This window comes from Colias croceus, chromosome 4 (genome assembly GCF_905220415.1).
Source record: "Colias croceus chromosome 4, ilColCroc2.1".
Lineage (NCBI taxonomy): Eukaryota > Metazoa > Arthropoda > Insecta > Lepidoptera > Pieridae > Colias > Colias croceus.
Genome location: NC_059540.1, coordinates 3474302 through 3762659, shown reverse-complemented (window position 1 = coordinate 3762659; position 288358 = coordinate 3474302). Strand labels below are relative to the sequence as shown.

Sequence of the window (288358 nt, the reverse complement as noted above, 5' to 3'; positions counted from 1 at the left end):
TATATTTATTTATTTATTTGTTTTGTAACACCATTCTATGATTCCATACGTTTCATTAAATACTTTTAATGAAACGTATTACACTGTAAATTTTGGAGACCTAATTTTTGAATAACAAAAAATATCATTTTACAATTTAACTAAAGTAAAATCCTAGCTTCACACTTTACATAAGATTCAAAATTTCTAGAATGTCCGTCTGGTAGGTACTTAAAAGAATTCAAATTTTGCAAAAATATTCGTATTCATACTCAAAAATATCTGCATCCTCGTATCCTAAAAGGCAATTACGATGAACCGTTACATTGTAACCCTGGTGTACACGCCATTACGCTGGGCGTCGCGTGCGCAGCGGCCGCACGAAATGAGATCGGGTTCCGCACGCTCGCCGATACACGGCACGCGCTTGCGGCTATACCTGTCTGTCTCTATAGTATTAGATACATATACTAGTATAGTTTTATATTATCTGTGCTGTATAGTATGGTTAGGTTTCTAAGGTTGGTATTATGTATGGTTTGATTTATTTATTTTATTTATTTATTAAAAAGGTTTATCAACAGTTGTTACATACGTAACTTTCGTGTTAAACAGTTACAATAGGATTTATAAATTATTATGAACAACATTATTACAGATGAACACAACATTCACAGAAACTAATAATAAATAATGGAGGTCTTTAAGCGTAGAGTGAACTGGGTACCTTGTAGGGAAGCGCGTTCCATCTTAGACCACATCTCAGCTTAATATCTGGCGATATAGTGGTCAAGCGCTTCCGTATTCCCAAAAAAAAAAAAAAAAAATCTACACAATATATTTATTCAAATAATTAAACAAAATAAAAATGTGTGTGCTCTTATCATTATAGAGTTCAGATTTGGCTATTCTCTAGTCTCATTCTGTGTGGATCTGCGTATAAGGATGCTTAAATATTTACAGCTGGTTTCAAAATTGTATTATACATTAACACGTACATACGATGAACATAATATATAAATGTAAAAAATTGACTTAAAAATAACAGCAGTTTGTCGAGCATCGAAAATAATAAATAGATACCTCCTGTTGGAAACGAAAGTTTAAAATTACTTAGTAGAAAGAAAAAAAAAAACGATAATTTAGTCTAACGCAAAATTTCTGAGGGTTATCCTTATTTTTACCGGTACAGCAATAACGGTAAATAAACAGTACCTCAGGAAATATTAAAACGAGCTCAACACGCTTTACCTGTGGCCTGGAAATCGTACCAAATAATTGAATTAGTTTAACAAAATAGTCAATATTTTTATAATCAGGATCCTTTTAGATGATTTTTAAAGCTTCTAATTGTTGCTTAAATAATAAGAAGGAACTGTTATTATAAAAATGTTTGGGGTGATAAGTAGGTATAATTGATCAAAAAACGTTAAATTTCTATTACCTAATATCAACCAACGCAAAATATAAAAAATATAGAAGAAAATGTAATAATAGGAGCTATATTTTATAGAATTACTAGCTTTCCGCCCGCGGCTTCGCCCGCGTTTTCAAAGAAAAATCGACATAGTTCCCGTTCCCAAGGGATTTCCGGGATAAAACCTATCCTATCTCTCAAGTTGGATCGAACTGCACATGGTGTGCGAATTTTATTACAATCGGTTAAGTGGTTTAGGAGTCCATTGAGGACAAACATTGTGACACGAGATTTATATAATATATTAAAAGATATCAGGTAAGTCCGTAGACTATATCTTATAATATAACGAGGCTGCCAACCTCAGTTACACCTGTAACTAATATAATAGGTAGGTACTTGGGTAGTTCGGCTTATTTGAAAATACAAAAGGCTTTTGCCGTTTTCCTCTCGTAAGAAGGTCAATGTTATTATAAAAATGATTCTATTATAATTACTAAGCTTAAAACTGAGCTGTTCTTTTTAACTGAACCCGTAATTTAATATTAATATAATTGATATGAATACCTACTTAAGTTAATAATTTTGTTGTAACTCCAGGGTTAATTTCAATTAAAACATCATTAATTTTTATTCGCTGTTTTATTAAAATTTTAAATTATTATTTTCATTTCATTGAAAAGCATTAGCAGATTTACACAAAAGAGCCCTTTACTTTTATAATTAATATTTTATGAAATATTATTTCACCTTGACCCTATCTTCAAATAATTTAACTGCATATTTAAGTAGATAAAAACATGCGCTTAGTTTGAGGGAGGAGAATTCTACTATGCAATACATAAAAAAGAAAATTTATAACCACAAATATTTTTACATATCAACACTAGTTCTAGAACACTCCACAGACTATGAACTATAACCAAATCAACAAATACTCTAGTCTAGTTATCGTTGCGACCCAAAAATGCAGTGAATGAAAAGCCATTCAACAATACGTAGTTTTCAGACGAAGCTTCATATCCGAAACTATTCCATAGTTACGGGGATTTAATTAAACTGAAATCAGATTACAGACGCGAGACGTGCGGAATGAGAACGATTTATTGGCAGCTTCGTTTTTGTTATAGTCATCATTTTATACCTACTTCGGGATGAAAGCTTTTGGTATATTTCTATAGTAAATATATATGAAATGTGTAAATTTTATAAGTATTTTGATTGAAGTAAAATTACACTTTAGAAGTAAAAATACATTGTCAGTCTGTGTTATATTTGATAGAAGTGGAGTTAACTAATAATTTAAAAATGTGTCTTTTGGATGAAACATAGAATATAAAAAGAAAGTTGGATGTGCCGTAAATTCAAATTTTTAATGTGATGTGTAATAGCATAGTTCTTTCGGTTGAGCTTTTTTAGCAAAAAACATAATTAAATCGTACATCATGTACTCATTTACATAAATATATTATGAGTATTATAACATTTATCAATCATTTAACATTACAATCGCTATCAAGAGCAAAGAGCAAATACCCTTCAACAGTCATAAGAACAACATGCATTGTTACTGGAAACATAAAGTTCCCCTACTGAGTGTTTATTACAAATATTACAGTCGACAATGGTCACGTGGCCTTTGTAGTACGGACACTGTGGCAGAAACATTCCCACAGGAAAACCGCGATAGAGAAGAAAGTATCTACTCGTAATTAAAAAATTCTTCATGTTAGTCGTCGCAACCTCGGTGTAAAATAAAAATGTCGCCTTTGGGCTTTGCCCAAGTGCTTTTCTGTCTTACAATTGAAGAAATAAAAGGACAAATTCAATCAAGTTTTATAAATAACATTTTTATATTGTGAATATTATAATGTTTTTTAACATATTTATCACAAAGAAATTATACATTTTTCTACATTAAGCATGTTGATGTACAACATATTTACAATAAAAAAAAAAATATTCTTGCCCGTGTTAAGTATGAGCCTTTATAATTTATTCAAGGAGGGTTAAACAATAGACACGTGCAGTGCGAAAGTGTCCCTTCATACGCAGTTGTTTGTGTGAGAAATTTACCTACATGTGTGTGAGATTAAAAAAAAGTTATCGGAATAGAAGTTGTGACCATACCATATAATATTAATTATTACGTATGGAGTAGTAGGAGCTATATCTGTTGTACTATAAATTTTAATTTAATATTTTAGCAAACCGCAAAATTTTAGTAAAAAAAAAGGCAAGAAGATTTTGCTTCACGTAATAATATAGGTACATGCAGAGTAGTTATAGAAAGTAACTTTTTGTTTATTATTTACTTTTAGTATAGTTGCACGAAATATTGGAAAAATGTAAGAAAACATGCTCCCGAAGTATAAATTAGGAACACTGACGATAACTCAGTGCAAGCGGGATTTTATTACCGCCTCGGGTTATTGCTTTGAGATTTTCTTGGATATATAAAATATTATGTTATTTTGATAGAATACGATATCTTAGCTGATCACACTTATATTTTTCGCTATAAATATTGATCTATTCGAGATATGTTCAGAGTAATTACTTTTATTTTGACTATAATATTTATATACCTTTTCTACAAAATCGTGTATAAAACAATAATTAAAAAAACCTAACCTTTGGTCGACCAGGGATTTTTCAACTATTTTAATTCCAAACTCATCCAAATCGGAGCTGTGGTTTAGCCGTGAAAGCGTTATATTCAAATCAACTTTCTTTACTTAAAGTATATCGACGTCTTTACTGTAAAGTAATAAAAGAAATCGGGAGCACAAAATGTCCAATAAAATCGATCATGATAAAACCGAAAACAATGGCTTTATTCAATTAATCATAAAATTCTTCAGAAAACTCGAACAGAATCGATCATCGAGATAAACAAACGTTATTTAAACCGAAAAGCTTTTGTTTTGCTATCTCATTTGAAAATATAGTTTTATTGTGGTTTTTATATGCAATTTCAAATAGTTATAGAACTCAAAAATAATCATCGTACTCTGAAATTAAAACGCATGACATCGTCCTAAATTCCAAAATTTGTCCTTCAAACCTTGCTTCTATAAGTTTCTATTCTTTTATGGCATTTCCTATAAATTTCCATTCTATTGTGGCATAAGAGCCTGCGGCTCGACCACAAGTCTGCAATTTCGTGATATGAGCGGACGTGCTATCACTAGAGCCAGAAGGGGCCAGACGAAGCCAGACCACTGTTTTCTTAGTCTACGCTTTTGTTCTGTAATTCAACGTGATGACGGCTTGTGGCACTGCGATATGAAACGTGCCACTACGCTAAAGAGAAATTGTTTTTGTTATAGGTGCCGTATCTTAATTGCTTTTTAGATTTTCAATATTATGTCACCCTAAATGAGGTTGATGGTTAATGAAAACCACATTATTTTATATGAAAGAATTAATAATATTAATATTATACAGTACCTAATGCAATGATAACTTTTTAAGACATAAAATATTTTTCTAAAACCTAATCATAAATCGTAATGACTTCTTTTATATTAAGTTCATGGGAATATATATCGAGCAAATCTATGTAAATTACACACATTTATCATATCGAACAAAACTCAGATTTCATGAATAAAGAAAGGTATTATGTAAGCGAGTCACGTCGCGCTGAGACAGTCAATTTCTGCGGCATTGCATTTATAAAACACGTGGACCAAGCAGTGGCTGTATTTTAGATTAGAACCATTTTATGTTATTATTGGAAATATGAACAATGTATTTTAAATAACTATGATATACAGATACAGTATAGTATGGAATTTGAAATATCAAATGACTTTAATATTTTAGTTGTCTATAGATATAGGCTTTTAAGAAACCCGATTGACATCGTTGTATAACTCAGTGATTGATATACTCGAAATTTTAGCCTTTTTATTATTATTAGATAGTAGATATTAGAGTATTAACTACAAAGATATAAAACAGCATAGACTTCAATGCGTTGTTAAAAAAACATACTTATCTAGATTTTTTAGAGACATAATAAGAAATTTAGAAGGATTTCATTATACATCAATAAATCCGAATTAATTTCTAATAAAGACACATCTGTTAAGGTACAAAATACCGTTCCTTGAATGTACGAGGTATATTTATAATGTCTATTGTTTCATAACTGACCGGCTCGGAACAATGCATATTTCTTGCGACCTCAAAAACTGAGCGCAGAATTAAGACAATCCATCTTAATACATTTCATCTGTACGTGATTGGAGTTCAAATAATAAATATCGATATTTGTTTGGCTTTGAGAGCTTTTTGTTATAATCGACCGAATAACGAAGTTGTTTTGCTACGTGCGTTCTCAGGGTAGACGGGAAATAAACGCAATTTAAATTAGCAGGGTTATGAAAACGCCTTATTGGTGGTGTTACTTTAATATTATGTGGAAAATTAATTTTTAACTACACCAAATTTATGGTATTGTTATTAAAAAAAATCAATCACCGTTATAATTGAATGTACAACAAATTATGAAATTTAACCATATTTGCCAACGGACTATGTTCGCATATCACTATAACAACTCACGTAAGTATTTTCCGAAGAAACATTACAGATTAGTGATCATAAATTAGCAGGATATGGGTTTTATAAGGAAGCGGTATAGACTTGTGATAGCTAATCTTATTCTACGCATTAGATCAGAGCTTTGTAGCTATCGTAATGCATATATTGCCAATATTTGCTTTTACTGACAAGATAAAGTAGAGCCGACTGTGCGGTATCTAAAGTATTAATTAATTAGTAAAAAACAATGACCTATTATACTAGTAGACGCGGCATACGCCAACATCATTGCACAAAAACCGGCCAAGTGCGAGTCGGGCTCGCGCACAAAGGGTTCCGTAGCAGCGAATATAATAAACTTATTATGTCAATTTATACACCTGGTGAATGGAGCCTAAACTCTCCCGATATTTTGCCTTGTACTTTTATGTATGAATATTAATTTTATATATGTATTTATAAATATTCCGTGCTATAGGCGTGCCCAAATCGGCTTGTGATAACTGAATAAAGAAGTATATACACCAGCTTCACAATTAAAATTACTATCTTATCCCCGCCCCCGCGCGAGACCAAGCCCCGCAACTCACGCGCTGCAGCGCAGCGAGCGACCGATCTTCTTGAATCGATGTAATAATAATAATCTATAGGATTAACGCGTTTTAAAAATATTGGTTCGATGGATATGTTTAACCTATTATTACTCAACAATCACATTTGTAATATTAAACTTTATCAAATGCACAATGTATTTAAGGTACATTACTGGATAAGGATTAATGGCGTATTGCTTGAATAAGCTAATATTTCTCGTAAAAAGTACCTACATTATAAAGATTTTATATCATCGCGGATTTTTAAAGGTGTACAATACTGTAGTATATTTTTTGATCTATCTTATAAGGTTCAGCCATCGTTTTCAGTGTAAGCACAATAACTTAACCAAAATTACAGTTAAATCAACCTATCTCAAAAACTATAAGAGATACTTTGATCAAACCAAAAATCGTTGAAAGAGTTAATTAGCATGCATCACCTCTATTTTTTTTAGAATTTTATACCCCGTAGTTATAAAAATAGAGGGGGGGGGACATACTTTTTACGACTTTGAGAGCTGATATCTCAAAAACCGTTCACTTTAAGAAAAATGTTTTTTAGAAAACTTTATATCATTTTAAAAGACCTTTCCATTGATACCCCACACGGGTATGTACATCGAAAAAAAAAATTTCATCCCTCAGTTACATGTATGGGGGGCCCCACCCCCAATTCTTTTTTTTACTATTTAGTGTCATATTTTTGTAGCGGTTCATACAACACATATTCCCATCAAATTTAATCACTGTAGTACTTATAGTTTCCGAGTAAATCGGCTGTGACAGACGGACAGACGGACAGACGGACAGACGGACATGACGAAACTATAAGGGTTCCGTTTTTGCCATTTTGGCTACGGAACCCTAAAAAAACAGCGTAATTAATACATACCTACTTACTAACGCATTATCACCAATACAGTTGTTCTCTCTTTCACTCTCACGCACGAGACATAATACATGTCTCACTCATGTACTTCGTAATAACAACTGCCGATTAAAATATAAAAAGAACGTCCAGACACGACGCTGAATGGTGCGTGACTAAGTGAAACTCGGGCACTTAGCTGAGTTTTTTCTTGCCAAAATAGAGAGCGGGTAACGTATCTAGCTTTTTTATATATCATAGGTAAAAAACCAATTATTAAAATATACCACTGAATATTCAAGTTGCGTAACATAAATTTAACGAGAACCTCGCGTCACTGTAACATAGTTGACGTCTCACAATAAATATACAAAAATAGTATGAAATATCTGAACAGTTCTCATTAGTTCGTAACCCGAGGACACTAGACAGCTTCGTACTGGACATTTTGCATTTTTACTCCACAATAACCACTCTAGTGGATCCCTTTACAAGTGCAATCGTTAGTTGACGACGTGTCACGATATAATTGTCCAAAGAATTTCCTTTTAAAGGTCCTGTTTAATAATGGCGCTCGAGAAACATGAGTACCATTTGTTAAAGGGCTGATTACGTCAGGAAAATAAATTGACAACTGAAGCCTGGACGGGTAATGGGAAAATACTTTTCTCTGAACGGTTTTTAATTTTTCGCCATCACAGGGATTATGGTTGGTAACTTTAAAAAATTTATTAAATTTATTTTTGATTGGCATATAAAAGTCCGATAATGTATGGGCATTTCACTTCGTTAATGTCGGGACTTCATTTAAATTCAATTTTATCCGAATTCATAAATTCATTATTCTACTTTTAATCTTGATTTTGTTGAAAGTATAGAGCAATATCATCATATTCAATAATTAAAAATAAGATACTTAATTTATCACAATTTATTACACAGGCGTAATAAGAACTTTTATTACTATTCAGCTGTTCGATTTGACCGCAATCTTAATAATTCAGTATATTCTTGCCCCAACATCTAGAAAGTACTTTAAATTTATGCTCATTATTATCAGGCCTTTATGAATTAGCCTTGGGTCAATTGCTTTTGCTGTAAATTTATTAACAATCGAGACAGAACGACTCATTGTGTAGTTCTGAATACAATGTTAAGTACTACAATGTTATTGTAAATGAATACATAAATTCGTACACCGAAATCCGGTGATTGCAGTTTTAATGTTATTACAGATTATTAACTGAGTTTTTTAATTAAGCCAATTAAAGAGATTTTCAGTTCCTTATTTATATAAAACAACATTAATTGATAATTAAGCTGAAGGGATTTTCATTGTTTATTTTTACTTATACATCATTATTTGTAACACTTTTGATTTATTTTTTACAAGCTGTGACCTGCGGTTTTACCCACATTGCCCCGCCGATATTCCTCTTAGCGTGATGATATATTTCCTATAGCCTTCCTCGATAAATGGGCTATATAAAACCGAAAAAAAATTTCAAATCGCACCAGTAGTTCCTGAGATTAGCGCGTTCAAACAAACAAACAAACTCTTCAGCTTATACTCATAATATTATAGTATAGATTAACAATTATTGAATGCAATAAATGAAAGTTTATCTCACATATTTAAAGCTATCCTTCCAAATGAGTTTTTTTATCGACTCTTAACACCATAATGTGATCAAAGTAATCTAAATTCAACAAATGTAAATGTGTGAATTTCTACTCATCCTGTTGTTTCTATCACTTACGTCAATGAAATTAAAAAAAAAAACACAAGGAACTCACACCGGGACTTGTATAGCTCATGTTTATTTCATTAAAAATAAACATTGTCTATTTTTTATCTAATGTCGCAGCGATTAACCTTTTCTATGAGTATTGGTGTTTTATCTGAATACTTAAGATGGGAACTTAAGAATTTTAAAGGTCATTTAAGTATTTGATGTACTTTTACATTATTGGAAAAGTAACGTATAACTAGAGATACCTACGTTTGAATACATGCAAGCCGCTTTGGTTTAGAACGGATGAAAACTGTACGTAATATACGGCTTAATTTTAATTACGAGTAGGTATGTAGGCATATTACAATTTGCAAAAAAAAAAAAATCGTTGCTTCTAAATTTGAAACATTAGAAGGAGTACGTATAGCAAAAGACAGAAATTGTATAAAAGACTAATTAATAAGAAGTCGAAATTGTTTCACTGAAAAAATGTTTGTTCAGTGAAACAATTTCGATACTAATTTACATTTATCTAAAATGCTAAATACTTATCATTCACAAAGCTATCTTGTTAAACATTTTACCAACGAAATACGTCCAAACTAAATAGCAGTGTTAAGTTTGATGAATTCGCTCTAGATTTCGGCCAGGATCCACTCCCGTCACTCCCAGGCTGAGCGTTTACAATCTTGAAGTAGGCCATTTGGCTGCACGCCAGCCCTCATCAGTTCGCATGCTGAACGAAATCTTAAGTTTTATGGCCTAATAACTTTCTAAGGTGCTCCCCGGTACTATATTGCACTTGGCGTTCCGTCTTGGACTATAGTATGGCATCTGCGGGCTTAAGGATGTTTCGCTTTGATAAGTTATGTCTAACGTTTAGTTGGGATGAATTAATTATACCAGTTTATATTACTGGTTGGAGACGTCTTTAAGACGTCTCTATGCATTACGGCCATGTTCAAGTAGAAATAATGTGTGATCATTAAGATAGCTGTGCGAGCAATAAAGAGCAAATAATAATTATTGAAAGAATTAAAAACGACTAACCTAGTAATTAGATCTTTTCTCTAGTTCAATCTTCATGTTACGTGTCACAAGCCATATTAAGCTCTAAGCCTGAGGCTGCAATTAAATGTAAAAGCTTGAACTTAAAAGATAATTGGTCCATACGAAGTAACAATTCTGCCCGCGGCGCCGGTTTTTCTACTCTATGTACTCACACATAGAATTCAAATAATAATGGACTATGTAATAGTTTTTAACGAAGTTAGCAACTGCTTTTTTCTATTACATAGATTTTTTTGAGATAAATGAATCGCCAGATGGCCGAACAGGCGCTTATAGTATCAGTTAATTTTATGCGGGCTGTAAACGGGATTTATGTGCGAAATTTAAAAGCGAGTTATATTTTATGCATCCGCTTTTTGCGTCTGAAATGCAAGAAATTTTAACGACATGTTTAAAAATTAAATAGGTATTGAGACTCTACATTTTAATAGTTTTAATACCCTTTTATAGTTTGTCATAAAAACAAAAGTTTTACACTATACGCTTCCAATTTTAATGCTTGTTATTTGCAAATTTTAATATCCTGTTATCGATTCCGATGACACTTAAGAAAGTCACGACTTGTGTTCTTATTCTTCCTAACCGTTACATGTTACTTGCTATGACGGTTTTAAGGGGACCTTGTACTTTGCGTGACTGTACCTAATCATTTATTGAGATCATTGCTACTCGCAACATTATCAGTTTGTAGTGAATTTTGAACTGAAATTTACTTTGCGTATAAATGTTTGTATGGGCTAAGGATGTAAACAAGTTATTATATTATTTGTTCCTGTTTATGTGTGTTTGTTCTTAGTTAAGAAGACAGAGGATCTCTTAAGAATTGGTGTTGTAAATTTTATCTACTTTTAATCGACCATAAGATGAGTTTGGAGTCTTATTAAATCAACCAGCATTCAACCAACTTTAAGATTAATATTGATGGTACATCAAAAACGCTATTTCTTACCATTAATTATGTTTTTGAATATGTAAACTATAAATTATCTTTTAACTTTGATCTCCATAGCGCAGAATAAATTAGAATTAACAGAGAAAGTACAGATAAAAAAATATCTTGTTGGAACTTTCTAGAGTCTAATCGGATCGCAGGAAGCAATTAGATGTATTAGCGAAGTGCGTGTGAAGCCTTTCACTGTCTCGTGTGATTCTAACATTGTATTCAATTTGCTTTATTATTGGATTTCACTAAATAAAATCTACCAGCTATTTAAAAGTATTTTTTTAAATAGTTTATGGTCGTATTGTTTCTGTAGTAGGTATATACTGGTGGTTGGATGAACCCAATTTTCAGTGGCGGTACGTTCATACAAGCCGAAAAGCCCGGCTTGCCTAAGGAATTCGCTACGAGACAGGAAAATACCCAAATTCACTTTTGAATATTCGCGCGCAACGAGCAATTCAAAATTTGCTCCGAAATTCAATGAAAACTCACCAATAAACAATGTCGAATTCGAGTCAAACTTTTTAATTTCATCCTTCTTGCTATGTAAATAAAGTCGTACTTTGTATAAACAGTGCGGTGTCCTTCTTGAGTGACATATAGTTCTCTCGCTTGCACTCGTGGGCTTTTACCGGGCTTTGCGCTTATCTCTTCTAACGTAAGAAATTTCGTTGAAGTAGCTACATACCTATCTATAGAATTCTATAGCAATTTATATGGCCAACAAAGCCGGGCTTTAACAGTGTGAAGATAGTTACGATTGCGCGTCGTGCGAACGAACGTCGTGAATATTATTGTTAGTATGGTTTAGCGCGTGATTATACCGGTGTAATTTAGGTTAAGTTTTTCGAATTTTGTGATAAAATAAGTGTCGCGACACAGATTGTATTGTAAATTGTGATGGTTTGCTTTGTGCTCAGCGGGGAAGGTAAAATCATTAAACTTTACTGTAAAACAACGATTAATTTCTTCATCAAAACCAACTCCCGATTTGTGCAGTAAGTAACATAAACCAAATTTTAATTGTATTGTTTACGAATTAATCGATTTCATGAATGAGAATTGGTTAGAAGAAGCCTTCTGATGAAACTTGCACATATTTTGGTATTTACGATTCTTGCTAGTTGTTCTTCCACGGAGCGTGCTTTCTCAGCGTTAAATCGAATTCATAGGTAGGTAGGTATAATTCGTATTTAAGAAATACACAACGCCAAGAACGCCTTTCTGAATTAACAATGACTGTCATTGAGAAAGAGCTGTTAATTGAATTAAAACAATCACCTAAGTAGGTACCTACTTCTATTCTGATGTTATAAAATATTTCCTTCAGAAAGATCGGCGTTTTGAATTAGAATATAGGTAAATGATCTGTACAATTTTATAATATAATGTCATACAGTTTTATATAATTTATATAGATATAGATTTTAATATGATTGTAATGGTAAACGTTTGACTCAACTGTTTGCGGGCGCGCGTGAAGATTTAGAAGATTTGATTCGGTATGTTCACATTTTTTATAAGTTTTATAACGAACATAGGTACCTACTTAGTAACACAGTGTATACCTAATTCAAGAAAAGGGTACCCAGCAAACACTTCGAAAAATTTGGGCTTGCCCAGTCCTTACACCCTAGGCACGCCACTGCCAATTTTAAATCCGTTTCGCCACCAGAGACACCTTTTCTTTGCTATAAACGTCACGGAGCCCGAGACCATTCCAACGAATGCAAAACCGAGGAAATCGGTTCGTGCATTCTGGAGTTATAGCGTCAGGAAGGGAAACCCGACTTATTTTTATATAGTAGATAGGGTATGTCAAAAATAAACTTTTAAGTATGCTTTGATCATTTTTATTTATTATTTTAAGCGTAAATAAAACTTATAATACACGTGCAATCTTGCTTTCTAGAATACTAAATTAATACTTAAAACTCGTTTACCATTAACAATATCAATCCTTTATCAAGAAAAATAGAAGTATACTTAATCTAATTTTTATACAGCTTCCGGTGTCTTTTTAATTTGTGATATTATAGCTCAAAAAACTTATTCATGGCACATAAAACGAGCATCGAACCCAAGCAAATTTTTCTAGCAGACATCAAGAAAATATATATGTATATTAAATAGAAACTGAAACATATTATGCTATATAAAAATTAGATTAGAGTAGCAATTATTCGTATTAAAACACAACATAAGTGGGTTCAGTGGTGATACCACAGCTATTGTCCCTTGTGGAAATGTGGAAGTAACCATCAATGCCCCAGTCTGGACCCCAGGAGTTCTTGACGATCCAGTATTCTTCCCCTTCGTTCACGCCGTAGCCAACTAGAGTTACCTCGTGGTTCAGGTCTGAGGTGGTACTAGAAAGAGATAGTTATATATTTGTGCTTGCTCAAATTTCGATGGTATGATGGCATAGAACATTGAGATGGAGTTTATTTTTAATTGATTGTCTTTTTTTACGGTTATTTAGTGCAAAATGAGTATTAATTTCGAGTATAAAGTTCGTTGAAAGAAAAAAGTTTGCCCTGAAAAAAATATCAATTTTTTTTAATCGAATCAAAGGTCTAGAAAATATATCTTCCTTGAAATTATTTTTTACACTAAAAGAATACCTAAAATATGTAAACTTACCAATAAGTATCGTAATATATACCGCCAGTGTAAAGGCTCAGTAGACCTGTAGCGTCTATTGATACTGAGAGAGGACCATGATAAACTAGCGCCACCTAGAATAGAGAAAGACTTCGTTATTCGTATCTATAAATACTTTACATTAAAATAAAGTAAATTAAATGCTGCTGAAAAATCAAATGGAAAGTATAAAATAATTCTGTCCTGTTCTTTTATAATTTCAGATTTCAGTATTGCATAACTACTAATGTTTGATGGTGCTCAAAGGAATGCATATAAAATAGTATTATTTATATTATATAAGAACTCACTTTGAGAGCTTCCACGCTGAATGGTGTAACGTCAACGAAACCGCGTATGGTGTACAAATTAGTCATATTGCTGATACGACAGAAACCATCCTGTGAAATGAAAAAAAAAATTATGAAAAATATAATTTTTACGCTTTATATTACTGTAAAGACGAGGTAGAAGAAGAAGAAGAAGAGGAAGTTGTAAACTACAACACCAGGCTATAGAAAAAAAGAACCACATTGAATATTTCAAAACTAGCTGTGCTCCGCGGATTTACCCGCAGTGCTCCGCTCCTTTTGGTCTAAGCGTGATGATATCATATAGTCTATAGTCTTTCTCGAAAAATGGGCTATCTAACACCGAAATAAATTTTAAAATCGGTACAGTGATTCCTGTGATAAACGCGTTCAAACAAACAAACTCTTCAGCATTATAATATTAGTATAGATATAGACTAAACAATAAACATATTTTCAAAACTATTTTTCCCCTACCTTGTTCTCATAGGGACCATATTCTTCTTCAGTGGGTAGACCGTACTTCATCATCCATTGATAAGCAGCAGTGTCTGTTCCCCCATCGCACCCTTCCGCGCCGAATCTATTCAAGTCATTTATAATAATTTGTAATTGTTTTATTTTGCATAAAATATCATCAATGTAAAGATAGTTGAGTTTGATGTATTAAAATATTGGTCAACTCTCTATATTATGAACTATATTTAATTAATGGAATAGTAGGTTTATGCAATAACAAATGTATACACTACTCCCAAACTAATAATGCGCATAGAAAAATTCGTCACTGTTCGGCAACTGTCATATTCCCCGAGCCTCCGAAGACGATATGTAATATAGAGTGGTTAAACCTATTTTCTTCATGCATAGTTTATTAGAATTATGAGTTTTATTGCGATTTTATGGTAAAAGAGAAAAGTAACGAAATTTGTTTCGATAATTTAATGTAAGTTAATAGCGAGGACAAGCTACACGCTTGCGAATACATATTTGTTGTATTGATTTACTTGGAAAATTCTATACTTAGAACTATTAAAGTGTCTTACTGAAGCCGGCATACTGATGGATGTATGGAAGGTTAAAATAAGACAAAGTTTATATTTAAAAAAAATATTTTTTAACACTGGTTTACATTTAAATTGTAGAAATCTAATCATTAAAATCTCAGTCCAAAGGATTTACAAAATCAGGGATCATCTCTATTTCTGATATCGTAGAATGATCAGAACTTTCAATATGCTCTTATTAATTTACACTTTCCCCACTGCTATCTGCTACCTGTGTAAATAATCATTTTATCGGAAAATTCAACTTTGAAACAAAACTAAGAAGGGTATGTAACAGTAACTCTATATAATTCCATACAGAGATAATACGTGCGGTCACCACCAATATATAAAGACGACTGCGGACTGACGGATTTTTGAATTTTTTGACTGACAGGCTACCGTCACCTACCGCTCGAATTGTTTTCGATTGTGTATGACTCTGAATTGAATCCTATTTCTTTCGAACAAGGTGCAAGATGCAAGTGCATTGTTTAGGGCACTTACGATTCAATGATTCGGGGTGATTCGGGTGTTTCTGGAAATACGATAATTAGCGAAGATCTGCATGCGCATTATTAATTTTTGATTACTGTACTGTATTTACTATTAATTATATGATACGATATGTACTTACAGATTACATTATTGTTTTGAAGTGAAACTTCTTTAGGCGCGTTGAGAGTAAAATTTTCATGCCCATACCGTCTCGTCAAGGAGTAAGACGACGATATTGGTATCTTTGAACCTTGCCAAAGAAGTTCCACTTCTGACACGTGTGCTCGGCACACACGCCCGTTATTTTACAAGATAATGCGTGTTCTGTTGTGGGTATATTACTACTTCCTTCTGCATCCAAAGTTTGTGACAATTTTTTCAGATAAAACAAACTAAACTCACTCCCAAGCGCAGTCAATAAGAGCTTGATTGCTCAGCCTGATGAGCCTTCCGCCATTAATACTTGCGAGTACACCTTCCACAGCTGCAGTGGTCCCGAAGGTCCAACAGGAACCGCAATCTTCTTGTTCTGATTGTAGGGAATATAATATTATACGAGAGTTTGAAAGCTTACACAGGATGGAAAGTTTGAATGGGCCCTAGAGGAAAAGTATTGAAATACTGGAGGTAGCAAATTTTACTGAATGGGAATAGAGCTAGCCTAAAAATAGAAAATTTCCACCACAATATGCTAGTTAAGTCGGGGGTTTGAGACCAGGCCAGCGTGCAGGAATAAATTGATTTTTCAATTTATCTGCGCATGTTGTAACAATACCACTGCTCTAAACGGTGAAGGAAAACATCGTAAGGAAACCGACATGTCGAAGAATCAAAAGTTCGACGACACAAGTTTACACAGTACGTATTTCAGACATTTAGCATATCGACGCGTAGCAAAGAATTTCACTGACGATTTTGATAATTTTAATTATGACCTTTTATTTAATATTACGAAATATGAACATTTTTATTGCATTATTTTTTTCGTTTATTTCGTAGTTTGTTTTGAAAATATAATTACTTACCTTTAACTGGTGTTATCCTGCCATATAATCTATGATCAAATTCCTCCGGTAAACTTTGAGATATCTCCTTAATCTGGTTAGGTGAATATGCGAATGGTACCGTCCCGACTTCACCTTGTTTTCGTTTCAATAGTCCTTTCATTCTTTTCATTTCTTCCGGGGTACGGTCAGCAAATTTGGTAACACCAAGTTTAAATCCACTGTTATTGTTATTGTTAGCTATGATGCGCCTAAAATAAAATAATTTGATTCTGTAGATAATATAAATACCTAAGCCGAAGCGTAATTTAAATTTATCAAATACCAATAGATTTTTATAACAACGATCCAAACGACATAATATGTTTAGACATAATGCTGTTTACCTCATGTTATTGTGAAAAATAGCCTTCCTGATTTCGCGTTCATTTTCATCTTTGTAAGCTTTTTTATGTTTTTGCGTAAAACTGAAAAATTATTAGAAATTTTATTTATATTAAAATAAAAACTTAATATAATATTTGTATTGTTAATACTATTACTTACCTCTTAAATATACGCTCAACGTGCTCCTCATGGTTTGTGTGACTTACTAACGAATCTCTTGTTACTTTAACATCCTTTATATTTGACAGTTTTTTATGGCTCTCACAGGGATCTAAAGTAATTGTGTTTATCTGTATTAAGGGTATATGTTAATCGCTCCTTGCCGAAATCGGCAAGGAGCGATATAACATATATTACAGTTATTAATAGTTAAACATTAAATATAACTACACGCTTTATTCAACATGTTTAAAACATTTAAATTAAATGAGAATTATTTACTCCAGTAAAATTATTTACACTTCTCGAAATTGATAATTACAAAATTTGATAGCGTAATAATATCAGTATAATAAACTTAATTTATTCATGATTAACAGTATAAGCTTAACAATCTATACTTGATATTATAAAGCTGAAGAGTTTGTTTGTTTATTCAAATGCGCTAATCTAGGGAACTACTGGTTTGATTTGAAAAATTATTTCGGTGAGATAGAAGATAGAAGAAGAGCGGAGCACTTCAGGTAAAACTGCGGAGCACAGCTAGTTATGTCTAAAAAATGAAGTACTTACATTCGTTCACACTGAAAACCTTGTCATCAACTGCAGTAGTTTTGAAGTTGTAGAAATGCCACACTACATGTTCACTCAGGCTTCCTAACCACGCGTTAAATTTAATTTCTTCTAACCTACAAAAAATATTATTTCATTAAAGATATTTTCACATTCTTTTAACAACGAAGTTTTACTCTTTATCATGAAGAAATTAAGCAAAATATGGCGGAAGACGCGGGTTCTCGTGATCGAATTTTTTAATTCTCTAAAATTTGTACAAATATAAGCACATTTAAATCAGTAGTTGATATGATTAATACAATTATATTACTTGATAGGAATCCATGTTTTATTTTCACTCAATTTAGCAATCAATATCCTTTTATAATCTTCGCTTTCATCGTCACTTTCATGTACAAATTTATGTACGTTTGGTTCTTGCGTATTCTCTTTACCTATAAACATAATCATTATCATTAGTACATAAAGTTTTTGTTATGTGTGTTTTTTATGGTCCAAATAAACAATATCGAATTTTTGAGTTTAGAATATTGCTGCATTAGCCGATATATTTTATTCCCGCCACACCCTTAAAGGAGTCTGTTGTCATATTTTTCCACTGCAAGGAGACTGAGTCCTCTTCGGAGATACATATAAACTCATGTTCAAAAATAATTTAAGCTTACATTTAGGCAAAAATATTTCGACACTACCCGACAGGAACAGTACTTATATCAGGAAAAAAAGACAAATATACTAATCAGAAGTTGTGAATATGGTTTAAATTTCGACTAAAAACCTGGTAGAGTCTTAACATTCAATGCATCTTCTTCATATATCATGAAAAGACGTGAAATTCCTATTTTTCTGGATTAATTGAATAATAAATGATACTTACCCACGTAATCAAAATCAGATGCATCAGGAAGGACTTTATACAGGGAAATTCTGTGAAGAAGATCTCCTTCTCTTTTCGTGCAATTTAATTCATTTTCTGCCTTTTCCGTTGTTATAGGGTAAACCTGATAATTACATAAGCTATTAAAGATTTCAATATTTCTGTTAATTATTTATCAGTAATACGAAAGTATTAAGTTTTTTCTTAAATAGTTGTGTGTATAAATTTATTAACTTACGGTAAATTCGACGCCATATTTATAAGCAGTCCTTCGTTTTCCTCTAAAGTTGAATAATTTTACGGCTCCATTATTGAAGTCAGCACGAGATTTCTTGCTCGTACGCCTAATATAATGTATATAAAATTAAATAGTTTTCTGTTTTGGTTATCAACAATATGAATAATTGAATAATTTATATCGTCCGTTTATTTAGTCGTTAACATTGATGATATCCGGATATAAAATTTAGGAGGCATTAAAATTTTCATTGTCTGAAATCTTTTCTAGATATTATAGTAAAATATCAAAGTATTAAGCAAGAATATACTATAAGAAAAAAACATTCCATTAATATAATAATTCTACAGCCCTTAACCTGTCCTCTTAGTAACCTACTCGTAGCATAGGGCAAACCGTGTTCGATATATCAGTTTAATTAATTAAGCACGTTCCCAGTCCGCTGTAACCCCATAAAATTACACTAGAAATTCGAGTATTACGTAGAAACTAACCAAAATTTAAAATCTTCTATCCAGCCACCAGTCAGAGACCATCTTTCACCTTCAAGGCTATAAGTAGAGCTCCATTTTAAATCTGGTATATCCTCGTCATTGTTCACTGAAACAATGAAAATTTAAATTGAAAAAGCAATATCGCATGGGTATTAATTATGATTTATCAGTAGGCAAAATAAATAAAAGTATGGCCAATTGAACAATAATTGTGTTCATTGAATTCAGAATCTCGTTACAAAATGCACATAGCTTTTAAGTGGAATTCAAAGTACAATAAATAACCTTTACAATTGTTTTAAATTATTTTACTACAGGTAGAGTGAACGACGTGCGGTATTACAATTTTCATATGGCAAATTAAAATACATTTATTATTTGTAGAGAATGTTGGGCGGTCCGCTAGGAATCCGGAGATTTGATTTTTTTTTTCATTCTCAATACATATTTCTTTATATTGAAACTCTACCTAGACCAAAAATGATGTTCATTGAAATGATGTGTTACTCTCTTTTTCCTCTCAAACTCTTATATGGACGGATAAGGCTATATTAGTTTTTTAAGTCTAGGTAAACAAGCTATGATGCATATACCGCAAAATTAATAACCTTTAGAATAATAAAAAAAAATAGCACATAGTACATAACATACCCGTGAATCCTGATGCGCAATAAACCGCATAAAATAATAGTAATTTAAATAATATTAAATACATTTTGAGAGACTTTTCACACTATATATCACTCAATAGGAATATTATCACAAAATCAGCTTTATATAGAGGCTTTAATTAATGTTATGTTCTCAAATTAATTAACAATCCACTGTTTTGTGATATGGAATCGGGAAATGTTGTCGAGGATCGAGGATATAGGTATGTGGAAATTATTCTATGGATTTATTTTTATATTGTTTTGTTAAAATGTGCTGAAATATTGATTATTTTATGAAGATTTTGTTTATAACCGGATTAAAAACTACATGTTCACAATTTGTAGTACCTACCTATAGGTACTCTGTCTACTATTAGAAAAACTATCAACATATTATTATACTCTGTTCCATGATTTTTTAAATTACAACGTGTAAGATACAGTGAATAAAATTTATCAACATTCAATTTATTTGCATACTGGAAACGTAGGTATGTAAACAAAGTAACTTAAGGCAAAATGGGAGACTGATGTATCGCATTTCATTTAGCTGTTTGTGACGAAATGAAACTTTTGGTATACAATATCCACAGAACGAGCATCCTCGCGAAGCATTTACTACGCGAAGCAGCTCGGTCTGTATGGACGTGGCTCGGCCGAGGAAAGCAAGATTCATGCTACACTTCGACCTGGCCGGAGCCGGGAAACAAATTAAACAATATCAATACAAACAAAATACCACCGACATTTCAACCGTTTCGACCATGCCTCGTCCGGGTCCTATCCGTGCACGGCCGTAATGAATCATTTCATACAGAAAGTATGTTCGATCGTGCCACGGCCTGGGTACGGACGGGGCATGGCCTGGTAGGCGGGCGACACGGTGTAGCGTAATCATTCTTATCATGCTGAAATTGACAGCATACATTGCTTTGCGAGGCTGCTCGCTCTGTATAATATAGGTAGGTAATAAAAATGTATGTTACACTGGCAAACAAGACCGCGAACTTTCTTAAAGTTTATCGAGTCGACTTACTATGACTGTACCTAGTATATTATTTTAAGAAGAATGTATTCGTTCCTTTGAGATGGCGTAAAAGTTTCTGCTAAAAACATTGTTTCAATATTTTGTGTATGTACTATGTAAAGTAAAATCATAAATGCAAATAAAATGTGTTTTAATTTTCTATTGTATTATTGATATACCTAGTACCTATGATTAAATGATTGGATCGAGATTTATGCTTTTTTTTCTTTATATTTTGTCAACTAGTAATAATGTGATTTATCGGTCTTGGTTATATTAATATATTTATTATATCAGCTAGTTATACAATTATTGATTTAAACAAGAAGATGTACACAAATCCATAGTACCTCTTACATGGAAAAATACAATAGGTTATACAATAACAAATATTCTATATAAAGAAACCAATAAAAATAAGTTTTGGCCCAAGTTGATTTAGTTTCCCAAAGATTTGTATGTTACTTGTTCTGCGTAGGATGAACGAAGTAAGTAACTAAGTTATATGTCTTGTCTGTGATCAACTAAGTATATCTTATCTAATAATAGGAGTTTTAATGAAGGGTACCTTTTATTTTATCTTGCCTCTTGTTCTATATTTATATACTTACAAGAGAAACATTTAGTTTTTCTTCAAATATCGTTCCGCTTGAATGTTGTAGAATGCATTGGATACTTCTGCAGTTAAAAAATCCTTGGTTTCTTTTCTATTTTAGTCAAAGCAGATGCCAAAAAAATTGTTAGATTAGAAAATCGAATTGAACTCCATTTTCATATAATATCTATATAAGTTTTAGCAATATGATACAGACTAAAATAACAAAAGTATCGAATATCCATATTAAATCAGCGTTCATTAATATTAAAGGGATGTCATTAGTAGGTATCACGTCAGCGTAATTTATTAACGGGTAACGAAATATTGATAAACGTGAGTGATAACTTATCAGAGGTATTGTAAATTTCAATAATGATTTTTAATATATTCGCGAATTTATAGAGTTGTTTTGGGAGCTGGTGTTTATTTAACAGAGCTTAAGGTATTGTGAAAAGGGTATAAGACTGAATCTGTTTATTAAATGGGTTTTTTTCGAGTAAGTTTTATGTAAGAGATTTGTAATATTAACCATAGTTGTTTAAACTGAAATAAATTTAATTTTATTTTTATCCAAACACACAACATATAAATACAACCATAATATAACCTTATTTCACACGAAGTATTTAATATTTATATTTATAATATACATTATTATATACTAATTTTCATGTTTATCTTGAAGTCTACTGTTTTCCGTATTATAATATTATGTACAAACAGTGTTAGCTAAAAATAAATAGATCATGTAAAAAATGTAGCAAGAACATCGAAAGCTTGTTTTCTAATACCCTGTCAAGTTGTAATTAGCTTCCGTAATAAATCATATTGTAATTGAAGCAATAACTCTAGGAACGAGAAACCCTGGCGATCTAAGAACGAAATTATAGCTTGCAACAGTCCTATAGCATTCAACTGACCTAATTTAAAATTTAATTTCGATAATATACTAGAACTACGATGTTTTAATAGCGGGAAAAGTTTTTGAAAAAGTGTGGTAATAGGGATATTGTTTAATTATAAACATATCTATTTATTCAATCAAATAAAATAATTTTAAGGAAAAAGATAATAAAAACTGATCTACCTTTAATTGTTAAAATAATGTTATCATGATGCGACTATCATATAATTGATATTTTGTCCTTTTACTACTTCTTTGACCCGACTCGACTCTTATTGTATCTTAACTTTTAGCAAATACAATAAGGTTATGTTAAATTGAGTATTTGAGTAAAAATTTTTTTTGTGCTAAATGGAAAGATTATACAGGGTTACTTGTAAAACACCGGCAACCTCGCAGGACAAGATAGCTAACATCATAAGCAACAACATTTGTTCTACGACTTTTGATAATTTGTTAGATTTTATTTTCATACAAAAATAAATATTCATTTAATTTTCCGTTTGAATATTATAAACTCTACGCCTCCCAAAAATTACGTAAACAAGAAGCGAACGAGAGGGGGAAGGGGGCGTCGCGTCGTCCATCCGATAATGAATAGAACATAGACTTACAAATGTTAGGAGAGTACAATAAAAGTTTAAAAAATCATTTAAAAATAATTTATTGCGTTATGCCAAAAGTCGTAGAACAAATGTTGTTACTTATGATGTTAGCTATCTTGTCCTGCGAGGTTGCTGGTGTTTTACAAGTAACCCTGTATATTAGTTTTATAACAAAACTATTTTTTTTAATTTTTTTTTTTGCAATAATTCAAAAGTTATTTCAAAATAAAAATTAGTCTTTGAATCCAGTACCGAAAACACACCGACAACTCCCGAAGCGTCACCCGGACGCGTGTGACGTCATAATGTTAGTTTTCACACATTGCAGTTGATACAAAAACGTATACAACTATAACATTTTCACGTCACATCTATGTCATCTAGGTGACCAGTCATGGCGCGTTTATAGTCACGTGATTTTAATTTAAATTTCATCAATTTTTAATTGCTTATAATTAATTGAAAAACATTTTTTTGAGTTTTTTTGCATTAAATATCAATATTATTAATAATAACGTTTTAAAATACAGGAAAAAAATCAATAATTTTTTTTTATTCAAATACTCAATTGCGCGATACTATTATAAAAATTTCATAATAAGATTGTCGTCATAAAATACATAATAACTAACAGCATTAAAATGGTTCATGTTACAGCTGCTGGTTAAATCAGTTTTATTACTAATAAGAAATCGTGAGATCAAGATATTAACCAACCTTTACGTAATTGATTTAATAAATCTATGGAAAAGGGCGTGGAATTTTGTATTCTGATTAAGTGTACACGCATTAAACAGCACTTAATGTAGGAAATTTTAATTAAATCTCAAATATTGGATCAGCTCAGTTATTAACGGTCATTCGCCACGAATTAAAATCCAGCATGATGTTTGTACTGTAATTAATTTATTACATTAAATTATAGCGTTTTCATGATGAAAAGTATATTTCTTCAAAAAGTTTCTGTTTTATGTGTGGGTGAGGATTATTTTAAAGTTCAAGGAAGTTCAATTCTTTTCGGTTGAATATGATTAACTGATGCGAATTTCTAACAAAAATTCTACTGAAAATAAATGTTATTCTTTTGAAATGCATGATCGCATCTGTACCTTTTTTCTCATAGCATTCGACTAAGAATATAAGTACGTTTGCAATAAAATATCTATTAGTGTTCTATATCAAGAGAAACTAAAGGCAGAATAACCTAATCTCACGAAAAGATATTTTAAAAATGGTATAAATTAATCTTGCTAGAAAATATAAAACACGGACACATGAATTTTACAGCAGTACAATAGAGCGGTATAAAATATAAGTGATATGAGTTGGAGAGAGCTCACATAAACCAGTTCCTTCCATCAAGGGCTATTCAGGAACTTTTATACTTAAAACTTCTACTTGTTGCGCATTCATTTGAACTGAATGTAACCCTGGAACTAAGTTCAGGCCTAATACAGTAAGGAAAAATGCCGAGTGCTTTTAGGGTTGCCAGCTGGGGGAAATTATTTATTTATATTACAAATTTTTTGCTTGAATTAAAAAAATAAAAATAAATTATTGAGTACAAAAATTAATACAGTACAATTACAGTGTGGCTCTGTCTTCCTAGCTAGGAAAATCCTGTGTTAAGGAAGACAGTTCCTTCGCAGAGAACATGTTCAGTACAAAACAAAGATTACATTAAAATTTAAAAATACAGAGAAAGTAAAAAGTAAAAGTAAAATAGAATTGAAAATTTTCTTCGTAATAGTTTGGGCTTTGCTTTACCTTGGGCTGAAAAGGCGATCGTACGTTTGGATTAAAGAAGTATCAAAAAACTTATCAAAACATGATTTATACATGTAAATATATATTTTTATTTGCAAGACGTGATGAAATAATGCTATGTAATTTTGTATAATTTGAAACTTTGTACCGAATAAATAATTATCTACGTATTTTCATTAAAAGGCTATTTTGTTACTAATTTATTAAAATAAATTGGGCACCCTAGTTTTCAGCTATCAAGCTGAAAAGTATATATTTTTATGTTTGAGGCTAAAGAAGTTCTTTCAAATTCTTTTTATCAAAATGTAGGACGTAGGAATCGTCCCAGATTTTTATGAGTGCAATGTGGTTTACTTGTATTCCATTTATATGTTACATGCTATTTTCTTTTTGCGTTAGTTTTTTTAATTTATTATTTGTAGAGAATATTTAATTGAATAATTTAATTCAGTTTTTATTTTCGTGAATATATACATACAGAATTGATATATTTTGACGACTATAATTCCATTTTCGTCGTTTGAATTAAAATGAATTAATATGGATCTCTCTCATCTCACGATAGATTATATACAGAATTGAGGTCTTCTTTTGCTTTAAGTTACTAAAAACATCTATTCTCAAGCAATGGATCAATTTCTTTAAAGAGGTAAGGTGGCTAGAATCAACTGGACTACCTTACCACCTATCTATATTGATGGCGTCGTCGTGCCTTACCGAAAATCGGTTAAAAACTTGGGCTTATATATGGACGAAACTCTGTCATGGTCAGTGCAGTTAAAAAACACCAGTAAAAAAGTATTTTGGACAGCATCTAGTTTAAGAAGGCTGCGCAATTTTTTGCCTATTCCTACCAAAGTAATGCTTGCTCAGACCTTAATGCTGCCCATTCTGGACTATGCTGACGTGTGCTTTTCCAACCTAACCCAGGAGCAACTCGATAAAATCGAACGTTTGCAGAACCTTGCCCTGCGTTTTGTATTTGGGTTGAGAAAATTTGACCATGTCACAGCATTTCGGAAGCAGCTTAAATGGCTACCCATTTGCCACCGCCGCAATGCTCATGTCCTCTCGCTCCTGTACTGCATACTATTTGATCCTCGTATTCCTTGCTATTTAAAAGATAACTTTGAATTTTTATCTGCCAGGAGTTTGAACCTACGATCTAATGATAACCTAATGCTACGTGTTCCTGTTCACTCAACTAAATTTTATAACGCTTCTTTTACTTTTAAAGCTGTGCAACTTTGGAATGATCTACCCACCAGCATTAGGAAAGCTCAATCGCTCGAGTCTTTTAAAAATATGGTAAAGAATCATTATTTGCAAACCTGCTAATTTTCTGTGCTGTTTTTATTTTTTGTGTTTTATTTTTAATGTTTTGATATTGTTTGTTTTTTTTTCTTTTGTTTATTTTGATTTGTATGTTTTAGTATTAATTTATTTGCGTTTTATGTGTACACTATCTTCCCATATTTGCAACTGTATATTTCATGCTTGGTACTGGTTGCTTGGAAGAAATTGCTATTTAGCAATAAAGCCGCCAATTGCTTATAATATCCCTGTATTGTAAAATTAAAAATTCTGTGCAATAAAGAATATATAACTATAAGGGACAAAGCAAGATTGCAGCATCGAAAAAAGCGGATCTGACGAACTGTAAAGTACAAGGCATTTGTGATTAACAGCATTCTCTCATACAGACGGGAACCCGATATAATACTCAGCTTTGTACACCAAAACGTGACAGCATTTACCCAACTATACCAAAAACCTGGCTATCAACGGAGCATCTCCATCTTATAAACCCTACATAAAGTACAAATTTGCTTAAAGTGCTCTATAATCCCATCCTGCTAAGCGTAAAATTAAACACGTGGTACTCCCAAACCAGTTTTAACCGGTTACAATAAAGGCGGATTTACGTTGGCGCCAAATTAAAGCATTTGTTTCGGTGTGTCGAAACGACCGTTCCCTCGGAATCATAAAAAGACACAATGGAACGGTCAACGTGTCTCGTGCCATGATTTTTGTTGTCGAAGCAACGGTGGCTGTGTTTTTTGCTGATAAACATTTTTTACTATTTCATTGAAATGACAGCGGGTATTGTGATCCCGGGTATTCGTTTAAAATATGAATGATTTTTGGAAATATAAAAAAATTTTGACAGACTGTTCATCGCATTTATGGTATACAACCATTGATGCGATGAACAAAAATCGGTCATTAAAATCTGTGACAATAAAATGACAAAATATTTTTATTCTATAGGTACATGAAAACAATTTTAATCTTATCTTACTAATATCATAAACGTGAAATATTGTGAGGATGAATGGATGTATGAACGTATGTCTGTTCCTCTTTCATGGAAATAGATACAAATTTCAGAGAAACCGTGAAAGAAAAAACACCTCAAGCATTGTACCTTTTGGTGTTTTCAAAGTCACTGCTATTTAGGTGTTCAAAACACATTTAATACAATTGGTTACTCGTAGTCGACAAATTATAACTGATAAAGAATAAAGTTATTAACCAATCCATTCATAACTCATATTCCTACGGCCAGAGTAATTAAAGGCTGTTTCGTATCTATTGTAAGCTATAAATATTGGACAAGTAAGCATGGCTACCGGGAACCCAGCATTATCAGATCGTTAAACAAACAACGGTACTTTTGTAACTATTCGTAATATATAAGTTTAATTTACGCCCACTCCAATTCTGACATCAAATATTTATTCGTCTTATCTGAATCAGTGTTTTAATGTGTTTAAATGGTTGAAGAGAAGCTTTTAAACTGTAAAATGTATTTCGAATTTATGGACCTTTAACAGATAGTTGGTAAAAGTTATGAGTTATGGGTTTAAGAAGATATAAGGTTTTGTTTACATGCTGTGTTTTATGCTTGTGAATTCGTGGTACTTTATGAGATACGGGGTACCTTATACAATTTCGACCCCGGACTCGTAAGTATATTTTTTGCAAGGGTAAATAGGTGAATAGCATAACTCAAACTGTTTTACTTAGACTATTCATTATTTCTTATTCATCATTTATTATTTTTCCGGAGATGTTGAAGAAATTTTTTATAAACTGTATCTTTCTGTATCTTTAATTACTTTGCAATTCGTGTTACGATGGTAAAACAACTTTTTTTTTACTTTTTTTTTTGTGCTATGAAATATACACAAATAAACAAACCAGTTAACCAGTTACTTTGAACCTGTTAAATCTATTTATATCCGACCTCATCCATATATGTAATACACGTCTTCAAAGTTAAAATGATAAAAATCGTCAATTTATGTATGGGCTGCGTAGACTTATTTTTGTAATAATTTCAAACTTAAAAAGCAACAACGTAACTGGTTCGAAGCTAATTAAGAAAGCAATTTGCGAGTTATTTATGAGTTATAAAAGAATACAGAGTGCTTTTATCTGCTGAGGCAAGGAAATTGGTTTGATGTCAGAACTTGCGGTTGTGACTTTTGTAGAATTTAATTAATATTTTTAAGTGTATCTGCTTTTTAATTTTGCAATTCTTTCGGCTCTTTCTGTTTGCTGTTTATTGGTTGTTTTATTGGCGATATTGCTTTACGAATGATTAAAATTATGATACAAAGAGTTTAATACTGATTTTATTATTTATAATTATAATATGTAGAATATATGAATTTAAATAATTTTGATTCGATGTTTTGATGTATGATGTAATATTTAGTTATGTGGTATTTACGTAATATATATAAATGCGCTATAAAAACTGACAGCCATTTCAGAAAACGTAAATTTATCGACGTACACATACTACGAAATATTTGTATATTGAATATAGATAAGTACCAAGAATTTGTTTTATGATTAACTAGCTTCCGCCCGCGACTCCGTCCGCGCGGATGTCGGTCTTTGCGTGGATGGTTTATTTTCCATTTTGAGTAACTCGGACAATGACATCTTATAAATATCTATTGGACCCAAATACGGCTAGGTCTATAATAATACGCAACGTGTGTTCGCGGTACCTACTACAGAACAACGTCTATGGATAACTGAAAAATTGAGATTAATTTTTTTTCTACGTATTTTTCCAGGATAAAAAGTATCCTATTTTACGCCCAGGATAATAAGGTATAATTATACCAAGTTTCATCGAAATCGAACCGGTAGTTTTCACGTGATGTCTTCACATACAGACAGACAGACAGACAGACAGACAGACAGACAGACAGACAAAAATTTTTTTAATCACATATTTGGGTTTGGTATCGATCCAGTAACACCCCCTGCTAGTTATTTTTTCAATATTTTCAATGTACAGAAATGACCCTTCTACAGATTTATTATATGTATAGATAAAGCCAGAACTGTAAAACGGACCGTAACTAATGTCACAGTATTACAATATTATTTCTTATGGTAATACTGTGCTAATGTTTTACAATCATAACATATTTACGCTATAGTCGAGCCAATTTAATAGGCAACATTTGACGTCTATCAATTTTATCTTCGAAGAGAAGTAACCAGCTTAAAAACATCGATTGAAGTTTATTATTCGATACGGATTTGAAACATTTGTCAATCGAATTTATTAATTTACTAGCTTCCGCCCGCGACTCCGTCCGTGCGGATGTCGGTCTTCGCGTGGATGGTTTATTTCTCCATTTTGAGTAACTCTGACAATGACATCTTATAAATATCTATTGGACCCAAAAACGGCTAGGCCAATAATAATACGCAACGTGTGTTCGCGGTTCTACAGAACAACGTCTATGGATAAAACTGAAAAATTAAGATTAATTTTTTCTACGTATTTTTCCAGGATAAAAAGTATCCTATTTTACGCCCAGGATAATAAGGTATAATTATACCAATTTTCATCGAAATCGAACCGTTAGTTTTCACGTGATGCCTTCACATACAGACAGACAGACAGACAGACAGACAGAAAGACAGACAGACAGACAAAAATTTTTTTAATCACATATTTGGGTTTGGTATCGATCCAGTAACACCCCCTGGTATTAATTTTTTCAATATTTTCAATGTACAGAAATGACCCTTCTACAGATTTATTATATGTATAGATGATGATTTTTATTCACAAGTAATCAATGCATTCGATTCTAGATGTCAGATTTCGATTTTTAGAGTAACGTCTCTAGTATTTAAAAAGAAAAAAGGTTTATTGACACAAAATTGTAGCGACGTCAGTTCTTCAATTCAGAAATTGTTTATTATGTTTAGGATGGTTTATCAGTAAAATGAAATCTTAAAATTACTTGTATCGGTCATTATTATTATAAATATGTAATCGTAATTGAAAAAAGTTAAGCAAATGTGCAGTTCTAACAAAACGAAATATCATAATATTCTCTGTCGTCGATACTAGGTTACGTTGTTGAATTTTGTTGAACTGTCAAATGTTGCCTATTAAAATGGCTCTAATACGTATATTACGTGTTTTTGTATGAGATCGGAATTGTCTTTTTTTGGTTTCAATATTATCTGTAAAACTTCCTTTGACAGAGACTACGATAAAATTTAGCTTGAACCTAATATATGTCCCAACTTTATTGATACGAGTCAGCATCGGCTGGATAAAAGAAATTGAAATAATGATATATTATGACATATCAGCGGGAAGACAATGCTCTGTATTTGAAAACAATATAAACTATACATTGAATAGTTGGTTCAAATGATTTATTGGATTCCGTTGGTGCAAACAATGGAGGCTGTTCTGAGGATTAATTCTAGTATCAGATTGATTGTTGCACAATTCGGATGATACTCTTCAGGATTTGTATGTAAGACTTGTCTACACTAATATTATAAAGAGGAAAACTTTGTTTGTTTAATTGATTGTAATGAATAGGCTCATAAACTACTGGACCGATTTTGATGAAATTTGGCACAGACAATCTTTAGACCCTGAGAAAGAACATAGGCTACTTTTTATTGCAAAATACGGGCGAAGCCGGGGCGGACCGCTAGTCTATATAATATATAAAAGAAAGTCGTGTTAGTTACTCCACTTATAACTCAAGAACGGCTGAACCGATTTAGCTGAAAATTGGCAGGGAGGTAGTTTAGAGACAGGAGAAGGACATAGGATACTAAATATGTACCACGGGCGAAGCCGGGTCGGAACACTAGTATAGAATAAAGTATAAGAAATACTACTACAAAATTGGCAATTTTCACGAGAGAAACACACGATGGTTAAATATGTAGAGCTTTCGCATTTATTACTAACAAACTATTTTAGGTATGTATGATCATTGTCACATAGTATTCGTCATGATATTTAAAGACGCGCAAAAATGTGGCGGTACATCTTTACACAATATAATAAAAATCAATTCTTTATTTTCAGGAAAGCTCAATCTCGACGAGACTCGAAAACCTGTGGATCTTTTGATTGTTACTTTTAAGTTTTTTGTGTTGAAATATACCAATAATATGAAATTGAACCTCTCCAGTAGCGTTGAGATCTTTAAACACACTACATAGTAAAAATTGAATTATTTGAATAAAATAGAGTAGACAATTGACGATTTTGTAGGAAGCTCTTACTGTCCCGATAAATTCTACATTTCATTTTATTATTAGTGGTAGTAATTACAAAATAATGAAGATAGGTCTTGTCGGTACTTTCACCTACTAAAGTAGGTATGTACGTAGCACGTAGGTACTTTAGTTTCTCAAAACTAAGTGAAAACATTCAATTATTGTGATGGACATTGACCTTTATAAAACAATATGTAAAATTAGTCACACATTTAATGTCGTTATAATATTGCGTGCGACAAAATCTCCACAGGGGTACGATGTTATTAATGAGAGGATAAACCAGCTGCAGAATTAATTGTCTGCATGCTGCGCTGTACTCTTAATAAATAAGATAGTCAAGTATAATACCCGTATTTTTCTTAATATTTTTTTATTATTTAAAAGGTTTTTTCTAAAGCTAAGGCCAGTAGCCTTAGTTTTAGATTTATTTTATTTTATTAAAAATATCTATCTCAGTCCGTATTTTAAGAAATTATTAGATACCTATATTTTTAATGGCTTTTTCCAAAATAAGACTGAATTGATTAATTACTCGATTTGTTTACATTATTTATTGCAATACTTATATTATGTTTAATGTGTACAAAGTATTATAATAATTTGTGTTATGGCGCTGTATGAAAGGAGAGGAAATATTTTGTTAAGACTTTTATCCGCTTTTGTGAATAATATACAACCACCTAATGCATTTTGTGAGAGTAAGTCTTATTTATTCATAAATATACTTTATTCCGTCATACACTCAAAAATCCGGAAAAGCAGCAAAACCTCTAATACCACATTGAAAAAATACAGATAGATACAATTTCCTCCGATGGTGATTCTGAAAGTATTATTTACATTATTATATGTATTTTATTTTCTTTCCTTACAGACACCTTAGTGATAAGATTACAGCGATCTACCAGCCTATTTTTTTATGCTACGAGCTTTTTATGCACCTATCCTTGTTTATTTTTGTTTGGAAAAGCTTTCTATACAATATTGAAAACTTTAAGGGTCAACATTTTTATCACAACTTTTTTATCTTAAGGCTGGAGAGACATTTAATAATTAACAATTAATGCAATAAAAACAAAGATGATATCTAATAGAGTAGCTACTCGAAATATCAGAAAATGTCTCACGTATAATCTGTTTTCATTAACAGTGGTTAACAGTTGTAACCATTTTTAAATTGTCTTTTTATACGTTCAATTAAGATAGTCGGTATTAATCGAGCTCAATTAATTTAAAAGGGCTTCTGGCGATGACGTCATAATGAGGCTGAGCCCCTATCCTCGGAGGCCCCAAGGCGACGCGACTGTATCGTAAAATAATATGAAATTATTTTTCAATTGGTGCACTATGCTCTGGTCCGGTCAGAATGCAAGATTAAAAATAGCATGAAACAATTATTACGGTAAAAATTGTAACATTATTTGTATTATTGCTTCTTGTTAAAATTTAGGATCCATCTAAGGCCGAGAAACTTTTTGATGATTATCGCCAAAATATAAAAAAAAAAACTGATAAATTTCATGTTATTTCTTTCATGGATCTAGAGGCACTGCTAAATTTATTACTTCTGAATCTATATTTTGTAGGTGCGGTTATAGTTCAAATGTTATGTGATAAATACGTCCCTGACTTCTGAATTTGATTCAACGATACATCGAACGTATACAGATGATACTGAGATGCTATCAAAATGATTGACGTTAGATGATTGTCGAAATATAAGTTGTTTTAATTTACTCCTACATATAGATATGAATGTTAAGAAACTTTTGCAGAACCAGAATAAACATAATTACATAATACGATGGTTATCATTCTGTTCGTTAATCATAGTTTTAAAGAGGTGAATGGAAGTTTTAATAATATTAGGTAGGTACTTGTATAGCGGGTTTATTTCATGTTGATCACTGTCTACTTTTGTTCACGTCTTTTTTGCGTTTTCATTGATAAAATTTGAATTAAAAAAATTGATAAGAGAGAGGCTTGTCTGTTAAGATTTCTTTCTTTCGTAAATAAAAATATTCGTCGTGTAAATACAATATGTCATGTAAATACCACATTACAAACACGTTACTGAAACAATATTCGAATATTTGTGATAATATTTGCTATCGAAATGTTCCAAATTAGTTCCTGTAATTGAAGTTTATATTATGAGACATAACTCGCGTTATCAAATCCTGTTTCATTACGAAGCTATGCCGGCATAATTGTGTAATTACTGTTAATATAACACACGTTATAGGAATCGAAAATAACTAGGTGTAGCAGTAATAGAATATGAATTACAAAACCTAACCAAACCATTGGTCCATTATAAGTATAAAAGTATAACATAATATTATACAAACAAGTATTTTTAAACGAAAAGGCGACTAATTTAGATGCTACTGAAAGTCCCGTATCATCCTAAGATTTTTTTTTGAGCATGGAAGTTTCTCGAGTACCAAAATATTCATACAATGAGTAGACATAGGCATATAAACGAAATTCCTTTACATACATCGAAAATATAACCCTTGATATTATATCTGGGACACCTTGGCACCTAAGACCGAGGTGGTCACATGGATTATATCCGTTGTCAATTACTGTCCTCAATTACATTGAAGAACCACATCAAATCATCTAGAAATCCAAACAATACAGGCCTTTTTACATACATGCTCGGTTGCAGTCAGAGTGACTTATCACAACAATCAATTGCTCGCTGTCCATTTGTTTAATGGCCTGCTATAGACGGGCAGGAGCTAAATGTTATCAGCGAATGTCAATCGCAGTATGTTTCAAAGCAAATGTTTTGGTGTGGACCTCCAGTGGCATGCTCGCCACAATGCTCGCTATGTGAGCTTTCGTTTGAAGGTGAAGACGCGGTTTTTCGGTTGTATTGTGGTTGTTGGATATTTTGATTTATTATAGTAATAATTAGTTTGATCTTTCTTCACGAATCTTAATCTATGTGCGAGCATAACACATTTAACTTGGATTAAGCTGTTACAATGTCAAAGGTTAAATTTAGACCCCGTTTGTTGTTTGTTGTTAAGTTTACATTTATAAACTCTATAATTGGTAGCCCATAAATCATAATATGCATAATCTATTCAATGCGTATATTAAAAAGACAATTCAAAACTGATAAAATATTTCATGAATTACTTTAATGTCATTTCTAGACAGATATTTTTTGATCAAATCCGTTGCTATATTTATATAGCATCCTACAAGTGGTTGACCATCTTTATGTACAGTAATTTTTAACTTACTTCAATTGTGTATTCATAGAGATCGAGAGATTGTTCTAAGACTAATGTATTGGAAGTATAAAATATTATGATATGTCGGCTTCTTTCATTTATCATAGCAAAAAGTTTCTTACGCAAGTTTGAGCCTTGATAAAATACAACTTTAATAAAAAAACCGGCCAAGTGCGAGTCGGGCTCGCGCACAAAGGGTTCCGTAGCAGCAAATATAATAAATTACAGTTAAATCAACCTATCTCAAAAACTATAAGAGATACTTTGATCAAACCAAAAATCGTTGAAAGAGTTAATTAGCATGCATCACCTCTATTTTTTTTAGAATTTTATACCCTGTAGTTATAAAAATAGAGGGGGGGGGACATACTTTTTACGACTTTGAGAGCTGATATCTCAAAAACCGTTCACTTTAAGAAAAATGTTTTTTAGAAAACTTTATATCATTTTAAAAGACCTTTCCATTGATACCCCACACGGGTATGTACATCGAAAAAAAAAATTTCATCCCTCAGTTACATGTATGGGGGGCCCCACCCCCAATTCTTTTTTTTACTATTTAGTGTCATATTTTTGTAGCGGTTCATACAACACATATTCCCATCAAATTTCATCACTGTAGTACTTATAGTTTCCGAGTAAATCGGCTGTGACAGACGGACAGACGGACAGACGGACAGACGGACATGACGAAACTATAAGGGTTCCGTTTTTGCCATTTTGGCTACGGAACCCTAAAAAGATGGATTTAAAGTATGTACTTATAAGATATTAATCAATAAATTGAATGTCATTGCATAAGCGTAGGAGAAAATATCTTCTTAATATTTTTAATGACTGAGTATAGAGAAGCTGTTACAATGTTGTTAATCCTTTCTCCTTTTTTTGTTCTTAAACATCGGTGGTCGATTAGATAACAGATAGATAAGATTACGGTTAAAACACAGGCTGGGGTGGCCTAGTGCGTTATTGAGTTTATGTTGCCAGATGTTTAAGATGGTAAATTAAGAAAAAAAGGTAAGTAACCTGATATGTTGAAGTGATTGAAAAAGGATTTATAATAAAGGTGATGTTGGTTCATTTTTAAACATTCAGACTTTAAAACGTATGTTTGTAAAGAAGATTAGAAATTTAAAATTGAAATATATACTTTCAGTTATTTATAACTCGTAAATATCAGTTTATTTCTAAATATTGATATTGAAATTGTTATTATCACTACCTATATGTCAAAAGTTATAACATAAGGTACCTACAAAATCCAAAATAAAGAAACAAATCATTCAATAACAAACACAAACCAACACAAAATACATCGTAAATTGATATTTATAGCTGAAGAACCGCGATATACAGCACTGATGATAAAGAATAATTACCATACATAACCGCTACCCTTGTCCAGCGGTTCAATCTTATTTTTACTAACTGGCAACCCAGATCGGATATCTCATTCAGCCAATCACCCGCAAGCATGCAAGCAGGTGCGCGCGTCGAACGGCACAGATAAAAAAACAAGAATATTTATAAATAACGTCAACGATGCACGTTCGTACCCTTTGAAGGGTGTTTTGAACACGTCATACTAGTATAATGCCCTTTGTGAAGATGGTCTTCATTATGAGAACTCTTCAGTACGAAATGTTCTGTTTCTCAAGGATTCGTTTAATGGCACCGTCTGTTATTGACATTCAAGTTTGGATTTCTTTTCGTCGTAAAATAGTAAAGCAGATAATAATTAAGTTAATGTGGATCTGTGACTGTAATAAGTATTTTAATTTAATCTTCTTTTTGAAACATAGGTTTGCGAAACAAAATTAAAAGCAACATCTCGAGGTACATTAAAATATCGCGCAAAAATTTATACAATGCGTCATTATAATATGAGGAAATATATCAAATAACTGTTATTGAAGAATATTCACAATTTTCAATTCTAAATGTAAGTGTATAACTACTTTCTAGAAAGTTCTGTTTACGCTTGACACAAAATTCGGCATCACGTTAATAATCTCCGAATTTATCTCCCACGGCCAATACTGGTTGGGCGAAACTTTATTGCAATTATTTATAATTACTGTTATTTCACTTTTACGGACACTCAAAAGAGAAATTTTCCGTTATTGTCTTACTTACAATTCTTATGAGCATTGTTCCACTTGTGTGCTGTTTTCCAAAAATTTATATTTCGTGTTTATTAATTTTCGTTTGAGTATAATGGAGCACCTACTGTATCGATGTTGGCAAGAATTTTTAGATTTTGAGTTTATGAACAATAAGGCTAAGGTCCAGTGCACTCTTACAAAGATTCGTGATTGTGATCGACTCTTCTCTCAATTATAATAAAAATTAGGACAGGATTTTCAAAAATCATACTTTTTGTATCATCACAAAACCTTTTACTTTGTTATTTCACAAATTTCAGTAACCTTAAATATATATAAATGATAAGATGTATCCCATTTAGTTAAGAGCGCAAGGAACTTACAAAAATCTCGATGGTCACGACGATATATTGAAATCGTGAGGACTGTAATTACTGTGTCTAATTCCGTAGTGATGATGTCCCGTGGCCATAATACAAATTATTCCATGTAACGTAGCGGAACTAAGCGCTTTGACCGAATTATATGACAAAAAATTGTTATCGTGAGAATTTTTCTAATAATTGCTATAAGAGAGAAATATTATTGACTTTTTTCGGAAGCGGGCTACGCTTTGAATGTAATCATTAGGAGATGACTATTATGAAATAGTAAATCACCTGAATAATGTTGGAAATTATGAAGTTATATCAGAATTTAGATTGAATGAAACGAATACAACATATAAAAAAACGAACACTGAACCAATAAATTTTATCTGTGAAAAGAATACACTTGTGAATTTCCATACGAAATAATTTCAATGATGTCATGCAAAACATCACGTCTACACGTGCAACAACAATCCATTGCAATCAGCATCAGTAATGTTGTTTTAGATTGTTTACAAAAGCGCCGAAATCAATCACACTAGATTGCACGACGCTGCGGGTCACGTAGGCAAACGTGGGGCCAACATAATAAACAAGTTCAGTAAAATAAGATTTTCCGTCCCGAAATCCCAGTCCAATCTCTAAAGCTTACAAATGAATTCCCAGGTCGGAACAACGCCACTCCGATGTTAGGATCAAGTCATGGAATGACCCTAAATTGAAGAGAAAGGAATAAATTATACACATTATAATAAAACCAGAGGATGATGGAATGACACAAACACAAAACATGGACATCACTATTTGTACTATTTTCCTATCACACAATAACGATTTTGGCAAGCTTCTAAATTCAGCAAGATAAACATTGGGACGGGTAGCAATTTCATTTTATCATTATAAATATGCCATTCTTTTTAATTGGAAATATTATATATCATAGTTTATGATAAGTTCCTATTATTTTTGCTGTATTAACTTCTTGAGAATTGAAACCCGACTGATTGCTTTGTACTTTATCCTCTTATCGGCAGGTAATTACGTTCTTACTACTACTTTAATAAAGTATCTGGGATAATTCTTTATTGTGTCCTTATTTTATATCCTAGATATTTTTCATTGCCTATATAACCTTTAAAATGTTGTCACAATTTTAAAAACATCTTTTACCGTCAAAATGGGTATGTAAGGAATAAAAAGTTATCTTTTTAAAACGTGTTCGAACACAATACAAAACGTTGGTTGCTGACAAATAAATTGGGACATGATAAGGAACCGAGTATGCCTGGTTCTGAACTACGCTGAAAACCTGCTGCATTTAAATATAATGTGACAATATAAGGACCAAATTTGTCGCCCTTTCGGGTGACGCTTTGCGCCATTTATATTCATTAAATTTTTTCCAAGAAAGGTCGAGAACACGGCCCCGAAATAAATTGCTGTCTGAAAAGATCTTTTATATGTGGAAACCCCGTTTATCGTGTTTATTTTCTACGTTCTGTATTCTAAGTTTTAACTTCGATGCTTTCAATCGCAATTGAAAGAGGTTTTTTAAGGAATTAATAAAACTTTGGCATTGCTAATGGCGGTGTTTAAGGTAAAAGATAAATTAGATTGAGTAATCTTTTAATACAACTGAATAGATTTGTATTAAATAAAATAAAAAAACTCATTTATAAACTTATCTTGTCGAAGACGAAAGAATTTTGCAAAAAGAAACAAAGACTTTCCAGTTCTTAGCATAAATACGAGTTTTATATTACTTGCGTCATTGGCCTGTATTCTGTAAGTAGAAAAATTTCTATGTATTCAGTGTTCATTTTGAATAAAATTCTTCCGACTTAAAGGATTATAAGGACCGGGGAAAGGTAATATCCCGGTGGACTTGTAAAGTTAAACTGAGTTTAAATATAATAACGGAGCTTTTAAGGGCATAAACCTGTCTATACAGTATCTGCTATTTATCATGATGTAAGTGCGTAGTCAAGTGGAGAATAAAGAGTTATTGTTTCATAAAGAGGTTACGTAAAAATTAAAATATTATAAGCTGAGTAGAATATTCTAGATGGCGGATAAACTGAAAGAAGAAATAACATGGAGGAAAATGAAGGGCCTAGTGATGTTTAAACACATCTTTATATTTATATCTAGATTGCTAGATATTTGCTTAGTAAAAACTAAAAATTAAAGATGTAACTTGCCCAAACGAAGGCAACTGATAATTTTACGTATTTCTCTGTGCCTATGCCTACCACTAACATCAAATCTCTTACTCGTTCCTTAGAATTTTCAAATATCTGATGAAAGACTCGAACCTAAGCCCGTAGTTTCCACTAACCACTAGACCATAGGGTACTGATGATATCGTGGGAACTGTTCTATGTTGAAGAGAAGCAAATACACAGTAGTCGGTAGACAATGGCAGGAACTGCGTTTTAAGTGTTATTCGTTATGGTGCGTAAACATATGAGACTAACCGCAAATGCTTTTAATTCAGTGCTGAATTAGTTCACGTTTTTGTGAGCAATAAGTTTCTTAATGTATAGAATATTAAGAAATTCCGTCTAGAATTCAAAGTGAGATAAAACCAGTGCAATAAATTTCTGCAGATACGTACATAACATAAAGCTTTAATATAATATTCTTCTGAAAAGATCACCGAAAGCCCAAAAGTGTGCGCCATTTTTCATTCAATGTACATAACAAAACCTGTGAGACGATAAAACTATCAAATAAATGTATTTATATACTTAATGTCTTACTATAGGTACACGTTGTAAAAGTTGATATGGTTGCAATTAACGCATAATAAAATCCATTGTATTTTGTTTGTATGGACAATAAACCTTTCACCGTCATTAACTGAACATTGTCTTCATCGGATATCTAAATGTACTACAAATTGACTTGCTTGATCCATCAGTGATAAGACTAACGAATCCATTCCACGAGGATAGTAAAGTGGTCTTAATATTTTTAACCGACTTCAAAAAAAAGGAGGAGGTTATCAATTCGGCCGGTATATTTTTTTTTTTTATGTATGTACACCGATTACTCCGAGGTTTCTGAACCGATTTACGTGATTCTTTTTTTGTTCGATGCGGGATGGTGTCGAATTGGTCCCATAAAAATTTTATTCGGATAGGCCCAGTAGTTTTTATTTTATGAGCATTTTTGTCTGTAGGTATTTGTAAATTTTTCAAGTGCAAGTTTGAAGTCGGTTGTTTTTAACGCAGTTATCTCTTGTAATTGCTATAGAAATAGATTGCCAAGTCAGACTGAACGGTAATATTATAATCCATACTAATAAATGCGAAAGTAACTCTGTCTGTCTGTCTGTTACTCAAACACGCCTTAACTACTGTACCAATTTTCATGAAATTTGGTATAGAGATATTTTGATACCCGAGAAAGGACATAGGCTACTTTTACCCCGGGACATAGGATAGGTTTTATCCCGGAAATCCCACGGGAACGGGAACTATGCGGGTTTTTCTTTGATTGCGCGGGCGAAGCCGCGGGTGGAAACCTAGTTAATAATAAGCTTTTTGTGTCATTGAATTTCTTGATCTGTAAGTAATTTAATTCCGATTGTTAAAATCTTGGGTAAGAATCAGACCACAGAATCAAAGAGATAATGACAATGTTGTTGACAGAACGACAATTAAAAAAAAGTAATAAATCAATTTCTGGATTTAGATAATACGTATTCAGAGTTGGCCGTCTTTCTATGAACCTAATAAAATTGTTTGAGCTTACTTATACATTGTATAGATAATCCGAATATAAATTTGACAAATAAAGGGAAAGGTTTTCTTTTCTAGTTTAATAAGAGTCAATTTATTTCATTTAGATTTAACGATTTCTACCCTACCTTCAACAAATATTATTCCAATATTCCGTGGTGCCACATCAATTTCAAAGATTATTCACACGTTTATTGTGTGGAATATAGATAATTACCCAAATTCATGAGGTGGGTAAAGCCAAGATAACATATGCGTGGCTGTGAATGTAAGGACGGGATTAATAGGTATCTGAAACAATAAACCGCTTTGTTTATGTACCACCCGATTATCCTTGTGTGCAACGAAATAGCGTATTCGTACTTGAAATATGTGTGTTTGATCTCGTTCACAGAAGAAGAGTACCTACCTATGTTATGAATCCATAATGTATTAAGCAAATGTTTTTCACCAATTAAGTGTATTTTTGAACCGTATCTGGGTATATAAATTCAGTAATGTGACATAAAAATGCTTGAAAGAAGTAGGTATGTGGTAAGTATAAAATTTAAATTACACGAATGCTAATTTAATAAAAATAATAATGACACAAACTTGACCTTTAAATATGCTTTTAGTGCGTTCTTAATTAAAACATAAACATATTTAATTATAAAAAGCAAAAACCTAATAGGATCTTCTTTGATTAACATTAAAACCGCTTTTTCAATACGAGTTTCCTAACATATTTTGCATACAAATTGACTGATATCAAATTAATTATACGACCAAAATTAAGCGAGCGTTACACAAGATAGCAAAAGAAATCATGTTAGAGTATCAGAACTAATAGTATATGAATATCAGATACAAGCAGGTGCATCTTAATGAAATTATCGTAGGTACATGAAAAAACTCGCAGACACCGTGGGAAGCATATAGTACCGTTTCTTGGAGTAAGTCGAACCAGATGTTAATGCTATAATAAGATCCCTCATTGCTAGATAAGGGTATGTGTGTCTTACGGTGTAGTGGGACTTTCAATATCGGTCAAGAGGTGTGATAGCTTAATAGTACACGTTTTTAAAACTCAAATGAGTAGAGGTTATGTGTTTGGGTATGTTACGAAGGCTTTCTCATGGCTTGGTGAATTTTAGGTGTCGTATGAATTGAGAGGGAGTGTTATTTATTTCGCTAATTATTATTAATAACCCAATAAAGATATTAAATTATATCAAAATAAATAGACTAAAGTTAGGAATGACCGAATGAGGATGACATTTTAAAAATATACTCCGCACATTTTATAATATTTTTGAAATAACATCAATTAACTTGCAATTAAGTAAAGGTAACAATAGATTATTATTGAGCTATGTTATTAATTTTTATTGGAAGAATATCCATATAGAATTAATGAAGAAAGGATTGAATCCGGATTTTTACTAACTGAAAGATCCGATCCGTTTTTCCGTAAGTTCCGTTATACTATTACTTTTATGCCGGTCCTGTATATTAAGGTAATCTGATTAGAGATTTGATACTGAAACACGGGCAAATAAGAAATACTAGTTTCAAGCTAGTTTCCTTTAGAAAGCTGAAACATGGTTCTACTAGGTCCTAATATTTGAATATCTTATATCTTTATTGTTGAACCAGTGGTCATTCAGTGTTATCAGCTTTATGCACTACTCGAAGTGAATGAAATCTATATGGGATTTCAGGTTTTATTCCATTGGAGCGGAATTAAAATACAGCCAATATATTGTGAACTGGCTGACACTCGTGTTTTCGTATGCGTATAAATAAATGTTTCAATATCATCATTCAGTGTTGTTGGTTCGGCAGTATATATTGTAAAAGGATATTTTTATAATGTGGTCTTATTTTCCGCAACTGAAGTTAGTAGATACTTACTATCGATTAAAATATTGTCACATAACAAACATTAAGATAGATGCATACGTAGCTATTTAATTTGCTATTTAGATAAAAATCGATTATTATAATACATTATGCCAGCATAAGCAAAAAATCATAAAATCCAATAAAGAGGCCCTTTCCATGTCGATTAAGTGTGGATTGATTTTAATCACCCTATTAATTTCAATAAAACGCCTTTTAATTTAATACGCAGCACGACACCGCCGAATAAACTTAATTCTATAAAAGGCGTCTCAAAGGCCGCAATAAATGTTTTCTTGGTACATAATACGTTTTGCGGAATAAATAATACTAGCGAAACCAGTGGCGCAAGTGAGCTTGACGTACGGCCATAGTATAAGGAGAAGAAGTATGTTATCTTCGAATGTACATCGCCGTTTGTATGTACGCACGCACACAAAGCCGCTCGGTTTCTACTCTGGGACAGGTCTCGTGAGGGCCCCGCCATTGCTGTGAGCGGTCGGTGTTTGTTTAAACAATTGTGTAAAATATCAATGTGACAAGTAACAACCCTGCGCTTCGCGAGTTAAGGTACAGGGTGCTCCCTAACGCCGGGAGTTGTCCTACTTCTCTCTTTATACTATGTTACGGCCGCCTAGCTGAACTAGTTTTAATGCCAGCGTAATTGATGCGCCAGCGATGTAGTATTTAAAATGGTGCGAAGGAATTTTATGGCGGTTGGACTTTCGTCTAGCTTATTTTTAATTATTTTTAGCATTCGCAGAACTTGTCGTAAGTGGGAATAAATACGGTGGTTTGTTTATGGCGTTTGGCTAAATGTTAATAATAAACATTAAGGAATTTGCAGGAATGATGTCGCAGTATGATAAATTGTATTAAATTTATTTTTTGAGTAGCGATGTCCTTTTTGTTCATGCTGAAGCAGAAGGTGGATAAAAAATAATGATTATTATTAAAGCTTCTTGTGGTTGAGTATAATTTAATACCCATCCAGAAGCATGTTCTACTGTCTACAGAAGGCATGATTGACAGACCACCAACTTTCACATTTGTATTATGCAGGTGGTAATTTTGTGGACGTGATTCAATGGAATTAATTTACATTGATATTAATTTATATGAGGTTTTTATTTAAAAAAAATCAACCAAACCTAAAAAATAAACCTGGGGTTATAATTACCAATTAAACTATTCATAATCTTAGTAGTAATAGATAATATATTCATTGAAATTTGATAGTCGATATCACCTTAGTTAATGCGCCTTAAGTTCAGTCTGCTGTGCTCTACAAGATAAGTGAGTTGATCATAAATTTGTTTTAAAAAATATCAGGGAATCTAGGAAGAGTATGGATAACTCAAACCCAAACATTTATTTATTCAACAAGACTTCGTTTAGCAGCACTTTTGAATCGTCAAAATATAGAAAGATAATAATTTACCAACTAATCTATCTGTAACTTTCCATGATACAATAACATAATCGGAGCAAATTTAAATTAGATAAAAATCGCATGTCCCAATTAGCCCTTAATGAGTGCGTCGATTTCAAAATTCGCAGAATTTCTGATAAAGTCACATCGCAAAACTTCGAAAGAAATAATTTTAATTAAAATTCCATTCACAGATCGCGGTCTTAACTAAACGAGGGGCCGAGATATTTTAAAAATGTTTTAGTTGTTATCAAAATTCAAAAGCTCGGCGCGTCGATGGAATGCCTTAATGAGATTAATTGGTCACTATTTAAGGGCGCATCGATGCATGAACCTATGCGAGTCATTTGTTTTGATAGTTGCTGTCAAATATCAATGCTTATGTCAAATGAGAAATGTTGTTTTAAATCTGGTGTTGTGTTGTTGCAAAAAAGTTACGAAGGTGTTAGTGATTTTGATAATTTTTTAATTAGTCGAACATGTTTGGACTATTTTAATTTCGCAAATGACACATTGTTATTATCCTGCTTCAGTCAAGCGGGATAATGTATATACATGTTATTGAATGAAAGTTTTAATTTAGCAAAAGTTCTCCTTCTATAAATAACGTTATGTGTTTTTTTTATCACGGCGTTTTTTTTTAATTCGTATATTACTCAAGCATTGGCTAGCAGTGCCACGCCTCTGATCGTATTAAAACAGATAATAAAATACTTTGTATTACTATTTATAACTCGCTCAGTTAATATTTATGATAAGTATAAGAAAAACTTGAAAGCGACTAACTGACGCCGAAATCAATTAATATCATACGAACATTGCTCAGTTATGACGGAGATAATTAAAAACTACGCGTCTTATTTTGGCCATGAGTAATCCTTATTAGGAATAATATCTGTACGAACAACTGAATTGGATATGATAAAAATAAGTACCATCACTAAAAATAATTTTTTTTTTGCTTCTTCACAATTCAATGGAAATTAAACATTTAGGAATGGAAATTAAACATTTATTAAATTTTTGCTGATTTGGTATTGAAAAAGATACGAATGTATAAGTTTCTAAAAAAGAGTTTTCCATACATTATATTTTAAGTATAATAAAGTACCTAGTAATAAACAGCTACATTGGAAATTATGTGTAATAATATGAGTAGAGACAAAAATAATTTAATACGATAACTGTTAAGATTTACAGGAACTCAACGTAGAAAGTACATATACACTTAAAAAAACAATAAAACAAATGAACAATAATAATAATAAATATGAATTTCAGGAAACAATGATACGAATACAATAATACATGAATATAGGTACTCAAATGAACAGACAATACGATGTTGAAATATTTTCGAAAGGTTTCCTAGTAAATCAATTATTATTGATGGATTCCCCGTATGAATAACATAAGCAGCCTATTTCACTCTATATCCTCCTGACAAATTCCAGACACAAAAATCATACAATTGCTCTATTCAGACATCCAGGAAAGACAGACAGAAACACTCTTTCGCAATTATAATATAAAGTAAGGATTTAAAAGATCCATGACGTCGGACAATTGACATGCCTTGCTCCGTCCAATTATCCTGATGGGCACAATTGGATACTCTTGATTATTTAAGCGTCTTAAATGGACCATGTCTGCTGTCACAGTTTCGGAATCGTTTCCCAGCAGTTCTCTGTAATCTGATCTAATGAACTTTACCTTTGTTGACGTGATTCGTATAAAGTTTTGTGGCTGTTGTTTGTCATGTGCCACTAGGTTTGATCTGGTCTAGGTATTGGTGTCTTTTGGAAATATGTTACCTGTTTAAATAGTGTCAATATGATAGGTGGTAGTTATAACATACAACAACAACTGAGATAACCAGAGACAGTCAAGAGATTACAGTCCCAATTTTTAGGGCATGGTTTCAATAAAAATAGTGCATTAAACCACAGTTAAACGCTCCTAGACTAAACATTTGTATAAACTTTATAACTTGTGACGTAGCAAACTCAGATTTACGAAAAATAATTCACATTACATTTTCTATTGGATAGTTTAAATATAACTGTTAATCTGGCAAATAAAACGTTAGTACAATGACCTTAGATAAAAAAGTGTACTTTTCAGTTGGGAAAACCTTTTTATAACCCTCTCTTTTAAGTTTTATGTGGTACTCATGTACAAAATGTAACTCTGTTGTTTTATCCGTTTCAAGATCAGTAATTAGTGTAAGTTAACAGTAATTTCCACAAGTTCAGTGTGATAAAGACTTTTTTTCATTATCATTACTCAAGTTTTTATCTACTAACGCTCAAAATTTTTCAGTTGTGAGTTAATAATCAGTTATTTAATAGGTAACTGAAATCTGACTCACTTCTTTAAATTCTATTTAACAAATAGCATTAAGTTAATTCGCAACTTCATAAAAAACATATGCTTGTTTATTTAAAATATTTATCTAGATAAATGCTTTCAAGATCAATAACCATCGCAAGTAAAAATATTATTAGTAAACATAACAGCCAACCACGTCAAAACCGTGTCGCGACAGTTCCGCTTAAACAGGATTAATAGAAAACGACCAAACATTTTGTTATTACCATAATCATAGTGGGCGGCGTGTCAAACGCGCTCAAACAGATGAACTTAATAAAATCCCGTGACATCCACACCCACCTGAGGTGTAAAGTTCTTAATGCACGTAGATGACGCTTTGTAAACGATCCCGGCTCAATCTTCTAAAAAACTACAACCGCTGACACGAGAGAACATAAGCATTTATTTATAACTCGTAAATTGACATTAGACCTCGGCGTTGATGGGTTCCGATATCTATTTTACATTTAGAACGAATGACATCTGATCGAATTGGTTTCTAGGATTAAAATAATGGGGAATCGGATGGCGGCAGAGTAAATTCATACGATGTGACGTTTGACGTAAGACATAAGTGTGCACCTTTTTCAATTTGGTTTCGAAATGGATTTCACCGTGGGAATACCGTTTTATGTTAATATTGGATTATGATTTTATTACAAACTAAAGCGGCTTTTTATAAATTTTAATTTACACAAGCCTATCTAGAAGCGGTAAAATTTAATCAATAAGTCTGTATGAATGTATGTAATGTAATGTGATAAAGTAGATTTTATTTGTGTGGCTATTTATCTTTAATATTGTTATATCTTTGCAAGATTTTATGGTGATTCTTAAATGTGTTATATCTCTGTAATATCTTAAGCGTAATAGTTTGGTATGTTTAGGACATACTTATTTATTTATTTATTTACTCTTTATTGTACAACATATTAAAATAAAAGAACATAAAAGAAAACTATTTAAGATGTACAAATGGCGGCCTTATGGCTCAAAGCCATCTCTGCCAGGCAACCTTCAGGCAAAGGACAAATTATAAAGTAAGGCTTATTTTTACTATAGAGGTATAAAAAAAGAGAAATTTAACAAAATAATATTTTCAATTGAAAACAAATTCTAAATAGAATAGCCGAAATTAGCTTCAGTAGACTAGAGTCACTAGACTGAACATGCATAATATTAGTATTTCACAAATCATTAAAACCAACATCACCTAGACAAAACACATTTTGCCAGTTATCAAAAACTGCCACAAACATTTCGAAACAAGTCTGGCAAGGAACTTCACTTCGATACCGACTGACATTTCTGATAACGTTTCCGCGACCATGATCACTGCGAATGATAACGTGGACAAGTACTCGGGAGGCTTATCAGTCAATGCTTGCAGATTGAATTTAATATTCATTTTGAGCCTTGTATTTATTTAAAACGAAAGATTCATTACGGTAAGATGCTTTGAAAAAAATCCTTCCTCATTGCAAACCTGTGTAAATTTAAATTGAGAAGAGGAAAAATATACTTACTTCTTATTTATAAAATGAGATATAAAAAAAATTTTCACGTAAATGCAGTTTTCATAGAGTTGTCTTTAATCGTTTCCTTCTTGACGAATAAAAAAAAGTGAAGATTATTGAATAATAATCTTCAATTTTTTTATTTAACTTTAGAAAGACGTTCTGATATTTTTTATAATTTGTTCATAAAGGTAACTAACTGCACGTTAAAATACACGTTTTTAATAAGCTTTTATAAAACAAGTGTATTTATTAATAGCCAGCTAAAATGGCGGGAAAATGAATTAACTTTACAATAAAGATCACAATGTGAAATTTATTTCACTGGTTTGTATTCCATTTACGTTGTTTTCATTTTTCTTTGTTCATTTAATGACATTTTAAACGGGGAAAAAACTGTTACAAAAACTAAATGTATATGTATAATGCGTATTGTTGGATAGGTACAAACATAGTAAACTTATTAGAATTTGAATGTTTTTGAATTTAACAGGCATAAATGCAATAAAAAATCTTCACTTCTAGTTCCTTATTAATTTGTTACTTAACTCGGTGCAACTTAATATAACAACTTACATACACTTATACTTACTTATACTTCCCACAACCCAAACATGAAAATTGTATGAAAATACACATACCTAACATTATTTATCGATTAACGTGATGTACAATCGATTTTTCATTAAATCGAGTACTCGTTTCACGTGAACGTTACATCGCATTAAGATCATGTTAAAGATCCGTGGTCTGCGGTGGCACGTTGTCTGAACTGTATTGACATTTTACTAAGGAAATTTACGTATAGAATTTAAATTAAACGGTGTTTTAATAAAACGCATTTTTATAGACCACCTCGGAACATGTATTGATAGTTGCAGAAACTTTAAAAATCATTCAGGCTTGTAACATTTTTAATGTATGTGTGTAAACTCAAGTTATCTACCTGTTAAGTGTAAACTAATTATATTTTATTGAAACAGTGCTTTTACATAGAAAAACACAATTAAGAATGTCTCCACTGTATAGAAAATAAAATTAATAAAGAAAACATTATGCAAACTAGATATGGAAATTAATTTAAATGCAATTAATGATTAATCAGTGCGCCTCTCTTAACTAATAAAAGGTTAACTGCATTACAATATAGTTTTCATTTTCAAAATTATCAATGAAATCCTCTTACTTAAAAACATAAATTTTATGGTGTTCTTAGATAAAGGTACAGTACTTTACCTTATAGAAAAAAACTAATTTTTAAAGATGTCAATTCTACTTGTACAGAGGTCAAACAGATGTATCAAATTCTTAGACTATCAAATGAGTTTGTTTAAGATTTGCCCATATGTGCCCTCATTAGCCAAGGACAAAACACTATTGGAGTTTAATTTAGTTTATCCTTGCAAAGTGCTGAGATTCACACATGGCGCGTATGTGACCACTAATTATTGAAATGCTATTTTAAGCAACTACAGACAGCTGTTAGATTCAAATGCAAATATTTTATTTTGAAATAATATTAGTATAAAGCACAGTGATTATCTTGCATTTCAGTTAGAGTAGTTTGGTAAACGACTTGATATTCTGTCTTTCATTTATTCTGTTACATGTAGGTACATAGTAGTATGTACCTAGTTATGTAGATAACTACACACGTTAACAATGTGAATTTTATTTATCACTAGCTGTCCCGGCAAACGTTGTTCTGCCTTGCTCTTATCACTTAGGGGTATGAAAATAGATGTTCGATTCTAAGACCTATCCAATATGCATACAAAATGTGAATCGGTCAAACCGTTTCGGAGGAGTTAAACTTCAAACACCGCGAGACGATTTCATATATTAGATATTTCACAAATAATCTTAAAATCAATCTTACTAAATCTAACTACATGACATTTTCAACTCCTCTGCGCAATAATTTAAAAATAGAATATGATGATGTTATAATGGAAGAAAAAAGTGAAACTTCATTTTTAGGTATAGTTTTAGACAATGAACTTAAATGGTCATCACACATTAATAAGGTATGTAGTAAAGTTAATAAATTTGTATATGCCCTGAGACGCCTACGAAAAATTACGGATTTAAGAACCACTCTATCGACTTATCACGCTCATGTAATATCTATCTTGAGATACGGTCTTATAATCTGGGGTAATGGCGTAAACATCAGAAAAGCGTTCATCTCACAAAAAAAATGTATACGCGCGATTTGTGGCGTAGGTCCGTACGAATCGTGTAAACCGCTATTTATTAAACTCAAGTTGTTAACTTTGCCGTGCTTATATATTTACGAAGTTTGTATTTTTGTAAAAAGACATAAATATCTCTTTAACACGGCCCAAGAAATATACAGCCACGACCACCGTCATCCAGATAGACTTGTTTACAATAAAACACCCAGGACCACTTTGTATACCAAAAACTGTCATGCTATGTGTATTCGTATATTTAATAAACTTCCCGAAACTATAAAAATGTTAAATATCGGTCCTTTTAAGACAAAACTATATGAGTGGCTAAATAACAAAAATTTCTATAATGTATCTGAATATTTAAATTTGTAACATATTATGTTTAATTTTGATTAATGAATATAATATAAAATGTGTAAATTTTATCATGTGACACTGAAATAATGTACTTTTTATATAAAATAATGTTGCGGAATTTGCACGCCATTTATGGCTAATGTGTTGATTCTACCTAAGTATAAGTAATATCTTTGTACACACATTATGCAAATAAAGAAATTTTATTTATTTATTTATTTATTTATTTATTTATTTATGTTTCAGGTTTCACTTTAAATAAACCATTAAACAAATGTCCTATAGTTATACCCAACAAAATTAAAATGTTCTTACACTCGTTAGTAGTTGATTTACGATCCATAAAACCGTCCACATTAATACAAACTTATGAAATATATCAGTGAATCCAAAGTAAAGCTACGGACGTTCGTAATCTCTGGAATTTAACGGATTGTAAGTGAAACTTAATACTCTCTATTTCGTACATGAGAATATTAAATATTGATATTTTTTTTGTTCTATATTCACTTTGTACATTATATTGCGCATACAAAAGTACGATCAGCAGATTTTTATATGAATTAAAATAATGACTGAATGAATGAATTATTCTTAACGCGAAAAAATGGTTGATGTTCAAAAATCGTTTTTCTCTGTGAGGAATATTCCCAAAAATAATTCCAGTCCAAAATGTAAGGGGAATGTTATTAAATAGTATCCTTCACTCACAGAAAACTGGAATTTTCATAAACTTCTGAGAGATTAAAAAATAATCCATTTCAATTATTCTAACCCATCATTTAATACTTACATTCATTAAATTATGCATATAAATATAGATTCAATGTCCATACATTCCAATATGTCTAAAACAAAGAAGAGGATCCCATCCTGCTTACATCTTGTTCTCACGAAAACACGTGTCCCCTGTTCCCACCAATAATGCATCAGACATGCGGGCATATTCTCCGAGTACCCTCTACATGCATACATAATCAATGCACACCACTTAAGCCATTACGGCATTGGGATACGGATTATTTTCCTTTGAAAATAATTCGGGTAAAGGGTAAGCATTTTCGCACGGCCATTGCTTGTCCAAAAATTTCTCTTGTGCAGATCTCGTTGTCTTGGTAATAAATGAAGATAACCTTTGTGATTTATGCTCCAATATTATAATCTTGCTATACCTACCTAATATCAAAAGCCATTTCATAAAATTCCCTGTATAAAAAGCGTAAACATAAGCATCCCGCAGCATTATTTCTATATTGTTTTATTTTGTTGAGCTCGCTTCATTATTTTCCTTTTCTTTGACAAGGCGTTCATAAATTTTATTAATTATTTAATTATCTGAAAGATCTAATTGTCTTGTTAGAGCAACGAAGTTACTTTGAAAATGGACACGTGATAGACAAAAAACAAATATACAATTATCTTGTTGGTAGCCTTTATAATAAAATCGCAAAGAGCCCTTATCTTAATTAATGCCTTTTCCTCTTTGGACCTGACATTCCGATTCAAACCTAATAGTATCCATTAATGCATAACCGTATTACCTGTCAACCAAAACCCGAAAATATAAAATAAAAATACAGGTGTCAATATGATAAAATGTGAGAAGCTTCAAGCTTGTTATCTACGAGAGACCTTGTTATCCCATAAAATAGGACGGCTTTTCAATTTACTGACAGTGGATTGTGGCTGTGATTGGGAGAGAAAAATATAGTGTTATTAGATATTTTTATGTTATAGGAGATGAAATGATTAGGCGTATTTACTTGACGCTGAGCAAATCCCGACCTCAATTTGTTTATTCATAGTTGATAAAGTCGGTTTATTACAAAATTTTGGGGGAATATTAATTCTCAAAGTAAATGAGTTTCTTTGAATTATAACCTAATTATAATATCTATGTTATACGTGGAGTCAAAAACTTTTACCAGTTTCCACGCTCGCTCATAAAGTCACTGATAGCTTTTTCTTGACCAATATCAGGACTTTTAAGATTATTTGCAATTGTTTACTGACAATTAACAATATTCACTCTAGAATAGAAGTAGAATTCCTCTAGTTACATTAATTCCTAAATTAGTATAGCGCTTTGATGTCTACTAGCCACTATTTTACTTGGCTAGATACATAAAAGGGGAATAAAGCGTGCTTCGTAGTTGGTAACTCAATTTATGGAAGTTATTTCAGCTAGAGTGGACATTATCTAGTTGGTCCTGACACCGCCAGCGCTCGTACGTATAAATTGGCAATTTTGACTTAGATCATAGCCGCATATAGCCGAAATCTTGTTAAAATTCATATCTTTTCATTTTCATAATGCAGATTTTACATTCAAAGTTTTATTATACGTAACATTTTCGTATGATAGTTTCGAAAGTAAAATATACATAATATAGTTATTTAGTTTCTTACAAAATAGTTGGTCTATTTACAAAAGGACATAATTTACTCACCTGTTTTGCTGCAACGAAAGTTGTTTCTTATGTGAATTTATTGTACACAATTTACGTTGATTTCTTTATTTATTTTAAACACAAAATTAAAGTTTCAGGAGATATTTAATTATTTACAATACTTACAGTAAAAACTGATACGGATATTACATTTTTATTAACTTGTATGAATGCTCCATGCTGTAAAAATCTCCCAATCTATATACTAATATTATAAAGCGTAAGAGTTTGTTTGTTTGAACGCGATAATCTCAGGAATTACTGGTCCGATATGAAAAATTCTTTCGGTGTTAGATAGCCTATTTATCGAGGAAGGCTATGTATCATCACTGATCACGCTAAGACCAACAGGAGCGGAGCAATGCGGGTGAAACCGCGGGGCACGGCTAGTCATTAATACAATACGCCAGTTTAGAGTAAGGGTTAATAACCCCTTAGCTCAATTATTACCCATAAATATGGGTCGCTATAGAAATTAATTACCATCAACTTAAGCTTGTGTTAATTTGTTATATTTCGTGACGGAACCCTCATGTATCATGCTGTGTTGATGTTGAATTAATTATAATTTCGACCAAACCAACAGTAATCCGATATTTACATTATACAGGTTTTGGAAGTTAGTTTTTAATCTAAAGGATATGTAATTTAGATAGAGCTAAATATGTACCATCATCCGTTTTCTAAAATCCTAGTAATATTATAAATGCGAAAGTTTTTGAGGCTGGATGTATGTGTATGTATGTTTGTTACTCTTTCACACAAATACTACTGAACCGATTACAATGAAATTTAGCACACATAATTTAGAGGATAACTTGGATTAACACATAGGAAAGGTTTTATCCCTGTAATCCCACGGCAACGGGAACAATGCGGGTTTTTCTTTGACAACGCGGGCGAATCCGCGGGTGGAAGGCTAGTAGGTATACTATATTAGCTAAAGGCAAATATTACTTCAGAAACTTAGTTCAAAATCAAACTTTAGTTGCCTTTACGTAATTTCAAATAATTATCAATAGTTTTGAAACAATATACTACGTAACGATCAATACATAGAAGAACCGACAAGACAATAATCGTTCATACTTCAAAGTATAAACAATCAAGTGAGTCAAGTATACCATCGTTTATGAGTTTTAATTATTCTCTATAGCCTTGTAAATAATAATAATGTAGTTATTCAAGTCGGCTCGTTCCAATCAATACTTATATAGATCACTAACGAATCTCTTAATGCTTCATAAATAAGAATTTTTATTGCATCCGCACCTGCTTTGGAAAGCTTTATTTCAAACATATAAATGATATATCTTGGTTTATTTTAGATATAAAAATCAAATACTTTCCAGAAGATTAATTTAAAACTTTAAAGCAATGTGATTATTTTATAGCAGTTTTGTATTATATAATATGTATGTTTATTAGCCATCTGGTTTCCATAACACAAGCGAAAGCTTAGTATGTGATCAGATCGTGCCGTGTGTGAAAATTGTCCCGAAATATTTATTTATTATTTATTTATTTATTATGCTAATAAATGATATAGAAATATCACTATATGTATCGTTCAAATGCAGTTATTTTTAAAGCTCTGTCCTATTATGGAGCAAGCACTTATTAAAAGTACTATTAATATTTATAAGGTTATATTATAAGACTAGCTTCCGCCCGCGACTCCGTCCGCGCGGAAAAATTAAGATTTAGGTACTTTTTTTCTACGTATTTTTCCGGGATAAAAAGTATCCTATTTTATGCCCAGGATAATAAGGTATAATTATACCAAGTTTCATCGAAATCGAACCGTTAGTTTTCACGTGATGCCTGAACATACAGACAGACAGACAGACAGACAGACAGAAAGACAGACAGACAGACAGACAAAAATTTTTTTAATCACATATTTGGGTTTGGTATCGATCCAGTAACACCCCCTGGTATTTATTTTTTCAATATTTTCAATGTACAGAATTGACCCTTCTACAGATTTATTATATCTATGTAATAGATATATGCTAGTGAAATTGATTACCTGAATTAACAAATGTATAAGTACTACATCGTTGAATAAAGCCAATATTGGATAAAAGTTTTCGTAAAGCAAAAGCTGTATGCTAGAATATTCAACACTACAAACAAATTACAGCTGCCTGTAATTTGGGCTGAGTCCATTACGGATATATGTAGTACCTTTTAACGTGAACTAAAAGTACTATTCAGGCGTGTTTTATATCTAACTGCCTACTGAGGTAGTTGCCGCAAAACCACTGCTTTTGGAATCAACAAATTGTCATCTGTAAATGGGTTCTGTAGAATATGTGTAGGTATTTATATTACTCTAATTATATTTAGTTTATGTAACATTGTAATGTCCAGTTTGTGGTAAAGAGTTCTTCACTTTTTCAGGAAGAATTTATAAGTGGACTGTGGAAATATAAGGTAGGTTTTGTCAAATTCTTATAGGTACCTTGAGTTAATAGATTTTTAATAAAATAAGATTATTTTTAACAGAGATGCTCAATGACTCATTAATCTTCTAATTAGAAATTACAGTGACTACAAAGTTCGTAGTAATGGTTATTGGTTCATGTAATTTAATATAAGGTTACCTAATAAATGTACCATGGAAAAAGTTATAGGGAAAAATTCACGACGTACTTAAGAGTATCATCACTTTAGACAATGCCCATTGAAGACCGGATGCTTACTCAAAGAGCCTGTAAAGACACGTTCCTCTTACATCTTAATATATATAAATCTCGTGTCACAATGTTTGTCCTCAATGGACTCCTAAACCACTTAACCGATTATAATAAAATTCGCACACCATGTGCAGTTCGATCCAACTTGAGAGATAGGATAGTTTAAATCTCAAATCGTTTTAGAGAAAGCGGGCGAAGCCGCGGGCGGTAAGCTAGTAATATTATATATTCCAAGTGACAGTTCCATAAGTTTTACATGAACATGAATAATTTAACACCATAGCAGTAGGTACCAAGTGCCAAGAGTGTTAGAAATATTGATGTTATATTCTTTTCATTCTATCACAGTATTTAAATGATATGTTTGAAATTTTTACGAAAATAAAAGCATTTACGAAAATTTAGTTTCAAGTCAAAGTATGAAGATAAAATATATAAAACTATATTTTTATTCGTTTTATTCAGAAGAACAATTTTACACGCAACCACGAAGAATACAAGTACGACAAAGACAGATCGAACATACACCCTCACGAGGACAAATTAATGATGTCTGCGAGCATAATTGAAATAGAAAATTCATACATTACTTAAGTTTATTGAACTCATGTCTCAAACTGTGACAAAGGTAATTTGTTTAGTATTAGGACAAGGCCGTAGTCATTATGCAACACGAACGTTAATGGGAAAAGCTTTGTGGTTTAATGGCTTGGAGATTAGTTGTAAATAGGCGTGTTTGTTTTATATAAGTACGTAATATATAGACGTTGATATATGTACTAATTACAATGATTGAAGAGGTAATACTTCGTCTCCCGTTCTCAAATGTTCAACGTACTTTATGGACGGATACGTGGAGTACATAGGAATATTAACTTTATAAATTTCTCGTACTTTTGTTATACTTCACTTGCAAAATGTTCTAAGCAATACATAAAGAATCATCATACATTTGAGTACATATTCCAACAAATTACCGTGTACTCTTAAAACAAATACAAGCGCGGAAAATGTTTGTTTGCTTTGATTTTTACATAAATATAGCAACAATATGTTAAACAGAGGAGAGTAGAAAATTCTTTTCACCGTACAAAAACCCTTACCAAATGAACCAAGAATAGATGAACCACTCGCAAACAAAGAAAAACTTTCGTTCACGCTCCATTTCACACAAGCATTTCTTTTGTTGGGACAAATAAATTAATAACCGTATTGTCCCTTGTACCCATCAATCTTCAGACCATTAAGCGATTAGATAGAAGTCCTATTGAATTAAAACGATATCTGGCGGACTCGATACATCGACTCATCAGAATAATCGGTTGGAACGTAATTGTGTCGATAATGTGAACAAATTTCTTTTCTATATTGAGAACAATCATTAGGTGATATTGCAATGGAGTTATGTTAATTTATTTTTTATAAAATACTTCCATGAATTACAGAATGATAGATGTGACGTGTGATGTGACTGACGATAGATTCTTCTACAACACATAGCATGCAAATTTAAGATCTAACAAAAAAAAAAAAAACGTCGTACAGCAGAACAATGTTTTATAAATTACGTAAGTAGACATTCCTTAGAGATTGGTCACGACGAGATCGGTCACACAGAAATTCACCAATTAGTTGACTCCTTAACTCATATTTTGATAATTAAGATTCATTAATATCACTATCATCTCCACTTTTTATTTGCAGCAAATTTGTTTTTACTTCAAACCAGAGTTTAAATCATGGTCTGAAAACAAAATAAACTAGCTAGCAAAGTTTCAGTGCTTTTTATTATCTTAAACAGTAGGTACACCTTGAATTTACTTTAAGATCCTGAGCAAGCAATTTGTTCATACTAAAGATTCGTTTTCCTCCATAAGAAAGAGCGCAGCTGGGCCAAGTGAAATTGTAACGAGATTATGTTACGTTGCACACAGGGCTGTCACATATTTAGCTCGGGGTCTTAGGAGCTAATTTCGACGTTAACTTTCTTTACGCTTTGTATTTAAGTTGGGTATTTTATTACAGCTATGCTCCTGAATTGAGCACAGTTTGTTATGTGTGGTCTTTATAAACCTACGCTCTAGTCAGACACGTAAATAAAGGTTTTTTGTTCTTTGGGTAATACAGGTACTAATAATCGACGTGAGTTTTTTTTAATTTCGAAAAAACCATACCATAAAAATACAAAATCGACAACCCTGTTTCACCGTGATGCTCTTTAAGAACAACCAATATTTTTAGAGATTTGCTCCATTTTTATTCTTGTTTTATGTCCTTGGAAAAATATATATTGCTTAACGTGGAGACTGAATAATTTATTTTAGAAACAGCGTGTATACTTTGTCCTTAAAATGACTTGCGCACTTTTTCAGGTAAATAGGAAAGAAATTGAATTGCGTTAACACCGGCCGCGGCGTTGTATATAGCGTTTGTTGTTTCTGCGGTTAATCTTAGTAAGAGTTTGAGTTACGATGAAGGATGTCTTACTAGATGATGTTTATTGATTATTAGCATAAACATAGAGTTGTTTCCAATGTAATGTCTGCTTTATTAAGATCTATTTTAAATTATTTTTCTTCTTCTTCTTTGAAAATTTCAACATTCTCTAACATATTTTTCATTTTAATGAAATATAATTTAATAGCTTTATAGTCCTTAAAGTCTTAAAAGCCTTAACATGTGACCCAATTTGTATGCAACCGTTCAGAGGAAACTATAGACTTATTGCGCGATTGTGACGTTATGTATCTGCTGTAAATTATAACAAATCGTCGATTAAATGGAAAAATGACATTTTTCAAATTTTTTGGAAAATAAGATTATCACTTAAAACGAGTCTACATAAATGATTCTTTTTATATGTAAAAACGACACTATAAAAAGTTCACGCTAAGTTCACTAGATGTCGCAAGTGTCATTTCGATTCTCTGTGGTAATTCGCCATTTTGATTGTAGAAAAATTTCCCTCTGTCATTTGCCACCGGCCACGACACTGAACACACGTGCGTTTTGGAAGAAAAGTGACATTTCTAAAAAATTGTGTTTGGATAAGACTATAAAAGGTAAGAAATATTACAGAAAAATGTATTTCTTTGAGAAATTACCTTGTTACTTTGAAATTTAACTACAACTATGACAATATCTTTAATAGAAAAAGGACATTTTTAAAAATGTGACTACGTTTTGTGAAATGGAGTTAGTGAAACATGACATATTTGGACAAATTACATTTTTCTATATAGTTTTTTCACATTTAGTTGCATGAACTTTATCAGAAAAATGACATAATTTTTAATATGACTGTGTTTGTTTATGAAAAATACTTTTTGTATGGATTTTGTAAAGTAATGACGTTTATCTTGTAAAATTAAACGCATTTTATGAGATCTTAGCGTTAAAAGTACAAGTTAATAATTATGATACTACTAGCTTTTGCCCGCGACTTCGTTCGCGTGGAATAGTGACTTTCGGCAGAATTTTAGTTTGACCAAAATGGCGCTATATTATGTCCGGAATAAATTTTATTTTTTATTTTTATATTTTTTTTTGTAATAAAAACTATCCTATGTCCTTTCTCAAGTTCCAAACTATGTCTGTACCAAATTTCACACAAATCGGTTCAGTAGTTTAGGCGTGAAGAAAAGACCGACCGACAGACAGACAGAAACACAGACAGACAGACAGAAACACATACAGTATATATCATCAATTGGCTTGATTAGTTTAATTTATTGTTTTAGGATGAAGCGTGGTGAAAAAATGATAAAAATGATAATGTCCAAGGGACTTTCTGAAAATAATCTTGAGAAGACTGAAGAAAAGATAACTAACGTATCTGAAGTAGTTGTCCAGGGCCATATCTCAGCTACAGAGAATATAGAACCATCAAACATAGTATCCACATCCAAATTTTGTGAGATTATTAACGTTGAGCCACTGCAAACTAATTTTAATTCCATACGCACTCCATTGAATAATTTGAATAACAATGTTCAGACGTCGAATCTTATTAGCAACAATTCTTTTTCGGATTCACAAATTACTCCATACCTGTCGATTGATCAACCTGTGTGCCTAGTGCGAGTTTTCATCGAGTACGAAACGTTACTATCGCGTTTGCGTCACAGTCGAATTAGTATGGGAAATCGAACAGCGCCCCTAGCGGACGTATGGGGAAGCTTTGATTCCCCATACAAATTTCGCTGTGACGCAAACGCGATAGTAACGTTTCGTACTCGATGAAAACTCGCACTAGGCACACTGGGCCTAGTAGGATTATCGTGCGAACTCCCGTAAGTGATTCAGTATCAGAAGAAAGTACTGACGTTCTCCATTCCAAGATTTCAAGCAATATAATAATATTATCGGAATCGGATATATCCTCTGATGATGACGATAGTTGTTCCAACTCCATACCTGATAGTCAAAATGACTTCTCGCCTGATGATACAGATAAGGACCCGGATTTTTTACTACACGAAGATCTTGCAGTGTCATCATCTTCGGAGGATGAAACCACTACAATTAATGATAATACAGTTCAGGATGAAAATGATAAAGCGAAGAAGGGCAGAAAAAGAAAAGCCGTACCGGAAGAATGGAGAAAAAATAAAGCTAAGCTATTAAGAAATTGTGGAAAGGCGTATATATCGACATCGAAGTCACAAAAACCAATGCCAGAAAGACAAATGAAACCAACATGTACTGAAAAATGTAAACTGAAATGTTATAACAAGATTAATGAGGAGAAGAGGCAACTTATTTTTATGAATTTTTGGAAAATGGGAGATTTAGATAAACAACGTCAATTTATCAATAAACATGTAACTGCAATTAAACCGAAGTACAGATATATTCGCGAAGGAAGTACAAGAAAAGATTATAATCATGCATTTAATTTTGAAGTTGACAGAGATTTAATTCGAGTTTGTAAGACTTTTTTTAAAAATACTCTGGGTATATCCGACAGACCGATAAGAACAGTAATTTCAATGCAAAACTCTATAGTTGGGGGTTTTCTGAAAGATGACAAAAGAGGCAAGCATGGTAAACACAATAAGCTTGACATTGCAATTATTGATGGGATTAAAGAACATATCAATTCTATACCTAGAATTGAGAGTCATTACTGTCGAGCTAGTACGAGCCGGGAATACATTGAAGGAGGTCTCTCTATTGCACAATTACATAGAGACTATGTTACAAAATGTCGTACAGAAAATGTTCCTCATGCTGATTATCAAATATATTACAATATATTTACCAAAGAGTTCAATATTTCATTTTGGTCTCCAAAAAAGGATCAATGTGAGGATTGCGCAGCTTATAATAATGCAGAAGATAAAGAGCCGTTAAAATCCAAATACGACTCTCATCTAGAAGAAAAAGATTTAGTAAGAAAAGAAAAACAGTTCGATAAAGAAAATGCCAATGGAAAATGCATAATTGCCGTATATGATTTGCAAGCCGTGATGCCGTGTCCACGAGGGGATGTTTCCAATTTTTATTATATTTCAAAACTAAATGTTCTGAACTTAACTATTTACGAACTTGGATCCAAAGACGTGAACTGTTACGTTTGGCATGAAGGTGAAGGCGGAAGAGGAGTCAATGAAATTGGATCCTGCGTTTTAAGTTATTTAAGAAGGCTGCAAGAAAATACTAAGGATGATTTTGAAGTCATATTTTATAGCGACAACTGTTGTGGACAACAAAAAAATAAATATATGATTGCAATGTATATTTACGCAGTCACTAATTTAGAAAATTTGACGGCTATTACACACAAATTTCTAATAAAGGGCCACTCACAGAATGAAGGAGATTCTGCACATTCTGTGATAGAGCGTAATATTTCAAGATCCTTGAAATCTGCACCTATTTACGTCCCGGAACAATACATTACTTTGATTAGAACCGCTAAAAAAAAAGGAAATCCATACAGAGTCCATGAACTAAATCATGAAAGTTTCTTTGACATTAAGAAAATCGCAGACGGAGTTGGATCAAATTACTCAATTAATGAAGATAGAGAAAAGGTAAAAATGGGGGATATTAAAGTTATAAGAGTGGGGAAAATTCACAATGATCGATTCTTTTACAAGTGTTCCTTTAAAGAAGATAGCTTCAAAACTGTACTGGTCAAAACTCGAGCTAGCAAAATAAAAAAGAATTTGAGTTCAGAAATACAACCGCTGTATTCAACAAAATTACCTGTATCTGACAGTAAGAAAGCAGGTATACTTACACTTATAGATAAAAATATAATACCTAGATTTTATAAAAACTTCTATGAAAATCTGTGACTTCATTGTTTTTTGATTATTTTTCTATTTTACCACTCATTGTTATTTTTCTAGAAGAGTTTTGTTTTTTTTAGACTACTTTTAATTGAGAAGAGACTGAAGTTTTAAGTTAATGCTTTAATTCTATATTATTGGTAGTATTTTTGTTTTTGGATTTTTAATTGTTACTAAAAATCAAAATAATGGTACCTCTATTTGATTTTTAGATAAAACTTTTTATTAATAGAAGACTTTTTTTAGTTTACTGAAACTAATTTTTCTTTTCTTTTTGCAATTTTATTTTTTTTAAGTATGTTAAGAAATAGCTTTAAGTTTAAGCTCATTGATCTCAATAATATTCTAGCCATTGATTTATCTAATAAGACTGTGTTAATTTTAAGATCATTTTTGTTAAAGAATTTTATTTCATTATAAGTAATTTTAAGTGGATGTGCCATCCTATAAAGATCTCAAATTGTAAAATAAACTTACTTAATAAAACTATTTTTCCATTATGAAGTTATTTTTTTTAGAAAATCCGTGCTTGTTATATTTTTTTTTTATGTAGAAAAAAGACACTTCTTGCTAGAAATGATTCTATTTCAAAAATAAATAATTAAATAACACACCACCTAAATACCCACGTAAATACCTTCTAAATGATATATGACACTTCTATGTAAATATAACACTTTTATAGAAACACGAATTTTAATGAAATTAAAAACTTCAAACGCTTGTACTGTAAAATTTGTACTTTTTGAATAACGTCATTTTTCTATTTAACCGACGAAATGTCAGCGATAAACAGCAGCCAGCGGCAGTCAAGTCGTGACTGACCACGCCTTGAGGTCAGACTTCAGAGCTATGCAGATAGCCATTTGCTTGCTATGTATCTGTATAACTTTCAACCTTCTGAACATTATGCCACATTTTTTAAGTTTTGTATTTGATACTTATTTGTTTCATCGAGGTTTGCAGCTCGATATAAGTGTAAAGAATAAGCACAAATAATTTCCGTTCTTTTAGAGCTTTCGAGCTTTATTCCTATTTTGACCAAATAGTGCTACTTGAAATCATAGTTTTAAAATTTTCATTCTGGTGTTCAATGGTAAATTTGCTACAATTATTCTTTCTAACATAATACACTCTTTTTCATACATTCTAAACTCTTCTAAAAAAATTTTTAACTTATTACATTTAGGTTTTTATAACTCAATAGTCCTGTCCAATTTGTTATTCAAACACAAAGTGGATTATCTCGCATTGTGTAACGAACTCAAAACGTAGTTGTAATCTAACCTCAGGTTAAGCTGCATAAATAAACAACTGGTTAAATCGCTCGCGGTGAGCGCGCGCCGTCCACCTGCACTCTACTTATCTTTCATAATATTATATACTGTTGTATCGGTTATGAAATAATTGTTTTAATTTTTTCCCGACTGCGAAAGAAAGCACGCCGCGGTGTAGATGCTGGACAAATCTGTGAAAATGCTGGAACAAAATAGTGGTCGAAAGAAGGAGGGTTATGCTTTTCGAGTGTATATATATATATTGTATTTTTCTTTGGCACACCCGAACCGCGGGATGGATTTTGACTTATCTTTGCAATCATCCGAAATTTGGTAGTGACATAGGCAACATAAATTTGTATTCAGTTGTTTTGAGTTCAATTTTTTCGAGTTTTTATAAAACATCATGTTTTGTAAGTGTTTTGTACTATGGCGTACATAATATTATAAGAACGAAGTATGGCACAGTCAAAGAGCATACTTACAGCATTCTTGATTCATGGCATGAATATTTTAAAGCTCTGGTTATGAACTCATGAAACCCAACCCAATTATAGTTCGCATTACAATCAAAATACAGAAAATAATACACCACAAAATTTGCAACATAAAATTCCAAAATATGCTTTTACGCCTCGCACGAACCACGCTCCATTTCAAATTATAGCAAAGCCCTCGCGATTTTCTGTAAATACGATTACGAGCACCGACTGCGGCGTACTATAATATGCATTATACATTCCGAGCACCTGTCTCCATTCCTTTCATGGTAATAAGAGAGACAACTGCAATGTACAGACTGCACGAATTTCGCGCCGACTTACAAAGCGCCTTTGATACGGTTAAGCGTACAAATGTTCACTTGAGTGTAAAGATAATGTACATTAATATGAGTTGATTAAGTTTTCCTATAAATAGACTAGTATCTGTATTAGAATATATGTTGTTAATTCTGCGTAACCCCACTTAACGTGAAGGCATTTCGTAATTGATTAAGATGGTCTAAAGAAGGGTATAAACATAATGAGACGAAAGCGCAATTTGTCAACATTTATAACATCAAAAGATGAACGTATTAACTCACGGATCAATTGTAGCAATTCAATAAAGGCCGAGTATATCAAGAGTTGCGCTTGATACAAGAGTGGTTTAAATTAAACGTTCAGGAATGAAGCGTGGGCGAATATTGGGTGATTCACAAAGCGAATATGACCTATTGTTGACTTCTGCTTCAATGAAAAATGTGGGATTGTATTCTTTGATTAAATTCGTGAATTGAATTCGGATATAATATTATGTCTGATGGATTCGGGAGTTAAAAGAAAATTTATATAAATTAAATCTATAAACAGGAATCTCTCTTTTGTTAGAAATTATATTTTCTTAAGGTAAATAATATTTAATAAATATAAGAGTTTAAAGTCTAGAAATATAGTTGATGGAAGATATTTTATTGTAAGAGCAACACCGTGATTTTAAAATGATAAAAATTAAAAATACTGAATTATATAGTTTATCTGTTTTATCTCGTATCAAAACAAGAACATGACTGCTATATGCTTTGAATATTAACTAAGAAAAATAAATTTAATAGCTTAACGTGTCTATAAACTTTTTATAGTCAAATTACAAATTATAATCCATTTTAATGGGCGCACCGATCGCCTCCAGCGACATGTATACCCGGCGCGGCCTAAGATGATCCCTATGACACTGACAGTTATTCTCAAGAGACAAACTTGTAATGGCGTCACCATTAAATTAGAAACTTAATGGAGGCGTCTAAAAATGGCATTTATTAATTTTTACGTAGCTTTATCCTATTACAATGATATTCCGTTGGAATTATAACAATCCTTATCATTTACGAGAAATTATATCAATCTGACTTTACGTTTACGTCCTTCAAAACTTACATCGTTGGCATTTATCGACTAGTGCGGAAAGTATCGATAAACAAATTTCGATAATGGAAACGAGTTCACATTTTTTCCATGCTTAAGCTATAGTTCATTCACTATTGAATGGAACAGAAGCTCGCAGCATACTTAATTAATAATTACCGTTCGCGTTAATTTACTTACCTATGATAATATAAGTTTTTTAGAAAAAATTAAATGGGGGATTCCATTTTCATGATAAAATAATATACACTGTGTTAAACGGGTTAAAAATTACGAGAAAATGATAAGGTGTATTTTTATGTTTTGGAAAACTTTCGTTTTACTTACCGTTTCGTTTACATAATAGACGTTAAAAATTCATTTTATAATATTTGTAAAAACATGTTTACCGAGGTGGCTGAATGCAAACCACGCCTTTGCCTATAAAATAGTAAAGTATCGACACGATCCATCATACGAGCAATCACTAAGACGAACTGTCATAGGGATCATCTTAGGCCGCGCCGGGTATAGCTACAACGGGGTGAATGACGTAACTATTCATTACTTATTATCAATCTTTCAAGTGATATGAACATCATGTCTTAATATTCTCAGGTAAAACTCGACACTAATATTAAAACTTTAGGTGTCAAAGTTGCTCAAATGATTGGCATTACGTGTGAACATATTATAGACAGCGCGTTACAATGTTGCGCTTTGAGACCCTATTAATTTGGAGTTTAATGAACACTCCAAGATTAAAGGATGCTTTGTTTAGGAACGTATTCAAATTTCAATTGTGTCTATGAGAATTGTGCGTTAAACTAACACATTATCGATGACTTTCTCATTAGTCACGTTGCTTTGTAAAATCGTCTTATTATGAGCATTGAGCTTACCTTTATACTTGTCACGATAGAATCGTATTTGCTCAAAAGCATAATTTGAATAGAAAACGGTTTTCGGATGAGTTGATTTGAACTTCAATTAAATAAAAAATGGTAGATTCCTTTTTATTTGCAGTGAGTAAAGAATTGGCATAGCAGCAAATCTTCAAACAAAGATAGAAAGACACGGTAAGTTTTATCTCCCGTGCATAGCATTTACGTCACACAACCGTCCCAATCCAGTCTTTTATAATCTTCATTAAAATTAATTGGTGTAAAAGTGGACAAAATTGCAGCTTAATACAATTATTGAGCAAAGTTCCGTCACGCGTGGGCGCATTCGATGCGGTTGACGTGTTGCTGTGGGCGAAACGGTTTTTGCCTTACATTGATTTATTTAAAAGTTGTTGAACTGTTGTTTTTGTTCGTTTTAGTACTGCTGCTTTGAGTCCTTAAGGCCGTGTACGCGGTCCGTGCGCTGTTTGGCTCAAATATGTGATTTTTCAAACCAGATTGTCCATCAACCACTTATCTTACAAACATAAGAATTACTAATAATTTTAGGAAATTTTATTGTCTATATAGTTAGTTAAGAGTTTTTTTCAATTAATACAGTATTTGTGAATACCATCAAGATAACTGAGCCGATGATTACTTGATTTCACATTTAGTGTCAATTTCGAAGCTAAAAATATCTGAAATTGCTGACAGATCTAACACACGTTTTTTTTTAACTAACTGCAAAAATCCTTATTAAAATAGTTAGTTAAAAGATTTTTTTATTTTGGACTCCTAACTTACGAAATTAAAATCCGAACAATGTGAATTTTTTTAGAAATTATAGTCGACAAAATGATTATTTTCACCAAGATATTTGACTTAGTTGAATATAATTTATACATATTGCAATAAAAGAACGTATTACTTATAAGATAAAATTTAAAAAATCAACTAAGGTACCTCTATTATTTTTCTACAATTTTTTTTAAAGTACTATAAAACACTGCGCACGACCCGATTAAAATCAGTCGGCAGCGAGCCTTTCCAGAGAGAGGACATGTAGCTCGGCGCTCTCCTGTGGACCTATGCTGTTCATAGTAAAAGGATAGCGCAAGCCGCGATCTATCGTAATAGATCGCGGAGATTTTGACTTGCGTTAAATTGAATAAGCCCTCTTAACCTTTTTGATGTTTTGTTAAATTTAATAGCATCTTTTTAATGGTATCAGTCTTCACGAGCCGCAACAAACATCACTATTTTTTTTTATTTCAGACGCGTGATCGCTTAAATATTAGCTTTGTCCGTGACAAATGTGATTAGGTAAATTTAAAAGACTATAAAGTTCTTGAAATTAATAGAGACGCAGATATTATGCGCGATATTTTCTGTATTAGATAGATTTTATCGTCTATGTTAGCTAGTTAACTCTTGTGACAAACAACAACGGCTTTGAAAAGATTGAAGATAAAAACTAGTTCAGTCTCGTGCAATATACAGAATGAGATATAAATAATAATCTGGGAAAGCTTATAGCTATAGCTTAAATTTAATACAAACATTATTAAAAAGTATCAGATAAATTCAAATGAGTTGCGATAGCTTTATAAACTAACCAATAGTATCGCTTCAATTCCTAAATGAAGCGATATGATAGGTTCTTTGCAAACGCATCCCACTCTACGCATCCTCGCAACTCTCTGGTGGAAAAGCACCCTAACTACTAACACTACTTTTACTTTATGTACTATGTTTTTTCTTTCATATAGGTAGTTTGTTGTTCATTTCTCTCACATATAATTCACAAATTAGATACAAATATAAGCCATTAAGAACATACTTGCTAGGAAAACATTCACGTTTTTTATGTTTATTTCCACTTGGATACGCTTGCTTTACGTGGGAATCAATTCTAAGTTTCCCTTTGTTGAATTCAAACTGTGAATTAGCATTTCTAATAAGAACCACATTTGATAAATCACCATCGAATCTTATTAGTTTCAATTGGTTCTTGTTTATTTATTAGATTAGTATTTATATCAAGCATTTATTGTTCTCAATAAACGTGTGACTGAATCTGAAAGTGACAATTGAGTAATGCCTTGCATAAATTTACGTTCACTGAAGTTACCACACCCTCGAAATCAACTCGAAATAGACTAGTCTCGACTGAATATATATCATTCACTTATTAGTCGTAATATTTTAATGCAATTAGAACATTGTACAATTGTGCAGTAGACGTTCAGAATTTCCACTTTAAATCAAGAATTTATACTCAGAAATACCATGAATTTTAGGACAAGACAAGGAATGAGTCCATAAACTAGACCTCGATTTATATTATTACCTAATTAAAGTATTATTAATGATATCATAATATTTAATTTTAATGTGATCGTATTTCCGTTTCGAACGAGTGAAGACGCTTTCAAATATTTCTCACTTGTACACTTATAAATACATACAAAGCTTATATACTTTTATATGTGTTAAAAGCATAAGGATCCTTTTGCCTGTAATGTATTAAAAGTATAATATATATTACGTAGATTGTAGGTACTCACTCGTTTAATTATACCGGACCATTTCAAAGCATTTCACCACTTTTGCAAATCATTCCCCTGATTAAATTTAAATTGAAACAAATCAGTCGGGAGATAAGATCAATAGACACGATTTAGCTTTATACTAGATAACAATGTACACCAATAATTACAATATTAATTCATTCCTTTATGAGATATTATCATGGCGCCTTTGAGATATTAGCTACAGCTGGATTATGAAATAAACGTTAATAAGCTAAGGGAATTTATAAAGTAGTAAAGTAAGGATTTTTGCATTAACTCTCCGCTTCAGGCGAGTTATGAAGAAAATATTTTTAAAGAAAATTGGAGCGAATGAACGACTTCGCTTATATTATGCGACAAACAGCATCCGTGAACAACGATAAGAATCATTAGCTTATTTTGTCTGAATAGAAACGTAACATTTTATGAGAATAACATTTAAAATGATCTTGATTTGAGTTAATTTCTTTTTGTAAGGTAATAAAAGTCCATTGATATTTATAATAAACATAAAATGCGTCCTGCTGTGTTATATAAAGCATGATAACGAAAGATCAAATTACATCCTAGATGAAATTGGTTGTTCGCAAATATTTCATCTCATATTTATGATTTAAATAATTTGAAAAGTTTTATTCGACTTGAATTTAATTAAGGATTTACATAAGAATGTTCTATATTGCAGATAAATCAATTAATGGAAATGGCTGTAAATTGTTTAGTGACATATCCGCCTAAACGGAGAAGTAATAAACTAAAAAAGATATATCCTGCCACTAATTAAATTGAGCGATACATCGATCTCAATTTCACGTCCATTTAAAATTGAATTAAAGAAGAACATAAACAGACTTTCTTCTTGAAAAATGCTCTATTACCTACTTTTAATTCTACAAACATTATTGAAATATTTCATATTACCTTTTTGTCAGGAACCTATAATATAAATAATATAGATTCATGTTTTAAATCAACAAAATAAATATGACAAATTATATTAAAACAGACTATTTCGAATTCGAATTTGGTTACTATAAATGAATGCCTCATTAATAAATTTACCTACATCAATTTTATTGCTACTAAAACTTTCTCGGGTATCAAATAAACTAAGCTTGTAAAGTAAAATAATTGGTTGCAGGAAATGAAACTTGTCGCTGTCTGTTTACATTTGATAAGTGTCTGGTCACTTGCAGCCTGAGAGCGGCCGGGCCGGGTTACCATGGAGTCTTATAGCAGTTTTATTTCCAGTGTGGCAAAGTGATGGCGCTAGACAACCTCTATAGTGCTGTCTTTTTTCCACACTGGCAATAATACTGCTTTAAGATAGCATGGTACGGAGGCAGGTGTTGGGAAACAAGTTTACTGAACTCGATTTTAGCACTACATTTTAATGAATTTTGATTTTACATTTCTCAATTATTGATGATCGTTAGAACTGGAATGGGTGCGGTTATCTGTGTGATGGATCTAATGCTCAAAATAGACTAAATATGTAGGTTTTTAATAATAATTTGACGTATTAGACTCAATTGACTTATTGTATTTTATATGTAGGTATATGTAAGCTATAAGATGATATAAGATTCGAAAACTATCTATGGTTATCTATTAATATGTTATTTCATCTCAATCTGGCTCAATTTTAATCTTATTCTATCTTAACTGATCCAGCAGTTTTTGAATCATCGAGTTATATTAATAACGTTAATAGATTATAACTTAACATTCTTAGAACTTGTAAAGGTGCCAAAATAACATTTGAATACTAAATTAGGTTTTTTAATTGCGTAAAGCCTATGTAGGTAATATATATTGATATTATTTTACAGTAAGCTGTAATACAGTGAAACAGATTTTATTGTACTACAGACAGTGTTTGGTTTTGCCAAAATAAAATATTTCAATTCTCATTTCCAATTATGTCACATATTGGGATTAACGCATATCATTTCATACACGGATGGATTAAAAGGATTGAAATAAAACAATTCATTTGAATTTATCGAAATTCTAACCTATTGTAGACCTCTTTGATTGTATAAAATGTTCATACATTAATTTTGAATATTCGCTTTTCAATGATCATGGAAACTGATTGCATTTATATTTTATCATACTAATATATTAAATGCGACATTGATGTTGTTTGTCTGACTCCTTTTCATGCAAATAACACAACATACCTACCAATTATAATATTGTGAATGAATTTTGATACTGATGGAAAAAAATCAAAGAAATTTCCAAACCAAATAATTAAATTTTCAATTATCTTAATTTTGTAAAACGTTCATGTATAAAGTTTTTCATAAATTCAAAAGAGATCTCTCATAAATTGGGAAAGTTGAATAGATTATCTGGAATCTCGAAAGGATTGATGTAGAAACAGACTGACGCGATAATTAATCTAATTGGTAATAAACAAAAGTTAAATCTGAACATTCTCTCATCTTCTATTATTAAATCATGAATTCGATCATTTAAATTCATATTCATTATTCAATCCTAGTCCTTTATCATTATAATGAATTTAATGATGAAATGAAACGTGGGCATTATCGGAATAACATTTCTCAGCATGATACTAATTGATAAATTGTTTAGAGAAATTAGAGGATACTTTAATGAATGCAGTAATTAGATAACTAATGGACTCTGTAATACTATCGTTGTGTTGTTAACAAATAGATATTGTTGAAGTGAGGAGATATCTTTGATGAATGACATTTACAGTTGTATTACGTTTTAAAGGTTTGGATTTTCGTAGGTTAAAGTTATTTTGACATAGAGTTACCAAATGCTAGGTTTTTTCCAAATAATTAAAAATAAGATGATATCACTAATTAGTATGCAGTAAATGACATAATAGTAATTAATTAGGTGTACTTTTAAAACAATCCAATTTTCATCACGATAGAATCAAAAGAACAAATTGTTAAAACAAAACACAACCCAGACACTAGTTCTTACAATTCAAAAGTAATTTCCTCCGCCAGTACCCAACAAGAATAAGAATGCATCAGAAACATAAGAAATAAAGTAAAAACTATCCAAGAACAATGAGCATTCCGGGGATTTATGAAAGCGAGAGAACTGTCGGCAGTTAGAATGGCTGAACAGCATTTATCTACTTTATGCAAAGCAGTCGGATAAACCCACAAATCCTTATGTATCTGTCCAGACTCCAGGTGACGCCGGGCCACACACCGAGCTACTTTTAATGGCCTCTTTCGCAATACAGAGTATCGGTTGTACTAGAACAAGTGATAACTGCGTTAAAAACAACCGACTTCAAACTTGCACTTGCAAAATTTACAAATACCTACAGACAAAAATGCTCATAAAATAAAAACTTCAGGGCCTATCCGAATAAAAATTTTATGGGACCAATTCGACACCATCCCGCATCGAACAAAAAAAGAATCACGTAAATCGGTTCAGAAACCTCGGAGTAATCGGTGTACATACATTAAAAAAAAAAAAAAAATATACCGGCCGAATTGATAACCTCCTCCTTTTTTTTGAAGTCGGTTAAAAATAAATGTGTGTCTGTAGTGACTTTTATATTTATCGGTTGAACAAATGATGTTTGTAATGCAACATGGTTTATACAAAGAGGGATATCGTCAGGAGTAGATGTTTTTTTTTTAATTAGGTAGGTAGATTATTAGATTTTAGTACTTTTGAGTGATTTTTTTTGTTTTGATGATCTTTGTACTACCTGAAAATTGATATTACATCTTATTTTCTTTTAAGTGATTTACAAGTACAGTATGAAAAGGAAGAAGTATGAGTAAGTAAGTAAACAGATCGATTGGTGAAGCTTTTAACGGAAAATTGTTAAAAGCTGTAGGCGACACGTGGGCTTATTATCTTGTAGATTAATTTATTTAATTGAGATGGAAACAACAACTATCTCAAGTCAGATAATGCACAATATTATTATACTGTTTTCCTTTAAAGGCGAATATTATTGATCAATAATTATGAAATTTATTTATTGATATCAATTAAAAACATTTAAAAAATTTCGATACTATCTGTTTAGTGCATACATTTTGCGTGATTATGTTTTATAAATGATCTCGATGAATATTAAATACGTTTTACTACGTAACTGGAGCAGTATGCAATATTCATTATTTATGCACTTTACAAATGCAAACTAGAATTGATGTCACGAATCCTCTGTAGCGAATGTGTCATATCGAGATTTTCTCTTCGAAATTACTGCAATTTAGAATTTTATTCATTTACTTATGGTCTATTTTTCAATGTTCAAATAGAAATTCGCATTGGAAATGTGCGTCCAATTTAATTTTAATTATCCTTTACCATTTAATGAATGATTTCAAGCCACCAATATATTTCGTTAAGAAAATTTTACGATACGATACGATTATACGATATTCTCAGGTATATTTTTTTCTACAACTATCACAATTCGAAATTTTATTGGTAATATTTGAAAAAAATACGCATGTACCTATACAAAAAGTCGATTGAAATGTTTTCTTTTATCATATTGTTTCATTCACCTTGATTGTCGTTTTCGCAATTCAATGTTTAACGATCCACTTTTCATTTATTATCAAATTTCCAACGTTTTTATATTCAAAGCAGGGGCATTCCTGAATTTACGACACTCCGATGGCCTGATGGAAGAACGGAAATAACAAAACGTCAATCTGCTCCTATTTGCATAGGAACGCTGCAGCGTCGTCTGAAAATTCTTCAGTTCGATGTAAAAAATACTTCACCATTTATTTGAAGCGAATACAGAATGGTCTAAAGAAGAATAGAAACAATTGGTTTAAAATGGCTTTACAACGAGGTCAACGAATATGAATGATCTGTGCTGATTACGTTTATTTTAAGTGAAACTTCTTTAGGCGCGTTGAGAGTAAAATTTCATGTCGTGTCATGGCAATACCGTCCCGTAAGGCGACGATTTTGGTATCTTCAAATCTTGCCAAAGAAGTTTCACTTCTGACAGCTCAGCACTTTAAAAGCTTAATGTAAGTAATTATTATACCTCAATGTACTTTCATGTAAACTGAAAGATTATCAAAAAATAAACAAGAACAGATAAGGTTCAACGGGAGCTAAAACATTGTCGTGTTTAATTTTCAAACCGATTCAAATAAGGGCTTGTTACTCTGATATTTTACTGCCATTTAAGTAGTTACGCGGTCATAATATTACCTTTTGCGGTTGATGTTTTAGAATTCCTTTTAAGTGATTTATAAAGCGGCCACAGAAAGTTTTTGAATACCATTATTACTGGCTTTTATAGCGGAACTTTAGTAGCAAAAAATGTTAAATGAAATATATAATAAGTCGAACAAGAGCTGTGGTCAACCAGCGCGATGTTTTCATTCCATAATTTTGTTTATTCCCTGTAAAGAGGTCATCGATTTCGAGTTGCGGTTTCATGGCTGGAAATCGTTAGATATTACTACGAATGAAGCGAGAAAATATTTATAGATACTATATCAATTTTGTTTTTGATATTGTTAAATAAATTATTTTATATAACAATCAAAGTATGTACTGTATTTAGTATTTTGATCTCGCTCCAAGGATTGGCGTATCGAAGTAGCATGTACATTGTACGCCCACAATCTTGAACTTTTGCCCTACTTTGCAATCACAATTAGTCGCTTAAGTTTCTTATAAGATTAGTTTTGCTAATCTGTTTTGCGTTAGTTCATTGATTTTTAAATAAAAACTTGAATAATCTAACTTATTAAAATAAAAACATAACTACAAAAATATGTTTTTAATTAAACCCCTAAATCCCTTCCAATAAACAGCTTAGTCGAAACGACGAAGGTTAGTATTGAACGTCGAAAAATACGGTTAGTGTTCTAGGGTAAAGACTGTAATAATAATCGTAGGACATGACGTAAATGTTCTTTAATATTTGGAGGTGTAGAATTAACATTATTCCTGGTGACAATTTCTAATTAGAACTGCAATAGTGAACATAATAATGAAGACGAACAATGGCGATGACTACAAAGCGCGGCAAGTTATTGACGCACACTGTAAATGCTGATAAGAGGGTTATTATTCAGATAAACTGAAATGTGTTTTCTGAGATTGTGGCTTTTGGACATACTTGTTGCATTGTTATGTTTTACACTAGGCAGATTTAAAAAGCTTTTCCCCATTAGGTATCTTCTATTCATGCGTCATTTATCAGTGTAGATAATTTAACAAATTATAATTATTTTACGTAAGATTGAGCCTTCTTTTTCGAATCATTTATAGTACCTTCGTACATTTAATTTATGCAACACACTTGCTCTTACGTTAAATATTGATGCACTCTACATAATAAAGCTTCCTTCAAGACATGTAACATTTTCATCTCCCTGTGAACACGCTTGCTGTAAACTGTAAAGGATGCAAAACATCGGGTTAAAAATATAACGAATAAATCGCGTTTAAAGTCCGTTAAAGTCTTCTAGTAAAAATAAAAAACTTTTCAGCTCAAAACATCGTACAACACATCGTAAAATTCTATACACTAATTTACCCCAACCAAAGCTCACAGGCACTAGATTAAACTCACACATCCAAATGTATGCAAAATAGGTACGTGTTGTCGCTTTGCTTTACGGGTTGACACATTAGAAAATATTTATGCTAATAGCCATAGAATCATTTATAAGCAAACCAGTGCTAACCGTGCCATTAAAACTAATGCGTTTAATAATTTTCTTCGTAACGTTTCGAGCTATTACCATATTTTAACTTGGATTTCTTAAATAGATTATACCGCTTTTTAATGCTGAAGAAGGTTATACTTACTGCGGACATTTTAATTCTTATTTGGCGAAAATATTTTTATGACTGTAAAGGTGTTATTAGGTTGTTTTTATTAATAAAATCAAAGATCGTGTAGACTTTGACGTCTTCTATTGAATCCATACTAATATTATAAATGTGAAAGTAATTCTGCCTGTCTGTCTGTTACTCAATCACGCCTTAACTACTGAACCAATTTGAATGAAATTTGATGTAGAGATATTTTGATACCCGAGAAAGGACATAGGATAGGTTTTATTCCGGAAATCCCTCGGGAACGGGAACTATGCGGGTTTTTCTTTGACTGCGCGGGCGATGCCGCGGGTGGAAAGCTAGTACTTAATAATACTTTATGAGCCTTTGGTTTATGATTTTCCAAAGCAAATCGAAGCTTTTTATTCTGATAGTCTGCTAGCGTAGAAATACCACTTCATCGTAGATTTCTCTAGATACCTATAGTTACTTAAGAAATTAAACATGGCTTCCTTGCAAATATTGTATAATTTTAATCCGTTTAAAGCAACTGCAACACAATTGTAAAGCTCATCACGTAGTACATTTTCTACTGTATTCTTTGATCCATTTTACTCAACCCGTTTATTCTATGCATCACGTATTTTAAAATATAATAACTTAATGCTTAACTATAATATGATAGCAATATTTATAACAGTAGAAATAATTTTATATTAAAAAATGTTTTAACTAGTGACCTATTTCTTAACAAAATTAATTATAACATACATATAAGTAGCTGTTAATATAAATAAAGGATGTCTTTTATGATTACTTTGTTTCTAGTCTATACAGAAAATATATAGAGACTAACTTCACTAACGACTTCTCTTCTTTTATATATAACCAATATATAACCATCACCGTTTATCAAATGTAATAAGTGTGACTTATAAACCAAAAGCGTTCCAAAAATAACCCAAGATAATATATACAGCTACTGTTTCTCTTCTGTCACATAACCTCAAAATACCAAAGCAATGCGAGTTTCAGAACACAAATCAACGCAACAATTTCTACAGTTTACACTCAAAGAAATTACCCTCCGGTACATGGATGGACGTAAAGCGTGCCTGTGGTTGTTACATAACTGTGGTTGCATTTCCCAAGTTCCAGGGAACGCTCACATTATAATTGTACGTGAGGCTCGCAATGATATTCGCAAAATGTGGTCCAGATTTTTCTTTAATGTAGACCCGTGAATTGCGTTTGTGTTAATGATGTTTGTTTGTCTATGAAGAATGTGTGTCGTGAACTTTTTATTAATGCCGTAAGGTAAAATATTCCTTGCTTTGGTCGCGCAATATTTTATAAACAAAAAAATTCTAAAACAGAATAGAATTCATGATATCTTTATATTCATGAAATCATATACTTTTTTCAGAAAAATTTTATACGTGTTTTTTTATAGGAAAACTTTTCAATAAACTATTAACTGCGGAAGAGAGAGCTAATGGAAAAATGCATGTACCTATTACCTACAAGAAAAACACGGTTAGTAACAACATGAAGATAATATGATAGACGCTGCCAGCTAGTGCCTAGTAATAATAAACAGGCTATAACTTCCCCGTAACTTTAATGTTATACATGTTTACTTAGTAATTGCTTCGCTGAAGGTGTATTAAATATTGCTGACTAGTTACTAACTTTCAAAACCGACTTTCTCTGTATTTAATAAGTCATTTATTACAAGCACTCTCCTGGCTCAAACTAATACCTCTATTAGTAGATCTCTAAGTTATTTGCAATTGGCACGCAGAATATATAAATAATTTTACAATCATAACTTTCTTGGCTAGTTTCTTATGAGATTTCCTTCGATAAATCACCCTTTTTTATATGAATGTGGTGCAGTTGATGTTTATATTTCTGCCTTTCCAAATCGTTACGTAATGTTCATCAGGTATCGATTATTTCTTGTAGTGCTTCTAAAATAAGATCAAGACTTTGAATTTTAAATGATCGTAAAAACGATTTTGCGTCTTTAAACAAAGAGGACTTAAAAAATTCACAAGATGACCGAAATATCCACAATCTGGTTTTAATTTTGTCGTAATAAAATGATATTATACTAGACTAGAGGTCCGCCCCGGCTTCGCCCGTAGTACATAAATTTCGCAATAAAAGGTAGCCTATGTCCTTTCTCGGGTATCAAAATATCTCCATACCAAATTTCATGCAAATTGGTTCAGTAGTTTAGGCGTGATTGAGTAACAGACAGACAGAGTTACTTTCGCATTTATAATATTAGTATGGATTAAATAGTCTCAAGCAAGCTAGCTAAGATTAGATTTTATGTATTAACTCGTGCTAACATAGAAACCATTTAGTCAACACCAATGAACAAAGCATTACTTGTGTATTCGAGGTAGTTTAAGCCTAAAAGCAAATTGTCCGAGTGTGCGTAATATTCATATTTTTTTTTTTTTTTTTTTTTTTAATATCTGGTTTTTCTTGCAATCTGCCTGAAAATAGGCATTTAGCTAGAGGTTATGAAGGTAAAATAAATGACTTGAATGGTATTAGTCCAATGACCAATCCATTATATTATGCTAAGACCTCATATTATGAGGTCTTGAGGGGCCTTTCTTTTAATTCTTTTAAAATGTCGGATTTCCGTATCCATCAGATTACAGGCAAGTGCGTTTGGATGGTTTTTTAAACGTTTTGCGTAGCTTTTCAGCCTTGCGGAGATCTCCTGTTTCACTAGGGGTATATTCAGGTCACGATGTAGCTGGTTATTTGTGACATACCACGGGGCATCTGTTATCATCCGCAGCATTTTTGATTGGAACCGTTGCAGGATTTCCAAATTGGAGTTTGATGCCGTGCCCCATAGCTCAATTCCATACAAATATTCATATAATAGTGCACACACACTAGTACACCACTCGAACATTTGCAGAATCAGCAGGGCTTTAGTTCTAAGAACCAATATGAGAACAGAATGGAGATTGTGAAGCTTGCATTGTCAGTGAATAGGGATCTTAACCAAAGAATTTTCCTTGGTTTTTCTCACTTTTTCAGTGGAACTAAAATATTATCTAATAGGTTCAAGGAATAATGCAACTAAAATATTTAAATTTCGTGTAAACAATTTAAATATAAAATACTTGGAATTTAATTTTCTTAAGAAAAGCTACAATAAGTATAACAAGTACCTAACAACTTAAAACTACATCTTACTAATATTATAAATGCGAAAGTTTGTGAGGATATATTGTGTGTGTGTGCGTGTGTTTGTTACTCTTTCAAGCAAATTCTACTGAACCGATTACAATGAAATTTAGCACACATATAGAGGGTAACTTGGATTAACACATAGAATAGGTTTTATCCCGGAAATCCAACGGGAACGGGAACTATGTGGGTTTTCCTTCGAAAACGCGGGCGAAGCCGCGGGCGGAAATCTAGTAATATGATAAATATGGATTTGTTATAACAGTGATAGCATCAGATTTTTTTAGGATGATCATGGATAACTTTTAATCTTGAACTATTAGTTGGAAATCTAGAGACTATGTTTCTAATCAATTATCTGTAAATGGTTCGATGTTAATAGTTCCTGTAATTACTAATTAAATTGCTATTTACTTCATTGCTTTTCTATATCAATGAATAAAAACAGCAAATTAAATAGATTGTAGAGTGTTATATTACAATCAATCGATTCGATAGAGTTCCGGTAATGTTAGTTAAGAAAAAGCTTCGTAGAAGGAATCATATCCTATCTAATATTATAAATGCGAAAGTTTGTGAGGATGTGTGTGCGTTTGTTACTCTTTCACGCAAATTCCACTGAACCGATTACAATGAAATTTATCACACATATAAAGGGTAACTTGGATTAACACATAGGATAAATTTTATCCAGGAAATGCCATGGGAACGGGAACTATGCGGGTTTTCCTTTGAAAACGCGGGCGAAGCCGCGGGCGGATATCATGACGTTTATAATGTTATAACTAAATCCAAATAAAATGTCTGAGAGTTTTTATGATCTATGTTTATATTACAAGCAAAGTAGGTATGCTTGTGCTATAATTTGAAAGCTCAAATAAACTTACCTCACAATTGTATCATGTACCTACATGTTACAATATAGGTACACATATTTGAACTTATATAATTATATATAGTATTAATAAATTAAGTGTTGAACTAATTTCCAAATTTCTACGTGGTTATCCTCAGAATGCTTGCGACGGCTGCATGTTTTGGAACTTCCAGATAGTTCTAGAAGCTTCGAATAGCGAACTTGAAATGAAACTGATAATACCTCGATGCCATTGTCAAAGTGACCAAGCTATTGGAATAGTTTCGAATTATAAAGCGTTCATATTTTAATAATTTATCTTTACGTTTTCTTACCAAAATAGAGTCAATTATAATATTATAAGTATAGTTAGGTGTGACTTTTCACTTAAAATTTCGTTGGTTAGGTATAGTTTTTTGGAGATTCAATTTAATATCTTAACTTGACTGTATTACAAAATTTATTGTCTTATTATAGACACATACTTCTATATTGTGAATTGGTAAATAACCTTTCCTTCCTTGAAATATCACTGATATCATTCTGATCACCGTTCTATAAATAGCCATATTCATAGTTTTGCTGTTTAATCATCGTGATATGCCATTAAATAGTGTACAATGTATAAGCTTTGATTTGTAGGTATGTTGAAATTTTCGGCATATTTATTAGTTTTCCAAATAATTTTATGCCCAAGTAAATACAACAAACAAATTTTCCAAAAAAAGAGTTTTACAAATATTTTCATTTAAAAAAAATTCCGATGACATTCAACTTTTTTCAAAATTTTTTAAAACTAAATATTTAAAAATCCATTTTCAGATTGTAGGTAGAATAAGTTTGTGAAAAAATAACAAAAATTTTAGGCATTATATCTTGTATTCCGAAAGATAATATTTGTTTCTGACTAAAGCCTTTTGAATGTTAACGAAATAACACAAACCTGTGTCCTGCAAGTTACCTGCATATTACAATCGCATGTACATTGCATAGTGCATAGACCATAGTCTATATTTACTTGAAACCAGTAGTCCAATCTATTCAATTCATACTTGCAACACCTGCTCAATGGTCAATTAAAGTTGTTATATCGGTTCGTGACTCGACGCATTCGTCCAACTATCGGGATACCACGATGTCTTAAAGCAGTAATATATCCAGTGTGGAACAATGATGGCACTAGACGAGCTATATAGCGCTGTCTTATTTCCACACTGGATTTAATTCTGCTACATGACATCAATAGCTGATTATATGATAACGAAATAAACATAATAACGGTAAATGCACTGCAGTCTTGTATTTCATATTTATTGCAACATTGAAATTAATAGGCTCAGAGGCTTGGTTTATGTTCACTAATTATTATCGTGGTTATAGGATTAGTCATGTTTTGTAAAATGCACTTAATGGGACTTATTATTGTTTATTAAAACTGATATTTGAAAGTTATATATTTTAGTAATTCATAAAAAGTTGCAGCTTAAACTTAGACTTAATTTAAGCAGAAAAATCAAAATAAATGAAAGGAAAGGAGTAAAAGTCCCTGAATAAAAGGAGTATTATTCCATTCTGTATTAATGGTAAAGCTATTTTATAGGAGGCGATCTTCCTGATGATATATTACTTAGTTTATTTCTCTTGCCCTTAAATTTTTAAACTGAATTATCATTTAAAATAAGCCTATAGAAACATGAATAGAACAAATTCAGTTCGTATCTCAATAGAATTAATTTATTTCATAGAATATAAGGGCATTTCAATGGCAGTTTCAAAGGCGTGTCATACAATTGCCTTTAGTGATGTTTTAAATCTTTTATATCGGTTCAAAGATAATCTGTTGACCTATGATCGTGTCATATTAGTATGTATTGAGGGTAAAACAGATATCAAATATAGTTTGCATATTAAATATGCCCTTCACGTGCGTGTTTCTTGTAATGGTGATGTGATTTATTATGATTTCTTACATTTATATCGATATAATATATTCATATGAGTTTAAGTCATTAATTTATCAACATACAGAGTGGTTCGCTTGAATTCGCATGAAAGCCATTCTACATAGAATTACGTTTGAAAGCATTTTGAAGGGTATTAATTCAGGAATGGGTATAATTGTGAGTAAATATTACATTGTTTGTTCCCTTATGTATTGTTTAAAGAAGATTATGTAAATGTTATGTAATGAGCATTTTGTAGACGCAAATTAAAATTATTTTGGTTTTTAAACTGATGAAGTTATATTTTAAAGGCTACATTTACAATCGCATAGCAAAATATTATACAGCTCCACTTAATGTATTTTATTATATACAGTACTATATTAATAACCAATTGCCAATGCCCTTTTGAAAAGTTACAGTAAATGTAATTTCTGTAGCAATTTGTGACCGGTTTACAAGTACTATTTGATTTATTACCCCTGTTAATAAATAAGAAACTTAATTTGCACGAAACAAGCTCGATTTAGCAAATAAAATATTTATTTCATAAACAGGTTGCTGTTATATATTATGTAGATCGTTGACTTTATGAATATTCATATAAAAATCTATTTGAGAATTTTCCATTTAGATAAGTTGAAATTTTTAATATCCAACGATTTATTATTATTGCGCAATACAGTGACATATTAAAACGATGATTAAAATTTTAATGAATATCTTTCTTATATACCCAAGTCTGTTTAAATTGCGTGTGTTCTTTAATTTGTAGATAAGTCAGTAAAAAGTAGAGTTGACAAATAAAATGGTTTATAAAGATGATCGAATTCCTTTAAAACGTTTCCATCTTTGAAAATCAACAATATAATATGTAACTTTGTAAGTATTCATTTTAAAAGAATAGAAATATTATATCGATCACGATTCACGATACGCTGAACCCGCTTCTTTCGTCACGCGAGACGCAGTTCGTTTTTTTTTTCAAACTAAATATAAATATTCGCAAGTTCCACAAATGCAAATGGACTTACAATAAATGAGCCAAACACAATCATAGTCAAGTTCCTTTCACTTCACCGGACAATAACTGGTATTACGTGTTCAAGGGTGCGCCTGTCGTGAGGCTACGCCCATTGTAGTTCACTTATCTGCATGCGCTTATCTTTAATATTCTGTAATGAGGTCAATCTGTGTTTCTTTAAAGGTACTGAGTACAACTCCGAAACTAGAAAATGATTCGAGTGTACACACGTCTGTGAGGGTAGCAGAAGAGCCAGCAGAGCTTGAAAAAGAAATGAAGTTATTTTTTGGTTTACTTTCAGATTAAGAATAAATACCTACCTACATCACGGATTTACCAACACGAATTTGGCTAGTTTATAGTATTTATAAAGTCGAATTTATGATCGAACATCTACATTATCAAAAAGCATTCAACAGAAAACTTTATCTTCTCTCATTGGTAAAAATAATGCTATGAAAATAAGAATCCAATCTTTCGATAGAACCTCAAACCTGTAAATCATCTAACATTATGTATGAGGAAAAATGACTCCTAAATGAAACGTAAATGCATTTTCTATAGGAAATTACATTTCCAGGAAGCAAGAGCTATAATTTATTCATCTTGACAAAGAAGTTAAGATTTCACTTATAATAAAAAGCCCCATCTAATTATATAATATTATCTTCTACGAATTTCTAATTCTAAGGAAAGATAATTTTGTTGACAAAAGAACGAGGCTGGGGACGCAATTCATTATAATATACCTCAGGGACGGTTAAATTTATGGAATCTGCGCCTTCAATTAACGGTTATAAATTTATCTAAATTATGCTTGGGAGGGAATATTCATACCCATAATCAATAAAGTTTGGTTTAAATTAACTCAATGTTTGAAAATGTACGCCTACGCTTGATATAATCACGCTGTAATATCATCTAATGGAGATGTTTCCATGAATGTGGGAGTCAAATATTAATCAAGTTATAATTTTACATCCAAAAACACATAACTGTATCGGAAAGCATCTTAACGCATAAATTGTCAGAAATCTCACCATACAGGAAGCGAAAGTTAATATTGAAACAAATTACAGCCGCAGAAAAGTAACAATTATTTGTCGTGGGTAACTTCGCCAATTTCTAAGCCTAGCAGCTAAGCAATTTCTAGAATATGATTATGTAATAGCTTACCTTTTTTAGAACCACACTAATCAGCTATAAGTACCATTTTTATATAATAACGATTTTTTTTTTTGTAAAAAGTCGTTTCACACTTTAATTTGGCATAATGTACAGCATTTTAACTAAGATTTTACATCGATTCTGCAAAATATTATACCTAATTGTAGAGGCTGTATTGTAAAGGTATTCGAATCCCTAACGTTTCATAGCGACCTTTATAAACAAAACACATAAATCCATATTTATTCAATAGCATTAATACTCTTACTCATCGTAAACGATATGGGAATCAAGAACAAAAAGGAATAGAGCAGGAACAAATGGAGTTATATACCTTTTATAATTGGGTGTCATTTCCAAACTAATGGGCGAAAGATCGATCGGCGCCCTTTGAGTGCTTAATTATGTTTATACGAAAGAAACCATTAGGTAAACCAGTTCGAATTGATAATGGAAAGTTTGATGATATGGGAGTTAAATGATGCCTCACAGAGAGCGAATCAATCTAGTCAGAGTCGGTTAGTATTGGGATATATTACTTTTGTTTCGAGGAATTAATGGGATATGGTTTTAAGGATTATACAGCTTTATTAAGCTTATAAATATATGGATTTTGGCAGATATTCTGTATGAACTTACGTAATTTTCTTTTATGTCACAATAAAATGTTTCACCAAAATTTCGGTTATTTTTTGGCTTTGGTAGGTCTTTCATAATTATTTTCTCCTACTCCTACTTTTCAATGTCAAGTCAAATTGATTAATATTGCTTTGACAGCGGTGTAATCAAATGCTCACGCATGATTATGTCATTCACTAAAGCGTGTGTTAGATGCTGATAAAATCCTCATAACCGTATCATAATGCTTCAAAGTATCCAGTGCATTATCTTAACGGTAATGGCTTAATATCCCGGAATGTTTCATACAGGAGAAGGCTTTTGTATCTGTGGAGCTAACCCTTCCTTTGAACGTAAAGCTGGCCCAAAGAGCGTCCTGATATACGAATTCCTATACGAGTTTCCTTGTAATAAGCTAAAGGATGGTAATTACACGAAATGACGGTGCGTTTAATAATCGATTAGAATACCGATTGATGAGCTTCCGGACCCGCCACCGTGGATCGAATGGACCATGTCAATTCGGTTAATTAATCATTCATGATTTTTAAAGATATTTTACGCGGTATCAGGTAAGATTACGGTTAATTAGGCAGTTAAGGTACGATGAGTTGCTGATTCTGCTGACTGGGCAGATGTTTTTTTTTGTGTTTTAACTTTTAATACCTATCTATAATTAAATATTTAACATCTGCCTATGTTTACACCTATAATTAGATATATAGAAATAGTATATTTCTATATTTTATATTGCACAGTTGTAGTGTAGGTAAGTGTACTTTATCATCATAACGATAATGATAAGAAGTTTCACTTCACGCAGATTATAATACAAAGGCCCATTGTTTATTCACAGAGACTTTTTGCTGCCTTATGAATCATTAATTTCCTAAGTTAGTGTTGCATCGAAGAAGTATTGTATACTTATTATTATTTTAGGGGATAAATTACGTTATGTCATCTTTATACAGTTTAAAGCGATATTGAGCGAAACATGCGTTTTTTAATATTCTAAAGTTTTGCAGCAATGTGATTGTTTACATGTGAATAACATCTTCCCTATGCCTTCGATAAGTTTTATTGTTAAAAGATACTAAACCTAAAACTACAGGAACTTATTCATTCATAAATGTCTTCAACATCAGTTTATAGCGTACCGATTATATCTAATAGATATCTATAAAGTCATATTCGCATACGTAGGTAATTATACGCCAGTTATGTTACGAATACATCAATTCACATCACAGCAAGCTGTTCGCACGACACGATTTAATGCTAATGTTTCCAGTGCAACTTAATCCCACCAAAAACATAAATGTAAAAATTGGAGCCGAGTTCAATCGTTGACTTAATTTTCCAAAAAAAGAAATGAGATCTAAATGTGTGCCAAGTTCTGCAGACAGTCCAGAAATGTATTTACAAAGATGTATTAAGTTCTTAGGTTGACTGAAAACTCAATTGTTTTATTTTCCCTTAGAGAACAATGTTTATTCCAAAATATAACTTTTTTAATTTGAATAATATAATTATTTTCACAAAGCAAACAACTAATGACCTATTGAACCCCATAATTTGATGAGGCTAGTTTTTAGAACCTCACAAAATATAAACAGTATGTAAAACTAGCCTCATCAAATTATGGGGTTCAATAGGTCATTAGTTGTTTGCTTTGTGAAAATAATTATTATATTATTCAAATTAAAAAAGTTATATTTTGGAATAAACATTGTTCTCTAAGGGAAAATAAAACAATTGAGTTTTCAGTCAACCTAAGAACTTAATACATCTTTGTAAATAAATTTCTGGACTGTCTGCAGAACTTGGCACACATTTAGATCTCATTTCTTTTTTTGGAAAATTAAGTCAACGATTGAACTCGGCTCCAATTTTTACATTTATGTTTTTGGTGGGATATCATTACTTTTTGTACAGAAAATTACTCTGCAAATTTGATTTACTTTATAAATATTTATATACGATTTTTTTTTTCTTGCGGTTTCTCTGTATGGTTTGTTTAGTATTATTTTCTATATTTTCTTGTATGTTATGAATGTCAGCGCACATTGCCCCGTCATTATCTGCAATTTTTTAAACTCGTTTTCTGTTTAAAAGATTACATGATTTTCTAAACATCCAGCGTGAATTTGTACACACACTATTACCAAGATGCAAAGATCGTTGTAGAAGAATCGTCGCCTTACTCCATGACGTTACGGTATTGCCTTGACGCGATCTTGAAATTTTACTCTAAACGCGCCTAAAGATGTTTCACTCATATTAATATTACGCAAATTAAATCATTTCGACCTTCGACGAAGCCTTCTTCCATTACACCATTTATGGTAATTATTTTTGCATGCTTGTATTGGCTAAACATGTTTGTGCTTTATTAATATAATTGTATCACCATTGAATACCATGTTTAAAGCAAAATAAAGATTTTATTTATTTATTTATTTATTTACACTGAAATTAAAACTAAACTAAACACTCATAAATAAAGAATAAATAAATGTGAATATGTAAAATTATATATTATTTTTAACTGTATGAGCAATAAAGGCAATACCTATTTTTATTACAATTTTTTATTATTTTACGTATAATAACAGTTTTGAATAAAGAAATCATGCAATCGAAGTAATCCGCCCTAGCGATACTAGCGCGAGTGAGTGTGATGTCAGAGGCGCTTCGAATCTACAGATATTTCGTCCTAAAATATGTAAACTTCAATAATCTATATCTCAGTCATTTATTGATGGATTTCAAAATTTTTTTCGGCCACTGATTAGTTTTGATCTATTTTTTAAGACTAGTAAGGTGAATATACTATTTTCTTTTTTTTTAAACTTTTCCATTTTTCCATACAAACAAAATTTATGTCATTGAAAAAAAAATTAAATACAAATAAATTCAGTATTTTCTGATTTTTTCCTTTGTACACTCACTATTACCTAGTTGATTACAAAATTTGAACTTTCTAGGTCATCTGGAAGTGGGTTAGGTTTTGTATATGTCTATAAGTCAGTCAGTCTTAAAAATTGCGATTTTTGGATATTAATATCTACGCAACTGTTTAATCTGTATTTATGAAATTTAAGGTTCTTGTTTATCTTGAGGTCCTCTTGATATGTACCAAATTTGGTTTATATAACTTAAATAGTTTTCGAGTTATAAGGGGGTGAAAAGTAGCTCGAAATGGTTCGTGTAAATATACACACGGCTGCTGCTCGCCAGTTCTCTTTGCTTGAACTCGGCTTGACACGCTGCCGCGTGTCTAGATAATGAATAAATATCGTTTCCTGTTAGATATTAATCGATATTCGCTTGCAAATAATCGATTGATTTGAATAGTTGTTTCGATTGCAAAGGAAATGAAAGCTGTTCACATCTACTTAAACTTCTGGGAAAGTATCTGATAAATTATGTTTTGGGTGTATTTGAAATAAATACGAAATTATTTATCTAATTTTAGAGGGTTTTTAAATATGCACGTTATAGCATTATGATCTATGTAGTAGGTATGTCAGTTAAAGCTTATTGGTATTAGCTGTGGCCCGCGGCTTCGCCTGCGTGAAAATGATAAATATTTTCATGGTACAAACTTTCATTCCCTATAAGAGGAGGATACCATCAATACCTTGAGGGTAGAATTGATCAAAATATTTTCTTAGCGGATGCCTACGTCCTAACATCAGTGTATGTCTACAAGATTCTGACATAACTTATAATAATTATGAATGTATGATTAACCAGTATTTCAAAGAAAGAAAATAAATTTATTGCAAAAAACACAGCCAACAACATTATACAAAATTTATCTTAAGATTAGCAAACGGATACAGCCTCAGCAAAATGCTGCACAAAACAGCGCTGATTTTCAGGCTGCACCGGCGGTTGAGGTCCATCTTAATATTATTAAAAAAATAATTAAGTGTAATTAATAATTAAGTGATGTGTATATGACTATTGCTTTGCCATTGCCTATATTATTATAATTAACACGGCTACACACTACGTCGGCCAATTCATCAAAGCTATCAAGCTGGGTAAATAGATGATACATGTGTTGGATCTATTAGATGGTGATACATAATAGCTTCATAATTCTGATCTATTTGTTTATGGAAGCTATTGTTTATTTGAGATATATTGATGGTGGGCTGTATTTCCTGGTAAGTTTTTAGATTGTTTTCTCTGCGTACCTATCCCGATAATATTTGTCAAATGTATACGTTTGATCTCGATAAGCTAGGTACTAGTAGAATGCAGTCTTTAGAAAGAAAAGATTGAATTTCGACCACCAAGTGCTCTTTTAATTTATCATTTAATAAAGTTGATATAAAATATTATACAAGATTTAACTATTTTATACATGGGATATGGTTTATAATACATATGTGCGAACATTAAAAAAAAATAGCTCAACTTCGAAATATGTTAGAATTTGTATATTTTTTCATTCAATTAGTTATTTGTTGTTTTAAATTAATTTCGCAAAAAAACTATGTGATTTCTAGGAAAGTAATGTTAGTAGGTATTTGTTAAAACCAAAAGGTAATTGGGAATAAATATAAAACAAAATATTAATTTCATATTGTTTATTAAATAAACAAATTACAACAATATCATAACATCTGACTTCGAGTTTATAAATATATCTAAAAATATTATATGCACGTTATAAACAATTATTTACATCATAATCTAATATCACAGACTTTATTTAACACATAATATAATAAAATGCAATAGAATTTACAATGCAATGATTTTTAACATACTTGATTAAATTCATATCACAACCAAGCTAATTTTGTAAACGATAAAATTTCTAGCAAAAATGAGTTAATAGGAATTGCACGATTGGAAGATTTATCTATTAATAGTCCATGAGTAAACTTATGTTTATATCTGTAAAAGTATCTATTTGTAAATAACTCTAACGAAAATAAATGTATTTACGGAACAAATTCTATAACTCCATATAAAGTTCTTGATCTCGCTGCTACCTCGGGCAAAACTTAAAATGAGGGAAAAGAAAACAATGTAACGACAGGAACCTGCAACAAAACAAAATTTAATTTAGCTCCTCGACTACGTTGTTGACATTTCAGTTCAAATACGAAGAGAATTTATATGATTTCATGACGAAAATGTACCCTTGCTTCCGTTGTTTCGAATTGTTTCAACGTATAACAGAAACCTATATTGAAACTGAACCTTTAAAGTTATTTGGTATGTTTTTGTTATACATATTTTGTTTACTAAATACATATTAGGTTCCTTTATAATTCTGAAACTATTTTACATTCATCGCTCGTCTAGTTATTATTTTATGCAAATAGTATCAAGGCAAATATGAGATTGAAATATTAACATAGGTATGAAATTATTCAAATTTATGTTCTGTTAATTATAGTCTAACTAGCTTACCGCCCGCGGATTCGCCCGCTTTGTCTACAACCTAATAAATTATATACTAAAACCTTCCTCTTGAATCGCTCTATCTATTAAAAATAACCGCATCAAAATCCGTTGCGTAGTTTTAAAGATTTAAGCATACAAAGGGACATAGGGACAGAAAAGGCGACTTTGTTTTATACTATGTGATGATGATTTAGTGTGAAACTTATGGAATGTTACTGTTTGAAGCAAATTGTGTATAAAGAATAGAAAAAAAATCTAAAATATATTATGATAAGGCATTATTACTCTAGTTTATCTTTTACAGGTCTTTATAAACTACATTTACAAAATCTTAAGTGGCAATTTTATCAGTAATAAAAATATCGCAAAAAAGCATACGGTGTAAGGTGTTTCAAACACAATAACCGCTTTTTACTTCTTAAGTTTTTACTACTTACTTAGACATTGACTTTACTGAGGCCCTATGCTTCTCGAGGTTAATGGAACAATCATCTTCAAGACATTGACTACAAAATTTACTTTCACAGCCTAAATCATTTTTTTCTCAACTTACCTAGTCGGATCATATCTAGTGTCGAAGCCGGGAACATTGACTACATTCCATTCTTCCTTTATCTTAGAGTAGCTGAAGGAGATCTGATCTCGGAACGTCTCTGGAGGCAGAAGTTTCATTTGTTCCAAGTGAGAGTGGAATTCTGGCACGAGGGTCAGGTTTTTCTTCATAAGATGTTCTGTCGAAGAAAGGGTGGCTTAGCTCAGGATCATCTAACAAGATCTTAGATGAACTGTATGTTTAGATTAGAAGACTGAGAAAGAGAAATATTTAATAAAGAAAGTTAAAAAATATTGTAACAAAAAATATTACACAATTTAAACGGTACTAATTTCTGTACCATTTCGGTACCAAAGGTATAGACTAGAAGACTAGAATCATATTTTTATAAAAATTAATACCTATGACTAATCAATTTTCCTTTTTAGATAACACGTAATTATACTTAGATTATATAAATTATTCTATATCCGATTACCCGAACACACATAATTAATATGTATATTATATTTGTTCAGAACAAAGGCGGGCGGGAAATTATTTGCTCACAACACAAACTAGACAAACAAACATACAAACTTACCTATAATGAAGCCTATTGACACATCGTCTGGTAACCTAATACCTTCGCAGATACTGATGAATCTTCCACCGCTAGAATAAATTAAATGCCATTAGTATGAATAATTTAACGATTTGTTTTATTGATTGGAACTTGTGAATATTCTTTTTTGTTATTTTGTCGAAGGTGTAACTCATAAAACATTAATAATATTAGACAAATATAAAGATAGAACATTAATTGTCAGATGACAATGCCTTTATCTAATCTTGTATTTATATAACAAGTATTGCGGTACAACTTTCAGCGAAATCTATTAATAATCAAACAAAAACTATGTTATTTTGAAATTACGAAGGTGAAAATCTCATTCTTTGCATTTAAATTATAAAAACATTACAAAAGCTCACCTTGCCACGGGCAGCATTTTCAAGGCCAAACTTCGGCTTATACAGAACCCAGCACCGCCGGTGGCGAACCAGAATGAAAACATTAGCTGCAACAAATTATACATTTATAACAATAATCTATTGTCCAATCTCTGCCTTCAAGGCAACTTACGAGGTTCTTTAAAAGCACTTTCAATAGTGGAGTTAGACTTTATCCGATTAAATTGTTAATTAAGAACAAGACAATTGTTCTTGGACAAGTCACAAAATATTTTATGTAAATACTTTGGAAGTAAGGCATAAATATTCAGTAATTGTTTTTAAATAAGACTGCGTATACAAGTTGACAAAATATAACAATAATGCCTACGTACGGCCTGCTATACATTTTACAATTATGGTACACCGACACCTAATTAAGGTATGGATACATAGCCTTTTTTTCTCCAGAACATAAGCATGTGTTAGTTAAGCCGCTTTATATTATATACAAGCATAATATAACATGTGTTAACAGACTGAATTACCTACTTCTAGAGTTAATAAGATTATAAAAATTATAAAAATCGCTTCCGTAGAAGCGTGTGCTAGATTTAAACATAAAAGGAAAGTACGATGAGAAAAATCTCGCAATAAGAAATATTTGATGCTTCGAATAAGTACCTTATTAGTCGGTTTCTTATATATCTTGACCGGCTCATAGACAGATGTTCTTCCTAAGTACCAGTCTTCTTGATGATTGTAGGTTTGCAGGACATTGACCAGACGAGGCACATTCACGTAGTTATCGTCGTCGAAATGGCAAAACCATCTGGAAAGATAAAATCTATTAATATTGCGTCCACAAAGAATTCATTAGCATAAAATATTTTATATTAAAACTATGTATATTGAACCGTACTTTGTACAGTACACATCGAATTTCAATTTGAATATTAAATTTTGTAGTTATTTATAATAAGTATAATAAGTTCGTAGCTCATAGTTACGTAACAATTACATGTATTAAATTATGATACAATATCGGGTTTATTGTGAGCACGACGTTAATGGGAATAATACTGCTTTTATAGAAAATCTTTTCAATAGCGATTTACACGAATGAGTTAAATAAAACTGTATTTACAGACCAAGTGCACAGGTTAATAACGTACTCGGTTGCAATAAAACGTTTATTTTAGAGCAATTTTATGGACGCTGTATAGAAAATGACTTGATTGAACGCCGCAGTTTCCTCCGGGTGGCAATAATTATTGCTGTATAATTTACTGACATTATGGCGGACGCAAATAACAGGAGCTGCGCAATCCAAGAGGCAAGACCACATATAACGCTACGTACGACAAATGACCAATTCATAATATGGTTCGAATAACTGAATATCAGGTTTATTTGCGAAATTGCATCTGCGTTTCTTTCGGTAGTCGTTTTGCCTTTTATAATTTATGGCTTGTGCGAAATATTAATAATTTATGGTTGATATTTTGTTGGTATGCTCGTTAAGATTATGATTGTTTTATGGTATGTTCGAAATAATTGCGGTATAAATGGATACGATTTGTTTTTGTAATTCGTGTGCCAGATGCACTACATTGCATTGCTATATTTTATTTGAGGAATCGTTATGTCGTTGGCACGTTTAAGTGTCGGCTCTTGTCCATAAAAGTTTCGTTGAACGTTAAGCCTTTTTCAGAGAGATTGCTGCAAATTATTTATTAATTTTAAGTAAATTAAATTGACATTTGCGATACTGTGAATATATTAATATAATTGGTATGTGCGTCTACAAAAACAAAGAGAAAATAATTTTAAAGAAAATAATGTACAATATCAATATAAACTAATAATTTTTTATACAAATATTAACTAACAATATACATAATAACAAAATCAACATAAAAATATCTCATCAAAGTTACATGATCTAATCACAACACGTAAAAAAATGTACAACTCTTGTTAAATTTTCGCATTCAAATCAATGCAATAAATTGCAAGCGAAGCATTTATCATTTATTGCCACCAGCTTCTCAACTAATACTTCCTGTGGGATAAATGTCGGATACTCTAATCCGACGGTGCTCTGTCTCCCTGTAACCAATAGTGTCAGGAAACTTCTAGTTAAAACTGCACCTGAGAGTGGATTACAGTTCTAATACTATAGCAATCAAGATTAAAAGTAGATGTGACTTTCTTGATAAATAATGTTGTCTTACAAGTCTTAATTGACGGTTTAATTTATTGAAAAGTATCGACCTTCAAAAAAGTGAAACAATTAACAAGGGACGAATAACAATGTCAAGAAAAATGACGACATGATTTAGATGAACGCTACAAAAATAATTGGCATATCACTTTTTATTGACCGAAAAACCTGCTTCAATTGTCTCGGTGGTCCTACAAATTCGTACCTGACTTCACGCAAGAGGATGATGGACCGAAATGACATTATTCAATCCCAACGTATTTCCAAAGCAATTAATCAAAAGCCTGCTCAGAATTCGTGATTTACAATACATCAAAGTAGCGATTGATTCGAAACGAGAAAAAATATTATTCGGATATTAAAGGTCTCGAGGAGAAAAACACTTATTCATGAATCAAACAGTGATTCTATCGAATGTTTCCACAAAGCGGGAATAATAAATGAACCGAGCTGAATACTACAATAATTTGCGGAATCTAGTCCATTCCTAGACACCTGAGCCCCAAGGAGAAATTTTAAATTTAAAATGCCCATCGGAAAAGTAAGTTTGCACTCCAATGAATATACCTAAACTATTTCCCTGATTCCAGTTTGTGTTTTAAATTTAAAACGCTGATTTACTAACACATACGAGTTATCAAGCCGATAATAATTCGATTATCTAAGCTCGGCTGTTTGAATAAAAAGAGGGCTCTCTAAATTAGAGAGAGGTCCAAGGGGAACAATAAGGAGTACGCGCCTGGGTTAGAAATTCAAATTGTTCAAATATTTCGCATCCAACGTCGAGGGACTCTTAAAATCTTCAGTATCTCTATAAATAAAATCTAAGAATACATTTAAAAGCATTGTATACCGTCATTATACATTATTTAAAACGTGAATAGCGAAGATTCCAATAATTTCAAATCACAAATAGTTTAAAGTAGTTGACAGCGTTCGTATGCAAACAGGTCTATGGGAAGAAAAACAAGGCAATTCTAACAAAAACAGTGATCGGAGCCCTGTGTAAACGCGTGAAAATTGTTGTGTGCCCAAAATAATATTGGTCTTACTCTCAAAAAGCCATTATCGTATGTATTTGAACATTGAGGTTGGACCAGAGTCAGTGACGTTCAGCTAATAGGATATTCATGATGGCTAAGCATACAATGCAGGTAGTGATATTATGTACGGTGGGTACATAATGTTTGGCCGACACAGCGTTTTATAATATGTTTAGAGAATACTTCAATGTGGACAGTCATTGCGTAAGCTCGTATAGAAGCGATAATAGGTATCTACCGATTTTACGGTATTACGGAAATAGGTGCAAAAGAACAGTAAAATGCTAATTTATATAGTTACAATTCTTGTTTTAAAGACCTATATTAAGGCGCTTTTGTAAAAAGGAAAAACTCGACACATATCTTATGCATTAAAATTCCGAACTTTATTTGAAAAAAATAACATCACGTGTAACGTTTCGTTTCTCTTTACATAAATATTTTACATTAGTAATGACCAATTACAGTCTTCGATGGTATTGTTATGGTCATTAGTAAGTACAAACAAAAGGGCCATTATTTGAACAGTGAAGCTTCTAAAAACAGAAGTTAAGAGCGTCTTGTTTTTACTAAAAACAAAAAAGCTATGAGTAAACTTCGAGTCTGAATCAACAATGTTGTTTTACTGGAAAATATTATCTCTGAAACGCATTTTAAAATCGAAGGAATTTATGAAATAAAATATTTATATTATAACAAAATAAACGAGGAAACTCGTAATTAATTGGCATAAATGAGAGTTCATAGTTCAGGAGATAGATTCCTGAGAGAGAGGTAAATTCCTCTTTCTTATCTAGAGTAGGTATTATCCTAAAGCACTAGTTCTATCTCTGAGCAATAATTCAATTATTTCGATGTCAACGTAAATTAAAATATATGTAATATATTTTTAACCTTATCCCTCACTATTACGAATTCATGAATAAATTTTTATAAAAACCTAACACTGAAAGATTATGTGATAACAACCTGCATCTAATATTATTCTGATTCTCTTTGTCTCTCTCGCACATATTACTTTACAATTGAATGTGTCACTGATTGACAGGGAAAGACAGGGATGGCGATAGAAAAGGAATTTTAACGAACACAGATGTTATCAAGCCACAGTATCAAGCAGACCGGGCACCTGCCACTGCTTGTTTACAATTTTTTTAAGCTCAGCGCAAAATATTGTTATTCTTTGCTTATCTGTTGATGTTATTGAAACGAGTATGTATCTGTTTTAAAAAGAACAATAGTTCAAATCTTTGCTTGTCTGTGGAGGTTAGTCAAATCGGAGAATTTAAAATGTATTTGAAAACATTTAATTGGAATCGCAATATTGGCATATTATTATGATGTTTCTTCTTCATGTTTGGATGTTATAAAAGGACAGACCAAAAAAACTAGTTTATATCTTTAACATTAACAGCTTTAAGCCGATATTGTGTGATTCAATAGGGTTGGTGACATCGTTTCCATGTGAAAACACTAGCTTTAAATGTACTTGCGCTAGTAACCGTTAATTTCAAATTAACTCCTACCTATATATGCATTACAAAAATTATTATTTATTATCAGTATTAAGCTTAAAGCAATACTAATAGCCGTGTACAGTATAATTACAACGGTGATTAATAGCATCCGCTTTGTAGACTTGTTATATATTCTGATTGAGTTTTAATTGTTCCCATTTTGTTTGATAGAGAAGGGATAGCTTATATCTTAATAGTAGTAATGTTTAGAAACAAATCTTTACGCCCATTGTTTAGTAATGGTGTTTTAAATAGTTGCTTCGTTATAAGAAATGGCTATTTCATGTTGATTCATGAAGTTATACTTCTCTTCATATCTTTTTAATTGTTGTTCTTTGACGCTCTAATTGGGTTTTGCTTCTTATTTTTGCTTAGCCGACTTAAAAATGTAAAATCTTTTTTTGGAAAAGTACAGATGATGAAGTAGGTACTCATTCATTGCATTCAAAGTTTGTTTTAAAAAGAACAATAGTTCAAATCTTTGCTTGTCTGTGGAGGTTAGTCAAATCGGAGAATTTAAAATGTATTTGAAAACATTTAATTGGAATCGTATAATCCAAGTCTATATATAGTTATTATATAAATTAATTTATTATTACGTTTGTAAAGATTTAACAACCGCTATTTGAAAGATTTGTAGCTTCGCGGATAGTAAAAATAACCTTTTAAAAATGGCATTGAATATAAAAAAGAATAAGGGATAAGGTTGCATTTTAATTAAAACCAGATAATTGAGTTTTGCTTTTTTAATTGCTGCCTCAGAGACGGAGCAACGTGACAGGTGTTGCTTACGTAATCAAATTTATATTTTATATTGCAACGATTTCGTCGAAATATTATTTATTACACGTGTTTTAAATTAGTGCCATTGAAAATAGATTTCAATTTTGATTTACCTGGTATTTCAAGTTTACCAAGTATTTATGCAATAGGTAGGGTAGACTGGGTACGGTTGTGACAATTTTCAAATGATTGACTATAGCTTTTTATATAAGCTATTAATCTGAACAAAAAATGTATTCTAATGAAGTTTATTCATTGCTTAACGTATAAACATGAAAGTATATGTCTAAATCAAATGGTTAGTTCATAAAATGAAATTTAAAAAAAAAGGTAAATTGTCACAACCGTACCCACCCCAAGGGCGGTTGTGACAGTACTGGGGGTCAATAGTGACACGATGAAAATAGTGTAATATGATCACAAAATAAGATAAAAATACTCTAAAATGCCAATAAAACACTTTAATTGCAAAAAATATTTATTTATTTTTATATAATAATCAACTAAATTATACTTTCCTAACAAAAGAAATAAAATCTTTGAACATTTTAATTTCTTACAACATATAAGGCACTATAGGATCTTTGGTTACAATCAGTAGTCTTCATTAGTACAGTCAGTCTTCATCTATACCCACTATTTAAGTACCTTAAAGTATTTATAACAGTCTGCACTTAAAATTAGTTAAAGCGGACTTAACAAATATAATATATTAATCATGTTCATAATCACATTCGAACTTAAACTCTATTCTATTTTGAAACTAAACTCAAAACATAACAACGTGCTCAAAATCTTTTAAACAGGAACTCAAATATTTTTTTAGAAATGTAGCATGTGAAAATTTATAAAAGTAAGTTTGACAACTAATCTAATCCGACTCATCACAGTTGTGACAAATATAATACCGACTACCATTTGTACAGTCTACATGGGCCCAAAGGTTACACTTTCCTTGGCATTTAATCCATTTTTCGCCAGGCCTACTTTCAGAATATGGACCAAGGCACACCAAACAAAAATATTCTTCTTCATCTGATATTGACGGTGATTGTTTCCTTTTCGTTGCTTTACCTTTTCCTTTTCCTTTCGGCTCATTGAGATTTTTTTTGATGCCCTTTGCCTTCAGTCGTTTTTCTTTTGCTTCATATTCTTGCCTGACTGCCTCTTTTTCAGGCGTGTCCGTGTAAATAGTAGACTTCTTGGTTCTAGGTCCTCGCGTTTTTCTTTGGGAAGCTTTTGGAAAGGGCCGAACAATTTCAGGAGAAAAAACTGATGGTATGGCAGAAGTAGATGGTTGAACATTGCTAAAATTTTGGCTTGGTGTATTGTCTAATATAGAAGGTGAAAGTGGTGGACTTTTATTATTAGGTCCAAAATTCTCAGTAACAAAATTTTCTTCTTGAATACAGTCAAGGTTGGCAATATTTACTAAAAATGGTGCTATGGGAGCATCCTCTTGATTGTCAGGGATTGGTCTGCTTATTACAGGTGATGGTGCTGCAGGAGAAATATCTTCAGTGTCTGTTCTGCTTGTTGTGTGAGATGGTATTGCAGAAGCATTATTTTCAGTGTCAGGATTTGGTCTAGTTCTTCCAGATGACGGTACTGCAGGAATATTATTTTCAGTGTCAGGATTTGGTCTAGTTCTTCCAGATGACGGTACTGCAGGAATATTGTCTTCAGTATCAGGGTTTGGTCTGTCGGTTACGAAAGAGGGTGCAAAGTCAATATCTCCGAACAGATTACGGTTGTATGGATAAATCCCAGTTTTCATAAAACCAGCCTGTATGTTCGCCTGTGTAAGAGCCAGAGGCATAGCAATTTTGACGATACCTGGTATATCATATATTGTCATCGTTTTACCAGGGTGGCTTCGCATCCATCCATCGCAAGCAGTGTTAATAGCTTTTTTTAAAGGTCCGAAGACAGACCGGTCGAGAGGCTGAAGCTTGTGAGAGCAATGTGGGGGAAATGAAAGTAAAGTGATCCCGTTTTCTTTACAATAATCTAAGGTATTAATGTGAATGTGCGATGAATGATTATCAAGCACGAGTAACACTTTGTGAGTTAGTGAAGCATTACAAAATTTCTTAAAATGTTTAAGAAATTCTAAGAAGGATAGATCTTGCATCCAGCCGGAAGGGTTTGCAGCTCCAATAGATCCAACTGGTCCGTCCCTCACAAAGTGGTCGTGGTAACGAACACGAGGGAAAATAAAAAACGGAGGCATGGTGTTTCCCAAGGCGTTCACTGCAAAAGCTACCGTAACTAACGTGCCCCGTTCAGCAGAAGTAACGGCTCCCACTTGCCGCGTACCACGTCTTGCAATGACTTTATCAGGTTTTTGGACCGTAGTGACGCCTGTTTCGTCGACATTGTAGATATCCTGTGGTTCGTAAGGATGTCTATCCATAACAACTTGCAAGTTGTCGTAAAAAGCTTCCACATTTGTTTTATTGAAACTAGTTGCCCTTGAAAGGCTTGTAGCTTGAGCTACTCGAACAGATAGAGAAGGATTTCTATTCAGGAATGAACGGAACCATTCTTCGCCTGCCATCTCATTCTCAGCCCAAGTAGCAGGTTGCTTTAGGTTATATTGAGTTGCAAGCTCAAAAGCCAACTTCCGCACCTCTTTTGGAGTAAGTCCGAAATAAATGTCCGCGCAACGCTGTAAATATTTTGACAACTGCTGCTCTTGTTGTTCGGAAAACACTTTATTGTGAGAAACATACCCCATGCTAATGCTATTGTTTTCACTATCGCCCGTGCTGGCATAATCGCGTTTTCGAATATACCTTAATAGTGACATGCGATTAACATCATGCATTTCCGCAGCTTGTCGCAAAGAAGTCCCGCGTTTGGTTTCTTTGTAAGCATCTTCATACTGATTCAAGCTGCACTGTGCTCTTGTAGTCTTTCGTTTGCGTATTCTAGGCATCTAAAACAATAAACAACCGCTTTTACTTATGTCACAACCGTACCCAGTAAAAATGTCACAACTGTACCCACAGATCGTTTTAATAAAAGAAACACCACCACGTCAAAACAAAATAACCTACAATAAATGTAACCACTGATATTACACTGCTACTATTTGATTTATATCGATGAACAACACTCAATACCCTATCAGTATACATGTAATAGCAATTACGAAATAATAATGAATGAAAATACTTACTTTTTGCGTTCAAAAATCAAAATGTGCTCCTGGTCACGTACACTCTGCGCGTCGGATGACGCAACACTGTGACACAGGTTGAGACGTGCAAGGCGCCCGTCTTTCCCCTTGCACGCCCCCCGCTAATCCCTATATTTTCGACAATACAGCGACTGTCACAACGGTACCCTGGCACAACCGTACCCAGTCTACCCTACTATTTTTTTGGAAGAAAATATGTTTGAATCTAAAATAATTTTTATCAAAGCATTTTCGAGTAGGTAATTTGGATAAAATAAGATAATTCAGTAAAAAAGTTTCTAGCTTAATGAGCTACTTTATAGGCAACAAGAAAATATGTATTAAAATAATGTTGTTAAGAATTATTGTTTATTTTATTACCTTTTTATTATTTGTCCACATACAAATATGAAACGATAAAACTTTATTTCTATCCATGATCGTTAGTTAATACCACCTGTATATCCGAATGCAGCCACAGCTATTACAATAACGATTAGGTATTTCCTGATATTAAAAGGGCACTTACTTTTTACCGCTCTCCAGAAAACGGTCGTACTCCACGGACATTTTGCAACATAGGTGTTTTCGTTGATGTGACGCCGAGCAATTCGTGTTTACCATGTGACCGTCTGCGAACAAAACAAGCAATTTTCACCCTTATTCTACAAGCAACAAAGTCGCGATTCATATACACGGGGATACATACAGGGTGTTTGCACGAAATGTGATTTAGTAATTTTCAAACTCGCAGTATAGCATTGAATTTAAGAACGAAATATTCTTATTCGTATACGAACAAACTTTTCCTTTGGAAATTGCTAAGTGCACCGCTTTAGGGAGATAGTTTGTAGATTAATTCTTGGAATTGCAGAAGCAAATATAAAACTCCGAGTTCCTGGATTTTCTGCGCGAGCTGTTTACGTAAGTTGAATCGGATAAAATTTTACAACTTAATGCAATTGTTAAAAGTACTCTACTATTAAAAAAAAAAAGAGATTGCATAACTTGTATTCAATTAATAACATGTACCTACTTACAATATGACAGATAATAATATAATCTTCTATATATTATATTCTAGCATAATAATATAAGACAGAAATGGTTTTGCTTCTTTTAAATTACACGCAGAAGAATAGATATTTTATTATAACAGCATAAAACAGTTCGTAGATGATTTAATTCAAAATCAGAAATCGGGCATTTGTGCATAATATTTACCCAATTTTCATACTTAACAATAGATTAAACAGTCATCACGCATATTCCTATATTTAAACAGGAATAAACGTCATTAGAAAAATATCGTAGCTGTATTAAAACTATTTATAAAAATCTAAGTATATAGAATATGGCTATGTGGTTTTGTATGAACTTCTAGCTTGATGAAATATAATAAGGGAATGTGTGAAGCGCTTCAGGATTTTCTACTAATATAGCAAGAAAAGTTGTTGCGTATTTAATTTTATTTACGTTAAAAATTTGCTCGTTCCTAAACACCACGAATAAAGCTTAAAATATCACCTACATTATTTAAAATAATATTCAAGTAAAAAAGTAATTAAAAAGTGTCTCGTGCTCAGTAAAAAGCTCATAGTATTCTTAAAATGCGCTTCGAAAGCGCTTGAACTGTCCACTCGAGTAAATGCAGTTTTGAGTACTCACTTGTTTGATTTTGATGTTGACGGTTGTCTGTATCCGTGAAGAACCATGTCTGCAAAGAAAGGAAATATAAAATAAATATATTTTCGTTCATATTCTGTGATATTGGGTCACTGTAAGTTTCTTTGATACAAGTTTTGAACTGATTTGCAATTCAACAATGTCTCTCGTAGATTTTTGGTTTAAAAATAGAATAATATTTAGGTACGAATATATTTTAAATGGAGTTTTGTGTTTAACAATGACATATTATTATAAAGATCTATAAATATTATGACAATTATTTAATAGAGCCTATAAAAACGGAATAGGAATTTTGTTCAATTACAAAAAAGCTAAAAAGCTTTCTATGAAAATTTTGCAGATAAATAATTCAAACTCAAACTCAAACATTTATTTATTCAATTTGACTTCTTTTAGAAGCACTTTCGAATCGTCAATACATATTTCAATTACCTACCAACGATGCGGAAAGCAGTATCTATGGAGAAGATCCGGCAAGAAACTCCATATTTGTTCTTTTAAAATCATGTCAATATTACAATTTTATTTAATTTTACATAATATGTTACTTATATCTAACTACATATTATTATATCATATTGATAGATTACCTCATTGATTATGCCAAATATAAAATGGCGAAATAAACGATAAAAACTTGTTATCAATTGTGTTTCAACAAATGGCGGTAAATGGGACAACATTGCCGTAACATTAGCATTTGGGGCGGAAAACACAGCTTGTCTAGCTGACGGAGCCTTGATATACGAAGATATAAATCTGAATTGAGCGTTAAAGAAGAGTTATTTAAGTCTTAACGAAATAAATTTAATGGTTCACCGCACTTAGTGTAGTTAAGACAAATAACTAAGTGTAATTGATAGGTAGGTACGTAAAGATCCTATGAAGTATGTTACAAAATAAATAAAAATAGTAACCAGTTTGATAGACGTACAATCATTTGGGAGCAGTTTAATAATCGTTTAATTTTCTAATTATAAGATATCACAGCCTCTTATTTAATTTTTTATTCAAAAATAACTTTTCCTCACAAACACAACGAAAAATCATGAAACCGTGAAAGACGTAAAAAGGGATGAGTTTTTATATTTAAAACTAGCGGTCCGCCCCGGCTTCGGCCGTGGTACATAATTATTTACGTTTTCCCTACAGAAGAACCATCCTCGAACTTCAAGGAATATTATAAAAAAATAATTAACGAAATCGGTTAAGCCGTTCTCAAGTTATGCGCTTACCAACACATTTTGGGATCCATTTTTATATTATAGGTAGATAGATTTGTTAGGTACATGTGTTGATTATCGATTTATCTTGAATAACAATAGAATCTGACGAATTTTCTATTAAAAAGTATTTAAGTCTAATTCTTTGAAATGGAAGGTCTTAACATTCTCATTTGAAAACATCTTATCTTTATGAGTCGTTTAACGTATGCTCGAAAATAGCTTGAATGATCTTAAAGCATCGTAAATGGTATTTTGAATACCTTAAGGTTAATGTCAAAGGGGTTTTAATTATCCTTTCGTATTTAATCAAGAAATCTAACAATGGTCTTCAATTTATTTATATCTTTTTTCAAATTCTAATTCAAATGTAGGTATCTATAAGTATGAAAATGCATTTGTAAGACCTCAGTATTAATGAATATACAGTTGGAGCGCGTTTTCGTTATAATTGTGCATGATTTTCGGTGAGAACGAAAATTCACATTTCACAATCTCACATTCATGTTGTAATAAAAATAGATTCGATATTTGTATCAAGTACACAGATAGGGTTTGAGTGAAAATGTTTATTTAAGTTACACCAATTAAATAACTCATCGAAAAACGTTGAAATTGAATGCACAAAGGTGTGCATTCCGCCTAACACAAAACATTCAGAATAGACATGCGAATTCTATACTCTATTCGGTGTATGCGTCACTCAATAGAATATCCTAGATCCAGATAGATCTATGTAGGTAAATGGCATTAACCACGCCCGGTTACCTCAGTGTTTAACGCTGATAACTCAAAGGGTCAATATTTCGACACCGCACGGGCGAACGTGAGACCTTTACCTTATCTTGCTATTTCTTAAGCGAGAAATCAGGTTGTGGAATAAATTCGTTTAAGTTAGTAGCCGCTTTAACTAGCTGATTGAATTAGGGTTATAAACTTGTATAGAATTCAAAAAGTTTTGGAGTAATTCAGCACCCTTATTAAGCTTTGTGTGACAATAATCTTTAGAAAATAATATTATAACACAATCTTAAATGCGACTCGTTTAACACACAATTTCAACCCATGATTAAAAAAGAAAATAAAACCGAATTTAAAATTCCAACATAAGTTGATAAAAAGCTCTATTTGCATGGATATCAGTAAACTAGCTTGGTGTATATTTTTATAATTGATATAATGCTTCTGTAGCACGCAGTCAGACAACAAAATATGATATGCTAAAGATCTGTAACACGTAGTCATTCATCAGACAACAAAATATGACACGCTAAAGCTTCATAAAAGCTGCTCACAAACATTCCTATCTAAACTATCATATTAGCAAAACATACTAGAGTTACACAGAGTCAGTGTAAACAAAGATTGCCTTCTCCGAACCGCACACCTTAAAAATCCAAATGGTCCGTGATAAGGCCCAGGAAACACGATATGCGGAAACGAGATCTGTCAACGAACGGTGATATATCGGAAATTTACGTTTCGTATACGTTACGTGGGACACCTTTGTGTTTTATAGCTTTCTTGCTGATGTTGATGATAAAAAATAATGGGTGATTGCGAGATAATGCTGTCATTATGGTCGAGTCGGTAAAATACAAGTACCTAATATAGGATACACGCATTTTTCATTTCGCTAAAATGCAAGCGATAAGACGAAAATCCGCAAACGTTATTACGTTTGCGTTTCTGTGTGTATACTTCACTACAGAAACAGAAGGCAAAATCTTAGATAACAATATTAAAAATTAATATAATATTCTCACTGTGACGTGGTGTACGTGAATTGAATACAATGAAGATGACACACCACTAAATTATTAACATGCTTTATTTGACAGAATACACAAGAATGTAGGTGCAGCTTAAAATTTAATAATTCATGATACTAACAATGCTCTGTAATTCATAAAATATTATGATAATCAAATTTTGATTTTAACATTCTTGTTGGTTTAACAGGGTTTAACCGTAGTGCAGGATTTCCTTCAAGCTTCTTAGAAATTAGCTTTTTGATAACAGGTAGATATTACTTCTAAATGTAAAGATGATGTTATAATAATGTTACATACTTAAAAATTTCATTATAAATTGACTCATACCCAATAAAATGTAATATAACCCAAAAAATAATTCAACAGAAAGAGCAATGAGAAATTTAAGAGCACCAAACGCAAACACCGTATCCAATGCAGTACACAAAAACGTTTATAGAATAGCTTCAAAAGAGCGAACTTATAAATCAGATACAAAAAGGGCGAAAGCAACAGTCCGGTCACGTGCCGCCACGCGCTGCGCCCGCGCCGCACAATGGGCGCTGGTCCTCGAGGATTAATGGACGATTATGCACGCTCCAGATTCAGGAAACGGGACGCACGATTTTGAGAGCTGTGTAATCAGAATCGAATTCACTTGACTTCTAATAGGTTTTAGCTCTGCTATCTTAATGCAATTGAAACGTGAAGTTGAAATAATTTATATTCCTTGTTTTGTTATAACTAAGTCCGATAACGAATAAGCAATAAATAAAAATGTTTAATCCGCTACTAGCGCAATCAAATTCTTTAAAACACGAAGGTAGCGGGCAACCTAATTTGTTATTCAAGAGATGCTCCCAAAATTAATATATATGAAAGAAATAAAACAGTATGAGCCAAAGTTCAAGAGAAGGCATTTTATTAAGTCGATACGAAACACGATTAAGCACAGACTCCAACGGTGAGATAAATGTATACAGGGAACATTTTTCCGTAATAACGTTGTTTCTGTCACTGTTGTGGAATACGAGTGACGTGAATAATGGGTTCATCTTCGTATTAAGAGTCCAAGGATACCTTTGGCTACGGATCCACAAGCGGTTGTACGATATGTTATTTTCTAAACAATTTATTTATCGTCGTTCGTTGTGTGCTCTGTTTCCACAATAACAAACAATGTTGTTATAAGATCAATGGTACGTTTATCTTGTATCTTAATTGGCGATCTTCTTGAAACTTAAATTGTAGGTAGGTAGGTATGTGAAAATAATTTTGTTTTAGTTTTTTGTTTGTAAGTAGCAGTTCTAATACATGATCAATTTTTTTTATGTAGGTATTTGTATAAAATGGACAATCTTACGAAATTTGAAAATACATGGTAATTAAATAAGTAAATAAAATAAACCATCTGATAGGGTCATGTACCAACACCGTGATGATATCTGATAAGATTTTAAACGCCGCTCGATGATTATCGGCCTTTTACCTCGTTGGAAAATTTTAAAAATATAATTTATGCAAATATGGAGATCAGGTTCCAACTAGATTTGGCAGATGCTGTACCTAATGATACGGGATTTCACCGAGAACAGGTTTAACAACCCCTGGCAGATGGACATGATAAAAATAATAAAATTAAGATGCTTAAAGATGATACAAAAGTTGTAATATAACTTCATCCAGTTTTTATCCGGTCCAATTTAAACTTCAGATAGAATCCCACTTTTGATGAGTCGAAATGCAAACTAAATAGCTTTGTTGAGGAAAGATTAGTACAAATAAAGAATGCGCGGGAAACTTTGCTGGATGAAGATTGTAATGAGAATTAGGTAATTGCAATAGGAATAGAAACGTATAAAATTAATGAATTAAATTAAAGATAAGAATGCATAATGCAATAGGAATTGGAATTGTTTATTATAAAGGAGTTGTAAAATGTAATAGCTTCTACAGAAGTTATTACTACAGAAAATATGAACACACAGTTTGAGGAGAGTGCAAATTGTCATGATATAACGTAGAAATTGTGTCGACCATACTGCGCTTTACAAAAGCTCAAGTAAACAAAAAACATCATACAACTTAAAGATAAGATTCCTAGAACATAACTATGTAGATCTATTACAATTTACAATAGGTGATTAATATTCTCGTTACAATTTCCTACAATTTATTGAATCATAGATTTATTTAAAAACTCGATATCCAATCGATTGTGATCTATAAAGTTTCTAATTCAAAGCAATGTTTGTCACACTCTCTAGGTACCTACGTTAAAATTTATTGTTTGAGTTTATCTTAATATGTTCTTTCACTAATTCGTTTAGCATTAATTTGTTGTGATATGAGCCAGCTAAGTGTTGAACCTTAATGTTTGTCTGATAAGCTTTGAATATTAACGGTTTTAAGAGTTTTGTCGCTCTGTAGCCACGTTAATATGCTAATTAGAACCAGATTTTGAACATATTATTTTTAAACCTATTTTGCATATTAACCTGACTTGACCGTAAAGGTTATCTTTTAATATTTAGCTTGAATATATTAAAATGTAAATGGGTTTCGTCAAAATTAAAAGATGAAATCTAAAAACGGGTGATTTAGATGATTGATACCTATTATGAGCTTTTATGGTACGTGTGCTTCATTATAATATATAAATTTTATTACCTAGACTTACTTCATATAAAATGTTTAATTTAAATAATTAATTTACGTATTGATACCATGCAAATTCACAATGGAATAAGGAATGTCTTCGCTCTTACCTGTTCCTTAGCTAACTGGAACCACGTCTTCAATATAATCGGCAATCTCGTGTATTGATAATGTTTTGTAGTCTTAACACTTATAAATATATCACTTAACGTTATGTTTTTACTCTGTCCACTGTCGTACAAAACAGTTTTTGTTATAGGTTCAATAGATAAATCTGCGACTTGCACAGACGCACGACTGTCTTGCGAGTTGAAGTTTACACCGCCTTGATAAACAAGCAAACTGCTGTATCCCAAAACAATGAGCAAAGCCGCAGCTTTAAACAGCCTGCGTCCACCCATGCCAGAGCCGGCAGGCGCCACAGCGCCGATGTCTTCGAGAAAGTCTTAATTCGTCAATCATCTGCACTTTTAAAAACAAAACACAACTATTTACACCGGTACATCGGAACGCCCGCCCGCTCTTATCAAAGAACGGTTACAAACTAAATAAAAATGTAGCACAAGCAGCGAACACGCCCGCGCTTTGCAGCCCCACCACGTGCGAGCAAAAGAGGGTCATTGTTGTCGTCTCCCTCGCTCCAGATAGGCCTACCTGCGCGTGCGCCTGTCTGCCGCCTGCGCAACCGCCGGCAGCGACACCCGTGTCAATGGCTCAAGTAATTGTTTCTTTCATCGATGGTTGCATCTTTTACATTTTATGCAGGTCGTAAAGTAACTGTTTACTTCTGTTCTTGTTTTTAAAACATCACGTGTATTATTATCATTCAGTTTATCATTCAACTGCGCTCACTAATTTTAAAATATTAATGATCACCTTTCATAATATATTATCTGTATTTTAACTTCGTTAGGTAATTTACATGTAAAATTAACAACACAGAAAATAAAGAAGTTATAATAATTGCCTTTTAAATATCTGAAAATACCTACCTATCTAGACTAAAAGCTTTTAGAGCAAACCATGTACATGTATCTACTATTGTTAAAATTTAATACAAATTTCTCTTGTCATTTTGTCTAATTAGTTTTATTGGTAGATAATAGTATTCCGTTACGAATTAATAGCGCGATTTGACTACAACGGAGTCAGCCGTGGGTGGTAATGGCATCTAAGGCTAGTCATTGTACCATTAAATTCCTCTTAGTGAAAATAAATTGGCTAAAATACACGATTGAAACCATAATTTACAAGCGCTGTCATAGCAGAGGGAATTATGGATTATGGTTTGTTTTTATCTAAAATTCAAATGAATTTTATTGACCATTTTTGTTGTTGTCGTTGGAGAAACTAACTACATACTTACTACTGAAAGCTATAGGTAATTTAAGTATTTCTAGAATACGATACGATCCAATTTCTATAAGTATAAAAAATAAACTAAATTCGCTATTATATCTATTATCTATTGATAGGTTGTTTAAAAATTCGAAACATATCTTATGGAAAATGAAGAAGCAATGAAAACGTAACGAGATAACACATTCAAAGTTGAAAGTTAGGTATTAATAAAAACTTGTTAAAAATGTCGAAATTATTCACCATAAAACCGTGGCTAGTCCGCCCACAAATAATTATCATCTTGTGGTAAAACCACATTTGATTGCGTCAATTGGTTATAAAATTACGTGTAGGTAATTAAGCGTTTTTTTAATACATAGATATTTTATATATTATTATTTCATCTAGCGAAATAAAGCTTAGCACCTAACTATTATGGCAATTTACCAGATCCAGAATTATTATTTAATTCAAATGTTGGAGACGCTTGTTTAGGAACTACCGGTCCGAATTGAAAATCCATTAGTTCTTTAGGCTGGCTACATAACTTGCACACAAAATGCAATAGAAGCAGAGAATCAACGGAAAATGGAAGAAGAATATTTCTTTGGAGAGTAGACGAAGTTGCGCCAACTAGCATATCCGATTTTCAGCGATTACCTTTTACAAGTCCTTGTAGTACCTATGGTACAAATAATAACGATATTTTTCGTAAATTTTAATAAACGCATACCACTGGCGTCCCGATTGCATAATTTTATTTTCCCTCCATCGCTCTACAACGTGTTTTACAAAATAATGAAAAGGATTTAATGAAACTTCGTTATTGAAATTTTACTATGAGGTTTAAAATTCCGCTATTACCTATTATATTATATTATATTATATTATATATTATAGTATGTAGCCCATACGTATATTGGAAAAAATAAATACTGATGTCATATTTCTTTCAATAATGATTTTTCAATCCTTGGTTAAAACTTATTCATCGAATAAATATTATACTACCATTTCAAAAATGTATTCTAATTGTCCATATATGACAGTTTACAGGTGACATTTTAAACTGTTCGTGTAATACTTTATTGGAGGGATAAATTTTAACCAAGGATTGAAAAATCAGCCCTAATAATAATACCCAGCTATTTTTACTTAATAGTTACTTTATTTCTTTTTTTTTTTCGAGCTGACTACGTTAGTAGCGTGCCAGGACATACTCAACTTTATAAAAACCTTTCTCATCAGTAAGAACCTGTCTGTTTACTGTATCACCAAATATATCATTTATTTTATTTAAATTGGGTACCTATTTTATCTATTGCTCCATTTATATCAAATACTTAATTTAGTGTACTAAACGCTAATATGTTTGAGGTGTTACCTAATTTACCATAACCAAATGTAATTGCTACAGTTAATAACACAGTTGCATGTTACTCCATATAGATTAGATCTAGACTATTATTCTAGTTACTGTGTACCTAATTTTGTACCTGAATATATTTCACAAGAAATCACCGGCTATTTCGTCCACTGTACTGGTACGAAATGCTTCCGGGAATTAATAATTTTAGAATATTACTTACAAACTTTTTTAATCAATATTTAAGTTAATCAGGAGTTTCTTTCTTGATGAAATAACTTTAAAAGTGAATAAAAATGATAAAATTAATCAAGTTCTATTTTTCTTAGCACCTACGCATAATTTTAATTTGATTAATTTAAAACAAAATCTAATTAAATAGATTCTTCGTCGAACTTTTAAAGGTATCTATAATCTAAGTCATGTGTTCTATAACATTTTTGCGAATTAAAATGCTTCGTATGAATTATGCATTTTATCTGTATCTGTATATGCATAATTTGTTACAAATTTCTATATAACTTTTCTTCTAGTTAGGGTATGATCTCTGGCAGCGATCTCATGAATGAATCACGTAAAATCTTTACTTACTACTCACCAGTAACTTCAAAAGCAAACAGAACATTTAGTAAAAAGCCCATCCGAGCTGTGTTTATGATGCAATTAACAATATCACTTCCTAGAAAGCCCAGTGGTAAATATCACGGAAGTAAATGTAATGAGGATTGCACACGCCAGTCGTGGGAACAATCATAAGTGCTTTTATGTACGGAGATAGGTTTTCATTTCATAGGCCTTATAATGTATGCTACAAACGGCTACCTTTGTAGTGCGTTCTTTATATGCAAAAAGAAAGTTCGCAATTTGGCCTATATTCATGTTGTGTATCTCTTTTACACCTGACTTTTTGTAGAGTAATGTTTGCAGTAAGTCACACATGTAGGTAACCTAAAATAATTTATGTGTTTAAAATATTCAGCTTTTATGCTTAAAAGTCAATAAGTTTTTAAGTTTTTTAACCTATTCTTCATTCTTAATTTCTGTTAATAATTTACTAATATCGTAACGTTTTTAGAATACGGACAAAGAACCAATTTAGACTGGTCAGCTTTTCCGTCTTTTTCCAGTAATTTAATCTTTGTTTTAAACGTAATTCTGCTATTTGAATTAGAATAAAATAGAAGACAACAATGATACTGCACTAATTATAGCGACTAGACCATATAAATAAACATATTTTTATACGACATTAACTACTCACGTTGAATAGGAATTTATTGATCCACGAAATCAATTCAAACGGTCGAGTGACTAATATCACTATCTATGATGTGCACACGTCAAAACATATATTTATTTCCTTCTAATGTTTAGTGGTGCGATTCAATCATAACATTAGTATCATTAACATAATGTACATATGAATGTATGAGATCAATGGATGCTTTATGGTTGAGAGCACTGTGTTTATAATGTAACTTGTATTGGTCGGTAGTTGGGAGCAAAACGAGTACCTATGTTATAAATATTATTATGTTACCTATTTGTGTTCTTTTAAATTGGAAATGGAGGATTGAATTTTGAAGATTTTTTTATTAATAAACATGGTTATTGAGGTCCCTGGGCCAGGCGCAAATTCATCCATCGTCAATTATTTCTCTCGGGCTGAAATTTTTTACAATAGCTAGGCGCCTGGCTCTCAGTCAATAAAGCTAATCTCATAAGATTTTTGCTTATTGGTCATCACATAAAGGAACGAGGAACTAGAACCTAATATTTCTTTACATATCTAACTTGTTGGGATTTTGAAACTGGATGACCGGTTTTATAAATCCCATCAAAAATGTGAGTAGGTGTCAGAAGCATAAAATAACTGCACGTACTTACATATTATGTACATTAATAAGTTCTTTATGTCCTTCTTGTGTTGAAGCTGAACTTAGTGATAAGTCAAGGGGGCTTGAATAAACGGCTGATATTGTAAAAAAAATAGCCTGACCGGGCAAATATTCATTATAATTTTACTTGAGAGAAACGAGTCATGAATCATGATACTTCGTATTTATTATCAAGCAGATAGTCGTGAACTTCGTCGTTAGTTAAGTCTTCAAAACTAAAATTTAAATTATAAAATTGGCCACCCGTATTACCTATTCCGTAGAATTGTAATCCGAGAGCTCACGCTCGAGCAGCCAAATCAGTCTTAAAATGTTATGGTTTTCGGTGTCGGAAACTGTATATTATTGGATTAAGCGGTACATTACACGGCTATTTATCGCCACTTGCGCCAATCCACTGATTGGTGACGTCCGCTGTGCGATGCTCTGCCATTATCCAATTTGTGGATTTATTATAAGTGACAGTGATCCTTTTCATAATATTCGGGAGGGGAACTTATAGGTAGTAAAAGTTGTTTCGTTTATTATTTTGTGTCTGATTGCCGTTGATAATATGCGTTGTATTTAGATATTGGTATGGATTATTAGTTTTCGGTAGAACGTAATTTTTTAAAGTTTTAGCAAAATAAAATATTCAATACGTTCTTTAAATAAATTAAATATTATTTCGCAGAATTTTCATATCGGTTAATGATATATTTAATTAAATGTTGTGTATGAAAATAGTTTCTTTTAATATGCATTTAATTGGTAACAAGTATTAATTTACTCTATGAACCAGATACATGTATAAAACATGTATATTAAACTAGGTTTCCGCCCGCGGCTTCGCCCGCGCAGTCAAAGAAAAATCCGCATAGTTCCCGTAGTTCCCGTTCCCGTGGGATTTCCGGGATTGCGTCATTTTCCCGGGATAAAAAGTAGCCTATGTCCTTTTTTGGTTATCAAAATACATCCATACCAAATTTCATGAAAATTGGTTCAGTAGTTTAGGCGTGATTGAGTAACAGACAGACAGACAGAGTTACTTTCGCATTTATAATATTAGTATGGATTATTTCATATAAAATTATCTTCAAATAAAACGTCAGCAAAATTAGAATGTAAACTCCTATCAAAATCTTCAAATAAAATTTCACCAAAATTTGAATTGAAACGTTTATTCACGTTATTCGAGTTGAGTCGAATAAATCGTTATTACAATACCTATTAGAAAATCTTCGAACTCCTTTGAGTAGGAAAAGCAGTACAGACGATAATGATGTCATTAACTTGGATAGAATCCAAGTGGTGATACTAGATCACAGATAGTATTAGTATTTAGAGTACTGGATTGTGACTGTCATTTAAAGTTAAACTATAAGATAGAATAGACTGCAACGAAGATAGAATTTTAAACCTGTAATTCAATTCTTCAAGTTTTGAATTTGTGGCAAAAATATGGTTTTATCATCCACCGAAAATATTTCAACTAAATAAATGTAAAAAGCAAATCAATGTAAACTTGAGAAAACGTGCTATAAGGCAAAAGTTGATTTTATAGCAAAAGGAAAAGAGTCTTTCATAAGAACTTATAATATTATGGTTCATTTTGATTGTGTGAGACCACTTAATAATAAAACCTGTGAAATAAATATACGAAATATCTATAGCACTAACCTAAAAAATAAATAAGGGTCCTTTCGCTTTCCCAATCGTATTAAAGCAGCCCGTAACTAAGTCGTTTAAGCAATATAAAGTCCATTAAATATACCCTGAGAGCAGATAATATGACGTTAGTCTGACAGCTGTGTGTACAAAGCTATGGGTATTAAATTAAGTGCAAGAAATCCGTGATTGCCGCATGTAAATTCTTAGTGTCGGATTAAATTCGTGAATGTAGACGCAAATATTCAAAAGAATTCGATTGTGACTGTAGGATTAATAAGGAGTGTTCCTGTACAGGTCATTGGCTTGATTGGAGCAAACTTGCTTGTAGTTAAAGCAAACCCTGGATAAAATTTTGTAAATACTATAAATTGTGTCGATCTTAACGAAAAGTGTAATTTTAAGAGTAATAAAATTGTTTTTAAAAGTTGAAACACTATTTCAGCTGCTGAAAACCAATCACACCCACAAAGATGATATGAAAACAATATTAAATTGTAGATAACAGAAACAATTTTAACTCCCAAATATACATAAGTATTAGGTACCTATACACTATACAGTATACACTATAATACTAGTAAGATATTTCCTTTTGCTAAGTTACTAGCACACACGAAAAGGCGCGTCACCATCATGCTTCAATAGTAAATAGACACGCTCGTGCCATTCCTGATGTACCAGATAGCAGGATTGAATCCAATGTATAGCGTTTCGTTTCCCACAAGATAATTCAAATTATGGCTCTGAATTTCAAATCCGAACGCGCTCTAACAAATATACCTCCACATACCTGTTTTCAAACAAATAACCAAAATGTATTCTTTAAAGCTACATAAATGACTAGTCATTTAAATGAAATACTGACGATTAATTATTAATAATTAGTTGGATAACGGACAAAGAGTATCAAGTTCGTATTAATTGTTGGAACATTGAAAGGTGACGTTAAGGGGAAGCCTGCTGGGTAATATGTTAGTTTAATAAAACCAATTAGATGCCGAGCCGGGTCTTCCTGCGCTGGATATACTATAAATTGATTTTATAGTCCGTGGTTGCGCATTAGTTTACATAAATAATGAAGGTAGAATGCTTAGCTTCTGATTCATTGTATTTAATATAATATAATTTAAATCTGGAATTTAAACATGTTTGAGCTTTCAGTTGCTATGTAAAGTGACCAAAATGGATTTATCATTTAATAATAATTATATTCTTTAAGATGTTGAATTCAATGGTTCGGATAATTGAATTGTATTAAGCTCATTACAATTATTATAAAAAAAACCTAGCTTTCCGCCCGCGGCTTCGCCCACGGTTTCAAAGAAAAACCCGCATAGTTCCCGTTCCCGTGGGATTTCCGATAGGATAGGATTAGGATAAAACCTATCCTACGTGTTAATACAAGTTGCCCTCTATATGTGTGCTAAATTTCATTGTAATCGGTCCAGTAAGTACCTAGTTTTTTTCGTGAAAGTATGTTTGTTATAAGTTATGTAGATTTAAAATTAAAGGACAATGAGTAATGGTGGGCCCACCTCTCAATAGAAGTGAGAAACTCATGAATGAATTGGTATTTTTATACCGAATAAAACTTAGTATTACATCAAAGGTTAAAAGTCAGTACTTTCGGAGTTATACTGTCATAAAAGTGATCCCAATCCCTGCAATTAATTATCGTAGTTTACTTCAATATATTACCGAATAGTGTTAGAACCGTATTACATGTAAATTATTAATTACCGTAATAATTATATTATAATTTACTGTATTAATTAATCGAAACCAAGTTGGAAGAAACGCGATAACACAATATTATTGTACTTGCTTGACCGGACGGCGAACTGTAGGTACCTACTTGTGCTCATATAATATCTTTGATTTGGTACCTAGGAGTTGGGGAGATATCAACCATTCCTGGCCCCCGCGGCTTTTTTAAACGATGTAATTGTTATCGATGTACAGGACGACGAATAAATCTTATTTAAAGTGAAATACGTGTATTATTACCATTGTACCTTATAAAAATCCGTAAATAATAAGTTAGATTAAAATACTTTAAGACGCCGAAAGTACTAACATTTGACCATAGTTGTAATAATAAATAATGTTCCGCTTAAAAAGCCCTATGCAATGGTATATCACATGTTACTATTGCGGGGTGGGCCCAGACTCCATACATTTGTTTCCCATTGTCCTTTGTGGGAATCCCAACTTTATCTAAATCTGAATTAAAAACTGGCTTATTTTTGAATCAATTAAGAGAACTGAAATTTGATATTTTAATTTTATAACATTCAAATGATTTCATAATAAATATAAATTATTAATTTAAAAAAAAAACTTAAAATAATAATTAATCAATACGTTTTTGAAACAGATGACCGTAACCCTTAAAACAAACTATTAAAAGAGGGTTCTTTATAAAGTTAAAGACGTCTGAATAAACGTATATAAGTATTTATAATTATTGAACATGTAAATATTTTCTTATAAACCATGTTTATAGGAAGAAATAAGTGGAACAGAAAAGCCAATGGAAGTCGGAATGACTAAAATGGAGATGAATAAAATGGAGTGATTAATACATATTCTCACGCCAATGTCCTTAAAATTAAATTTTATTCTGAAAAAAATTTACTCAAATCACCAATTTATCGAAACATTTCGTTCGTTGGTTTCAGTCGTGGGACGTCCACTGCTGGACAAAGGCCTCCCTCAAGGATTTCCAGTACGACCGGTCACCGGCGGCCTGCATCCAGCGGCTCCCTGCTACTCGGACCAGGTCGTCTGTCCATCTTGTGGGAGGTCGTCCCACGCTTCGTCGTCCAGTTTGTGGCCTCCATTCCAGAACCTTTTTGCCCCAACGGCCAACGGTTCTACGGACTATGTGCCCCGCCCATCGAAACATTTATTTAAGGAAAATTATCTTTTTTACATATTCGATTGAAAACTAGGTAACTACCATTAGATTTAATTATCATAAATTAAATGCCTCATTTAAAAATTTACGACCGAAAACTATTTAACGACTATAAATTTTCACTACAATACTCCCATGTCAATATTTATTAACACTTGAAATATATGAATGTCAATGTAATTAATTACGCCTTCTGTATATTGATTCTGTAAGATGTACGACGCAATGTATTTTACTTAGGCGCAATAAAATTTAATTACCGTAAGCCACAGTCAATGTATGGTGTCAGTAATATGTTATTTATCGCCTACTGAGCCTGGGTGCGAGAACTTTATATTAAAAATGGTTTATGTGTTTATTATAAGGGTTTGTATTGAAAGGTTTATGAGATATTGCTTTCTATTTGAAAAGTTTTAAAATAACTTTGGATAAAATTGTAAGGATAATTCCAAAACGATGTACCTGAGTAGATACATCGTCTTGGAATTAATATGAGTATATTATCATGACTATTGTAGTGTATAAATGTATTTGCAATTTTTATTAAAAAGGAGACTTTTTATTAAAACAATAACTTCGCTATCTTATAATATAACGGTCTTCCCATGAATATAATAAATAATAAACTAATTCTGTTGAATCTAATATAGTGCAAATTTGAAGCACATATTAAGCACTGCATAATTCACAAGTCCTGAGAGTTTAGCTTAAAATTGGTTGATGGTTATGTTATGAATTAACCGACGAATGATGAATAAATAATGCAAATCTATTAGCACCCAGCACCCACTAAAGGAAAAGAATATTATGTAGAATGTGGCTTTAATGACATAATACCCCTTTTAAAGAAGGTAATATTTGTGAAAATAGCTTTAAGGGTTTGCTTTTATATCAAAACGTTATGTACGAATATTTATAATGTATAATTCCGGACATATCTAAATTGTATATTAATTGTATTTAATTGTAAATTGTAATCTGTGTATTGGAAAATTGAAATGTATGTGACAATAGTAATGTAATTTAAATATAATATTATATTGCAATACCTGCATAAGGTTTCTAATGCATGCAATAAATGATTTAATTTGAAAAAAAATAATGACGTATTGAATTAATTCGTATTTTTTTTCAAATTAAGAAGGAAGCTAGGAAGGCGTTGAGAGAGTATATCTAAAATTCTTTTAAGGAAATATCGAAAGTGGAAAATTGGAAATAGTAACTTGCAAAGATATGGACGATTTTACGGACCTGAACGTGAGAGAATTTGTAACGGCAATATCTACTCGAACACAAATTGCTTGTATTTTTATTACAGGCGTTATATTTATTGTAGATTTATGATAAGGAGCTTGTAAAATTGTGTTCGTTTCCTTTATAATAATTATGAACTTAATTTAGTATCTCCAGATTAATATGATATTTTAGAAAGTCCTACTTCGAAAATACTTGGTAGTTATATTTAATATTGTGTAGTGTAGGATGTCGTTTATTTATTTTTCATTTATTAGACACACATACATGTCTAAGAGCGGCCGTACACGGACCGCTCGAGCAGTTAACGGCTGAGTGACGTACACGGACGGCTCGAGCGGTCGGCGTCAACTGCTCGAGCCGTCGGTTGTTGACCGCTCGAGCCGTCGCTACCAACCGCTCTAGCGGTTGATTTTTTTGACTAGTCAAGTCATTGATTTTCAGGGGGATAGGAAGCCGTCGACGGCTCTAGCGCAGTCAACGGCTCGAGCAGTCAGTGTATGCCTCACGACCGCTCGCGAGCCGTCAACGGCACGGTGGAATTTCGTCATGCAGTTGACGGCTTGAAGCGGTCGCGACGGCTCGAGCCTTCACGTGTACGGCGGTGAATGAATGCCTATAGTTCACCGCGCGGTCGCGGCTTCAAGCGGTCGGTCTCAACTGCTTGAAGCGGTCCGTGTACGGCCGCCCTTATACTATAATTTCTACTTATAACAAATCTTTAATAATTAAATTAAATGTAGTACCTACGTCCTACATAACTAATAATATGAGCATTAAATATACATTGAATAAATATTCCGATTTGAACAAACAATTATAGGTACCTAGTTTACAGAAATACAATTTATCAACCGATTTACTTTTTGTAGCGTATTTCCCAGAATTGACATAGATTCCAATAAAAAAATATCAAAGTGTATATTTGATAACATTTACGGAGTGTTAAAACTCAAACAATGAAGTGAAAACAAATAACAAACTACAAATTTATTTATTTCACACTATTCGATAAACTATTAAATACTGTTTTTTTATTTACAATATTCGTATAACTGCGCTAATAAACACCGAAAGCATTTTTTAAATCGGACCGAGAGAGAGACTATTTCTGAGATTAGCGCGTTTAAACAAACAAACAAACTCTTCAGCTAATATTTTTAGTGTTAGTATTAGTAGGTATATTAATCCTTTCTTAATTATTGGCCCAACAAGAATCCTAATAACAAGAAAATAAAGCTCTATTGTCAATTTATTCGAGAAATTTGTTTTGGCTCTACCTAGGTTTTAAAATAATTTGGATGTTGTAGATTTATTCTTCTTTTTATAGAAGAAAATACCAGAAAAATCAATTACACTTCTCTAAATAGAATTGCCTATATTGTAATATTATCTCACTCAATACGTAAAAGCTGCAGGCCGCTACGCAAAAAGCTTTTAGTACTGTAGTTTCTGGTCATAGACTCATGCATTTGAATTCCTTAGAAACATTGAGTGCGTCAGGTAGCAGAGGAAGTTATGACGGTGTTTAAACTCAGTAGGTAAAGTTCCTAATTTCTTGGCTCTACATAGTTTAGAATTTAGAGGTATGTTTTGTGGTGTGTGAAAACGTATACGTATAAATAGGTTTACCGTATAATGTTATTATAAATGTGAAAATAGCGTAGTAAAAAGTTTATTCCAGTTAACTTTTTTGTAAATTTAATAAAGTGAAATTGTCTTTCTGGTGTTGATCCTAATACTTCCATATCACAAATTCTTATAAGTACTTATTTAAAATCCCAGTGAAGTTCAGAAAGTAAAAGAGTACTGAGTAATGAGTATGTCAAAGCAACATTATTTTAAGTCCATATAGTATGAAATAACGCAGTAAGACGTTAAGCTGTTTAGTGTCAACAAATCGTGCCATTGGGTCAGTCTTACTGCAAGGCGGTCAGTCGGCTTAACTACATGTTTTGTTACGTCCGATTAACCCATATTGTATTAGTTGTCGTGACGTCACGTTACGTCCTGGATTTTTCTACCAAGCTAGGGGCGTCGGGTCCGATCGAGTCCCGCCGGTTCGCAAAATGTGCCGCGCATGCGCCAAAATTGCGCCAATTTCGCACGCAGCGGCCTCTACCGACGCTTGCAGTCCACTTCTATCACGACGGAGAGATGTTGCGTTGCGCGGCGATGTACCTCGCGAGAGATGTCAAAAATTTAAAAATGTACCAGTTCAAAAATGTGATGCGCGCCTGAGATATATACGTAATCTCCTCCGACGTCAGGCTAATGTGTGTTGTGTGTAGGATAAGTTATAGTGTTCAGCATTTTAGCATTTAGTAGGAACGTTGTAGAATTTTAGGAATAAAAGTTAAATTTAAGGTGTTAAATTGGATGTAGCGAGGTTAAGTAGCGGGGTCCGACGCGGTTTCATTATTGTGTAGCCTGCATAACCTTGACATGAATTTCCCGCGCTAGCGCCGCAACCTTGTTTTCTAAAGCAACCCTCTTGAAATTGTAACGTGGAAACTATTATAATAATTGGCAATAAGTACCACTTTATGAACGTTATTACATCATAACAATGTGTGCAGTAGAGACGAGCGACATAAATTGCTGGAAATAATTATATAAACTTATAAAGTTTGCGGAAAAACTCTTAAATAATGACTCCTGTGTGACGGTTTTAATAACGCAGGTGCCATCAAAATGAAAAGATTAAAAGGTGAGTAATTACGCTGTTACAGAATTAATTGCGTGCAAGTATTTAAATCACTAGTGTGTAATTTTTATATTGTAAGGTGTGTTTCAATTTTCAGTTTATGGTGAAATTTTTTATGACTATGAATGCTTTTTTTTTGTGAATTAGCCTTAAGTGAAATTAGTCTTATTTAATAATCATTAAGATCAACTCAAGCACGTTATTATACTTTATAAGTATAACATAGGATGCTTATTAAACATGTTATTCTGGGGTATTCAAGTCTCAACATTGAATTATCATTAAATTTTTTAGCTGCGGTGATAATATTATAATATTATGTATCGACGTATCTAATCTTGACTTTTTCCTCTATCATTTAGCATATGGGTTTTCCTTGCGCTATAAGATAATTAGTTATTAAACCAACATATTTGTCTAAAATATATTAATTAATTATAATGCCTACATCTAAATAAAACAATTTAAATGCATAGATACGTGCTTATTGTTATAATGAACGAAGAATCTAGCTAGGCTTACTTATAAGATTTCCTCGTGATTACCCCATTTCCTCGTCTATAAAGTTTTTTCATGAATATTAAATGAAGCTGTTCATGTTATTTGTATCTGTTGCTAGCGAATTGTTGTAGCTATAACGATAATCTAGTTAAATCATTTGGAAGTTATGTGATTATACGAATGCGCAATTGACGTTACGACTCTATTAAAACTGAAATTTGGATACAAGTAACTATTAAAATTTATGAAAATGTAATATAAATATTTTTTTTAGATTTCATCGATTACCCTACAACATACTTTTTTTCGTCATTGTAAGCCTAGTTTTATTACGTCATCATTACTTAAAATGCTATAACTACTTTTCGTCAGCATTATAAGCCTGGTTTTATTACGTCACACCTTACGTGTATTTTTTTTACCGGATTAACTGATTTGGTAAAAAATTTGAATGCATATAGATTTATGATCTTTGAAATGAAAATGAAAATAAAAAGAAAACGAAACCGCTTTTATGTCCTGGTAAAGTGAATTACATAAAGCCAATCTCAGGGTTTGATAATGTTATTATATTAAGTTAACAATTACAAAACTCATGAAAAGTTTTGATGATTCAAGAAAAATACATAATATTTTCACACACGATTATCGGCCGATAACTATGTGAAAAATTATACTTGTAAAATTTTCTTCTTGCCTATTTGAGTCTACCTGTTTTGATTACTTACTAATCTTAAAAATACTTGATCAAATAAACGACGATCGTCTTGCCAGCTACACTCTAGGGAATAAATGCATTCGCTGCAAAGCGGAATTACATAACTTTCTGAACATTAATCGTTGCACAGCAGAAGTTACAAAAGATTAACACAATAGTTTCGCTCCCCGTGGGGTTATTTACTGTAATGCACCTTATAAGTTGTTTGTACAAGTACAATTAACTGGCAACTCTCTGCGGTAAACTTCTCTAATTTATTACAGCACTTTATCTGTGATATAGTTGGTGTCATTTAAAAATGTTCTCTCCGACGATGGAATTAAGGACTAGGATTTTTAGACGTGACATCGTAGAGGCAATTCTCTCAATACTGGACGTTATAATTTAGAAGCCTATATCTACACTTTATTTTGAATGAAAAGGACCTCTTGGTATGCAATACTCTACTCTACTCTTCAAAGATAGCGTGTTCAGAAAATAATGCATAACTTGATTTTATTAATATCGAGAAGAATATGAGGAGCTTCGAAGAAATCGCTTATGAACGATAAAGCCTCTTCTACTTGGCACGTGTAGTTTAAGAATTTTTATTTATTAATTTTTATACACGATCTAAATCTATACAGTATACATGGTGTCCCACTATTGGTATACTGAGCGCGAAGGGACTCGTAGTTTTACATACCTACACTGATCACGATACAAAATACTTAAACAACAAAATTACGTCAAAAATTTTTTGCTAAATTTTTCCTGAAAATCCATGTTTTCTTTTCTAACTTCGCGCAGCCGGCATTATATACCGCTTCTCTAATATGAGCATTTCGTCTATGAAAACATAATCTTAAACGATAGCTCACGTGCTGGTGGCAAAGTTGGGCGGGTTGCTTGTTATGGGTGTGCACACTGCACATGGAGTTTTAATAATTCATCTATGTATTTGAAAAAAAAAATGCATCTGGAAATTTATAAGTATTTTTTACGTACTCAGCGTAGAACTATAACCTCCTTTGAGCTTAGTAGACCAACAGTGGGACACCCTGTATAATATTATGAAGAATATCTTATATTCATATATTATAACGAGATATTTCAGATTTTATGAATGTATTCATCTTTTCAAAGAATAAAAACACTATGCAATGAATTCATACAAGACTTAAAAATGTATAAAATTATTTTTATGTTGAATATTGTATAGGACTATAGCAATAGTGTGAAATGTGAGATGTGCATAAAATAATATCTTTTATTACTGGGTGAAATAAAACTCATATGTTTTAATGCAACTGAATGCGTGAGATTTATTTTATTTTTGATTTAAAAAATATCAGGTTGTTGTATTTTAGTATTTTTGATACAACCGTGATGGACTCCTGGTTAAATGTTGGAATTGAGTAAATAGTTCCTATAAAAAAATATCAGTTACCATTAAAAAAAAACTATTTCTGAGGTTGAATAATGAAACAAAATCTAGAGAAATTTGTTATAGAATATTTCCCTAAGTATCTGAAGCAAACTTGTGCCTTATTATCCTTTTACTACATAGGAGAACAAAACCTGTCAGTCTGGTGATGCATGGCCCTTGTTTCCCATAACGAAACATCAATCAGAGAAACAGGTGTGAAATACATAGATATAGGTTATGTTATATGTATTTTTCTACCCACTAGTATTCAATCACATTAGGCGGGTCTACACAGAGCGAGCAGTCTCGCGACGCAATTGCTGCGTCAAGAAGCTCGGTCAGTGTGGACGTGACTCGGTCCAGCCCCCCTAGCCAAGTGGCTTTCTGTTAGCGTAGCGTTCAATAGAATAGACTACGAATGTAGCGAATGTAACGAAGCTGTAGATAAACGTATCTACAGCTTACGTCAATCTCATACATTCGTAGTCCATTCTATTGAACGCTACGCTAACAGAAAGCCACTTGGCTAGGGGGGCTGGACAAAGCTGCCGTATGAAAAAGAAAGAAAATGCTTATTTATGTTTTTAATACACACAACAGCACAAAATACATAATAACAATCGATATTAATTATATCTTTAATTGTTGTGCACATAAATTATAAAACTTACTGCAATTGTATAGCGAGAAAGACGCTTATGTTATGTTGACGGACCTATGTTAATAAATTAAATTATTAGTAGAGGAGTCAGTGATTTAGATTTTAGACTAAAACAATCTTTAACACTGATTAAACGTTTGCTTTCTAAACCGTATTGCAGACGTATTGTATACGATCAATCTTCATACTGCTTTATAGCCCATATGAACCCAGGGTAGTTTTAGAATAAATGAGATGGAATTTATCTTTATATCTAAATTAAACTGAAAGGTCGTATACCCATGTCTGGGTTCTTGCCCTTTGGTTTCACCTTTACAACCTTTTGTGATTTGCAAGACCTTAGAATATGAAATTATATTCATTGTTCGCTTCTTCGTGTCACATGTCATGCGGAGAAAATAATTTGATAATGAATTGTATAATTTCTAAATTCGTCTAGATTTCTATTGCAATTTATTTACAGGAATGATGTAAATTATGACGGATCGTAGAGGTTGCAATATTAAATTATTATTAAATGAAAACTTACTGAAAACGAAAGTTATCACTATTGACTTTTTAAATTTTTGATATTATGAAATAGTTTCAATATTTTAAAAATAATACAGATTATATTATAAATATAAAAAATTAAATATCTTGTAAAATTATATTCGAAAACCTCGCATTTATTTTCACTTCACATCATACTAGATTAGCTCCTAACCTACGTCACTGATCAAAGGTGTTCTATTTTTTATGTTCTCAACACACGGTGTCTCAAAGGCTGATCAGATTCTACTTTAACGAACGCTTTTGTTAACAAGTCAGCCAATTCTTTACAAGTCTCTGAACTTTATAATATGAAGTGAACTTTGTTATAAGCTATCAGTTATTGTCGATACACTACATTCTAACTAGAGTATAGTGTTTGATGTTTCTAGAAAACTATCAAATACGATCTTACATTAAAACACATAAATGATAAAACGTCAAAATCTTTCATTCGAGAGACAATAGAGCAAAAAGGATCCCCAAATACCCAAAGGTCTCATCAGCGCAATAACATGTCTTAGAAGAAAAATTAAAAAAGGGGGAGGTGAGAACCCTAACGCACTTACTCGTACGTGCGTTCGGTTAGCCACTTAGGGCACGACCGTCATTAAACGAAGTTCAATTTATACAAGGGTTCGTCTCAAATAAGCACTTTTTTGCACCTTTCCCTCCTTACTACAAAGAAAACGGGAACTTATTATGTGGAGAGTTTTAAATGGTTTTCTTAGGACATAACTTTGGCACACGGTTAGGAATTGCGATTGAAAATAAAAGAAAATAATTGCCTTTGAGAATTTTTACGTTATTACTTTCTGAGCAAGCTTTTGAAGTTACGAAAGGTACCTCTAATTATTTCTGTACCTAATTATATTCAAAATTTTCTGACCTTGTATTTCAGTTCGACTTCTTTGCTGTTCTCAAGTAGTTAGGTAAAGGAAATTTTAGTACACATTCTAAAAATAGCGTTTTACCGCTTTTATAATAACTTACTGAAAGCAAACCTTTCCCTTACATGAACGTCGAAACCCGAAGTGTGATTCAGGGTGAACTCGTGAATGACATGAATTGCTGCTGAATTATAAAGGGACATTTCATATTCATGAGACGGCGTTCAGTCAAGAGTTAACATTTTAAGTGATATGTAATGAGGCACGCCAATTTTGCTTGTTCATATTGTATGAAACTATTAGCAGTAGTTACAACTTTAAATGAATGAATTTAAACTGGCTCACTACATACAATAGGAACATGCAAAACAAATTCGTTCGCCTGTTTCAACCCGTTGCAGATTTTGAAGGATGGTAGTAATAACTCATTTCTTTTACAATTGAAATAATATATTCTTACTCGAAATTATTTTATTCTCTAGACAACTGAAATTGAAAGTCTACAGTAGGGCGTGGTTTTGCTAACAGTTTCTATCTATCTTTACCATTTAAATTATTCTTAGCCTGAAGTTCACGACAGCAATTCTTAGTTCATTCTGTATCATTTATCATTTTTTACAATTGTATGCCTCGTTCTTTGTACCACGTGACCATAAAACAAGCGACGGCGTACCATAAAAATGTTTTATGAAAGATATTATGTGCACATGTGTAAGAAATGTCAGGGTATAATTCGCTTCTAATGTACCTCATTTCTGAGGAAAGGGTGACAAAGTTTCAACGTCAACGTGACCGGAAAATGTACATTACGCAACTTCGTTTGTGTTTTAACTTCTCGATCTAATTGAGTTAACTTACGTTTCTTAGCTTTTAAAATACTATATTGATTACAATGTGTTTGTGTTGTTTGTTTCAAAATTTAGATTTCTTGTTCAATAACTATGTAAATATATGTTTTATGTCTGTACATACCTACATCAATAATTGTGCTCTTCAGGTCAATGTAACTATCATAAACTTGATTGAACGTCCCAAGATTTACGATTTATTGATATCATAGTTAACAGTTAACCAGACCATATATAAATTAGGAAGGAAAATCCCTCGAGTGTAATAATTCAAAAGGCCGTCCTAACACCTACTTCCAAAATTGAAGATGAAACTCTAAGCGCCAATAATCACTTCGCCAACCTGAAACTACACTTAAGGGATGTACCTTGGCTTCAAATATTTAAGGGACCTTTAAGTGACTCTAGCTTATTGGGATTACATTGGGTAAAAGAGGGCCTTTAAAAATGGATTCACTTCATCCTAATGTAATGTAACGTATCTAGGTAAAATTCGAAAAACGTTTTAAGGAAATACGAATTTTAAACCAGTATGAAGAAAACTGGGTCCCATTAATATTGGTGTAGGTATGTTGTTTGTGTCATTTGGTAGTATAAATTGTAGGCCGTACATTCAGCGTTGAATAACTTTGAATTTATATTTAATCAAAAGACGTATCTGTCGAGATAGTTCTTGGCTTTGTTTCAAACAGAGAGATTTCAACACTTAGTCAGAATCTCGGGGAATATATTCACTAAAACTCTTGTTTTATATTTAGATTTATAAAAAGTTTCATTATCAACATCTTATCGTTTCTTTGTTTTACTTTTAACTATCTTTACCCTTGCTTTTCCCCCTCATATTCACCCACGTTGTCTTAAAGTTAACAAATTATAAAAACCGCGTCAAAATCCGTTGCGTAGTTTTAAAGATATAAGTTAGGGACTGATAATCCTAATTATTTAGGAACTGCATAAATTATCATTTATTTATTTATTTATTCATAAGAAATACCAACGTTTAATTACATTGAAGCATTAACTATTAACTTAGACTTAAATGTTTTAGTAAATGTAACAAACAATTACAGGTATTTACAACATGCAAAATATAAGTTTCACAAACCAACCGTTAATTTTATATACTTATTACAAATAACAAAAAAAAATTATAATGTGAAACAAAGGGTTAACTTATATATGTATACTAGTAACAATCAGTAAAATCTTACTGCTAACATTAAACAATAAAACATCATGTTTTGAGATAGAATTCTTGACAAACAATTACAAAGAATATTACATTACTTAACTACTTAAGTACTAAAAATATACTGAGGTAATATTGAATATAACTCACAGTGTTGAAAATTCAATATTGATGTCAGACCATTTAAAAATCTTCAACCGGCACTTTGAAATTTATGTATGTGCCAATATTTATGTATTCAAAAAGGCTTTTCAGAAGTGCCGATGATGAAATGTTTTTTATTTATTAATGGCTCTGAGAATGTTGCTCTTTGAGGGTTTCCGGTACTCTGAAACCTTTATTGTATTGGTTGATGGTGAATAATATGTAAATACACTTGTTATGTGCTTTACTATTGTTTTAGCTTATACGTAGTTCTAATTGGTTTATACTTTGAAGTAGATATCGGGAATACCGTTCCTACTTTTACATAAAAGCTACGTTAACTTTACTACGAGATTGACAGGAGAAATTTAAAGCTAAAGTGCCTAGCGTACAGTTTCTGATATATTAACTATAAGGTTTCGCTTAAAGTACAACGAAACAGATTTTTTAGTGATAACTCTTAGTTAAAACATGATTAAGTATATACCATTTCCTTACAATTCGATAAGGAAACAATCTCTCCACTTCTTTAATGAATCGAATCAAAAATATATTTTTACAAAACAAACAATATAGAGAATCTTAAATTCAAGGAGTTTATTGGAAAACAAAGAGAGGACCATTAAGATTTACGTTAGATGTTACGTGAGTTGAATTCAATGTTCTATTTCTTATTAAATCTCTGGAATTTCTTGTTGTTTCACTTGGTATTTGAATATACGACTTCTTTTGTTTATTATACGCTTTTTCACCGGCTTTTATTAGCTTCGCTCTCGTCACTTATATTCTTAAGCGTGTACGTTTAGATGAAATAATTAAACGTGATTTTCATTTATTACGTTTGCAATATGTACCGTATCTATTTTTCAAAAAAGTTTATTAAACAACCATTTACTTTTTTTATCGAATCGAATTGTGTCGAAACCAGTTACCTCTCCTGATTATTGAAATATGTCATTCATGTTCCACCTCTTTCAAGGTACAATGGACACAATTTCCGAAACATTTCTTTATAGATTCAGAATATTTTAAATAGTTTTCAAACGAAATCAACTATTCCCTATAAAATACTGAACAATTCCAAATACACTGGAATTTCTTCCTCAAAGTTCATAGGGGTACCTATTTCGAATACATTTTTAAAGCAAGGAATTGGTTAAAATACTTATTTCCCTATTTTCTGTGATAGGACATTTGTATTGGATTTTATTCCGGAATGTAATATATTTCGTTCGCTCAATGCGGTATGCGGGTGGCGGGATTATTAAAATTTCACCCTTTATTTGGTAAACCATAATCTATATGCGTTGTTGTTTTTACAAATAAATGTATCTGTTCAATAGGTTTCACGGTTTTATATGTGAAATTAGAAAAGTGTTACTGTAATGATTTATATGCGATAACGATATTTTCAATATTATCCACGTATCTCATGAACTTTTTAAGCTATTGCATAGCTTCTATCGCGGAGAAATCCCGTAACGAAAAAACCTCACGCTCCCCACTCGGAGGTGTGGCTTGAAGGCATGCTATCTACGCAATAGCTTAACCGCGGCCGCGGCAGTCCCCGAGTGCCACACGTCTTTTTTTCCTAACTTAATTATCTATCTACTCGAGCATAATTCACGTTATGATCAAGTACTTCACAAAAATACATCAATCATTGTTTAGTATTAATCATGTATTTCATACTAGAATTCTTTTCATTTTATTACTGCCGTATCTACCTACATGTATTTTATTTTACTTTCTGACCTCTCTCGAATGTTGCAAGAAATATAGATCTTGTCCAAGTTAGCTAACATGGATGGCCTAAAATCCTCATTCGCAAGAGCCTACGGACAGAATTGAAAGATAGCAGATACCCTACTTTATCGTCAAAAGCACAATATGATACGATATTAAATGTTGTAAATTTTGTATTATTAACCGTTTTTTTATTTATAATCTGTGATTCGACTATAAAAGGTACTCTAGTTATCCATTTTTGTGCCAATAACTCATTCATCATTATACGTTTGTTATGACGGCTTTTCAAATAACTCGTGATCAACGTTATCTAGACACGCGGCAGCGTGTCAAGCCGAGTTCAAGCGAAGAGAACTGGCGAGCAGCAGCCGTGTGTATATTTACACGAACCATTTCGAGCCACTTTTCACCCCCTTATAACTCGAAAACTATTTAAGTTATATAAACCAAATTTGGTACATATTAAGAGGACCTCAAGATAAACAAGAACCTTAAATTTCATAAATACAGATTAAACAGTTGAGTAGATATTAATATCCAAAAATCGCAATTTTTAAGACTGACTGACTTATAGACATATACAAAACCTAACCCACTTCCAGATGACCTAGAAAGTTCAAATTTTGTAATCAACTAGGTAATAGTGAGTGTACAAAGGAAAAAATCAGAAAATACTGAATTTATTTGTATTTAATTTTTTTTCAATGACATAAATCGTCGGCTTACTGCAAAAACGTGATAAATGCAATTTTTTGCGGAATCGAGTTAAAGATACAGATAAATGTAATTTTTCATGCTCTATCTACTAGTAAAACCGAATAAATGCAATACCCAATGGCTGCCGAGATAACGAGATTGAAAAAGTGATAAATAACTAGTTTTCTAAAAAAGTATACCAGTACAATATATTAAATAACCTTATAACTTAAATCTGTTTCAATTTATACAGTCAAACAACAATAAATACGTTTATTGCTTTTTACATTTTATAATTGAAGAAGTGGAATACTAAAAATTATTCGGAGAAAATATCATAAACGCATTTATTCCATTTAACTAGTTAAATATTTAAGTTTTTCGCTTACTTCTACTTACAACAAAAACGAAATAAATGTCATTTATGCTTTTTTACGTGTAACGAATGAGAGAGTAACTCCGCAGTTATCACTGTGGTTGTCACATTGCGCGCGCGCCTGCTCAACGTGTTGTGTGAAGAAAATTGATATAACTAACTAACGTGTAACTGTTTGTTGTGATAAATATGGAATCTCGAGGAAGAAGATTATGTCTATGATAAATAATGTTTACTTGTTATTTTAGTATGTATATAGCTTAACTAAAATTCATGTAGTTACATACAAAGTTTCAAATTCAAGCGCGCGATTTACTTTTCACTGTTTTTTTACCTATTTTATTAACGTTGTAGGTACAGATGATTTCGATGAAGTGCCTGGACCTGCATCAAAATTTGTGGAGCCCAGCTTCGAACTGCACTTCACCTTTGAACGATTCTAGGGCAAAAATAGCAGCTGAAATGGAGCGCATGTTTGACAGCGATGACTCTGATAAAGACCCCACTTACAACCCGGTTCCAGATTCTTTAATACAACCAGAGGATTTATTCGGTGAACAGTGGGCTAATAACAACGATGAGAATATGGAAAATGTGGAATTCTATGGAAATTATGAAGTAGTTCAACCTAAAGCCGGCGATCTTATGATTGCACAGATGCTGCCAACATCTGATGCACATAAAGTTACAACTTGATGTACATCTATTTGGGGGCTCTTATTGGAATACGTATGCAATGCTACTCGAAAAAGGAAACGTTGGATGAAACTGGAACCCGGAAACTGGAAGGTAAATATCGCAAAGAATAGAAGAGCTGATGTACTGAACTGAACTTATTCTACAAAAAAAAAAGAAAGATTTGCTAAAATACCTACCAAAAGAGATTGACTGTGATAAATGATTTATAAATGTAGTGTTGTATCTCAAGAAGAATGAAATAAATTATGACGTCACTGCTGGAACTTAAATTATACCGAGAAAAAGAATTTCATAATTCATTCTAGGTAATGTGGAAATAGATACTCCGAAGAGTTCTTGCTATACGTGGACCAAAAAAACAGCGTCAATACACAAAACGGTGCTTTTTTTTTCATAACGGAGAGAAAAAGCAAGTATGTCAAAAGTTTTTTTGCTACACGCTAGCTATTTCTCCAACTGTAGTGAATGATGCTATTCGAAAACGGAATGATATTGGGGTGTACAACGATTTAGACAAGAGAGGTAAACATGAACCTCGCAATAAGACTAAAGAAGTTGATTTGAACATTGTGAAAAATCACATAGAATCCTTCCCTGTCATGGAGCCACACTATATTAGGCAATCTTCGAAGCGTCTTTATCTTGATGCTTCATTATCGATCACAAAAATGCATCAACTTTATAAACAAAAGTGCACTGAAAATAACATGATTCCGGTTTCGGAAATAACGTACAGAAGAATCTTTTGTAACCAATACAATTTCAGTTTTTTTGTTCCAAAAAAGGATCAATCAGTCACAATCAATTATTATTAAAATTGATTATAAATTAAAAATCGTTTCATTTCATCAAACTTATTTCATTTAGCACTTACCTTATTTTATAAATCTCTTTTGTATCAAGTTTAGAGTATCAACATCAAGTAAGTGACATACCCTAAATTTCTACAGGTAAAATAAGTTAAATGTATTACAAATGTCATTATTTTGGACAATTTAATCTATAAACTTATTTCCTGTAAAGTGATTGGTGTCAAATACTAAACTCAATTGTTTTATTTTCCCTTAGAGAACAATGTTTATTCCAAAATATAACTTTTTTAATTTGAATAATATAATTATTTTCACAAAGCAAACAACTAATGACCTATTGAACCCCATAATTTGATGAGGCTAGTTTTACACACTGTTTATATTTCGTGAGGTTCTAAAAACTAGCCTCATCAAATTATGGGGTTCAATAGGTCATTAGTTGTTTGCTTTGTGAAAATAATTATATTATTCAAATTAAAAAAGTTATATTTTGGAATAAACATTGTTCTCTAAGGGAAAATAAAACAATTGAGTTTTCAGTCAACCTAAGAACTTAATACATCTTTGTAAATAAATTTCTGGACTGTCTGCAGAACTTGGCACACATTTAGATCTCATTTCTTTTTTTGGCAAATTAAGTCAACGATTGAACTCGGCTCCAATTTTTACATTTATGTTTTTGGTGGGATTTTTATTTCTCCATACTTCTACTTCTTCTCTAGCAATTGATAATATGATTCTCTCAATAGTAGTAGGTATTTAAAATATATCGTGATATGCATGAATATTGAAATATCCCTGATTTTAGAAAAAATGGGCGTGTGTGCCGAGCACACGTATCAGAAGTGAAACTTCTTTGGCAAGATTCATAGTAGAGATGCAACGAATAGTTGTTTGGCCGGATACCGGATACCGGATGTTCGGCCTGACCACCAGCCGAATGTTCGGTATCCGGCCGCCGAATATTCGGCCGACGGCATTTTGAGTTTCGTAGGTGCGTGTCGCGCACCGGCACGCCGCCTGTGCAGTGCAGGTTTTGACTTGTTTCGTAGTGAACGTTCGCGCGGTCACAGTTCTTGGTAGAGACACTTTTATCGTGTCAGTGAAAAAAAATTTCGTTAAAAATAATAAAAAGCTTCAATTACAACTGTCTTTATTTCGATTCTATTTATAAAATCTACCAATTTTACTATCCGGTATCCGGCCTGATAGTACATTACCATCCGGTATCCGGCCGGATAGTAAAAAAGGGCCGGATAAGCCGGATACCGGATAGGAACCGAATATTCGGTGCATCTCTAATTCATAGATATCAAAATCGTCGCCTTACTCTAGGTCCTAGGATGTATTGCCATGACGCGACCTTGACATTTTACTCTCATCGCGCCTATAAAAGTTTCAGTTCAAAAAATATTATTTTTAATTAACATAATTTAACCTAAATGGCAACTGTATGAACGGTCTTATTCGAAACTTTTCCTTTCAAAAGTCGTACCGTGTAAATTGAACACATACCTACACAGTGTTATCTAAAATTACATCTTTTGTCTCAAACTTCTATAAGCCTGGCACTATTGTTCCCAAATGTTATTTTAGAAACGTTTTGCTCGCGGTAGGCTGTTTTCGTAAATAACATTATTTCATATTATATTTAGTTTTGTTTTTCATTTACATAAAGAATCCATTTTAAAATATACAGATTTAATAATAGATATTTAATATACACAATACACATTTAAGTATACGAACGGGAGTATCTATTGAAAAATAACACCCGTAATTTTCAGAATTTTGATTTACTACATTTATTTTTCACGTGTGAATTTTTTTGCGCTTCAATAGAACAATCAATGAAATGAACTTTCAAAAAACAATTTTTCTACAAATATGAAACTACGTGTTTTTATGAAATTCCTCGCACATATTATTAACTCCCCCTTCAAGCAAACTAAAGGGATGACAAGATTTTTATCTGGTTCACAATAAGTGTCACTTATGTCAGTTAGCTCTCGGAGTCAAACTTGACAGACGTAGAAAAGGGACGCTTCCGACGGCACTTGGTAAGATAAAATTGGAAATTTTGGAATGATATCGCGAGATATTGAGTTTGCGAAGTTTTCTTAATTGTTGTTTACATTGACAATTTATTATCTCTGAAGACAGTTACTTGTTTGTTATTAAAGAAAATAATTCAAGAATTTAATGCATCATTTAACACAAACAGTATCTTCCAAAGTTCAGAGAATAATAACAATTTATCTATTGCTATTATTGAATTATATTTAAAATTACGTAATTTAGCGTCTTATTATCTAGATTCAGTTAACAAAAATAATACAAATAATAACATGTGACTATAAAAATTGAAGCTACAATTTTTTTTCTCCCGAGTTTACTTACTGCCTTTTTCAACCGAAATGTTTTCACCCTTCATTAATCCTTTCTTATAAGAAAAAATTACTAACGATATCCCTGTATTTGATTTTAAAGCTGCGATGATTCATACTTCCATACCCATTACAGTCAAAGCCATAACCCTCTTTAATTTCATCGCAGTTGGCTAAAAGGTTCCAGTTGCATACAATTGAGCAAATCTCTTCAGATGAGACCATCGAAGCTATCAGCTTTCAAACGCTTAACTTCAGTCTACAAATTAAAGCGGTTCGTGTTACCCTGATGTAATTAAACTACAGAAGCTTCAAATTAACATACAATTTGTTTAACGCCTTTTATTAACGCTTTTAAAACTCTTTTGGTAGTAGGTATGATGACTATGTTTTGACACTATTCAATAAATATATAGAGAATCTTTGAAATAAGTTATTTTTTGTAAATCGATTTCATCAATTTATACTGATTCGTTGACTATTTATATTATGCTCTTTACTTCGAATTGAATCTAATAAATGGACTACGTAACATGAAACGATAGTTTATTTGGTGTTTTTTAGACTATTTGATATCATTAGCTTTCTCTAGCTTCTATTTTAGATTATTCACTTTTGTCCAGCATGTAAATCGATCTATTTATTTTCCATGCTTTCGTTAAATACACGGAAAACAAGTCATAAATATAGATCACAACAATATGCTAAAAAGAGCACATTCATATTTCATATTATAATTGTACGATGCCTTTTCCAATTTTATAATGTCAATTTAAATCACTAACAACATGAACCGACGAAAAATACTTACAAAATGGATTTAAAAATATATCCACCAAGTTGATAAATAAACAATTCGGTAGCGAAACGGCACACAAATATATCCATTGTGTTTCAAAATAACTTGTTCGATATTGCAATTTTATACCTGTAGGCAGTATACGATGTATGAAAGTCACACGTTGTTTGTGTTTATATCTGTTAGTTTTGGTTATGCTGACACTGTAAGAGCCAGCGCGCACGAGCAACTTTTTGTCTCTCCCACCCATGGGCTAGTATGAAAGTGCGCGCACGTAGCGACGCAACTCCCCATAAAAATTGATGGGAGAGACAAAATAGTTGCGGAGACAAAGTTGCTCGTGCGCGTGGCTCTAATTGTGTGTAATGGGCTCGCTTCAGAATGGGCAGCGTTGGGTGTGTAGAGGCAATCGCGATAGTGAAGAGATGTCGATTGGCCGTCATTTTATATATTTATTCAAATATCGACAATCATTTGTTAGGCCAACGCTCTCGATTGTGAAGTGGGCCCACATTGCTGTTATTTGTAATAATTTTTTTGACATGCGGGTATTCGGATATTTGTCGAGAGAGCAAACTACAACCACCAAAACTGGCACAGTCTCTATCGTGCTGTTGAACTGAAGACACGACTAATTCGGTACCCTTCATAGTTGTAACACTTATCCAGTTTCTAATTAATTAAAAAAAAATCTCTTTGTACTTTCCGAATCTAAAATACAATTCAATATTTCACTACTCTTTTTACTGCCTGTCTCAAAATATCCTTCCTTATTATTCTATTAAAAAGTTGATTGTTCCTGTAAATATTTGACCTTTGTTAATAGAATAGAATTATTGGAGGAACAGGGAAGTCAATCAATCAAGTCCGTTCTTCCTGCAAAAGTTATTTCATAAGCAAATTGGTGAAAAGGGAAGTTTTTTCATCCAAAACGTTTTCTAATTTTCTCTATATTCCGTCCTTTCAATAATGTTGACTAATCTGAATTCGAAATGACCTGATTAGTTCGTTCCCCTTCGCCAGTTTTTAATATTGAATTGATTTCACAATATTTTTTGGAAAACGGTCGAATTATTGAGGTGAAAATAATATTTCAATGAAATGTATTTTTGAATATTTTTATCTTTATTATTGATACACAATAAGGATTGGAAAGAATAATAATATATTGATGTGATAGCAATGTGATAAAGGTTTTCTCTGTAGTCCAAGTAGGTACTGTGTTTATGTATTTCTGGTGATCACAATTTTAATAAAAATGTAAATATGGTACTTTTACTATCATTTTTATACTCATTATCCATAAATTTTCGTTATTTATTTGAGTGATTTAAAAAATTCACTTGTAATTTTTAAGCCTATTTATTATTTTATCAGCATGATTTCCAAATAAATGTCTATCCTTTCTTATTACATTACCCGTACAAATCTAAAAAGCAGCAATTTTTCATTCCATAACCATTTCGAATTAACATAAAATCCGTTCCTATTCGAGAACCAGGCTTTAATATTCCATCATTATCATTTGAACAAAACAAAACAATAGCGAGTGGTGCTATAGAAACGTGAAATGGGCAAAATTGAAAAATGCCTCGAAACGTATTCAGTGAATTCATAAATGTGTTTTCAATGTCTCCGTTTTAATTTATTTCTCGGGTTTAAAGGATTCAATACGAGAGAATCATGAAAAGGTGTCATCGGAGATCCAAAGAAGATTGATTACAGTTTCTGAAAACAGTTCGCTTCGCAGGAATAAAGTTGCGGCCGATGAGCAGACGAGAATGTTTCTTTAGAATCGCGGATATTAACGGGGTTGCTTGTTTTAGAATAATGCAGATTCATTATAGAGATTAGATTACGCTATCGTTATAATTTAGGTGACATACATTTTAGTTTAAATACCTGACTTGTTTTACGTATAGTAAACAGTATAGAAAACTCGATTCACAAAAAAAGGTTACTAATCTGAATTTAGATTCCATATATATATTATTTCATAATATCTGACCAAATTCGCCTAGAGTGTGACATACTAGAATAATCCATAACAAAACAATCTCCTCCACTCTGCCTTATTACGAAGAAAACCCTTCAAATTCAGAAGTTCGCTCCATTATAATAAGGTAATAAATCATCAACACGTAACAATTTGGCGAAACAACCTGTACTTATAGAAAAGATATACTATGTACAGTCATGGTGATTTGTAAGGCTTATATAAAAGCCTAAGCCGACGAAGCGTGTGTGATCTATCACGGCTATAGTTTAACATTTAGATACGTCTTGTGTGAGCAATTTGTACTGATTTAGATGTGAATACTCAATTGTAAGACCTTGTCACTGTGTTGATGCTTATCCTGACCTAAAACACCTCTTACCTCAGTATTTTCTTTTTATAATTACAGATTGGGATTCAATAACTTGTATTGTTAGGGCTTTAAAAATAATAATTTTACACAGCAAAAGTAACTTGTGTTAACACCCCCAAATTTCATGAAACACGCACACGTGTATTCGAATTATCAAAATGTAACGTATTAATTTTATCAACATTTAACAATTTCCAAATCAGCTTAACTAATACCTTACAACTCCTACTATTATTATTTAACTACTATACTACTCCTATAAAACATACTATACTAATGAAGTTCTGAATGCTCTTCCACAAGACACTCAACTAAATCACCAGTTAAATCAGAAGCAAGTACCTAAAATGTATTATTAAATTACCCTGTTCGCATCCACTTAGATTACATTTCCTCTAGGCTGACATTAAAGTACTGAGTACCGTATGAAGATAAATTACATTCAACCACTTTAAGTTCAACCTTTGTAGATGGGATAAGAAGGCTTCAACTACATTTGAATCACTCGGTTGTTCCTTTAAATTATTGGGTACCTTTTGCCAGGTAGATTTTTCGACGATTTTCGGTCGTATTTATTGAATATATTTTTTACTAGCTGCGCTCCGCGGCTTCACCCGCGTGGCTCCACTCTTGTTGGTCTTAGCGCGATGATAATATATTATAGCCTATATATAGCCTATTGTACATCGTTCATACGACGTTCTTCGAGAAGAATAATTTACTCATAACATGATCCATATTTAGTCATGAGGTTTAGGGTGCTTTTTCACCAAAAATGTGCGAGGAATGTGTTTGTAAATAACAAATATTATCGCTTCAAATGCTCAACAATTTAAAATTCAAACTAAATGAAGCGATGTGATTGGTTATTTACAACCACATTTCTCGCTACAATTGGTGGAAAAGCACCTTTATTCTACCATTATTTCTTAACATAAACATAATGCTACTAAAAAAACCAAGCCTAATTACCGTTTCTTTGTTTCAGATATCAACACAACGGCAATGAAAATTTACATCCTCATAATCTTAATCATCCCCCTCACTGATTGCGATGTATTATCAGAAGCGAAGGAATCAAACCCGCTGCCAGAGCCTGAACCTCTTCCTGTATTGCACAGCAACGATACACGGTGTAGAATATCCGAATACCAGTGCTTTAACAAGAGATGTGTGCCGATAAATAGGTTCTGTGATGGCAGCAACGACTGTGGGGACGCGTCTGATGAACCGAGGCATTGCACGCGTAAGTTTTATTGACTCATTAATTCATTATATTATGAATATAGGTAGTGTGTTAGTCAAAAGATGGGTATGAAATTTCCCGATACAAAGAAAAAAAAACACAGAAGAAAAAGATTGAGAAGGTGATCGTTCGATCGTTCTTGACAGATTGTTATGTTATCATAATATTTTCACAGTTTGCAAGAATGGCCCATGAATCGGGATTAACACTATGTCACTACGAAAAAATCTATTATCTACTATAATATAACGTTCCCTGAACGAAAACATTTTTGAACTAAACATTTAAATTTAGTTCATTTAAAGCCGATACTAAACAAGCTCCCTATGTCCAGTGAGGCAATCTATTCCGCCATTTTACAATGTTTCTGGCTACATAAAGAACGTGAATTTTTGTAAAAGCTCTTCGTTGACCCACGAACTCGGTCAGCTGGTCTCATAGAATAATGGAACCTCGCTACAGTCTACACGATTTATTCATGCGTGACTTTCCGATTGAAACTTACAGATTGGATTCTGTTTTTACATTGGTTTTCATTAGGAAAGTACTTTAGCAAGGTGATGTATTAAAATTGTAAATTTTTTGGACGTTAGTATATTTATTGCATTATATTGATATATGACTCACGAACAAAATTTATCTGATCCAAATTATTTAACGTCAACACAAGCTTGATTTGTTATTATGTTTTTATAAATGTATTGTTAAGAGCATCCCCTGGTTATAATAAGTCCTTATAATATCATATCACACTTAATTCGCTAAGGTACCCTCGACGGTACATTTCATACTATTCAGGGTCCTAACTTTTCATATTATTGTTTATGGACTTATTAGATTCCACTGGGAATTCAATCCGAGATACCATAAAAGTAAAAGTATTAGAATGCTCTATCGTTTTACTAGGATGCGGTCGTTTTCATACTTATAAAACTAACTTCTTTATAGAAAATAGAATAAATGGGCTATAATATAGCACTGAAATATTTTTTTAAATCGGGCTTTTAGTTCTTAAGATTAGCGCGAAGAACTAAACAAACAAACTCTTCAGCTTTATAATATAAGTAAAGATGCAATGTCTTTATTTCTTTAGCACTAATATTTTATATTTTCAATAAATATTTCACCCCTAAGAAATGAATCATCCGATAAATGTTTTCGGAAATGGAGAATGAATCGAATCGTCTCGCCCCGTGCGTTCGCATATGCAAACTCAATTATGCAATGATTAACGAAACGAATATGAACCGGTTATAGTATTGACATACAGTGTTATATTAATTTTATGATGCTATTATTAGTGTATGCCATAGTAAGTTTGGTTTATACTTTATTGCACATAATATTATGTATTTAAAAAACCAGATTTGGTCAATAGCCGCCCGAAAATATAAAAGGCACCATTTTCTATCATTGGCTTTTTGTAGCGAAGTACCTAGCAGTTTATTTTTTAGTTGTCATTACAATTTTTGTAATAAGAATAACGTAACAATTATAATAATTATGAAAACGACAAACAATTCTCGTTAATTTAATAAAAGTCAAAAGTCCTTATTGACTACCACATTTTACCACAATTTTAACAATGATTTTCCGCTTTTGTTTATTTTTCGCTACGTCGATTATTGCCAATGAGAATTTGTCTTTACAACCAAAAAATACACGACACTTGTAAAAATCACAATTCCACTGAAATATGCTTTCATCAAGTACATTTATTAAACTTCTGTGTAAGGATAGACTAGAAATTCTAAAATTATAAACCCAGGTCGATGTTCTGTGTAGAGGTAAACAGAAAATTATGAACATTTTGCTTAAACTTACAACTCCAGTTAGAAAGAACCCCGGAACTGTAGTTTGGGAGAACGTTAATTTAGTGTTGTAAAAGTTAATTAAAATTCGTGTAAAGTTCCAACGCGTTCAGTTAAGTTGTTAAATCCACGACAAGTACCTAAGTGAAATAGTTTTTGAGGCGTTGAGTCCTCCGTTCCTCTTTACATGCGAAGTGAAATGTTATTCACGGATTTTGAAAAAGGTGCCTACTGTCTGTGAAATTAACAGCTATTTTAAAACTTATACTATTTTTTGACAAATAAAAAATATTTTATATCTCTCTCACGCTACGGTGCAGGTGGTTCACCAATAAAAATTTAATATTATAATTTACTATTAAGATAACTTTTAGATTGTGGAATCATTCATAGATCTTTCAATCATTTTGCGGATTTTTTTGTATTTAAATATACATTGTTAGACTACTTAACTATTCAACATTTTTTTTCAGCATTCAATGGTTAAACTACCTATTCAAAATTTTTCGTTTACTATTCGACCTTCATTCGATTTGATTTAGTCACATGTACATAACAGCATAATTAATATGTATTATAGAGTTACATAAAGCTGTGTATATAGTTCTATAATTTTAACCTTGTTTTTAGATCTAGTTCCGTACCTACAAATGCAAACATGTTACACAACATTTGTCGAGAGAGCAATTTCGCGTTGGTAATTTGATTTGCATCCTTATCAATTTGAACGAATTATTTGAACTTGTGATGTTCATGATGTAGTGTTATGTAAATAATATAAAGTACTTTGGAATTGCAAAAGCGTGGTGGAATCTTCATACTGCAAGGTATTATTTCGTGTTGACGCTCCATTTTCATTTTCAATCCTATTGGAGGTAGACGAATTCGAAATACCTAGTAGTTGTTTGTAGTAGTAGTAATTTGATTATTTAAGTATCTTATGTTAAGGTATAGGGAATTTTTTTTTCACCAAAAAATACTGCATAACAATACATTATACACAATTTATAATAACAGATTTTGAAAGTTCAATTAACTGTATATTTATATTATTACAGCACGTATATTTTTAAATCAAGTTGTGACCTCTTTATAGGTGATTTATTTTACTCAGGAAATATAAGGTTGTACCATTATTTATCTACGAAACGAAATAGTGGTCGACATCATTAAGCTCCAATAAGGCGAGATTCCCGAAGGCAACGGTTGGCGTAATTGTTGAGATATTTCTAACATTTTCCTTCTATAAGGAACGACTTTTGAAGCTTTCCTCGAAATACTCATTAATACTATCATATAAGTAAGGAAGCGCCTTTATCGCTCTTTTTGTGAAAGTTATTGGAAACCATTTACATTTGTATAATGATAAGAACTTCCTCATTTTTATCTATTAAAAATTATTAGCGATTATTCTATAATCTATTAGATTAATAATTGCGTTCGTTTTAAAAGCACGTTAAAGGAGTGTGATGATCATTGTCATCATTAGACCATATTTGTTCTCACTAAGGGACGCAGGCCTGCTGTACTTAGACAAGATGTACCATACCTAGTGTGGGTTGGCAGATGTCACACTTCTAATTCTTGGGCAATTGTGTGGATAGGAGAACGTATTCTTACCAAACGAAAAGTACTATCGTCTTATTTTTGGCATATAACGAAACGTTAGAATAGATTTATCTCTTCGCCAATTTCAAAGCGATACCATCGATGTCGTTTCATGCACCAGTTGCCATTACACTGCAGATTAAATCGCTCCTTCCGAGATTCCGTTACAACTTCACGAAACTTGCACTAAAATGTTCCAACTTTCACTTCACTTAGAACATTATTTATCGTAAAATGGAACGTAACTCGCCCCGCATTTATTCCATTGAAATATTATGCGATACAGTGCAAAGTACCATTTTCTTCCCCTTTTGTGTGCGTGTTATTCTTTGCTGTTCTAATTTTTCTAAGCTTTATGAAACGTGCGCTGGGGTAAAGTTCATTTTATACAGCTAAGGTGATATAAACATCAGACTACTTACCAGCTTTTTGTTCTACTATTTCAGAAATGGAATTGTTGAGAATTGTTTTATGTTAAGATTAAGGTTCTTATGAACATACAACGTTTGACGAGGATAAAAATACTGATCTGTGAATGAGTGAACACCTGGTGAATACAGAAATAATATAGTATCTACGCGTACCTTAAAAACGTTTTCTTGTGGTGGTCCTATCGATAAATTTCTTTTATTATAGTACCTATTATATATTATCTGTTAAACTCTAGTCAGACCATGATCAAGTTAAATATTGTTCACATCACAGTTACAATAGTTCCATTCAGCCTCGCTTCGCAATATTGAATTCAACAAATGTCACAAGCAATTTACATACAGTAGGCGCGTCTTGTTAACAAAGCAATGAACGAACATGAGTTACACTTTAGACTTTAGTTGTGCCATGATTGGATTGCGAAGTTGGATCGTGAAGTTTGCAGGCGATCGTGTAAAGTTTAACAAGACATCTCGTTGATAACTTTTAATCTGAAATAGGTCAGTCAATATGCAGCTGGGATGAAAAAACAGGATCCATACTGCTTGTAATGTCAGAGATGAATGAGTGTTCAAGAGGGAATTCGCAATGGTTATTGCATGTAAATATGTAAATATACATTTTATTTAATTAACATATAGGGAAAAGCAGTATATTGCTATTTGTGACACTATGTTTTACTTAAATAGATTAAAGGTCGAAAACCTCATTACTATACTCTTCTTGTTAAGCTATTGTATTGTCTAGACTCTAGAGAATACTTGAAATAGATATAAAAACTCTTACACACGAATAAAAACTAGATGCATATCAAAAACTATACAACAAAACCCAGATATTGGTTAACATATCTACAAAAGAATGCCGTATCGCATCAATTTCAAAGAGTTCAAATGCTGCCTCGAAACGCTCTCAAAATGAATTCATCCAAACATAGCGTTCATTCATATTGAACCCTTGCTTGTTTCTATATACGTGTTAGGTGGTATCTAAAACATACACCCACCTATTCCACACCACTCGATCGATACGGGCTAATTTTATACAAAATGAAATTTACCTCTTGCCTTTTGTACATTCTCTTTGAACAATTTAGCGACGAGCTTTAAGAATAAAGAGCAAAATTACAAGGACTCATATGGAAGTAAAGCCAGTTTACTGAATAGCTCTTCCGAAGGATAAGATTGCGTCGAGTGGCATTTTACGCCATCTATAAAAATAAAGTGGTGGTAGAAACAGGTCGGCTACAATTCTTTCTGCTCTTGATTACGGCTTTATTAAAGCTCGCCGATCGTAAAAGTCTTTTATGATTCAAGATGATGTTGGATTTTTCCTGATATTGGCCTATTTCGATGGATATTAATTTTATTGCCGAAGAACTTGCAGTAAATAAAACATTCGTGGAACTGGCAAATGTGAAAATCGATATGAGAAATCGTAAATAGAATGAAGGATGTGAGATTTAAAATTTAAACGACAATTGTTCTTGACAGCCACGGGTCGAATAAAAAATGCTAGAAATAGCTGACGTGGGTCAGGGATGACCTTTAGATTCTAAAAAAATAAAAACAGTAAATAATTAGTTTGTTTTGAAACAAATAACGCGAAAAAATAAAATGTAAGTAAGAGAACTGACCTTTTTTATTTGTCGCCAATCTCCTTCGAGTGCCTTATGAACTCCTATGAATGGCACGTGACCATTAGCAGACCCATCTGCTTGTTTCCTTTTCCGCAATGTAAAGAAATAAATCATAATCTTTTGTTGTTTGAAACGCGGAGTACATCTCTTATATTTCTTTTATGGTCTTACTCTACTACGTGTTTACTCCCCTCCTTCTCCAGCTGATACTTATTAACATTTAAAAACATATTGTTCAGTTAAATAAATTGAATTGGGCCGTACCAACATTCTCGTAGTAGTTTAAACGTAATACCATAACAAAAACAATAAAATAAACCCATTTCTCATTCAACCGTATGCGTATAGATGGATTGGATCACTGGGATCGAAAACTTTATCATGATTGATGGATGGGTTCCGATTGCTTATACAAAATATTTTGTGTAAACTGTAAAATAATAGCGGTTAAACGAATCTCGACTTTATAGTCCTGTAATTTATTAATAATGGAAACGTGAAGTCGCTAGCACGGCTGGCATAACTCATAATGGATATAATCGTTTGGCGTTTGGCGACCGGCCAGAGCTGCAACTTAAGCAGATTCATTCTGGATATTTTACGCCATCGACTTGAATAACTTTAGAATACGCCCTAGATATCCGTTTAAAGTTATTTCTATTTTATTTTCTGAAATTTACCGGAGTAAGGGATATTTCGGTTCTTTGATATAAAATATAATCGAGTAAAATAGGAATAGCGATATGAGAAATACGATTCACAAAATTGTAGAAATTTAAGATATCAGATTGCTGACAATATTCGTTTTATTTCCGAACGAGATTTACTGAACTCCGACTTTGTAGAAAACATCAATATGAAGAAATCGATATGATTTTAAATTAGCTTTAAATTAAATCAAGCACATTTGTTTTAACGTAATTCCTCTTCTTAGTTTCTTAAGGATAATAATAAAATGTAAACATCGATAATCGTCACACAGTTATTAGGTAAATTTAATTTCTTAAAAACTTCTTTTCTTTTACAGATATTAAAATAGGTATAATAAAACATTTACAATGTAGGTAAAAGGTGGAATATTATGTAGCTGTTAAAATGTCTTAAGGGTATGTTTTTATGTTCTTATTTCCTTTTAAAACTTTTTACAGTTTAACCAATAGGCATAAAACTTCAGAGGGTCGTTCTTGCCACATATGGTGGCTTTTACGACATAGTTAAGTCTATTATGGTCTTTATTTCAAATATAAAGTACCTATTATGTATGGTGGCAAACGCGTACGGGAAAACTCAACACATAATAGATTTGTACTTCTATTTTATATAAGTTTAAAGATTTCATGAAACTTGTAATTTCTATATTTTTTTAACTCTTTAAGAAACGATAATAATTTCGTATATTTATATTCAAATCAGTTGAATATTTGCATTATGTAATGATAAAGCTTGATAAAGTAACTCTTTGAAGAAGGGATGGCTCATTGACAACCGTAGAATTTTCGTCAAAGCTAACGAGGCATATAAAGAAAATGAGTTTTAAGATGGATTTCTTAGAATATTTGCATGTGATTTCGGGGTTTTGGCAAATGTTTACTGCTTAAACGGAGATTAGATATTGGAGTTAGATACTACATATTTCAATAAAACGATGACGATGGCATAAACTTAATGAGATGGAATTCATCGATATTTGTTTTTAATTTCGCGTTCTTTATATGACATTGAGTTATGGAATTACGATTTCACAAGTTATATCTATTTGGTCCTAAAAATCGAACATAGCCACTATTCATCAATAGAAATTGAACTTTGTTTATATTAAACATCTTCTGTCAATTTAAAACTTTGAATAAATATGCTTCACGTACCTCATAGAATGATACGCTCGTATATTCGAATAGACTTCATGTAAATCACTGTACTACGCATAAAATTATAGCCAACGACTATTCGCACTCATTCATTAGCCATATAAATAGCAACTGACCTCTTTTTATAACTTATTGTGTAAATGCAACAGGGAACTATTAAACTGAGGTGGAGTTGAGCGTAAAGAACTCCGTTCATTAGGGTCACTGGTGACCCTAATTGAATTAGCCCAGGAGCGCCTGAGCGGTAACGCGTTCGATCCTTTGCTGGGACAATCGGATTACTTTCGCGGATTTGAACCCGTGACCCGGATTTCCCCTGACCATACGTCAGGTTACGTGACATGTCTATCCTTTAATTGTTTATCGGTTATATTATGGCTGAATTTCCCCAATATAGACTTCATCAAAAAGACATCTTAAAAACAAATATTTTTTTCATTTCTAGAAACGGAAGGAATATACTTGTGTTCTTTAGATTGTGTAATCTAACGATTTCATTGAATAAGAAAATCGGTGGTGCGTAATCCTCCTCGAAACAGGTTTTTATTTCGTAGAGGGCAAATAGTTGGTTTCTAAAAGTAGAGAAAATACTGTTCTCGTTAGCGTGTGTAATATTACATTAATCACGAAGAAATATTTTTACTCCGTAAGTTCAGAACTTGCCTTATTACTGCTGAAACACCAACTTTTGCATATCAAACTTTTAATCAAGTCATTTTAATTTAAGTATCCGCTGGATTTTGTTTTCCTTTTTAATTACAATTTATTTCCTAAAAATAAACTTCTAAAGTTTTTTGTTCCTTTTTAAATGGGGAAGTTAATTAGCCTTTTTGTTATAAATAATGGTTTATTTTAAGAAGGTCGCCGTTCTATTTGTTGTCATGGTAACGGTTTATAATTAGAACTTAAACACAAAGAGGAGGTACCTCATAAGCGCGGATTAATGAGGGAAAGACAAATAGCTCAGAGAAACTTGGATCCGTTATGCAATGTTATATTCCTTGAGAATGGGACTTGGAAACACGTTGGAAACTCAATTTGTGTAATATGCAAACTTCATTGTACATCATAGTTACATTTCATAGCGTGGAGAGTTCTGGAAAACAATACTTATTTTCTAGTTGTTATAGGTTGAGATAGTCTTCTTGAACCATAATATAATGATGTATGACTCTACCACTAGCCACTTGCCCGCATCGCCGCATCTATCATAGAAAAGCTATGTCGTACCTTAAGGAAAGCTATTTTTGCGGGATCTTTTTCAAAGAAACTGGTTACCGGATCGGTTATAAATAATTTCTGTGAACTATGGTGATTCTAAGCGCTATTATAACAAGTCGCCTTGAATAACTAAATATTTGAGGAAGAGTTTGTTTGAGTTTCGCCACTTTTCACATTTATTCAGCGTATCAGAAAAATTAAAGCCTCCAAAAAATTGCGATGAAAAAAATATTTAAGACAAAATATCAGAAACTAGATCTAGTTACTTCAAATGTAGGTCAGCCGTTTATAATGATGAAATAAATAGAAATGACTGAATATCATCTAAATCTCGATATTTCAATACCTGGACTGCACCAGCTTAAAGATTATTTTTTATGATTGAGAAACCTCGTGATTAAAGCGGATTTTAATCAATTGAAGCGTGGAATATCTTTTATACTCATTTTATAATAGCAGTAATAGTGAATGCTCTTTCATTTATCTATGATATTGGATTTAACTGACCAACTTTCACAACTATGAAGCCGCATTAATTATTTGCATTTTTTTACTAGTCTTGCTTTCCGATGAAATTTTACTTATTTATTCTTTTCTACGACTAGTTTTTCTTATTTATTTTTAAAATTATATCGAACCCACCTTCATTATCGCCAAATAAAGATCGGTCAATCAAAACAACGTAAATTATTAGCTATTTAATAACATTTGTACATCAGGATCTTCCAGGATATGAAATAATATAAACGGGGTCATAGAAAATATACAGAATATACATAAGAAAAATAATGAATTCATTACATTTTGAATAGCTATGAGAAAATTGTAGTTTCTCGAATTTAGTCGAGTTGTAATATTTTTTACATTCAGAATAGGCCAAGTGTAACCTGAATACGGCATGAAATCTTGAAGATATAAAGTTGAATAATATTTGATCACTGCATGTGAATAGAAAATTACTCAGAAAACACTTTTCTTCGAGTCTTAAGAGAATAATGAAAAAATATAGGAATTTTATCCTTATAAAATGTATTCAGATATTACTAGTTTTCTATTTTATAGAAAGAATATTCTTATTCAAAGCCACATATGAGAAACGTGTGCTATTAAGTTCCAAGTATTAAGAATGTCACAATATAATAATGTCAATCTATTACTTGTAATAATTATTGTAAGAAAAAAATATATTTATAAAGAGTTGAAACTGTTATTAGAACATGTCTAAATGCAAGTATTTCTAATACATTTATTTCTTCAATCATAATAATACATTTAAAATACCATTTTTATTCATATGGAGAACGAATTCTTTCAAACGAGATTGCAAAAATTGCATGCCAAGATCTACCTCTACGAACGTTTTTAAAATTCCTATGAATAATTTAGCTTCAACAGGATTTGCATAAATTCTCTAACACCCGTATTCACAAACGTTACTGTGAGGTCTCATAGTAGGCATGGACGCATAGGGGTAGCAAAATCATTTCACAAACAATACTTAAGGGGAGTCCTTTCAGCGAAGCGGAGTAAAATTGGTTTGCAAGATCAAATTTTTCATGTATTTGCAATTATATGACGCTTCTAGAAAAAATAATCAATACACTTCAAGATATTTCCTAAAAAGTGTGCTAATTTGTTACACAACCACGTGTATTTTGTTCGATCATATAAAATCATAAAAATAGGCTAAAATAAAGATCGAAAACGAATTATTTATTAATGAAATTTCTGATTTTGGAAATAATTTTTATATAAGGATATGTATTTTGATGTACTGCAGAAAACGTGCTAAATTTTGGTTTTCTACTGAAGCCCTGTAATTATTAAATACATATTATATCTCAGAACTTAACGTTGCCCAGCGTTTTCTTTACAAACCGCGCTGCCCGCTACCCCGCCAGTCCTGATCAGGCGCTTGCTAACGTAGGACCTGTGTCAAATTATCTCCGCTCGATTTTAAGTTTTGAGTAAAGATAAATTATTGAAAATGGGTAACAAAACAAACAAAATTCGGAAGAAAGCAGTGTCAGTATCACAAAAAAGGACAGGAAAAGAGAACTAGTATGTAAATTGAGTAATATGATAAAAACGTAGTTACTTGATGCCACAGAATAAAAATATCAGTTGGTCATAAAGTTTCACCTCGTATGCTTTTATTTCAAAACGATAAAAGCTGCGTTACTGTGAAATAAGAGTTTAGTTTATAATAATTTGTTTTATATATATAATACTAGTGGTCCGCCCCGGCTTCGCCCGTGGTACATATTTCGCAATAAAAGGTAGCCTATGCCTTTTCTCGGGTATCAAAATATCTCTATACCAAATTTCATGCAAATTGGTTCAGTAGTTTAGGCGTGATTGAGTAACAGACAGACAGACAGAGTTACGTTCGCATTTATAATATTAGTATGGATTATTATTACGTAATTGGTGTATTATTTGCATAATTTTGGGGTATAATTATTAATTACAGTTGTTTATTTTAAGGAAAAAAACAATAATGATTATTTGTTAAAAAATAATTGATAATAGTCCAATAATAATGATTATTGACTAATAATAATTATTAATCACTACAGTAAAAGTTCCTTATTGGCGGGGTATATGTTCCATAAAATATATGCCTCGAATACAGAAACCGTGAATACGGAATGGTAATTATTATATGGGATTATAGGTTCTACGTTATACGTTCCTAGGTGACGATTGAGATTTTTTTCGTGTCTCATTTTTTTTAGTTGACATTATAAATTTATAAACTAGGAAGAGTGCAGTAGACGTTACTCGATCACAATTATTTTTGTAACGAATGTGAAAGACGAAACCTATAAAACACGCAAAGCGGCTTTTACTATAAACGGAACTACATTTAAAAATATACTTTATTTATTGAGTTATAAGGTTGCTTCCATTCTGTTTATTTACATTCTCAAAAACATCAATCGCGGCAAAGGCGGCTTGCGACAAAGGCGGCTTGGGTCAAAGGCCTCGGCGATATCATTAATTAACAACATAATATTATGTACTTTAGGCTAACTTGTAATAAGATCTATTTTACTTTCTTATTAGTCCATTTGACAAGGATATTGTGTTAGATACCTATTGGAATAATTTTATTATTATGTATGTACTTATTAAATCCGCGAATAAAAAAATTTTTAGTCGCGAATATAGAAATTGGGTCGCATTTTTTTAATTCCCGAATAGTGAAAACGCGAATAAAGGAAGCGCGAATAAGGAACTTTTACTGTATAATAGATGATAATAGTAAGTTCATAATCATTGTTATTATAGTTCATTGAAAAGTTACATTTGGGGTTGCGTTTTTTAGGAGGACGCATTTTATTTTTTTGATGTGTAGGGGGGGTTAGTGTGAAGCTATCACCAAGTTTGTGGGGTCGCCACCCTTGTCCCACGGCCGCCATCTTAAAAATAGCGCTTAATATGGTTTTTATGATATATCTCTTAAACTATTAATCTGATAAAAAAAAATTGTCAACATTATTTGTTGCAAATTAAATTTTCTACAATTTTGGTCCAGTAACTTTTTGTCATAGAACTATAAATAAAAATGTTATGAGTGAAAATGTTCAGAAATTAGCGATATTTATATTTTTCAATAAAACTTTTTTTTTTATAATTTTACGAAGAAATAATATCAGACCATTTTTGTAGATTGTTGTAGTATTGTAGTTATATTGTAATACACGCGCTCTATACTATTCTAATATAATACTCTAAGCTTCTACTGGTAGCAGCAAGTAATATTTATTAGTTACACCAAGTACTTCCATAATTATGTTGTGCTAATTAATAAATTCCTAGTACCTACTTATCTCAGTTTATAAAGTTGTAAATGATTTCTTTATTTACTTTTATATTTACAATCTGACACAAACACTTTTACATTGCTTACATAATAAAAATTGATCACAATTTACTTTTGATATAAGTATTTTACACTGTGGCATAGCGCTAACGTTACGAAAAACAAACGACGCGAGGAGCGCGAGGAGCGCGTGTCACGCGAACGGCCCCGCACACCTCACCTCCAATCTTGCCTCGCGTTGAAATACCTCGCGTTAAGTGGTGAAGCGCACTATGCGCTCGATAAACTGAACGCACAGCTAAGCAACTTCGTTAGCTACTTTAGACAACGCATAGTAGACCAAAAACAGGCCACGTGTACAAAACGTGTGAAGTTATATTTTTTTGTCCTCTTAATTTGTTGTTACTTTCGAGTTTCGACCTCAAAAGTCAAAATGGATTATAGCAGTGAAGAAGAATTCGTAATTATATTAACGATAGGATATTTGAACAAAGGACAATAAAAACAAGAAAAGTGGTACGGGACTTTCAAGATCCTTATTTGATTACTATAGTTCGGAAGAGTTTAGAAAACGTTATAGATTTTTGAAAGATGTTGTTTATATATATATGGCTGTGAGTTGAAGGCAACAGTCAAGTCCTCCCAAGCTTGCTTTTTTAATTCAATATTTTTTGAATTAGTTCGCTTGTCTTCAATAATGGGTCGGTCTCGTACTAGAGCCACGATTAGTTCCCTTTCCGACGTGGTGAATGGTATTTTCTTAGAACTGGAATACAATTATTATGTACTCATATTGTTTTATACGTCACTCAAAATTTTCGTTTAAGTTTTCCTTAGTTTGCCAGTCAATATGCCATATCAAACCAAGTTAAAATTACATACATAATAGCAAAGTAATAACATTACAATGTTTAAACTTAGGTAATTTGTGAAGATAGTAAAACAAAATTTCTCTGACCACATTGCGTCCGTAACGGTATTTTTTTTATTTCCAGTCACGTGGTGCTGCGACATTTTAAGTGTAAGCTTATTATATGAAAATTACCACGACAAATCAAATGAACAATGTTTCTAAACAAACGGTTCAAATTGATTGTCATTGTCATTTACTCCTGTCAAACTCTACCATGAACTTAGCAATACAAATGGACCAATCACATGTCGCCATTTTACGCAGTGCGTTTGCTTTGGCAAGCATTACTTAAGTTTTGTCTATGAATAGAAAGGCTCGATGAATGGAACGCACTGAGAAGTGTTACCCTTGGCACAGTGTTGATGCTTTACTTAGGGAAGTACTGTTTGTGAATACGGGTGTAAGTGAAAAATAAATAATATTGTTTTGTATTCAAATATAGACTTTAACGTGAGAAGGATACGGTTCTATTCTGCTATACCTCATTGAAACGGTCAGTTAGACCGCAAAGATCCAATTATAGTATCTAGATCAGTGTACCTAAGCTGTAAAAGAATATGTTGCTTCGTGTTGACTAATGCAGGATAGTTATTTTTTTTTTGTACCTACAGTGTAGAAAAAACTAAATCTCCATTGCACACACTTTGTTCTAAACAGTCACGCTACTTATTCGAATCTTAAATTAAATTAGAACTAGATGGTATTTGTAAAATATAAAAATATTTTCTAACCTAAGCATGAATGAATGAATGAAGCATGTTATTATTTGTTAACGTTAACACCCAAAACAAAAAAAACAATATTTATCAAACAATATAGCCTATAGTGGGATCATTTTATATTGGACCATTAATCCAGGTCAGGAACAACTGCGCTTATCCCGCCAAAACTAATATACACTCAATTCAACATGACTAAATCTGAAATGTACCTTCTGTTAAGTGTGATCTAAAATGAGTAAAGGTTTTTTTAAATAGCTTTTCCAATAGAAGTATGTAAACAAAGACGAAAATACAGTAACAAATTCCAATCAAAGACTATTTCATGCTACGAAATTGTCTCGAAAATGAAATTTGTATACAGTCGTGTGCATTTACAGAAACCGCGATTATCCTAATGCAGGCTACCGCAATGCTGCACTCCTAAACCAACAACGAACAAATCCTTGCCAACAATTGAATATCTTCTTGGCATGCAGAGAATATTAAAGAGCATTTCCCCTAGAGGTAAGTATAAATACTTAACGAGGTATACGAAAGCAATAATATAACGGGGACACCGAATGCTAATATAAAACACTAATTTACTGACTACTTTAGTTGGACGGTAATTTGCGACTTTTATATTTGAAATTCAAAACATAAACGCTTGAAACGTTTAAGCAAATACTGGTAAGAACAATGTAAATGAACATTTTACTATAGATTTTATGAATTGATCAATTTTAATAGCAGATGCTGTCCCCGTTATTTTACTTGAAATTATCCGGACCTGAGTCTTCGCGTGGTGATATAGAGCCCATAAGCCTTTACCATAAAAAAAGTTGAAACTGAAATAAGTTTTCAAATCGGACCCGTGGTTCCTGAGATTAGCTGATCAAGCAATCAAACATTTAAACAACAAAACTCTTCAGCTTCATACTATATAATATTTTTAGATGTGATGGTATAAATTAATTCTTTATTTCGTAAATTACATTCGCAGTGTCCCCGGACGATAGGTTAAAAGTATCGAGAAAAGTCTTTGCGGAGATTAAATTAAAATAGCTCATGAACCAAAAAAGAAAACGAATATGGAGAATTTTAATAGAAAATTCCGAAGCTAGTAGGTAAAAAACAATGCATGTGCTCCACTTTTGTACGTATAAATATAAAACGTATCTCTGCTTAGAAAATTTAAAATGGAGCTTTTAAAATTAACCTACATTAAAATATGTTAAGGTTATGGATGTATAAAATATGCCCAGTAAAGATTAAATGTGAGGTGGAATATCATTGCATATAATACCTGTACAGTGTACAGTGTTCATAATATTACATTTTTTTATAATTATTATGAAAAAAGTTTTATATTATTGTGGTTAAATTACGACTATCTGTCTCTATAGAAACAAGGCAAATATGTAAAGAAGGCTCAATTTGTCTATTAATTTTTCCACTTTCTAGATTAATATCACTTCACTAATGTCCAATATTTTTCCTGATCATTTTATTACTTACACTTAGCACTAAAACATATTATTTTACAATAACATTAAATGAATTACAATAAGTAACAGACAGATAACATAAAAGTTCTCACAATCTCAAACATGCTCGTTCAGTTTCAACAAGTTGTTTAACTTATTACAAGTTAAATTGAAATTGTAAAAGATCCCTTACACATAAAAAAAATAAAGGGGAGTAATATAATTCACGGTTACAAGAAACACGAGAAGTTTTGAGCGATGAACAACAATTTGGGGAACGTTCACTTTTGTAACTTTATTTTTAGGACTTGAAATGAAAATTATTCATTCATTTTCAATGACTTAAAATTTATATTCAGTATTTAATTGATTCTACTTCGATTTAATTTCGATGGAAGTATGATAAATTGTCATGAATTTGTATGTGTCCTTATCATTATCTTCCTTGCTCTCTCTCTCCATTTCTGTCGGTCCTTATTGTTTGCTAAATTTCTTTAAAAGGTCATCTTTGCTAATATTATAAAGCTGAAGAGTTTGTTCGTTTGGTTGAACGCGTATTTCAGGAACTACGGGTCCGATTTAAAAATACTTTCATATATCATCACGCTAAGACCATTAGAGCGGAGCAATGTAGGTGACCTTATTTATTTATTTATTTATTTATTCACACATATCAAATACCATTACAGGATTTCCTAATTCGGTACTGACTTAAAACTATAGATGTTATACATATATATTAAACTAATACATACTACTAATACTTATACTAACAACTTAAACTAATAACTTACAACCTACTAAAAGAACATACAATTAACACCATCCAATAATAACAATGTAATTAATAACAAATGACATGAAGAAGAACCTTTGTTAATTCACCCAACTTGCATGTAAATATATCCACTCTCCCATGGAGGTCATTAAGAACCCGGAGCGCTCGAACAAGAGAAGACTTCGCGAGCAGCTTGGTTCGTGCTTGAGGCACGCAGAATAGCGGGGGTCTGTGGCGCTTCTCAATGTACTTGTCCGGCACACATAGAGAGAGGGATTGGAGTACTCCAGGGTTATGCGCATATCCCCTCAATACCGCGGGACACAGCTATAATATCATACAATTTCAAAGTCCAAAAAGGAAGATAATATATTTTTATCTATGTAGGTACAGAATTAATAAGTTTACCAAATGGTCCCTATGACCATTGTAGCATCCAAAGACAAGACATAGTTTGTCCCTTTCAAATAAGTTTCCTTTTCAACTATCTTCGCCTTTGTCCGATCTTTGTTATCAGTAACATTTGTTGGAAAGGACGGAATATCTCTGCTTCATATGGAATTCGATAAAATTAATACAGTAGATAAAAGGAATCTTTAAAATCAATAAATTTTATTCTTATTGTAATACTAGCTTCCGCCCGCGACTCCGTCCGCGCGGATATCGGTCTTCGCGTGGATGGTTTATTTCTTCATTTTGAGTAACTCTGACAATGATATCTTATAAATATATATTGGACCCAAATACGGCTAGGCCTATAATAATACGCAACGTGTGTTCGCGGTTCTACAGAACAACGTCTATGGATAAAACTGAAAAGTGAAAAGATTAATTTTTTTCTACGTATTTTATTTAAAAAGTATCCTATTATACGCCCAGGATAATAAGGTATAATTATACCAAGTTTCATCGAAATCGAACCGTTAGTTTTCACGTGATGCAGACAGACAGACAGACAGACAGACAGACAAAAAATTTTTTAAACACATATTTGGGTTTGGTATCGATCCAGTAACACCCCCTGGTATTTATTTTTTCAATATTTTCAACTTATTTTCAATGTACAGAATTGACCCTTCTACAGATTTATTATAATAATATGTATAGTTACAAATACAATGAAATGAGATGACAGAGAGAATTATGAGTTTAATGAATAAACCAATTTACGGTGAAAACAATATTAATATGTTAATTATTATTATTATGCATACAATATATTTTATTCCAATAAGAACGACCGCTCGCCACACTGGACACGTCCGCTCGCATCAAAATTCATAAATTTTATGCGTCGCGCGGCTTTTTTTTTTTTTTTTTTTTTGTGTGGTGTTTCTCAATGTTAGCCAGAAGGGCTTCTACATCAATGTTAGCCAGAAGCGGCGCGGATCGCAGTCCTTATATAGGAGTCGTGGCAGGCGTGGCATCGTGCGGCTCTCGTGTGACGCAAACGGTTCAAGCCAAATCCGACTTTCGGAGCTACATGTTACGGCGCTGAATCCACTGCGGTATAGAACAACGTCTATGGATAAAACTGAAAATTTTAGTTTATTTTTTTTTCTACGTATTTTTCCAGGATAAAAAGTATCCTATTTTACGCCCAGGATAATAAGGTATAATTATACCAAGTTTCATCGAAATCGAACCGTTAGTTTTCACGTGATGTCTTCACATACAGACAGACAGACAGACAGACAGACAGACAGACAGACAAAAATTTTTTTAATCACATATTTGGGTTTGGTATCGATCCAGTAACACCCCCTGCTATTTATTTTTTCAATATTTTCAATGTACAGAATTGACCCTTCTACAGATTTATTATATGTATCTAAGATTAATGTATTTCTATGTGTAGGTATAATATTAAAGTGAAACTTTTATTACATCGTCTCAAACTTTTTGGTCTGTGTAGCGCATGTCGCGTGACGCACGATACGTACGATAACTATCGTACAAAAACGATAATTTTAAGTTAAATGTCTATAGTGTGAAAAAAAGTTTCACTTTTACCGTGGTTTCATAAAACCACACAACATTTTTTATGTACATTGTACAATACTCTTTCTTCTTTCTATCTACGTCGAGTTGCTTGGAAGTAATCGGTCACGAGCGATACAGCTGCTCCTTGTACATTTCTATTATAAGCTAACTTATACTATATAATTGATTAGCTGTGCCCCGCGGTTTCATCCGCATTGCTCCGCTCCTGTTTTTCTAGGGTGATATAGCCTACATCCTTCCTCGATAAATGGGCTATCTAAAAACGAAAGAATTTTTCAAATCGGACCAAATAGTTCCTGGGAATTGGGATTAGCGCGATCAAACAAACAAAAAAACTCTTCAGCTTTATAATATAAGTATATATCACAAACTTTATTTCCGTGTATGTACAATAAAGAGTATTTCATTAATATTCAACTTCATCAATAACCGATACCAAAATCCACAAACATTTTGACTGGCTATCTATTGACAGTGTCCGAGGGTCAGGCGTTAATCTATTTGCATTTTACAACACTCAGTTTGCGGTTAGGGAACCAATTTGTCAGATTTGCAAATTCCGATCTAAGTTACTATTCGGGAATTTAATTAGTGCAATATTTGTAATAGATTTTGGATTATACACAAGAGCGTTATTAAATAAAGTATTAGGGTTTAGTACCTACTCTATGTGCGCTTAGCAGATTTACTTTGAAGTTTTGTTAAATCTGGTGTGGAAGTAAATTTTACACTATCTGAGACAGAAAATTTTCCTTGTTTTAATTAATATATAATAAATAATCATAAAAAGTGTCACTGTCAACATCCTCTTAAAAACAAGTATCCTCATCCTCTGTCTCAGAATATATTTTAAGCGTTTTGGTGATTATCTATTGAATAAAAAAAATATTTACCTCTCTTCTTTTTTTCTTATAAACAATATGTATTGTTTATGTATTTCATAGTTTATACAGCACTAGCGGTCCGCCCCGGCTTCGCCCGTGGTACATATTAACGTTTTCTCTACATAAGAACCATCCTCGTACTTCAAGGAATATAATAAAAAAAGAATTATCGAAATCGGTTCAGCCGTTCTCGAGTTATGGAATTACAACGAAAAGTGGCATTGATTTTTATATATTAGATTTGCAAAAGTATTCGTGTACTTAACTAGAAATGTAGTATTGCCATTGAAAGCAGCCGTTTTCCTAAAAGCTTTTCTTAATTTCACCAAAAGGCGGTATATTGCTCTGGCTTTACGTAAAATATTGTTCTGTTTGATCGGTGTTTTATGTTTATTTGTTTGTATTGTTTCTATTATATTTCATTCCAGATATAAATTATATATAGATTAATATAAGCATAGTAATATTTTATAGAATGTAATAATATTTATGACTATTCAATCTGGATGTTTGACTCTTAGATCATTAAGTAAATGATCTAAGGTTTGACTAGAATTAAAACAAGACAGCTTTTTCTGTATTTTCTGTGGGATCTGAACTTTATAGGCTTTATGTTTATTTAATTTGCTAAGGAATATATTATATGAAAGTTTTTCTAATAAAAAATAATTTAAGTATGTTTTTTATTACTCATACATGCCATGTAAGTACAATGTATGTAAATAATAAAAAAACTTGATATTATCTCATAATAGCTTTAAAGTTGTTCTTTAATACATCTCTCCAATCGTTCAATTTAAACAGATAGTCCTGTGTTAGAGAAGTTTCATCTCGTTATAATAGGCATCTGTAGATGGTAATATATTACTATGTAAAGATGTCCATATATATGTACGTATAGTAAACAATACATATGTATGGGTAACCCAAAACCGAACTATAATCCCCACTGTAAAAGGAGAACGCTAGTGGATTAAATTGTTTACTCAATTTTCCGTAAACAAACACGTGACGCGCTCCAATCCTGTCCCCGTTTATCATAATATATTTTAAATTCAAATTTTGTGTCAGGTCAGGGACGAATGTAAAATACAATTTACCTACGGTACATTTTTTTTCTTTATTGCCTTTATGCTAGTAGTGAAACTCATCAGTTTCAGATCATTTTGTAGTGTGAATAAAAAATGTAAATTATTCTTGTAAATATATCATATTTGTGAATAATTTTTATTAAAATCCATCTGATAATTTAATACCTAGTATCCTCGAATGTATCGTAGCGTTAATATTACTTTCGATGTACCTAAAAGTAATTATTTCTCCATTGATCAATTGATCAAGTGCATATGCAAAAAAAAATCAACTTCAAAATCTAAAATTACCCTTACCATCAGATCCGTAGAACTTGTTTCTGAATTTTAAATGAAATTTGAATATCCTGTGCACTTATATAATTCAGATTTACATAACAGAGTGGGTAAAGTGAATCGTTACAGATGTAAAGGGGACAAAAATACAGTAATATTGCTTTGTTCAGGCTCTGAGAGCGATGTTTACCGACTAACAATCAAACACAATAGTTGCTGTTTGACAGGCCATAGTGCTGTTCATTCTGCTTGCAAAATAGGGTCAATTCACTGTTATTCTAGTGATATAACTTCTTTAGTATTGAAGTGGATTGCAATATAAAAAGATCTTATAGGTCTAACTGCTATACGATAGAATGTAAGCCAATATTTAAAAATAGACCCTCCCTGGGCTTTCTTTTTTTCATATCTCTATAGTATAAATTTGATTAAATTCAGGTATATTGTTCAGTATATAATGGTTTTAGAGAGAAATTATGTTTTTGTATTTACTTTTGAAAGGAATATTCATTAGCTAAAAACAGTCAAATGCAACGTGAACTAAAATTTTCTAAAACATCCCGTATTCAAATGTTTTCAAATCCACCTGAATGGGCTGTGCTAAACAACATCAAAGCCTGTTTGCCATCCTAACCTAAAAAAAGCAATCTTCGTTTTCTACTGTTCCCATTAAATATCAACGTCCGACTCAAACTAAAAAATAACCCAAATGGAAACAAAAACCGGGAGTGCTCATTGTGCAAAACTACACTCGATAGAAGGGCCGTAGCACTGGCACAAAAACACGATAGAAACGGGAACAACAATTTTTTTCCGAGAACCAAAATGCATCAACTCAAGGGCTCTTGGCGCGCCAAGAATTGCGTGTAACACCAACGATTTGTGTTAAGCATGATGCAACGCGCTGAAGTGCGTGTTATTGAGTTTACGAGAATATTCTAGATATTCAGAGTTTATTCTAATTTGATGAGTTATCGTATCGTATAGTGAGTATCTTGCTTTGTTTTCCCAGAATACAGCATATTTCACTTAATGTGTAATTACAATTGGATACCTTGTTCTTTGTGGCAAATATGCCACGAAGTAAAGATAAAATTAATTCTACAAAGATTTTCTTAATAACGAACATTACACTCATGAAAAATCACAAATATGCATTTCCCTCCAGATGCGTTCCCCATCGCACAATACCCATACAATGTAACCGATGGCCAAGTATCAGAAATCACGGTACATTATTGCAATCAAGGAGAGAGCTTTCAGACATGAGTTTCGAAAGTACCCTCCATTGTTTGTGGATTCGCTTTAAAACAACAAATACGTTGCCGCGTTGTTTGTTGTTGTTTGTACTATATGGACCGGGCCTAATAGTTTTTTCAACATGATCCTATGTAAACATATTTCAATATTTTTCGACGTTTTCATCGATATTTACAGCGAGTGTATCGCATAAGTGTGTATTTATGGAACGACGGATAAGGGTTCGCTTGCTATATTTATGTCGCAATTTTTGAAGAAAGTCCTTATGAAAAGTCGCTTGTACACGTAGTACATAGTAACTTAATGCCCTTACGTACGTTTTAAGGCAACAATGATTATGTTATTATGGTTTTGCAAATTCTTTAAACAAAATAAAATATGTTTTTATATTAGGTACAGTCTGTAGTCAGTCAGCATTTAAAAAAAAAGTAGCGCTTATGGAACTTACAAATACTTTGATTATCCAGACTGAAATTTGTTTGACTTTTTTCTAGCTCTGCATGCGTCGTATATCCATACTTTAGTCATATACTGTGTTACTGTGTTAATACATTCGCGTAATAAACACAAGTAATTATAAAAAGAACAATCACGTCAAAGTTAATAAATATACCACCGTGTAATTATCACAATCAGTTGTACAGAGCCGTAAAACAACGGAAAGTTGTTGATGAATATTGTTTAATGAGTTGTTCACCTCACGCTCGCTAAATGTTAAAATAATAATTTGACTTGAAGCGAAATTCCGTTTCCAGGGATCAAATTGAAAGAGGAATTTGCACTTTTTAATACCGATTGGCAGTAAGTATAATAAAAATGTCCCTTGTGTGTGATATTTAGGTAGTAAAATTATTAGGTACTTTTCAGGTAAATAAACAGGAAAATAGCAAAATGAATGAAACTAGGATTGCATGTTGATATTTTACTAACTCTCACTCAAGTAACAGTAAGAACCTACATCTACTCAGAATATAATACGCAATTAAAACTAAATAAATAAAAAAGAGCGTGTGCCGAGCGCACGTGTCAGATGAACTCTTTGGCAAAATCAAAGATAGGTACCAAAATCTCCGTTTTTCTCCATGAAGTGACGGTATTGCGATGATTTGAGATTTTTACTCTCAACGCGCCAGTTTCACTTCAATAAAAACGTTTATTCAAAAACATCGATTCAACATAGTTCAGACACAACGATCGCCTCAACTAGAAATATACCATAACCCTTATACTTTATACTTTAAGCAAGAAACACTGTCTCTAGTTTTTTTATATTCTGAATTTGTAACTTTGTATATCCTGAGTCAGCATACGGTAATGGGTGCGTTTAAAATAATTGCGTTTAAACGGGGAGCATTTTACGTGCTTTGTGAAAACAAGCGTGCGAGATAAACTTTGTCATTAACCTTTTGTTATTAATTTAACGTGGAAATGGCAGCGGAGTTTTGTTTAAATATGAATTTTGTGGTATAACATTGATACGAAAATGTATGTTTACTGTGATTATTTTTCATTTCTATGTTTATTTTTTTAGCGAGGGTTCTTAATATTTATATACAATATACATAGCTATATTACAAAGCTGAAGAGTTTGTTTGCTTGAACGACCTAATTTCAGGAACCACGGGTCCAATATGAAAAATTTGTTTCGATAGTCCATTTTTCGAGCAAGGCCATACATAGCATATAATTATATCATCATACTAACACAAATTGGAGCATAGAAATGCGTAAAACGGCTGGGCACAGCTTGTTTTAGATAATGTTTAATGTTCATTCAAGAATTTTATTATTCTTTATCATTAAACATAATAATATTCAGCAAAATTATAAAAATAAAATTATTCAGCGATATTATTAAGCAAAACATAAAAATATCAAAGCGAAATTATAATTATGAACAAAAAGAAGCTTCATTTAAAACGCGAGTTTCTTTGGACTACCATTGCTCACATCGTTTGACACTCGTACAAGAGTGCACACTGCACAAATATGACGGTAATGTTCATTTAAAATTACTGCAAAGTGAAAGGACTAAGCTCCTGTTTGGTGTATGAAGGACACGAAATTATACCTCAGACGGTAACCCTCATATTATTACAGCTAAGGTACCTACAATAATTCCTATTGCTACTAAATCACTACTACTACCATTTTTTTTTGAAATTCGTTAATTACTGTGGTTAATTATTATCAAGCGGTTTAGTTTTTTGTGTTATAGCATTCAATTACTTTTTAAATGAGATTATGAATAGAAAAAAAATTGATCACTAGGCGGGATTAAAAAAAAATATTATCAAATAGTTCCTTTTGAATAAAGTATACGTGTATTGTGTACTATTTTGATTTATAAAAGTCAATCATTGTTTTTCAATGCTTTAACTCTGTTATTTTCTAATGAATTTCGCTTTGTGATAAGAATAATACCGAATAAAATATATATTTTTGACGCAAACATAACCTAGCCCAAAGCGAGTCGCACGTTCCAAGCGTATTTTATTGTTTGGGCAATCAAGTCGAAAGCTCTTTGCAGAGAACTTTGCACACACAAGTTGTCTTGCATTGACGAACTTTGGTCTTCTTTGGTGATACAAAGTTTGTGAAATGAATGTGTTTTGAATGTAAAAGTTTCTTCAGAATGTGTATGGTCTAATGGTTATTTCTCTTGATTTATTACTTATATTTATCTATCTATCCGCCCGCGGCTTCGCCCGCTTTGTCTAAAACCTACTAAATTATATACTAAAACCTTCCTCTTGTATCTCTCTATCTATTAAAATAACCGCATCAAAATCCGTTGCGTAGTTTTAAAAATTGTAGCATACAAAGGGACATAGGGACAGAGAAAGCGACTTTGTTTTATACTATGTAGTGATAGTACCTATTGGTATAAGTTAAGTTTAATTAGAGAAAAACATAATATAAGTTTTCAAGTTATTGAGAAATAACGAACACTAGTTTTACCTCACGTCTTTGCGTCGTTACCTCTTACTATACGTTCTAAGATAAATGTGATGCGGTCAAGGATTTTATTATAAATTGTAATCAATAAAATCGATATATGTCACAGTATAGACGATGTAATAGAATAACCTACTCATTACTATCAACCTCATTTCATTTGTTCTCAAACTCAGCCCCAAATGTGTATTCAAGATAAAATAAATTCGTATAAAACAAGCAATTTTCCTTCAAGAGTGATATAAACTATAATCCAAGCCATTTATACGGACGGAGTGCAGAAATACTTCACGTGGAATGTGTGAGAGAGCTGACAAATGCTTGCTATTTTCTGGCGAATATGGGTACGACCCTTTGTTTATATTTAGAGCTAAAGTGAAGTAACCTTTGTATATATCAGTGAACATTCCTTTATATGGACCCTAATTAGAATAAACTGGTAAGATAACATACAAAAAAATTAGTGTATAATATAAGTAGGGAGCGATTGTCGTGTAGGAGACATAGACATTAGACAAACATATACTTAGGGCGGCCGTACACGGACCGCTTCAAGCAGTTGAGACTGACCGCTTGAAGCCGCGACCGCGCGGTGAACTATAGGCATTCATTCACCGCCGTACACGTGACGGCTCGAGCCGTCGCGACCGCTTCAAGCCGTCAACTGCATGACGAAATTCCATCGTGCCGTTGACGGCTCGCGAGCGGTCGTGAGGCATACACTGACTGCTCGAGCCGTTGACTGCGCTAGAGCCGTCGACGGCTTCCTCTCCCCCTGAAAATCAATGACGCGACTAGTCAAAAAATCAACGGCTCGAGCGGTTGGTAGCGACAGCTCGAGCAGTCAAGAACCGACGGCTCGAGCCGTCAACGACCGACCGCTCGAGCCGTCCGTGTACGTCGCTCAGCCGTTAACTGCTCGAGCGGTCCGTGTACGGCCGCCCTTACATAGCAGGAAACAATAAGGGCGGCTGTACACGGACCGCTTCAAGCAGTTGAGACCGACCGCTTGAAGCCGCGACCGCGCGGTGAACTATAGGCATTCATTCACCGCCGTACACGTGACGGCTCGAGCCGTCGCGACCGCTTCAAGCCGTCAACTGCATGACGAAATTCCATCGTGCCGTTGACGGCTCGCGAGCGGTCGTGAGGCATACACTGACTGCTCGAGCCGTTGACTGCGCTAGAGCCGTCGACGGCTTCCTCTCCCCCTGAAAATCAATGACGCGACTAGTCAAAAAATCAACGGCTGGAGCGGTTGGTAGCGACGGCTCGAGCAGTCAAGAACCGACGGCTCGAGCCGTCAACGACCGACCGCTCGAGCCGTCCGTGTACGTCGCTCAGCCGTTAACTGCTCGAGCGGTCCGTGTACGGCCGCCCTAAAATTTCAGAATCACGTCGTTGGTTTTTGGTGAAATCCATCATTTTTAATTTTGAAACGAGATATTCAGAAGAAAGGACAGATTTGTTGACTTATCTCCCTACAGGAATACTGGAACTTTTTATTTTCAATCGTTGTTTGTCTTGGAATTAAGAAAAAAGAAAAACCGAAACAATAAATTCTTAAACAGTTCAATTAGATGCGTCTAATAAAATAAGATAAGGGATAAGGATCTGTGAAATTTATTTTCTTGTTGACTGTTTAGAATTATTTATTAGTCTTTTGGTTCTCGATTTTACAGGAAAAAGGTAGAATTTGTAATATAATTGTACTTTGTACATTCGGTATTTAAGGAAGGTTTTATAGATATTTCTGGTAAGAATATTATATAAGCTTCTTATAAAAATGACTGATAAAATACAGCTAACACAATATGAGTATTTGTAAATTCCACGGCATATTGACGTCCTTAATAGGATTATGGTTTTGATTGAAGTGTACTCGTTAATACAATTATTTACCTGTAAGAAATTACAGAATTGGCTCAAAAGGTTTACGTGAAAATATATAAACATTTTACTTAACCTTACGTTGTTCATAATATAAATATATAGGACACAATGTGGGATATACGCACATATTCATTTTGTTCAAATCTCATGAAGAATCTGCTTTGTATTCGGCTTGAGTGAGGCGAGAAGTGTCGAAGGTGTTTTATCTTGCATAATTTAGTAGTCGAAGAAAGCTTTGAGGAAAGTTTTATAGACTTTGCGAATTTCAAAGAGACAGTGTGCCTTAATATCGTATTTAACAATGTATGTAAAGAGGGGCTTTAATATTAAACGTAAAGTTGAGTTCACCTGACTTTGCTTCTACCTATGCGCTATCTAGTAAACAAACTTGTTTTTGGTATTTTTAGTTACTCGTTATAGATTTATGAAAAAGATAAAAATAAAAGGGCATTTTACTTCGGAACATGATACGTAAAATCTATATAATTATTAAAAATATTAAAAAAAAAAATTGAAACAAAAAATAAATCTATTTTATACTAATTTCAAGTTTATATTTAAATGTATTTTCTCTTTCAGGTTGCAATAAAACCTACTACGGCGACATTGGTAGAACATACGAGCTTGAGTTACATCGACCGCGGGAAGATTTGGTGCCTTATGTCTGCTTGATCACCATCACCGCTGCAGGGGGAATACATGGTGATCTTGTTCAGGTAAGAGTTTTATATAGGTATCTGTTCTATATCAAAAAGGTCACGTGATAATACATTACCTCTGAAAGTCTGAAAACGATAGTTTTGCCAAAATAAACTATGATGATTTATGTGCTATTGTTAGTAGGTACATAGCCACATGTTAATTTAAGCAGGAACCTTAAAACTAACGGTGTGAAGATACATAAATTACCATTTCAGCCATGAATCAACCTGGCTCACCCATAAGTTCTAATTGCTGTACAAAAACTAAACCGAGTGATAAACATTTGCGGATAAAAATGCTCACATCCCCTACACGTAGTGAATAAATGATGCGGTAAATCAAAAGCTATGAATGGGAAGACCGAATAAAATATTTCCCACGTTGAAAACAAAAATCGTCAAAGCGAGCAGCGAAATATGAAGAAAAACGTGCCTTTTCAGGGTGCGGAATGGATGGAATATGAAAAATGATCTGTCAGACCCCTCGTATTTAAAACAGTCAACGACGAGGAATTTCCACCTTTTGCTATTGTGTTTAGGCTCAAAATCACATACCGCTGCGTGGAGAACTTTATTTTTCACGGCAAATACCTACTCGAATTTTAATTTTAGATCCCAGTGTAGGTTTGAATGCGTATTCTTATGAGTATATTCCATAAAACGGTTGAAGGTTATATGTAAATCGATAGTTTCATATGCAAAACTGACTATAATATAATGCGCATTATTATACAACCAGAAAGTAATTCATAGGTTATTTTTATTAAAAAAATGGTCTCAAATATAAAACGTAGTTATAAAAGAAGTCTGGTGCGATTGCGAAAAATGGAGAATTACAAGAGCTGCTCAGTTATTTGAAAAGTTATATCCCTTTTCATTTATACGTGTCTGAGTGAAGGTAAAATTTTATTAAATTTCTTCTTTGTGCTAGTTCTGAGTCAGGGAAATTTATTGATAAGCACTTTTAAACTACATATAAATCTTCAATTACACTTGGAAAAAGTTTAAGGAAGAAAGAAAGAAAATATACGTTAGAAAATACATTATAAGGAATATTAAATACGTTCTTAGATTAATATTTTTAGTTTGGAATGAGAAAATTTCTTGTTTTCTGTTTTATATTCCTTTATTATTAGGTTTCAAAGAATTTTTGTTATTTGCATGCTCCTGGTTTTCTTCTTATCTCTTCCTAATTCTAACATCATGTAAATAATTATACTATTCGAATAGGTACCTACCTTAAAGTTTTAAGGCTAAAATTAAAGTTCATTTCCAACAAACTACAAAGCCAAACAGTGTAATAGATTTCCCTGAAACAAACCTTGCCTAGATTAAGGTTTAAAAACTCGTTTGTGATTATGTAAATTCGTCGCTGTAGCGCTTCAAATAAAAAGTAGTTTAACAGAGGAGGTAACGTGACACACGCTAAATTTGCATGCAGTCAAATTGTTTATTTCTTGCAAGCGGATTTTTACATTCAAGCGGATTTTTTGCTAATGAGACATGTTTGTCTTTAACAATTTTAAAATAGCTGCAAAAATAAAGAAAAATATAAGAAAGACATATGACACTATATTTATGTGTGTATATTATGGTGAACATTTCTCGATCTGTTTGATTTCTTACAGAAGCTTCAAGAAAGACAATTCTTTGTTACATATTATCTTATTCATTGATACAAAATGGTGGTGGAGCAGTGGTGGCTCAGTGGTGAGACCTCGGACTTCGAATCGATAAGTCCGGGGTTCGAGACCAGGCGAGCGCGCAGGAAATAAATTGATTTTTCAATTTATCTGCGCATGTTGTAACATCACTACTGCTCGAACGGTGAAGGAAAACATCGTGAGGAAACCGACATGTCGAAGAATTAAAAAGTTCGACGACATGTGTCATCCGCCAACACACACTTGGCCAGCGTGGTGGATTATGGCCTGTACCCTCATAGGAGGCCCGTGTCCCAGCAGTGGGAACGTATATGGGCTGATGATGATGATGATGATGATTGATACAAAATTACTATGTAGTATTCATTTTATGTTTTTTAACAAGTAGCAGTTCTATTACTATCCAATGTACTACTACTAGATAACAGAGTATATAGAACTAGCCCCTTGAACACCTAGATTCACGAACTATAACCTTATCAAGTTAAAAGTTTGTTCAAGAGATGCGAAGATAATCTTTGAAGCTTAGCCAAGTTCCTTGCTTCTGGCCATTATGTTCGCTTAATTGTCTTTTTATAGCGAAGGTGATCGTTAAGACCCTCTCCCACTACATTTGAGAATACGAACCTCTGAGTTTCAGTAGTAAACTTTTAAATAGATATATTAACATTTTACATAAGATTTTACAAGCCTTCTTTATTGGTAATGCAACCAAGGGTTAAACAACAAGTGATAACTGCGTTAAAAACAACCGACTTCAAACTTGCACTTGCAAAATTTTTCAAATACAGACAAAAATGCTCATAAAATAAAAACTACTGGGCCTATCCGAATAAAATTTTTATGGGACCAATTCGACACCATCCTGCATCGAACAAAAAAAGAATCACGTAAATCGGTTCAGAAACCGGTGTACATCCGGAGTAATCGGTGTACATACATAAAAAAAAATACCGGCCGAATTGATAACCTCCTCCTTTTTTTGAAGTCGGTTAATAAAATTAATAAACGCAAAAGGTTATAAAAATGGATTGTTTTTATTAAAAGTTGTTAATTGTTAATTGGCGTGCTTAGTTTCATTAGTAAACTTTAAAAAAGATATATTAACATTTTAGATAAGATTTTACAAGCTTATGGGTTGAACAATAAAATTAATAACGCCAAAGATTATGAAAGTTGATTGTTTTTATTAAAAGTTGTTAATTGTTATTTGTCGTGCTTACGAGATTGATTACCTACAACATTTGATTTACAAAAATATGTATGGAAATTAGAAATGGACAAGCTGCGCATTTTCATCGTGGAAACAAAATTTGGAGAGTATATTTAGGATGGAAATTTATGTGGGCCTGTCATGGATTAGTTCTCGTTGGTTTTTAAATTATGTATAATTTTGGAAAGGGAACTATATTTTCTATCACCAAAATTTATATTTGTCATCAAGTTGTATCACCTAATAAATAGATATATCACCACGAAATATTTTCGTTCTCAGATAAACAAAAATTGTTCCCAGGTATGAATTATCAAAAGAATGTTAATATATTTGTAAAATAAGAGATCGATAACCAATAAAATTATATTGCATTACATGAATATAAACTTCGTTCTTATAATAACAGTTTTGTTACTTAAATAATAGCTCTGTGCTCAGAATGGTAGATCTGTCACCAAATAAATCGATTATCGATCCCTGACTGCGACTCCTTTTTATTTGATATTTTGTCACCTATACAGTAGTAACATTTTATTTCGTTCAGATAATAAATTAATAGTATTCGTTATCAATTTAATACATCAATTTATAATTTTAATGAAAAAATGATCAAAGGGGCGGAGACAAATTGGCGCGCTTTAAAAATTGACATGTGCAAACATATTAACGGATTAGCCATACGCTTAAAGCTGGCCAAACCCCCACCAGAAGCAAAAAAATGTGCTTATCGGCCAGAAAAGAAAAAGGGGGCGCCCTTCGAAATCCAAACCAGCGCTGATTATTCAGTGATTATTGTTTTTTAACAATAAATATTGATTATTTTAACTTTAATTAAGTGTTTTATATACAATTATGCTAACCATTAGTCAGCTATTAAACCAGAGCTGATTATTCAGTGGTTATTATTTTTAAGAATAAATATTGATTATTTTAACTTTTAGTAACATAATATGATTTATTGGTGATCTCTTTAAATTATTTTGCTTAAATACTTATTAGGACACACCTATTATAATACATACAAAAACATTTATATGGTACTAGACCTTATATCTCAGGATTTTAGGTGATTTATTGTGGAACTGATTTTGCATTGTTTGGTGACTACATTTTGGTGACAGATCTACTATTTTGAGGACAAACCCTATTATTTAAGAAACACAAAACTAATTAAATTGGTGATAGTTTAAATGATACCCTTTTGGAAATATTTTCAAAGGTTAAAATTTATAAATATAGTTCTCATGATATTGGTACATTAGGTTTATAAGAAACACACGATTAACGCGGGTGGAACGTGACTTGACTATAAAACTAAAATAAATTGGTTAGCTTTTTTGAACTAAGAATAAATACAAAAGAAATAAATATTTAGTTGAAAATTTTTAGTTTGAAAGCGTTTGGAAAAGATAATCTTTACATCTTGTAATGATTTAATCATTGAACGAATTCGGCAACTTTTAAGCCTATTGAAATAGCTTTCCTTTCATGTTTTATAAATGGCTCTAAAATTCAAAAGAAGTATCCTTGCTCAAATTTATTTACGCTTATTGATTTTATTGCCTTTTTGTGACCGCGTTTATTATTTCTTATATTTAGATATTATAAAAAAAATGTGTGCGTGTACTAGTGTACACAGTAAACACAGAAGTGAAACTTCTTTATGACCTTATTTTTCAAAAAATAATTTATGTACTTTATGCAACTTTACAGAAATACGTCGTATCACGCGGGGTAGGGATGAGAAAAAGATGGCGCGTAACGGAAAAATGTCACGCGTAACGAAAAAATATTACAGTAAATGGGTCTCTGCGTAAAAATAGGATTTGATCTGCTTAAAACTTCTGGTTAATCTGCATTATTACACAGTCAACTATTTACTCGGTTACCACGCAAGTAAGGCCGCAGCCCGACATATAACATAGTACATAGGCGTTTAAGCGTTTGTTATTTCTGCTGTCTATGAAAATAAATGAGAAAGGGTTCGTGAGAAATTAGAATAGCCATTTTGTTTCCGACCTTAATTTATCTGGAATGACCGACGATCAATATGTGTCTCTCAGGAAAACGTTACATAAAGAGAAACTAATAGTATAAATTCAATTATACTAGTTAGTATGTTACAAGGCAATGTTATAATATTATGTAATTGATTTAATTCGAAAACAAATATTGGATTTGGTTGAACGTCGCTCTGAACTAATTGAGCTACACTTTCGATTGGATTTATTGTTTGAAATTGAGATACAATTTTAAATAGGGCAGTGTAACAGGTCAAACGAAAGTCGAAATGTATTAAAATGAAATTTGGACCTTATGTCTTCTTCTGCTTACGTGACAATTCTCAGTTGCCTGGGCTAGGTGTAATGTCAAGTTAATCTGAGTTTCGAAGGACCTTTTGTAACTCGAGCTTACATTTTATTACTTATTGATTTTTGAAATGACAATATTTCAAAAGTCAATTTAGAAACAATATTCATGTATCAAACTTTACTTCAATTCAATAGTTTGATTCTGAGTTTCATCCGCTTGGAATGTAAACAGTGTGTTTCGTAAATAATTATTTTAGTTTGATTTTGTTTAATTTTACTGCTTGTACTTACATATCAACGGTATTATTTTTATACTCTTTATTTTTATATACGAGTTTTTAATTGAAAACAAGTAGATAATAGAATAATATAGCAACAAACACATTACTCGAGTAAATAAAACGTTCATTTAACAGCGTCTTTTATAGCTTACAGATTTGCCGGTAAGATCATAAAAACAGCTATTAAACTACAGTGTGGATAGGTTTTTGTGTACAAAGTAAACAGAGAACGCTATACAGAGATTCCTAGGGGATTCTATTCATGTTGAATGAAAAGTGAAATCATTCGGACGACCGGCTCATACTCGAATTAAATGTAAGGGATTGAAGGTCACTGTGTCCTAAAGCGATCAATTTTGACGTCACAATGATGTAAGCGCATTGAAGTGAATATTTTATACGTAAGCAGTTTTAGACTAAGAAGAGAGTCTAAGACTTATCAAGTCATATACTTCGAGAGACACGCTATCTATCCATTGATGAAAACTAAATTTAAATCTGTGCAGTAGTTTTTGAGTTTATAGCGAATAGAAAGACATATTATCATCTGCCTTAGAGACGCAGTGAAAGGCTTTTTTTAAATACAATATTATGTAGAAAGAAGTCGGTTCTACGAATTTTCGTAGCTTCCTACCTTAACTGCTTCCATATTACGTTTTTTAATTATTATTCTTGCTAAAATGAAGGTTTATCGAAAACACTAAAAATCTGTAAGATAATACGAAGCAAGATGATAAAAAGTAAAAAAGGTGTGAAAGTCAGAAAAGTCGACAGCTGCATTACGCTCAGTTTGATATTATCTGAGATGGTATTTTCGCCTTTATTTTGGAAAATGAATCTCTTTCAAGGAAAACTGACACTGAAACAGATGTTTTATGAATGCTGAATATTTTAATGGGGAATATTGTAAAATAATAAATATTATCAGATTCTTTATCGCTTAAAACGATATGAAGTATTTTAATTTGTATCTATTGTTTTTTAATTAAAATATAACAAAACGATCAAATCAGTAATTATAGCTTCGAAGATTCTGATAATTAAATTACATATTATCTACTTATCGATATGAAATATTTTTAAATATAAGTACTCGTTATTCTGAAAATATAATTTATAGAACATCTGAAATATTTCTAAATTGAAATAACGCTGTTTACTTCTAATAATAAGCTTCAACGAAAAAAAGAAATAATTAAAAATAACTAGCGGTCCGCCCTGGCTTCGCCCGTGGTACATGTTTACGTTTTCTCTCCATAAGAACCATCCTCGTACTTCAAGGAATATTATAAATAAAGAATTAACGAAATCAGTTCAGCCGTTCTCGAGTTATGCGCTTACCAACACATTTTGCGATTCATTTTTATATATAAGAAGAAGATATATAATAAGGTAATTGACGTCACCCGTTACAAAGTAGTCTGGTTTTATGTTTTAAAGATTCTAGGAAACTATGTAATTGTAAAGCTAGTGCTCTTGGAAATTCCTAGAACTTGTTTTGTCTCAGGTAAAACAATATATTTCCGTAAAAATAAAAGATATCCCATGTCTTTTTGTAGGCAGATGCGTCATTTATTTCTGATCAAATTTTTTTAAAACACGTACCTATGTAAAAAGTCGAGGAATTTATCAGCATTCTTTGTCCTGCCAGACTGACACATTTTTTCACTTGTTCCTTTTCCTCACCGGGAATTGTATCCTAGACCTTTAAGTTTTGCACTGATGTGTAACTGTACCAAGCCAGTGGTAAGAGTTAGCAGAAATAGCACATGAATATACAAAAAAGACCAAACCGTACACGTAGGCGTTATTTGCAATATTGTAGCAACCGTTCCCATTCACCTGATCTTCTCAACAGCTTTGGGGCTGTAATGACGCACTTTAAGAACCGAGTAGGAATGTCTTTTATCTTAAACAGAAATTGAATGGTCTTTTTACGTCCGTAGTTTTTTTTTGTGTTACGATAAAAAACATTTCAGGTAAAATAGTTGGATTAGTGTAAAAACGATTCTTTTGAAGAGAGAACAAGCTTTGTTTTAGGCATTATGACTACTGCAATATTTGTGTGTCATCTTAAACAAGAAAACTAAGCTACATCGCTGCTTCTCATGAGATGAAACATTTATTTATTTTATTTATTTATTTATTTCATAATAACAAGTCTCAACATATTGGTCTACCTATCGATCAAAAAGTATTAAAAATGCTTACATAAACATAATCAAATTATAATCACAAACCCAAACAGTAGTTACGTGCCTCTATTCCAAAGATACAAAATTGAATATATAATATCCAATAACCTAAACAAGGATAGTAAAATATATTCGGGGCAGCTGATAGTGGCCAACATTTCCACGGTTGACTTTGCAAATAAGCTTCGTAAACTCATTTCTCTAATTAATGGTCTCGTAACGTTTCGCCTTAGTTACTTCATACTTCATTACCGTCCCCCATTTAATTTCAAAAGTCGTTTGTGAAAAGAACTTCGCTATTTAATTTGTATGTAATTATAGAGTTTTCTATTACTTATCGAGTTTGTTAAAGTTTATCGATTTTGTCTAATTGGTCTTGTGTAGTTTTAAGTTTAGCAAAGGTTGAATCATCTGTGGTTGAATCTATTTAATTTGGTTTTGTGCTTTCATAATTAAAAATTATAAAAAAGAGTTTATTTTCTCACATCTGTTACATAAAATAAGTTAACAAATTTTCAGTACATATAAATTAGTGTGCCTGAACTAGGCAATAAAAATTACCTGTATTTTATGTCACTAGGCCCCCACTCCTCACTTCGTTGGATCATAATATTTTGAATAAAAAATTTCATATAAAATATTGGTTTTAAATATTTAGTTTCTAATGAAGTATTGCTGTAAATCGACAGTCGTGTGGCATATGTTATGATAAGAATTTTAATATAATTGTAATTTATCGACTGTATAAATGTAAGTGCTTTAAAAAATAGAAGTAGGTACATCTGCAGAAACAAAATACAACATATAAAAAATTGCAAAGCACTGTCTATACAAGATCCATATGAAATAGAATAATTGTAAAGATCTCTACACCTCAATATTTCCTTGAATCAATAATAATTGGCTTTTGTTAAAGGTTCGATATTAAATCTCAGGCTTCTGGAGTTAATAAGGGTTGCTTTGAAAAGCGAATTGTGGTTTGACCTATTCTACTATTGGGATATTTGTGACTGCAATCAATTATTGAAGCGTGCAGTCTAAGTGATTCTGAACTAAATAAGCTTGTTTCTATTTCTATAATATGTAATTAATTTGTAGGTAATCATGAAGAAAATTATAAATAGTCAAGTTATTCCTTATCGGTGACGTTTTATCAGTCATTCACAGTCAAAAACTTCTTTTGTTCAAATTGCAAAAAAAAAAATCTGGAAGTTTTTATGTTGCATTTATAGAAAAAATTTCAAAGATGTGTAACATCATAGATGTTAAAACTGGCATGAAATGATTGAAAAATAATGTATTACTTTTTCATTTTTTTAAACTAGAATTATACGATTTTTTCTTGTAATACACTCAGAAAGATCCTTTAAATATCGAAACAAATAATTTCCAACAATATTTCATAGATTCAGTCATATTTTTTCAAGTAAGGAAATATAATATTTTACTCCACTTTCCAAATTAAACACATGTAACATATTAATCCGGAGTGATTTCAAAATGGCGTCACATTGGTGCATGAAGACAAAAATCATTTCCGGTCACCGGTCCGCGGACGCCTGACCTGTTTCACGTTCTAATGCGAACATTCTGTTTATTAGCCTTAAATGAGGGTATAGGGTGACGTAGGATTTTGATGTTAATGTAGTGATATTTAGATGGAAATGTAGTAGTGAATTGTGAAAAAATATTACTTATGATTTCATGTTACACGAATAATTTAAGTTCCTAAAAATCAACTAGTTTCGGTTACCAAAACAAGACAAGACTTTAGAGATAACTAATTAATAATAAATAGTTGAAAAGAAACTAAATAAAATACAAATTTTAATTAATTATTACACTCATTAAATAATTATTGTTCTCGAATTTTAATAAGTGTACAAAGTTTTAATAAAATCTTTCTGTTTAAAGTGGGTCATAATCCAGTCGAAAAGAGTCGGTTACATACAAACACACTGGTGATAGAAGCTTATAAAAAGCGTGTTACATTCAAATTTAGAAGTTGAGCACAGAGTAAAAATAAACTACAATCATAAAAATGTTCCATTCAATTTTAGAATAACAGATTAAAAATCGTGATATATTGTCTTTGACTCGCCAAACCGCCGTAGTTGGCACGCAAATGCAGTCGCTGCGGTGTTTCGATTGGAAAGTCTTCTGATTTATTAGTTAAGGGCTTAACCCGAATCGATGCCCCTTTGAACAGAGGTATAAAGTTTCTGGCTTTGTATCATTTTTGTACTCGTTCAGCGGTACCCTTTGAGTCGAGTTTCGAGCAATTTCTCTTGAAAGTGAACTAAATAACATATAGAATGTAGATCTCTATTGGAAATCGATGTTCTCGATAGTCTATTTCTATATTTTTTTATTTCTTTTGACTGAAAAAATGACCCATTGTTTTTATTAATTAGAAACTTAATATGATTAATGTTGTTTGATGTGGTGATACATTTGATGATACGTTCGCATACTTTAACTCAGTAATGTAATAAAGTAAAAAGCCATAAATCTTTTTGTAAAAGTAAGAAATTAAATAACATGAATATAAAATCTAATCTAATTGTAATAATAATTAATACCTAATTGTTTAATTCATCGTCGTAAGCATGACGCTATCACGCTAAGCATGTTAAAATTATACTAATCTTATTTCTCATGTGTAAGTGATACTCATTGTAATAGTTTTGAGAAATAAGCGCCTCAAACCGCAAAAACATCTCAATATTCAAATGCTTTTCTCATAACCGTTATTCCTAGAATAGAACAATTCACAATATCCCACTCTAAGCTAAAGAATTTAATCCGAAGCAATATCTGGTTTTAATCAAAAATGCCCGATTCTCTCACACAAGACAAGAGGCCAGTCCTTTACGGAGACGCAATATTGTCCGTTGAATATTTAATTTCGCGTTAACCAACAGTTCCCAGAGACTGTTTGAACATCCTGAATACAGGCGCGGTTACGCGGAAAGTACTAATTAATAATGCAGCGGGGAACGTGCATCGTGATTTTAGTTATGAACGTGGACTTTTTTGTACTAAAGTTCCGCTAGGTGGCGCTTTGGTTGGGTATAATCCCATGGATACGCAGCGAGGTATGAAGGTTCTATGTAAAACGTTATTTATAGAACTTATTTTATAGTGGACAAAATACGTCAATAAGGGGTCGTTACGTCCAAAAACTTTTATTCATTTATCTATGAACCTTTTCATTCGAATAAGCATAATTCACGGATACAGTACTAGATTCCATTAACTATCGCACACGTCATTTGCAAATGATTGTCTCGTTTTGTAATCACGATTATCCGCCCATATCATGTCTGTCCATGCTTCACTTAGCTAATCTAGCGCCCACTTATTCAATTGGCGGTGAACTTAGCTTTGATCGAATACTGAATGTCAAATACAATTGAACACATTTGTAATCCTGAAATTGATAGTGGTAGTCACATTCCAGTATTTAGTTCCTCTAATAGGTGCCTTTCTTTTTATTTGGGTTATCGTTAAGTTAGTATAGAAGTGCTGCTTATAATCCTGAAATTGAAAGTGGTAGTCACATTCCAGTGTTTGGTCCTTATTATTAGTGCCTATCTTTTCAGTTGGATTATCTTTAATTTCGGATATCTTGAAATTACTCGTAGTGACATTCACAATTTGGCCCCTCTTTAGGTAACTATCTATTCAGTTGGGTTATCTTTAAGCTCGTATTGAACTGATACAAACATTGACGGAATAGTAATTAGCCAAAGGAGTTATCAGAAATTGAATTTATAATCAGACGTCCGGAAACTTTAGCAGTTTTAGGAAATATTAATAATTATACTGCTAACATTTTAATGGCTTTATAATATTTTTATTAGAAGATTTTTATTCATTTAAATTATTAATATAATATTATTTATCTGTGCATATAGTAAGAGAGGGTTTAGTAAGTTAAAAATTTTAATTTATTGGTACGGTATAAAACTTCAAAATGGCTAGTTTACCAATGAAATTATTATATTATTATAACTAGAGTATATATATGAATATAATCTAATTACGTAATACCCATTTAATGCAGCATCAACATCGTTAATGTCGTCATTGGGCTATAATAGTCAATTATTACAAATGAGCTGAACTAATTGCAAGGTACCTATATAATATGCATATTGCATATACTTCCATCGAATATGGCTCATACGATACATAATATATTATTGCATCAATACGTGGAACTGCTAGAAAATATTACCCTGTTATATGTGTAGTTTAAACTCGTAACTTACCTAACTCTTAAATGAAAGTTTGTGGTTAGAAAGTTTGGAAGTTGTGAATGTATTCAAAACTGCTCACAAAATCTTGGCGCAAATCTTTTTAACTTTTGCCACAATAGAATTCCTATTCGTTACACTTTTAGAGAATTGGTGTTTTTCATAAATTCAACGTTTTATCAAGATACTCACAATTATATCAAAATACATAACAGGCTATGCTACAGATATGGACCACACCAAATATAAGCATTTATAGCAACACCTGAATTTTGCTGACCAATATCCAACCCGAAAGCATGTGAAAAGCTAAATAGATCCTACGTAGCTGTATTTCACTTGAACAAAATAGACCTCGTGAATTGCAGTCGGTCCAACCCATAGTCCATTAACGCAGGCGTTCGAGCCGAAAATTACATCAAATTCACTCGTGGAATCGATACGTATTTTATATCAAAGATATTTGATCTGTAAAGGAGCTCTTAGTTCGCGTAAAGTGCAAAGTGAAGATCCATTAGCACACGTTCTGCCAAACCGAGTTAAAGGTGTTTGAAGACTGTTTCAGGCACGTTTCAACCGCTTGTCTGTGGCTTAATACATATTATGATATTAATTTATACAATTGAATTGTGTAATTCGAAGAGGCTTATACCATATCTACGTCATTCGCTTTTAAAATAAATAGTTATCAGAAACATATTAGCAGTATTAGCACAGAATATATTATAATAAACTAGATTTCCATCCGCGGTTTCGCCCGTTTTGTCTAAAACTTAATAAATTATATATTATTAAAAACTTCCTCTTGAATCACTCTATCCATTACAAAAACCGGATTAAAATCCGTTGCGTAGTTATAAAGATTTAAGCATACAAAGTGACATAGGGACAGAGAAAGCGAATTTGTTTTATAACTACTATGTAGTGATAGTACTTGGTATTAGTTCAGGAAAATGAGTTGATATAAGAATGGTTAGTCCCGTAGACGAATAAGTGGTGTAAAAAAATCAAAACAATGATCCACCACATGCAATGTATGTGTATGACTTACAAAGAATTTTCCTTGACCAAGTAATCAATTAGGGCGGTACTAAGACGGAAACCATAAAACATTGGATTGAGCCGGAAAAAAGAAATTGCTATGAACGTAGAGCAATAAACTTCGTGATCAAACTGAATTCACTCACGTTAGTAAATATGGAATAGTTTTGCGTAAACATTTTTGTTTTCGTCCCGCGTTTGATATGTGAAAATAAATATTAGTTCATATGAAGCGGTTGACTTGGATCTTTAGGAATACGTGCTTTAGCCTACGGTTTTGTGGTTGTATAACTATGAAAATATTATAATATAAGAAATAACACGCAAGACTGGGTTAAATATTAGTTTGAATGTAATAATAATGTATCAAATCAACCACTATTAGCAAAGTGAGGGTAGTTGGGTCGAACGTCGTATAAACAACGTCCGAGCCCCTAGGCACGATTCGTACGAATGCGCTACGATTCAAAGGAAAGCGGCAATTAAACAATATTTTTTTTTAAATAAATCCTTATTTTGCCAAAAACATTATATGATATTGTATCGCACATATTCTATACTAAAATAATAAAGAAAAAGAAAATGTTTTTTTTTACGATTTAAATTGAAAATTATTTGAATAATAGAATGTCTTTAAATAGCTCCTATAAAATTTCTTTCGTAGGATGTTAGGAATGTAAAAATGAACACCAATTGTGTCTTTCCAGTAGTTTTTCCACGAAATAAAGTAAAAAATATTCATAATTAATCTTTCGTATTTCATTCTTGTCGCTTTTGATTAAAGCATTTTGAGAGCAGTGGTGGCTCAGTGGTGAGACCTCGGACTTCGAATCGATAAGTCCGGGGTTCGAGACCAGGCGAGCGCGCAGGAAATAAATTGATTTTTCAATTTATCTGCGCATGTTGTAACATCACCACTGCTCGAACGGTGAAGGAAAACATCGTGAGGAAACGTTCGACGACATGTGTCATCCGCCAACACGCACTTGGCCAGCGTGGTGGATTATGGCCTGTACCCTCATAGGAGGCCCGTGTCCCAGCAGTGGGAACGTATATGGGCTGATGATGATGATGATGATGTCGCTTTTATTATATCAGTAAAATTAATAAACATCTATAGTAATAAATATGAACATACAAAACGACTTGTCGGTTTTATTTCAACGTTGCATTAATTCATAAGGAAAATAACTACAAATGCGGATAACTTGATACCTGACCTGTAAATACATTGTAGATTAGATATTGCAAGATTAGAAGGGTCAAGGAGAAACGCAATATAAAACATTGTGCTACGTCTTAATGTTCATGCTTTTATACTAGCAACTTCAACAGAAAGCACAGAATAGATAATACAGTAAACGCTAAACGCTACAGAAAGCTAAGCGTTTTTATTTTATTTCCCGTATATTTAAAATTGAATATACAGATATAATAATTATTTTTAGCACAATAACTAGACCACATGAAAGACACCTTTCCTTTTAAGCTTTCAAATAAAAAAAAATATATTATTAAAATCCAGTCTGGGTTAAATATGGGTTAAATATGTATTTCCGAATCGGTGGTAAATGTTAAAATAATTATGTAATGATGATTCGAAAGTGCTACTAAATAGTAGTCTAATTGAATAAATGAATGTTTGAGTCTGAGTTTGAGTTTATGTCGAAATCTCTGAAAAAACCAACAAAAAAAGTGGAATTCGGAACATCCATAGGGAACATCTTCTTTTTTTAAGTCAGTTGGAAATACGGCTGTAATCAATAAAATACTATACAATTCTCTAATAAAAATCTAAATAACAGTATACATAATACCATCATTTCACGTTATAACCTATAAAAGGATCATTCATTGATATTAGATTATTCGAACCTAAGAGCAATTAACCTATAGAGTACTTGTATCGAGCGTATACAATTTACATATATTTGTTTCTCTCTATCTAAAGAAAACGTCGTATGAAATAATGAGACAGCTATAGACAACAAGCTACGTTTCAACATAGTCATGGCACCATTTTTACTATAGGTACGTATTTAGATAGATAGAAGGTGATAGTGATGGGATGTGCTTCAATCGATAAAATCGTGAATGTATTTTGCATTTACGGTTTCGTGAAATAATAAATAATAAAAAAACAAAACTTATAATTAATTTCAGTTGAATACATTATTTGTTTAATCCTACGTATATAATAAATGCGAAATTATGTGAGAAGGGATGTTACTCTTTCACTGCGGAACCGATTACAATGAAATTTTGTACATACACACATAGGTTAGGTTTTATCCCGGAAATCCCACGTGAACGGGAACTGTGCAGGATTTTCTTTAAAAACGCGGGCGGAAAAGTAGTACATTATAAAAGAAATTTTAAAACTTGAAATGTAATTTAAAATAAAGAAGGAAATGATGATAAAGTTAAGGGAGTGAGGAGAAAGGCACAGTCAGCATGAAGGAATCATGCAGCATTTTAACAAGTTAATAAAAGGACAGTCTTAATGAAAACATTTTCCTAACATCCTACTAATAAATCGAAAGTTTGTGAGGATGGATGTTTGTTACTCTTTCACGCGAATACTACTAAACCGATTACAATGAAATTTGGAAAAATTACTTTTGATCCCGTAAATCCAACAGGAATGGGAACTATGCGGGTTTTTCTTTGAAAACGCATGTATATTAAGTATGTATTTCAATAGTAGTTTCTCATCTATGAGAACTGTCATTTAATCAACCGTTTAATTTTCACATAGTTACACATTTAAAGTAGGTAACTTATGTGTAAAAAATTTCAAAATAAAAATTCACTCTCTTTAATCAAATGTATTTATTATCTACAGGAACAAAAAAAAACGTAAGCGTAAGATTGCACAATTCTTCTAGAGTATCCATCTTGATAACACGTAGGCTCGAAATGCAGTGAACACAATATTGCAAATTGTGGCGGCGTCCAATCAACTCATGTCTCACGTTTTACACCCATTTTTTATTTAGCTCTGGAAATCTAAAAAAAAATGAATTTATTAATAATCTGAAAGAGAAATTAATAAACAACAAACGAAAACTAAAACACATAGGGCAAATAAAACAACCACGTGGTATGTTTTATTTTCCTGTGGTAAAAAATTTACATCTATTATTTGCAACAACAACTACATATAAATCTGATTTATGAAACAAAATAAATAAATCAACGTTAATATGAAATAGATTTTTTGTCATAAATCGATAATATACGCTAGATGTGTTACAACACTACGGTGGTAAACAAAATGCCAAACGTGATATTATTGTGACGTTTTTTAAAAATTATTTCATTATTTTATATTCCACAACCCCATAAAGTGGGTAAATGTTACAGTTACAACATAAAATTACAAAAAAGCGCTTGATAAAACCTTCAAATAGGTTTAAAACATAAATATTTATCAATTTGCTGAAAATCACTTACCGATGGAAAGATATTTTTACATTGTTTTTATCCAAAACTCCCATTCGACTAGTGATAGCCGGTTGCTAAACATACAATAGTTATTTTAGCACACTGACAAATAAAAAGAAACACTGTACACTTTATATTTTCTAAATATTTCGTTAAAAACACTTGACGCACTGAGCCCACCAGCTGGTTGGAAAACAAACTGACTGCCGGCGCGCTACGTTTGAAGACAGTGCAGATACTCTATCGCTATCTCAATCTGGCTTATGCTGTTATTGACTAAGAGTAAGTAGATTAGAAAATATGTATTTTGTTCTGTCTTAATATAAGAACTCTATAGGTTAATTGCTCTTAGATTCGAACAATCGCCATAACGAGTGTTTACGGAGTTACAATCAAAATTCACAGCGTATTTCACGAGGTTGTAAAGTGAATTGGAATGTCGGTATATTGATGGCGCCTATCCTTCATACTATCCAATATCGATATGCGGTCTGCATAGAGCGAGCAGCCTCGCGAAGCAATTGCCGCGGGATCAGCTCGGTCAACTTTTTGTATAACTATTTTGAATTGTTAAAAGTTTTTTTTAATCCATAAATCTTAACTTATTCATAGTCTTCTTAACTATAGAACTTATTAAAGCATTGTCGCCGCTCGTGTCTCTGGACGGTGACTCCACAAACTTGGGGATAAACTTTATTGACCCACAGGCCCAGAAATAGAATTACGTCCTCTATATTTTAATACTAAGTTCATGTAAAATTTCAATAAACTACACGTATAAACTGAGGTGCTTCGTGTGGCAATTGCTTCGCGAGGCTGCTCGCTTTGTGGCGACCCTCCTAGAGAAAATGTACATAGACGTCAATAGCGCTGAGGCAAATAACTGAAACAACGGTATAGACTGATATGACTTATTATACACTAGAGAGATAAATAATGTTGCCTTGTGGAAAAATTGACCAGTTATATTTCCATCCAGATCAAGTGCTTGTTGGAAAATAAATTTTTTATAGGAATTTTTCTTTAGATTTTTACGTAGACGTTTTTAGCTTTTATTTATGTGTTTGGGTGATATATAAAGTTTGTAATAAACAATTAAAAATCTTAGTAACAATTTATTCTCCAAATAAATGAGATTTTAAGTGTTTTTAGACTTGTTAAATAAATTCAGTACTTCAGACCTGATATGGGTTTACTTTTATGCCCATTTATAAGCTTCAAGTACCCTTTTAAGGATCACGCGTAGCTTGCTCGTTTGTTTTGTTAAGATTTATTGCTAATCCTCACACTTACAGCAATGTAATGAAAAAAAATATCTGCGAAATTCAGCCTTTCTGAATAACAGTACCTTAACAAACAACACTCGATTACGAGCCAGGATTATCATTAATGCTACACTAATGGCGTCTTTTCTTTACATTTCACAGGTTTTTTTAGATAAATCGCTGAAGAAATATTATTCTAAATGAAATGTTTCTTTTACGAAGGTATTTTATTTATGTCATCCTTACGAGCTTCATATCTATTAGAAAATTTTATTGATTACTTTACATTAGGTATTGTATTTTGGTTAAGTATTAATATAAATATAGAAATATAAGAAATAAATGAACAATAAAAGTATTGACTATAGGTATTCGTGTCTAATTACCATCTATGATTACACATAATTTTGTATCAAATATATAATTTAACTAGCGGTCCGCCCCGGCTTCGCCCGTGGTACATATTAACGTTTTCTCTACATAAGAACCATCCTCGTACTTCAAGGAATATAATAAAAAAAGAATTATCGAAATCGGTTCAGCCGTTCTCGAGTTATGGAATTACAACGAAAAGTGGCATTGATTTTTATATAATTTAATATTATGTGTATGATCTATTTTCTGAAAGTCTTTGGATTTTGTTTTTTTAAGGTTTAAAAAAATGCTATCCACGTTTTATTCCTAAATGACATACTCACAAATATTTTTATTTAAGCTGAGTTTCCATGTACTGTAAAAAACACCCCTATAAAACATAAAAGTTTATGTTCATGATACGCCGTAAATCCTCTTTTAAATTTTTATACTTTTATGCCTTGGTGAATAAAATAGCCATAATATTAATAACATGTGTTATATACGCTATACATAATATATTCTATTGCTTGATAATTTTATAATCAAAATAAATTGATATGTACAATCGATATATATACATATCTTTTGATATTATATAAGTACATATCTATAGGGAAAGGAGAAACTTAAAACACACGTATTTTTAGTAACAAGTCACAGAAATAAAATGAATGAAATATTGTACTAGTTAAATAGTACCTAATTGAAAGGCTGTTTTAAATAACATCAATATAAATAACAAGTAACAGCTGCCGAACGCTTTCCTAATCCTTCTGAAAATCATATTTTCCATCATGAAACAATAATTACCAACGTTGCGACAACATATAAAATGAAAGCCATATTCGCAGGTAAATTAAAACAATAAGGTCATGTTCCTCATCCTTCAGAAAATTATATTCTCAATCATGAAACAATAACCACAAAATTTATCACTTACTAGTTAGGTTCTTCATAATATCTACTTAATATTAAGTCTATATTGAATATGCAGAGGTAAAATAAAACACCAATATTAACAAAATCAGATTCATTAAAAGCAACATAAATCTAAAGCCCCTCAGCCACATTCGAAAGGATTTCAAGGCTCTGCTTCACGGACTTGGTTACGTCTAAGGCGGGTTTATCGTTAGCGATTATCCACGTAGTGCCGTTCTCCCCGCAGTGAACTACCTCAATTATACCGGTTACTGCTGACTCCACTCTGAAATAAATAAAGGTTTTATCTGTAGATCGATTCTGGACCCTTTTTGATATTGTTATGAATCTGTATAGAAATTCATTAGGTACAAATCCGGTAAAAGAACTTTCCGGTACAGGAACTTTTTTGGTCTACGAAAAGAGAGAAATATAATAGAATAATCTGAGAAAATATATCACATGAATTTAATTGATTTTATTTGATTTTAAAAAATGTTAAATATATTTGTGAAAATGTTTGATAGATTCGTCAATTTTACAAAATAAAACAGTGGCATGTCTGACAAATTCAATGATAAAATTATTTTAAATGAATTGCCGTAGCAAGTGCCGTAGCCACTAACTACTCTTCTGTTATGTACCATTGTTTTCTAATTTCGAAAGGTTTGTATTATATTTTTATCGTTATATAATTTTTATATTTACAAGCCAGCAACAACAATATAGTCACTATGTCAGTTCAAATTTACGCTCGCTATAAATATAGGTGTGCGAACAAATTGAAATTTGCCCGATTCCGCCTCATGTTTTATGCATCAGATACTTTAACGTGTGTCGTCATTTGTCAAAATTATTCTTGAGTTTCGCTCAAATAAGTCTTACTTTTGTTGAATGTTAAACCATTCATTTATAAAGTATCATATTTAAGTTATTTGACACTGAAGTTAATGCGAAGGCGTATTCTATTTCCGTAAATTAAGCGCGTCACACACGGTGAAGATACTATAATATAAAACGTTATAGTATCTTAAGGTATCCGGTATCAGCGTTCTGACCATCATTTTTCTTTCCCACAAAATTTCGGGTCATTTGTAACAGGATGGCGGTTCTACAGGGGTCTTGGTACGCAATGACAAAAAGAAAAATGATGGTCAGAACGCTGATACCGGATACCTTAAGATACTATAACGTTTTATATTAGAGAATCTTAACATAAAATATTATAGTATCTTCACCGTGTGTGACGCGCTTTACTCTACAATTCATGATGAAGATATTTCAAAGCAATTCAATTATTCTACATAGAGTGAAGTGAGACAAAATTATGAAGAAAGAGATTGTTGAGGTTAGTGTACAATTGGCAGCTTTATGACTATATTATATTTATCGTGTAAAAGTAACAGACATACAACCTCAAACAATCTTTCGCATTTATAATATTAGTATGATTCCTTTATTTCACAGTTTTACCAATACAGTCAGCAAACCAAAACTTTGCTTTGCGCGTAAAATGGTCATAACTCCATTTCAACAGTTGTAGAAAAAACATCCGCTTGTTTACGATCACAGAATAAAAAATCTGAATCGCAAATAGAATTCGCAGCGTCGACTTTTCATTTCCCTAGAGGCGAGTATATTCAAGTCATAACAAATTACCTTTGCGGCTCCGAGCCTGAAATTAAACCGAAGGAATCCTTCGTCGAGTTATCCAAGTTTTGTTTGTGGACCAGCGCCGTGTCTGTGAGTCCAAGGCAGACTGTGATAACGCGAACTTTAGTCTTCGAGTACGCCTCTTCTGCCTGAAAATTTAAGTTCTTTTAACTAAAGTTTGCAAGTGCTAACTCCTTGAATCTCTGCAATTTTATTTTTTAAATGAATGCTTGGTAAGTTTTAACTTCGCTACTGCAAAGCTATATTGAAACGAAGCATTAAACGGTTTTTGCTATGATAGTTCAATGTTTCATTTAAACTAGGTAATACTTATTCTAAAAGTCATAAGTGATTCTGATTATAAATATAACATACAACTAAATAAAATCAAAAAAAGGCTAACTGAGCTATTCCATCCTCTAATCCGTGAAATATTTATATAGAACGATTTCCTCGAACCTCAAGCTAAAATTAATACAAAACACATTTTCAGTCTTTCATATTATGGTTTATCAGAAACCAAAATCCGTCGAAAGTTTCACGCAATTCTGTAATCCATTTCAAGTGCTGGTCGTATCAAGGTATGAATGAGTTGTATTGCAATAGAGATTTCCACGAAAGATTGCCACTTTGTAAAGGTATTTTTTCGATATGTAAGCCATAAACGCCATTCATTTCTTTTGCAGTTTATTTTGTACGTACAATCGTGTGATCATTACGGTTTTATAAACGTGTAAAAACAAATTAAAGCAAATAATTGATTATAATAATATTATCTATTAAACAATTTTATAAAGTTGCCACACACAACGTAGGTACCAACCAACTGTAGGTATGTAACCAACATACAACTATAGACATAATTATTTAAATATTTCAACAATTAGTGCGCAAAAAAAATAATAGACAATGCGCCATCTTACAAAACGACGTACGTCTGTATCCATACACATCCTTACTCGCTCCTTACACACTCATTCATTGGGAATACTTGTGTAAAATAGATCGAATTGACCCTTTACAAGGTCACACCAAACTTACCGCAAAAGAATTGCTAAACTGCAGCACAGCCGCCTTTGTAGCACCATAAACCGACAGATACGAGCATGGTCTGAAAGCGTGTAACGACGACACGTTTATCACAACTCCACCGCCGCCTCCTCTATCCGCCCTCATTATTTCAAAGGCCTTTAATGTACTCGTTACGGTTCCACACTGAAAAAATTAATGCATTAAAAACTGAGATGTTATAATTACATTTAGTAAACGCCGGAATGGTCCTTGTTGCCAATTTTTTATTCAGATCCGAAAATACTGTCTTAATATTTTCAGTTGATATGGAAATTTGAACATTATCAATATTATTGAGCCTATTGAAGAGTGATTTAAAACAAGTTGTATCGTATCGTATTTTAGAATATGAGACAGATGTATTTCGTATTCGTGTGATTTTTACATGATAATTTGATATTTAGATGGTATCTGGGGGCACGGTAGTGCCCCCGCCAAGACGAGCCAAGCGAAAGTGAAGCGCACGGGCACTACCTACCTTTTCTCGAAGCGCTTCTTGAACCCTCATAACTTGGGTTTGGATTATGCTAGATCAACAAAATTTTCGGGATATATTGTCAATAGCGGACTTATTGAACATATTAAGTTTTAATTACATTAGCTTTTATACTTCAGATTTTATTTATATCTAAAATCGCTAATTTCGTCACTGACTCACTGATGATCATCAAAATTCTTAAGGTATTTTCTAATGTCCTAGAAAGCTGAAATTTTGTATGTAAGCTAGTATTAGCACATAAACAACAAAAAAATTATAAAACATGTAACTTTCATCCCCCAACCCCTTAAACTAGGGGATGGGAGTTTGTATGAGACCTGAAATTTTAAATTAAATTTTGATGACGCTAGAGGCTTATATTTAGATGTTTAGAAATATATATGTATAGGTAATCCTTGTTAAAAAAAAATTAATCGACATATTATATTGAGACATATACTTCAGATCAGATCATATAAATATGAATGAATAGAAGTGTTGCGAACGTCTCCTGCCTCTTACGTCCACACAGTAGCTAAAAATAAAAAAATTGTCCTTAACAAAAGAGTGGGCTATAAAAAAAGGCGTCTCTGATGTGCTAGAAATACACCCAAAAAAAAAATAAAAAAATAAAAAAAATTGTTACAAACAACTTACAAAAAGAAATGAAATCCCACCAAAAACATTTTCATGTAAAATGTTGCCAAGACGAGCCCATATGACTCGCACTGTCAAAAAGTTATCAGATCTCATGTAGAGCCAAGCTTCTAACACTACACGCCCTAACTCTACAAGGCCTAACTTCACAAACTCTACACCTTAGTCATAATATGTGGCTTGGCCGTTCGTTACTACAAGAACTATTGTATAACACAAAAGTAATGAACAGTGAATTAATTTTTCACCTTACGCCGATGTGAAAGTAGCGAAATGGCCAAGCCACATATTTTGACTAAGGTGTAGAGTTTGTGAAGTTAGGCCTTGTAGAGTTAGGGCGTGTAGTGTTAGAAGCTTGGCTCTACATGAGATCTGATAACTTTTTGACAGTGCGAGTCATATGGGCTCGTCTTGGCAACATTTTACATGAAAATGTTTTTGGTGGGATTTTCTTTAAATTTTATTTCCTTTTACCGGGAATTAAATCCAGGTACTGCGTACTCACATTTTGACAACTATTCAAATGTAGAAAGCAAAGGATATAGGATACCAAGATGAAATCTCTCTTTCATCTAGCAAACACATATTTACGCGTACAAAATATTGCTTAGCAAATATAAAGCACGAACCTTAATATAGATACAGAAAAGGTATTTCTATTTAAGTTACAGTTCTATATTTACTGAACATAAATACGTCTTCCAAGCTCCTATTTATTGGAAATTGTTCCAAATTATCTGTCAATTGATAAGTTCTTCTAGGAACACATTGTTTCGGAGACTAAATTAAATTTGTATCGAAATATTGAAGTCCTCTATTCATTCATTTTAATATCTATTATATTTTTATTGAGTCTCAAAAGGCAGAAGTAATCTTTGGTAAAACAATTAATCACAAAGATTTTGAACAAAATACTTTAAAACGTTCATTTTCAATGCCTCTATTAAGACACTCTCAAGTCATCATCATCATCATCATCATCAGCCCATATACGTTCCCACTGCTGGGACACGGGCCTCCTATGAGGGTACAGGCCATAATCCACCGCGCTGGCCAAGTGCGTGTTGGCGGATGACACATGTCGTCGAACTTTTTAATTCTTCGACATGTCGGTTTCCTCACGATGTTTTCCTTCACCGTTCGAGCAGTGGTGATGTTACAACATGCGCAGATAAATTGAAAAATCAATTTAATTCCTGCGCGCTCGCCTGGTCTCGAACCCCGGACTTATCGATTCGAAGTCCGAGGTCTCACCACTGAGCCACCACTGCTCAACTCTCAAGTCATCCGTATTCAAATGAATCTTCTCCCATACAAGGTTTATGTGACGTCATGTGTATTTACTAAGAAACTACATTGTCCCCAATTTCACCCAAGATTTAATTTAATTAAACTTTGCCAATACTCACGAAATTAACGTCCACCATAGTCCTATATGAACTCTCAGTATCGCCAAGTACCGCCGCGCAATTCACAACCGCATCCAGCCTGCGGTATTTGTCCAGGACTTGTCTATATGCGTTATCAACTTGGCCAGCATCAGCCATGTCGCATTTTATAAACTTCACTCTTAATGCACCGAACTTGTTCAAGAGTTCTCCCTCCAGGGCCGCCCCCTCCCTCGCTGCGACGTCGAGAAACGCGACATGCTGTAACGTTCCAAAGTTTAAAGTTTACGGATTTTTCTTAAGATTTCAGTTTGGAAACTGTAACCGAGTTATATCATCCTAGAAGCCAATTGTGGTTACTAATGTTTAAGTTTTTCATCTTGCATTAAAAAAGAGCGTGTGTGCCGAGCAAAAGTGAAACTTCTTTAGCAAGATTCAAAGATACCAAATTCGTTACCTTACTCCATGACGTGACGATATTGCCATGACGCGACCTTTTAATTTTACTCTCAACGCACCTAAAGAAGTTTCACTTCAAAAAAGGACACGAACACAGAGCACGATTAGCTTTTTTCAGTGTACTATAACTTGATGGAAACATATTTTTTTTGAGATAACATGAAACAATAACAAGTCTCACTAAATAAATTCGAACAAATATGGCTATGTAATAGTATTAGAATCAATAAATCTACCTAGATAACAATTAAGTAATCTCTTTATTACCGAAGCTTATTAACTCGGTAGCTAATAATTTATTACTTAAATATTGTATAAACACAGAAATTAAGTTTGTTACGTATTTGAATAGCTAATAATATGTACAAAGAGCGGCTCTATCGCTCGTTAGCGATTTCTTCCAAGCAACTCAATGTACATACAGTGAGCAAAGTAGAGTAAGAAAAAGAAAGAGTACTTAAATAACTTATTTGACATTATAAGTTGCTTATCGAAAACAAAATATGTTATTTATCACCAAGAAAACATTAACCTTTATTACTTTTTATCAACATTGCATTTCAATGAAAGGTAAATAATAATAAATTATGATTTTAATCAGTTTTATTGTTACTAGTTAATGTGTTTCCAATGAAAATATAATTTAATACATTCATTTTATTTTAAACGCTGTAAGATTAGATGCTGCTCCTAATTAAATTAATATAATCTATAGGTAATAATTATATAACAAAGCTTAAGAGTTTGTTTGTTTGTTAGAGCGCGCTAATCTCAGGAACTACTGGTCCGATTTGAAAAATTATTTTAGATAGCCCATTTATCGAGGAAGCTATATGCTATATAATATCATCACGCTAAAACCAACAGAAACGGAGCAACGCGGGTAAAACCGCGGGGCGCAGCTATTATAGTCCTGCCTGTTCCTTGCTTGTTCTTCTATTGTTTTAAGTCAACTAATTTATTCCTTTATGTGGTAACACGTAACTGTAATTCAGGATACATTCCACGAGTTATTGATTTATTTATCACTGTAATAAATTTTTAATCGAATAATTTCGTATATTTGCGTGTAGATAAAAAACTCTTTTCAATAAATCGATCGAAATCTAGTTGCTTTATTTCAAATCCATTAAGATTACCATCTGAAAACCCACAACACATTTTAAGGCCTTGACTTATAGGAAATCTATGAATACCTACTCATCTTAATGTTAGTAAACTACTATCATTTGCAAATGTTTGGCGTTAAACATTTTTCCTCTTTCCAAACTGGTGACTAATCAACAATCATACAAATAGTGTGACTCACCCTAGCATTTTTCGCCAACAATCCTCTAACCAATTTAGCCCCAATCCCAGCTGCCCCACCCGTCACCAATACCACTTTCCCATCCACATCCCACTTGGCCATATTACACCATAAATTGTCACATAAAATATATATGTAACCACTATCTAAGACAACACACGGATTACTAAATCAATACTAAATATTATCTAATAATTTTACACTTATCGCATTATCACAAGATACTTAAATAAAATATTTTGACACGGCCGACATTAACAAATTCATGCGGATAACTACTTATTAATTACTTACTTATATGTAAAAGCGTCATATGTAATTAAAAATATTTCCTATAGTCGTCATTGTTACTCACAAGACGTGACGTATGGAAGAAGTATTTTTCCTTATAAGTAGGAGTCTGCAACTTTATACAGCAAAATCCTAGTACAAAGTATTGTTGTTGATTCATAGATTAGATAAACGTAGCATTTATCTGTGGCATTTATAAACTTGCTTTCACCGAATATTACTAATCATTAAAAATATCTATCTATATCTATATAATATATAAAACTCAAAGGTAACTGATATAGTGATCTATCAACGCACAGTCCAAACCACTGGACGTATCGGGCTGAAATTTGGCATGCAGGTAGATGTCATGACTTAGGCGTCACCTAAGAAAGGATTTCCCGAAATTCTTGCGGGAACGGGGAAAAACGGGGATGCACGTACAAAGTTGTGGGCGGAAGCTAGTTATATTATAAACTATGTATACAATAATTAATTATTTTACATATCATCATTACTCTACAATAATAATAACAACTTAGATAAAAATATACCAAATATAAGGATTTGGCGTACATGATAACGATAATAAATCGAATGAATAGCACTCAATTAGAAAATAACATAAGGTAGTTTTGTTAATAGATATTCATAAATATAACCAATAACACGATTTCTATAATTATACCTGTAGTCTATAGGTACTCTATTGTCTATTAAAATGTAAAAACAGTTGAATTGATTAACGTTTTCACCATTTCTATAAATAAAAGTGAAGTACATGGACTTTTTGGTTGCAAAATAAACACTTGAAACTGAAAGAAAATTTGAGGGTAACGGCTGTAGTCAAGTGGACGCGAGTGAATCGCGTTTGAAGAGCTAGTCAATAAAATAAATTGGACACTCTAAGTTTGAAGTAATCTTGTGATTTTGACATACTGATACGGAATTATTAAAAATTCATCGTGCTCTTGAAAAGAAGTGGTTCTGACCGTCGCTTCGAATGAGTTTTGCTCAGCACTCTCAATTTTACACGACCTTGCTTTTCAGCACTTTTAACGGAATAGATTTTACGATGGAAATAGATAGGAAGGTGAAACTTGTGTGAATTTTACGTTTACATATTCTTAGGTAAAATTATATTACAACTGAAATTTGTTTGAAATAAGTAAGCTAGTTGATACATTAAAATATGTATTTAATCATTATTATCAAGGTAAAATAATTTTTGTACCTATCAATTACTTAAACGAATAATAATAACGATCAATAAATGGACCTTTTCAATTGTTCGTTTGTTTTATTAATAACTAGCTTTCCACCCGCGGCATCGTCCGCGCAGTCAAAGAAAAACCCGCATAGTTCCCGTCCCCGTGGGATTTCCGGGATTTTGTCATTTTCCCGGGATAAGAAGTAGCATAAGTGCCATGAAAATTGGTTCAGTAGTTAAGGCGTGATTGAGTAAGACAGACAGACAGAGTTACTTTCGCATTTATAATAATTATTAAGTATGGATTATTATACGATAATACGTGACAATTGCCTGCTACGTAAATAAAAAAATTATTATTAGTAGAATTTCTTACTGTACCTATTGATAATAATTATTTGATTTATTTCATTAAAATCATGACACCAAATTCGTATCTGACACATACAATCAACATAATATTAACTGTGATAATATAAAGACGAACTGAATAACTTTAACACCAACACACATCAAGACATAGAACGGACAGCAAAAGACCAAATAATACAAAGAGAATACTTCGTATCAAAGTTCAGCGAAAGCCAGCAGAATACATATTTGCCTATTCCTCAAAGGACAAAAGCTTGCAGCTCTGAGCTGTGTCGAGTCTATCCTTTACTCTCCTTTGATATGAATTTTAATTTTTATTTAATCCTTTGTGTTGTATGAACATCACTTGGTTTTACCATACTTCTATTTTTATAACTATTTAATAGTTTTATTTTAACTGTTAATGCATTTGCGCGCTAAATGTATATTTACTCTTCCTTTTTTAAATGTAACAAAAATGTATTTTTAGGTTAATTTATAATAGGAATTAAAAAACATGAATGTGTCGCGGTTGAAAGTTATCCTGCTATTTATAAGGGATATTCGACTGTATAATGGGTAATTAGGGTAATTAATGTGTACCAATTAATATATTTAAACGATACTTAATTATTGGACATTTACGTATATATTTTAAACAATGATATATGTTTGTAAATACACGAGTATTGCTCAGAATGTACATATACTTGCTTTTCGCCAGCGGCTTCGTGCGTGTAGTTAAAGAAAATATATATATATCCGGTATAAAACCTATGTCCTTTCTCAGATCAACCGGGCGACCTCTGTGCAAAATTTGAAGTAAATCCACGCAGTAAGTTTAGCCCGGACAGGCAAACAGATAAACATTCTAAAAGATATATATCGGCTTCGATGTCGATTGTAGATCATAAAAAAAATTTCAATGTTCAGTTTGTATTTCATTCTTGGCTTAATAAGGCTGGATATCGTTCAATTACGCAAAGGAAAAACGTTAAATAAACACCGAATACAAATTCATTCAAGCATTATTATTACATCTAAAATAGCTCACGTAAAATCTGCTTACATTGCGGAGATGACTCGGTTGAATTTCAACCAAAGTTTTCCCTTTTGTTTTCATTTTATTATTCTGCCAGCTCCCCACATTCCGTGTTAATAAAGAAAAATATTCGCGACACAGAAATTAAAATAAAAGTAGGACTAGGTTTGAGTGAGTGTTTTTAAAGGTCTTTGTATTCTTGACACATTTTGGATTTAAGCACGTTTTAGGGCATTCACTTTTAGTGTCAAGGCCTATCTCGAGAGTTGTGTTTGCACTTTGCAGAGATAATTAGGTAAATAAGAGATGACAGGGTGAAATTACAGCAGGTTGGACTTGAGCTTGGAATGGAAGATTTCATTAGCGGTAAATTTGCGGTTCAAATTGTTCCAGGGACAGCATAGTACCTATTTATTCCGTCCGGCGGTTTTCTTATCTACGAAAAATCCTACAAAATTTTTCGCTAGGTAACTTTGCCGTTAATATCCTCATTGTCTGCATTTATCCAGCAAATTACAATGTTTCAAAATGTATTAGTATGAAGAAACTTACATCTGTTCAATCATATAATTCCATCTATTTATACGTGTTCAAATCTCAGAATTTTCACTTGGAAAATGACTTTACTTGGAAAAATCCGTCACTGAATAGAGTAGAGCGATGTAATGTCCGCATTGTGCTTCGCCTAATTATTTTCATGCAGAATTTTCATTGTAGGTACTTATTTTATTAATGTAACAGTTCAATATCATAATGTGTGTAGACTGTAGAATTCAACTAGTAGGGTACCAATGAAATTTACTTCCAACCTAAATTCGGAACATCAGTTGGTACATTTTACAGCAAAAAATATCTTCAAGATTTCCTTCAAAAATAATTATTACAGTTACCTATTTTTGTACAAATAATAGTTAAACAATATTTTCAATATAATTCACATTAAATCAACATCATTTTGATATGCAATTCTATCTTAAAACCCAGTAGCAGGAAAACGAAATTATAATTACTTTCGTTAATTAAATATGTGCATACGTTTATTGCTAGTTTATTGAGCGAGCTACAAAATATTAAACTATACTAAGGTACAAACGCAAACTAAATTTTCTAGTGTGAATTTTATCCAAGTGACCTTTGGCCAAAGTCATTTTGAGTCAAACTCAATTTTGATAGCACTTTAAGCAGAACGGTTTTGTAAAATTTATTTTACCAGTACTTTTACTGTATGAATTTATGTACGAGGAAAAGGTTGAAATATACCGTCTAATAACAAGGATATCGAGTTAAAACAAGAAAATTACGCTTCATGATTTGCCTTGCACAAGAAAATATCAATCGTCATTCTGCAATCTTCAATCGTCATTATTCTGCCAGATAATCAAAACTGAAATGTAATAGTGAAATAATCTTCACCGCAAGAAGAATAAGGATTAAAAAGCATGTAAAGAATATCAATAATAAATAAAGCATTTGATTTTTATCAACATGAGGTTTACAAAGATGCACTAATTAATATTCCATCTTATATTATACCCCTTCGTGATAACAGTAACACAATTCCAAAATACTTTTAGCCAACGGGAGATTGTATTAAAAATCCGATTCAGTCTGCTTCATGATCTAAAAAAAGAGGGCAAATCTGACCCCGGCAAAATAAAATTCCCAATATTTCCTAATACATAGATACGTAAGGAGCGGCAATACATAAAGACTTGGAACGTGACATGTTCCGTCATATTTCCTCTGCTCGCACGGAATATACAATTTTAACAGAGACATTTTCGAAGCCGAGTTACCGGAGACCTGAAACTTAATGCCAAGAATACACGGTCACGTCCCCGGAGCGACGTTCAGTTATTGTAGCTTCAAAATCAATTCTTTCTTGATAGAAAGAATTATTAAAGCATTTGATGCATGTTTACATAATCTTGCATTATAATCATAATTGTTTTATTTAAGTTTCTGTTTGGTAAAGTGTCATTACATCACCTATTGATAATAACTGTTCCTTTAACTCCGCGAAAAGCATTTTTATTGTACCTACTCAGTTGTTGTTGTTAATTGTTCAGTTGATTTTTCCATTACCTTATTATTTACTTTATAAATGCGTATAATGCATGCGTTTTAATATTGTCGTACGGTCTGCTCTCAAGCATGTTTTCTTACGAGAGTTAATAATAATTGGATATCGGAGTATCTGCGTATTATGGACAAGAATAAAGATGAAATTTTAAAGTATTTCAATACGCTTCGTTGTAAGTATAATAACATGAAACTGCCTTTTCACTGCCATATTGTTATCGACGTTTTCACAAACGTATAACCGTTATAGAAGCCAACAATCCTGCCTCCATTCCCTGCTATTTGACTCGTGACGCTGACGTCAAGAACGCCTGAAGTCTTTGATGAAATTTAAATGTGCTGCTGTCGGCCGAAATAAGACGTGGTTTCAATTTCCAGCGAATGTGTGTAAATGTGAAGTAAAATTATATACGATTTGCGGTCTATTTCACGCTCTTTGCATATTCAGTTTTTAATATTGCCAGTTTGCTTGGTGAAATGATTTAATGCTGCGGTACTTTCAAATGGATGTTATAGTTTAGAAAATGATGTGTTCGGATCACGAACGTGCATTTTAACAATTATTTTTGATACGGTTGTAAGCTTGTTTAAGCAGATAAGGATATTGTTGTTTGGTGTTTATTTCAGTACAATTTTCAATGACGTTCTATCCCTTTAAAGCAAAAAATCATTCATATGAAATCAAATGAAACGAGTAGTGCTGACTTGTAACTATTTATCTATCCCTTTAAAGCAAAAAATCATTCATATGAAATCAAATGAAACGAGTAGTGCTGACTTGTAACTATTTACTAAAAGTAAAATTATTCTGATGTTGAAAAAATCACGACGTATTTAATCTTCAATTTATGGAAATACGCGTGCGTATGGTCGGTCTAGCTATGAACGGTTTTATGAATTTCCATACATATGACAAGCGCGACTGACGTACGCACTGATGGTCGGTGAAGCTCTGCAACCGGCCTTATAAACAACATCCATATATAACATTATCTAAAATGCACAAAAAGGACAAACAAGATCATCAAAACTATGAAATTTAATTGAAAAGTGCACAAAACGCTGAAACGGTAGTGCAGTGTTTACTTCCGCTAACTTTCTCTTCGTGTTTGTGTTGGAAAAACTCTAACAGCATTTCCACGATTAGTTTACTGAACAACTTTATTCCTAGTAATAAAGTGTAACACACATCTTCTGTATGGATAATAAACTATGCATGATAAATCAAGTTTTATTGAGCGGTGAATCTACATGAATTAAGTCACCGTGGAATTGGGAAAATCACAACATAATTAACATGGGTAAGGGGTATTAATGGTAGGTTAGTGATAGTCTATTACAAAAGGTTATGTTAAACGTGTCGATTAGAAGATTAATTTATGTTTGATGAGGATCAGTTCTAAAAAAGAAAACATTTTGTGAAAAATTTACACGTCACTGCTGAAGAGATTTAAAAGAAATATATTTTTATATTCATAATGTAAAACAAATCTTTCAAAGGTTTGATGTAGAAATCCTCAAACTTGAATATTTTTTAAAGAATAGAAAATCATTGAATTTATAGAGCATTTGAATGCTAAAACCAAATATTAAATACTCAAATTCATTCAATACGATGAAAACAACTGTAGTATTAAATGTAACAAAGCTAAAAGAAGATTAAAATAGAAAGCGTAACTTACAGAAGATTAATCCAAATGTGCTTATGCAACTAGAGGGATTTGAAAATAAGGGAACGTTTTATCGCTTAGTCTGAGTGAATTATTTCAACTGAACGCATAGTTTTGATGTGGTATATTGATTCTGTTAATTGCAAACGCTTTACTATACATAGCAATAAATCATGATTATTAACCTAATTGCCTTTTTGCTAATCGAATTTTGTTTGTTTCAGATTCTCTTTGATAGTTTCACCTTGGGCCGCTTCACATCCTTCACGGAAGACGGGTGTCCTGATGGTTACATGCAAATACAAGAAGCCAGTCGACCACAAGTCGGCGGTTCCTGGTGTGGTACATCCTGGGGCCCATCCATATACTACAGCGAAACTAAGTCAATCACATTAATCATAAGACTCCTACATCTATCAAAAGAACAGAATAATTACAATTTCGACTTCCGAATGGCATACAAAGTTCTGAGAAAAGAATATGCAACAGTGCGCTATGGCGGCACACCACCCTCAGGTGAGCAATCGGTCAAATCGTTAAACGTACTCGAATATCAAAAATATTCGACCGTTGATTTATGATTGTTCAGTAATATAGTCGGTATATGCGTTATATCATTCCCATTTCTATTACAGAGCGGCCGTTTTTCAAACTGCGACCCATGCCATATCCCGTAAACATATCGCGCGGGGAAGATACGAACGTCGGGAGAGCTACAAAAACCCCCGAGTATTACCTCGGGGATTTGATTTCTGGGACTTATTGCTCTCGAATCTTCAGCGACTGCGATCGTAAAAACTGTAGGTTACAATCCCCAAATTTCCCTGGAGTTTATCCGAGGAATTTGACTTGTTACTACGCGGTCCGCCAACACGAAGTGCCTCAAGGAAAACACGCTTTAATAGTAGTGAAGCAGCCAAATGGGCAATTAGTTTCGATTCGGAGTCAGAAAGCGTTGTATGCGACTTCACAGCAGGAGAGGGGGAATAATGGGAGAGAGTTGAAATTTTGGCAACAGTGTGATGAAGTGCAGGATTACGTGACTGTGTACGATGGTTATACAACGAGGGACCCGGTCATTTTAAGGTTTTGCGGTGGAGGGGTGTCTGTCCCAGAGGCGATATCGAGTGGACCGGAGTTATTGGTGGAATTCACAACGTCACCCTTTGGAACATTCCTTCAACCGGCAACTCTACAGTCTTTGCACGGATTTCAATTAGAAGTTGAGGTACATAATCTTTATAATAATCGATATCTAAGATATTAAGCAACGCATATACACCTGTGCGTATAAGCGTTGCTTAATTATTGTGATATTATAATTAAAATATTCGCTTTAACATTAACTATTATAAACTGAATTCGTATTTATATAAAGAGAAGGATAATATATTATATTGGTTGATGATCGATGATAGCTGCTATAAATAAATAAAATCAATTTATTTACAATGGAAAGTATTCAATGATTAAAATTTATTTATTACGCTCGTTAGTTCAATAAAGTTCAATATTGTTGTAGTGTTGATTATGATGTAATTATTCGAATAATTAAATATTTGTTTCACAATGTTAATAATGAATTCAGAACTCGTAAATTTCAATTTGTTTTGTTGTTTTGAGATAAATCAGAATTAATTTAGACTAAGATTAACCCTATGTATGTCGTAAGTATTGGAAAATAACCAAGTTAATTTACTCTCGTATGTAGTGAAAGGACAAAAGGGCAATCTATTATCATTATTTAGACATGGGCAAATGTGTATGTTAACCATAATTTATGGTCAAATGTTAGTAATCTTATAGGCACGATAGCTGCTATTTCTTTCTTTATAAAAAGAGCCAGAAATTCCTATAATATCACTATATTATAATTATATTTTACACTTAAAACCGTTTGGCATACCTATATGTAATTTTATTCATATTTATAAGTACCTAACAAAGAGCCTTTAATTTCTGATTAAAAAGGAAAATAAATAAAGAAAGCGTTTATTTATTAAACTTTCGATCATATTATCTAAAGAAAACATAGACTGGCTATAAGGTAAACTAAAATAATTGCGCAGCATTTTTTATGACAGAATAATACATTTTATTAGAACAACAGAAGCTTGTATGTGATTAATTGCCGTTTATCTACCCCGGGTGTAAATGATGGATCTAAAAATAATGCTATCCTTAATACTTTTGGAGAGAAAAATAATACAATTTCACTTTAACTTAGGTATATTTTCTCATCTGTTTTACGTGAGTAATTTATTTATATATTAACTCAAATAATACGTTAACATTCAGGTTTAGTTATTTATCTATTTACTAAGTTACAGATAAAATATACACTATTATTTTTTTCAATAAAATATGGACCTCAATAATTATGAATTGGAAAACGATAAAAACTATCAAAGAAAGGTAGACGGTTATAATTAAATTATATTTAAGATTCTATTATCAAAGCCATTGTCTCCGGCAGATTTACTCAGACGCTCAGCTGGCTGAAATAATTACACTTAGTAAAATTCAATTTAATTTTAGAGAGCTCTATAATTAATCGTCTCCGATTCCCTTGGGACTCTCAGGCTTGGATTGACATTTTGGTTGCCTTCCATTTGTAAACATTTCTTATATTAATGATCGATCTCGTATAAGATGGATTGGTGCAACTTATACATTTAAATATATAATATAAAGTGAAAAAACTAAAACCCAACTACGACAATAACCGGCGCTGAAAAAGTATAAAACAAGATTTCAGAATACTGAACTGAACAAAGTTGCTAATGTAGTTGCAAGTAAATGGACACAGTAGACTCTACCAAGATGCCTTCGTTGTAAATTGACAATAATGTCATACAATACTATTCTGAAGTATGCAATATTCCACTATGTAAAGATAAATTTTCATGTTTGGAAAGGCGTAGTCACACGTTACATAATATACCTATCTACCGTAGCACTTCAACAACGTCAACAACGATACCAAACACGGGATATTTATCTTAACTTTATTTTTTTACTCTGTATGTTTTGTCCGATAGAGGACGCCACATTAGATTTTGTGAAACCCCACATAGCCTATAACCAGCGGACAATTAAGACGCTTCTAATGATATGTCATTTGTCAAATTCTGATAAGTAGTTTAGACCTTACGAGGGAGCAGATGAACATACATACATACATACATACATACATACATACATAGCCTGTCAAAATCATAACCCTCCTTTTGCTTTGCCGTAGTCGGGTAAAAATATAGAACATCTTTTCGATTACAAACTTTTTAAATGTACATATATTATTAAATTGTCAAGAAACATTGCAAAATAAAGAAATAGCATATTTATAAAACAGTAAAAAACAAAAGCATATTCTTACTCAATGCATAATGTACTTTAAAAAGTTCTTCACTTCGCGAATTTTAATTTTCCCTCTTGTTGCAACTCCAAGTCGTAATTGGCAGTAACGAAACAATGAGCATCTAGAATAATGCACACTATCCGTATTTTAATACTGTAATTAAAAATCCACTCATGTTAAACAATAAATCACTAGACCCTGTTTGGGTGTATGCCAGAGAGTAATTAGCTAGTGCCTAGTATGGCCAGTTATTATAATGGAGCATTCAGTAAACTGCGGTCGCGCCCATTGTTTCAACTTATCAAATTGGGCCACGACCTTTTTACGTCACAGGACTAAAGTACAGAACACATTCCGCTCATAATGGTCCAGGGTGGAAAGAAAACTTTCTCCACCGTCATGCTTAGTTTGCCTTGTTTGTGGTGAAGTAAATCAATTGATTGAAACAGACGTAGTTCTAGTGTACTAGTTTGTCGTTTTAGTTTCACCTTGTATCACTGTTTATTGGGAAGAACAGAAATTAGTGAAGTTTGTTTAGTTACCAACTACCTCTCTGTCTATATCACTTAGCGTAGTAAAATTATCCTAATCGAAATTTAGTTATGAACTGTTCGCATAGAAACCTCGACTGTTCAACTTGTTTGATCTCGAGCAGAATAAAGATAGGCTTCACGTCAAAATATAATGAACGCTAAATTAATTATATTTAATGACAACCGCTGTATGATTGTCATAATTATCATGTTGTGCTTATTTTAATAATCAGAGTACTGAAAATGAAAATTGATCAACAAAATAATTACACCTAATAATAATTAAGAAAAATTAATGTGACGCAAAATTGTTTTACACCTTTTCCTCACTACATAGTTGTAAACAGATAATTTTCGCAGCTATAAATTTAAGCGATCATATTAAAATCTAGGTTACTAAGTATCTCAATCCCTCTTGACCTCTCCTTAGCATATCACACTCTCGTCATGTCTTTATTACACGCTAAAGACTGAATAGCATTAAAAATCAATCGCTATCCAACCCGCTTCATACATCTACATGTTTATATTCCATTCCCGTTTATTGGAGACGTTGATAACAGAGTATACGATAGCATTAGATTTCAGAGCGCAATAAAATGAATATTACCATAATAAACCGTTTTAGGTTAGATTCGTCGATCAACAGTCGCCGACGTACGCAAAAAATAAACGAGCCTGCGAATTCTGGATTAGAGGGACTGGTCGAGGTGTGCTGGAACACCCTCAGCACTCTCTGCCGCCAAATACCACCTGCTTATATCATATGCAGGGGATAGACACGTCGGGGCCTTCGGGACGGAATATTATCTACAGGCGCCAGTTCTCAGCGCCGAGATTTAGAGTGTGGTTCTCCGTGTTAAAATTTTATGTGACGAACGCGCTTAATCCGAATCTGCCTGAGGATGAGTACTGCGGCAGCCATTTGAATATATGGGACGGTCCTATGAGGATATCGCCGGGCTGCAGCGATATATTTTGGTAAGGATCTTATGTTCGTTTTGATGTAAATGGTTTGCGAAATTTTATTGTTTCTTATACTGTTTACTTAATCTCTGTTTAAGCATTTTTATATAGGTAAATTAAATTATATTAATAAAGTGCTCTGCGAAGTTTTACTTGCACTTCTTAAGATAGAATAGTAATTGCATTACATCAAAAAGCCTTTTTTATTTGTAAAATACAGAATAAATCAGGCCGTTATCGATTCCACTAATAAGGTTTAACATTTCACTAATTAGCTGCAACCTCGCTTCATTAGCATACCAAAACACGTGAACCACATAATATTTCTATTTCAGTGATAAAGAGCGGTCTGTGCAAATGTCAAGAGCAACCTCACCACAGTCGGTGATCGTGGGACGACCACCAACCAACGCCACGCTAGTCGCCCGCTTCTGCCGCGAGAGGGCGCCAAGAACATGCGAACATGCATTACTAAGAAAATCGCGGGCTTGCGCCAGAACCGAGAGTTTTTTATCCAAAGGGGACTCTCTTACGTTGGAACTGAAGTTGACGCAGGGGACCGCTCTAAAGTAGGTCATTCGAACTTTCTAAATTACTTGCGGTTTATTAGCTTTTTAAAACTTGTTGAGACTTCGGAATTGTGTGGCAGAGTTGCAAATAATATGGTGATGTTTATGCTAATGGAAAAAGGTTCTGAAACATTGTTATTTATACAACACTGTAGCTAAAACGAATGCAATCTGTCGTATTCTGTCTGTCGTTGTTCCGGAAAATCTCTGAATAGCTGAAAATTTTAAATTTTTCTTTTCTTTCTTTCTTTAAGTTAGAAGCATGTTTGCATATTGTTTTATATTTTTAATTAAAAATATAACTATTTTCTTTTATTCTACGTTTATCAGAGACATTTGAAAATACTCATAGTAGGTAGGTAAGTAAGTATATTAGGTTTCTCAGAGGAAAATTAACAACAAATTATTCACAAAGAAATTGCTTTCTTATTTGCATAATAAGAGTTTCCAACTTCGCAATTTATTACTCGGAGTAAAGTTTCATTTCAATCAATCTCAATGTCGAGAATATTATTCACCAATTATTTATATATTATTCACTAACCCGCCCTTGGCCATCATGGTGGATGATGGCCGAATTGTTAATAATTGGAGGCCTTTGTTCCTATTATAGGAATAATAATTTATATTAACTGTTTGAATCATGACATCATTATACTTATTGAGAACATATTGACCAGCAAAAACAAAAATTTTTAATACATTTCATCTTTTCCAGACCAGTATTTTTCAAAGCCCTTTACGAGTTTGTTGATCTACATCAAGATGGCGAGCCCTGGGGTCGAGGGCCATGTTCCAGAAGGTTCGCTTCTCGGTCCTTTCCTGAAGCACCTGCAGACCCGCCAGTTACATTTTCATCACCAAGAGATGTGTTCTTATATGGGAGGGGTGGCAATCGTAATATTAGGTATGCATACATCGTGCTAAATTTTTATTTTGATTTCTCTTATACAATTATTCAAATATGAAATGGCTAAGTAAAAGTGTGAAGTGAATTAAAATTAAATTGAATTAGACAAATCTTTCCCTCCAACAGACGAGATCGTAGTAAAGCGCTTTCCTATTGCTCTAAAAAAATAAGTCATAAGATAAGCTCTTTTTAAAATAATTGTTAGAGTTATTTAGGTATATTGTCATCATAAAATTTTAAAATAAAATTTAAAATTTATTGATTAAAATTTTATGAACAAAAATTGTTCGAAGTGTCTAGATTTTGTTTTTATTTGTTCAAATAACAAATATCAACTAGTTTAGGTTAGTAGTTGTAAGTTTTAATAGAAAATACATATAAATATTCCAGCTGCACATACCGCTTCGAAGCGAACCCAGGAGAAGCAGTCCGTCTCAAGATCTGGAGCGTCCGCAGCGGTGGAAGGCTATGTAGAACGGTGCACTCTGCCCACTCGCCTTGGTACCGTTGTGGGGGGGATCCCACTGCAGCTGTCAGAGTATTTGATAGACCGTGGAAGGATAGTGGACCGGGTGTACTACGGGATTGCTTGTGCAGGTTAGGTTTTTGAACATTCTGTATCGTATATTTTTTATAAGTTTGCTTTTGCGAAAATTTGTATTGCCCACATTGCATCCCGGCTTTTAATATGGAAAAGGCCGCAGACGTAGCTGCCCGGTAACAGCAGTAATAATTTAATTGAATGTTATTTAAACACAAATTTTACTGTGAAGAACCTGATTTATTTCTATTCCTTCTATTTGTACTTATATGTAACAGTTCAGTAAGCACGAAACAAATATTCTTTATTCTATTCTATTCTTATTCTTAATAAAAAGCATAGAGATAATATTATGTACTATGATAAAAAGTTTTATTTTTAGAACGTTAATTTAATTATCAAAAAAGAATAACAATGTCAACTTTTCCCGGAAACATTCCTGTATCCGATTTTTGTCTACCACCCACGCATCCCAAATTACCTAATAAATATTCATTTCTTCCAGTGACGTCATTGATTACGAATTTACGTCATCATCTACAGTCGCCGAGTTAAAATTCGATGTCGTGAATATGAGTGCGTTAGATGACTTCAGATCTTTTGGCTTTGAAGCATCCGTTGAATTTGTACGGCTGGAGGCTGAGTGTGAAGGAACGCATAAAGTGCATGGACCTAGTGGGGAACTGCTGCTGTATTCTTCTATGATAGATACGGTAAGGCCGGTTGCAGAGCTTCACCGACCATCAGTGCGTACGTCAGTCGCGCTTGTCATATGTATGGAAATACGCGTGCGTATGGTCGGTCTAGCTATGAACGGTTTTATGAATTTCCATACATATGACAATCGCGACTGCCGTACGCACTGATGGTCGGTGAAGCTCTGCAACCGGCCTAAGTGTTTACTGGCTTGACTGAATTGACTTGTTCGATTTGTGAGTTGTGACTGGCTCGTAATGTTGTTTTTTAAATAACATTATGTTTTTTACCGCGCCATCTATGCGTTCGATTCTGAAACTATAATATACAGGCCAAATACAGGCAGTACTGCTAAGCCGCACATTTAACACTCTTTTAGTACACCAGAAATTCTATAGATGTCAGTGTATTTTTATTATCGTAATAATTTATACCATTTTAATAATTAATGGTACGATTAACCAATGATTTACGTAACCTCTAAGGCTGTAATGATTTTTATAGCGCTCATTATTTTTTTATTGTTTTAAACTGTTGTTTGAAATAAACACTAAACATGTATGTTCTTAAAAATTATTATATTATATAAGTACTATGAGTTTGTTGAAGTACCAAAGTCTTTATAATTGTATTTTGTCAAATTTATCTGTTTTTCTACCATCCTCCAATTTTTTTTCACCACACCTTCAGGACCGCTGCGACCAACGTCCCTGGCTGATAGACCCGTCCCCAGGTCGGTACCTTTACATGAAGATAGAAGGCAGTATCATCAAGGAACCAGATTTGGACAACTTTACTCTCCTCAACAACATCACAGTAGCTCCAGACTTGAGACACATGTGCCTGACGCAAAATAGAATAGCAGTGTATACGGGGGGCTTAACACCGACGTATATCTGCCCCTATCCGCCTCATAAACAGGTATTCTATTGGAATTAATAATTATTGAGTTAAATTATTCAAATAAATTTATCATTACGTATGCAAAAGTGTCAGAATATGTTTATTTTGGAGACAATGATCATCACCTGCCAAAAAAATCTTACTGCTAGGAAAATTGGTGTGCTCGAAGTTTAAGACTTATTTTGACAAAAAATAATATACGGAAGTATTAAATTAAGTACTTGTCCGTTTGTCTGGTTGCAGCCGATCTCCGAATCAGGTTTGAAAAATAATCTCAGAATGTTTTCAAATTGACACTAAAAAGTATTGGTACCTGTTAACATCGGAGTATTTCTGTCATGACTATGCATCAATTATTATAAATTGTTTTTTGTTACAGTTTCCAAGTAGAAAATAGAACAATTAGAAGTAGTCTCCGTATGCCATTTATCATTAAAAATGTTCAAGATTTATATTGATTATCATTTCAGGAGGAACAAAGTGTAGAAATATTCTCAGACGGTTGGATAAAAGAAGTGGATCCTCTCGCCCGACATGTGCTAGCTCCTCCGCCATCTCCTGATAGAGTAGAACTAGACTGGCCTAGGTCGCTCAGCGTCGAACTAATAGCTGTAGAAAGCGGGTCGTATTACATCACGTGGTTGGAACTTTCTAGAAGGTAATCCTTGATTCCTTTGTAATGGAAATAATTCGAAATTAACTCTGTCTTTTTAGTGGTATGTTTGTCTCATCTTGAAAATGAAAAATAAAAAACACTTAAACAAATGAACCGATTGGGGTGAAATTATTTGGCCAAGACGTATTTTTTGCCATTTATATTGCCTTTTATAATATTATTGACTAGGTGAGCTTCGCGGTTTTACCCGCGTGGCTCCGCTTCTGTTTGTCTTAACGTAATGATTACTCAGTTATAATAATGTACTCTGTGGCAATGATATATAGTATATAGCCTTCCTCGATAAATGGGCTATCTAACGCCTAAAGAAATTTTCAAGTTGGACCAGTAGTTCCTGAGATTAGCGCGTTCAAACAAACAAACAAAATAAAAAACTCTTCAGTTTTATAATATTAGTATAGATTATAAATAAAAAAAATTGAAAATACATATTTACGCTATTAAACAAATATATTGAAGTATGCATTTAAATTATAACCAAGTAGGTACCTAATTAATCAGCACAGCAAACAATATTTTTATCACTGCTTTATCACATCAAATCCGGTCGTCGGGTTGAATGTCCCGATGAATTCACTGTCAAGGTCAATTATCGGATTCTGTGAATATAAGAAGTCGGTTAAAAACAAACATCGTAACATTTATGATTTGAGTTATGATAACGGATTTGTTTTTTAATTAACTTTGAGGAAGGATAACAGATAATAAACTAAAACATATATTTTATATTATTTTGTTGTTGTTTAGGGTCTGATAATATCGATCTAGTAATTTTAATTATTTTCATTATATTTCGAATTTCTTTTTTTTTTCATCCCAAACATAACAATATTCGCTGTGTTTGTGTTCGCTGTCGGTAGTCACTACAGATTGGCGTCCATAAGCGCATGCATCATGTACACCGCAAGCTTTATGGTGTAGTTCTGCATTTTTTATTTTTTTTAACCACATAACTACATAACCACATTCACCGCATCCTAGCGAAAACGAGGGCGCTTTTACGCTCTCCGCCAACTGTCAGAGCTCCATAGCTTGCACTTGCATTGTTTGCATATTTTTTCACCATAGCATCCCAGCGAGCACGGTGGCGTGTTCGCGCTCTCCAGCGACTTTCAGTACCACTTCCCATCCATACATGGGTGCATATTACTAGCTCCATAGCTAGACGTGCGCATAATATTACCAGCTCCATAGCTTGCACCAATAATTTTTGACGTGACAACGTCTTATAATTCGATAGAGCCGGTTGCACGCACGAAAAAACATGACTCATGCGGCGTTACCTCGCTCTGACTCATCTGAGGCGTTCCATGTAAGGCTTGAAGTGCGAGCGAGAGCGCGGAACGAGCGACAAAGAAGCACAATCGGACGTTGTCACGTTCAACTATCGTCAGTAAACCGACTTTACAGACAACCAATTTTTTTTTCTACCATAGACATCCCAGCGAGCACGGCGGCGTGTTCGCGCTCTCCGGTGACTGTCAGTACCGCTGCCCGTCCATAGACGCGTGCATCTCACCAGCGCTATGGTGTGACGGGATCAGCCAGTGTCCCGACGGTGAAGACGAGCGACTCACCCAGTGCTCGCCATTCATGAACGCACCGTACCACTATCTGACGGGCTTCGTTGCGTTCTGTGCTTGTGTCGCGTTCGTTGTTGTGAGTATTGCGATAATTTGTTTATTTTCTTTTGGTTGATTTGAACATAATATGAAAAAGGGTGTCGGTGACAAATAGATGCCGATAAATAATTAATTATTATGACTGTTTAATCTAGTTTGATACTCCAATCATTTTATTATTTATTTTCTTGCGATTATAATATTAATAGTGTAATTGTATTGTAATATATTTATGAATCCTAATATAATATAATCCATAAAATAATTTATACAACATATTAAAATACATAATTTGTAACATTAACAGGTAGCAGCAACCCGCAGCTGCCGGCGGCGACGCTCTGCCCTCCAACAGCGCCTCAAAAGCCTCTCCTCAGACACGGCCATATTTGACGAGAAAGAAGTGATTTGCTGACCAAGCGAAGACTCCGTGCGATACGTGGAAATAGACAGGGTCACCACTGTGTGACTCTCCACGCGCGGAGTCTTGTTCGTTTGTTGAATTTGACAGTTATTGCGTCAGACCTGATTCACTCAGACTGTGAGCGTGTCAGTTCGACACGCTCGTTGCCCGCTCGGTCGAACTGTATGTCCCGAGTACGATGTATATATTGACTCGAAATTGAATAGTTTTAAAGCGCAAAGCCTTGGACCAAAGTGCTGCCGATCGGTCTGTTATGTTTCTATGTATTCGGTTTTGATTAATTTCTTGTTGATATTCGTTCGATGCCTTGTATAGTTATAAGAGTTTTATAGTTTTACTTTCCTGTCGTATTAATATGCATTTTTAAACGCACAATTTTTAAATTCTAGACCGATCGGTTCTAGGCTGAATGTTTGGAAGATTTGTTACGTGATTATAAATGAGGAGATTGTAAATAAATTAGTTGAATCGATCGTTATTTTATCGATAAGTAGTTATTTATATAAAATATCGTTGTGGCAATAATTATGTTCAATTGTATCAAAATAAACGAAGAGCCTGTGTTCCCGAAATTCGTATACGTGATACATTACTGCCATTTTATAAAGTTCATTAACGAAATTAAAAAGTGTGATTTTAGTACCCAAATATTTTACAGAATTTATTTTACAATTTATCAATACGTCTATTGACGACAAATGTTGTATTGGCTATGAGTTTGCCAGAAATTGATGTTCATTTAAAAATATGAATAAAAAAAAGGCATGATTTACCGCTTATATTATATCTGCCAAATAAAATTATGTGTTCATTGTTGTAAAATTTTAAATATGATAATGATTATTTGTCAAAATTGCTGAATGTACCTATTTAATATTAATAACCCAATAAACGGTAAATCAAGTCCACCTCAGGAAGCAATTTAAATAAAATATCCTAAAGTGTAAATAAAGATTAAACTAATTCATATCTTAGTAAAGTATTAAAGTGATATAAATTTATTTCCCAAGGAAATTATTGAAGTTTATTATAATATCGAGTTAACTATTAGTAAAATCGTAGAGATATAAATAACGACCTCGTAATGTTTAGGTTAGTACAAACAAATATTAGATTTGGATTCGCTAAAATATGTCATGCAATCTTTGATAGTGACAAAAAATTAATTATAAAAGAGACTTAAGGAATGTTGAGAAAAATTTGGCTATTGATCACGCCTGGTCTAATGGTTTATGGAGAAGTTTAGAGTTATAGGGATCTATGGTAATGATGTTTGAGTCGTGGAGTATTTTACACTAGAAAAGTTGGCTATGAGAAAGAAATGTATTGTAGTGATATGTCTGTAGACCAGGCATAATATTTCACCATATTGTCACTGCCAAATAGTGAAAAATAAACAAACCTGTGTTCTAATGGTGAATGTATGTAAAATATGAAATTTTTTCTATTAGTTGTTACATATTTGTTAAAAGTGGGCGATTGAACATATTATTTTAATCTTTATAGAAAGAAATATTAGAGCGGCAATTCTTAAAAATATAAGAATAGTTACTTTTATTAAAATTATGATAGTAAGTAGACAGTAAAACTTGTAAATCCAAAGAATTACAAATGCCAGCACACGCTTAGGTGCTATATAAAATTTCAGGTTTAGTTCACTGAATTATCAATATTTATTTTACGAACCCAATGGGGTAAGAAGTGGTTAAAATTATAAAAATGAATATATTTAACTGATATATTGTTATATTTCTTTTGTTAAAGAGTGCATACAAAAATGAGTCTGAAGTTTTGTGCAAAAACGTGTTTTGATAAAACTGGCAATCTTTCAGTGTGTTCAGGCGATGTTTAGTGAGAAAATATCTATTTTCTAAAAGTATGTGTGTGAATGAAAATATAAAATCTCATAAGTATTAATGTAATAAATCGTTTGCCCAGATTTAATTTTGCTATGGTAATTTCATTCAAAGAACATTCTCACTATAATAAGTACCAACAGTGCGCTTCTGTGGGTACCGACTATACAACATCTCGACGCAAATACATGGCGTTTCGTTAGTAAAACTTAATAAAAACAGGTTAACAGTGGTTACAGTGTAAACATGTTGACAGGGAAATGTCAGGGAAACAGGGAAACAGTAAACCGCAAAAGATTTACCATAAAAGAGAAAATATCGTACCTACTGTTTTCTGCACTTGTAATTGGTCGAAAATTCGACGCACATACTGCTATATCAGTTATGACGTCAAATAAACGAACTAACTAGCTCAACATTGTGATACAGTTGGAAGCATACAAGCGTGATATTAGCCAAAAGAATCTTGCTAATTTACGGGAAACGACCCTAATGTAGGTGAAATTTTGTTTTAAACTAATTAGGATAGGCACGATGACGTAGAAAGTGTATCGTCTTCCATAATGTACGAGTTCCGGATTGTTTTCCCGCTTTTATTTGAAACAATTGATATTTCCACAATTATTGGAAGTGTATCCAAATCAGGTGTTATCCTGGAAGACAATAATGATGGTAAATAGCTGTATAAGACAGAGGCATAATTTCACATTCACAGATTATCAAAAGTTATGATGATAAAAGTTTTTAAAATAAAATTATTTACTGCATGACTTGGTGGTTTTATTTTCCTTGTGGCATAAATCAATTATATACTGATTCCTGGGTAACTAAACATTATTGGTGGGTCATCATTTGTATCAATTAATTCATATTATATTGATATTGATTATTATTAGTTACTTATCATTAATTGCGTGACAGATTTCACTCTACCTTTTTTTCGATCAAGTAATTTTACTTAGCTATTTGTGTATTTTATATTGCTTTACGAATGAGTGATTGGTACTTTTAAACTGTTATTATCAAATGATACTAGTGGTCTATTGGCCGGATGAGCAATTGACCCGTTTGCATCTCAATGATAATTATACACAAGAACCAGGTAATAGGGTACATAAGGTACAAACCCAGATTTCACAAATTCTGTATGATGTATGCTCTTTATCATGAAGCTTAGAAAATAACAATTAGGTATATTAAAAATATTTTATTCAAAAAACATAACACCGCATTAGTAAATAATGTAAATAAATATCTGCAATACAATTTGTACTTATTTTCATTGTTTGTCTTAACTAAGTACACCCTTTGACAAATGTTCGTAGCTCTTTTTGACGTTTTCAGAGATGTTTTCAGCTGGCCTCTCAGAGGTAACAAGCCAGGTACTCCCACTTTTTCCCTCCTCGAATGCTGTTACAAGACCTCTGACTGCGTTATCAACACTGCGAAGAGAAATTTAATATAAATAGATGAGAATGATAGACTATTACCTAATAATTGTCAAAATTTCGTTTTGTAAAATCGGATTATAAAGTTCCTCAAAAAATGTTTTTTGGAAAACAGCAGAACGCACATGTTGCACGCAGCACGCACTAATATTGCTTATATATTATTATCTAGTTTAGTTGTTACAGTAGAATTTATTGTTTGTATGACAATTAAATTATTCCAAGATTCGATAAGCAATATGTCCTCTATAGAGCTTTTTGCAAGTCACTGTTAAAGTTTGTAGTCATTGAAGAACACTATTAAGGAAAAAAGTTTATTTTCCTTATTTCATCTCACTATAACTAATAGCATTATGGCGAATATACTATTCAGAACAATAAAAGAATTTAAATTATAGAAATAGAAAGCGTTTTATTTGCCACCTTGTAAAAGAATACAAATATTAATAATAATCTGACACACAAAACAGAAAAAAAGGCAAAAACCATTAATCATTTCAGAGGAGACCACACAATTACAACTGCAAATTTCAAATTCGGTGTAAAAATGTTTCTTACATCATGTGTAAAGTTTTTTGACATAGGTATCGAATTCAAGAAAATTCCATTCAATTAGTGATACAATTATTATGAGAAGAAACTTACCCTTGGGTAGGCATTTTTTCTAAAGCAGGAGGTATGTATGCCTGCAGGGTTTCGTCGATAGCTCCAATAGTTCCGGCTATTAGATTAGTTTCAGTAGTGCCAAAACACACAGTGACTACTCGGACTCCAGTCCTATTGTAGTTCTGTTCAGCCTGTAGATGAATACATTTATGATTAAATTTCCAACTACATATTAAACAAGATAGTTTTTAGGTTTTTCAATACAACAACTTTCGACTCTTAAATAGGGTCGCATGAGAATGAAGCAAAATATCATACATTCGCTATGATAAATATACACTTTGAAAATGTACTACGCATAATATATTGGAATTTTACTAACAATGACACACTATTCAATTACAATCATATTATATAATTATATTATAATTATTATAAGCCTCATGAACTAGATCTTTATTAGTGTTTGATAAACATCTATTATTTCAATGCACTTCTCTGATAACATTGTTTGGTATTCTAATTTTAACCTTACTAATATATTACTTAAATGAAGGCACTTATATCCAATTCAAGATGAAAACTTGTTAAGAAAAAAATAAACGATTTTTGAAGTGAAACTTCTTTAGGCGCGTTGAGAGTAAAATTTCAACATGGCGTCATGGCAATACCGTTACGTCATCGGGTAAAGCGACGATTTTGGTACATTTGAATCCTACCAAAGAAGTTTCACTTCTGACACATGGGCTCAGCACACACGCTCTTTTTTATTTTTGTCTATTTGCATACAACAAAGATTCATCTCACAATAATTGTAAAGGGAAGTTTGACTATACAAATATAGGTATCCTCTACTTATATTGTATTTATTGTACTCACCCCAAGGCAATTACTGAACTGTAATACTGCACTTTTCGTAGCACTGTACACTGGTAACAAAAATGACTGCATCAGGCCCACTATAGAAGAAATATTCACAATGGTACCGCCTCTACCATTATTATCTTTACGCATCAAATGGTAGGCTTTTAAAGAGCCCCTGATTAGTGCTGTCTGAAATTAAAAATATATTAATTATAATATGTGGCATTTTAAAGGGTACTATTTAACATATTTTCTACTTTAAATTCGTCGATTGATGTGAGCGTGCCAATTCCTTAATACAATAATTTTTTGAATGAAACCCTGCTCAAATTCAGACTTGGAAATTGAACAAAAAATGTCATATGCGTAAAGGGAGCTAGGTATTTAAATGGTTTTCTTTAATTCTTTTATAATATTATGGTGATAGAGAACCATTATCCTACGCAATAGTTAACTTTTTAAAATGATACTCTTAGATTTCTATGTGATAAAAATAGGATCAATTTACACATGAATGGTACGAGCCTAACACAATTGTGTTATCTATCAGCGTCTATTCACCTTAAGTTTTAGGATAGTACCTAAGTGAAAACAGTTGGTGAAATACAAAAACAAAAGATTCCCATGTACCACAATCTATCTAAAAAATATAATTAATGTAAATTACTATTACATACTAATATAGAGTAAATTATTAACTCTAAAACACGCGTAGCCATCGTATATTTTTGAGATTTTCCTACTCTACATTTTACGAATTAACCTAATACGCAATACGCATTACGCATATTAGATGCTTCACTAAGTAAAGCAACTGAAGGTAAAATAGATATTTTCCATATATAATTTATTGTGGTAGGACGATTTACGACACAAAATTTTTAGAAGATTTATTATCTTTTAATTTTTACAGATGCGCATTATATTTTTATTCTAAGATTACCGCTGAAAACCCTCGTAACGATAAAAATATGCATAATTGCTTACACGTTGCATACAATTTGTGTAAAGTAGAAACTCAATCACTAAACTTCCATGAAGGAAGTGTTGAGTTCCTTTAATATGCCTGTAATATTTTTTACCTACCTATAAATTATTGAATAATTGATTAAAAAATTATGTGAGCAACTACAACCCTTCCCGTGGCTTTCCTTGTGTGCACTTAAATCAGCATTACATCATCTTTTATTACATGCATCGTCTCAAACTTTTTGGTCTGTGTATCGCATGTCGCGTGACGCACGATACGTACGATAATTATCGTACAAATACGATAATTTTTAGTTAAATGTCTATAGTGTGAAAAAAAGTTTCACTTTTACCGTGGTCTCATAAAACCACACAACATTTTTTCTTGGAGGATATTCTATAAACAATAGATACATAAATACTTAATTTAAAGAGTAATTCTATACAAACCACATTAATATTAATTGCTTTCAAATAAACGGCGGGAGAGTCATTCATGACACCAGCATTGTTAACAATAACATCAAGGTATCCAAACGTTTTCACAGTTTCATCAAACGCTGCATCCAATTCATCTGTTGTGACGTCACATTTGAAAAATTTCGCCTTATTAGGTCCATATTTTGCATTCAGTTCTTTTTCTAATTCTTCTCCTAATTCCACGTTTATGTCTAAAATCGCTACGTGCTGGAAAAAAATATAATATTAGTGTCTATTATGTAATATGTATCTCAAATCCTCAGTAGGGTTAAATCAATCTTAGTCATAGTTATTTTTATTAGATAACGGTCTGATTGTATGTTGGAAATTGCGTGAACGTAAATGTAATTGCAAATTACATTTAATTACATTTATCTACGGAATTTCCCTCGATTTTTATCGATATATAATAACCAATGACATTCATAGATTTTTATTTCATTGTTACTGTTTTTATATCCTCTTTAATTGTATGTTTTATTATCTTTTGAGACCTTTGAAACAATTACGTATGTTAAAGTGAACACATACAATTCTTTTAACAAAAATGAATGCTCCAAACAGCTGTGCAGTTCGCTCCTAAAGCAAAATAAATCTATACTAATAATATAATATTATAAATAAAGAGGAAAGGTTTTTAATTATGTATGTACTATGTATGTATGTATGTATGGATTTCACGCTTAAACTACTGTACCGATTTCAAAAATTCTTTCACCATTAGAAAGCTGCATCATCACTGAGCAACATAGGCTATTTTGCATTAAAAAAAAATAGAGATCCTTACCAAAAATGCAATAATGTAACCCAAGGTGTAAAAAATTCCTTAATAAAAATTCTGTCATCGCGTGCGCTGCGGAATCTATTCCTTGAAGTACGAGGATGGTTCTTATGAAAAAAAACGTAAATATGTAGGTACCACGGGCGAAGCCAGGGCGGACCGCTAGTTATTAATATAAATAAGAAATATAAGAATTAGGTACATTCATTCAGTTTTCTTTAATCTTAATTGTTACACCAATTGCGTCTACTCTCAAAAAAATATTATTTCAACATTTTTTATTGCTTGACTTCTTATGGTCGTAGCATGAATATAGACTACTATAGCACCTCGATAAATGGACTAGACATCGACCAAAAATATTTTTTCAATTCAAACCAAGTAGTTACCTAGTTCTAGAGATGAGCGCGTTCAAACAACCAAACAAACAATTATAAATTATTATACATTTCATAATTAGCTAGCGTTTTTGCCATGTCAAAAGTGATGTAAAGGAATTGTTTACGACCAATGGGTACAAAAAACTGTTTCTGCAGAAAAGAATGGTTACAAAAATGAGAATTTTAAATACATAGATATAACAGCTATCAACATCAATAGAACAACTTTTTTAATATACGCAAATATATTTCTTTAATTCTGACCTTTGCCCCTTTTTCAACAAAAGCGCGGGCGATCCCGGCCCCTATGCCAGAAGCTGCGCCAGTAACCAAGCATATTTTATCTTTCACCTCACACATGTCTACTCTATACCACAGTTCACAACTGACTGTTTTTATTATGCTTTTAGTTTTGTTCTCAAGGATCTCTTATAAGGCTGCGTACACGCGTGCGATGGAGTTTTTAACCGAATTCAAAAAAGGAGGAGGTTATCAATTCGGCCGGTATGTTTTTTTTTATTTATGTACACCGATTACTCCGAGGTTTCTAAACCGATTTACGTGAGTCTTTTTTTGTTCGATGCGGAATGGTGTCGAATTGGTCCCATAAAAATTTTATTCGGATAGGCCCAGTAGTTTTTATTTTATGAGCATTTTTGTCTGTATTTGTAAATGTTGCAAGTGCAAGTTTGAAGTCAGTTGTTTTTAATGCAATCACTTGTTTGTCTATAAATTTTACTGGTAAAAAAGTACAATATCCTCAGGAAAAGATAGTGCTATATGGATATTTTATTCTGGTTGTGCAATATTAGTATTTCGATCTTCTAAATTTGAGAAAATTCAGAATAACTAATATGTAAAACTAGTTCTGCGACATGTGTTTTTCTAAATTGTCGCTATACAATTTTCCTCAAGTTACTGCAATGATTCTAAATTATTTTATTATTTCAATTGAGAAAAAGAATCTTAATATTATCATTAGTACTTGGTAGTTGCCTTCCCAATTATTGTCATAACATTGTCATACCTCTCTTAACATTGACTCTGCGCGGACGTGACTCGTGACTCACAATGACCTTCATTTTCGTGTATAAAGAATCTATTTTCTTTAGAAATTCTTAATTTACAAAAGTAATACTAGCAATGCAATGATTTTTGACTGCTAAATAAGTGAATTTTTTGTATATCTATCTATAATATAAAAATGAATCCCAAAATGTGTTGGTAAGCGCATAACTTGAGAACGGCTGAACCGATTTCGTTAATTCTTTTTTTATTATATTCCTTGAAGTACGATGATGGTTCTTATGTAGAGAAAACGTAAATATGTACCACGGGCGAAGCCGGGGCGGACTGCTAGTCTATACTATAAAAATGAATCGCAAAATGTGTTGGTAAGCGCAAAACTCGAGAACGGCTGAACCGATTTCGTTAGTTCTTTTTTTATAATATTCCTTGAAGTACGAGGATGGTTCTTATGGAGAGAAAACGTAACATGTACCACGGACGACGCCGGGGCGGACCGCTAGTTTAATTTAAAAAAGAAATGTATGTAATGAGCCTTAAATTTATAGTTGGACGTAATCAATGCTATCGATGGAAATCGTTATTTCTGTAACTTACCTTGGATTTATTAGATATCCTTTTTTGGTCTAATAAAGTTGCTCTAGTTAACATGACTTTGGATTTAAAATTAAAATAACACTTTAGTATTTTAATGATAAATGATAACTGTCATTAAAAAAATAAAAAAAAGTTCGTCAAATTTTGGTAAAAAAGCCAGATATAAACAGTTAACAGACAAGACAAATAAAATAAAAAAAATGACATTATTCATTTTAATTTCAATTTACATGCAAAATTATCTTCTGCTGCTTACACGATGATACAAAAAAAGTTTAAACTATTCTGGTACTATAAGTCAAATCAATAACATTTTTAAATGAGAAATTTTTAAAGAAATATAAACAATAAACATCTTTAGAATGCTATAAAACTAAAAATCTAAATAAAGTTTCTATAAAAATTAAACGTTGTAATAATATTGAAATTCCCAAGTCGATATTAATAAAAACTTTAATAGTTTTCTGCTGTTATATAATAACCGCTATTGTAAAATACAAATAGATAAAATTCAAGGCAATTATCGATTATCATAGTCTAACAATAACGGTAATTCACTTTCATGAAACCTGACTAGAGTTGATTGCAGTTTGTACTAATATCCTCTTCCTGCGAACTATTGGTAATTCTTTCCTGATTATAACAGCATAACCTTGTCAAATAAACACAAAGAAGAATTCATTCTTCTCTATAACTTTTTAATAGAAATTAAAGTGAAACTTTTATTACATCGTCTCAAACTTTTTGGTCTGTGTAGCGCATGTCGCGTGACGCACCATACGTACGATAATTATCGTACAAATACGATAATTTTTAGTTAAATGTCTATAGTATGAAAAAAAGTTTCACTTTTACCGTGGTCTCATAAAACCACACAACATTTTTTTTTTGCTAAATTATATGGAGTTAAGTCAGATTTTAGAAATATAATTAATATTTTCAGTTTTCCGTCTGCAACTTCCCCGCATAGTTAGAAAAAATTCCCATAGGAATGCTTTGTTTCACGGTTGTAAAAATTTGCCTCCAGCTTCTTTACTATCTCGAAAAACAATAATTATATTCCTTGAAAGTAAGACAAAAAATAAACAGACTTCGCATTTAGAATGTCAGTAAGGAATAGAAGTAAAACGTCCGAGGAGATAATAATTCAAAAGTATTAAGACATTTTTTATTATCTAACATCAATCAAGAACTTAGTGCTAGGTGTGTGTTGAACTTTAGTGCTATGTGCGTAATAGAATAAAATACTTACACTTAAATTTTTTGTTCTGATTTGATGAAAATTATTTAAGTAGATTCAAAGATAATTATTTCCTACGAAGAAACTCACAAACCTACTGGTAGAAGATCCGAACATAAGTCGATCTTCACCGGCGTGATAATAGAATGAGACCAATTTTATAATAAATTTAGTCTATTAAAAATGTATTAAAAATGTTGTATTTGGATCTTAGACCATACAAAAAGTTTAATTTGCTCGTTTTTTCAAATGTAGTAATTTGCTCGTTTTTTATTAACAGGCGTAAATAACGAGGAATCGATCGCCTTGTTATAAAACAAGTAGGTGCAAACAATACATTTAAAGGACTATTGAATTTTTTTTATAAGCCCATGCAACTTAAAGTAAGCTCTCGTCTCTCAAAAGTAATTTAATATTTTCGAATTTTCGTTTTGGTGAACAAGAAAGTCCCTTGGTAAAACCTATCTCCTATCCAACTATGAAATTACTATCCAACAAAAAAATAATTTTTCAATTTGGACCCCGTTTGTTCTCGAGATTAGCATGCATGTGTAAAACCATTAACCAATGTTATCGTTCGATTTTAATTATTAAATAAGTTTTCCTTCATGTCGATGTAAATTCAGTTTCGTGGTTTTGCGACATCATCACAGCTATTCATTCAATACCATATTTGTAAAACAATACCCATTGTCCTATTTAATTATTGGCCTTAATAATTCATAAAAATTACTACTTTTATTTATATTTCTAAGAAGTTTAATGTTTAGAATTATAAGCAGACATATAATAATTAATTTATTTTTATCACTTTATACAGAAAGTATATTTGTACAGAAAGGATATGCAAAACCAAAATCAAAATATATTTGACAATAATATGTTTATACAATGTACATGGAAGAATTTTAAATGCCACCCAGAGGGAAAGTGTCTGCTCATAATACCTACTGCAGATAGAAAAGAATTATACGTAGTAGTTCTGTTACAGGAAATGTATGTAATCCGTCATTGTATACAATTCCTAGGAAATGTATACAATTCCTAAAATCGTACGGAAATGTGTGAAATAAATTATTTTATACACATTTCCTAGGATATCTATACATTTCCTAAATAGCTATCGGAAATGTAAAACATTTAATATATTGATATGTCGCAGGCAAGGGTTGGACTAAAGCAAAGGGGGCGCAGGACTTAAAAATTTTTTGATGGAGTTGGTGTCATTATAACACCTATTTATTATTGTTTTATCGTAAAGATTACGCTTATATAAGCATGTTTTATAGGAACAACTTTTCTCTAAAATCAAAAATAGCCGAGATATTCGCCCTCAAAGTTAGGTTAGGTTTAGGTTAGGTTAGCCGTTAGGTTAGGTTAGGTTAGGTTTGTTAAAAAAAAAACTACACAGAAATAGGAGCCCCGCGAAGCGCGGCTCCGTCGACGAAGATCGAACGATCGAAGATAATAATATGAACATAATATTATTACAATTTTACGGTATGACTGTTACCCGATTGTATCAATAAGAGCTATAATAACAAAAAAATAACAACGTGTTTTATTACAGAAAGCATTTACTTTACACATTTCCTAATACGATATAGGAATTGTATACAATTCCTAGGAAGATTATACATTTCCTAGGATATGCATGCATTAAATAGTTTTTTAAACAATATTTTATACATTTCCTAAATGGTATCGGAATTGTATACAATTCCTTGATTTCATACATTTCCGGTAACAGTTCTATCACATCTCACAGTAGGTAATTTCTATCGAAGGGAAAATACGAAAGGACATCATTTATCCTTAAAATTGGTAGATGATAATGTTAATTGACTATTTCATAAGTCGATATATATGTAAGAACCACAGGATAGTTCATTGGCATCATCGTTATGTTATATTATGTCCATCTAATAATTTTACAAATGTAATATTGACATGATTTTAAAGGAGATTCTTGCCGATTCTTCTCCATAGATACAGCTCTCCGTATTCCGTGTTATGACGATTCTTTGCTTCTAGAATAAGTCTTATTGAATAAATAAATGTTCGAGTTCGAGTTTATAAATTTATAAATTTAAAATAAAAGATGAACATAAAATAAAATTTACGTGATATCTTTAATGCCAGAGCCGAACTGGTGGTTCGCCTGATGGTAAACGATCACCATCGTCCATGAACAGTTGTATAGATAGAGCCTCTACAAACTCGTTGCACTTTTAATACCGCAGCCACACTATGCTCCTCGTCCTGCTCCTCATCCTGCTCATCGCGCTGCCGTTATTCGCCGCGACATTGCCATCAGCTGGCCACACTTCCCATACCACTCGTCGAGTGTGTGGCCACGGCATAAGGAATGGATTGATAAAGGGAATAAAGGCATGAAAATGAAGGAAGAAGTGGGAAGGGTGAGAACGGGCCTCCAGCTACCTGTAAACATTGATACAGACAGTTAGATATACTAAGTGGACCTGTAGTCCCGTACAGGTTCTACTGAACCCTTTTCATGCACGAGCTGACATAGTGAAGTCCCATGTCCCCTAAGGGGGTAAGGGGCAGATACATCTGTTTCACTGATCGATTTTTTTTAGGGACAAGTAGGTGATCAGCCTTCTGTGTCCTACCAGACCGAGACATTTTTTTTTCTTCGTCTCCACCGGGAATCGAACCCAGGACCCCTCGGTATTACGCTCACGCGTCATCCACTGTGCCAAGGAGGCGGTCACGAGCTGTCATAAGGTTGCCTAATTTATATTATTTTTTATTATTCTATTGTACTTTTGAGATAAATGTTTTTTGAGCGTGTTGAGAGTAAAATTGCAAGGTCGCGTCATGGCAATACCGTCACGTCATGAAGAAAACGGTTACTCGGTGTTTTTAGGGGTAATTTGTGCCAAAGCTAGTTTGCTTGACTCCCATATTTAATCACAAACAAAATATAAAGTTTCAAATTGGTTATAAGTAAATGAAGAATGTATAATAAATAAAGTTATAAATTTTATAATTTTTCAGTGGTCAGGAAGATAAAATAATTCAAATTTTCCGTCCTCAGTTATAATAATATGCCAAAATACGAAATTGACTCGTCCTTTACCTTTAGTACCAATATAAAAATACCTACGTAGTTTTAATATTGAATTTGTCTTCGGTATTTAACTTTCCGTCTTGAAGTTATTGGTTTTAGTCCAATATTATACCACGACCATGTGTTTGTTTGACGTTGTTAATGTAAAAATAAGGTACTTACGTTCTTTTAAATGAATATAGGGAATATATTTATAAAAAATGTTCATAAAAGAAAGGGCACAGATGAAATAATTAAGGTCATAGCCACAGAATTTTTGATAATAATTATACCTCATTATTTAGTAGTTTTCACTTGTATCATACAGATGGGATGGGATTACTACGATTATACTTCATTTGTTAGCTTGTTTTCAACAGGAGAGCAAAACTTAGAAGGTTGGTGTAAATATTTAAAATTTCTGTATTAGAAAATGGAACACTTTGAAATTTCTACGGTAAGTCTATTAGTTAGGTACTTGTTTTTAATTTAACGAAAAAAGGAATAAAGGAAAAGAACCATGCATTATTTTGAAGTTAAATGGAGGGATTAAAGAATGGATATGAAAAGTGTTCTAACTTAATATCTGGCACTAGTGGCTTCATTTTGAAGACCAAAATGAAGTTTATTACTTCTACACAGTAACTACAATTACCAGTCACCCCTACTCAACTGTAACACTTGGAATTATTACACTTAAGACGATAAACAATCAACTAAGGAGGGTCATAAAGATAGCATCACGTCTGCAAACTGTAGCGACACAAAAGATTATAATTAACAACACTTCAATTCAATAACATTTATTATAATAATGTTTATAAGCACGTCTCCAAATGCCCCTTGCCCACAGCTTGTAATATAAATGTTCTTCCTGCTATAAGATGCAACGATGACGTCATATTCTGAAAATGTTTATTTCGCCAACATCGTCTTATATGCGGTTTGAATGTTTTCCGTAATATTTCTCGGTGGTTCAGATGATTCTATTAACCAAACACTAGCAGATTCACCCTTCTCGTATACTTCTACAACACCTTTTCCTGCCTCTTCTGGTCTGTAATAAATAAACATGATTTTTTTTAAGCGAAGTCTCTAGCGCTACTGCTAAAATTTATCGCAGAAGTCAATTAATACTGACTGAAGTATTTCTGTTATAGAAGTGTGTAGAAATTATTTCCAGATATTATGATCTTGGAGAACCATTTTGAAACAAAATGAAATTGCATCAATTTACTTGAGCGAGAGCAGTCAATAAATATAATATCTCGTTGCTACGCTTGTTGTGTCGCACAATTGGACATAAATGTCTAGTATAAGTAATCAATATAATAAAAATCTCTACAATACAATTATTTCACTAACTGAAGAGGATTTGATTTGATTATTATCTACAATATTATATTATCACCAAGTATTTGATTATCTATAATATTATATCATAATTAACATGAATAATCATTTAAATTACCTTTATTTTAATTTGTACAAAAATATATGCTATCTATTTTGATTATTTTGTCGAGATTGTTATAATTTTGTAGTTTGATTAAATATTAACACCTGCCCTGTTTCGACATGCTAATATGTATATTATACTATTCTATACATTTATTACACTAGTTTCAGGAAGTTTGTGTAAAATAAAATAATATTAACGCATGTCTCAAATAAATAAATTATATTGTTTACCTGATACCATAAACATAATAAAATGTATACTGCTATAAACGACTGATTAAAATGACCGCATACTTACGTTTGAATACCATATGATTGAACTAATTGAGGCAAACTCTCTGAGACAATGGGATCAAAACTTTGTAAAGAACCTAAAATATCAGTGTTAGTAACTCCAAAGCAAACAGTTATCATACGAACATTTGTCTTGTCGTAATATGGCTTCATCTGAAAGAGGTAAACTTATTTTTAAAAAATAGATTCAAAGAGAAAAATTTGGACATGTACACAGAACATTGAGAAACAAGACTTATGGCCGGTTTCCCAACTTCTTGGTATTATGTTCTGTTTAGATTATGCATGAGTTAAAATTACACAAAGATTAATTTTCACTGATAGATTATCCAAATATAACACCAAGAAGTTAGCTTTAGGCTATAAAGAATACTATTTGCAAAGAGTGGTCTAACTGATAAAATTAGAATCTGCTGTTTGATTGAGAGCTTACAATTTATCTTCGGTCAGTCGATAGACCGATTTCTTAGACATTAATAAGAAAACTCTTTTACCTTTATACATTTCGTTGTTCTTGTTGTTTACAGATATCTTTTTACTTCACTCCTAGAAGGTTACTTACCCCCATAGCAGTGGTGAACTGAAGAACTGCTGCCTTCGTAGAACAGTATATGAACACTGTTGGGCATGTTAAACTCAAGGCACCGATGGAAGAAATGTTTATGATCGTTCCTCCTCTCCCTCCTTTGTCTTTCCTCATCAATTCAATGGATTTTAAAGTAGATGTAACCAGAGCAGTCTTAAATAAATTACCAAATGATGTTAACTGAATATTTGTTATTATAAAAAATTGTTAAATTACTGCTTAAAGATAGCGAAGAATTGTGATTAATTACTATGATTTAAACTTCCACGGCAATATGTATTTTATGTTTGTTTAACCGGCTTAACGAAAAAAAGGAGGAGGCTCTCAATTAAGCCTGTTTATTTTTTTATCCAATAACTTTTAACTTTTAAAAAATCACTTTTCGAACGGGGAACTTTCAGATTCCAGGCGAAAATATAAAAATCCTCAATTTGTATTAGAAAATTACTTACCAAGTTTATTTCTATAGCCTTTTTATACTTAGTTTCATCAGCAATACCGGCATTATTTACAACTACATCAAAGTAACCATTATCTGCAATTACTTCATCAAACGCAGCTTTCAATTCATCATCATTTGTAACATCACATTTAATAAATTTAGCCCTTTTATCACCATGTTTCTTATTCAATTTGTTTTCTAACGATCTCCCTGCATCTTCACTAATATCCAAAATAGCAACATACTAAAAACGAAACATTTTAGTGAATTAAATCATACCAAAAATAATTTTAATGTTTATTAATCAATATCTCAATATTGCAACTAAATAGTTGTTTATAACTCAGCCCCTGGAATCACAGACACAATAGAAAATCTATTGTGTCGTGGACCGATCGAGCCGCTGGGGACTCAATGGGTTAATAGAAAACAGAATATAAAATAGAGCACAGTGAGATACAAAGTTATTAGTTCTGTTAATCTCGATGCATTTTTATCACTTTAAAACAACTTCATACCTAATTAAAATAATATTATGAATTAACTTACTTTAGCGCCTCCTTGTAGGAACTGTCCTACAATTTCTGCTCCTATGCCATTAGAACCTCCTGTCACTATAACGACCTTATCAACTGCACTCATGATTCAGAATTGACTCCGACTAACTTCGTATAAACCAGCTGTTCTTATTTATAAGTATTTATGACGTTTGAAGATTATTATGGTATGTAACAATATTATATTATGTAGTCTTAGGAACAATATTTCTTATTTGGTATTTACAATTTTGACTGGTAACGCGATGATGTATATTTTATAAATAAAAATTTGTTTTGAAGTAGATAGATTTTTATCTTTGCACAATATTCTTATCTGCAATTCCTTAATGTACTATCAGCACGAAAAGCTGATGAATATGTAAAATTGCATATTATTAACATTTTATTAATTGATCACAGTGGTGATCATATTGCATATTGAACTAAACACCAACGTTCCTGGGGATGGTTGTAACACTCCAAATAGTCGAATTGAGAATTTCTTTGAACCTAGGAACGTCGAGAAAAGAAAAACGATAAACTCTTTAAAATGATCCAATAATTTTATAACTGTTACATTAATGATTAATTTTTCTAAAAATTAATGTAAAACTAGGCCTTTAAGACTAGTTAACTTTTTAAGTATGATGCCTTTATATTTTCAGGATCCATGATTAGATTCATGTCCATTCTCAATTATACGCCTGAATAATATTAATATTACGGTCTAGCTTCAATATTGGTGAATCTTCTAAAGACAACCAATTTATCTTAATCAACAAAATATAAACAGTAAGAAATGCTCATCGACTTTTGGTGCCAACTGTAGGTAGGCATTTCTAACCTTGGAAAAAGTATAAAATTATATAATAATTATATTCAATATTCATCTCGCAAAAATAGCAATTGTTATTTTTCTACCAACAGTTCATAAACGTGTACAGCAAACAATTTCAAAATTTTCCCCATAAAGTTTATATTTTTTTTAGAATATTCTAAATGTTTTAATGAATATGTTTTTATCAGATTAAAAACAGTTTTAAAATATGTTTTTTAGTAATTTCCTTACATGACGTCACGTCATGGAATATTAAGATAGTATCTAATCTCCTAACTTCTATATAAAACGTGACCCAAAAACTTTCCCCCAGAACGACGGGCATATATCATGGATGAAGAGAACAATAAGCACTTGTACGAAAAATAAAATTCAATATTTTTTAAATTTATTTCGGTATAAATATTACTCACTGACGACGACGAAAACTAAAGTAAAAAGAAATATATTTCTTTTTACTTTGTTAATATAATTAGCTAAATTAAAAATGCATAGCGCGCACCGCGCACGCTGCCACCGTTTCAACGTCCATTTCGTGAGACAAGACGAGGGCAATGTCGCGGCGAGAAGGGCAGCGCGATGAGCAGAGCGATGAGCAGCGCGAGGAGCATAGTGTGGCCGCGACATTACACACATCAACTACGGAGGAATAGGTGGAGGTAGTTTACAAATAGCAATTTTTGAATGACCGTCAAGACGTATAACATCTCAGTCTCCCCGTGACCACGCTTGTTGTAAAGTGTTCGAAACGTCGGGAAAATAATATAATGAATAAATCGCGTTTAAAATCCGTTAAAAAGTCTTTAATTTCTAAATATTACTAACATCAAATGTAAGAAGTGTACAATTTTATGCCAACCACGGTTATATATTTAAGAGTACAAAAAATAAGGCATTGTATTCTGATGCTTAACATCACAGTACAATGCCATAAGTTTTATTCTTTTATAATATATTATATATTATTACTCGCTGGCACTAGACAATAGACGACCTTTGTTTGTTACTACTTTAAGAAAAAACAGGAACAAGTATCGATTTTCATGAAATTTGGCGCACACATATAGAGTAACTTTATAATATATTTTTTAGGTCTCGTCAGCACTTTTTATCAGATGAGACTGAGGTCGTCCACCTATCCACGTTAAAAAAAACTTGGATTAACACTTATGATAGTTTTTGTTCCGAAAACCCCACGGGAACGGGAACTATGCGTGTTTTCCCTTGCCGAGCGGGCGAAGCTGCGGGAGAAAAGCTAGTAAAACATAAACTTCTATACATCAGCGTCTTTTCCCATTAAACTGTAAGCCTCTCGTACTTTTGCTGTAATATCGGTTATTTTACTATTGTTTATGAGCCAAGTACTTCCACTTTCCCCATTTATATAACTTTCTATAACACCCTTCGCTGCAACGTCACTTCTGGAATTAATAAATAATATAACTTCAATTTCCATAGTTCCAAAATTAGGTGAGAAAAATACAAATTTCGGGATGAATTGTTGTAGTTGAAAATTGATAAACCTATGAAAAACATAATGTCGGTCTGTCAATATTTTTCAGTAGTGGAAAGCGAAACAACATGATCTTTTTTTTTGTTAACTCGGCTTTTTTTGTAAATTCATAACAGAGATTTTTTCATAAGGTCTCTCGTGCATAAAATTAAATAAAATTTTAGTAAATGCCCATACCACAGAATAATAACTAGTAGATCCTATACTTACGTTTGCGATGGTCCGAATTTCTCATATTTTTCTATTAATTCATCCATTGTTATAGTATTATCAAACATTTGCACTTTTTCGTGAATTTCCGATTCAGTCCCTCCCAAACACACTGTGATTACTCGTACTTTAGTTCGTTGGTAATATGGAATTATCTGTAAAAAAGTAAGAAACATTTGTAATCGGTTCAGTAGTATTGGCGTGAAAGAGTAACAAACACACATACATCCTCACAAACTTTCGCATTTATAATACTAGCGGTCCGCCCCGGCTTCGCCCGTGGTACATATTCACGTTTTCTCTACATAAGAACTATCCTCGTACTTCAAGGAATATAATAAAAAAAGAATTAAAGAAATCGGTTCAGCTGTTCTAAAGTTATGCGCTTACCAACACATTTTGGGATTCATTTTTATAGTATAGATTAGTAGGATTCCCGTTGTTGTAAATTAATAATTCCCTATTTTTTATTATTTAGAAACTTCACAGTAGATAGCTAGAGTAGGGTAGAGTTTTAGTATAATATTATAATTCCGATAATATCGTTTAATTAATGCAGATATTTTAGTTAAAAATGATTAAATTGATAAAAAAATTGTATCTAATAATCTAAAAATATGTTATGTAATTTTGATTAGATTAATTGTGTGTATTATTAAACACCGCTAGGTAAAAAATAATTTATTTAAAAAACGCAATAAAAAGGGCTAGGTTCAGGTAACAGCTTCTTGATAATATTTTCCGGATAATTTTTCTCAGTTTAAATGACAAATAATAATGTATGAAATTTTTCATCAAAAATTTCAATCTATAAAACTGGCCCTTCCTATAATTAGGATATAACACTTACTCCAATACAATTACTAAAATGTAGAATTGCCGATTTAGTCGCTGCGTATATAAAAAAATTCGGTGATATTAATTTTAGAGCAGTTATAGAGCTGATGTTAATGATGGTTCCACCTCTTCCCCCCAAATCCTGACGCATGATCTCCAAAGCTTTAAGAGTTGATGTAACTGTGGCTGTCTGAAAAATTAATGATATTTATATTTTAGTTAATAATTTCGTTAAGCTTCGTTCCGTCACTTTAGTTATTTGCTGGTCTCTACATAAACATCAAGATATTATTTAGCAATAGTAGGTATCGTCGTCGTCGTCGTTTCAGCCGTGGGACGTCCACTGCTGGACAAAGGCCTCCCTCAGGGTTTTCCACCACGACCGGTCACCGGCGGCCTGCATCCAGCGGCTCCCTGCCACTCGGACCAGGTCGTCTGTCCATCTTGTGGGTGGTCGTCCCACGCTTCGTCGCCCAGTACGTGGTCTCCATTCGAGAACCTTTCTGCCCCAACGGCCATCGGTTCTGCGGGCTATATGCCCAGCCCATTGCCACTTCAGCGTGCTAATCCGGCGAGCTATGTCGGTGACACCGGTTCTCCTACGGATCTCCTCATTTCTGATTCGATCACGTAGGGAAACTCCGAGCATAGCCCTTTCCATAGCACGTTGAGCGACGCTGAGCTTGTGCACAAGGCCCTGGGTTAGAGACCACGTTTCTGTACCGTATGTCATCACTGGCAACACACATTGCTCGAAGACTTTTGTCTTCAGGCACTGAGGGATTTTGGATGAAAAGATGTTATGTAACTTCCCGAACGCTGCCCATCCGAGTCGGATTCGACGATTGACCTCTTTCCCGAAGTTGGACCTGCCTAATTGGACGGTTTGTCCTAGGTAGACATATTCGTCAACAACTTCGAGAGTAGAGTTTCCAACAGAGACTGGAGAGGGCACAACATGGACATTCGACATGATTTTCGTCTTGTCCATGTTCATGCTAAGGCCCACTTGTTGTGAAACTCTGTAGAGGTCATCGAGCATTGCATTAAGGTCTTCCAGGGATTCTGCCATGACTACGATATCATCGGCAAAACGAAGATGAGATATGTACTCGCCGTTAATATTGATGCCAAGTCCTTTCCATTCCAACAGTTTGAAGGCATCTTCCAAAGCAGCGGTAAAAAGTTTGGGCGAGATCACGTCGCATTGTCTAACACCGCGCTGCAATGGGATTGCCTTTGTGCACTGATCTTGTACTCGGACTGACATTGTGGCGTGTTCGTACAAGCTTCTCAATACTTCGATGTACCGATAGTCAATACGGCACCGCTGGAGAGACCTTAATACGGCCCAGGTCTCGATCGAATCGAAGGCTTTTTCATAGTCCACGAACGCTAAGCATAGTGGCAAATTATACTCCTCGGAGTATATTTTGTAGTATTATAGTAGGTATACCTACCTAGTAAAAAAAAATCTCTTATAGTGTACTTAAACTGAAAATATAACTGTAACTGTATCTTGTGGATTAATAGAGCTTATTTATTTAATTATTATTTATTTATACGTACTTTATAGTACGAATATACAAAATCAATTCGATAATATGGACACGAAAATACATTTAAATAATTTTATGTTATATCCTATATGACGGCCATGTTGAAATTTTAAGCATAATCTTTGTTTATTATCTTTATAAGATCATTATTTTCTAAATATACGAACTACATAACCTATATCGGTGCATGGAAATTGGAAACTGATACAGGATATGAATTTTCACATAAAAATGAACTTACAAAATTTATTTCGATTTCCTTTTTGTACATTTCTGGTGATTCGTCAGCTACGCCAGCATTGTTGACCAACACATCCAAAGTTCCATATTTTTCGAGAATTTTATCAAATGCACCAAATAAATCATCGTCATTGGTCACATCACCTCTTATAAACATTACCTGTTCTCCTCCGAATGTTTTCTTCAATTCATTTTCAAAGGCAATTCCAGAAATTTCGTCGATATCAAAAAATGCAACCTACAAAACAAAATTGAAATAGAAAAAATTGTCTTTCGAGTAATAAAACCAAATTAAATATATGAAGAACCTTTGAAGAACATAGACGTTCAGACTTTAGTATTGCGTCAGAACAATTTTTTCAACTGATATGAATAAATAATCTGAAAATTTACAATTAGCTACTTTATTGCAAATACCAACGAGTAGGTGAATTAAAATTTCACTTAATCGGCAAGAATATTAATGAATCGAACTAATTCCATATATCAATAAAACAGTTAGGTATGCTGAACAATTTTGACAATCAACGAACCAGAGCCTCAATAATATTATGTAATCGAAATTATTTGAATAGAAGACAAGCGATGGTGCCTATACCTATTAAATAAAATTTATTATAGGAATTTGCATCTATTTAATTTAGAGTTCATATTATTATACATAATGCAAAATAATATTATTACAAATATACAATTACAAATATAGGCCTTCATTGTGTAACTTTATTTTTTTGATTATCACACACGATCACACAACTTTTGAAGGGAAACTTCTTTAGACGCATTGAGAGTAAACTTTCAAGGTTGCATCATGGGAACACCGTCACGTCTTGTAGTAAGGCGATTTCTTCGAATATTGCCAAAGAAGTTTCACTTCTGACACGTGTGCTCGGCTCACACGCTCTTTTTTATTTTGTATTGACATGGCGAAGTCAAAGGTAGTTGAAAATGGTAGTCCTAAAGCACTTACCTTTGCACCAGTTTTTAAAAACTCCTGAACTATTGATTTCCCAATACCATTTGCCCCACCAGTTACGAATACTATTTTTCCGCTTAAATTTTTCATATTTAATGCAATAAACTTATCGAATGAAACAAGTACCAATTACTGATGTAAGAGTTAAACAATAACAGTTGTTGAAAATACTCATAAAAATACAAGTAGGTACTGTACCTACCTAAATAATTCTGAAATAAAAGGTAATACAAGAAAAACACCTGTGAAAACATATTATGTAACCGCTGCTTTAATAAAATGATACCCATTGTGTATTATTATCACAGTCATTCAATTTATATTTTTTCAACATGTTTAATTTTATCTTATTCTGAAATAAGTTTTGTACAAACACTTTTTTTGTAGGAATGTATGTATAGAGATACGATTCGAACCTTTCTCGGATTTCTTAGGTACGTTTTTTATCACAATATTTATATACCAACTAACACTACATCAAACTTGGATATTATCACCACATAGTATAAAACAAAGTCGCTTTCTCTGTCCCTTTGTATGCTTAAATCTTTAAAACTACGCAACGGATTTTGAAGCGGTTTTTTTTAATAGATAGAGTGATTCAATAGGAAGATTTTAGTACTTATATAATTTATTAGGTTTGAGACAAAGCGGGCGGAGCTGCGGACGATGAGCTAGTGTAAAAAAACAAATAAGACTTGCGCAAGGTATTTTTTAATCACAGGCACGATAAAAAAACAACAAATAGTTTTGATCAAACATTTATACTTAATAAACGGTCTTGAGCATTTTTGTTCTATAGACACCACAACCAAATGAAAAAAAAAAAGAAAAGAAAATAATATTAAGATCCTGGACCAAAATAATGTTCGCCAATTCGTCGAGTAACGTGTATTTTTAATTACTGAAATACTGGTTCAGAGAGTATAGAGTAGGCTTTTTTGATAATAGGAGTGATGTCTTCAGCACCTTTGCCGTTTATTACGAGCCAACTGCTACCACTTTCCCCTCTTTTGCAAGTCTCAATTAGGCCTTTGGCTGCTGCCTCAACACTGAAAAAGGTAACAATTGTTATTATGATCTATATTAAAATCCGACTTTAAATTTACCCTTATTACCCATTAACCCTTTAAAATTATCATACTTATATGGATGCTTTTAAAGAGTAGACATCCAACTTAGAGCCTGCAGAAACATAATATAAATATAGATCTAAAGACAGGGAAGAAACTGAACCTTCAAAACACAGCTTACCACTTTTTCGAAGGTCAAGGTCTAAACATAATGTTGTAGTAGGTATCTGTTTCTTGAAAAATATTTTTTTTATTATTTATTTAAAAATAGACTGAAATTTTGAGCGCAGACATGAGGTCTAGGCCGTACCAACTTTCCACCCCCATACCTTTGTCTATACCGCTCTCTGGGCTCTCTATCGCCTAAAGTCCTAATCCTAAATAATTTTATACGCGGACGATGCTCATTATTGTCGGCATATTTGAGCTCGGATTTAAATTTTGTATTATGATATACTACCTTTTCACCCGCGGCATCGCCCGCGCAGTCAAAGAAAAGTCCGCAGAGTACCCGTTCCCGTGGAATTTCCGGGATAAAACCTATCCTATGTCCTTTCTCGGATATCAAAATATCTCTATAACACGTCATTTCATGCAAATTGGTTCAGTAGTTAAGGCGTGATTGAGTAACAGACAGACAGACAGAGTTACTTTCGCATTTATAATATTAGTATGGATTATAACGCACCTTTGACACGGAAATTTACTGATGATTTCATCCATATCTGGGTACAAATCAGAAAAACTGTGCAGTTTTTGTTTAGACAGAAGACTAGTATCTGTCGCGCCGTAGGATATTGCTATGACTTTAACACCGGTTTTTTCATAATTCTTTTGATCCTGAAATAAATGAAATAGTGAAAACTTCTTCATCTTTTTTTTCTTCTAAGAAATACATATATATAATACATATATATAAACAGCCAAAAATTTTGATAAACAAAGGAATTAAAGGAATTTTTCTTCTTACCCCAATACAATTACTGAATTGCAATACAGCACTCTTAGTGGCAAAATATATAGGCAAAAAGGAATCTTGCATCATGCTTGATATAGAAGCTACGTTGACAATAGTTCCACCTCGTCCAGACTTGTCTTTACGCATGAACTCCCATGCTTTTAAGGTACTTGTTACGAGAGCTGTCTGAAAATAAGTGTTTGAAATTAATTTAGTTCATTAAAAGTTAAAGGTACTTTTGTAAATATCCGTTATGTTTGTCAGGTATTCCCTTTGCTCCTGAAATATTATAAGGAGTAGAATAATTAATAACATTAACAAAATTCACTTCCGTTCTGTGATGTTTATAATTAATCTATATATATATATAACTAGGTTTCCGCTCGCGGCTTCACCTGCGCAGTCAAAGAAAAACCCGCATAGTTCCCATTCCCGTGGGATTTCCGGGATTGCGTCATTTTCCCGGGATAAAAAGTAGCCTATGTCCTTTCTCGAGTATCAAAATATCTCAATACCAAATTTCATGAAAATTGGTTCAGTAGTTTAGGCGTGATTGAGTAACAGACAGACAGACAGAGTTACTTTCGCATTTATAATATTAGTATGGATAGTATGGATTATATTATATAAAACTCAAAGGTGACTGATATAGTGATCTATCAACTCACAGCCTAAACCACTGGACGGATCGGGCTGAAATTTGGCATGCAGGTAGATTTTAGCACGGAGGCGTCCCCTAAGAAAGGATTTTGATCAATTCTACCCCCAAGGGGATAAAATGGGGGATGAAAATTTTATTTATCTTTTCCACGCAGGCGAAGCTGCGGGCAACTAGTAGTTTATATCACCGTGACAAAACAATTCAAGGACGTAAAGCTACTGTTATTTATCGATTGATGATAAATATATCACTCAGATCCTTCATTTTTATCATCACTTGTACAAATTGATAACAATCAATTGCAGTAAAATGTTTGTAGAATAAAAATGCTGTGTAATCTCATGAGGTACCAGTCAGAACTGATTCATTTTTGTTGTGGTTGTTTATGATTGATATTGAAGATTATAAATTTACGAATCACCTTCAGCTGTAACTTTAATAAATTCAACTTCAGAGCAAAAAGAAGTCTAATACATTAAAAAGTTATAGGTTGTTTTCGCTGAAAATTTTACGAAATGTTTGCTCATAATATTTTCTGTATGATTACGTAGTTTACAAGTTATGTATAATCTTTATTCTCGTTAGAGCTAGCGCGCAAGAGCAACTTTTGTCTCCGCAACTATTTTGTCTCTCCCATCAACTCTATGGGCTAGTAAGAAAGTGCGCGCACGTAGCGACGCAACTGGCCATAGAATTGATAGGAGATACAAAATAGTTGCGGCCATAAAAGTTGCTCTTGCGCGTTAGCTCTTACTCTGCGAATTACACATTCGCATAAAGCCTCCTCTACACGTCCGCAGATGCGTCGGCGGATATCATCTCCGGATACATCCGCGTACGTGTAGGGGAGGCATTACACATCAGTAACGTGAGCTCACTGATTGTTCAAATATAATAATTACAAATTATACTTACTACATTCACTTCAATTGATTTCTTATACATCTTAGGACTATCGTTCATCACACCCGCATTGTTAATAACCAGGTCGATGTAACCGAATTGTTTCAAAATTTGATCGTAAGCAGCAAAAAGTTCTTCATCGTTGGTGACGTCACATTTTATGAATGAGACTCGACCAGGGTATTTAGAATTTAGCTCTTGTTCCAGTTGTTTTCCAGCATTTACATCGATGTCTGTGATTCCGATATGCTGTAATATATTTTTGATATGAATGAACATCTACAAGATCTACATAATCAAAAAATCGAACATAAATAGAAACTAACTCCATTCGGTTTTTTTTTTTTGTTTTTATTTAATTAAATATTTACCGATTCAGAAAATTATTATACCATTAAAGCTACATATTAACTAATAAAAAATAGAAAATATTTTAAAACCTAACAAACAAAATAGTATCACGAGATATGAATTGAAACCGAGAGATACAAATTACAAATCTATTTTCTTTGGTAGGTTTTAGGGAATACCACCATCAAACATTTCTATCCATTTTGTCACTCACTATTTCGAAAACTTCATAAAAACTTATAATAAAAATAGTTACCTTCACTCCTTCTTCAAGAAATAATTTTGCAGCAACTGCACCTATTCCAATTGCTCCTCCCGTAAGAAAAACGACTTTATCTTTCAAATCGCACGTCATGGTCCAGCAATAAACGGCTTAAGTAGAAAGAGCAAGTCTTCTATATGAATTTACGCAGTACTTTCCATGAATAAATGTATTTTTATTTTACAATTTATCTAATGCTAGATAAAATGGATGCGATACGATAAGCAATTTTAACCAACTTCAAAAAAGAAACGTTCTGATTTAAAATTATTAATTTCTTATTTGAAAATTGAAAACTAGTGCTTCCCATGATTCAGTTTTAATATAAGTCTTAACTTTTTAAACTTAAAAGGAAAAAAACTATTTAAAAAATTAAACCAACTTACAGAAGTTTCCTAGCATATATTACTTAACAGTCAAGAGCACTACTATACGTTAAAACCTCAGTTAATATGAACACATTACACACATTTTATTTATAAACAACAATCTTACTTTGTTGTCGTTTGATAGCTCGTCATATCTCAAAAACCGGTAGCTCTTAGAAAAAAAGTATTGTCACCTTTTTTGTAGAAAATTTTGAGATCTACAATTTTGGTCTGAAGAAATTTTTTGATAAAACTTACCGTTTACGAAAAATAGCGAAAAACTCATATTTTTGGCCTTTGACCTTGAATAAAAATATGGCATTAAAAAAGTCGGTATATTTGTTTTGCTTTAGATAATTTGGTTGTTCTCTATATAGAGCATTGTCTAATCTATAAAGAACAGAAAATTCTTCTTCTTCAGAGTTACTGGTTTGCTCCTTGGTTTGCTCTATAAAATTACGTAAGGGTATTCAATGCGGTTTGCGCCTCTTTGTTGGAAACCCATGGAGCGCATGTAACGTCTTCAATATCATCTTCGGTTTTCTGAGTTACTAAATTGACAATTTAGTCATCAGATAATGCAACCATGTGTTTACGTGAGTCATAAATTTATTATCGTATACTCCTTAATTTTTTTCTAAGAAACAATAGTGTACTTACATTGTCGGCAAGTTCTTAAAGTCGGTAACTTATTTTTGTTCGAACAATAGAGGTAATAAATTCCAAATGATCAAGTTGCAAAGGTTGTAAAATAAAACGGTACTATGTTCGAGATACAGAGGTGAAATTTAATTTTTCGAGTTATAGAGTTAAAATATGTACCAAAATGGCTTGGAGGGACTCGGTTATTATTTCGACTAACAGAGAGTCAAGATTTCAAGTAATGGAGGTTTTAGTGTTTGAAGGGATGGGAACAAAACATTTTTTCGAGATTTGGAGGTTTTTGTCTTATCGAGGTTCGACTTAACGAGGCTACTGCAGAAAAAGAAGAAAAACATTCCAAAATTAATAATTTGTAATTTTTAGCTTAGGTATGTCCTTTCTCGGGTATCAAAATTCATGAAATTGGTTCAGTAGTTTACGCGTGATTGAGTAACAGACAGACAGACAGAGTTACTTTCGCATTTATAATATTAATAATAATATAATAATATAGTATGTATATCAATGCCTAGCAGTTTTAAAAATACAATCATTGAATGAAGTACCAAATTTATATACTCCTAGATTTCCGCCCGCGGCTTCGCCCGCGTTTGCAAAGGAAAACCCGCATAGTTCCCATCCCGTGGGATTTCCGGGATAAAAACTATCCTATGTGTTAATCCAAGTTACCCTCTATATGTGTGCTAAATTTTATTGTAATCGGTTCAGTAGTTTTTACGTGAGAGAGTAACAAACATCCATACATCCATACAAACTTTCGCCTTTATAATATACTAGACTAGATTTCCGCCCGCCGCTTCGCCCGCGTTTGCAAAGGAAAACCCGCATAGTTCCCGTTCCCGTGGGATTTCCGGGATAAAAACTATCCTATGTGTTAATACACACAGAATACTTACTTAATAGTACTTATTATATAACGCTACTTCTCCTAAATGTATAAAACGCACTTTTGAACAGGAAATTTCTTTATTATTTTAGGAACATCTGGGTACAGGGTTAAGGAGATATTATGAGTTATAGGTAGGTACCTACCGTAGCTGTAGCTAGTACCTAGCTGTTCGGTGCCAACTGCCAGCTAATTTATTATATATTTATAGGGTGGTAAAAAAATGAACGGTAGTCTTGTGAAATTTAAAAAGTAGACATGTTTATAGTTATACAGAAACGAGATCTATTAATTTGCCAAAATTTGAGTTTCACATCTCTTATAGTTTCCGAGAAAAAAGTAATATTCTAAATCTTGTAGTCTCCTTAATTTATTCCGTCTTAATATAAATTCTTTTATTAGTTAGTCATTTTTCAATATTAAAGGCAGCATTTTTATTATTTTATTTTTCATTCTATAATTATGTTATCATCACAATACTAATCTTTAATCAATGAGGAAAAAAAATACATATTGTATTGTATTAGTCACGCAAAGCTTTTTAACAACGAGGATGATTAAATTTAAATTAATTACAATCTGCTGCCCTGCTCAACTTCGTACCTGCCTACCAACCTAAAATCCCACCAAAATATTTTCATGTAAAATGTTTCCAAGACGCTATTGTAGGGCTTGCACTTTGAAAAAGGTGTTCAGACCTAGCATCATTATTTTCCCAAACTGGATATAATATTGCAATAAAACATCATGGTAAATCCCGGATCTCATGTAGAATCAAGCATCTAACTCTACACGACTTAACTCTACGAGCCTTAACTAGGTATTAACAAACTCTATAGTTTATAGTTTATACCTAAGTTAAAAAACCTAACCTGTTTATTAATTTATATTATAATAATTATTGTTTTATTACCTTACGAAATGGCCAAGTCACATATTTTAATTAATATGGTAGGTATTGTAATAAAAAAAAAATAAAAAATCGATTTTAATGAAACTTGCACTGATCGTTAAGTTGGACACCCAATAATTAAGACTAAAGGTAAATTATTTTTCGACGTTTTGTTTTTGAGTTATACGTAGATACCTACATACATAGAAACAAAGATACACTGTCTTGCACACGTGTTTAGAAGCTGTTATATAAATCGTAACGATTCATGCAATAAAAATACAGAGTGTAATTTTAACACATTCTACTTGGGTCGATTTCCTGGTTAAGCAAATTTTCGTAAATCTATGAAAGGAGTATTCACTTTTTTCAGATAATTGTATTTTTTATATTATTATGTCAAGAATAGTTTCCATCAGGAAATTAAAAGGAATTCCCGTCCTACGCTGCCTGTTGCGAGTACTGTGGTTCATTATCTACAACATTGGCCAAGTATGGGTTGGTCATTACTCACATTGTTTCCCATCACTAGCCAAAGGTGAATTGGATAAAGTGCAGATAAATTTTATAGCTACGCTACTTCGCTCATTTATTCTTTATCAATTAGTTTATGATGTTTTAAGTTTAACACTATCTTGCCAAATAAAATTGAATTCTAATCTTGCCAATTAAAATTGCAAATGTAGCAATTATAAAAAAATTCGGGTAGGCTCATTTTTTTAAGAAGGGTACCCTCATTTTAATTATATTTTCAATAAACAAATATTGTATTAAATACCCCTATCTTTATTATAAGCTATTTATTTACTCACAAATTATTGTATTATGAATCATAAATATTGTTTTTACAAAACAATTGAATTGTTATCATAATGATTTGATAATTCCTCTGATAACATGCGTAATTTAATTTAAATGTCTTATATTTATATACTTAAGCAATGCTAAAAGGCGGAAACGATCGTTGAGCGAAATATGATTATTAAGAATAGTTAGTTTAGCAATCCTAAAAAAATACCAAAGCTCTTGAAATTATTGTATTGTCACCTATGATATATAAAAAAGCTAGATACGTTACCCGCTCTCTATTTTGGCAAGAAAAAACTCAGCTAAGTGCCCGAGTTTCACTTAAGTCACGCACCATTCAGCGTCGTGGCTGGACGTTCTTTTTATATTTTAATCGGCAGTTGTTATTACGAAGTACATGAGTGAGACATGTATTATGTCTCGTGCGTGAGAATTTTTTAGTGTTTGCGTTTTTAGTGCAATGATGTTGGCGTATGCCGCGTCTACTAGTATTAGGTCATTGATTGTCACCAATACGTCAAAATATACACATATCAAAATCTAAAGGAGTCGCTTACATACAAACATGCAGATAAAGCTAATAAAAGCGTGTTATAAATGGTTCAACGCGTTGTGGGCCTGTGCCCATCCTGTGCCACATCACGAAAATCGTGTTGTGATCTAATGAAAACGCGTACCTACCTAGTGAAAAATAAGAAGTGTCATGACATCGTTCTAAATCACAGTTCTAAATATACCTTTTATTTTATTTTTAATCTATTGCATAGCTTCTATCGCGGGCTTTGAGCGCGGGGACCGAATCGAGAAATTCTGTAAAGAAAAAACCTCTCGCTCCCAACTCCGACGGGCGAGGAGGTGTGGCTTGAAGGCATGCTATGCAATAGCTTTACCGCGGCTGTCCCTGAGTGCCACACGTCTTATTATTTTTTCTTTACAATGTAATTCAACGGTAATTCATTTTTACATGAATTATGGGAACTAGCGTAGGTATATTATCTCTTTCAAGATTTACCGTGCGTCAGTGTTGTCGACGTAAGGTGCAGAGTTTTGACTTTTGATAATATTGATAAACATTTATAACTCATTTATTACACAACTAAAATTTATACATTTTCTATAAATAATCAAAAGATTTATTGACATCGAAAGCCTATTTATCGAACTAAATTGATTTACCATAAAACAGGTCTAGTTCTACGCCATAGGTACTACATAGGTACCTAACTCTATTTATTTGTTAGGTAATTACTCTGTTACTTAATACATATATTATGACTGGTTGTTTTGGAATAAACATTTATAGATACACTTGAATACGTAAAAATTGAGGTAAAATTAAGTCGCCTATTTATATATTAAAATACATAATTTGATACAACTTAATATTATGCACTATCTTGAAATTGATATTTTTGGTTTTATGGCATTCAAATGCTTTTATAAATTTATAAATTTATATGTACTATCTTGTTTTTTACCTGTGGTATTATTTTTACTCGTTCATAAACTTATCTCAAGCATATCCTTATCTCGACCATTAGATTAAATTTTATAAAACAAGGATTACATAACAAATAGTGCGTTACTTCTTCATAGAAAGGTTGTCACAGTTGTTTATTTCCTAACAATGTCGAATTTGAAAGATAAAGTTGTTTTAATTACGGGAGCAGCCATAGGAATAGGTGCCGTTTCTGTTAAATTGTTTCTTGAAGAAGGCGTGAAGGTAATATTTTGTTTATTTTATTATTTAAGTTGATAATATAATTGAGCTCTATTACTTTTTCTTTGAACATAAATATAAAAGTATTTATTAGTGAAATTCATATACGATAATTTTTGCCAATATATAGCTGGTGCTCAAGTAGTTTCTGGAGGGGATAGGACCAAAATATTTTTATAGGGTTTCTTATAGATACGTCGCGCCTTAGTCGGGTAAAAAAAATTATTTGCTGGTTATTTGAAGGATGATAGCTGGTTCATTTTGATCTCTGAGTTTAGATAATCAATTTATAAAATAATGCATTTACCTATAAAATATACCTAATTAGGAATTTTATTAAAATAACTTACAGCATATCGCAATAACAGACATCGATGTAAATGCTGGAAAACAACTGGAAGAAGAGCTAAATTCTAAATACCCTGGTCGCGTCTCGTTCATCAAATGTGACGTCACCAATGATGAAGAACTTTTTGCTGCATACATACGATCAAGTTCTGAAACAATATGGTTACATCGACCTTGTTGTGAACAACGCGGGTGTGATGAACGATAGTCCTAAGGTGTATAAGAAGTCGATTGAAGTGAATGTAGTAAGTAATTTAGTCTTATTTATTTGAACAACAGCTAGTAATGTCACATTATAGTTCAGGATACATCGCCCATTTTTGCAAGTGACTACTATCAAGCTAATTTTCCGTTTGTAGCTTTATTTTGATGAGACGCCCAATAATTTCGTGTACGAAAGTCTCGATTGTGGTAGCTAACAGAGATAACAAGAATAAACATTTTTGATTTGATGGTTCTCAAATATTTATTACTAACTGAATGAATTTTTTTTTGTTCAATCTCAAGATAATTACCTAAATTATTCGAAAAAATATTTGTCCTACAAAATCTATGGTTTGTTCAAAGAGTCCCCCTTTCCAAAGTGTATCGATAACGAGGTCATCATAAATGATTACTAACAAGCTGATTTTTTTGTTTTCACTTAGTTAATGTTTATATATTTCAACAGACATATTGTCCTACAAATTGCGTAATAAATATTTGAGAACCATCAAATCAAAAAATTTTATCCTTGTTATCTCTGTTAGCTACCACAATCGAGAGTTTCGTACACGAAATTACTCGGTGTCTCATCAAAATAAAGCTACAAACGGAAAATCAGCTTGATAGTAGTCACTTGCAAAAATGGGCGATGTATCCTGAACTATTATTATTAAAATATACCTGCCTCTGTGTATACGGTATGTTATTCTTTCTGTAATGAGAATCATGATTGCTATAATAGAAAAAAGTATATAAAAGAAACGATACTTACCTAAAGAAGGTGAAGAACGAAATCTGGGAGCTAATTCCAATTTCTTTTGAAATTAACTTACTCAGCATATCTATATTTTATATATGCTGCAAATGCTACAAATATTGTTCCGAAATTATCAATTATGCACAAGTGATTATAAAATTGAGTGATTAAATAATATGATATTATATTATCATCATTCGATAAAATAATCTTAGTACGGTTGATTTCGTAACTCGCAAAGCAGCTCGGAAGGAAGGAAATATATACTTACAAACGTCGCTTTTTTCAGACAGCTCTCGTAACAAGTACCTTAAAAGCGTGGGAGTTAATGCGTAAAGATAAGTCTGGACGAGGTGGAACTATTGTCAACATATCTTCTATAGCGGGACTAGTCCAAGGTCCCCATATGCCCATATATCAAGGCGCTAAAAGCGCAGTATTGCAGTTCAGTAATTGTATTGGGGTAAGGAGAATATCATTCTTTAGATTATTTATTTTGATATTTCTTAGTCCTAGTTTATGTTCAGTTTTTATAATAAGTATTTATTTTTCATTTTAGAAATAAAATTAATAATCATTTTATCTAGTTATAGTAAACATGGTCAACATTTAAAGTCGTACCTAGATCAGTTTATAATACATATAATAAATTTCCGAAACAAATAATACTGTGGGATCTCAAAATTTTCATCATTTTATTTTTTCAGGCCGAAGAAAATTATGAAAAGACAGGCGTTAAAGTAGTGACGGTGTGCTACGGAGCAACAAATACTAGTCTCATTTCTAAACAAAAACTACATAGTTTTAGTGATTTATACCCTCACATTAGTGATTTAGTGCAGCAAATTCCTGTTCAAAGGTGCGTTATATACTTACCTATATTTTTTCTTTGAATAACTTATTACGAATATTAATAACAATGGAAGTATGCTCGGTTTACATTAACTGGCATATAGCAATGGTGCCCGAGTTGAGAGATCCACGGTAATCAAATTAAAAAAAAAAATGATCGAAAATGAAATAATTTTTATTATGCTGTCGTTCCACTTATTCTTCGTTTTATAGAGTAAGGTATAAGTACCTATTGCAAAACATTGTTAGGTTAGCTTTTTGAACTTCAACTTGCAATCAGTGACCACCTTAGGTATTAATTATGTTGTAACCACAGGTTGTAAATAAAATGAAGGTAACATTAAAATGTATGTAGGTAGTATATCTGGGAATAAATTTCGTAATTTTTACAGCGTGGAGTCGGCTGCTAAAGGCTTAATTGAGGCTTGCAAACGAGGCGAAAGTGCTAGTACTTGGCTCGTTATCAACGACAAAGAAGCCAAAGATATCACTCCTGCGGTGAAAAAGGCCTACTCTATACTCCTTGAATCAATATTGTAGATTAAAGGTCTAATGTGATTGAGGATTCATGTCACTATTTCGACGCATCGCCAGCTTTATTTGGCCCACGACATAACTTCATGACATTATTTTATTTTAAGTAGTTACCTACTTAAGCACCTTATTTTCAAAAAAATAAATTACTTACATAGATGCTTGTTTTCATTAATAATTGGTTTCAATTATCTTGTCTCAAATATTTCAAGTTATTTCGCTAATAAAGTAGGTACCTATGTTTCACTGCTGCACTCTTACATGTTTTTTGATGTAAAACTTCTTATATCGGGGTTGGAAAAAAATTTAGTGTAGGTAACATTTTTTTCACCCCGCGTGTAGTGATTCGACGTATTTCTGTAAAGTTGCATAATATAGTAAATTATTTTTTGAAAAATAAGGTCATAAAGAAGTTTCACTTCTTACGTGTGTACACTAGTACACGCACACATTTTTTTTTAATCCTGATGTTTTTTTCTTAGGTTAATTTCAAGGTTACAGCACGGATACCTACACTGTAAAAAATGTGTATGTTTTTAGAAATGGGTAACTATTTTTAATAATAAATTTAAAATATAAAAAATATGTGTGCGTGTACTAACTAGTGTACACACGTAAGAAATGAAACTTCTTTAAGACCTTATTTTTCGAAAAATAATTTACTATATGCAACTTTACAGAAATACGTCGAAACACGCGTGGTAGGGATAAGAAAAAGATGTCGCGTAACGGAAAAATGTCACGCGTAATGAAAAAATGTTACACTGAATTGTTTTCCAACCCCGGTAAAGAAGTTAAATCACTTAGTATATTGTATTAAAGAAGTTTCACTTCAATAATATTATATCCTAAAAAAGGAATACTAAGAATTTATTCAATATCAATTCAGTGATTCAATCTCAACAATAATATTATACCTACTCAGAATATGACTATATTATTGAAGTGAAACTTCTTTATCGGGGTTGGAAAAAAATTTAGTATAACATTTTTTCGTTACGCGTGACATTTTTCTGTTACGTGCCATCTTTTTCTTATGTGGTTTTCCAAATTTAAAAATATTAATAAATCTACAGTGTCAACCATTTGTCGTCTCCGACTAGGTCATGCTTCCACCCCAGTGCACCTAGCAAAAATTCATGTTCGTGATAACTCCGCGAATGTGGCTTAGACGAAGGTAACAATGACCATATTTTTTTTGAGTGCCCTAAGCGAAATTCCTCACTTTTATATCAACTTCCCCTCGTATAGGAGGTAGCAACGTTGACAAGTGAGCATTTTAGTATAGTTGGTTCTTTGATATGCTGTTCCTCTTGCTATTTCGGTTACAGTCCGGGCTGTCTGGCTGGCCGCAGTGGTTGCGTTTAACAGTGCGCATCTTATCTGCATAGGAAAATATCCTTAATTTAAAGTCATTTTTTAACGCGTAATTTTTAATCTTTTGCCTTTAGATAGATCCATTAGACATACATTTTTTATTGCAAGACGTTTTTTTCGTTGTTAAATAGGTGCCAGACGCAATTTTTATTTCAAAATAATTAAAATATCATCGAAATAAGTGAAATTCCATCAACATGAATCCCAGTGAAGGATAAGTAATCACTGTGTTACTTATACTATATATAATATTCATTTTACTATTTACAGTTTTTTTGCAACAATCTACCATATCGCCTCCTTTTTCCCAACGAACCTCAAATAGGACGTTAATGTAAACTTGATAAAAACCAAATATCATCAAGAAATTAAAGACTTTTTAATGGATTTTAAACGCGATTTATTCATTGTATTATTTTCCCAAGTCTTTAATTTCAAAATGTATAATACTCGCGTAAAATCAAACTAGAAAATACAAATATCATCAAATTCATATTTATACCCAAAAGTGTAATAAATATGAAACCATCTATTAAAAATATTAGTTTACTAATTATTCAATATAAGTATTAAAAAAGGATAATATAATATAAATGATAAAGTTATTACTTACCTTTTAAGCGGACTCATGTTGATGTAATTTCACTTATTTCGATGACATTTTAGTTATTTTGAAATAAAAATTGCGTATGGCACCTATTTTACAACGAAAAAAACGTCTTGCAATAAAAAAATTATGTCTGATGGATCTATCTAAAGGCAAAAGATTAAAAATTACGCGTTAAAAAATGACTTTAAATTAAGGATATTTTCCTGTGCAGATAAGATGCGCACTAATAAACGCAACCACTGCGGCCAGCCAGACAGCCCGGACTCTAACCGAAATAGCAAGAGAAACAGTATATCAAAAAACCAACTATACTAAAATGACTTTTTTTTAAACGTTGCTAGCTCCCGTACCACCCCTGATGTTCACCGTCCCACTAATTATAAATGTTTGTTGTATTTGGTTCCCTCCTCATTTTCTTTTTCATACTGGGATCACCAAATTGTTATAATTTACCTGTTGTAAATTGTCAGTTGTCACTGTCACTGTCTGACAGTTTCAACGTCCTATGACCGTACGCGTCGCGTACCTCAAAGAGTATAGTAATATAGAGGCGTACCTACTCGCCATAGATTACGTAGTAACTAATACTAATTAATCTGTGGCCATAGAACAACTTGCTCTGTGTCATACTTCATAGAACTAGGTTGAATTGTGGTTGAATCCTACCAAGAATCCTTGTGTTCTGATCGCTCGCCAGCTCATTGTTCACGAAAAATTTATTGTGTTTTAATTCTTATAAACTAGCATTAGTACTGTTGTACTAACCGTGCTGATTTAACGTGTGTACCGATTTTGGAGATTTGTGCAACGTATTCATTTAAAATGAACCCATACCAAGTAAGTAAATACGTGAGTGTAAATGCATGGTCGGTAACCTTGTTTTGTTTATCACAAATGCAAACAGAATCGAGAGAGATTTAACACCGCTTTCGTTTTAAGGGGCCACCGCAGTATCTACACAATATCGGGTTTAGCAACAGTGCACCACAGTCGTTTGGAAATCCAATGCCAATGCAGGGTTTCCCTACTATGGGATACCCGGCGCCACAACAGGGCTACCCGAATGCTCAACAACCGTATCCACAAAGTAGTTATCCTGGTCAGGGGTATCCACAGAGCCAGGGTTACACACAGCAGAGCCAGGGCTATCCACAACAGAGTCAGGGTTACGGTCAACAAAGTCAAGGCTACTCACAACAAAGTCAGGGTTATTCAATGCCAAATACTGCTCAAGCGTACCCAAATGCTCAAGGGGGGTACCCCGCAGCTCAACCTGGGTATGGCCAAGCTACAACTCAGACAAGTGCTGGCTATCCTCAGTCAAACCAATACCAAGGATACCCTCCTGCTCAAAGTCATCAAGCTTATAATGTATCGAGCCCAGTAGCTAGCCAACCTAAGGTATGTTAACTTCATTTTCATGTGCTATGTGCTAAATCTATTTGTGATAAGCAAAACATTGGTGCTATGACTATGCTTTTGTGTGTAAGACTAACCCGCTTGAATCCTTTTGGCAGAATGTTTTAATTTGATCACAATTTCTATATTAACTGCTCTAAATGCCTCCCTGTGTTCTAAAACATTGTTTGTATTTAGTTAAAACTTCAGAATTAAAGAAAAATTTTAACAGTAGAACTCTAATTATCCGAACTCCGACTATCCGAATCGCCGATTATCCGAATCACAAAAAATTGTCCAAAAAAAGTCTAAGTGGAAAGTTAAGGTCTAAACATAAACAATGATTTTTATTTCTAAACTTGTATATAAGTACATTTTATTTATATTTAAAACATGTGAAAATTTCATGTTTCTTTCATTTGATTCAATAAAAAATAGTGCAATATCAAAACGTAGCTTTTATTCTCTCCAATGGCAATTTTTTTTTTTAATCCGATTATCCGAATATTTGATTATCCGAATGGGTCTCGGTCCCCATTAATTCGGATAATCGGAGTTCTACTGTATTAATATTGCATTTCCTTCTTGAACACAAAAATAATGTGTAACATCTTCTTAAATGATTACTATTATGTTTGTTAGACACTACAGAAAAAGTTCTTTTATTATAGAATAGGTTTTTTTTCTATATCTCATTATAAATTTTAATAACAAGTTCTTCATATCAGAACATCTCAACATAACAGTAAAAAATAATTACTACTTTCTTTTTACCACATTGAATTATCTTTTAACTAAATATATTAAACATTCATAATTAGAGGTAGGGACTAATAACTGTCAATTATTTTTCAAGTGCTATAAAGTAACAGTAATTTCATAATTATATATCATACAAAGTAACATAAACTTCATTTGTTTGCTCAGACAGGATCACTGATAGCCCAAAAGCTAGGCCTTGCTCTGGCACGGTGAAAGACGCTGTTCTTTCTCGGGTATCTAAATATCTCTATACCAAATTTCATGCAAATTGGTTCAGTAGTTAAAGCGTGATTGAGTAACAGACAGACAGACAGAGTTACTTTCGCATTTATAATATTAGTATGGATTTGAATGCTATAAAACTAAATAAACAATTATGAACTTCATTGTTACATTATCTACATACTCATCATAATTTATAATTGTGAAATACTGTCTTATTATAATATCAATGAAATGATACATGTTATGAGTCAGAATTTACTATTTGTAATGTTAATTTGAATCTAACTATCTGTACAGTCTCACATGGCATACTGCCAGCATTTATTTTGTTCTAGAAAATTTTTAGATCCCAATGTTTTAGGATAAATAACCCATTATATATAGTACATTGAATAATATATGAATATATGTGTCGATTATTATTGATAGTCTTTAAATTTCGTTAGATTAGTCGATTAGTCTTTAAATATTGATAGACTTATTCCATATTATATTTCACACATACTTAGTTAGCTCATAACAAGTTGTTTCTCCATAAATAAATTATCCAGTATGTAAACAATATGATAAGAGGTTGTTATCATGATAGAGAACAAGGACCTTTATCAATCTAACAACACAAGTACTTGATGATTCACTAATTAATAATGGCATGTTTACACAGTTGAGGTGTTACGAAATACAAACAAAATTACCATGAAACTACCCACACAAGCCTTCAATAATTCTAAGCTATATTGACACTTGACTTTCATAATATGTACATAGTCTTAAAATATGTTTTCCTTATTGGAAAATTTGTATAGAATCATTTTTAAAACATACTATTTTCATTGAGATTGTTCTTATATCACTTATCAGTAAGTACACAATTGTTTCTGTTCTATAAAATATTTTGAAACTGTTTTACTATTCTACGTTAATGCTTCGCCTTTCCTTAATTGTTTAATTTCCTCCTTCCTACACGAAGTTTGCACTCTTAATTTGGTATAAAACACCTTCAAAGACGTTAAAAAATTTCTATTATACGATGTTGGTGATACCTACACTCGTTTTGACTCTATTCAAGGAACAGTTTACGGCAATTACATTGTTATGCTCACTTCGTCTCTCCGCACACATTTATCACAATAACCTACGATTCAGTCTTGACTCCGATCTTCTCTATAATGGATGTAGAATCAAATAACCGTATTGTTTTCAAAATAAACGAATAATTGTGTTACTGTGGTGATGTAATGCGTATGTATTTGGATGCATGTGACTTTTGTATTTGTGAAAGTTAAAAGGGAATCAATTAATATGTCCTCGGCGACGTCTAATTCAAAACGGAGTGCTTATAGAGCGTCATTGGGTGGAAGGCGTGGATATAAGTCATTTCGCTATACGGTATCTGCCTTATTTGATAAGTTTTATTGCTCTGCTAACATATCTGTTTAGAATATCCTATATTCACATGAGATCTTGATTAATCGCCCCATTGAATGAATGGAAGAGAATATGACCAGTACCATGTGAAGTTATAAAAATTATCAAGCTGCGTAGATCGCAGAATATACTTCCGTTACAATATCTATTCTTGTTTACCTTAAAAACATCATGCTTCCAAATATTGCATTCCAGCAAATAGTAAACACAATCGAAACTTGTAAGCTTCAGTTGTGTGAAATTCTCTAATACCAAAAAGTACTAGTTAATCGTCGCATACACTATCATCCACTTAACCACCTCCTTAACAATTCAAACTCTTTTAACGTTAATATATCACAAATAACCCTACTAATAGTTTGGAAAATTTACAGTCAAAACCGACAGTAGTGCCAGTGAATCCCTTCGATCCCCGCGAAGATGCGGCCGTTCTCCGCAAGGCGATGAAAGGCTTCGGCACTGATGAGAAGTCCATCATCCAAGTGCTGACCAGACGCAGCAATGAACAACGTCTCCGGATTGCTTTTGAGTTCAAGACGTTGTATGGAAAGGTTTGTATTCACTTATGCTCGTATTTACGCTATTTGTACTAATTTTTCTGTAGTAAGTCTTGAGTATTTCACTCCAAATAAAATGTAGGGTTATTATTAATGTTTACATAATAATATATAAACGACAGTTTAGGAAATTTGAAAGTAATACTTTTAAGCAAACTAACTTCTCTAATTATGACACAGAATATTCGTACCTAGAAATCGTGAGAAAATAAAAACAAAGAAAATATGTTCTTATAATAGAGTTCTTATTTAGTACGTAGTAAAAAAGAGCTGTATGAATGTTCTGTATTAGTAGGATCGTCACATGAGCAGTTAGAAATTAAAAAGCAGAATCTGATTATATCGGGTGCCATGATTTAGTTTTTATCCTTCTTTATTTACCTGTTATTTCATCGTTATTAATAGTTAATTGTATACTCAGTGTATTACCTACACATCGTCATGCGCTGACGTTTATGTCAAACGTAAGCGCATACGTGAATGTGGGAGTATTGCTTTTTTCTTTAAAGAAAAATGATTCATAAAATCATCAACCAGCAAGGAAAGAAGATCTGCGTCAGCGTGAATCATAATGTGTTATCTAGATAGAGCGTCATACGTTTAAAGTTGTGTAATAACTAAATGTTACATTACATTTACCGGTTGACGTAGATGGTCGAGATATTGTCAGGGGTCAGAGCAACAGTCCTTGTACGTACTTGAATAATTTATAACTACATTTATTATAAATCCGAGTTAATATTTCCAATAGGTATGGAATCTGTCAACATAGAAATGTTAAATGTATAAACCGTTTTTCACTATAGGGCTTGCCAAAGAATAACATAATATTAAGCCTACATACGATACGCTTTATACATTACGCTCCTTGTTTTGTCTTAGTTGGATGATAAGAAAAAATGAATCGAAAGGGCTTTATGTAGGTTTCCTACATGCATATATACATACATGCATTGCACGTATAGAGGTCGAGTACACTTTCGATTACTTAATATTCGCGATGAACAATCGATATTTAATAGATCCTCATATTACATGCGTTACATAATGATTACAAGACTTAGAAATACTAGAGGTATACAACAGTAAAAGTGAATGAAGGAATCCCTTTTTTTCCACAGATTGTAAATTGGCTATTCATGCCTATTTGTGTTCGGATGCCAACTTTACATAAAAGTGGACATCTGAAAGTATCATTTCTATTTGAAACTAGACATATACATATAAAAGGTAAAATAGTCACATGGGTCTATCCGTAGGAATAAAATATATGACGTAAAACCACGTATCTTTCGTCGGATGTCGTGCAATCGTGGTTGTCGTGGTTAAGGTCGAAACCACTGATTATGGTGCAATAGCCCACAAGTACTTACAACTAATTCGCCAAATATTACAATTTACAGTAAAAACTGTAATAGTAGTGCTATTTGAAATATTTATCTAGACATAAATATTCCAATTTTACGATGTCGCCGTTAACACACACCTTCCATTAAGATATTGCTTTTACGGTTGTAAATAACTCGTTTTAATTAAATAGGCAATTATTAATTGGTGCCACGCCTAATTTCATGTTACTTCTTCTATTAAAATGATCGCAAAAACCGTAATTGTATAACCAAAAATTAAAACTAACAAAGTGATATAGGTATGTCGGGCTAAATATACATAATATTATAAATTACTACATAGTATATAACAAAGTCGCTTGCTTTTGTCGGTTTGTTTGTTCATACTTGGGCCTTGGGGTACAAATTTATCTGGTTAGGAATTATTATTAGGTCTTTAGTTACATTTTAATGTTCATCGTACACAATATTATTACATTGTGTATTAATTATTTATCTAGAACTGCTACTGGAGTGAAATTTAGGATAAATAACTTTTCTATATATATCAAATACCATAATACGATAAGACCGCCCTCTGTACATATTATAACTTGTATCATTCTTTTTTGTTATCTTGTATTTTTGTGTGCAATAAAGAATTTTTCATTCATTCATTCAAATTTCAAATACCAGTTAAAATCTGGAAAAGCTTAATTCATAACCAATCCCTGTATCCTAAAATTGACAAAATAGAACATATATATAGGCCAGGATCTTATAACCAGAGGCAATTACCGCTTAGAATGAATTCCAGCATTATTATGTTTTAATAATCATCTGCATTCCCAGGAACTCGTATCTGACCTAAAGAGTGAGACCAGCGGCAAGTTCGAAGACCTCCTGGTAGCGTTGATGACACCTTTACCCCAGTTCTACGCCAAGGAGCTGCATGACGCCACAGCGGGGATCGGTACTGATGAAGACGTGCTCATAGAAGTCATGTGCACTATGTCCAACCATGAGATACATGTCATCAAGCAGGCGTATACAGCCAGTAAGTTTGCGTACCATTTATAGGTTGAAGTAGGAAAATCCGTTTATATCGTTTTTGTTTGGATGTCTATGTTTTGTTTTCTGTTGAAGACTATTTTTTACAAGCCCTGTTGAATATTCGGTGAATATAAGTGGCCCAAATAAACAAAACTTACATAAAAAATCTAATTCACGATGTAGGCTTATATTGACTAATAAAATAGATCGAGTGTTTGTGTTTGAGCTGAAACTGTTTAATTTTATGGGACAAATAAAAATGACGGAATATAAATCTGTTTTATGGTTGCAGAATTGACATTTACGTTCATGTTTATCAAAAAAACAAAAACATTGTAGTACTCCATTTATTTAGGCCGTGCTATCTGCATAGTGCCACAAGCATTTAAAATACAGTTATTTGAAGTTTGAACCGCGATGCACACGTTGATAATGTAAAATGGCCTTGATTTCCAATGAACAGTTTCCTGTCAAAGTACATGAGTGCCGGCAGAACTGGATTTGCAATAAATGGAAATTATCTGCTTGGTTACTTCCCCTATTTTAAGAGGATAATAGAAGATTCTGAGACTGCTGTGTTAATCATGCCTTGTTATGAGGAGTTCAAAAATAGACCGAAAGGAGAAGGACATTAGATCTGTTTTTGAATGGTAGAGCCATGAAACAATGTAATAAAAATGATAACGTTGGGAATGGTACTGCAACAGGAAGGAAAACAGTTTAAATCGCTGTTATGTTATGCGAATCAGTCCCCCTAATAAAAACTATAAACTTGTCAATATCTTTTCAATTTACGAATCTATAAAAATGTTTCTCGTGATTGTACTGTATAGTATACTTTTTCAGAACAATGTTAACAGAAATGTAAATCCATAAAATAATAAATGTAAAACATATAATATAACAGTCGTTTACTCATACAGTGCAATCACACAAAAAATATTATTTCCCGTAGGTACATTATGAGCTAAAAAATAACATCGCATTAATCTTTTGGTACTAACAATAATACCAATAGGTACGTAAATCCAGTCGATCTTACGAGACGGGGAAACACAATCGCTTGGTTGTCAGCCAAACGGTGACGTAACATGCTCTTACAAGCTCGTGACTCATACCTACGTCATGCTATTGATTTTTCAAGTTCGCAATGCCTATAGTCATTATACAGGAGTTGATTTTTTGCAGCAAAACTAGTTCTTATTTCCTAGTCTTTGTGGAGTATACTTAGCCATTGTTATATTATATTATCTTCTGTATAGAAATATGGTTACTTTGTTCAGATTCAAAGCTCAAACTCAAACATTTATTTATTCAACTAGCGGTCCGTCCCGGCTTCGCCCGTGGTACATGTTCACGTTTTCTCTACATAGGTAAGAACCATCCTCGAACTTCAAGGAATATTATAAAAAAAAGAATTAACGAAATCGGTTAAGCCGTTCTCAAGTTATGCGCTTACCAACACATTTTGGGATTCATTTTTATATTATAAGAAGATTAGACTTCTTCTAGAAGCACTTTTGAAACGTCATAAAATATTTTTACCATTTACCTCGTATTCAGAAAGCAGTATCTATGTAGAAGTACAGACAAGAAACTCCATAAGTTACCAACCAATTTATGACATGTGCAAAAAAATGTGACTTTTGCTTAGCCTAAAAAGCGCTAGGTATGACGTATAGACTACAAGCCCGCATAGGAAAAAAATATGGGTCAAATGAACCACCAGGGGACATATCTAGAACGATAGCAGAGCAAAAAATAATAAGATTCATCACTATGCCGTCACTTGTAAGCTGTCCAACTGAGTGCAGATGAGAATTGAAAAGTACAGGTAGACTCGGTAAATTTTGGTCATTTGACCATGTACGGCATTCTTAACCATCGATAGATCCATTAAAAATAATAAGAAACCGCTCAGTGCCGTACAAAAATGGTGGTCCACCAAGTCGGAATTTTTATTTAATTTCCGAGAGTTACCGGGGGTAAATTTGGTCATTTGACCATGTACGGCATCTGTGTCATACTATGCCTATACTGCTTTTAATCCATTATTCCGCAACGCCGTACAAAAATCATGGGGACAAGGGGAAAAAATCGAGAGTTGCAATCCCCTCTCTTTCCCCACTCCAGGGGGTCATTTGACACAACACGAAATAAATTTATTTTTAAAGTATTTTATGCATAGATAATATTTTTTCATGTGCCGTACATTTTCGTTGGTTCAAAGGGGAAAAATCTGAAAAAGAAAAAATCCATATAACGAAATGTTTGCTTTATATTTTGATAATAAAATATAAATATACATTAATATTAAGAAGCTCGAGGTGGTTAATTATCACCTTGGAAAGTCGGAGTCAGGTGGAATGGACTCCGTTAAATTGATGAACTAATAAAGAAGCTATGAACGAAAAGATGTGAATTATATGCAATCTTTAGAAAAATTTATCTTTTATCTCTAGACTTTGTGGACCACCATTTTTGTACGGCACTGAGCGGTTTCTTATTATTTTTAATGGATCTATCGATGGTTAAGAATGCCGTACATGGTCAAATGACCAAAATTTACCGAGTCTACCTGTACTTTTCAATTCTCATCTGCACTCAGTTGGACAGCTTACAAGTGACGGCATAGTGATGAATCTTATTATTTTTTGCTCTGCTATCGTTCTAGATATGTCCCCTGGTGGTTCATTTGACCCATATTTTTTTCCTATGCGGGCTTGTAGTCTAGTATACCCGACTTCAGGAATGCTGCTTTTTAAACTATAACCAATTATTATTTGACAAACATACAACCATATTGTTATCTACGTAAAAGTATAAAGTATAAGCCTGTTATCGCACGAATAATAATTTAAAGGAAATAAAGTCTATTTTTTGTGGTAGTTCATTAAAATTTACTCATTAGATAAACCGTTATTCTAGTTATTTATTTTTGGTATGTTATGTATTATCCTTATATTTTATCTGTTGAATGATAGAAAAACATACAAACACCAAATACGCTTATTTGTCCTTTTCCAAAGTAGTTTTTAATAGAACTAATATTTTTCCAGTATACGGAACCCTGTTGGAAGATGATTTGCGAGGCGACACATCGGGCAACTTTAAACGGCTCATGACCTCTCTGTGCATGGTAAGTTGAACCATAACATTCATAAAATTAAGTATCATTTTCCTTTACACAACACTCAAACTAAATGCCTCATGTACACATTCAAATGAAGATATAAAGCAGTTTCTTTTAATTTCAGGGTAATAGATCTGAAGATTTCCATGTTGATCAAGCGAAGGCGAGGGAAGATGCAAGAAGTCTACTACAAGCCGGTAAGTTTATTTAAGACACTATACATAGTTAAAAAAATTGTTTTAAAAATATGATGATGTGCATGCGCACAATTTTAATAATAGATTAGTCATACTCTTGAATAAAGTTATCTATGTCTATTTTTTTATTATAATAATATAACAAAATCGAATTAAAACCAATAAATATTCCTAAATTTACTTATCGATTATTTGCCAAAAAATCATTTAATACGACCATACATGTCTTTCTACTATCAGCTATTCAGATTTTTTCCTCGCATGAAAATTACATAAAATAACCCTCAATAATATATATCTAAACAATTCCCAGGTGAACTACGCCTCGGTACAGACGAGTCGGTATTCAACGCGGTACTATGTTCCCGCTCGTTCCCGCAACTGGCGGCCATTTTCCAAGAGTACCAGTTCCTCACTGGACACGACATCGATGACGCGATCAAAGCTGAGTTCTCTGGCGATTTGGAGAAGGCTATGCGTGCTATTGGTAAGTTATTTTTGCTATAAGTAAATGACCAAGTATTTTTTTTTTATTATTATTTAGATGTATTCTTATTTACTTGTACTCCATGGTTCTATAATTAATATCTCTGAAGATATTAAAATCTGGGTAAATAATTTCAATATTAAATTATGCATTCTTGGTAAAATGAAAAGCAATGAGAAAATAATCGTATCCACTTGCCAGAAAAGCCAATCATAATAATCGATATATTTTGGACAAACTTATTGATGAAATAGTTAAAATTTAAATTTATAAAGAAAGAGTTAAAATTTGCTACATGTCATGTTTACTATAACTAGAATGAAATGAACGTAAGAGGGGAATGATAAAGTTAATTACTTCGTACGTCCAATGAAAGTGATCGCATAAGCTTGGTTTCAACACATATATTATAGCGAACTTCTCCCCCATTCCCATTTCTCCAGAAATAACTATTTCGGTAGCTTAATACAATGTTCAAAATAATTTTCCAGTGAAAGTGGTCCGCAACAAGCCATTATTCTTCGCGGAACGTCTCCACAAGTCCATGAAGGGTCTGGGCACCAACGACCGGCAGCTCATCCGCATCATGGTGACGCGCTGCGAAGTAGATCTGGGCGATATCGCGGAGATGTTCCAGGCCAAGTACGGGGAGTCGCTGCAGAGCTGGATAGAGGTAAGTGTAGGCCCTAAAATGTCAATTTAACCAGGGTTTTCTATAAAATTCCTAAAAATTGGTGCCGGATTTCTTGTTCGTCCAAGTATGGGTAATCTGCAGAGCTGAATAAAGGTAAGTTTAGGCTGTAAATTCCAAATTACCCAGTACATTGTGCTCTTCGTGGTGAGGCTGCACAAGTCCATGAAGGGTCTGGGCACCAACGACCGGCAGCTCATCCGCATCATGGTGACGCGATGTGAAGCAGATCTGGGCGATATCGCGGAGATGTTCCAGGCCAAGTACGGGGAGTCGCTGCAGAGCTGGATAGAGGTTAGTGTGGGCTTTAAAATGTCCATATTTTTATTTTTATTTATCCAGGGTTTTCTTTAAAATTCCTTTAAAAGAGCTGCCAGATTTCGTGTTCTTCAAAATACGGGTAGTCTGCAGAGCTGGATAGAGGTAATTTAGACTTTAACGTTAGAATTTACTAAGGAGATTCTTTAAAATCCCATAAAAATAGCTGTCAAATTGAGTGTTCTTCAAATTCTGGGTAGTCTGCAGAGCTGGATAGAGGTGAGTACAGACTACAGACTTTAAAATGACAATATACCCAGAAGATTACTTAATACTCCATAAACATTACTGCCAAGTGCCAAGTATATTCTTTAAAGATTTCGTGTTCTCCTAAGGTCTACAATGAAGTGTTAATAAAATAAATAAAAATTGTTTGATGCAAAACTCTGCCTACGCATCCATTTTAAATGATAAACTTTGAACCTTACTACCACGAAATAAGAAGTTACATATTTTTGATTATTGGTTCAGAAAAATTCTTGTATAATCTAAGTTCATATTTGTAGTAGTAATTTTATTAAGTTTTATCTTCTTTCAGGGCGACTGCTCCGGACACTACAAGAAATGCCTCCTGGGATTACTAGGTTTATATTAACCTTGCTAAAAGTCACAAATAATATGCACTTGTATGCATATTTGTGTAATAGTCTAAGAGCTGGTTCTAAATAACAGAACATAATATATAGATTATAATATAATATGTCGTGTTTCCGAAGTGCAACAATATTTTGATTTGTAAATGTCTATTAAAACCTTTCTAGTATTTTTGGACATTAACTAAATTATTATTACTACGTGTACTGGATTTTGGTAGCTAGCTCTTGGACTATAAGTATTGTGTCAATCTCAAATTGTTTTTAGGTTATATTTTTATTAATGTCAGTGTCATCTATCGATCTGTTTCGCAAGTTGCATAGATGGCAATAATTTGTAACTTGATTTTACAGTAGGTTTAAAAAACTGTATTTATTTATATTTTTCTTATATAGAGTAGAAGTTACATTTTTGGCTTTTACCGTCCAATTTGATCTGATAAATAGGTATTTTAACTCCCTATTTACGTTTTGATACAAAACTATTTTATTATTGATTAAAATTACTACTTTTTATTTATATAATATATCTGAAGAAATATTCTGTTATAATATTCGATAATTAAGTTCTATAATAAAATAAGTACAATTAAAATACCTAAATGTCTTGTGTCTGATAAGATTACTATGCCTTGTGAATTGTGATCTTTATTTAAATTTGCGAAAGAAAATAATTCATGTTAAAGGAATTTAACCGGATTTAAAACGCATTCTCAATTAAAATGTCTTAATATTTGTGACCACGCCCGCTCTTATTATTGCACAAAAAGCTGTTTTTATATAATGGGAATAAAATGCGTTTTAATTCTGTTAAATTGTTAACAAATATTTAATACTCGCGTTAAAACAATGTGTACTGTGAGACTTAAATTTTATGCCCCAGAAATTTCAAATTATTACAATTAATATTTTTAATTCAAATTAGAAGTTTTTCTACAATAATATATTTCTAAGAATTTATATGTTCTCACACACGTTGGTGCATTTAAAAAAGACTTAAATTTTGTATTCGTAAATTTTAAACCTATACACGAACCCAGCGATTAATTGTAAAATTTAACATTTTTATAACGCCTATTGCACCTAACCCTGTAAAATAAGTTATATTGAGAGAAATACCTAAACTTGAGAGTGAGCCTACAGGTTCTGAAAATTATCTATTAGCTTTTATATTATTATAAATTGTAACAATTTTTTTGAAGTGAAACTTCTTTAGGCGCATTGAGAATTAAATTTCAAGGTTTCATGGCGATACCGTCACGTCATAGAGTAAGGCGACGATTTTGGTATCGAATATGCCAAAGAAGTTTCACTTCTAACACGCTCTAAATTTTTTTTTAACAATGTTATAAATATAAAATCACGCCGATTTTAATAACACATACACGACACTTAGAAATAGGTTAATAAATTTATTATTCAAACACATAATTAAAACAATAATTTACAACTTGGGCTCACTCTACAAATATATAAAAAATCACAATGTATCTCTTATTCTATTCTCCTTGTATGTGTTAAACAGCGAATCTCCTTTATGATATGATTAATACATAATATTCCTAAATAGTAAATAATTTACCCAGTTATGCTTCATGTGCCTTTAACTGTTCGCGGCCAATATATATTTTCAGTGTTATATTTATGAATATTTTCAATTGTACACTTAAATGTTATACGATATAATAAATGGATCTATTAATAATATTATTGTTTTATTTTGGTTTTAATTTACTGGTTATATACGTCCGCTATAAGATTTTTAATCAACAAGGGATCTGAGTTATAATTGTTTGTAAGTATCTCTCATCTTGACACAGTGATTTGTTTCCATCGGTACGGTTTCTTCTCAGGAAGTGCTGGTGCGAATTTAAAAATATTACAGTGTTTTGATAGCCTTTTTACCGAGGAAATAAAACTAAACCAATTAAGAGCAAAGCGCCAATAAAAATATTGCAAATATAAACAAATCTTCGTCAATTATTCCTAATTAAAATCTCGAAAACAAAATAAAATTTCCTGTCTCTTGTATAGTATCGGGCAGATGATCTATTTTCTATACGTTTATGTATGTGTCCTGTCAGACAGAAGAACAATCATCAGAATCCGTCCACCCCGTTGAAAATTTAGGTAACAATATAGTGACCTTTTTGCTCGTTACCTTTTACCGTGGATGCCTGGTAGAGATCACTACTTAGTGATAAGGCAGCCAAGTTAGTTGTACTCTGTTTTTAGTTGTAAGTTATTGTAAGGTTTCCTATTTGTTCAACTCATGAAGAGTTAAATAAATAAATAAATAACAAACCCAAACAATAAAAAACAGTCCAACTGAGAACCTCTTTTTATTAAACTCCAAAGCACTCCAAAGTTACGAGAATCATATCAGTTCTTCGGCCTCCTCTCACCTGAGCGCACGTATGTTACTAAATTTTCTATCTGTACTTTCTAATTGCCAAATCTACATTAAAGCCTCATTTTATTTTATCTACTCGACTGGCATTTTTTTATTTTCCACTTCACAAACAACATTAGTGGTCCTTCGAGCCGGATCATGTTCCGCACACCAAAGGGGACACGCAGTTCGAGAGCACGTGGTGCGGCAAGCCAAGAAGGGCACGTGGTTGCCGCAAAATCTTCTCATCTGCGGTTACACGTGGGGAGCATAAAATCGGAACCAGCGCTAAATTTGGATAAGAAAACCCCAGTCGAGTCACACGTGGCAATGGCGGCAAGTAGTCGAGGTTCTCAAGCGTCGAACACATCGAAGTCGGCTCGGCGCAAACAGTTATTATTGGAAGCCGCTAAAAAGAAAGCGGAAATTGAAATAGATTTAATAAATAAAACGTTAGAAGCAGATTTGGCCGCGCTTAGTGACGAAGAGGAGGAACAAAAGGTATACTGCAGTTCACTTATCAGGGAGCCTGTTCGCAGCCACGTGGAGGAATGGGTGGAAAGCCAGCACATCGAAGCACCAGACGGGCAGGGAGCCCCCAACCAAGGTATCACTACGGGCTCACTGCAACAAGCCGCGCCACCGCCATTGCCGGCCGCGGCACCAGACTCGATACACCAGTTGGCTTCTGCAATAAGGGACCTCACAACCGCAAGCTGCAGCAACATGGCGAACAGCAACCTACTCAGCCGGATGAGCACGCCTCGGGATCTGCCAGAATTCTCAGGTGACCCAATGGAATGGTTGTTGTTCAAGCAGGCTTATCAGGAATCAACAAATTTATGTAAATTCACCGATAAAGAGAACATATGGAGGCTGCGAAAATGCCTACGTGGTGCCGCCAAGGAGTCGGTGGCATCATTATTTATAAGTGCCACGTCACCCGAAAAGGTACTGGCTACTTTGGAATTACAGTTTGGAAATCCAGATATAATTATTATGAGGATTCAACGTGACATACAAAAGTTACAACCGTTGCCAAACGATTATTATAATTACATCGTCGCATTTTCAATCAAGATTCAAAATTATGTTGAAGCTGTACGAGCAGTGGGGCGACAGGAACATCTTCAGGGCTTCAGTATCGTCTCCAGCATCCTTTCAAAGCTCCCTTCCGTTCTCATTGGAAAATGGACGGACTACAGCTACAACCGCATCAAGGAAGGGCGTGAGGCAAGGTTAGTTGTATTGTCAGAATTTTTACACTGTGAAGCGTTAAAAACAACAACCACCTCAAGTAATTTATTCAATTATCGGAACGACAGTAATTATTGCAACAGAAACAAAAGCCAAGAAGTGCACGGTAGAACGCATACAGTTTTAATACAGTCCGACAAACGCGACAATAAAATATGTCGTTTTTGCAAGAAAAATACGCATATATTAACAGAGTGCAAATTATTTCAAAAGGCGCTGAAAAAAGTTAGATGGCAGCATGTAAAGAACAATGGGCTCTGTTACAAATGTTTAATATCCAAGCATGAGAGGAACACATGCCGAGCGCCGGTGTGCGACGAGGACGGGTGCGGCCGGGAGCATCACCGCTTACTTCATTACCCGATCAACAGTGTCGCGAGTGCAAGTGAAGTGATTAGTCTCGGGCAAGTGCCGCGTGAGCCCGAGATAAGGCCTGTTACCGAAACTATAACCCACATTAAAGCAAGTGATTCCCCAAAAGTGTTCCTAAAAGTGGTCCCCATAACTGTACGCGGTCCCAACGGTATAGTGCAAACCACGGCGTTATTAGACGACGGTTCGTCAGTGTCACTTATAGACTCTAATCTAGCGGCCCGCGTCGGGCTACGAGGCCGGCGGGAAACAATGCGCGTGCGAGGCGCGTTCAATAATGAAATTGTTTGCGAATACACACATGTAAACGTAGACCTTAAGGGTTTAGATAATAAGGTGCATAATGTAAAGATGAGATGCGTTAGTAATTTATGTTTACCGTTACAGTCATTATCTATATTAAATGATATTACGTGTTATTCACATTTATATGAAATAAAAGCACATTTATATACTGTAGATTCGAAACCTCAAATTTTAATTGGATAAGATAACCACTATTTATTAACGCCTTTAGCGATTAAAGTAGGAAGTTTGAATGAGCCGTCTGCTACACTTACCCCTCTAGGCTGGTGCGTCCATGGGAAATCTTCTATTCCTAGGGGCCCGGAACTACTTACCATCCAGCGCCGAAACCAACTTGCATATTTCTGTTGCTGCTGAGGGCTGCGCTGGTGAAGATACATACCTGCTGAGGGAGATTCATGAGGAGGTTCGACGGTCTTTTATTTTAGATTCCTTAGGTGTGACGACTAAGCCGCGTCAGCACGCGGACGAGGTTCGCGCGGTCGCCTTACTCGAGCAATCGGCTGAGCTGGTGGACGGCCGGTGGCACGTGAGTCTTCCATGGCGCAGCGACATCACCAACTTACCTGACTCCTACGCTGGAGCGCTAGCGAGATTTAAAGGTATTGAAAAGAAAATGAGTAAAGATTTGGGTTTCGCGGTAAGGTATAGGGAAAGGGTAAATCATTTATTAAATAATTGTTATGCAAAAGAATTAACAGGTGTCATTCAGCCGTCCTCAAGGTCGTGGTATTTGTCTCACTTCGGGGTTGACAACCCTAACAAGAAAAAACTTCGTTTGGTATTCGATGCTGCATGTAAGGTAAATGGTAATTGTTTAAATGATTATTTATTAACAGGACCGGATCTATTGTCATCACTATTTGGTATTATGCTGCGCTTTAGGGAAAACAATATTGCAGTAACAGGTGACATTAGAGATATGTTTTTAAGAATTGAAATTAAGCAGGAAGATCAGCAGGCTTTGAAGTTTTTATGGAGAAACGACCCGACTGAAGAAATCAAAACGTATGTAATGACATCGATTATTTTTGGAGCTAACTGCTCGCCGTTTATCGCTCAATCTTCCACGTATCCAGCAGCAGTAGACGCCATCCGAAACTCTCACTACATGGACGACTACATAGATAGTTTATCGGATGAAGCGACGGCCATTGAAATGGTAAGAAATATTACACAAATACATAAGTCAGGCGGTTTCGAGATAAGAAACTTCACAAGCAACAGCGTCGCGGTTTTAAACAGCATACCAAAAGAAACCTTGGGTCCCTCTGCGGTAAGGTTCAAAATCGGTGAAACATATGGAGTCGATTCTGAGCGAACTCCCGACGATATTTATCATCGATGGAAGCAATGGCTTCATCTACAAGACATACGTATACCTAGGTGCTACAAGCGAGTCGTACGAGCTACGTGCGACAAGGACAGGGCGCCTACGAGTGCAAGCGAAATGCAAGACACCTCGTCATCGGCCGGGGTGACGTCACAATCCCCTTCACTTCCAACATGTAGCGTATCGCGTGCGTCTACGCAATGTACTACGGATTGCTACGACGACGTAGCGCATACTGCATACGCTACGGGCTATAGCAACCTACAGTTGCATGTGTTTTGTGATGCTAGCTCGAAGGCGATGTGTACGGTAGGTTATTGGCGATGGGAATATAATAATTCGATTCATGTAGCATTTATTGCAAGTAAGTGTAAGGTTATGCCTGTAAAGCCCTTAACAATACCCAGGGCCGAACTGCAAGCGGCATTGCTAGGTGCACGGCTAGCAAACACTATTTTAAAAGAGCATAGAATGAAACCCGTGCGCAGGTATTTTTGGTGCGACTCGACCACGGTGCTTCACTGGATTCGCAATAACACATGTTCTTACAAAACATTTGAAGCGAATCGCTTGGGCGAGATCTACGATTTATCGAAGGTTAGTGAATGGTCGTTTATATCTCCCGGTAGCCCCCATTGGGGTGGGGCATGGCAGCCTCTCAGGCTGATACGTAATGTTAAGACAGCCTCAAATATTGTCTTGCGCGAAGGAGCACAGGGACGTGGCGCAGATGTGCGTCGCGCGTCGCACCCGTTCATATGTTGGAGTGCTGAGTCAGCACTGGGGTGGGGAGTGTTAGCGACGCGCCATTCCAAAAATAAATAAATAATAATAATTTTTTAAATAGATTATTACATTATACTTAGTCAATATTGTCTATGATTATGATCGTTTTAATCTGTACCTAATTTAACATTATCTGTAATAAGCTACGGCGAGCCACTGCTGCGTCAGTGACTCGTCCATTCTTCGGCCTCCTCTCACCTGAGCGCACGTATGTTACTAAATTTTCTATCTGTACTTTCTAATTGCCAAATCTACATTAAAGCCTCATTTTATTTTATCTACTCGACTGGCATTTTTTTATTTTCCACTTCACCAACAACACGGATTATGGTATATTCTTTTGTCACTGAGTAAATGCTTTTCTTTATCCCATGTTCAATCCCTATGGATTTTCATTTTTTAACACCCAAAGTGTATCGGAGTCGCGTCACGATAATTTTTAGATTCAGGTTGTTCTTCTGGTTTCTTAATAATAGAAATGTTATCTAACTACCTATCTACCAAGATAATAAATAATTTTCTGTAAGTACCTAGTTGAAATTAAATTTAAGTTAGGAACTTGTTAAACATCTCAGTCTAAATATTTCGTAGTTTTGTATGAAAATAATAATATTATGAAGCAATATTATTTACAAAATTTATGCCTGTAAGTAGATATAATATTTTAAAATATGTACTTACTTTTAATTATATTTATCACAGAATACAGACAAAAATGTTCATAAAATAAAAACTACTGGGCCTATCCGAATAAAATTTTTATGGGACCAATTCGACACCATCCCGCATCGAACAAAAAAAGAATCACGTAAATCGGTTCAGAAACCTCGGAGTAATCGGTGTACATAAAAAAAAAACATACCGGCCGAATTGATAACCTCCTCCTTTTTTTGAAGTCGGTTAAAAAGTTACACGAGACTAGAAATTAAAGACTTCAACGGATTTTAAACGCGATTTATTCATTCTATTATTTTCCCGACGTTTCGAACACTTTACAGCGAGCGTGATCACAATAATAGAATGAATAAATCGCGTTTAAAATCCGTTAAAAAGTCTTTAATTTCTAAATGTATAATACTCGCGTAAAATCAAACCCTAGGAAATACTACACGAGACTATTTCACGTCATAAAATATATAATTACAATATCTAAGAGATTTGCCTGATGGATCGTCTCAAGCATAATAAAAATTAAATAATCGAGTAGGCGCCGAAAGCTCCTTGATGAATGGGGTATCAGATATGCAAACAAAATGCAGGCAATCAATTCCACGGGAACGACGAGCTCTCGTTTTTATGGAATTTCAGTTACGCTGAAATATGACGCAATCTTATTTATAGGGAAAGTAAATGGTAAAAAGAACTCGTATTTTTGAAGACCTGTTAGTAGTTTTTTAAACATTTGATTTTAGGCGCGTACCTAGTTGAAAGTTTAAAAGTTTTCACTTGTTTTTTTTTTATAATATTTAATAAAACATAATAGTCACAGTATCTAGGCTATACCTACCTATATTATTATCCTATTCCAAATAGGAAATATTTTTTACACGAAATTTATTACCTAACTATAACCTACCTACCTACAAGGTGGCCCAGAAAGACCGAAGTGGTGTGAATTGCTTATAACTTTTTATTTAAGAGATATTTTTTTAATTTTTTTTTTTTTAAATACATTAAATTTATGGGGAATATTTTTGGATTAGTTATTAAAAATGATATCCCGCAAGTGGTGGCCATATTCTGCTTCGCACAAATGTGCTCTTTCCAACACATTTTCCATGACCTTTCGCAAAACTTCCGGTGGTATGTTGTTAATTTCTTCTCGAATATTGGTTTTTAACTCCTCAATAGTCCTAGGCTTATTAACATAAACTTTTCCTTTTAAATAGCCCCAAAGAAAACAGTCTGGAGCGGTTAAATCCGGGGAACGCGGAGGCCAATTAAAATTGCTGTTACGAGAAATTATTCTTTCACCAAAGATGTCGCGTAAAAGAGTCATTGTGGCCCTCGCAGTGTGCGCTGTGGCTCCATCCTGTTGGAACCATATTTGCGGATGGTTTTCCACGGCTGGCCTTACAAAATTTTGCAACATGGCCCGATATCGATCACCATTGACGGAAATGGCGACACCTTGTTCATTTTCAAAAAAAAAAATGGGCCAATGATCCTTTCTGAAGAAACACCGCACCAAACGGTACACTTAACTGGGTGCAATTGTCGTTGATGAAGTACTCTCGGGTTTTCCGTAGCCCATATCCTACAGTTTTGCTTGTTAACGAACCCATTTAATTGAAAATGGGCTTCGTCACTCATTATTAAGTTATGAATAAAATTTGGATTCTCTTGTGCTTTTTGCTGGAAATAAATTGCATAGTCAAGTCGTTGCTGGTAATCTGTTGGTTTCAATTCTTGGACAAGTTGAATTTTGTATGGAAACAATCCTATGGTGTGCAAAATTCGCTGCAGCGACGTTCTTGAGAGGCCCAGTTGTGACGAACGTCTCCTGGTTGATGTTTCTGGATCCTCCCGAATACTCTCCTGTACCACTTGAATATTGTCAGCCGTGTGAACAGTTCGGTGTCTGCCGGGACCAGGAAGGTTCCTTACTGCTCCTCGTTCTCGAAAATTTGCAACCAGACGGTTTATTGTTGACTGAGAGGGTGCAACCCGCACATTAAATTGACGACGGTAAGCACGCTGAGTCAACACAATGGACCGTTGATTTGAAAAGTAAATTTCAACAATTTGGGCACGTTGTTCAATTGTGTATTGCTCCATTATAAATTATCCAAGTCTTCTTTACAAAATACTGAAAAGAAAAGAAAAAAAAAATTATAATAAAAAAGTTATAAGGAATTCACACCACTTCGGTCTTTCTGGGCCACCCCGTATAAGATCGACAATATTACATCATTTCAATGCCAGTCCATACTGAAAAGTTTTATTCTAAAAGTCATTTCGCAAACCTGTAAGACGGTCCATAATAATTCAACACAACACTTCATATTATAAAGGTCGATTTACATCAGACGAGCGAATGCTCATTCCACCCCCACTATGTCAAATTATTATAGTGTAAACAGGCGTAGAGAATTTTATCGTTGTCCTTGGTGTTGCTTAGAAAAGATTCTAGAACATTGTTCTAATACTGAAAAACACTGAATACGAGTTTTCACTTTTCGTTTATACTAGAAGATTACAAAGGAATGCTCTTGCTGTATGTTCGTTTGATGTAAATCCACCGTAACACCCATGGAGCGTAGGCGTTGATATGCCTTCAGAAATGTAACTCAGCGTAATTTATTGTTTCGACTAACTCAGCTCTTTAGACGAATCACATAATTTAAACTTTATGTGTAGCAGGATTGTGACAAATTGTACGAGACGTAAGTACGATTGAGCTTAATTATAATTCGAGTGTTATAATTATATGTATACGACTTGTGACATTTTAATTACATGAAGTGGTGGCTTTATTTGTATACCTATAGTAGGGTAGTTAGGTATGTACCCATGTTCATGAAAGCGATTAATCATTAATATTATACAATATAAGGTGGGTGTAGGTACCATGGAAGGCCACTCTAACAGTTAAACAGTTATTGTTCGTTTATTTACTGGATAAATGAAATTAACAAGTGTTTAAGTAATGCTTTGTTTTATTACGTAACATATCATCCACTTTTGTAAGTTTCAGATTTGATCAATATTGATTGAACTTAAGTTTATAGAACTCTTCCAAATGGCCTTGCTAGAAACAAGGCTCCTTAGAAGGCCATTATAATAAATCAGTCATTTAACACTAAAAGTTAATAAATAGCAATTAAATCTACAATAAAAAGAAGTGGTTTATATGTTACGTAATAAAACAAAGTATTACTTGAATATTTGTTAGTTTCATTTTTCCAGTAAATAAACGAATAATAACTGTTTATTTGTTGGAATATACTATCGCAGATAATAATAAGTATCTACCACAGGTCACTACGTACGTAGGTACCTATCTACGAAGGTACGTAGATGCGATTGTGGTGTATTCAATTTCGATGAAAAATACCAATATTATGAAAAAATAAGAATATGTTACTAGGTACAATTTTATTTTATTTATAATATAACACAAACATACAACATTATAGGTACTTACTCATACTCTTCCTCACGAAGTAAGTATGTAGGTTAAAAACCGAACCAGATTAAAAGAAGTGCTCCTTTTATGTTTGATACTCTTAAATGAGAGGAAGTCGGGAACCCTTTTTAAAAGAAATCACAAATATCAGTATTTGCAAAGGTTTCAATCCTATATAATTTCTCGTAGGCGTCTCCTTGTTTGATTCGTGGCTTTATTGATATTATTCAGATATAGGTACTTACCTACAATGATTTTGTTTTATCAACAACTTTAAAGTCTTCTCTTAATAATTTAACTACAGATTTCAATTATTTGTCTATTCATTAAAACACTAACACTACCCTCTGCTCCTGTTGGTCTTAGCGTGATGATATATTATAACCTATGCCTTATAGCCTTCCTCGATAAATGGGCTACCTAAAACTGAAATAATTTTTCAAATCGGACCAGTACCAGCTAGTTCCTGAGATGAGCGCGTTCAAACAAACAAACAAACTATATAGCTTTATAATAAGTATTACTACCTATAGATTATGGCTTAGTTTAATATCCATGGGATCTATGAATAAAACAGATAATTAAGAACATTTATTTTATACCTAACAAAGACACTAACTCATGTCCTCCGCATCAAGAAGCCCAAAACGCAAAAGCCAACACAAACACACAATGAGCCTCATCATACGCTATTTTAGTATTCAGCCGACGAGTTGACAACGAATTAATCATTCGATTCCATTCCGATTCCGATTATTCGAGTCACCGCTAGCGAAAACAAATACTGGCCGTTGTAAATTAACGTATGGACAGAATTTCATCAGATTGCCAGTGAGGGGTCATGTGGACATACCGATTGGCGACTGTGACATTTTATTTATGCAATTACGAGATGCGGGAAGCATATTGATTGTTCAAATGAGAAACAGTTGTTATTATCATGTAAATCGTTACTTAATTCTTACTATAAGCGAAGAAAAGTATTATCCATTTCAGTTTTCTATTAAATGAAAATATAGTTTATAGGTATTTTCTTCAAGTTTAAAAAAAATTGTTATTGGAAACGTCAGTTAAAAGTAATAAGAGATTGTTAACAAAAAGCGCCACCACGCATCAGAGCTCTTCTAAAAACGGTTTTATTACATACCAGTATCTTGTTTTATGAGAAATCTGAACTGAGACAAATTCCTAAGAAAAACTTTTCCTGCTACCTATCCTTTGACATATCGTATACCATCAAAATGATTCGGTTTAGAAAACATGAAGGTTCCAATATTATTTTTAGAACAAAACACAATACTTCCTCAAGTTATAATAATTGTAAACTCTACAGGAAGTTATTTTGCATCAAGCATATTATTTCTTCATCAATTTCAAGTTACCGTGTATAAAATTAGCACAACTTGGAAGGTGAAATGAATGACTTAAGCTTAATGAACAGAAAAACATACGGGTGCTTAAGTTCTTTTAAAACGCCCAAATAAAGTTACAAGACTAAACGGCGTGGGGAATATCTTGCATGCCTATTGCCTAATCCAATAAAAATATTCATTAAGGTGGGACCACATTGATTAATGGAATTAATATACATAGTTTATTGTCCGAATCTCGATTTTTACGATTTGTTTAACCTACATTTTGATAGCTAAAGTTTAACTACAGACCAATAATTCATTATTAAGAAACTATATCTACTCTGTAAGTATTGCTAAAATAAAAATAATGAATTTTATACTATAATACCTATAGTGATTCACATCACTATTTATTACCTACCTATGTTCATATTTGAATGCGCATACGGCATTACCCCTTAGAATCGCCACGTTTTATAAACAACTTGTGTATTTTATTTTCATCTGAACGATGCCCAATTTTCTACTACATGAGTAAACCGATTGAGCAATTCGTAGGGTTGCGCGCAATGTACAGAACAATATTTTACTTATTTGTCCTTACATTACTATTGCTTTCCAAGCTAGTGGTATGATTATCAAAATATATAGTTATAATTTACTTGAGAATAAAAGTTCATTTAAAAGTTGTAAAGCTCTTTCAGTAGGTAACGTGTAGGTATTTGAACGAATATTTCTGTTTCAGTTTGTTAGATATTGTTCATGTTCAAATAAGTTAACAGTTTACGTAGTAAATTAAAGTAAAACCTACCTTATTACGAGTATTGTTTTCGCAACATTACCTGCTATACAATTTAAATATAAAAGATGAATTTTAACTCCACATTTTTTCTATTCTGCACCTTTTTTCATTCAAGATAGTTAGCTATTTTCTAATGCTTTTTATTATAAAAGAAAACCGTAGACAAGACCGAGCCATTGTCATTTCTCATATAAAAGCGTAACTTTTCATAACGCAATGTAGAATGTACGAAGTTTTGTTTCCTTTCCCCAGGTTACCTTTTGTTTCAGGCCATACAATTTATTTTTACACTTCTCATTGAACGAAATAAGCCTTTGGGGTCAAGTTTAATAATTTTTATGTGTGACTAGCTCGTGTGGCTTTATTCTTTACAAAGGAAATCCTTGTTTTAGTTATAAAAAGGATAAAAAATTCGTCAAACATTTATTTAGCTCTAGGTTTTACATATTATTTTCGTATTTATTTTATACCGTAATTATAGTTAATTTTACTCAATATAAATTTTAAATTAAAGATAAGTCGAATATTAGTAATAGTAAACATTTATTTCTTAGCTCTCTCAAAAAAGACTTTTACTCCCGGGTTAATCTTCATACTACGTAAAACAACTCTGTTCCTAAAGATGACACAAAACTCATTTCTCGTAGACCAAAGGCAAGTACATTTATTTCCATCAAAGTAGTTATAAATTAAATGTTCTTGTGGAAAACATAAAGTGCAGTGAGATAGGATACACTTTAATCCGAGGTAGCTTTGTATTTAAGATTTGAGCAGGGATGCATTCTACGAGTTAAAAGCCTTGCGTTGAAACATAAGAAAAGTATGGGAATAAAAATAGGTACCTTGATTGGTATAAGTAAAAAAGTACGTATGTTATGTATTGATGAGGTACGGCTGCACATCAACATTAAATATTACAGATTAATAATTAATATTATTAAACAAAATACAATGGTTTATATATAAATTAGTTAAATGCTACAGGCCAATATCGAAATATCGTTATAAAATAAATAATTTAAAACCCTATTCAGGAACAGTACATTTGATAAAAATAATCCAATTAATGAGAATAAGAATCTCTAACAAGATGTGATGTTTTTACAGGTAAAACTTTTATACTGATAACAATCGATGCTTTTATACCTATAATTATTTAGAAAAAATACACGATAAGGCAAATTATTTTAAATATTAGATATCCAATTAAAATATTGATTTTAATATATTTACAAAAAATTTCATTGTAATAAATGGTTTATTCTTGTGCCTCTTTGTATTGCTCTTACTGCTTCCCTTGCCTAAGCAATTATATTAAAAAAGAATAAATAAATAGGTACTAAGAATTAAGATTGTCTTCCAAATGAGTTTAATTGTTATATTTTACACACCCAATAAAATATTTTTTATTGAATAAACACTGTACTTTTAACGTTAGTTACATTACATATTGTTTGCTAGTACGTATTTTAGTTTACTACAGCGATTCATATTGTTGAGATTCATATCGTTGTTTTTATATTAAGTACAATGATATGTCGAATGTATTTTTAACGGACAAAATACGTGAAATGGGACAGGTTGAAATCCTATCCAAAATAAATAGGCTCCGTAGTTTTCCTGGTAAAAGATCTCAGTTGCTACCAAATCCATAGATAGGAACACACCATTTTAGTCAACCAAGCTGATCCAGGTGGAGTAACATAATATTTACGTTCATGTTGTGTTGTTTTATTGTTAAAATTCAATTAGTTTGCTATTGGCAGTTACCCTTCAGTTCACAAAGAATTAATTTAGTGTCAATTTAGTGATTGTTAAACGATGTTAATTAACGTCGATTGATATAAATAGGAACAGTATTTTATTATGCTTGACAAGTTGTCCAAAATATTAACTAATAGTGCTATTTTTAGTTTATAAGTTGTTTTTTGAAAAAAGGCTTTAGAACATTGAAAAACAACATCAACAAAATAGCGCCGTGCAACCAATGTCACCTTACCAGCTTATATATAAGCTGTCCTATAGCGAAAAAAAAATAGCTCAATTATTGAACAAAAGTTCATAAAATAATTAAGAAATCTCTTCACATTCCAATCCCTAACGACAAACAAGCATCCAAAATTAATATTATCCAAATGTTCCATTCGATGACTCCTCAAATATTTGCTCAGATTTCCACCCTCGCGGTGATGGACGACAAAAATAATGCCATTTTCATAATTCGTTACTGAAACGACATTTTACAAGGTATATTCGTGAATTTTATTTCTAATGATATTTTTATTTCTCAAAACATTTCCAAATATAGGTCAAAGTAAGTATTTTAAGTGGATGATACTAAATTTACTGTTTCTACGATTTAATTCAGTGCTATGATAAATTCTTCTTAAACCACGCAATAATAAACAATAATATTTTCGAGCATGGAAATATAAAACGTCATATTTCTATTAAATTGCATAGGTACATACCAAGCGGGATAATCTTGGGATAATATTATTTTTAATTAATTTCCAACGGTTCCTGTTTTCTCCGACTGTACGTACAGAAAATATTAAAATTCCTGTATTATAGCCACGAATGCAGGTAGTTGGACTTGGAACGTATAATATTCAAATGGACTTTATTCGTTTGAAACTCTGGCAAAAGACTTTAGCCACATAGTACAAGCTATTCAAAATATACCAAATAATCCCAAATTATTTAAAAACCAAGATGTAATTGTGTGTATCGTGGAATATTCTTCGTTTAGCTGAGACGATTCTAATGATCCGCGGTAGTCGGTCTTTTCAATAATAAAAAAAAATGTTTTGTGGTTTTATGAAACCACGGTAAAAGTGAAACTTTTTTTCACACTATAGACATTTAACTAAAAATTATCGTATTTGTACGATAATTATCGTACGTATCGTGCGTCACGCGACATGCGCTACACAGACCAAAATATTATACACCGATCTATCTGTTTTTCTTAAATTTTCTTTGTGTTTATTTTCTATATTTTTATTTCAATAAATAACAAAACCCATGAACATACCTACAGCCTTAGCCTACAGCAATTAAGAATTAAATGTGAATAAGAGTGCGTGGAGCACTCTTCTATGAACCCGGTAGCGAAATCAGTAAGATTCATCATCATCATCATCAGCCCATATACGTTCCCACTGTTGGGACACGGGCCTCCTATGAGGGTACAGGCCATAATCCACCACGCTGGCCAAGTGCGGGTTGGCGGATGACACATGTCGTCGAACTTTTTAATTCTTCGACATGTCGGTTTCCTCACGATGTTTTCCTTCACCGTTCGAGCAGTGGTGATGTTACAACATGCGCAGATAAATTGAAAAATCAATTTATTTCCTGCGCGCTCGCCTGGTCTCGAACCACGGACTTATCGATTCGAAGTCCGAGGTCTCACCACTGAGATCAGTAAGATTATTGTCGTACAACTATTATGTTTAGAAGTCACCAAGCTACAGGGAGCAAAGAAGGACGTTCCAATGGATACAAAAGACGTCCCCATACAATAGAGAAAATGTCTCAAACACAAATTCGCAAATCCCCCGTTTTATGAGGGGTCGACTTGACATTGAACATGGCATGTCTTTGTGTCGTCTGATTATAAAGAAAAATCCGATTTACAGCATCCTCCTCGCGAAATTCCGTACAAATCTGTTGGGCAAACGCGCGTGAAATTGTTTGAAGCCAATTGTATCGGTATGTAAATAAAACAGATGTGAAAATATAGTTTTATTGCGTTCCGCGAAAACGAATATCTATAGTGAGGATACAGTTTATTTCGTCGTGTATGTAAACAAGTTTATGGAAGTGTCTGCGTTTTATTTACTTGTATTTTTTATAGAAATGTAAAAATAGACGTCTTGTGTATGGTATAAAAATGTAATTTAAATAATCAAAGGAGTTGTTTTCGTCAGTCACACTGAGACATTAAAACTTTCTACACCAAATCGCATTGAATTTGAACCATATTATCAATTCTAAGACCTGTCACGTATAATTAGCGTAGGTACTGCGAGTAACTTCTAAGCAGAAACTTCGTGAAATTCAGCTCAATGCGATGATTAGACGCTTGTTAGTTGCATTATGCAGGGAATCGAGTTCATCTGATAGGGGAATATACAACTAGAAACAATGGATGCACGAGTAACTCAATAGCCTAATCTACATTCTCACGAACATATTGAAGAATATGAAATATTATGTCTTATTTATGTATAATGTATATTTAAATATTAAATTTCTAATGAATCACTTCTAAGTGATAAGCTAATACTTATATTATTTTTTTTTAAATAATTATATTAATATATAAACTAATATATAAACTAAATTAATATATAAACTAAATTTATACAAAGCAAAAGAAGAAAAGTATAGTTTAAAATATATTAATACTATAAACTATACTTTTCTTCTTTTGCTTTGTATAAATTATTATAAGTTTCCCATGTATAGTTTTATTAAGGAGTAATAAATAAAATAAATAAATGTAGGTGTTTGTGCATTGACTATCAATGAAACGATTATTTTTGAATTGATAGCTTAAATTCAATTTAAAAATATTGAGGATAGTCCTTTCTATCTGAATTTAACATATTCTATTGCTTTTTGATAATGCCAAACTTAATCGAAATACCTAGCTTGAAATTAAGGGATACTTCTATTAAAAAGACATAATGATTTGTCAATGAATATACCATTCAATCCTTTATACTCATATATCCAATTATTGAGTTTGAGATTAGTACCTAATCCTGAAATGATTTAGACAGTATTGAATAAAATGTCGTTATGAATTTTCAATTCAAAATTTTGAAGTTTACTAAAATTTTGGCTCTACTTTAAAAAAATAACATTAACCTTTTAGTTCTTTCCTGTAAGAATTTATAAATTAAAATGAATATACATATATTAAAGCAATTCTTATGTACTCTTTTCATTAATTTATTGTTTCATTGTATAAATACTAAAACTCAAACAGTTGCTTAGATATTGCTTCCAAATAAACGTAAAGGAAAGACACGTTAATACTTCATTAAATATTTAAATTAATAACTAAAAGTATTTATAATCCCCTTCGAAAATTCACTCTTATGGGCTTAAATTTACTCTTTAACCCATCTGTTTTAACTTCTTTGCCCTCCATAATAAATCCATTAATGGATTTTAAATTTTAGTTTCCAATAATTATAGCTTAGGATAATTATTAATATCCATAAAGTTTTAATGTAAAATCAGAATGGACTAAATGGAGTTCTTGTGTTTATAACTATATATATAATATTTTATTATTAAAGACCGTAACAATTAATATATTCACAATATTAGGATAGAGCGACAATATACGCCATTTCTTAAATTATTATTTTTATCGTGGGATTTATCAAATTTGAAATGTTATAATTTTTGGACTTATAAATATTTTAGCCAAACTATTTTTGGTGTAATACTAGTTACTTGTTACTTGTAATTTCCTCGGATTTCAAACATACACGTGCTTTTCAATAAACATAATTCAATGAAAAATATCATCTCCAAAATCTCTCCATCTATACTAATATTATAAAGAGGAAAGGTTTGTATGTATGTATGGTTTTCACGCATAAACTACTGAACCGATTACAATGAAATTTAGCACACATATAGAGGGTAACTTGGATCAACACAAAGGATAGGTTTTATCCCGGAAATCCCACGGGAATGGGAACTATGCGGGTTTTCCTCTGAAAACGCGGACGAAGCCGCAGGCGGAAATCTAGTTAGTTATAAACCAGCAACGAAGTATTTTGCCGATTACATTCGACGATGCATTTTCATCATGCAAACCATAAAACAAACTCTACATTACATTTGCTATTATTATTCATGAATGCAGAAATAACATGCAGTTCTACAACACGTGGCAACTAAATCAATAGGTATATCAAATATTTACATAAGCTCTGAGAAAACGTCTACGACCAGGCATTAGGGATTTGATCTGTAATTTCGGGTTTCAACTCCTATTCCAGCTCTACTAAAAACACATCTTATCTCTAGCAATTAGAGTCTATTTTCCTGTATCAAATGTTTGAATAGGTTTGGATTTTGGAGTCCACACAATTAGCCCGATGACTAGTGTTGACGAATTAGCTCACAATTCAGCGAATGCCTGTTGATTTATATTGTACTATTTAATCTGTGGTTTGTTTCATTCTGGATATATTTAATACGGGAAAATTCAAACAAACCGCTTGATTTATTATGTCCGAAATACTAATTATAATACGAATGACGGTGGTGAAACGGATTAAAGTTGCATAAAACAATATATAAATAGCAGAACATGTTATTATTACCTCTATAATTATGTTGGCTTAACATTAAATGTTATTATTTCATCTATTGTTATAATATAAATACCTAAATAATTCTCTAATTAAGTACATAGAACTATAATAAACATAAAACTTTTTTTTTAATTTTAATTCCAGCACAGAATACATAATAGTAGCTAAACGGTCAGTTCCAGTCAAGTTCCAGTCATATGCAGAAAAATCATTCTACGAGTATTTACATTTGACAATTATTATGCATCTATACTATCAAGAAACATTCACATCGCTTACTAAAATTGATTCATTTTTTCTTAAATTTGTTCAACTCATATAATAACTACATCTGAACAATAAAATTCTTCAATTTTCCAATTACACCAACAATTAAAAACCGTAAATTATTCACAAGTACCAAGCTTGAAACGTTAAGAGTAACAATTTATTCGAAACAACCGAAGTGAGGTGATGTTAATGGGCAAAGTTCCCAGTATTGCTAGCATATTAGTTGCTTTAGAGTTGCCATATTCATATATGTGTCTTTCTCATTCCCTGGATGCATAAACTTCAAACACTGCACTGCGCACTGATTAGTAGGTAAGTCCTTTTAGATCCGACACTTTATATTCTATAATTAACTTATGTCAACTAAGTTTGAGGCTGCGGCTTCGTGGAAGCGTTATTTCGTGTAATCATGTGATGCATTTCATTTGTATGGAACAAATCGTATTGCATTAGCTTCAAGTTTTAGTCTGTGAAAAAAAACCTAGGTCCTTTACAAGGTCTAGTAGACTAGATCTTGAAAAGTACCCAGGTAGACCTTAGAAAAAAAAATTCATTAAAATCGTTTTCTTTTTTGTATATGAGGCGTTCGAAAGAAGGTGTCAGACTAACCGGCTATTTGCTATTAATTTTATATTATTAAAATATGCTAGCAAGAGTAGAAGACAACATAATATTAAGTTTGTATGTATTAATATTCTCCACTGTTTCAAATACCTACATATTAAAGTTTGTTTGCATTTAAAAGAAAAAAAAGAAATAATTGTAAATGAAATATTATAAAACTGCATAAAATTTGAATGCTTATCCTTTTCACTTATTTTCTCATAAAAATCGGATATCAATAAGCGAAGCTTAGCACCAACAGTAACACCTGGCATTGCAGTAGAGTCAGCAAAAAACTTCTTTGTTAAGAGAGTCCAAGCGTAAAGCTTAAGCCGAATTAATATAACTTTTATTGAGCATGCACTAGTTTTAGCAGTTTTGTATGAAATGGTAAGTATATAAAATGATATGCTCTACTGCCCTGCCCTAGAACATAATTCAACTTGTAGCATCAATATCGATCACAATACAAAATAACCGCATTATTAGGAATTATTACAAAGAGTTTATTTTTACTAAGCACTATTAGGGTAATTACGTCATTTTTACTAAAACTAACCCAAATAACTGTGAATACAGTGAATTGTTTATGCCAATAATTTTTTTAGGGAAATATAACTTCGAGAAATGGCTAACCAAAACCAAAATAAAATTATCACTGGTATTAAACTAGCGATCGTTTGATCTGTCCAATTTAACAGACGACCAATAATTTAATTTTGCTTAGATTGTTAATAATTGGAAAATGCCCTCGAAAATATAATTTGCGGAAGATCAATAAATGGTTACGCTGCACTTAATTAAACCTCGAGTTTTCCAATTAGTTTGAAGATTTATGGTCGTGATTAAAAATATTATATGTATTTTGTTCTATGCAAATTGCCTTTTAACCTTTATTGTTAAGGCTTGAACTTCATTATATTAAAACAATAATGATATTAACGTTACAGCCATCATTTCAATAGAACCATTTTTTACATACCTAATTAATAAAATAACTCCACAATCCGTTGATTAAATAAATACATAACATATTATATGATAATTGATAATGTTTGTTCTAATGATCTAATCTACCATGCTTGTTCATTTCGTGTAGCAAGATTTCATGTCGTCGAATATTTTGAAATATCAGAAATTGAACTTAAAATGAGAACAAAATAACAAATATTATGTTAATTATGTCCTGAAAACAATTTTCTCAGCTCATTTAAAAATAAAATCCCTCTATTTCCTCGGCCTCGAAGCTACGCGCAGCAATTGTTTCGCGTGTTTGTTTCGCGAGGCAAATCACTCTCAGTGGACCCGCCTATTTAAAAAATAAATTGTTTAGTAAAATGTTTAGCGAATGAAATGTTTTTAATTTTACTAAAATTTAAAAACTATCCACCAGCCATCTAGTTTAACCAAATTTTGCCTAATATGTAATAACAAACCTTGTTACGTACTAAATGCTTAAAAAGCTTATCCACACTCCTCTATTATCTACTCTCACAATGATTATAGCTAGTCAATTATACTATACTGTTATTACAGTGACCGCAAAACACAACCACGTTTTGGTATAATTAGCTTGTGTGTAATTGCTACTCGTTAGTACCTGATAGTACCTAATTAACACGTTTACTCTTTTGAAGGAAAAGCTCCGAAGTATCTAAGGGTGTTTATTTTCTTTTTTCTTTTAACGGTGTCCTGTTGGTTGAGTTTGTGGATAAGATTATTTTAAAACATGTGGATTAAATATTATTTAAGTACCATTAAGAATTTTACCTACCTATGTGTTTCTTTTAGTCGTCGCCTTTCTTTTTATAAGAGCTTGAGCATTCAAAAATAAGATTGTAGGATGAAATCGATTTGTTGTTGAAAGTTGATTTTACAAGTATTAATAATTTTTGAAATTAGCTAAGATACCTTGAGAGCTTTTTCCTTACGAATGCAATTATAATGATGAAGCGCAAAAAACGCAGCATTTCTCAAGGATTATAAGAGTAATAGGAACACTTCAGATTGCTATTAAAATAAACGCCCGATAATAGGTTCCGGTGAACTTTGAATCGTTTTTATGTTTTCAAGTTTTAATTAAAATTCTTTTGAGAATATCTAAGTCAAATTTAAAGGAGTGTCTTAATTATCTATATTGAGGTTCATTATCATCTTAATTCATAATCAGACCTTTGATCATCTCGATTAGGTTTCATTACAATCTAACGACATCGACATCGATTGCGATTTGCGACTTCAGTCGAGTATTTTTTGGTGAACTCTGAACCTATACCATCCTATATTCACCATCATAATATTTAAAAAAATGTTTACAGTTTATATTAAAGTTTTCATCATTTATTTTATTGCAATTAACATTAAATCCATTTAATTATGTGGTGACAAAAATTCATTACATTAGTAATTGAAATTACTGACTCAATATTAATGCACGTAATATATTATTATACTCTATAGGTATGCCTTATGATCTGTAGAGATTCTGAGACAGACTTTCTACAGGTAAGTATATGTAGATAGGTATACATGTAGAAAGTCTGGCAGATTCGAAGAAACTTTTTATAGAATTGGTAAATTATAAAAACTACACATACATGTATACAAAATATACTGTTTCACTGACCCGGTACAAAAATATTTCTGACAAATGTTAGCCTAATACCTATTTCACGTAGGTAGAACGAGACCTTCCGCCTGACATTTCCTAAGTAATTTTGGCCATGTGTTGTTTTTGCACTAATATTTTCTGATTAATTTACTCGATATAGTTATTCCCTTACAATAAATGTTTACAAACATAATTTGAACAATGTTTAAATCTTCTGTGGATAATAAATATAATTGTAGTGTTCTGGGGGACTTGAAGACGAATTTTCAACGCAATAAGACCTGTAGATAACAACACATACAAACAATTAAAGTGCTCTAAAAAAATGTATTAGCTGAAGCCTGAAACTCCTTCCGGACTGTGCAGATACATGCCATATTTCCTGATAATTATTTTTTGTTTATTCAAACATACATCATGCACATTTAAAACAGGTGTTAGGGTGTTATGAAAAAGAAATTAGTGAATACTTAACGTGTGTTTAGGGTATGTACTTTTATGATGCATATATAAGTAGGTATATTATTTATGATTTCAATATTTTAATGCAATAGTGTATAGTTAATAGTAAAGTCGGAGCAATCAATATAGAGCGATTAAATTTTAATAGATTATAATATTATCATGTTTACTATGTACATTTTTCTCTCGATCAACTTGTAGATGAATGTCTTTAAGATGCAATACAATCTATCACCAAATTTAAGTACCAGTATAACTGTGGTTTCATTACCTACTAACCACTCTACCAGGGGTCAAAATAACCAAAATGATATAAACTACCTATAATCTATATAATACATACGCTATTAGCAAGATAAACTAACGCTTACTAATTAATAGTTATAGATAAGCCCAGAGCTCTCAACTTGTAAACTTAGTTCTGACATCTCATTTATTACCGGTTCGATCGTATGACAGGCTGGACATTTCATTTAGTTATTTCGTAAATAATTCGTCGTATTTTCTGGTATTATTATTATATTTATAAGTACCGGTACAATATGTATGAAAGGAATTAAAAATATATATTATGTATTTGTATAGCGTAGTGGTAGAAAATAGTAAGTTAAATTTGCTTATGTTTGTTATATTTTATGAAGTGAAACTCCTTGAGAGTAAAATTTCAAGGTCCCGTCATGGCAATACCGTCACGTTATGGAGTAATGCGATGAAATTCGTATCTTTGAATCTTGCAAAAGAAGTTTCACTTCACAAGTGACACACGCTCTTTTTTTAAATTATTATTACCTACGTAGGTAACGTAATAATTAAAAAAAAAACGAATTAATAACGATTATTTAATTCTAACTTCGATTTGAAAGCTCTATCACAGCTTTAACTTGTCAATTCAATAAAGGCCTGAGAATGATATGTATAATGTAGGTAAATGCATTGAATCGAAACGTAGAGATAAAAATGTTCATTGCATTGGAAGAAAACATTATGTATAAATAGGATAAACTTAGCGAGAACATTGCGGAGTTTGATTTGGTTTTATATTTCTGGAACAGAAGGCTGAATTTAAAATGTCTTGTGACTTTATATGCAGTTAGTGTTATATAATGTAACCTGTAAAAGGCCAAAGCTTTTATCAAACTGGGTTGGATTGATATTTTATGAAATAACAGCTATAACACAATAATTAGACACAAAAATTGGCTGGAATAGCTGAATAGATTCAGGACAAAAGCTTAAAAGAAAAAGGATGCTACAATTTCGTAGAAACTTATTTATATTTTTAACTCTACATGGCCTGATGATATGATAAAATATTGTGTATGAAAAATGTCAAGTGCACTAATAGCAATGTTCAAGTGATCTCAATATTCATAAAATGTTCCACCGGTTATTGAAAAACAACAATGTCTCACAACATGTTGTTAGAAAATTTAGCGCCTGATAGGAAATATGAGCAACAAAACTAGCGCTGTCTCAGTAAGTTATAAGAGGATGATGTGGAACTTTGCTTATTTTCTCGTATAATGCAAATTGTACTCGAGCAGAATTTAAATGTGCGGAAAATTTTGTGCCAACCACTTGGGTAATATTTTATTTTAAACATAAACGCGACATGTAACATACTATTTTGAATACCTCTATATACATTAAGTCTATAGAGGTATTCAAATAAGAATGCAAAATTATTCAAATAGCCTATTTCCATATAATATGAGAAATATGAGATGGATTTTAAATGTTATACACTGGGTCTAACTCTAGAAACGTAGCACTTAATTAAGTCCGTAGACTTCACACATATTACCTAGGTACAATGTGTGATATTATGTTACATTCATAAAATGTAAAATAACACAGTACCTAAAGTCTGCTGTACTATAATACAGAAGAGTCTAGGGGAGAGCGGGGATGAAAGTCACATTTTTAACTTTTTTTATGTAACTTCCAAAATACGTTGTTTAGGAATGATATTTGTATACCAAACGATAGTGTAATTATTCTGTTACAAAATAAATAAACGTATTTTTGTATTATATTATCAGTTGTAGAAATATTTTGTATTTTCACCCTAAAGAAAAATGTGACTTATAACCCCGGGTCAGGGATGGTTGTCACAATGCCTAGGGTAGGTAGTCACATACTAAATAACAGGCAATTTATAAATAGAAAGTCACTTTTTGGTCTTATAATTTTACGGAATAGTTTTTAATTAAGAACTCTTAACCAAATGAAACCGTAGACAGTCTTTATTTCAGTCTGAATATTAAGAATCATAATTTTAGCAAATAATAATAAACGTGAGTCAATATAGAGTCATCAAGGATATATGGACTTCCAGCAGGTTTGTTAGGGTGATTTTCCGGTGTTGATTGAAAATTAACGGCTGAAACAAACAACCTCAAAACGCAAATAAAGTCAGCTCGCATACAGGGAGCTGGTTGACATGTGACAACCAGCCCCCGAAAATTTGTGACAACGAGCCCCATAACACGTTTTAGAAAAAAAACATTGAAAATAAATTCCGGTCAATGAATATCTAAAAAACTGTATTACGATATTATAAAACACATTTCATCATCATCAAATGAACTGAAAGATTATTACTGTGAAACAAGAACGTATAATTACGAGGTTCGACACAACAGCACAAAAATTTACTTTTGCTGTGCGAAAACAATAAACTCGTGTGAGGCCCTCACGGTAGATCGGAGCGGTCTGACGCGAAGTGGGGACAGCGTTGTCACTGAATCGCTCTTGCCACGCTGTTCAACAGACTTATTCGATAGTTCAGTTTTGTGTTAAGACCCCTGTGACAACCAACCCGTGAGACAACCAAACCCGGTCTCCCCTATCACATAATTAGAATACAAACAATATCGTGTGTTCATGTAAGTCATACCAATTAAAATACAACACAGAAGTACAATATTATATCCAAGATTATATCATATAAAAACTGTCATTGGTAGTAAGTAGTTATTAATTCCACGTATATGCAAATATCATAGGTATCAATTTTTAGGTATAATATATTGATGAAAATTTGAATTGGAAGGCTCACATTGACCATATTTGCTCGAAACTAAGCAAACTATCTTATGCCCTTTATATTATGCTGAGAAAAGTAGCAGTATATGCATCTATATACACCACAACCACAAATATTTTATTAAATATTCATAGTTCTTATCTTATTGAACGTATATCAATTCGAGGATATGCTAATTAACCGGCAACACAATCGTGTACGTAATTGGGCCCCTTGTCGAATACCCATTTGCATTTGAAAGTAAACTGATTTATCATACACAAGCCTCCGTGGTATTGTACGGAGGTTCCTTTGAACTGCAAAATTGATAGAAACGCGTGTAAAAAGGGCTTGGAAGTCAAGATTTTATACGTAGCGAGTTAGATGAAGTTACATAATATGTGGAGGGAACAGCGTGAAATGATTCTTTCAATTTTTTTTTTTGATTTTAATAGACTGATGTAAGGACTGATGCAAAAAGTTCTAAATAGGTAAACTTTTTGTATAACTAAGCTTGGCTTTCTCTTCGTGGAAAATTATACTTTTAATCACTATAGTTGAAAATGTATACACAATACACCTTCACCAAATTTTATAGATATTAAATGAAAGTACTTAGCGGCTTGTAACCAACTTGTAACTATGTATAATTAATTTTAACTTATTGCTACACTAAATTTATACTCCTCAATAAGTATTAAAACCTCAAATTACAATTCACATCGATATACCAAGAGCTAGTTGTATAAAATGCCTAATATTATTGTGTTCTCTGTGTATCTCTATGTACTTTATTATTTAATCAAGTAATTGCAGCTTAGTCAGTAGGATATACTGCAATATCTTTGCGATTCTTTAGGCTCACAAAATTATGTATATTCTACCTATCTCAAATGCATTATATCTTAAATATAAATTATAAAGAATAGAAAAAATTTGATCACGAGGCGGGACGAAACCGGGGCGGATGCCTAACCAACTCAGCCACTAATACGCCATTACATCTTATCAAAACAGATTGTACTTACCATAGATAATATAATAAGAACTAGTAATATCTTAGTAATATTTACTAACTTTCTGACCGTGGCTTCGCCCGCATAGGCAAAGGCAATTTCCATTTCAACGAGATGCTTATTTATGTTACCATAAAAAGTATCTACCTATCTCTAGAGACAATAAAATCACTTCGGCATCGCTGTTGTGGCGTGAAAAGAAGACAAATAAACAGACAAACTTTTGCATTTATAAGGATACTAAGAATTTAAGCATGACTTTCATTGAAAAAAAAAATATTGAATTTATATTTTTGGTTTTGGCATTCAAATGCTTGATAATTATTTTTATATTTATTTAATTTTTTTACTACTTCATACTACTTTATATTTATTTAAAAAAAATATTACTATACTACTAGGTGTTTACTTCAATCCAGTCGAGATAATGAATTGTAAGTTCTAAAACTTTCACAGGGATAAAATTTGAACGGCATAGTTCACTAAGAATCTTCTATTCTGAGGTCTTATATACGTTAATTACAAATAGTTTTACTTGTACTTCGATTCGTTTTACTTTATTCGAAGTTAATTTAGTAGTACGTATTAAGTTTTTTTTTTTTTTTTTTTTTTTTTACAGTACAATAGGGGAGCGCTTGGCCACGATCTCGCCTGATGGTAAGCTGAGATGTGGCCTAAGATGGAGCGCGCTGCCCTAGAATGTACCTGTTCACTCTCCTCTTGAAGACCTCCATATTGTACTCGTCGGGGAACACAGACTCAGGAAGCATGTTCCAGTCCCTCGCGGTTCGAAAGAAGAATGTCGATCCGAACCGCTTTGTTCGGGTACATGGAACGTCCACCATATGGCGATGCCTAGAGTCTGTGCGCCTCGACGATCGATGGAAAAACGGGGATGGCGGAATTAAATCGTGCAATTCCGCAGCGCACTCACCAAAGTGTATCCGATAAAAAACCGCTAAACTGGCCACTCTGCGGCGATGAGCGAGGCTCTGGAGTTTTTTGCCTACTAGCTCATCGTCGTTTATTAGCCTCTTGGCGCGCCTCTCTATCGCCTCAAGCGCCTCCAGCTGGTACTTGGCAGAACCATCCCAGAGGTGAGAGCAGTATTCAATACACGAACGGACCTGGGCTTGATAGAGATTGAGCAACTGTCCCGGACTGAAATACTGCCTCACCTTCGCCAGTATACCGAGCTTTTTTGAGGCTACTTGGGCTTTTGATTCAATGTATGAACCAAAATTGAGAGTAGGCGTCAAGGTGATACCAAGAAGCTCGAGGTGGTCAGTTATCGGTATGGATACACTTTGGAAGGACGGAGTCAGGTTGAATGGACTCCGTTTAGCGGTGAATAGACACGCCTGGGTCTTGGTCGCATTGAACTTGACCAGATTGGCTTCGCCCCACTCGGAGACTGCCTGTAAGGACAAGTTCATGCGTTCGACCATCGCCTCCCGTAGAGACTGGATTTGTGCCGAACTGGCTCTCGCGTTGGATGCGTATCTCTCCACAACAGTGCTATCGTCTGCGTACCCATAGATACCGGGTTTCAGCAGATCGTTTATGTGTAGCAGGAATAGTGTTGCGGAGAGAACTGATCCCTGAGGGACCCCGGCATTAATAGCCAATTGGTCGGACGAGCAACCATCGACGACTACTCGAATCGACCGATCACTCAGGAAATCTGAGATCCATGCGCAAAAACCGGTAGGCAGACCGTACGATGGAAGCTTGCCAATAAGGCTATCATGCCAGACCCTATCGAAGGCCTTCGAGATATCAAGGGAGACTGCAAGCGCTTCACCATGATTCTCTATGGCCTCACTCCAGATGTAGGTGGCATACGCTAGAAGATCCCCAGTGGACCGATTTCGGCGGAATCCGTATTGGCGGTCACTGAGTAGATCGTTTGCTTCTAGGTGTGCCATTAGCCTGCTGTTCAGTACACGCTCCATAGTCTTGCAGAGTATGGACGTGACTGAAATTGGCCTATAATTGGAGGGGTCGGCACGACTGCCTTTTTTGGGCACAGGCTGCACGTTGGCAAGTTTCCATGATTTTGGTACTTTTCCAGTCATCATCGAAAGGCGAAAGAGGCGTGTCAAGACAGGAGCGAGCTCAGGCGCACAGGTTTTTAGCACTATGGCTGGAATCCCATCAGGGCCACTAGCTTTATTCACGTCAAGATTTCGCAGCGTTTTAAGAACCTCAGTCTGACGGATGCGAATTTCTGGCATGCTCGCCTCGCATCCAGGTAGACTGGGAGGTTTGGCGCTTGCGGGATCTAGACGTGAATTTTC

General features: G+C 32.6%; 10 protein-coding genes, 1 long non-coding RNA gene and 1 pseudogene across 13 annotated transcripts; 4 read left to right on the top strand and 8 right to left on the bottom strand.

Moving 5' to 3' along the window:
- Nucleotides 1-13001: 13001 nt before the first annotated feature.
- Nucleotides 13002-20139, bottom strand: LOC123690982 (digestive cysteine proteinase 2-like). Its single transcript, XM_045635143.1, has 14 exons — nucleotides 20049-20139; nucleotides 19398-19503; nucleotides 18904-19009; nucleotides 18666-18789; nucleotides 18099-18222; nucleotides 17786-17901; nucleotides 17213-17324; nucleotides 17053-17133; nucleotides 16688-16917; nucleotides 16065-16191; nucleotides 14596-14701; nucleotides 14119-14208; nucleotides 13808-13902; nucleotides 13002-13533 (listed from the first exon to the last, which is right to left on the bottom strand). The coding sequence occupies exons 1-14, from the start codon at nucleotides 20110-20112 to the stop codon at nucleotides 13353-13355; spliced, it is 1662 nt and encodes a 553-aa protein (XP_045491099.1). The 5' UTR covers nucleotides 20113-20139; the 3' UTR covers nucleotides 13002-13352.
- A 38721-nt stretch (nucleotides 20140-58860) lies between these two features.
- LOC123690980 lies at nucleotides 58861-62928 on the top strand. Its single transcript, XM_045635140.1, has 3 exons — nucleotides 58861-58981; nucleotides 59660-59985; nucleotides 60180-62928. The coding sequence occupies exons 2-3, from the start codon at nucleotides 59661-59663 to the stop codon at nucleotides 62222-62224; spliced, it is 2370 nt and encodes a 789-aa protein (XP_045491096.1). The 5' UTR covers nucleotides 58861-58981; nucleotide 59660; the 3' UTR covers nucleotides 62225-62928.
- A 26126-nt stretch (nucleotides 62929-89054) lies between these two features.
- Nucleotides 89055-108010, bottom strand: LOC123691321 (fringe glycosyltransferase). The gene is made up of 8 exons (XM_045635652.1): nucleotides 107568-108010; nucleotides 101802-101850; nucleotides 100663-100765; nucleotides 92064-92211; nucleotides 91422-91507; nucleotides 91033-91103; nucleotides 90450-90627; nucleotides 89055-89529 (listed from the first exon to the last, which is right to left on the bottom strand). Exons 1-8 carry the CDS (start codon nucleotides 107856-107858, stop codon nucleotides 89475-89477), a joined length of 981 nt encoding a protein of 326 aa, XP_045491608.1. The 5' UTR covers nucleotides 107859-108010; the 3' UTR covers nucleotides 89055-89474.
- Nucleotides 108011-120036: 12026 nt separating this feature from the next.
- Nucleotides 120037-209865, top strand: LOC123690846. Its single transcript, XM_045634923.1, has 14 exons — nucleotides 120037-120596; nucleotides 138359-138616; nucleotides 165849-165985; nucleotides 198796-199087; nucleotides 199207-199799; nucleotides 203094-203446; nucleotides 203767-204000; nucleotides 204719-204907; nucleotides 205301-205507; nucleotides 205957-206164; nucleotides 206838-207068; nucleotides 207521-207708; nucleotides 209163-209385; nucleotides 209656-209865. Exons 1-14 carry the CDS (start codon nucleotides 120581-120583, stop codon nucleotides 209761-209763), a joined length of 3237 nt encoding a protein of 1078 aa, XP_045490879.1. The 5' UTR covers nucleotides 120037-120580; the 3' UTR covers nucleotides 209764-209865.
- On the bottom strand, nucleotides 185026-192195 carry LOC123690847 (15-hydroxyprostaglandin dehydrogenase [NAD(+)]-like). Its single transcript, XM_045634924.1, has 5 exons — nucleotides 191944-192195; nucleotides 190197-190436; nucleotides 187623-187796; nucleotides 186588-186730; nucleotides 185026-185214 (listed from the first exon to the last, which is right to left on the bottom strand). The coding sequence occupies exons 1-5, from the start codon at nucleotides 192043-192045 to the stop codon at nucleotides 185061-185063; spliced, it is 813 nt and encodes a 270-aa protein (XP_045490880.1). The 5' UTR covers nucleotides 192046-192195; the 3' UTR covers nucleotides 185026-185060.
- LOC123690848 lies at nucleotides 200783-202126 on the bottom strand. The gene is made up of 2 exons (XR_006751339.1): nucleotides 201951-202126; nucleotides 200783-201069 (listed from the first exon to the last, which is right to left on the bottom strand). It is a non-coding gene; the product is annotated as an uncharacterized LOC123690848 (long non-coding RNA).
- A 2955-nt stretch (nucleotides 209866-212820) lies between the features above and the next one.
- LOC123690845 (15-hydroxyprostaglandin dehydrogenase [NAD(+)]-like) lies at nucleotides 212821-217570 on the bottom strand. The gene is made up of 5 exons (XM_045634922.1): nucleotides 217421-217570; nucleotides 215966-216202; nucleotides 214562-214735; nucleotides 213722-213873; nucleotides 212821-213070 (listed from the first exon to the last, which is right to left on the bottom strand). Exons 1-5 carry the CDS (start codon nucleotides 217514-217516, stop codon nucleotides 212920-212922), a joined length of 810 nt encoding a protein of 269 aa, XP_045490878.1. The 5' UTR covers nucleotides 217517-217570; the 3' UTR covers nucleotides 212821-212919.
- Nucleotides 217571-223882: 6312 nt separating this feature from the next.
- On the bottom strand, nucleotides 223883-226668 carry LOC123691144 (15-hydroxyprostaglandin dehydrogenase [NAD(+)]-like). Its single transcript, XM_045635392.1, has 5 exons — nucleotides 226428-226668; nucleotides 225889-226122; nucleotides 225413-225589; nucleotides 224855-225003; nucleotides 223883-224152 (listed from the first exon to the last, which is right to left on the bottom strand). The coding sequence occupies exons 1-5, from the start codon at nucleotides 226518-226520 to the stop codon at nucleotides 224011-224013; spliced, it is 795 nt and encodes a 264-aa protein (XP_045491348.1). The 5' UTR covers nucleotides 226521-226668; the 3' UTR covers nucleotides 223883-224010.
- A 1368-nt stretch (nucleotides 226669-228036) lies between these two features.
- LOC123690953 (15-hydroxyprostaglandin dehydrogenase [NAD(+)]-like) lies at nucleotides 228037-232680 on the bottom strand. Its single transcript, XM_045635115.1, has 5 exons — nucleotides 232585-232680; nucleotides 231616-231852; nucleotides 229829-230005; nucleotides 228979-229133; nucleotides 228037-228676 (listed from the first exon to the last, which is right to left on the bottom strand). Exons 1-5 carry the CDS (start codon nucleotides 232678-232680, stop codon nucleotides 228529-228531), a joined length of 813 nt encoding a protein of 270 aa, XP_045491071.1. The 3' UTR covers nucleotides 228037-228528.
- A 738-nt stretch (nucleotides 232681-233418) lies between these two features.
- LOC123691290 (15-hydroxyprostaglandin dehydrogenase [NAD(+)]-like) lies at nucleotides 233419-236928 on the bottom strand. Its single transcript, XM_045635608.1, has 5 exons — nucleotides 236793-236928; nucleotides 236198-236434; nucleotides 234634-234807; nucleotides 234352-234503; nucleotides 233419-233642 (listed from the first exon to the last, which is right to left on the bottom strand). Exons 1-5 carry the CDS (start codon nucleotides 236889-236891, stop codon nucleotides 233492-233494), a joined length of 813 nt encoding a protein of 270 aa, XP_045491564.1. The 5' UTR covers nucleotides 236892-236928; the 3' UTR covers nucleotides 233419-233491.
- Nucleotides 236929-242014: 5086 nt separating this feature from the next.
- LOC123691223 lies at nucleotides 242015-245106 on the top strand (annotated as a pseudogene).
- A 2369-nt stretch (nucleotides 245107-247475) lies between these two features.
- LOC123690933 (annexin B9-like) lies at nucleotides 247476-260691 on the top strand. 3 transcript variants are annotated; one of them, XM_045635090.1, is made up of 9 exons: nucleotides 247476-247653; nucleotides 247756-248217; nucleotides 251004-251180; nucleotides 253367-253571; nucleotides 256627-256706; nucleotides 256825-256897; nucleotides 257211-257384; nucleotides 257876-258057; nucleotides 258932-260691. In XM_045635090.1, the coding sequence occupies exons 1-9, from the start codon at nucleotides 247639-247641 to the stop codon at nucleotides 258986-258988; spliced, it is 1425 nt and encodes a 474-aa protein (XP_045491046.1). In that variant the 5' UTR covers nucleotides 247476-247638; the 3' UTR covers nucleotides 258989-260691. The 3 variants fall into 3 exon arrangements, with proteins under 3 accessions (XP_045491046.1, XP_045491048.1, XP_045491047.1); XM_045635092.1 differs by lacking the exon at nucleotides 247756-248217; XM_045635091.1 differs by lacking the exons at nucleotides 247476-247653; nucleotides 247756-248217 and adding an exon at nucleotides 250355-250590.
- The last annotated feature ends 27667 nt before the right edge of the window (nucleotides 260692-288358 follow it).

What these genes read in the sequence shown, in the direction of transcription:
- LOC123691290 (XM_045635608.1), bottom strand. Translation starts at nt 236,891, where the DNA reads ATGACGTGCGATTTGAAAGATAAAGTCGTTTTTCTTACGGGAGGAGCA. An exon ending in AATTCAGTAATTGTATTGGG is followed by an intron (nt 234,504 to 234,633) that starts GTAAGAAGAAAA and finishes CATTTATTTCAG; the next exon opens with GATCAAAAGAATTATGAAAA. An exon ending in AGTAAATTTCCGTGTCAAAG is followed by an intron (nt 233,643 to 234,351) that starts GTGCGTTATAAT and finishes TACCTTTTTCAG; the next exon opens with TGTTGAGGCAGCAGCCAAAG.
- LOC123690982 (XM_045635143.1), bottom strand. Translation starts at nt 20,112, where the DNA reads ATGTATTTAATATTATTTAAATTACTATTATTTTATGCGGTTTATTGC. An exon ending in AATATGGCGTCGAATTTACC is followed by an intron (nt 18,790 to 18,903) that starts GTAAGTTAATAA and finishes TGTAATTATCAG; the next exon opens with GTTTACCCTATAACAACGGA. An exon ending in TCAGCGTGGAAGCTCTCAAA is followed by an intron (nt 13,903 to 14,118) that starts GTGAGTTCTTAT and finishes TCTCTATTCTAG; the next exon opens with GTGGCGCTAGTTTATCATGG.
- LOC123691321 (XM_045635652.1), bottom strand. Translation starts at nt 107,858, where the DNA reads ATGGGTGGACGCAGGCTGTTTAAAGCTGCGGCTTTGCTCATTGTTTTG. An exon ending in TCCAGTTAGCTAAGGAACAG is followed by an intron (nt 101,851 to 107,567) that starts GTAAGAGCGAAG and finishes CTTTCTTTGCAG; the next exon opens with ACATGGTTCTTCACGGATAC. An exon ending in GTCAATAGGCTTCATTATAG is followed by an intron (nt 90,628 to 91,032) that starts GTAAGTTTGTAT and finishes TTTCTTCGACAG; the next exon opens with AACATCTTATGAAGAAAAAC.
- LOC123690846 (XM_045634923.1), top strand. An exon ending in TACATGGTGATCTTGTTCAG is followed by an intron (nt 165,986 to 198,795) that starts GTAAGAGTTTTA and finishes TGTTTGTTTCAG; the next exon opens with ATTCTCTTTGATAGTTTCAC. An exon ending in ATTCTTCTATGATAGATACG is followed by an intron (nt 206,165 to 206,837) that starts GTAAGGCCGGTT and finishes CCACACCTTCAG; the next exon opens with GACCGCTGCGACCAACGTCC.
- LOC123690953 (XM_045635115.1), bottom strand. Translation starts at nt 232,680, where the DNA reads ATGAAAAATTTAAGCGGAAAAATAGTATTCGTAACTGGTGGGGCAAAT. An exon ending in AGGAAATCGAAATAAATTTT is followed by an intron (nt 230,006 to 231,615) that starts GTAAGTTCATTT and finishes TTAATTTTTCAG; the next exon opens with ACAGCCACAGTTACATCAAC. An exon ending in AAATTCGGACCATCGCAAAC is followed by an intron (nt 228,677 to 228,978) that starts GTAAGTATAGGA and finishes TATTAATTCCAG; the next exon opens with AAGTGACGTTGCAGCGAAGG.
- LOC123690845 (XM_045634922.1), bottom strand. Translation starts at nt 217,516, where the DNA reads ATGTGTGAGGTGAAAGATAAAATATGCTTGGTTACTGGCGCAGCTTCT. An exon ending in TTGTTGAAAAAGGGGCAAAG is followed by an intron (nt 216,203 to 217,420) that starts GTCAGAATTAAA and finishes ATTTTTTTCCAG; the next exon opens with CACGTAGCGATTTTAGACAT. An exon ending in AAGCAATTAATATTAATGTG is followed by an intron (nt 214,736 to 215,965) that starts GTTTGTATAGAA and finishes TTTTAATTTCAG; the next exon opens with ACAGCACTAATCAGGGGCTC.
- LOC123690847 (XM_045634924.1), bottom strand. Translation starts at nt 192,045, where the DNA reads ATGGCCAAGTGGGATGTGGATGGGAAAGTGGTATTGGTGACGGGTGGG. An exon ending in CTATGGTGGACGTTAATTTC is followed by an intron (nt 187,797 to 190,196) that starts GTGAGTATTGGC and finishes TAATTTTTTCAG; the next exon opens with TGTGGAACCGTAACGAGTAC. An exon ending in AGTTTAGCAATTCTTTTGCG is followed by an intron (nt 186,731 to 187,622) that starts GTAAGTTTGGTG and finishes TTAAATTTTCAG; the next exon opens with GCAGAAGAGGCGTACTCGAA.
- LOC123691144 (XM_045635392.1), bottom strand. Translation starts at nt 226,520, where the DNA reads ATGAGTGCAGTTGATAAGGTCGTTATAGTGACAGGAGGTTCTAATGGC. An exon ending in AGTTCACCACTGCTATGGGG is followed by an intron (nt 225,004 to 225,412) that starts GTAAGTAACCTT and finishes TACCTCTTTCAG; the next exon opens with ATGAAGCCATATTACGACAA. An exon ending in CAATCATATGGTATTCAAAC is followed by an intron (nt 224,153 to 224,854) that starts GTAAGTATGCGG and finishes TATTTATTACAG; the next exon opens with ACCAGAAGAGGCAGGAAAAG.
- LOC123690933 (XM_045635090.1), top strand. An exon ending in AAGAAGTCTACTACAAGCCG is followed by an intron (nt 256,898 to 257,210) that starts GTAAGTTTATTT and finishes AACAATTCCCAG; the next exon opens with GTGAACTACGCCTCGGTACA. An exon ending in GAAGGCTATGCGTGCTATTG is followed by an intron (nt 257,385 to 257,875) that starts GTAAGTTATTTT and finishes ATAATTTTCCAG; the next exon opens with TGAAAGTGGTCCGCAACAAG.
- LOC123690980 (XM_045635140.1), top strand. Translation starts at nt 59,661, where the DNA reads ATGAAGCGTGGTGAAAAAATGATAAAAATGATAATGTCCAAGGGACTT. An exon ending in ATACCTGTCGATTGATCAAC is followed by an intron (nt 59,986 to 60,179) that starts CTGTGTGCCTAG and finishes GCACTAGGCACA; the next exon opens with CTGGGCCTAGTAGGATTATC.